We start from the raw sequence: 225,322 nt of genomic DNA, 5'->3' as shown, positions 1-225,322 counted from the left end.
TCTCAGTTGTTGTGTTACTTTAATATATGTCAGATTTCACTTCCAATGGCTAAGAGTGATTGCAACCTTATAGTCTTATAGTATACAACTCCTAGTTCTAAATACCAATAACTTACAATAAATGCCATGAGAAGCATTGGCGTGATTTTGAAGGGTTAACAACTTAGTTGCAAATTGATTCATTCAAATTGATGGTATTGCTTGTAAAGGTTTTTTTACTTATTAGATACAGGGTTGTCTACAAAGATTTATCTTTTGTACAAATATGTCATAATCATTTTTGTCTCTTAAATTTCAAAATTGGCAGTTAGAAGAGTGTCATTAAATAGATACAAAGTTTCAAATTTTTTTTTCAAATTTCGTGATTCACCCTAAACTATTCAATCCCACATCTAATGAGTGGGAGTAGTCGTGACTATGACCTCTAAGTGGGAAAAGTGAGATACCATGTACCATTCCAAAACGAGATAATCTAAGTTTGAGTTGCCCATAGTCTTTTGAGTTAAAAATCTTACTTTTGATGGAGAGGGAGAGGGAGGGGGAGCTACTGCAGGGTATGGATGAGTGTTGATGGACAATAGGGGATAGGTAATCTCCAAACGACTTCGCAGGTTATGAAGTAGAGTTGATGGACGGTAGGGGATAGGTAATCTCCAAACAACTTCCTTCATCACGGTGAGGCTGCTCAAACACACACGCTTTCACTCTCTCTCCCTCTACCTTGGTAAAGTCTGCAAAAATCCTCCCTCTATTTCTCTCTCTCTCTCTCAAAGAATGTATTACACTATTTTTTACAACATGAATTCCTTTTATTTTTCGTGTTCATATATCGCGATGATCAATTTGGGGTGTTTTCCATCATGAAAACAACCTTTTTGGTAGGTTTTTGAGGTGCGTCTTGCTTCCGATATAAGGTTGGCACCTTGCCTAAACTTTCTCCTTTATAATTTATATTTCCCTATAAATGCTTGAAATCGGGTGATCTAAAATTAAGATATAAACCCAACAAAATACAAATGATAAGGATTTTTAAGATGTTGCGTTCTACAAAGCAACCATCAACCATTCCTCATCGACAGAGGGATATAACCCCAACAAAATACAAATGATAAGGATTTTTAAGATGTTGCATTCTACAGAGCAACCATCAACCATTCCTTGTCGACACTTGTTATTCCGAACAAAAAAAATAACATATTTTTGAATAGAATATCCACTCATCTCCACCATCCATTGATGTGAGATGGACAGTGGATGACCAGCCTATATACTATATATAATGAAAATCTCTCACTTTCACACATGTTCTGCTCAAAAAAGGTTTTCTTTTTGCTTGTGGTTCCCATGCAATCCAAAATGTCCATTACCAGCATATCCACACATAAAAAAGGAAAAGAAAAGATAAAAAAAGAAGACTGATATGCACATTGGACCAGTGTTTTAAAAAACGACGAGTCAAATCGGACTTGCCCGGTTCGACTCGGAAACACGCATGCCTGTGCCGGTTCCAACCGAAAACCGGGAACCGCCCGGTTCTAGAGTGGAACCGCCGGTTCCCATCCGGTTCCGCCCGGTTCTAGAGTGGAACCGCCGGTTCCCATCCGGTTCCGCCCTGTTCTAGAGTGGAACCGCCGGTTCCCATCCGGTTCAGCCCGGTTCTAGAGTGGAACAGCCGGTTCCCATCCGGTTCAGCTCGGCTTACACATGACACGCACGTTCAAGCGTGCCCCACCACACTCAAACGCGCACACGGGTATCCGAGCGCACGTGCAAGCGTGCCCCACGCTCACTCAAACGCGCACACGGGTGTCCGAGCGCATGTGCGAGCGTGCCCCACCACACTCAAACGCGCACACGGGTGTCTGAGCGCACGTGTGCGAGCGTGCCCCACGCACACTCAAACGTGCACACGGGTGTCCGAGCACACTTGCGAGCGTGCCCCACACACACTCACACGCGCACACGGGTGTCTGAGCGCACATGCAAGCATGCCCCACGCACACTCACACACACACGTGTATCCGAGCGCACATGCGAGCATGGCCTACACACAACCGAAAATCGGGAGCATTCCAACCGAAAATCGGGAACCGCCCGATTCTAGAGTGGAACCGTTGGTTCCCATCCGGTTCAGCCCCGTTCTAGAGTGGAACCACACACTCAAACGCGCACACGGGTGTCCGAGCGCTCGTGTGCGAGCGTGCCCCACGCATACTCAAACGCGCACACGGGTGTCCGAGCACACGTGCGAGCGTGCCCCACACACACTCACACGTGCACACGGGTGTCCGAGCGCACATGCGAGCATGCCCCACGCACACTCACACACACACGTGTGTCCGAGCGCACATGCGAGCATGCCCTACACACAACCGAAAATTGGGAGCATTCCAACCTAAAATCGGGAACCGCCCGATTCTAGAGTGGAACAGTCGGTTCCCATCCGGTTCAGCCCCGTTCTAGAGTGGAACCGCCGGTTCCCATCCGGTTCAGCCCCGTTCTAGAGTGGAACCGCCGGGTTCCCATCCGGTTCAGCCTTGTTCTAGAGTGGAACCACCGGTTCCCATCCGGTTCAACCCCGTTCTAGAGTGGAACCGCCGGTTCCCATCCGGTTCAGCTCGGTTCTAGAGTGGAACCGCCGGTTCCCATCCGGTTCAGCCCGGCTCACACATGACACGCACGTGCAAGCGTGCCCCACCACACTCAAACGCGCACACGAGTGTCAGAGCGCACGTGCAAGCGTGCCCCACGCGCACTCAAACACTCACGCGGGTGTCCGAGCCCACATGCGAGCGTGCCCCACCACACTAAAACAGGCACACGGGTGTCCGAGCGCACATGTGCGAGCGTGCCCCACGCACACTCACACGCGCACACGGGTGTCCGAGCGCACATGCGAGAGCATGCCCTACACACACTCACACTCACACGCGAGTGTCCGAGCGCACGTGCAAGCGTGCCCCACGCGCACTCAAACACTCACGCGGGTGTCCGAGCGCACATGCGAGCGTGCCCCACCACACTAAAACAGGCACACGGGTGTCCGAGCGCACATGTGCGAGCGTGCCCCACGCACACTCACACGCGCACACGGGTGTCCGAGCGCACATGCGAGAGCATGCCCTACACACACTCACACTCACACGCGAGTGTCCGAGCGCACGTGCAAGCGTGCCCCACGCACACTCAAACACGCACGCGGGTGTCCGAGCGCACATGCGAGCGTGCCCCACCACACTAAAACAGGCACACGGGTGTTCGAGCGCACATGTGCGAGCGTGCCCCACGCACACTCACACGCACACACGGGTGTCCGAGCGCACATGCGAGCATGCCCTACACACACTCACACTCACACGTGTGTCTGAGCGCACGTGCGAGCTCACGCGGGTGTCCGAGCGCACATGCGAGCGTGCCCCACCACACTAAAACAGGCACACGGGTGTCCGAGCTCACATGTGCGAGCGTGCCCCACGCACACTCACACGCGCACACGGGTGTCCGAGCGCACATGCGAGAGCATGCCCTACACACACTCACACTCACACGCGAGTGTCCGAGCGCACGTGCAAGCGTGCCCCACGCACACTCAAACACGCACGCGGGTGTCCGAGCGCACATGCGAGCGTGCCCCACCACACTAAAACAGGCACACGGGTGTTCGAGCGCACATGTGCGAGCGTGCCCCACGCACACTCACACGCGCACACTGGTGTCCGAGCTGCCCCACGCACACTCACACGCGCACACTGGTGTCCGAGCGCACATGCGAGCATGCCCTACACACACTCACACTCACACGTGTGTCTGAGCGTGTGTCTGAGCGCACGTGCGAGCATACCCCCACACACTCACACGTGCACACGTGCACACGTGTGTCTGAGCGCACATGCGAGCATGCCCCACGCACACTCACACACACGTGTGTCTGAACGCTCGTGCGAGCGTGGCCCACACACGTGTGTTCGAGCACATGTGCGAGCGTGCCCCACGCACACTCACACGCACACACGTGTGGGAGGATGCCCTAATATTTTTATACACATTTTATAATTCATATTGCATAGGTATTTATATACCAAGTTTGAATACCCATCTTTCGATGTGGGATAATTCCCAAACATCATTAAATGAAAATGAAATGTAAATATAGTCTATTAATCAGCAATTTATAATCCCATGCAGTTTGATGGCTTGATGGTTATAACTTTAAATTTTTTACTGGAGGTCCCAAGGTCGAATCCCCTTGGGCATTTGTTGTATATTTAGTGGTTGGTATAAATATTTTTGTTGTTTTCGAATCCCTTGGGCATGTGTTGCATTTTTGTTGTATATATAGTGGTTAGTATAAATATAAATATTTTTGTTGTGTATATAGTGGTTGATATAAATATAATATTTTTGTAAATAATATAAAAGACATAAAAAATGAAAAATAAAAAAATTAATTTTTTATATAACCGTTAATTTTTGTTGTATATAGTGGTATAATTATTTTTGTAAATAATATGAAAGGTATAAAAAAATAAAAATAAAAAGTTTATTCTATTTGAAATTTCATCTTTCTACTAACAATCTCTTTTACTAAATTTATTATAGAAACCTAAAAAAATAAATTTTTGAAAAATTGAAGTGTTATTTCCAAAATTTGTACGCATTTTATTAAGTTTTACATTGATAACCAAATCTTTTATTTTATTTATGAATTTTTACATTATAAATCATGTAATGTACTATTTTTCTTACAGTTGTCAATAATACATTTTAAATTAGATAATATTATAAAATATTTTTAATTTGTTATTATTTGTCTAATAAAATAATTATAAAATGCAAACTAATAATTATAATTTCAGTATATAATATTATAATTAGTGAGGTTGTAATAATTTTAGATTATAGTTAGTTAGGCTGTAATAGTTTGGGTTTTTTTAGCGGGTTAGGGTTTTTCGCCGAAACGAGATTTTAATGGCCATTCTTTCATTGATTAGTCTACTCTTTATAATAGTCCATATATAATTATATATTTTATCCATGATAATTCTATGATTTTTCTTTTATGTGATGTAAATTTAATAGTTAAAATAAATTTATACAGGGCAAGAAGATCTCAATATTCACAAATTGATAAAAAAAAATGAAAGTTGATGCAAATTTAATAGTTAAAATAAATTTATACAGGGCAAGAACATCTCAATATTCACAAATTGATAAAAAAAATGAAAGTTAATAATGTAGTACCCTCATTTTTTATTGGATTCCTAAAAAATAACATTTATAATGAATTTTAATAATTTTTCGGATTTTTTTGAAGCTTTAATCTGACTGATTCAGCCGATTCCCGATCCGGATCGCCGATTCGTCGATGCGAATCGGTTTTTGAGGTGCCCAATCTGGGTCACCGATCCGTTTTTTAAATCATTGCATTGGACTAAGAAACAACTCAATAGTAGAGGGTGATGTTGAAAAATTTTTAGATAATTTTTTTTTTTTGGGAATTGCAAGGCTAAAAGTAGTGGCATTTATGAAAAACTATAAAAAAAAGGAGTGAATGTAAATACACTTTTGAGGGCTATTTTTTTAGGAATTAGTAATTCGGGAGATATAAATGTAAATTTTGCTTCCTCTAAAATGAATCTGCTACAAATGGCAAGTAATGGGAGGTTTGATTAAAGATGAAGGCAAGAATTTAGGGGCATTACAGCCAAACAACCCCAAACCTCAATATTTGAATTTAAATTAAGTGAAAATCCAAATTATGGCCATTTAAATTCTAATTTAAATTAGCTGACCCCAAATAGTTGGAAAGAAACTCTTATGACGATAATGAATTTTTTAAAAGGACACAACTTCTATGAGTCCATATAGAAATGAGTCACTTCTTAAAATCTATTTTTGAGATGGATTTTTGGACCTAATTTTTAAGGACATGTAATCTTTAACATGGAGATCATGAATATGAAAAAATTAAATAAATTTTGAAAATTTAAAAATAATAATTATGTTAAAAAAACATTTGGACAATTAGTTTCAATTGTTTTTAGATGGACCACCTATTTGCATCCATCTTTAAGATGGATGTTTTATACCACGGGGACTTCAAATATAGAAATACGGTCCCCACCGCATGAAACAATTTTCCTTTTTCAAAAGGGAAAGTATACAATGAGACTATTAGAAGGTGATCACAATTAATCTTGACCCTTGGATGTGAAATTGAATGGCTATATCTATTTCATTGACTAAGTTCAAAGTTTAAAAGAAAATTTTTCAAACTTTATTACACACCCAAGCTATTAGATTTCACATCGAATTGTTATGAGTAATTATGACACATTGTACCAAAGGTAAATGATCTCATCATATACAATCTAAAAAATATGTTGATGCATATTTATAAGGAAAAAAAGTATATAAGGTCTCAACCTTATACTATATAGGTAATGTGCACCTACAAAACCCACTAGTGAAGGTTGTTTTTATACAGGAAAACTTTAAAATTGATCATCTCAACCACGAGATTTATAGGGATAGAAAAAAAGAAGAAGAAGTGGATTTCTAGTATTAAAAAGAGTTCATCTTCTAATAAATTATCTGGACTGTCGATTTTCAAGATTTTCAAATGTTTATAGATTTGTTTAATCGTCACTATTTATCAAACTTTAAAGTTCATAATTAGGGCCCACAATAGATTTAATATTATGGCAAGGCTTTGGAGCACCAAAACTACATGTTCGGTATAGTTTTGAGGTAAACCGTACCTCAATAGTACAAGGTTTACGCATTATACAAACCTCACTCTATTTATAAAGCTATTTCTTCTGAGGTTGAGCATTGGTCATTCAGGTTGGATGGTCGTAGGTAGAACGGTCCACCGTACACCACAAATTTCTTTATATAGTCCCTCACAGCGCCACGCACGCGTGAATTTCCTGGCTCTCATATATCACGTGTCTCCAACATGAATAAATATAGAGAGAAGGGAAATGAGGGCCCTTTTCGAGGTTCTCTTCGATTACCGTTCTGGGAGAGAGAGAGTTTTGAAGTTCTCTCTCCGATTACTTAGAGAGAGAGAGAGAGAGAGAGAGAGAGAGTGTGTTATTTGAGGTTCTCTCTCCAATTACTGGTCTGCCCTACTCTGCGTCTAAAATCCATTAAATGAACATCTTTCACAGGAGAGAGAAAGAAGAGAGAGTCGATAGATAGAGGAGGGTGAGAAAGTAGAGAGAGAGAGAGAGAGGGGAAGGGCGAGCATGGCGACGAACGGGTGCTGCCCTCCTATGGATCTGTTCAGGTCAGAGCCCATGCAACTGGTTCAGCTCATTATCCCCATGGAGTCGGCCCATCAAACCGTCTCATACCTCGGTGAAACTGGCCTCTTTCAATTCAAAGATGTAAGAGAACAATCACATTTTCTCTCTCATCAATTTCAATCCACGGTTCTTTTCGAAAGAGAATAAGAGACTCAATTTGTTTGATTGTTGGACTTCCCTCCTTATTCTGAGTTAGATCAGTATATTGCTCTGTTTATTTGCTTTCTGGTGTTGTTATCGATGGATAGTTAGGGTTAGGTTCTGGGCATTTAGGGAATTAGGTTATCAGGTTCTCGTTCCTTTGTGGAATTTTGATTGGTGGTTATTACAGGGATAAAATAATTGCGGTTTTAAAGTTAATTGCTGTGTGGCTGGTTGCAAATGGTGGTTACTCAATTTTCTGAATTAAATTATTATTTATTTATTTTAGTTGTGATTTTTATCATTATTCAATTATTTATGACATTGGGAAACTATCGGTCCATTTAGTTATCTTGGGATAGATTGGAATATAGAAAGCAGTCAACACATGTTCGAGGAAGATAATTTTCTTGCTATTGTTAAATTTTGTTTGCCTGGTCCCCTAAAATCACTTAGATCACTGTTTAGCAAGCAATACAAAATTTATTCAGTGAAGCAGACTGTAATGTAATGAATGTATGATGATGATGATGATGATTCAGTATTAGAACTGGAATATCAGGAAGAAAAATTGCATTCTATACTCGTTTGAGCAAATTTTTGAGAGGTTTGACTTTGAGATTTGGCTGCAGTGGTAAATTTGAGACTTATCAAGGTGAACTGAGTGCTATATAAATGGGCATATTAGATTCAGTCTATTCTGAGAGCGAATTAATGTTGAGCAGTAGTTATAGTTTCAATTGTTCCTGTGGATTATTTGTTCAATACAATGATGCTTATTTTATTTGCTTTTTCATGTTACTTTCACTTGTTGCTTGCATATTTTGTTTCTTATTTCTCATTTTAGGAATGTCTGTGATGTGTGTAACATTCATACTTTGCCGTCAGATTTCTGTTTATTTATTCTTTTGTGTTGGTCAATGGATTCGTGTGAAGAAAGGAATGTGCAAATGAATAAAAAAAAAAAGGCACCATTTGGACATCATAGTAATCATACTAAGAAATTTCCCTAGTTACTTTTATGGGCAATCCTCAAACACTGTAATATAAGTAGTCATATTCATAACAGATTTTTTTTTTTCTTTTTTTTTGTTTGGGGGGGCGGGGGGGTTCGTGGTGGTGGGGGAAAGGGAAACAATTTTCTCCCTTATGTCCTACAGGTGTTTCAGTAGAGTTCTGGAAATAAGTGGGTTTACACAAAGTAGACTCCCCCCTGAATAGAGGTGGGCTAGGTCCTACGGGTGTTGAGTAGAGTTTTGGGAATTAGTGGGTTTACACAAAGTAGACTCCCCCCTGAATAGCGGTGGACTGGGTTGAGACACCTATCACTTTTAAATGGTTGTAAGTAAGAAACAGTGATGTTGATTGGAAAACATGTTTTGAAATAGGGCCTGTACTGTTGCTCTATTAGGTCATTCAACGATTAAAACTTGTTGAGACCAAATCGGACTCAGCCGAGTTACTTGAGCTTGCTGAGTTCGGAGGAAAGACCTTGGCAACCAGCTGAACTTCGCTGGTTCCCAAGTTTTTTTTTTTCTTTTGTATATCTTTCTAAGACTTGGTTAAATCTCACTCCTACCCAGCAAAGTCGAGTCGCTTGAGCATCACCTAGTTTAGATATGGCGCCCTTGTGGCAATCTATTTGATTTTTTGGATAGGCCCAAAGAGTCGGGATTTCGTCATCGGTCCTGGTCCTTTTGTGGCAAGTAGATCACTTCTCATAAGGGGATGAGCTACAATAGAATGATTTGGAGTTCTTGCAAAGTGGAACCATGCATTACCAGACATGAGATAGATCCTCCCAATGACATGGTTTTTTCGAATAAGCTCCTGATTTCTAGCAAGTTAAATTGGCCGACCAACATTCAGTTTTTCCACATTTTATTTCTAATTAATTTTAGGGGGAGTATTAATGAAATGGTCAAAGTGGCTTAACAAATCAATGAAGTGTTTAAATCAACTAACATAACAACAAAAGTGATTACTTCTTAAAGATCATTTTATTTATGTGCATTCTTAATTATTCTGTTAGAAAGTACCCAAACTGCCCTTGTTTCCAGTTTGGCCTAAGCAAGTGTGGGCATTTTAGTTTTTTGGCCACTTAAACGATTCAAAGCAAGTGGCCTTTATATCCTGCTTAGTCCGGGTCACAAACCTAGAACATGTGTTTTTAGTTATAAAATCTTGTTTCGGGTTTGGTTACTTGAACAAGCAGAGGTACTTACATCTTTTGGTTTAGTAACTTGAGTGGGGCCAAATTACCTAAATACCCTCACTTTTTCCAGGCCCTATCTCAAAACAAGATTTTTTTTAATAAAAAAAAATAAAAATAAAAACATGTTATGGGTTTGGAACCAAGAGCAAGCAAGGTCAAGTGACTTAAGTGGGTCAAATTCCAAAAATGCCCCTGTTTAGGGTTACAGACCCAAAATAAAGGATTTGGGCATAATGAAATTCTTGACGTACCTAAATGAATGGATTTTTAGAAAGTCACCACCTTTTTGTCAGTAAAGTTGTTGATTCATTGATTTTTTGAGGTAGTTTAACTATTTTAATGATATTTTCCCTTATTTTTCGGACTGGATGTTAATAATAAGGCATTGACATGTGATTTGCATGAAGCCCTGTTCCCCGCATTTGACTAGAAAATTGAGAATCATGTGCTTTTTGGTGATATAGAATAATAGCGACAGAAGTATACTCTTCTTGGACTTTTTCTCCGTGGCTGTTATTTGTAGTATTTACAATGAGCAATGGAAACTTAGTTTCAGGACATCAGTATTGGTGGTAGTGCTTTATCCAAAGAGATGCTGCATATGGAATAAGAATGTTAACCCTCTAGAACAGTGTAAAAAAGTCACTGCTTCTTCTTTCTGTATTCTGGTGCTCTTGCTTCCTAGAGGCTTCTAATTACTAAGTTCTATGCAGGCGAGTTCAGAGATTAACTTATTAGGTTTGTCTTGATATGGTGAATTTTGAGTTTGGTGTTTTTATAATGGAAATATCTTAAGTGCAAAAATATCTATTTTCTCATAGCTATTATCGACTTTACTCCAAAATGCTGGAACTTATGTGCATCATGCAGTGAGAAGCATGCTCTCTGTTATCTTAATGTGATTTAAGCACTTGGAATATTTTTTCATGGCATCAATACTTTGACGAAATATGCGAACATTAATGATTAGAAACCCTCAGAGAAGAGGTAGATAACCTTAATATTTGTGTCTCTATTTTTTTCTCTCAGTACCTTACTACCTTTTTAATCTTTTCAAGTTTCAAATTTGAATTGTTTTTTTTCTTTTTTTCATATATATTGTTACATTGACTGATTTTCCTGTGACATACTTCCTACAGCTGAACGCAGAGAAGAGTCCTTTCCAGCGTACATATGCCAACCAGGTTGATTTTGTTATTGCTTTAATTTATTGACAGTCTGAGAAATAGAATGCTGCTTCCCCATTGTATATTGTGCTTCTACTTAAGATTAAATCATATTTTATACACATGATTTGAGTGCATGAAATTATTGTATAATTTATTCAGTAATATATGTTGTGAGATCATTTTTGTTTTTTCCTATGTCTGTGACAGTGAGGGACATCCCATAGGGATTACCTCACTTCTTCCCCCTTCCCCCCCCTTTTCAAAAAGTTATGTATTGTAATAATGTATATGTGATACAGAATTTTTGTATTCAATTCACATGCTATGGATGCCAATCTTAAACATACTACAAATATCGCTCAAAAAATGCCTTTCTTTCAAAAAAAAAACTACGAAGTAACAATGTGATCGAAGAAGAGAAAGGAAGAGGAGGGGCACAGTGGAGAAAGAAGTCAGAGGTAGGTTCTTGGACCATGAATCAACCACTACCATAAAACTTTCCTGACTGGGACAAGTTGGATCTGATGCTCGTTCCTGTGCTCCTTTTATGTGATGTGATAAGCAGTAGTCTTCATAGTGCGATCTTCGCAATCTTTATCAAGGCTGTCTGCTAGAGCATTGGCCTGTCTCCATGTGTGACCATAGTATATTCGTAGAGGAATAGAAATTTCGTTTATCTCTTCAAAGATACGCTCTATGGACCAGGGGCAAGGGTATAACTTTTGAGCCCCATTGAAGACATTCAAGGAGTCACCCTCCATCATCAAAGAGGAGCCCCATGATTGCTGGAATGTCTTGAGCCCTACTAGAGAAGTTTGTGCTTCAGTCACTGTTGCAGTTGTGTTACTTATAGGGCCTGAGAGAGATACCAGCATCGAGTTTGTGCTGTCCTTGAATACTCTGGCACTACCTTCTCTTCCCGGATTACAGTGAAGCACCCAACAAAGTTGAGCTTGATGGTGTCTGGTTCAAAGGCGATCCGGCCATCATGTAAATTTCCTGGTGCCTGGTCCTGACTCCTGATTGTCCTGCTATTCAAAAATGGTGATTGTGTAAATTACTCATATGCAACAGTTAAGTGTGGTTCTGTCATAAATCAAAGAACATGGATTTTCATATTTTTTAATTTGGAAAGTTGATGTTGTCTTTTATATTTTTGTGACTGGAGCTCTTGTGGATCATTCCTTCCTGGGAATGAATAGGAAGTGGCATGGAGTGCATCAAATTTATTGGTTCACATGCATTCGAATGCCCCAGGGTTGATCTTTAAGCACCTGAGATACAAATGGATGATGTCCTGTAGTTGCAAATTCTAGCCTCGTGGATCATAACTTCTAACCAACATTTCAGACCTTTATTTGAATAGCCTAGTTTAGGTAATAGATTCAGCCATGAATCAGAGCTTTTAGACAAAAATAAATCGGACTAGGAATCATATCACGAGTTGCGAAACAAGCAGCCAGGTATTTAATTGCAATTGAAATTACAGTTCATTTTAGATTTTCACTATCCATATCTTCTTGATTATCTGGATTTATTCCATCCATTGATCTCTGCTTCTTTATAATTCTTTTTGTTGATTTGAATTTTCTCAATTTTTTAAAAAAATGATTTGAATTTTCTGAAATTGATAACACATGGATGAATTATTCTTGGTGAAGTAGTTGTTAATTAGTCTCTTCATTTATTATCGTTTCTATTCATGTACATTTTACAGATAAAACGGTGTGGTGAAATGGCACGCAAATTACGTTTTTTTAAAGAGCAAATGAGTAAAGCTGGAATATCACCGTCAACAAGGTCTGCTTCATCTCCTGATATTGACCTAGATGATTTGGAGGTATGTGGAATTTCAATTTGTCGCTGGAAATTTGTTGTTAAACTTTCTTGTCTAATTGAATACACATGCACACAAATATGCATCTAGATATTAAATATGATGAAATTGCGTTTACCAGATAAAACTTGGAGAGCTTGAAGCTGAGCTTATAGAAGTCAACTCAAACAATGAAAAGCTGCAGCGTACATATAACGAGCTTATGGAATATAAGCTTGTTCTTGAAAAGGTATGTATTTCTTCATCTATATAGATTTGCTGGGAATATTGCCTCTCTCTTAGTCTTTGTTAATGTGATAAATGTATTTTATATCCATCTATGCTGTACCGCGGGTTAAAACTGTGGAGTATCACCTCGAGCAATCAAGACATGTATTTTACTCTACTCGCCTTGAAGATTGGCCGTGGCATGTATATTAAACTGTACCAATGCAAGACATTTTTGTATTAATGTGGGTAGGAGAAATGGTGATACTTGGTAATAAATTATGCTTTGTTATATACCTGATAGAGGGAGGTATAATACCATTTGTCCATAAGTTTAGATGTTCTTATCTCAACTCACATCTAATTGGAAATTTAATGTGCTTGCTTATTATAATTTAGGTTTTCCTTAACAAATTATATCATGCCTTTGGTATGATTTTCTTGTATTCATTAGTCTTGATATTTATGGGGTGCTGGAAGAGAGGTTATTTTAATGGAAAATGGGGCTGAGGAGTCAGCATTTTCATTCAGCATCCAGATTGGCAAACAAAATATTTATCTAGAATTTGGGAAGTTCCATAGCCTGCCAGTTGCTGTGAGTTCTGTAACTGTTAAAATGAGCTTATTACAACTATATGTACTGCTGAGATAACTAAAGGTAGAATATGTGGGATGGTTGATTTTTCTTTAGGGAAAAGTTTACATACAGCCTAGGTTCTAAACAATCAAATTAGAGCCTACCTCAAAAATTTCAGTAGAAGAGGTTGTTTTGATGTCCAAATATCCTCAAATCGATCATCTCAACATCAAGATGCATGGACTTGAGGAAAAAAATGGATTTCAAGTTTTGGAAATAGTGCATCTTGCAACGCATTTTTGGACCGTCAATTTTTAAGTTATTCAAGTTTTCATAGATCTGCTTGATCTACACTATTTTTGAAGCTTTAAATTGTATTATTAAAGATAAAAATATATTTTAAGGCTAGTCAAAGATTTCCTCTATTGAAACTACATTTCTCGACACCATTTGAAGGTGGGCTCTAATTTGATTGTTTAGAGCCTCGGCTCTATACAAATCGCACTCTTTTCTTTATGTTACTGCCTTAGTGGTTTGTTGTTGTTATTGGGTGGGGGAGATAGTTCAATGGTGGGATTCAAGGCTGGGATGTAGTGTTGAATCACCAACAACATAACTAATCACTCCGATTCCTGTGTCCTTATTAAGTTTTCTAGGTTGCTTGATTGTTGATGCATAAGTGATAGAAATGCACTCGGGAATGAGGATGATTTTCAACTGTACTTTTCATGGTTTTGTTTGGAGTAGACTTTATTTTTGAAGTAATGACATTTCTGAAATGTATGGTATGTTTGACAGTTTGACTTACAGACTTTTGTTGTGCAATTTGTTGGTTGAATCTGCTAAAATTCCTTTTTCTAGGCTGGTGAGTTCTTTTACTCCGCCCGAAGGGATGCAACTGCTCAACAGAGGGAAATCGAAGAATCCCTGCAAGTTGGTGAAGGATCTATTGATAGTCCTTTGTTACTTGAACAAGTAATGCTTGTTACATTTTGCCTCATTGTCTTTCTTTCATGTCTCAAATTCCTTTTTGCCCTTATATATGACTTATGAAACCATTTGTGTTCAGGAAATGCTGACGGATCCTTCAAAACAAGTCAAACTGGGTTTTGTCAGTGGCCTTGTACCCAAAGCAAAATCCATGGCATTTGAAAGGATTCTGTTTCGTGCGACACGGGGTAACATGTATCTTAAACAATCTGTGGTTGAAGGTCCTGTTACTGATCCCGTATCCGGGGAGAAGGTACATGCCTTGAGTATTTCACTGTTGGTTTAGATAAACATGCCTTAGAAATTCTTACAGACCTTTGAAAGATGTAATAGTTTTCAGCCGTCTTATGGACTCATAAAACTCATATAACTTATCATATGCTTGTGGAAAGAATTGCTTAACGATCACATTTTTTTTATTGGTTAACTTAACCACAGTTTTTAGGAGATGATTATCCAGCATTCTATCAATCCAATTTGAATGATCTGTAACATCATTTAACTCTCTTGTGATATGATTTTTATATTGTCATTGTAAATTAAATTGACCACATTTTGCTTGAGGCACTGTCAGAAGGAAAAAAGAAAAGAGGCTTTATTTCACTTGAGACTGTCTTGACGTGCCCAGTGATCAACGCATAACTGGATACGGTGATTCAAAGTTGTCGCTTTTCTAGTCAGATTGCATTCAAGCATTGGGCTTCTTGGTGATTTGGATGTTAACTATTTACTGAGTAAAGCATGTTTTACTGACTAAAACTGGAACTTTGCTATATTTTATTGGTTTATCTATGGTTTTTCTCTTCAGATTTCAATTTTTTTTTATTAGTTTATCTATGGTTATTCTCTTCAGATTTCAATTTCAATTTGGATTTTATGAAAGGAATAACATTTGGGGCATTTGTGCATCTCATTTGGATGCACTTAGAGAAAATCTAAACAAAGTAATTCAAATAGAAATAACTAAAATACACATTTATTTGCAGGTATTTTGGTCTTCTTATGTTTCGAGAAATATTTTTTTCTCGAGGTGCATCCAAGTGAGATGCATGTATGGCCCAAATTTTAGCCAAATCCAATTTGTAAAAAAGAGAACAATCAAATAGTGATAGGCTTCCGACCATGCGGTCAAGATCTGACAATTATGAAAGGGGATCTAATGATGTACAGAAAACACCATAGGGGATAGAGAAGGTTTTTCCACACACACACACACACACATATGTATATATGTGTGTGTGTGTATGTGATCAAATAGTGAATAAGTAACTTGAAAATTTTCAGGTTATAAAAATCCCTTAGTGTTTGCTTGTGGACCAAATGACTGTTCGATCCCATGGGACCACCTATACGCACTGTTTTTGCAACATGCTTGTCAGTATGCTTTCTCACACACACACACACACACACACATATATATGTATATGTTTGTGTGTGTATGTGATCAAATAGTGAATAAGTAACTTGAAAATTTTCAGGTTATAAAAATCCCTTAGTGTTTGCTTATGAACCAAATGACTGTTCGATCCCATGGGACCACCTATACGCACTGTTTTTGCAACATGCTTGTCAGTATGCTTTCTCAGCTGTGCTAAACTGCTTATAGTTTACACTGTTCTGTGTCATTGTATTCATAAGCTACAACATTACTATAAGCTGTGATATTTGAGTGGAAACTTAAGCACAAACATTACTAGACTCAATCCCATTGTTCAAAATTTCAAATGCTGGTTAGGAACTATTTATCAAAAAAGAAGTTGGTTAGTAGCTAAGGAGATGGTTGTTTTTAAGTGACTTTGATTGGTTTTATTTTGGCATTCACATTTGAAGGGACTAGAAAACTCAAAGCAATGTCTTTGAACTGTTCAAAACAACAAAAGGTGGTATTGGTTCCTTATGAGTTCCCATTTTTCTGTTGATTAAAATGGTGCCTATATTTTAATTAATAGTAGGAATTATCAATTTGATTGGGTCTATTGTAGATAATTGTGATGTAATGTGCCATACATACTAAATAGTTTTTGTCCTTAAAGTTGTTCATGCTTTGGATTTATTTCGAAGTTAAAATGAATACACGGATGCATTGTGCATTTCTTTTGTCATGAATTGCTATGACTTTCGCTTCCCTTATGCAAACTTTGGCACTGTCAGATCATCATCATCCGAGCCTTATTCAAACTATTTGGGGTTTGCTACACAAATCATGTTCCACCGTTCCGCTCTATCAAGGGCCATACCTTCAATCAAATAATTAATTATAAAAGAAGGCTGTAGTATTATGCTCTTGTATCTGTTTTTGTTGCTAATTTTAAAATATTGTTTGTTGTAAATTTCACTGCATGCAGATTTGTTATTCATAATATATATATGTTTGTATATATATGTACTCAAACTTTGTGATGCATCATAGTCCTCAATATGCTAGAATTTTTCCATTTGTTCTTGTTAAATTCCATTTTTTGTTCCTTCATGTGTTGCACGCCTTGGCATTTGCATCTGCAGGTTGAGAAAAATGTGTTTGTTGTTTTCTATTCTGGGGAAAGAGCGAAGATGAAAATTCTAAAGATATGTGAAGCTTTTGGTGCAAACCGTTATCCATTCCCAGAGGACTTTGGTAAACAAAGGCAGATGATTGGGGAGGTATGCCATTTCATTTTTATCACATAGCACTGCCAATTTTATCAATTAGATGAAGGTTCAAAAAGCCTCAGGTCTTCTCCTGTTGGATGTTTTTGACGCTAAGATTCTGCTTGTCGTCTGCATCATGGAGCTCCTAGTCATTGCATGTGAAACCACCATAAAATATGGGTTTACCGATTTTTATTCATCTTGTAATTAGTGTTTTAAATTGTGGGATGTGGAGCTGATGCAGTCGGGGTCCAATGCAGCTATGCAGCTCGATGGGGCCGTGCCGTGATGAGAGTGGATCACCTCTAATGCAGTCAATAAATTTAAATATTTTAAAAATATAAAAATATAATAATGCATAAAAAAAACATAAATGCGATTTATGTGATATTAGGTATTTTAATTATTCAATATATATTAGTTGTCTTAAACCTTGAGTCCCCTGATAGCCTGATAAAGAGTAATAGGGCTTGTTGTTCCAACTTCTAATCTTTGATGGTTCAAATGTCTGACACAAATTTTTTTTTTTGAAGAAATGTCTAATACAATAATTAACATATAAAACAAAGCACTCCATTCCATCTCATATAAAATATCCAAAATTCCAATTTTTAGAGTTTAAATTCCAAAGAGGTAAAAGAAGAACGTTTTGACATGTAAAAGAAAAAGATAATTATCTCTCAACTCTCAATAAGACAAGTTATCAAATAGTTGAATTTCTTCTAGTCTCATTTTGTTCTTTTCTTTTGCTTTTCCTTGGCTATCTATGTATGCCCTAATCTCTCTGGCAATCTCATCGGTTGCTTGTGGACATGCTTTAGCGATCCTGGTAATACCAAACTGACTAGGTGTTCTGTTTGCTGGAAAATACTACCCCCCCGCCCCTCTCCCTCTATGTATAAGCATTCTCACAGAGAGTGCAGATAGAACAATATCAATCTTTAGGGTTTCTGAGGTTAGCATATTCCATACTGCATTCTTGTTACTTCATGATGATTTTACACATTGCCCCAAAAAAAGTATTAGGAGATGAAAAACTTGCCAAACAACCCAAAGAAACTTTGATGCAGGTGACGCGGCCGCATTTGTGGTTGATACGCTACATGTGCAGGTGTATCACATTTTTCTGTGTCGCTGGCCGCATAATGTATTATGAGGCCATAGTTTAAAATAATGCTTGTACTCCTGACAGATTCCATTAACTTTATGTTCTCTAATGTTTGCTATTAAGTGATAATATACTAGGATTGTTTAACCAGTTATATTCTTATCCTCACGTTGTCAATATTTTTTGAAATAAATTTGATAAAAAAGATATCTAAGGAAGCAAAATTACAAAGAAAGAAAAGCAAATTGTGGTCAGTCTTATGGTAATTTAGTGTTCACCAACCTCTCCCTTAGGCACCCAACATTTGCTAGGTTCTGGTATGTAGTTTTCTCACCTAGGTTTGTAGACTATCTCTTCCATATGTGCTGAAGCCAAAAGGATTGGGGTTTCTTTATGTAGTTGCATGAACCTTGTATATACGCTGCATTATCTGTAACATTCCCTAGGGTTCCATTTGGACAATCATTAATTTGCTTGTTCTTGTTCCTAGTTCTCACTCCCAGTCCCAAGGATGTTTCTTATGCACTTTTTTAAATTTCTGCATGAGTTCCACTCAAATTTCAATGGAGATTAGGCATTCTTACTCCTCGAGAATGAATGATCTCAATAATTCTCAAACAAAGGTGTAAATTCCCATGTATGTAGGATCTGTGCCTCAGCCCATGTTGAATTCTCCATGTGAACAGACATAACCTTACGTATCACCTTTATGTTGCAATGTTTTTTTATTCCTTTTGGAGCATCTATGCAGAATAGAATCTAGACATCTCAGCATTTGGGGAAATCTATTCAGTTTGTTGCATGATTTTTGTCTATGAGATGCCAAATCATGGTCGTAAATATTGGATCGTGATATCTTCTGAGGAATTTTTTGAAGCTTCTATGTGAAGGCTTTCATTGAATGGTTTAGTGGACATTGTTTATGTTATGATTTAGACATCTATGGATGTGATAATTGTTTCCTTCCAATGATTTTAAATGTGTACATGTATGTGGACATCTCTAACAAAAAACCCCTTTGATTTCATCAATTCTGTTCCTCTTTCTACTTCCTCTACAAACTTGGCATTGTCCAAGTAGCTTGGAGAAGTGCCGGAATAGTTCCCCATGTTCTTTGTGCACAGTCAAAATATAGTATATGGTCTACTGCGTCCACTTTCACCTTCTAAATAATGATCTTGGTTGTATACTGACCTGGTGTTGGAGAGTATCCATGACAACTTTATCAGAGGCTTACCCTTGGGAGCCAAACTTGTTGGCAAGGTGAATGGGATCTTGAGTATGAAGCAAGGGGCTTAAACATGGGAACTACCTGTGGACGACAGTACTTGGGATCTGGATTGCCAGCTGAGTTTAAGGATTTGGCTTTTCAAGGGCTAACCACCTATGAGTGACTCAGCTACCGGTCTCGGTTTCTATTCCTACCAATGCTAACCCCTTTCAAAAACTACTGATGGTTTCAAAAATTGCTAACCCACTACTAACAACTAATGTTTTTCCATCAAAAAAAATAATAATAATAATGTGAAAAAAAAAGAAGAAAAAAAAACACTACATAATATGGTTGTTGGAAGTTAGAAATGTCTTATGTGAATTTTTAGTCCCCATATTAATTTTTTTCTTTTCTTTTAGTGCAAAATTCTAGAGCTTCTTGATTTTTAATTTTTCTGTTCTTTTGATATTTTAAAGTTATGTGAAGTTCTAAGTCAAATTCTTTTTACTGGAATTCAAAATCAGATCCATATTCTTTCCGTACTTCTGCGACAAATTACTAGCACTTCCATTATAGCTGTATCTTGCTTCAAAATAATAATAATCTGTCATAATTTTGACATCAGGTTTCTGGAAAAACAATGGACCTCAAAACTACCATTGATATTGGGTTGCGGCACCGGAACAATGTGTTGGAGATCATTAGCTATCAATTTGAGCAGTGGAACATTTTGGTATGTTTTTTTTGTCTTTGTGAATTTCATTAAATTTTGTAATTTGTTTCACTAGTTCCATGAGGCAAATTACAAAAATACATGGTAAACAATAGTTCTTGAATGGTATGATAAACAAAAAAAGTGTTCTCTTGAAAGGTGCTGAGAAACATGTACTTTTGCAAGGATATTCTCATTATCATTTCTTTTGTGACTCAGGTGAGAAAGGAGAAAGCTGTTTTTCACACGCTGAACATGCTCAGCATGGATGTCACAAAGAAGTGTCTTGTTGCAGAGGGTTGGAGTCCTGTATTTGCAAAGTCTCAAGTATGCTTAGTTCACTATGCTGGGTTGACTGTTTCGCATTTGGATTGCATATTATATATATTTTTTACATTAGTTTCAAATTTCATTTTCTCTTAGTTTGAGCAAGTTAGCCGGATCCTTACTTGTTGCTGTCCTCATAATTGATTGATTTCTGCAGATTCAAGGTACACTGCAGCGTGCAACCCGTGATAGTAATTCACAGGTTGGAGCTATATTCCAAGTATTGCGTACAAAAGAATCTCCGCCAACATATTTTAGAGCCAACAAATTTACTTCTGCTTTTCAAGAAATTGTTGATGCTTATGGGTGAGTTTTGCTTTCTCTCTCTCTCTACTTGATACTATTTGATTTGCTTGGATGTGTTGTCTGACACTATTTCTTTGTTAAGACATTATGCTTTTCTTGTTCAATTTGATGATCTGCACTTATTACAGATTTCTTGTTTCATTGGGCATAAAGCCTTCATCTCTTGCATGGGAAAGAGGGCTGCTCTATTTTGTTCGTCTCTTTTGCTTGATAACTGAATTTTGTCTAATGTAATACTATGACAGACTCAGAGCAATTATTGCAATAGGTTGCAGTAGTATGTGGTATCTGTACCATAGTTAGCAAATCACCGGTTATTCATCGATTTTTTCAAAAAAATCGGCGGTTTTTATGTAAAACGTTTTAAACTACGACTTTTTGAAAAAGTCGGGAAAAAATCACATAGTTTTCGTTAAAACGTTTAAAATGCATTTTTTCATAACACGATTTAAATTAGGCCAAAAAATCGTATCTTTTTTTACCCTTACGTATAAATTTTTTTTGAAAGATATATATATATATATATATAATTTTTTTTTCCTGTTTCCTGTATTGCAGCCATTGCTATGCTTTTGAAAAAAAATATTATTTAAAAAAAAATAGAAATTTTTATCCCCTGTTCTTCAAAGCCAGTTGCAGATTGAAGGTATGAATTTTTTTTTTCCCTTTTTTTAAAAAAGTTAAAAAAATAGATGCAGATTGCAGTTGTTATTATGGAAAATCATTGTGTAAATGAAATACTGTTTATAGCAAATCATTTTGTAAAGTAAATCATTGTGTAAAGACAAGCATATACATGCGGATTTCTGTGATTATTTGTGATAATTGTTTTTATGAAAACACTGTTTGTGGCACAAATTAGAGCTCAAAACATAGCCTTTTACTGATGACAGAAATTAGAGCTCAAAACATAGTCTTTTACTGACGAATGAGAAGCAGAGAGTGTGACTAAGGACCAAGTAATCAATATTTTGAACTGTAAACTTACAAGAGCAAGCAATTGTACGTACCGGATTAGTTCCCCAAACCTAATCCTTCAGTTCTGCTTCTTGTTTCCCAAAGAAAATGAAAAACCCTCTTCCTTTTCTCCCTCTAAAAATTAGTTTGGGCCTCTTCACAAACTCTTTACAAATTTAGGGCTTTCTCTCAAACAACATCCTAAATTATAGAGACAAACCCTCTTCAAACTATCCCAAATCAGTATCCCATTTTCCTTTTCTCTCTCTGAAAATCAGTTAGGGTGTCTTCCATTAGGGTTTGTGAAGTCTCTTCCTTCTTCTCTCTATAAACCCTAATGGCAGGGTTTGTGAAGCTTCTTCGTTCTTCTCTCTGTAAACCCTAAAGGCAGGGTTTGTGAAGCTTCTTCCTTCTTCTCTCTATAAACTCTAATGGCTATAAGCCCAAAAATCAGTTAGGCCATCTTCCATTAGGGTTAGTGAAGCTTCTTCGTTCTTCTCTCTGTAAAACCTAATGGCAGGGTTTGTGAAGCTTCTTCTTTCTTCTCTCTGTAAACCCTTCTCTCTATAAGCCCTAATGGGTCCTATTTTCTTCTCTTCTTCCTTCTTCTCCCTCTAAACCGTAAACACAGAGATGTAAAACCCAAATTTCTACGAGCCTCTTTTTAATTAAAGAAATTTATAAAACTTTAACCATAGTTATGGAGTGACCATAGTCACCATACTACAGTTTAATAATTGTAATGAGAAAACAAAAATCGTGTTTTCTTTACCTGCTAAGTAGGTGTGATGTTTAAGCATTTAATGAATAAATTTATATAACTATATTTGTCACCATACCATGGTTAAAATATTTAATGAATAAATTTGTATAGTATATTTGTTTTTGGTATATAATAAGTAGGTGTGATGTTTCTTAAAGTATTTATTGGGTAGATTGATATGGTACATTTTTTTGGGTATATACTAGTTAATTATATATTTAATATTAGATGATTCGATAAGAGTCACGAGGCATCTAAATTAATTGACTTAATTATATTAGTATAATGAACTTTTTATGGATGAATTAGTTATTGATGGCATTGACATAAATTTTATTTTTTAGAATTTCAAAATTTCTAATATTATAAACTTATCCGATTTTTTGACTCGCTTTTTTGAGCCTAATCCGATATATTAGCGATATCTTTATATGAAGTATTTTTGCCGATCCGTATTTTTTACCCAATTTTTTCATCCGATTTTTAAAATAAAAATGATTTGTTTTCGATTTTATGGTGAGCGGATTTATTGATAGTCCCCGACTTGCTATTTATGGTCTGTACGTGTTGCCATTTAAATAAGGTGTTGGGGTTATGATGCAGGGAGAAAATAATATGGGAACAATAAAAATAAAAAAATAAAAAGTTGAGAGAATATATCCTCTCTCAAGGTCTGCAAGAGAATCCACCTCAAAAACAATCTTTTCACAAGACCAAATTTTATTCAATTCCCATTCACTATGATCTTTACAATAGGGACTTCTTCCCTTTAAATAGACTTTACAGAAAAATAAACGAATAAAAAAATCCACAATAAATAAACTCTCTTATCTCTCTAAAAATCTCGTACCATTTTCCCTTATCTCTTTTTCTCTCCAATTTCCACATAAATCTCCTCCCTATCTCCTCGCATGCTATCTCCCTAATTTCTCTCTTCATCTCACCAACTTCCGCCAAATAGCTCCCTCATTCTCACATGATCTCCGATTATTCCTAATCTATGGCACAAAATCCTCCCGCTTAACAATACGTACCAAAATCCTCCCTCCCTTAATTATCCCAGCTCACTTCCTATTCTTAAGAAAAATAAACAAAATAAAAATAAAAAAATAATAATAAAACCCTAATTTTATTTGCATCAGGTTCTCAACGAAAAGCTTGTTCCTCGAACTCCTTTTCTGACAAGAGAATTGACGTTTTAATTTCTTTATTCTTCATATGGAGCAGTGATTGGAGTATAACTGTCATTTGACTTGGGACATTGTGCTTTTGGCTGTAACTCTTAACAACTGGATTTCAAGTGTTGGAGAAGATTACATTGTTGTATTAGGGTGGAACTAATTGCCACTTTATTGTCCAATTAGATACCCTACCAGGTGCAACTTTGCAGGATAGCATTTCTATTCCTGATGCCCAACTTGTCTCAGCAATCTCCGTACTAGTTTGTCTTCCACAAGCTTATATGGTGACTGAAATGGGCACTTCTTAGGGCCTTTTTGGCTAATGAAACCTATCGTTCTTTCTTGGTAAAGTGGAATGTGGTTGGATATATTGGATGTCCCCTAGGTTATTGAGATGGAGGCACTGCCATTTATTCAAACTTCATGGAGAATTCTCTTTAAATAAACTATAGGAGGTGGTTATCCACCCAGCACAGTCGTTCCTAAAGCCTATTTTTGATGGATTCATCTGAGACACTGTTGGCAGGGCAGAAAGTGAGTGCTAAGTGAAATACTTCTCTTGTACTGTCTGGGTTTTTTTGATATCGGATTCCACTGTGGCTGTGAGGCTGGTTCCACTTAAATGTGTCTTCTCTCTCTTATTTTTCTTTTTATTGTTTTAATTGTGTATCTTCTCTAATGTCAGTTGATCAAGAGGAATGGCCTTAGATATTAACCTTTAGCCTTGGTTCCTTGTAGATTCTTTGGCAGGTATTCTTAATGTCTTAGGGTTCCTTTTCTTTCAAGATAAACATGGAATCAAACTGATGACATTAATCCTAACAAATTGCTCCATACCACCATTTAAAATTTTAGGACATGGGCCACGTGTATTTCTCTCTCTCCCTCTCTCTCGATAAGTAGATATGTATCGGTAGTTATGAGTTATGGTGGGACTGTGGGAGATCTTCTCTCTCTATGTCGGTAGTTATCTTAATGGGAGGTTATGAGTAGTGGTAGGTGGTTATTGTTTCACGTGGCTAGTAATGGGGTTGTTTTGGTGGTTAAGGCATTTAAAAAGGCACAACCTAATGGAATGAAACACCCCTTTGAGTTTGATTTTATCTCTCTAAGTTTGTTCTTATTCAAAAAAAAAAAAATGTTTATAAAAGAGTGTTAGCTGCATCAAGGACAAGGGAGGTAATTTGGGAGGCCTTCTATGGCCTGTGGGCCATAGCATCCTCACTCTAATATTTATTTTTTTGTATTTATCTTGTTTATTTATAGTCCTTCCTTGAGTTTTATTAAACTAGTGAGTGTTTTTACATTGTAGTAATAGCTTTAAATAAAACTTGAGGAAGGACTATAAATAAACAAGATAAATACAAAAAGATGAATATTTTAGTGAGGATTCTGTGGCACACAGGCCATAGCAGTCTTCCTAAATTACCTTACTTGTACTTGCTGTTGCTAACACTCTTTATTAAACAAAGTTCTTTTTTTAGAATAAGCATAAACTTAGAGAGATAAACTCAAACTCAAAGGTGCATTCCATTCTATTAGGTTGTGCCTTTTTAAAGGCCTTACAAATAGTTTTAAAAACCACCCTCCACTACTCATAAGCTCCTATTAAGATAACTACTCACATTGAGAGAGAGAGAACATAACTCCCACTGTAACTCATAACTACTAATACAAATCTACTATGAGAGAGAGAGAGAGAGATACACGTGGCCCATCTCTTAAAATTTTGCATCACATTTCAACACTCCCTTTGATGCAAAATCCCCTTTTTGTTGAATTGTCCGTATAAGATTTTCAATAATATGTTGAAGATTTGTCAACATTTTCAAAATAACAATAAAATAAAATTGTGAAGATCATTACCTTCTTTTGTGCGCACACTTGGGTTTCAAGACTTTCAATGTATTTCTTCATTTGATAAATTTCTTCTTCTCTTGCAATCTTCATGTTTGATTCTTTATCATGTTCAATTTCAATAATTTTCTTCTTTTTCAATAATTGCAGTATGACAAAATGGGCTGCACTATGTTTAACTTCTTTTTTGTATCCATAAGAAATCCCAAAAATTCTCTTTCTCCGACTTCCATCTTATAAACAAAAATAGGACAATGATCGGGTCTCTTCTTAATAATTTTGTAAATAGGTTGTTCAATCTTTTTCTTTTGACAAAATTCATGCAACTTGCTTTTGGGAGTAGAAGTTGCCATGTGTACTTGATGTGTTTTCTACACAAGATTGCAACATTAGTTTTCTCTTTAATTTTTTTTTTTAAAATATATATTTTTATTCCTTCTTTTGGCATCCTCATGCCTTCTCATGGAATAACACTCTAGGACTATGGTCCTTTACAAAAGACATTTTTCTATACCTTCGCTAGGCACCCTCATACCATGGAACGCTAGGAGAACTGTCCTTTTTCTCTCTCAAAAATTATTTTGTCCTATGCCTTTACTTGGGCATCTTCATGCCTTTCCACGGCATGACATACTAGGACTACAGTCAAAAATCATTTTTCCTATGTCTATACTAGGTATAGATTACCCATGGGAACTATTCATATTTTTCATTTATACATTATTTTTTCTCCCTTTTCCGGAATTTCATATTTAAAAACTTTTGCATTACACCAACATCAAGAACTTTCCCCTTTGACATTCAGTTTTTAAAAGAATAATAAAACTCCTTTTAAGCACTGCATTTAAGAATTTTCTTTTTCTTTTTCTTCTTTTATTGGAAAATTCTTTAGCATTATTTCGATCAAGACCCAAAATTTTCTCTTAAAAAAAACCCATTATTTTTTATATTTCCAAGATAATCGAACCATCAGCTCTGAGACCCATATATGAGGTTTGTAAACTAATTGAAAAGTCTATAAATCGGCACAAGTTAATGGAATGACTGTGCATACCTTTGAGTTGGTGTTTATCCATCTAATCTTGTTTTTGTTAAGGATTACAAGTGAGGTAATTTAGGATTGCTATGACCTTTGGGCCATAGTATCCTCACTTTAATATTTATCTTTGTATAGTTATCTTGTTTATGTCTAGTCCCTGTCCCTCCTTGAGTTTTATTAAACTTGAGTTTTTATTAAAGTTGAGAATGTTTTTTTCATTGTAGCAAAAGCTATGCATTTTAAAAAAAAAACCAACATTTTGTATCAAACATTATGTGACTTCCATTTTGGAGTAACTACCCACTACAACGTAACTTCCTACTTAAAAATAACTTCCCACATTCATTTAGAGAGAGAGAGAGAGAGAGAGAGAGAGAGAGAGAGAGAGAGAGGATAACTACAACCCCAAATTCATAACTACCAACATGACTTCACGTGGAGAGCAATAGGAGATTTTTACAAGGATTCACACAACTTCATCTTCTTAAAATTTTGCTTCAATACTCCCCCTTGATGCAAAATCTCTTTCTTGTTGAATGGGGCCATACAAGATGTAGAATAATATTGTTAAGATTTTTATTTTCCTTCTTAATGCAAACAATGCGGCTTAAAGACTTTCAAATGTGCTCCTTCATTTGAGAAATTTGTTCTTCTCTTGCAATTTGCGTAATTTCTTCATCATCATCTTCAATTTCAATAATTTCATTCCTCTTTGCCAATTGCAATATGGTAAAATGAGTTGTAATTTGTTTGGTTTCTCTTTTTGTATTCATAGGAAATCCTGAAAAATTTTCTTCCTCCAACTTCTAATTCGCAAATAAAAAACAAACTGTGATTGAATCCCTCCTTAAATTTTTTGTAAACTAGTTCTTCAATCTTTTACTTTTGGCAAAATTCATGCAACTTATGTTTTAGAGTAGAATTTGCTTGTGTTCTTGATGTTTTTTCTAGAATATTACAACAATTAGTTTTCTTTTTAATTTTTTTAAAAACAAATTTTCTATGTCTTCACTTGGCATCCTCATGCCTTGTCATGGTATGACATACTAGGACTACGGTCCTTTTCAAAAAACATTTTTCTATGCCTTCACTAGGCACCCTCATGCCTTTACATAGCATGATACACTAGAACTATGGTCCTTTTCTAAAGAAACATTTTTTCCTATGTCTTTTACTAGGCATGGATTACTCTTGAGGACTACCCATGTCCCCATTTTCTAAAACTCTTTTGCAAAGACTTCAAGAGCTCTTCCTTTTTGCTTTCCTTTATCTATATATATATATATATATATATATATATATATATATATATATGTGGGAGTCACTGCTGTACGTCCATACGCGAATGGCCCAGATTGAATATGGGTCATTTTGTGGCCAATCTGACGCTAGTGTTTGAATTTTATTTTATTTTTACAAATCCAAATCACGTAAAATTTTAGGTGTGTTCTTCTCATCAATGCGGACCTAATAAAAATGAAAAAAAAAAATTGACCAAAATCCCCCCCGAAACTTTTTGGGGGTATTTTGTTCAATTTATTTCATGTAATTTTTTTTTTTGATATTTTTCATAGATTCGCCTATTTTTGAGGTATACACGCCTAAATTTCAAGTGATTTGGATTTGTAGAAAAAAAATTAAAATTCAAAGACTATTGGACATCCGTGATCGTCAGATCGGCCCAGATTTAATCTGGGCTGTGGGTGTTTACTGTAGCAGTATGCACCTTGGCGCACAACATCTTTTCCCTATATATATATAAATCGCATTTAAGAATTTCCTTTTTCTTCCCTTTTTTTTTCTATTATAAAATCACTTCGTATTATTTTGAACAAGACCCAAACATTTTCTTTTCAAAAAAATACCCATATGACCCCAATTTTTGTCAAGTCTTTTTTAAATATTTTGAACAAGACCCAAACATTTTCTTTTAAAAAAAATACCCATATGACTCCAATTTTTGTCAATTCTTTTTTAAAATATTCCCAATATATTCAAACCATCCTCTCTAATGCCAAGTATTCGTTTTTTTGAAAATATATAGTTATTGCTACAATGTAAAAGCACTCACAAGTCTAATAAAACTCAAGTAACCAACCATTACTGAGACACTGTTGGCAGGGCAGAAAAATGGTTGTTGAGAGTGACAAATGAGATACTTCTCTTGCACTGTTTGGGTTTTTTTTTATATCGGATTCCACTGTGGCTGTGAGGCTGGGTTCCACTTAAATAGTTGTCTTCTCTCCTTTCTTTTTCTTTTTTATTGTTTTAATTGTGTGTGAATCATTGTTTCCTTGTAGATTCTTTGCAGGTATTCTTTAATGTCTTGGGGTGCCCTTTCTTTCGAGATAAACATGGAACTAAACTCATGACATTAATTCTGACATGGAATTAAACTCATGACATTAATCCTGACAAATTGCTCCGTACCACAGGCTATTTGTTTTATCTATGAGGCGAATAGGTCGCAAGTTGGCTCTCCAACCCGGATGTCTTGACCACTGTATTTTATTTGGAAATATTCCTTGGATTGGTGTCTCAAGCGGCCAACAGTAATATCTATAAGTTAGAGTAAAAAGTATACCTTTCAGTTAGTTCTCGTGAAAAATAAATGATCATTTCAACTTGCCATTTCCCCTGCTATTGTTCAGTTTCAATGTTAAGCATTGACAGCCAGTTTCAGACGGGCTTATTCACTTAATGGAAGAAACTTTGAGGTTGGTGAAAGCATGTTAGTCATTGTTGTCCTCTTATGAAGCAATGTCAGGAATTGGGATGAGTTGTTTTTTTGTTGGAGTATTAAAAGAGCATATGATCCTTGAAAACAAAATATTACTTTTGTGTGAAACCTTGTTCTTTTTTTATCCATATAACCATTTCCTTTTTAAGATTTTCTTGTCCAAAAAAGTCTTCGGCAAAAAGAAAAGAAATTTTTTTTTCGACATGCTCAGGTACATTGCTGAACAGAATATCTATGATTATTATCTTTCCTGGGCACCTGGCTTGTGGCTCCTCACTTCCCATGTGGAGCTTTTTGTAACACTTAGCAAATAGACTGCGATCATTTCACAAAATAATGTTTTTCCTGCGAAGGGACATAAGAACGTTGTTGTTTTCATGCAGAAACCAAATACAGCTACAGTGATAAACAAACAAATCTGTGGTTGTCTGGAACTGAAACCTCATTCTGCTCTGACTACATCCCAATTTGTTGAATTGTCTTTTATTGAGTTTCCTTCACATAACTAAGATGAAACTACCATACAAAACACATGATTTAAAGGTGCATTGAGAGCATAAATTGTATTCCCTTTCCTGCATGGTTTTATCAGAAGGTGTCAAAGGACTATATCAAAGCACAAAAACCGCAACAGATGCCTTTTATTTTTATCTTAGTAATTAGAACTTGGACTGCTATGTCTTAACTCTTCGATTACATGGGAGGTGTCTCACCAATAGCAACCATACTACTACATGCACAACTCTGTGCTGGGAAACTTGTAGTTGACTTCGATGATGGGGAGAATCTCATGTGTCTTGGTCACTTCATATAGTCCATAAGGTTCTATTAAGATCAACTGGATATGCTGCAATCCATAAATGACAAATTTCATCTGGGGATTGATAATTGTTCAGGTTAAGCTTCCAAACCCTTTCTTACTGTTTGGAAACTGCAATTCAATGTGCTTGTTCTTTACCGTAGAGGCTTTTCATGCAGTATGTTATCTGATTGATTTACTGCTTGGATCAGATTTTGTCTTTTGGAATCAATGTAAATACTAGACATTTTAGTTTTTTGTTTTTGATGAAGTGCTGAGATTTATCTGTGTCGTATATTTTTTCTACTTAAAAATTTATGCGAGTTTTCGATGTAGTTTCACATAAGAACATGAGATTAAGTTTCAAGACACAAGCACCTAATGATGTGCTTCCTTTACAGTGTTGCTCGGTATCAAGAAGCAAACCCTGGCGTGTACACAATTGTTACTTTCCCTTTTCTCTTCGCAGTCATGTTTGGGGACTGGGGTCATGGTATCTGCTTACTACTTGCAGCATTAATTCTCGTATTCAAAGAAAAGAAACTTTCAAGTCAGGTAAACTCTTGCCTTTCAAAATAGCTTTTTTTACTGCTTGTGGGTAATTTATGTAAGTAAATTGAATTGCATCTAGAAAGAATTTCCTTGAGACTTTTGTCCACTATTTTAAGCCATTTTATAAGTTTCAGTTTCAGTCATTGTATATCTAATGTGCAACGTTCGAGCTCTTTATCCTACGAGCTGTGCAATTTTAAATTATGTTGTGTGGTTAAATGCTTTCAAAAGTTTCTATTTTCCGATATTAATCTTACAATGCAGTGATTGGACCTTGTCATTGAAGGTGGTCTTATCTTTCAGTCTTACATACACTATCATTTTCCCCTACACTATATCATTTTCCCCTCTAGTTAATGTTCCATACCTCAATCTGTTGTTCAACTGTTTAGTAGTTTCTAGATGATTTAAATGCACATATTACAACCCGCCACCTCTAGCTGTTTTATAATATAGCCATGTAAACAATATTATGATTCTTTATATAGGCTGCCTGATTAGCCCAAGCAGGCTTACCGGCTTATCCCAACATTTTTCAGCCGTATTATTGGTCCATCCATGGTGGGTACACTTCCTATTTCCTCGGCCTCTACCTCAACCTCCCCCTGAATCAAGGCCAATCCTCTATTACCACCACTACGGTTCTTACTGTCACCTCTGCCCATTGTGGAAGTCAAGGCAAATCCATCACTCATACTGGCACTAGATATAGTAACCGTTGAAGATGTGAGTACACATTGTTGAGAGAGGGAAGTTCACTACTAGCTAAGATCTGGGCACAAAGAGCATGATACTCAGAACTAAGGCCAGACAAGAATTTTGCAACACTAAATTCTTCTCTTTGCTTCTTTAGAAGCTCCATGTCATTTGACAGAGGGTGACGCATGTTTAACGCAACCCACGTACCTCGAAGAGTGTTGTAATAGTCACTGAGACTCTTGTCGCCATGTTCTCAAACGAACATGCTCTCATAGAGTTGATAAATTCAAAAAATATTTTCATCAGAAGAGTACATCTCATGTACGGCCTCCCACACTTCCTTGGAAGTATTTAAAAACATGACATTAGCCCTCACATGGGGTTCCATACTAATTCCATAACCAAGTCATAATTTGATAGTTTTCCTTTAATCACTCTTCAAACCCATTATCTGATTCTTTTGGCCCATCTTTAGTCAGAAACTTCGTCTGTCCCTTTGCACCTAGAAATACCTTTATAGACTGGGCTCATAAGAGGTAATTAGGCCTATTTAATTTCTCAGTAATTGCTGTAATTCCTATAATGTCACTAATGGTGGGAATTCCAAGGTTCCTATAATGTCAATACTTTCTTCAGCCATAATGTAAAGATGATAAAACACAAAAAAGTATCTAAAAGTATATCAGGATGAGCACAATTAGGAGCCCTAAAACACTAAATTGAATTTTATAAATTCGCTATATCACAAAAGTAGCAGTTTGCAAGGCAAACTACTGCGCATATAACAATTTTCGATTACTTATGAAGAGAACTTTTCATTTAGGCATCGATGATCCCCAACGGGACTCCTATTGCTTCGCCACACGCTTTGAGACATTTCAGCAGCTTTTCCTCTCGTTTTGCACATCCAAGAGAGGAAACTTCAGCAACATAAACATTCACAGCATGTGCAGGCCATCATATTGGCCCTGCACACAAAAATTATGGAACGTTGCCTAGGTATTGCACCTAGAAATACCTTTAGAGTAGAATATGGATATAAACGCCTATTACTTTGTAAATTATGAAACGTGATTTAATGGGCGTTTCAATGTTATCCAATAACCGTTATTTTGAATAAAAGACCTGTTATTTTCATTTGCATGTGTTTTGTTGCACCTGCTCATCACCCATTTCCAATATAACAGCTGCTCCTTGAACTTCTACTGTTCTGTTTTTTTTAATTTGTTTTGAATAGCTATACAATCCATGGGAACTCATTTGAAAAGAGACAATATAAGGAAGGGATTTACTCTCAATTTCACATCAATTTCACACTTTTTTAGATAAGCCAAACATTGAAATCCTACAATGAGATCCACTTCAATTGATTTTGCATGGGCATATCTTTTATTTTTATTTATTTTTATTTATTTATTTTGGGTGATGTGTGCTTAAGCATGTTTTATACTATATGGATTGGCAAGAACATATTAATTTAGGTTAATGATGGGTGCTTAAGCATGTTTTTGCTTATAGCGACTTCCTTCTTTTGCACATAACTTGCTTCATTTGTGGTCATTCTCTTTCTGATTGTGATTGATGCATCTACTGTGTCACTATATGTTGCTTTAGTTTGTATTCAAAGTCCAATCCCCCACAACAAGGTATGAGCTTATTATGTTTTTGTTGACTAATAGAAACTCGGAGACATATTGGAAATGACATTTGGTGGGCGCTACGTCATCCTGATGATGTCATTGTTCTCTATTTACACTGGGTTGATTTACAATGAGTTCTTCTCAGTCCCTTTCAGTCTCTTTGGACGGTCTGCATATGAATGCCGGGAACCTTCGTGCAGGTGAAGATCGTTGACAAGTTTTTTCATTTTTCTAATTGATTTTCCGTGCTTTATCTACTGCCCCTAGTTTCCTTAGTCATGAATTGAATACCCACTTTCGTACAGTGATGCTTATACGGGAGGGTTAATCAAAGTCCGTGATGCTTATCCATTTGGGGTGGATCCTACGTGGCATGGCAGTCGAACTGAACTACCTTTTCTGAACTCCTTGAAGATGAAGATGTCAATACTTCTTGGTGTGGCCCAAATGAATCTCGGGATTGTGTTGAGTTACTTCAATGCGAGATTCTTTGGAAACTATGTCAATGTATGGTACGTTTAATTCTGGGATGCATATCCTAGATTGTAATTCCTCTCTCTCTCTCACACACACAGAGAGAGTGACACTTGAATTGCTCTTAATTCAGTTGTCTTTTACTGTTCTTTGCAGGTACCAGTTTGTCCCACAGATGATATTCTTGAACAGTCTATTTGGTTATCTCTCTGTATTGGTCATTGTGAAGTGGTGCACGGGTTCAACAGCTGATCTTTATCACATAATGATATACATGTTTTTAAGCCCAACTGATGATCTTGGTGAAAACCAACTGTTCTTTGGCCAGAAAACTCTTCAGGTGAGTTTTGCTTGCACTGTTTTCCACTATGCTTTTAATACCATGACACATGAGATTTACCTAATGCATTTGTTGTCTGGCCTTTACCAGCTTGTGTTGCTATTGCTGGCTCTAGTTTCTGTCCCATGGATGCTGTTCCCAAAGCCATTTATCCTGAAGAAGCAGTATGATGATGTATGTATGATTTGAACTTTGTTTTTTGGAAGGGGGCCGAGGAAACCATAGTCCATTGGGCTACAGCATATTATACTTCAAGAGCTGTGTGCACCATCTGTTCCTACTGATAGATGGATTGAGATTAACTTTTTGCAAGAGAATTTCCCTTTCGCTTTGGATATAGCCTTGTGGAGTATCATATGCAATTGTCCACTGGATTATGGTAATCTATTTCACCTTTTTGTGGATGTTTCCTCAATGATTGCTTAATTTGTGATGCAGAGGCACCGAGGTCACTCGTATGATGTGATTCCCACAACCGACCCTGATTCCTTTGAAATGGAGGCAGGTCATGATTCTCACGGTCATGAGGAGTTCGAGTTTAGTGAAGTATTTGTGCACCAACTAATTCATACCATTGAGTTTGTTCTCGGGGCAGTCTCCAATACTGCTTCATATCTTCGACTTTGGGCTCTCAGGTATGTTTATGCCTTTGTTTGGTGTTCTTTGCTTTTAATTGATTTGATCTCGACTGTGGTTTGATCATGCATTCATACTTTGCAGTCTCGCCCACTCAGAGCTTTCATCTGTGTTCTATGAAAAGGTTCTTATTCTTGCTTGGGGGTGAGTTTACTGTTGCTCAAGGTCCACCCTTCTTGTGTGATAAATTTATTATTGTACTTGGTTGCTACTTTTTGTGAATGCTGTTAACTAGGTGTTACGAATTTTGGTGTGAGGAACACTTCATGCAAATTCACAGCAGAAGGTGCCCCAAACTGGATTTGTTTATTAACAAACTGTGTTTGATGAATGCAGGTACAACAACATTTTCATACTTATCATTGGATTCATTGTGTTTGCTTTTGCAACCATTGGGGTGCTTCTTATCATGGAAACTCTCAGTGCATTCCTACATGCACTCCGGCTTCATTGGGTGGAGTTTCAGAACAAATTTTACGAAGGTGATGGGTACAAATTTTTGCCATTTGCGTTCTCTTTGCTTGGTGAAGAAGACGATTGATGCCCTCTGTCCATACCCTGTGATGCTTTGAGGATGGCTTTGTATGTTGTTGTTGTTGGGTATGTTTATGAAGAGATGAGGTGGTGAGCTATTTAACTTGTTCAGCGTGCAACTTCACATTTGCTCTCATCTCTTCATTTTTCCCATTCTTGTGATAAAAATAACCTTGAGGAATAAATCATGCAATTCTGCGCCGTGTGACGTTATTAGTTGATTATTTGCCGCTGTAATAATAGCAACCATGGAATTTCAAGGGATCGTCATGATCTCCTATGTTCTGTTGGTATCATCATTATGATTTATTTATTTTTTTCTTCACGTAGTAATAGAGTTCTCTCTCTTCTCTGTCTCACATAAATAAATAAATAATAAAATAAAAGAGAAAATTACAAAAAAAAAACACCCAAGGCCACACTATCTATGCAGCTTACTTCCAACCTAACATTTTCTCTCATTTTTTCCTCCAAAATAAACTTTATATGCAAATAGTTCTCAAGGTAAAAAGTTCACTTTTTTTAAGATGGAAATGTCTTTCCGGTACAAAAAATGTCATTTTAGTTAGATTTGATGTTGACTTTTAGACCCAATAGGAGTGTACAAGTGTTCGGTGCAACTATTCGATTATTCATTGCAACCCCCTAGCAACTATCGTACCGTTATATACAAAAATCATTAATATTTTTGTCAGATTTGATGTTGACTTTTGGATCCATTACAAAGATCATTTTGGAAATTTGATGTTGACTTTTGGACCCAGCACCTTGGAGTGCAGTGTTTGCAATTGTCGGGCTATCTTTTGCAATCGCCAGATTGCTTGTTCAGATATGATGTTGACTTTTAGATCTGTTATATACAAAAATCATTTTGGTCATTTGATGTTGACTTTTGGACCTAAGAACTCGGAGCGTAGTCTTTGCAACTGTCAGACTACCATGTCGGACTACCCTTTGTAATTGTCAAATTGCCCTGTACAACAATTGTCGTTGGACTGCCTTTTGCAACTGTCGGACTATCCTTTGCAACTGCCAAATTACCTTGTACAACAAATGATGTTAGACTGCCTTTTGCAACTGTTGACCGCTTTTTGCAATTGCCTTTGTCGTACTTGACCGCTTTTTGCAACTGCCTTTGCCGTACTTGATTGCTTTTTGCAACTGCCAAATTGCCTTGTACAACTGCCGTTGGACTGCCTTTTGCAACAGTTGAACGCTTTTTGCAACTGCCTTTGCCGTACTTGACCGCTTTATGCAACTGCCTTTGTCGTACTTGACCGCTTTTTGCAACTGCCTTTGCCGTATCCTTAGACTGCCCTTTGCGCAACTGTTGGACCGCTTTGATCGCTTTTTGCAACTGGCTTTACAACTGTCGGACTGTCCTTTGCGCAACTTCCGAATCTCTTTTTGCAATTGCCGTACCGCCTTGTGTAACTGTCGCGCCCTTTGTAACTGTCGGACTGCCCTTTGCAACTGTTAGATCGCCCTTTGCAACTGTCATACCCCCACACTGCCCTTTGCAACAGTCTTCCGAACGGCTTTTTGCAAATGCCGGACTGCCCTTTTTCAACTGTCTTCCGAAGTGCTCTTTGCAACTACCAGACCGCCCTTTGTAATTGTCAGACCGCCTTTTGCAACTACCAGATCGCTCTTTGCAACTGCCGTACCGGACCGCCTTTTGTAATTGTCGGACCGCCTTTTGCAACTACCAGATCGCTTTTTGCAACTGCCGTACTGGACTGCCCTTTGTAATTGTCAGACCGCCTTTTGCAACTACCAGATCACCCTTTGCAACTATTGTACCCCGGACTGCCGTTTGCAACTGTTGAACCGCTTTTTGCAACTTTGCCCTTTGCAACTGTCGGACCGCTTTTTGCAACTGCCTTTGCAATTGCCATACTGCCTCGGACCGCCCTTTGTAACTGTCGGACTGCCTGCCCTTTGCGACTGCCAGCCAGACTGCCCATTGCGATTGACGGACAGCCTTTTGCCACTGCCGGACGTCTTTCCAACAGCTGGACTACCCTTTTCAATTTTCAATTGCACTTTACATAGTGCTGAAGCTACCGGAGCACTACTGCCGGACGGCACTTACATTGTGCCGGAGCCCTCTATTTTGGTGGTGGTGGGATTGAGGAGAGAGAGGTGGGGGTAAGGTAAAAGTAATAGAAGGCAGTTCTACAGTGCTCGAGCGTTATTGCATAGCGCACTTATACGATGCCTTTGGTGGTATAGAGGAGTGAGATGTGGGTAAGATAAAAACCGCAACTGTCGAACCACACTTATACGGTGCCTGCCGCAACTACTGGACCGCACTTATACGGTGCATACTGCACCTGCCGGACTGCACTTATACGGTGCCTTTGGTGGGATAGAGGAGAGAGACATCGCACTTATACGGTACCTTTGGTGGGATAGAGGAGACAAACATGAGTAAGGTAAAAGCCGCATGGTGCCAAAGCTCCCTATTTTGGTAGGATAGAGGAAAGCTCCCTATTTTGGTGGGATAGAGGAGAGAGAGTTACTACCAGATCGAATTTTACATAGTACCGAAACGCTACTGCCTAACTGCATTTACAAGGTGCCAAACCCCCTATTTTGGTGGGATTGAGGATTTACATGGTGTCGGATCCCCCTATTTTGGTGGGATTGAGGGGAGAGAAGTGTGGTTAAGATAAAAGTAAAGGAGGATAGCTTTACAGTGGTGAGGTAAAAGCATGGTGCCGGAGCTCTCTTTTTTCCTTTTTTTGGTGGGATAGAGGAGAGAGACATGGGTAAGGTAAAAATAAAGGAGGGTAGTTTAGGCAGGCAACCAGCGGACCGAATGTCGTGCTACTGCCAGACCAGTGCCGGAGCTCTCTATTTTGGTGAGATAGAGGAGAGAGGATTGGGTAAGGTAAAAGTAAGAGAGGGTAGTTTAGGTAAAAAAAATTTGGTTGAGGGGTTTGCATAAAAAGTATATTTTGGGAAAGAAAACAAAATAAAAGGTTAGGTTGGGAGAAGTTGCAAAGAAAGTGTAGTTTTTGGGGTTTTTTATAATTTTCTCTAAATAAAAAGCAACTTGACTAACCAAAGAAAGAAAATTTTCATTTGCATGAGAGTTCTAGGAATATCGTTCACCATTTCCTACCATGTGGTACAGTCGCATATTCAAGTGCCCTAAAGCTCACCAGCAGTCTTGTTTGATTACACCAATTAAAAGAGCTAATTAAAGTAAAAAAAAAATCATCATCTTTAACGCAATATCGTACATAAACTAAGATTACCACTGATTAATGAAATTGACACTGAACAGGTGGATCTTGATTATGAAAGTATTATAGGGAAAGGAATGGAGGTGGTAACAAATTTATCTGGACATGTATACGACTTCTTTGATATGAAACATTGGGGTTGTATTATCTAGTGTCATATAGGATGACTATATTCTTCAGGATTATAGCACCCCACCGGTGGTTTTCGCTGTAATCTTATATGTGCTGATGAATACTATGACTTATTTTAAACGAGTCCTTTCGGCTAGCAATTTTCTGGATGGCCCTTAAAAAAACAACAGACGGCCTAAAGCCACTGATTTAAAAATGAAGGTTTACTCAAATATCCCAAGATCCTCCTGCCAAATCGACCCCTTACATTCAGCCCGCCTCCTTTCCCAAAAACATACTACTTTCCAAAAACCGCAAAATAACTATTTGTGGGTGCGGTTTGTATAGAGCCTAGGCTCTAAACAATCAAATTAGCGCCTACCTTCAAAAAGTGCCGAGAAATTTGATTTTAATACTGGCAATCTTTGTGATAGCCTTATTTATTTTCATCTTTATTTATAAAGTTTAAAGCTTAAAAAATGATGCAGATCGATAGATCTATGAAAATCTTGAAAATTGACGGTCAAAAAATATGTTACAAAATACACTATTTCCAAAATTTGAAATCCATTTTTTTGGTATGTCCATACATCTTGATGCCGAGATGATCAATTTGAAGATATTTGGGCATCAAAACAGTCTCTTCTAGTGAAAATTTTGTGATGGGCTCCAATTTGATTGTTAAGAGCCTCGGCTCTATATAAACTTTTCCGGTGGTCTAAATCTTCCAGCCATAAACTAAAGTAAAAAGTTTATATAAGGTTGCAACATAAACTAAAAGAAGAAGTTTATATAAGGTTGCAACCTTAACATGTAGAACTACGGATGCACCTCAAAGATCCATCAGAAAAAGTAGTTTTAATGTTGAAAAACTTAAAATTTTATAATTAGATATAAAAATAGATTTTGAGGTAATCCTAAGTACATTTTACATCAAATTATATACCATGATAAAATTTAAAGGTGCACCTTACCTCTATAGCTAAAGATGCATCCATATGCCAACTGCACCATAAACTAAAAAACCTCTTCTCTTTGTAGTTGATTGGACGTCTCACACTCTAAGAGGATCTGTAGCTTGTTTGTGAGCGCAGCATGTTAGTTACCCCGAGATTCTTAAAGCTCTTAGAGCTGCTTACCCTTAACGCTTAAGGCTCATGCCAGCAAGCATTTTGCGAAAGGCATCTGAAATGCTATCATGTAACATACTCTCATTGTTCTCACCTCACCGCAGGTACCACTATTGCCAATGAATCTATTGACTCCAGCTCTGCAGGCAGCTCCTGAAATTCATGGAAGCATGAATCTGCACCCGGCATCCTTTCAGAGGCAATTGCCTTGCAGGTACTTATGCTCGGCTACATAAGCACTGGCATCCTTCCCACACTAATTTTTCCTCGTACTCTGCTTTCAGCAAATGCAAATTAACTACGCAATCTCCATTTTGTTTCAATTGGGAGATAAGGGGAAGGGTCTTGAGGACCATCCTCAGCTTGTTAACTTCCGGGCTTCTATGCGGCCATGCCCGCATATGTCGACGGTCCACCCCGCATGAAACAATTTTTCATATATAAAATGTATTGATCTCTATTCTCAACTATCTTATTTGAATGGACCGTTGGAATGACTTCAAGCATCATATCTTGAATTAGTTTCTATATTTTTGGTTTATTTTAAATTTTATTTTATAAATTATTATACAGTAAATTTGAGGTATACATCCATCTCATGGGAACACCTGATAAAAAAAAGAATTGTGCATCTGGTGGTTCAAGGAAATATGAATACTTCAAGAAAGTTGGTCGATGGCTGTGAGTACAAATGTAGGTACGTACCTTAGTGCTTCGACTTTCTTTAAGGGGAAAACTTTGAAACTTATGTGGGAGAAATAGTTTATATAAGGTTATTTTATACTATAAAAATAAGGTCGCCTTTTAGAAAAAAAGTGTTCTTAAGTTGGAAAGCCTTCCAATTGATCATCTTGACCTTCAAATATATAAATATATAGAAAAAAAAAAAAAAAAATCTAAATCCTAAAAATAGAACATCCTAGAACAAATTATAAGAACCATATATTTTCAAGATATACTCTATCTATATTATTTTTAAAATTTTAAATTTCATAATTAGAACTGAACATAGATTTTTAAGCTATTGTAAAGTTTCCGATGCTAGAACTACATCTCCTTAAAAAAAATTTAAAGTTGCGCCTTACATATATAGGTATAAGGTGTGCGCCAAATACAAACCTCAACCATATATAAAACATATTATGTTCTTAGTTGTCTTATCTGAATAGACGGTTGGAATGACTTCAACCTTATGTCGTGAGTTCCTTTATGCTTGTTTGGACTTAAATAGCATTTTTATTTTTATTTTATAAATTATTTTGTAATTAAAATTAAGGTATACATGTCTCTCACAAAAAACACCTGATAAAAAAGAAGAGTGATCAAAATACCCTTAGAATTTGCACTGGCTCTTTGGTTACCTTTATCTAAAATGTTTTTTTTTTTTTGTCTAGCTGTGTGCCAATAAGGTAAAGGTTAGGACAAGAGGTCGCATGCTAATAAGCTTTCTTGTTAACCAAAAGAGCCGTCGTTAAAACAAGGGAAAGGTTTCTATACTTCCCCTAGAGCATAGAAGATTTATGCTTCCCCTACCATTCAGCCATCTAATTTTGATCAAGATAGCAACTCACTGTTTGATCTTAGATCCAACATCTCAAAGTATTTTATTTTTAGTTTTTCTTATACAAATTGTATGAATATGAAATTTTGTACGTGCCATCTTTTCTTTAGGGCGCACCTATTAAAAATAATTTTTCGATAAAATATAATGACCAAAATACCTCTCAAAACTTTCAAGGGTATTTTGGTTATTTTATTTTATTAGAAATATTTTTTTAATATTTTTCACTAGTACGAGTTTAACAAAATTTGGTGTCAAAATATTTTATATAAAAAAAATTAAAATAAAATAGTGTACAGACGTGACATTGTGATTGGGAAAATCTTAACCCTCCATTCAGAATGGAGGGTTGGATATGGGGAAGTATATAAGTTTTATGTTGTAGAGGAAACATAGAAAGCTTGCCCTTAAAACAAAAAATGGTACTATGACGGACTGTAAGATTTTTTTAGTTTACAAAATGGTACTAATACAATAAAAAAATATTATCAATGAATCCATTTTTGCACATTCATAGAGTGCCGAAAACTCCTATGATAACCTTAAAATCTATTTCCAATTCCAATTATGAAATTTAAAGCTATAAAATGGATTGAAATATTTTTTATTTTGATATCTATGTATCTCAAAATCGAGATGCTCAATTGAAAGATTTTGTTCTTTTTACATTTGAACCACCTTTGTGGGTGGATTTCTGTGGTGCACCTTACTTCGTCACTCTAAGGTTAACACCTCATATATTTTTTTCCCTTATCTTTAGTGCAAGAAGATCATAACATCCTAATTGTTAAATGCGAATCTTGTGGCTAAGGGTGAGTCACAATGTTTGAAAAAATCTTTTTGGATTTTGAGCTGGTGTAGATTATTACAACCTTATTTCATCAAATAATATTGTAACCTTATGTAAACTTTTTCTATTATCATATATAATAAAATAGAGCGTTCAAATTAGATCACAATTATCATTACCTTTAGTCGTTAGCAGTGAAATCAAGAGGGCAAGCAGCGTAGATTAGGCACTATCTTAAAAGATGTGTCATGTATTGTTGACATTATCGTAAAAATACGTCAAATCGACACCGTCCAAATAAAATGTTTGTGAAGAGTATTGCAACTTTTTTTCTTGAATTTAAGGTGGAACCTCAAACCACACCTATATATAACTGCTTAAAACTACCATCCTTACCTCAAGGTGCCATTCTTTAGAATTTCATGCACTACATAACCTATTGAACCAAATTTTAACCTCATAAATACCAGACTACACTCCCCAACTCTGTGCCAAGTCAACTTTTCTAAATTAATATGTTGAAATACCAGACTACACCCATGAAATACTTACTTTAAGTTGAGAAATATTGGAGAGGTAACTTCCAATGAAGTCATTTTGCAACAAGTCCACGCCCGAAAATACAAGTATGAACATCATAGTTAATGATCTTCATTCTGTAAATGAACAAAAAGATACTTCCAATGTGGCCTATGAAAAATCTACCATATGTTTGGCTATGAGGCAGAGTCTTCATTAGAGCAAAGATAATTGCAGTCAAAATTAGTGTTCGAAAAATCGAACCGGTCTTGGAAAACCGGCCAAAGGCTCAGTACCGGATACTTGGTATTAAGTGGTCAACCGGCTCAACTAGGAGAGCCCCGTCTGGTTAACAAAGTGCTAAAAAATACAAAAAAAATACAAAAACAAATTAAAAAATATATGAAATATATATTTAAAGCATGATTAAACAAAGTACATCCAAATGAAGTTGAAAATTAGTTGAAAAAAATGGATTTTAAAAAATCAATTTGTGTTCAAGAGTATTTTTGAATTTTTTAAAACAGATGGACACATGTAAAAGTAAATAATGGCCAAAAAGATTTCTAATCTTTGTACAAAAGTTGAAAAACATTCATAAACCCATTACAAACAAATCCTTTTTGTTCTTGGGATTTTATATAAGTTTTTTTAAATTTTTTTATAAAATACCCAGTCTGATCACCAAAACCGGTAGAAACCGGAGCCAGCTAATGACCAATTCTGATTAAACCTCCCAATTTTACAAACACTGGTCAAAACCAAGAGAACTTAGAGAAATTATAGAGCGAAACCTCATTTAAAATTCAGGATTAAAAAAAAAAAAATAGGGGTCAATATCTTAGATTCAACAGTTTTTCGGGTGGCATGGGACCCTCTCATCCATAGATACCAAGTTAAGTTTGATCTTTAGAAAACCAAAACTTTATCTTTGGGATGTTGTATTTCTCTTGTTAAACCCACTTATGCAAATTGCCCATTTACTTAATATCTATCCTTCAAATGCCTGGTGATGTTATAAAAATTATTGAGAGATATATGTGGAATTTTATTTGGGGTTCCTATGATATTGACCACATGAAATTTGATCTGGTGAGTTGGGATAAAATCTGCTCCCCGATTAATAAGGGTGGACTGGGTATCCGAAGACCAAAATACATGAACTGGGTGCTCCTTTCCAAGTGGCGGTGGAGACCTGTCCCGGCCCAAACCACCTTTGGATTGAAGTCCTAGTTGCAAAGTATGGTCTCGATCATATTTCTCATCTTATCGAAAGAGGTGGGGGTCTAGTTCAATAGGCGGCATGGTGATAGTTCTCTTTTGCAACTTTTTCCTCTTTTTTTTTCTTTGGTTTCTTCTCCTACTGCAAGGATTGCGGATTTATTTTCTCGCAATCCTTCAGGTGACATCGTCTCGAACATTACTTGCTCTTATAATAGGCTGCCTGACCGAGTGATCTTGCAACTTCAAAACCTCTTTCTATTGCTGGAAATGTCTATATTTCACCGAATAGGGAGGATAAGATCGTTTGGGAATCCTCAGACAAAACTGCATATCAACTTATCTTCCTCGATCGTGTTATATGGTTTTTTGAGAACATTCATGCAATCTGGAAATGGCCTATCCCGATAAAGATTCAATCCTTTCTTTGGGTAGCCCTTTATAGAAAGTGCTTTACTGTAGACATTCTTCGCATTCAAAGCAAAATCCTTCTTCATGTGTGTCTTATGTGTAAGGGTGCGAAAGAAACGGGTTGTCACCTCTTTCTACATTGCCCCTATTCTGTAGTCTATTTGGAAATAGACTTTCAAGTGGCTGGGTTTCTCTTTGACGCTCCTTACCAATCTAATTTCTATTATTACCCATCTTCATATCCCCTCCTTACCTTCTAAAGGTATTCTTATCTAGAAGATACTTAGAAGTGCTATTATCTAGCATATTTGGTTGGAAAGAAATAAAAGAACTTTTGATGAGGTCTCTGTATTTATGTTAATTTGAAAGTTCTTGTTTACTCTTTTGTGTCTAAATATAAGATGGTTCCCTCTTGGATGCCTCCTCTAGAAGGCACTTCACTTTCAAATTAAACTTTAATAGTAGCTCTCCTGGGAACCCGGACCAGCTGGAGTGGATGGAATTCTCAAGGATCATTCGGGGTCTATAATCTTCTCTTATGCTGGATGAGATAGTTTCTCTCCTTCATGGTTTAGAAACCATTGTCAGCAAAGGAATTTCGGGTGCTATCCTTGTTGAAGGTGACTCCTTGATCAAATGGTGCCTGATGGAGGAAAAAATTTCATGGACTTTTCAGACCTTTTGGCTTAAAATCATGGACCTGTGCTCCTATCCTAGGCTACATTTTTCCTTTACCCATATCTTCCATGAAGCCAAGCGGATCGTCTTGCTAAACATGGAGTCTCTTTTCTGTATTTGATGCTTTGATCCCTGCTTGGTAATCGATGCTTGCGAAGCAACTTAAAAATAAAAGCTCATAATATTGTTAAAAAAAACCAACTCTTTTTTTCCTGTAAATGCTTAACTTAGGGGTGCGTGCATTTTACATTGTTAGATATAGATGAGTGGGGAGTGATAAAATTTAGGTGTACCATTTTTAGCTTCTTGTTTTGGCTTATGGCCGTGCAGCTAAAACCGAATCCATGCAGAGAACTTATAAAACCAAAACTCGTGGAAAAACCAAACGCTGGGTCTTTCGAACATTGAAAAATAATAGAAGAGAGAAGAGTAAGAAATAATGGCCCCGGTTGGCCAGGGTGGCAGACACCTTGTGCTTCGTTCCTACAGAACTTCCAAATTGTCTATAAAAAAAAGGAAAAAAAAAAAGGGGAAGTTCCAAATTATCTAAATAAATAAAAAGGAGAGAAAGAGAAGAAAGCATAGATTTTCATTTCTACCAGGGTCCCAAATTACTACTCGGAGAGAGGAAAGAAGTAAGTCCATAATTCCATTCCTACCAAGGTCCCAAATGACTTGAAGTAGAGAAGATAAAGCCATGGCGGGTTAGAGGGCTTGTGGAATATATGAATCAAGATTGGAGAGAACTAAAAAATGAGAGGCGTCGCATTATACGGGGGTTTTTAGAGGTTAATTTAGAATCTTGATGCTCCTTGACAGGTCTAAAAAAGTAGTTAGCCTTTGAAATGGTGAATTTTTTTGGGGGTATTTATGATGTTCCGAAACTTCATATAATAGAAAAAAACAAAGTCCGGTTATAAAATTAAGGTGCATCTCAAAATCTAATAGACAAGACTGCCCCTAAGTTGGAAAACTTTTCAATTGATCGTCGTGATCTCCATATGTATTGATCTAAAGAAAAAAGAAATCAAAATCATCTATTTCCAAGAGTTTCAATTACATATAGACCTCCGTGATCTATAATGCTTTTGAAATTTAAAATGTTATAATTAGACTTGAACATGGATTTTCAAACAACCATAAGGTTTTAAAACCTAAACTACATCTTTCGACAAATTCTAGAGCTAAGCTTGTGGGACCTCGTATAAAACTCACCCAAAAAAATATTGCTAATAGAAATTAATGTAGCTGCCAACCTAACCGGGTAGCAGAGCTTCAAGGTATGAGAGAGACAGAGATTTTGCATTTGAACTCTTTAGCGAATTTCCCGGGGAGGAAATGCACGAAGACAATGGTCGATGTCAGAAGACAAAATCCAAAACCAACTAGCATAATAGCTCCTAAGGAGGGTAGAGTGATCAGATTCACAACTCCCACTCTTCCTATATCCTTGTTTGATTTCCAACTATAGAAACTACTTGGGTCAATTAGAAACAGAATATTCACAAGAAGGGGGTTCTTTCACATGGAACGTCCAATTAAAAAGATGGGGTTCTATTCTGCATCTGCTTCTTCTGCTGATTTCTTATATTCCGGCTTGAGCTCGTAAGTTCCTTGATGAGGTCCCCTCTTGTTGTAAATGCAAAGTTCATTAAGTATTTCCTTCAAGAATTGCTGCAAGACACACAATTTCAGTGGTTGATAGAGATTCATGACAATAAAATTGATTGATGCATTGACTTCATCGTTTGGTCATGACAGTGATATCATACAGTACAAACTTTAGCTGCACATCCCAATCACATTTTCCATTATTTGTATAATGGAAAATTGAAAGCATCAATACTAAAATCCATCAATCTGAACCAGTGTTCCTTGACTCAGCGGAGTCCACCTGGCCTCGGCCGAGTTACTCGGCCTCACCAGCAAGGCAAGGCAAGTTTCATCCAACGCAGGTGTACACCCTATATATGTTCTATATATAGGTAATATTATGCCTAATTAATAAAAAATTGCCTAACAGCTATTTTGGCTAATATTTTATGGTTATTGGGCTTCAAAATGGAGGATTGAACCCCCTCAAATGCCACCATCCCATTTTTAATGCTCGTCTTTTATTTAGGAAAACATATAGCTCTTTTTTCTTTTTTAAGGGGGTTCAAAAATAATGAGCATGCGGTGGTTCAATCCCTCAAACCTCATATGAAGGGGCCACCCTATCTAACCAGGATGCCTTTCCAAGGTTGTATAAAAAATATGACATATATATATATATATATATATATATATATATATATATATATATATATATATATATATATATATATATATATCTTCTTTAAGGGGTTTTAAAATAAAGAACATGTAGTGGTTCGATCCGTTAACTGTGTGTAAACCGGGCCACACCGTTGAACCAAGATGCGCTTTCGATCTTGTAAGAGATGAGTTTGTTATATAAATATAACTTATTTTCTTTGTTTTTCTTTTTATTTTTTTGAACGCGTGATGGACTTCCGAGTAACTCGCCTTGGCCAAGGGGCGAGTATCTTGGCTGAGACGAGTTCCGACACCTTAATATTGCTCATCGAGCACGGCAAGTTCTGACTTTGTCCTTAAAGAACTTGTCTAGTTGCCACAGTATCTGGGCAAGTTCATACAGTAACTTCCCATGGTACTTGTAACAATTTGATACCCCCGAGTTGGGGTTTTCCGGGCCCAACTGGGTGCCTGAGTGGCTTAAGTGAGTTTTCTAACAATGATTCGTAAACATAGCATAGGCATGTGTTATGTATGCTGGATCTGTACAAATACAAGCCACATAATGGTGAGGAGAATGGAACACACAATTGCGAAGCCTAATTGCATGTCTGCCATAGAATGGATAAACAGACATAATAAAAGTAGCCTATCAGTGTGAGAAGAAGCAAAAGCCCATACCATTAGAAGCCTGGAAGCCTAGATATTCACCCAATAATAACTAGGAAAGAATCCACTCAGTCACTTAATGGGTCATCATCACCTAGGCACCAGCCTAGGCCATTCTTGATTACATAACTAAGAAGAAACTGAGATGGCCTAAGACAAGGGTTGCTGAAGCAATGGCCTAGAGCTAAGAGAAAATGAGCTTGGAGTTTAGAAAATGGGAACTTAGAGAGAGAGAGATAGCGAGAGAGAGAGAGAGAGAGATAGCGAGAGAGGAGGGGTTGGGGTGGGGGGTGTCACACATGAAAAGTTTGAAGATAGATGATGGGTAGATGTAGCCGGTTTGACAAGAAACGTCAACAGTAGAGGACTGGTGAGGATGAAAAAATAAATAAATTTGCAGCTTTGGCAAATATCACACTGCTATGGTGTGAGAATAATGAATAACCAAGTAACCTATCATCTAAGCTATACAGCCTCATGAATCATGTCAATAGTACTTCAATAGCAAAAAGCGAAGGCAAGACAAGCGAAAACAATTCTAGGTTTGTGTTCACAATCTCTATGTCAATTCCATTACCCCTTCCTTATCGTCATGTTTTGATGTCATGTACTTGATTCAGTTTTCATGGTTTATTATGGGTGCCGAGGGCCTGCTTAAAATAACTCATATGATGTAACCAAAATATACATGAAATAGCACTTACCAAGACATTGTTTGGTGTTCCCTAAGCAATGATCCTGGATCGTTCTTAGTCTTGAGTCATAATTACATAATGAACATTTAAAGAACCCACATGAAAAAGATGAAAACAGATTGAAAGATGAGTGGATTCATGTTATACACGAGACCATGAATTTGAACTACGCGTCCAGTTTAATTAATATATGAACATCAAAATATGGGGTCACAAAAGTGGGTCAATTGACTAGGATACATAGAATCAATAGAGACACTTGCAATTTTATTTTATTTTTTGAAAGTGAGACACTTTCAATTTTATCCAAAGCAATTTAGCAATGTTTTCATTTTTCCAATTCCCATTGACCAATTATTGTCCTCATTTCCCTAGAACATCATAATTCAGTTCCACACATTTCCCTGGAACATCACAACTCAGTTACCAAGTGGACTCATATACACTAGGAACATTAAAATCTAACGGAACTTTGTTTTGCACAAGAATCATGTCGGAACCTCATAACACAAAGTATTGTCAAATTTGATATTTAAACATACCGAAGGTTGATCTGTCTCTTGGATAAGTTGCTTTAGACCCCAGTTTGGTTGTCTTTCAAAAAGCTTGAACATAATATCCTCGAGTTCGCCACGATCTCTTCTAGTTCTCTTCATTTCTTGACCCTTTATTGGTAAAATTTTCTTCTTATCCTGATAAGAAAATAAGTACAAGGGATTCACAGAAGGGTTATACAAGATTTCTATCGCATCCTAAACTAGAACTTGTTCCTCCATCTCAGGGTGGGGGAATCTCACTCTCTCTCTCTCTCTCTCCATATATATATATATATATATATATATATATATGGAAGAGACTACACAACGCCAATGGGCGAAAATGAACAGTATTTTCGCCTATAGGCTTAACGCCATCCAGTTTTTTCGGACGGCGTAGATTATAGACCGTGACGGGCTTTTTTCTACGCAAAAAATCCTACAAAAACTGCCATGGCTCCTGTACATTTGTGGCGGTTTTTAGGCAAAACTATCACGGACATAGCATGTTCGTGATGAGGGTAAACAGTGTAGCAATTCGCCTATAGGCATTTTTAAGACTTCTCCTATATATATATATATATATATATATATATATATATATATATATATATATATATATATATATATATATATAGGAAACAGTTGATGAATGAGACAACAGATCAGAAAAGGAGTACCTTGGAATTTGATCCAAAACCGAGCATCCCATGCATAGGCCTCATTAAGCCCCCCCGATCATCATCAATCATCTGAGGAAAGAACAGAGTTGATTAAAACATAATACAACCCTCACCTGCAACACAAGCAATTATAATAAATAAAAAATGGGACTCTCACCTGCATTTGTCTAACTTTTATCATAGATTTGTTTGTCCTCTCACGGCATAGTTTGCCATACTGCTCCATGTTTTCACTGTTGGGCTTCATGTCAAATTTATGTTCTACCTTCCCTTCCACTGACACCCTTCCTATAATACATATATATCTGCTATTATAGATGTCAACAATATTCAATCCAAATTTACAAAGAAGAGATACAAAAATAAGCTCTCTCAACCTCCCACTGCTTAATTTACAATAAGGCATTATCAAGAAATTCAATGCCGTGCATGCACATTTTTTTGTTGTTTTTTTTTTTTGGTCTTAATTGATGGCACACAATCAGTTTATAATTTAAAACTAAAGTAGAGGCTGTTGAATATCTAAAAGCCAATTTTTCAGAAACACCAAATGCTGTAGAGTGCATAACCTTGACTGTATCCTTCACAGATTTTTCTCATACTGCATACCATGTGTTCTCCTTGTCAAACTATGGTTGCAAAGATTGGATAGGTTTAAATTTTGATAGGTAAAAATATTAGGATTCCTTTTTTTTGGCTATTGGGTTTCACACAAAGTCCAAAAAGGCTTGGGTTGGGTTCTAGTTTTTTAATGTATATACGCAAAGGACAGATAAGGATTGGTTTTTATGAGGCTAGTGAATGGTTTTCCTTTGCAGGCTTTGAGAGAGAGCACAAGCTCTCGATCCTTTTATTTTCTACTCTCTGGTTTTTACCTTTCTTTCTCTTTCTTCCCTGAATCAGAATTTTGAGTGATATCCAATACTTTCAAAGTGACATTTATATAAAATAGGTTAAGTAGCAGTCATTGGCATGTTACACATGCCAAGAACAATAGACATGCATGTTACATAGCTTTTATTAACATGTATTTTGTCCATTAGACCATTTTAAACAATTGCTGCACATGTATTCATAGGCATGTCATTTTAATTCACATAATAATCTAAGAAAGCTAAGAGAAGCCTATGAGCAAAAAAGGTACACTCTACTAATAGTTTCCAGTAGCAAGCCAGAGCAAAACAAGAACCCAAAAGCATTGGTTGGAAGTTAGAACAAAAAAACAATTGAAAGCTTCCAATAGCAATGAAAACCGAAAGTAACAAGCACCGATAAATACATCAACAAAAAAACTCAAAGAAACAGTTTGTAGCATGTATAAGCACAAAAAAACTTTCGGAGATTTTGGACAGACCAACCACTCTTGAGTAAGCAGTATTCCTGAGTTAAATTTAATCAAGATCTAAGAAAAACAGTTCTTCCTTTTAGCAAGTTTGGAGGTGAATTGTGACATTTTTCTAATAAAAGGGGCTCAGAAATAGGGCTCGCTTACACACCCAGCCACATACGACTAAGTTTTGAAAAGTCTATCTTTTTAACTACCTTGGTGCAGCGCCACCATTTTCTATTTTTGTATGATATATGTTTACACAGAGAACAAGACAGTCAATACCTCCAAAAAAAAGAAAGAAAGAAAGAAAGGACAATGATAAAGAAATGGGGCTCACTCATGAGGAGGCTGAAGCAGACCAAACGTCCCACTAAGCGTTCAAATGCAGTTTTACTAGAAAGATACTTTTACTCATGATACGATATTCATCCAAACTGGGTCTTTACGATCCACCATATTACATACATATGTCCACATAAGGCAAAGCCCTATAGGGGAAAACCCGAAGTTCAAATTCGCAGTCCACTTGGTACGAAGCCTTCTAGCTGAATTCCAAACCTAGGCAAGTATTTGCACAAACAAACAGAACTTCAAAAAATATCATAACTAACTTGATACCTGACTTAAGACTTCTTTTTTTTCTCAAAACTCAACAGGTAGCTCATCGAGCTCACACAAGTCCTAAATCTCTTTCACAAGTGTTTAAACCATGGTAAAACCCAAGAAAGGGTATTAACTTCTCCATAAAAAAATGGGCCTAAATAGTACTTAAAATGACAACACAATTGGGAGTACCAAGAAGCTTCTAAGTTATTGGCTTAATGAATCTTGAACAAAGTAAAACTGTTTTTTCGTATTAATAAATAGAAAATGGTTACTCTCATTAAACATGAGAAATTTGCATTAAGTGAGGCATATAGGAAACAGACCTCCTCACCCAAGAAGTTAACACAACAACAATTAGTACTATCAGAGGTATGGCAATTTGCAAAACATCCAGATAATCCTATCAAAGAAATATAAGAAAAGAATGATACATGACCGAAATTCCAGAAAAGATACATGGATAATCGCATTTAGACACTCACCTTGATTCGTCTCAGAAAAAACACACATAGGAACAAAGTCCTTAAACATATTCAAAGAGTAACTCTTTGGTATATTTGTAGAATCTGTTGCAGCTAAATCCATCGTAAACTGGATGACGAAGAAACAGAAGTTACATAAGACAGCAATTCTAACAGACTTCAGAAGGAATCATGTTCATATATAGAACATAAAATTGCAAGACTCGATAGAAATAAGAACTTCCTAAATGAAGAACAATCACATATCTATGGGCATCTATAGAACAATTGTCCTAAACCAGGATTAGAATCAAATAGTATCAGTGTTTGTGTCCAACAGGATTTCTAGTCATACAAACATCAACATACAGCCATGCACATGCAGACAGACATACATAAAGGGGTTTTATATGTTTCACAAAGCCCAGAACCCTAAGCTTAATCTTAGAGCGGGAAGGCTGTGGGATCATCAATTGTGCACTTCTACAAGAATGCCAGCGTGTTATGTAGACCCAGCAGACCCTCTCTGTTGTTAGAAAACAAACTAATCTCGAGTCCTGAGATTTTTATTTTCTTCATGTCATGTGCTAATAGCAACATAAAAATATTCAGTTGATAATGTCCTTCTTGAGGAACACTTTCTTCATAACAAAATACAAATGCGTGGGAGATATGCAAAGGACCTGTTTCAATGCTGTGGTTATTACTAATAATTCAATGTTTGAATAAGAATAATGGGTTTCAAAAAAATTAATGCTGATACTGAACTATCTGTTGTTTTGCAGTATCCAACATAAAGTTATCTGAGATAAACCTACAGGTAGTTTTACATATAAGTTTATCCTTTTTAAAAGCTGTTTTTATTTTATTCAAAGTAATTTGCTGAAAATCACATGTTTTTATCCATAAATAACCAAAAATAGTTGGAAATCACTTAAAAAGTTAAATAATTAAATAATATTATACATAATACAAGATACATACCAAACAGCAAACAAAATAGTATTAACCAGAGTATACTAATTTTAGATAAACTATTTATTCCAGATAAAATTAACCGCCATCAAAACAGGCCCAAAAGATAGTGGAAATATCCACAAATCGAATGCCTCATGATGATTTCATAAATTTATTTAGAGTCATGTGGTGCTAATAAGTATCTCCTCTTCTTAGGATTGGTATAAAATTTCTAGACAATCCTCTGTCTTTGGTACATTCTTTTTTGGATTAATATTTCTTTAGGAAGTTCAAATTCAGAAATCTAGAGGTTGAGCATAACTCTCTAGCGGAGATAGGATTGAATAGTGTACCTTGGCAGGATCATGTCATGGCTGAGAATATTTATTGGCCATAGAGTATGAGACCTTTTTAACTTGAGAATGGTGCACAATCATTTCATAAGGCAGACAATTGTTTCTTTCATCAAACACAGTTTAGGTGAAGTTTCTTATCCATTATGTTAGTTTGAATGGGGGCATAAGAGTGTGGAGATCACTGTTCCATAGAACAAATATGAGGAATAAAGCAAATTTAATGGAAGCAGAATGATGCAGATCGCATTGCAAAAGGCATCACCAGAAGACTTTTCACACAAATGTCCAGTCAAGGTGATCCAAAAGCTTAAATTGAAGATCTCTTTGAGGTCTATGACCCATATCTACGGGTTTTTCAGAATTTGACATTTTGAGCAGCATATTGTGGTTAAAACATAAAAGTATCCTGACTAATCTTATAGAGAGACCCGCAGGTCACAGATACCAAAGCGCCGATACCCGTGCTGAGGATAGCCCGAATTTTAACTTTCCTGAGTTTCAGCTGGATCAGTTCCTATTTTCAAGTGAGTTAGGTTTCTTTCCTTTCCTTGTTGATTAATTATTTTAAATGGGTATCAACGTCAGTTTCCTTAAGTTACAGGAATTTACAAAGTAAGGTTCCAATCTTAGTAGGAATAGAGACCTTAGAGTTAGGTAGTTTCCTAGACTCTTTAGGAGTTTTTTCTATGCTTTTGAGAGTCCAAGTATATGCCAGAACTCAATACAAATACGTATGTAGGCCTTTGGCCAATTGAATAAAGATTGAGCTCTTTCTTTTGGTCGTGTAAGGTCATCTTTGGAATAGTGACTCCTTGACATCGACGAAAGGTTCCTCAAACATGAGACAATTCTGTCTTATTAAAAAACTTTGGCTAACATTTTTTTTAGAAAAAATCAAATTCAAAAAGAGTAAGGTTTCAAACAACAAGCTGACAAGGAGATCAATGTTCAGTTGAGGAAGACCTAGAGGAAGGAAGATAGAAATAATTGACTGCTAGGCGCTAGAGCGAAGAAACTGTCTAGGTGGACTAGTGTGCCTTGCTGGAAAAACGAAAATCAGGTCACATAATTGAGGATATTTATTGGCCATAAAAATGAGACCGTTTTAACTTGAGGAAAGTAAGAAGAAGCACTCGCCTCACTAATTCTGGTATGGTGGGACTCTTTCTCGACCCAAGTCTCAAGCAGAGCAGGCTTCAGGCTGCAAAAAAAACTCCAACTTCTCAAAGCCTCCCTTAAAACTTGCAGTTCCTCCCTTCCAGGAGATTTCTCACTGACTAAGAATACCCTGTCGAAGGCCATTCAGACCTTAGATGTGATGGAGGAATCGAGCCCTCTATCGACCTCTTTGAGGCTAGCTTTAGATCGAACATGAAGTTGGACTATCTCGCTACCCTCAAAAAAGAAGAGTTGCACTGGTACCAGAGATCCCGAATTACTTGGCTCAAATCAAGAGACCAGAATACATGCTTGTTTCACAGGATAGCAAACTGTCACAGACGAGATAACTCCATCTCCACGATTAAGGATGGCAACCTAATCTTGGACTTTGCCCCAGCTATTGAAGTTACCATCCTCAAGTATTTCAAGAGTCTCTATCCGGCCACGACGTATTCTAGACTGAGAATGGGAAATCTCCCATTCCGATCTCTTCCATCTCAATGGGTGGATTGGTTGGAACGCCCTTTCTCCCAGGCTGAAATCCTTAAAGCGATTGAGGACCTAGGTAAAGACAAGGTCCCTGGCCCGGACGGAATCCCATTCGCCCCCTTTAAAACTTTTTGGGGTACCTTTAGGAACAACTTCCTTCTTTTCTTCGAGGAATTCTTCCATCGTGGAAATCTGCACAAAGCCATCAATGCCACCTTCATTGTGCTAGTTCTGAAGATACAAGGGGCTGAGGATTCGTCCTATCAGCCTGGTTAACTCCACATACAAAATCCTATTTAAACTGTTGGCCCCCAAGCTCAAACAGGTTTTCCCACTTGTCATCTCCCCATCCCAATCAGCCTTCATCAAGGACTGGTAGATACTAGACAGGGTGCCGGTGGCCCATAAATGCATACACTCTCGCCACCGCTGGAAAAAACCGGGTTTAATTTTTAAGATAGACTAGGAGAAGGCTTACGACCATGTGGACTGGCCCATCCTCGACATAGCTTTAACGAGTATGGGTTTCGAGGAGCAGTGGAGGAACTAGATGAGGGGATGCTACTCCAATCCTTTCTTTCCATCCTCATCAATGGGACACCAAAAAGGTACTTCCCTCCTCTAGGGGCCTTTGCCAAGGCCACCCTATCTCACCCTTCCTCTTTACCGTGGCGGCGAAAGTATTCAGCCAGTCTATATCCCGCATGTATCAAGAGGGATTCCTCTCTGGCTTCAAAAGCAGTAGGAATGGCCCGAGTGTATCTCATCTGCTATATGCAAACTACACATTAGTCTTCCTAGATGCAAACCCTGAGGAAATAGAAAACCTCAGACTGTTTCTGATATGTTTCGAGCATGCGACTGGGTTCAAAGTTATCATGGCCAAATCCAAAACGATAGGGGTTGGCCTATCCAACAACCAAACCAAAAACCTCGTTCCTTCTTGGGAAGGTACAGTGGAGGACCTGCCCACATCGTAGATTGGGGAAGCCAAAGAAAGCGCACTGATCCCATGTAATCGACAGAGTAAACCGGAGATTTGCAAGATGGAAAGGCAGATACCTATCCTTTACAGGGAGAACGACGCTTATCAAAGCAACCCTAGCCTACTCCCCCATATACCTCATGTCGCTATTCCATATGCCAGCCTCGATTGCTAAACGCCTAGACCAACTGACAAGAAACTTCTTCTGGTCAAGTGAAGTGGCATCAAATAAGATCCACCTGAATGCGTGGGATAAAGTCTATCTCTCGAAATATTAGGACGGCCTAGGGATCAAAGTTCTCAGGACACAACCTAGCGCTCTTAGGTAAATGGTGGTGGAGACTAGCTACTCAGAACTGCCAGTTGTGGGCCCAGGTCATACAAAGCAAGTATAGTATCCCACCAGACCTTTGGCTGCCCGAGGGTTTTCCAACGACAAGGGGCTCGGGTGTATGGAAATCGTTACTCTCCTCCCTTCAACCGTTTATACAATTCATTAGGTTCCATGCTAGAGCCGGGGATAGAGTGCGATTTTGGTCAGACCTATGGTTAGGCCACACCTCGCTAAGAGAACGATTCCCCTCCCTATTCGTTGTGGCAATTAACAAACCCTCCCTGGTCTCAGAGGAAATAGTACCTTCAGGCAATCACAGAGTTTAGGAAACCTCTCACAAAAGAAGAAACCTTGGAGTTTATGTCCCTCTCGAACTCTCTCAACTCCACCTTCCTCGCCCTCTCAGGGTCAGACACCTTGGTCTGGACTCACTCGCCCACCGGTTCATTCACGGTGGCCTCCTTCTACAAGAAACTCATGCAGCATTCTTTCCCCCTAAACCTGAACACGATGCTCTCCAACGTTTGGTCATCCATAGCCCCCCCAAAAGTACAAGCCTTCTACTGGATTACGTGTTCCGAAAGCGCACTCACGATAGACTTACTCCATAGAAGAGGTGCCCAAACTCCTAATAGGTGCGTCATGTGCCTAGTAGACGAGGAAGAAACAAACCCCCACTTGTTCATTCACTGTCAGATTGTCCTTCAATTTTGGAGTAAAATTATCCAACTTTTTGGAATATCTTAGGTCACCCCCCCTTCAATTCTGGCGCTGACTTCCTGTTCCTTCAAATCTAACTGGCCGAAGTCGGGTAGGATCCTCTGGAAAAAGCTACTCTAGCTGCTACAGTGTGGACCATCTGGCTAAAAAGAAATTTGAGAATTTCCGTGGTATCAAAATCAAACTCCTAGCTTTGTTCCACAAGGTTACTTCGATGGTAATCTTTTGGGCTTCCAACCACAACCTGTTTACTAGGATTTCGACGGCTAGTTTTCTTCGCAACTGGGTGAACCTTATTCAACTAACCCCTCACCGCAACCCAAGAGTATCGTACTGGACCCCACTACTAGTGGGTGTTATTAAGTTCAATTTCAATGGATGCTCCTTGGGAAATCCAGGCCTAGCAAGCACGGGAGGAGTCATCCGTGACCATAACGGTGAAGTCATCTCATCCTTCTCAAAACACCTTGGCCACAAAGACTCACAGTTCGCAGAGGCCACGGCCCTACTGATGGGAACCAAGAAATTTAACCCTTCCTAGGGCCCACACCTCCACATAGAGGGAGATGCCAAAAATGTAATACTCTGGGCCACTAGAAAGGCCCCTCCTCCTTGGCACCTAGCACACATTTTTGACGAAATTGAGCACACTTGCAGGGGTATAAACGTCTTATGCATGCATATTTGGAGGACGTCCAACAACTTCACAGATCGTCTCGCCAAGGAAGCCGCTAGGAACCATCCTTCTGCACATGTATAGAAGCACACAACAGGGAGCTTTATATCACTAACACAGCAGGGAGGCCTACACTTTCTAGATTGTAGTCTTATACCTTGTAACGGGCAGATTATATAAGCCCATATCTTTTGCCTCACTGGTGATGTTAGAGCCAATCTTCTAGAACAGGTCACTCCCTAGTGACCAATTTTTTGGTTGAGAGACCCGGTCTGTGGGTTACCTCAACCCTTACTTTTTTAAAAAATCTTACTATTATATTATTTATCGTTAACTTCCAAAAAAAAAAAAAACACTCGAGGAAAGTGCAGAATTATTTAATAAAGCACACAATTGTTTCATCAAGCATAGTTTAGGCGAACTTCCATATCCATTATGTATATCAATTTGCCTGGGGTGGAAGAGCGTAAAGATTATTTTCTAAAGAACAAATTTAATGGATGAGGAAAGATGCAGACCACATTTCAAAAAGGCATGAGCAGATGTCCAATCATGGCAATCCACAAGCTTAAATTGAATATCTCTTTGAGATCTACGGCCCATATTTTCTCTATGGATTATTCAAAATTCAGACATTTTAAGTTTATATCATTGTTGGCAAAATCGCCCGATCTAACTGCTAACCGCCCGGTTAGTGGCCGGTTCCGGTTTTGGGCGGTTAGGATGATCAACCGGTATTTAAAAAAAAAATTCAAAAAATGTATACAAATTCTAAAAACATAGGGACTTTGATTTGTAATGCATTTTTAAATATTCTTTACATTATGGTAAAGATTAAAAATTGTTTTGGTCATTAATACTCACTTTTATATTTTCCCATCTTTTTAGAAAATTTTAAAAATAGCCCTTGAAAAATATAAAATGGGTTAAAATCCATTTTTTTCATTAATTTTCAAATTCATTTAAATGTATTTTGTTTTAATCATTCTCTATATGCTTTTCATATTTTAGTAGATTTTTTTTTGTATTTTTTTTATTTTTTCTCAACACTTTTTTGACCGCCTAGGACTTGCCCTGTTAGAGCGGTTAAATCGGCCGGTTTACCGGTTAGGCCAGTTAAACCACTTCCAGGCCCATGTCCGGTTAAATGTTTCGGTTCGATTTGCAAACACTGGTTTATATCATGCTTGAAAGCCTACTGCCAAATTTTATTTTCCTACGTGTGTTAGGTTTCCTTTCATTGTAGAGGACTTATTGTAATTAGGTTTAAACTTCAGTTTCCTTAAGTTATAGGATTTCTAGAAAGTAATATGCCAACTTAGTTGGATTAGAAATTTGTGAGTTAGATAGTTTCTTAAGAGTCTTTGTGAGTTTGTTTTCTACTTTTTCAAAGAGTCCTAATATAAGGCAAGTGTAATTCAAAACTCTCTATAGTTACCCATGTAGGCATATGGCAAATTGATTTAAAATTGTGAGTATGATGCCAACTTTGTAATAGTGTTTCCTTGATGTCGAGGAGAGATTAACAGTTAATTTTTAAGATTCCTCAACTCTTGTTCTAGAGAGAGCGATTCTACAACACTAGCTTAGGATTGGGAGTCTCCCAAGCAAGTTACACACTTCTTCTTTCCATTCTAGTGTGGCAAATCCTGACCTAAGATTCCCACAACCAACTTCATCACGCATTCAAACCCTTCCATAAACCCCAGCCAAAACTGTACAAACCCTAGATAACTAGCTCAATGACAATCCCAAGAGTTACCTAATCTCTATAGCCTTCACGCTTAAGTTAATTCCCCAAATCAACACTGAAATCCATCTCATAATCCTCCTATCTTGGTGGAACTGCTAAATTCCATAAAGCTTTAACCCCTTCACAAAAACCCTACCACTTGCCCCAACACCATCAAAGCCTTCCCCATAGACCTAACCGTGATTCTACTTCATTTAGACCTCATACTCTATAATTCTACCCCAATTCCGAATCTCATTCCACCCAGTTTGGAAATCTTCCTAAGGCCGAAGACCCTGCTGTCCTAATCCTTATAGGAACCTTAAAGGCCAAAACCATTTAGAACTCCTAGTCCTAACCTAACTAGAATTCCCACTCGTACCCAAACCCTTCCTTTCTACACCCACGTAGCGTGTAATACTCGTGTAGGAGCTGAGCTTCTTGGTAAGAAAGAAGCAGATGTTTGCTTGAGCTTCGAGGTTTTGGCCTTTTGGGGGCCTCCGAGTCCTCATCGTCTGTTTCAAAATGCTATTTCAAAAAGGGAGAGCTTCATTTTCCTTTTAAATTGACAAGGAGACTAAAAAATAAAACAGAAGCTAAGCTGAATTGAGATGCATCATTCTCTTTTCCAGCCTGATTATGAGGGGCGAAAGCTTTCCATCCTCCACCATTTTCTCCACCACTGCCCCCTAGCTCCTCTTCCCTCCCTCAAAAAACTGCAAAAGCGCGATGAGTGAATCGGAAAGATGAAACTGAAGGGGCTTCTTGAGGGAATGAGCTAGGGTTTTCCTTCCATCAGGGAGAAGCTCAAAATGCCAACTTAAAGGATTGGATGTAAGACGTAACAACTGTTGGGTGGTTGGAGGCCATTTCTCTTTTCTTGCTAAAGTGGAGAACCAACTTTCTGACCTTCAATGGAGCAATCATATAAAAAAATAAAAAATTGTGGACAAAGAGGGGAGCAGCATCTCTTTGAAACTTCTTATTTGGTTGTTGAATTACCATATTGCTTAAAAATAGTACTCTGTGAATCTCAGAAGTCAAATTCTCCTTCGTGACAGGGCATTTCTACAGTAATGGTTTAGCTTATTCAAAATAAGTTGCCACCAGAAGTCCACTCACGCTTCAAGTAGCATGAGTCAAGTCTCTAGGTCAAATGTTCCTACAGACTTAAAACTTGAAGAATTGTACTTCAACAAAATAAAAAACGTAGCATAACCATAATGCCCAAGCTCCAACAAGATAATTGCAAATGCATCTACCTTCCGTAGAATTCATGTTTCATGAGTAAATATTAATTTTTGTCGGTCATCAGCTGCTAGGGATAGTAGAATCCCCGAAAGTGATTTGCACCTAGAGGTTATACTATCATGTCTTTCAACATGAAAACCTCGTGTTCTTGCTTATATTAGCGAAAAAGACTCCGTATTTGATTTGTATTTCTAAAGTTTCTTCAGGCCAATAAATGTAACGTAACATATGCCACGGTTCCTTACTTCGACAGGGTGCAAACATCTAAATTTCATCCTTTTAGATGTTTTTTCAGTCGCAAGCTATCTTCATGACAATGAATTTAGAAGTAAATGATCATGTCACTGGATCGTTACGTATACAAGTAACTAGACATCCACTCCTAGCTACAGTTTCTTCTCCAAGATTTGTTCCATAAAACTTGCTTACTCTTTCCAACGAAACTTGAGCAAGATCCAAACACTATCATCTAAGTTTGGAAATTCAAACTCATTTCAAGTGCACAAAGAAAGACAAGGTCCACAATACTCAACAACAAATAAATGGGGAAAATATCGTCCCTAGTTTACACCAACCCATGCATAAAAATTGCTTTTCAATATGCCTAACAATGGAACAGACAAGCAACCTACGAGTCATTGAATCAAAGCTAAATGGGTTAAATTCCTGATCTTAAAAAGGCCAAGTCCAAAGACCGGAAAACATGGATAAAAATTGTTTCTCCTGAAAATCCTAACCATAGAGCAATCAAATCTCACCCCATGAATCAGCCAAACAAGGCCCAAAATATTCTTGAATGGATAAATGAGGGAAACTCCTAAACCTAATGTAGAACATATGCCAAGTCCAAAGACCAGAACCCATTCATAAAAGTCCCTTTACCGAAAAGCCAACCCGTTGATCAAACAAATCACCCTATGAATCATTCAACCAATAACAGAACCCTATACTCAGATACATAATTCAATGACGCAACCAAACCCTAATTCATAAAATAACTAATTAAAAAAAAAAAATCTAAGATAAATGTGAAAGGATCCATAATGAGATAAACCTGCCATAACAAAAACGTAGAACATCAAAATAAATGCAAAAAGAACCCAACCCCATCAAACCTAACAAAAAATTAGGGAAAAACATAAGCAACGTGCAACAAACAAGAAGTTGAATTTATAGTATAAACAATGAGGATCCAACAGATGGTTCGAGACAGACTTACACGCAACAAACAAGGAGTTGAATGTATAGTATAAACAATGAGGATCCAACAGATGGTTTGAGACAGAATTATCAACATAGGCAACTCTTGACCACATCAAAGCAATCCCAAACAAGCTTCAAAATGAGGAGAATTATTGCACAGGAAAATAAATTGCATAGACAGAAAATCAGTTATGATGAGGATAGTAGTTAAACCCAATAAGCTAAGCATTAATTGTTAATGAAAACAGAGTAAACCAGTGATAAAATTCTTTAGAAGGGGTGAATAGAAGAACAAGGAGAATCACAAGATGGTAAGCAAAAGGCGATATAGAAAATCATAACGATGGGGAAAAATATCATGAGGAGAGAGAAAAACTGGCAATGAAGAGAGAGAAACTCGGTGATAGAAAGTACCTGGAGAGAAGCAGGAGAATCAGGTTGAAGTGGATCAACAGAGACAACAACCTTGGCGAGAGGGAGAGAAGGATCATGGTGATTCTGCCATGCATTAGCCACGAGTTGTGGGCACTTCATCAACCACACAGAGCGATCGGCCTTGGCTGTATCGATGGTACCATTGTCCGAGATTAATTCATCAGACATCTTTTTCTCTCTATGAAATTAATCCTTTCTCTCTCTATGAAGAAGGGGAGGTTTGTAGGGCTTTGGTTTGAGAGGAGAGAGAAATACTGCCGAGCTTTAGGGAAAGAGGAGGTGGGCGGGCTTTTATAAAGGATTTCTTGGAGGGAAGGGAGAGAGAGAAAGGGCTGTGCGTCATGCGTGCCATCTCCGCGCGTTCGGATCTCGCGCGTCACGGTTGGCAACGCTATGTCTTACGCCGTGCTTAAAGAAACGGATCCGTGACTTGAATATGTCCCACTCGTATCCGTGTTGGATTGAAGAATCCGTGGATCGGATTGAAAAAATCGACACAATCAATAAAAAGGATTTTAAATTTTTTTAAAAAATTATTCATCTTTTTTTTTTGCTTGGCTTCGTAAAGAATCGGTCGAAATTGATGAAGAATCGGTTGGACTCGGTGAAGAATCTTTGGAATCGACGGTTTCACGAAAAAATCGACAAATCTACTCTTCTGAATCCCTGTTTCTTACCAAATCGAGGACGGTTATAGTGATTCCCAATCCGAATCGTCCAATTCTAGATCGGATCACCGATTTTTAAATCACCGCTCAAGCTCAATTCCTATCAAAGATAGAGATCCTTCCCGATGGACTCACTTAAAAAAAATAAAAAATAAAAATAAAAAAAGGAGACTTATAGTATGGTATTGATCGACAACCTCTCCTTTGTACTCAAATCTTATTAGGAACTAACTTCCTCGCTTTACAAGTGCATATTGCAGCAAAAGTATGGTTGGATAGCCATGGTTACATTAGTTGCCTAGAGGGATTGCGTATGGGCTAAAAAGACTAATGGGAAGAATATGGTATATTTGATCGAGTAGTTGGTTTTGTGCTAATGTCAGCCACGCAGTTGGAGTTATAGAGACCTTAATAAAGGTTTTGAATAAACGACTTGGTCTTTGTGCAATACAACCTGAGCTTGAATGAGAAGCAATAGACCCCTTGCTTACGTTATTTTTCCGTTATATGTCTTTACTATGTTATTACTTATATTTTTATGGAATTTGAAATGTTATGTAATGTAAGACTATGAGGAAACAATCGCTCATATTCCATATTTATTTGGAGAATATCAATAATTATGGAAGAATGGATCTTTGAGAAAGAGAGATCTGGCTTGAAGCTATTGGCGACCCACTAGATAATTCCATGGAGATGGAAGCACCACAAGGAGATAAATTTCAAGTTCAATATCTTTATGTTTTAGATTTTAACTAATATTCAAGGATGCAAACATTCATTAGTAAGATGTAAACTTTTTTCTTGATGGTGGCATATATGATGATGATTAAGTCGATAAAAAGGAACCTAATAATGAGCAAGGAGATTGAAATGAAGTTTATGAAGTAGCCTACTAATTGTGTATGTCACTTGGGTTTTGTAATATTGCAAATGTAACATATGTTTAAGGACTTTGTGCTGTGGATTGTGGCGTGTTGTGGGCTTAAGAGGCATTGTACCTCGTTTTTATACCGCATGTTATGATTGTGGTTTATGACTAATGATTTAATATTACATTATAATCTTTTTTGTTTTGTGTTTGCAATCGTTGTTTGACGTATTTTATTGTTAAGAGTATATAATTATCACTTAATGGGTTATTTTTGTTTATAATGATTTTCTTTTCTTTTTTAGAATCTTTATAATTTTCCCACACTTTTATCTATGATTTCCAATCCTTTCCTCTTTTTTTTTTTCTTTTTTTTTTTCATTGAACTTTAATTTATTAGACCGGTCTGGTCGGTGAATCCAACCAGACCAGTGCCCTTGTTAGTGTTTATAATGATTTTTATTTTTTTTAGAATCTTTATAGTTATTTTTAATTTCCCCACATTTTTATCTATGATCTCCATGTTTTTCCTTGTTTTCTTTCATATTATCATTAAATTTAAATTTTCTAGACTGGTCCGATTGGTGAATCCAACCAGACCAATGCCATTGTTGGTACAGTCACTAGTCTGGTCTCAACAATATTATCTTGAAGGACAATTTATCATAATATTTATCTAGTTTATTCTCCTATCAATCAATGAAGCTATCACAATTTAGACTATTGTACTTCACGACTTTCTATGGGTCTCTAGATTCTCCCTCATGATGTACACTTCGTTATTGCGCAATGGCATCATGAGCTCCTGCAGTTTGGAACTTAGTTGTTGGGATCGGGAACAGGATCAAGAGTGTGGGATTGTAATGTCTAGATGCTTCCCATTGTTTGGATCGCTTTTTCAGCTCCCTGAAATTTAAGGATCTCGATCCCAACATCTCGGGGAACATGTTCTCAACTTTTTTTTGGGTATCACATGATATTTTATAAAGGTCAAAGACACACCTAGTAAAGCATCACTTTTCTCTTTGAAGAATATATAGAATTTGATTTTGCAACACAACATTTTTGTTTTTTTTTTGGGACATGCATTTAATAAATGCTTCCTTATAAACGATCAAGGTGGGTGTGATTAATATGAGCCAACCTGAAGGGATTGGGATGATGTTCCTCCCAAATGGCAACGGCATCCAGCTGCTCTAGGTGCGTTGTATCAGGTTGCGATAGCTTGGTAACTATGGTAGAAAAATCCTTTTAACTTTTTCCTTAAGTATCTGGCACCTTCCAACTTGGATTAGAAACTCAACCTAATCTTTTATAAATACGGTCCATTTATCTCTCTCTTGTTCCCCTCTTTTCCCCAACTCCAGATATGCCCTAGTCTCCCTTATTAGCCTCCACTAGGTGGTTCTTTGAATGAGTTGATTTGAAGTTGATCATTCAAATATAATGAACCTTTCGTCTTTTAGATTTGTAATGAACTAAAATTTCATCCGGATCACCTTTCCAATTTCTTATGGAATATGTCATTTTTAGAATTCCAAAATATGATGAAACTTTGATAAGAAAACTGGCCTCAAAAACAGGCCATGGGCCTGTCCGAGTAACTGGTAAAATGACTTGATTCAATCGGTATAATTGGGCTGGTCCTAGCCAGTCCAAAAAGTGTTAAAAAAAAATTTAAAAAATAATATAAAAAGTATATTTAAAGCTTGATTAAACAAAATACATCCAAATGAAATTGAAAAAAGTAGTAAAAAATATGGATTTTAAAAACTGATTTGTGCCTAAGGATATTTTCAAAATTTTCCAAAAAAGATGGAAAAATATAAAATTAAGTATTCATGGCCGAAACACTTTCCAATCTTCATAAAAATGATAAAAAATATACTTAAAAATACATTACAAACAAATCCCCAATTTTTTTGGATTATATATATATATATATATATATAGAGGAAAACACTACACAACACCTATAGACGAAAATAAACAGTGATTTCACTTACTCTTATCACCGTCCAAAATTCATCGTGCGGTCACGATTATCCGATAATGTTTCATTTTTCATTTTTTTTTTACAAATCGGAATGGCCTGAAATTTGGAGCATATATTCATCAAAAATAGGGAAATCTTAAAACATTATGAAAAAAAATATATTTTGCATGAAAAAATTGACCAAAATACCCCCTAAAAGGTTTAGGGGTATTTTGATCAATTGATTTTTTACAGATAATTGTTTTTATATTTTTATTAGATGCGCCTCAGTAAGATGTACATACCTTCCAAATTTCAGATCATTTTGATTTGTAGAAAAAAAATGAAAAATAAAATACTACCAAATAATCGTGACCGCACGATGAAATTGAACAGTGATGAAGATAAGCGAAATCACTATTTATTTTCACCAATAAACGTTGGATAGACTTTTTCATATATATATATTTGGTTTTTTGTGTTATTTTTTATTATTTTTTTAAATAGGTCAGTTCTGAGTTTGATTGGCTGAATTTGTAAACACCGATTCATACCCAAAGGAGGAACAACATGATTTCTATCTAGATTTAGAAGGTTGCTTATGTAAACTACAATTTGAACCTCCAAAAAAGCCACAGTTCACGAGACACATTGGGGCTATGACCCAATAAATCTTGATAATTTATTTTTGAAGGATCCAACGAGTAGTTGGTAGAAGCAGAGGAGCCAATACTCAAGAAAAGGCATCACAATAGGCGATAGACCTCTTGAGCATTGATGACGAAGAATGTGTGAACTGGCAGACAGGTGATGAATAAATAAAGGGATGACCAGAATTTAAGAAATTGGTGGGAGATGGTGGCGTTGCTTCTTCCAAAGCTACGCCACCGAGACAGATGGAGGTGGTCGCATTGGGGACGAGCCTTAACAGTAAGCTAGGAGTGGACTGGCGTTGGGGTTAGGAGCAAGTCATGCCCTACCGGACTTGATACTCAGACTGGTTACCAATTTTTCAAACCTCCATATTCATTCCTCAACCAAATCAATTTAGAGTGATCGAGATAGCAGTGGGGAGCGGAGCGGTGGGTGTTGGAATGACTTTTGAGGCCCGTCGTGGCTCTCTCTGCATTTCACTTATTTACTTATATTTTGATGGTCTATGCAAAGATTACTTTCGCCCAAAAAGAGATGGAATCAATTTTTAGAAAATTGCTTGGCCAAGGTAAGGTGAGGAACTTGATCGAGTCGAGTGGACTCGGCTAAGTCATATACACCTAAGAAAATTGTGAAAAAGAAGTAGAAAAAAAGAACAAAAGGTTAAAATAAAAAACAGTAAAAGAAGTAGTTAAAAATGTGAATAAATTAGAAGAGGTAATAAAGTACATCAGAATACCAAAAAAGATGGAAAAAATCTATAAAAGATGGAGTATTGGAAACTTGATTTATACCTTGAGTATTTTTAAAAATTGTAAAAATGAAAAAATTATGGAAGTTTTCGGATCATCTTAAAAACTATCAAAGTTGTCTATAAATATATTATTAACTAACATATTGGTGTTTTCTAATTTTTTGTATTTCTTAACTTTTATGTATTAATTTTTTTTTTTTCAGGTTTTTAGGGCACCCCCGAGTCCATTTTGGCTTACCACTAGGGCGACGAGTCAAAGTGGACTTACGGAGTCCAAAAATACTATAATGGAATTTTTCAACCTAATTTCTCTGATTCTCTCAAGCGAGTCCGAAAATGCTGGATGGAAATCTTCGTGCTGAATTCTCTCGTTTATTTAATTTTGTTATACTCGACATATATCTTAGCCAATGCAAGTTTTCCTACCGATTTCGTTTCATATATTGGTATTAATTTCGTTGCATTTTATTATGGACGTAGTTTGCACAAGGTTACAATCTTAAACAATTCATACCACCAAAATTTACCATAAAATATAGTTTTAAAAGTTATTAAGACAGCTTGAGAATCTATTTTCATATTTAATTATAAAAGAATGAGATTGTATACAATGAGACTATTTACTTATGATACAAGGTGGTCACAATTCTTTACAACCATTTGATGTGAAATTTGATAGCCTGGATGTGTCACAAAGTTCAAGAAAACTCTTTTGATATTTGAGCTTTGTCAATAGAATGATTGCAGCCACCCAACTTCACATCCAATGGTCAAGATTATTGTGACCACTTTGTGTCAAAGGTAAATGGTCTCATTGTATACTTTCCCTCATAAAATTTAGGTTTCAAAAAGGGTTCAAATCAAGTACATCTACAAACCCATGAAAATCTTGAAAATGGAAAAGTCCAAATAATATATTGTAAGATGCACTATTTTTAAGACTCAAAATCTTTTTTCTTTTTTTTTTTAACATTCATATATCTTGATATCAATATGAACAATTAGAGGGCTTTTCAACTTCAAAACAGCCTTGTCACATTGGATATTTTAGGTGCACGTAAAGTCTAAATTGAGCCGTTATATAAACTTTTTCCTTTTATTATTGAGAAAAGAAAAGCATATAGTGCTCCGAAGTGAGATATATTTCTGCATTTTAAGATTGCAACCTTATATAAACTTTATCCTTTTATTATTGAGAAATATAGGGTGCCCTCCCAAGTGGGATATAGAGTATGGGTTCTTGATGACATTATGTTATTGGCCATGTGTCATTCAAATTTTATTCAAAATAATTTTGACATTTCCCTCAGTGTATGAGCTAAAACGACAAGGTGCTGCAATTTGCCGAAAGATTACAAAACTTTCGGATGCACATTCCACGCTGCCCATCGCCCTTTTATCTCGTTCCCACACCCCAAACTTTCCATATTTTTTCTTTTTTATGGTTACACTTTATATGCTCCAGTAAGAGTGCATTGTGCTCCCGTGGGAGTAAATTGTAGTTTGCTCCAGCAAAAAATACCAACTTGGATTTAGTTGGAGAATTAGATCGATTTACTTGTTTTTAGATCGTCTTTAAAATTACTATGCAATTATCTAAGAAGAATAATATAGATTTTGCATTTCTATACATCTTTCTTCTGAAAATTAAACGGTATGTGTTCAATTTTAAAGACATAATTTTCTGTACTTTGAAAATATTAAGAGATAATTTTTTATTTTTTATTTAGGTTGTTTGAGTAACAATGGAAGGTTTTCCTCTAAATAGATAAGAGAAACGTCTGAAAATATATTTAGGTTGTTTGAATAACAATGGAACGTTTTGCTCTAAAAAGATACGAGAAATGTCTCATAGGATACGAATAGAACTAGTGAGAGGAGATATGATGACCTATTACTATTATTTTTATTGAAAGTACAATCCTGAATAACAAAACAATATTGGCTTGTGTTGAAATAGTTGGAATAAAACTCTGATAGTAGGGTTTTTACCCAAATGTTAATTTTGCTCCGGGCGGAGCATAAAATCTTGAATTCCATTTTATTATCTTCACATTCGCATTTAACTAAGAATAGAATTGATTTGGTCATCAGAAACCAAAGAACCTTCTCTTGGTTTCATTTCCAGAAAACATGAGGGGCATTTTTTAGCCTTCCTTTTCACCGTTTATATGATTTTCTCATGAGTCATAGGCCCTTTGAGAGGGAGCTACTGCCATTCAAAAAACCTCCACCATTACTTCCATGGCCGCTCCACATCCATTCCAAGCCCTAAACCTAATTCTCTTCCTCTTAGCAACACCTTTTTCAGCCTCAGAATCCACGCCCACTTCTTGGCCATGCCAAGACCACTGTGGTTCGCTTCCAGTGCGCTACCCCCTCGGCACCGGCCCAGGATGCGGTGACCCCCGCTTCGCCGCTTCTGTTTCCTGTAAGAACAACCAGTTTCTGTTCACGACACACACCGGGTCATATCCCATCCTCTCCATCGACTATGCTCAATCTCGCATGCTTGTATCTGATCCCCGCATGTCAACCTGCATGGCGATGCAGTCGAGCTCTGGGTTCGCACTCGATTGGGCCGCGCCCTTTCAGCTCGATGGCTCGGTTTTTGCACTCCTCGCATGCAACGACCCGAGCCGACTGGTCCACGATGGTTCATCCTTGTGCGACATGGCGAGCTCGCATATTTGCAGTTCTTTGGGCGGCTGCGCGGCGATGTCCACACTCGGTGTGCAGCCGTTTTCGCCTGAGGCCGCCTCCACTTGTTGTGTGTATGCGCCGATTAACCTGGGGCCTGCACATGAGGTATTCATCGTTTGTCGAATTTAAGGACACTTAACTGCAATTTCACTATGCCAGTCTTTCAACAGTTGGATTTTTTCATATATTTGTAACCAGGTGAACCTGACCCAGCTCGGGTGCAAGGGCTATGCTGCAGTGGCCGGGTTCGGCGACACACCCACCGACCCGGCAAGGTGGTCTTATGGCGTGGCCCTCCACTACAGCTACGGGCTTGGCAACGGCTACTTGCCGGCTGTGTGTGATGCCTGTCAACGAAGTGGTGGCGCTTGTGGCTATGCAGGTACGAGCCTGAGGGTGAGCTTCGTGTGCGTGTGTAAGACCGGCGTGAACACGACTTCTGATTGTTATGCACAGCAAGGGCTTTGGGGTGGTGGTTTTCGGAGGGGCGCTTCGGTTCTTGGGTTGGTGATGACTGGTAAGATGCCATGGCTGTGTTTCTAGAACAACAAGTTTTTTTTTTTTTTTTTTTTGTTTTGTTTTAGTTGTGGTTTTTGAGTTGATTGTCATATCAATGGTGTTCTTTTGACTGTAATTTGTTGGGTTTTTGTGATTTTAATGAAGTTGGGTTTGTCATGTGGTTACAGGGAGCTTTTGGGCAGCTTTCATGGCGGCTGGTAGATAGCACAGAAGCAAAAAAACAATGGTATTCTTTTTCTTGTTTAAGAGGATTTGTAACTACTGTTTTTTTTTCCCCTTAAAATTCAAATGTTGGTGTCTTTTTTTCTTTTTTTTTGAAGAAGAAAAGGTTGTATTTTTTTTGTTTTGAGGAGAGAGGTCAGATGAGCATTCATGGAAATTCATGAATTTTTCTTTTTTTATTTAGGAAGCTTTCATGGCGGCTATGGAACACTAGAGAGAAGGAAAATGGCATGAATGGCTTCTACTTTTACAATAAGAGCCCCACGTGTTGTACATATTCTCTAGTTGCTTACAGAGTAATCTATGGGCGACGTGAGGGGTGTTATAGTAATTTTGGGAGAAAATAAGGATCATTTTGGGTTTGGAGAAATGTTGAAGGGTGATTGTGAAAATTTGTAAGAAGGGAAAGCAGATGTATCTTTTTTGTTTTAACTCTTTTTTTGTCTTTATTTTTGTCGGTGTGGATAGTCTGACTTGACATGTGATTCTGCCACGTGTTGGAATAGTGTAAGTCTGGTCCACGTGGCGATAAGATTAGAGGTGGGCCCTCAAACTTTTCCTTCCAAAGATGCCCCTTCTGACCGTTGGACAAATGCTCCTCTTGCTTGGAAAGCTTCAAGCGAGAAAAAGTAGAGGGAAACTGTGGACCATGCTATATTCGGTGCTTCAAATCCGTGGTTTAAATTTTCAAATTATGTGTTCGCCATCTCTTAATGAAGCCAACGCCCTACTCTAAAAAGATAAGATAGATTCAAAATTTATAAAAAAATTAACAAAAGTTCATGGTAGAAAACTTGATTATTAACTGTGAGAGGTATAAATATAAAGAAAAAAATAATAAATTTAGGAGATAGTGCATCTTGTAGTAAAATTATCTGGATCATATATTTTTAAGTATTTCAAGTGCTTACAAATATATTAAATTTATGTTATTTTAAAAATTTAAATTTATAATTAAGAATAAAAATAGATTTTCAAGTTATCATGATACACGAACTAGATTCCCAATTAAAATTTAGAGGTACACCCCCATATAAACCTCACTTTTTTTTTATTATTATCAACTAGGAAGCCTAGAGCCTATTCTTAGCTACACACAATCATGAATCGACGACCCTGCCCACCCAAGCCTAAAGCCATTCTCGAAAGAACAATAATGAATCTGCTAAATAAAATAAAATCTAAAACTTTTAGAAACGGATTATTTTAAAGAAATTCAAAATGGATGATCCAAAAAAGGTCAAAAAACAATATTTAGAACCATCCATCTTCAATTTCAAAATATATTTTTGAGAGAGAGAAGTTAACTTCAATATTTAAAATGTATCTGTGGTTGAGAATATTGATATGCTAAATAGATCCAAAAAATATGTTAAAGACAAATTTTGGAAGGAGAGCACTTGAATAGAACCACATAAGTCGCATGTAGTACTAAGATGTTACCATTACTGTTCTTCTGGTTTCTATTCGAACACCATTAAATCGTGATGGGACATTATTGAATCATAAGACTAAGGTATTATTCATGATATGAAACGATAGACTAGGATCCATCATTTTCGTGGGGTGGATAATTCCATCATTTTTCCTCTATAATAACATTTCCCCACTGCAGTATAAGACCATTTTCTTTTGGTGCAAGGAGGTTAAAATCGCTATGAACAGTAACATATCAAATCCTAAAGCTTACACTCGTTGCATGAACGAAAAATTTTCTAATTTTGTGTTTGATAAAGAACATATACCCAATAAATGGAATATATAGTTTTATTCCATACATTTCCAAATGTATTTGTTCACCAAGGTGCCTATCAATTCTTTTAATATATATATATATATATATATATATATATATATATATATATATATATATATATATATATATATATAAAGTAGAAAGCCCTTTAAAAGTTGTTTCTTGCCAAAGAAGATTAAGCTTTTAAAAGCGTTGCTTTGGAACTGGAGCAACTTGAACCAAGCCCTTTTGTTTTGCCTTGGTACGTGAAGCATCTAGAGCCAAGTAAAAGCAAGAATACAAAGTGAAAGTGAAAGAAAGAGAAAACCCACCTTACTTAAAACAAGGAAGAAACCAACCTCACCTTCCTTTTTGCCACACAATATTATACAAATGTTAAAAGGAGCTTTAAGGGGAAGAAGAAGAGGCACACCCACATCTTAAAAGTAGAAGAGCATGCACCCTTTTTGAAAAGGAAGATGGGAAGAATGGAATACAAGCGTCACAATGATGATGCGCCTTGGCACCCATTCCAAGAAGGATATAATGAAAGTGCTTTCCCACACAATTCCATTAGCATATTTGATTTGTGAGTAATATATAAACCTCTTTGTGCCCTCATAATTGAGGTTTATTCCATAAGGATATGTGCAGAACAGGTCGACCTACCCCTGGTCCCCGTCTTGATCTGGGAAAGGGACATTGAAGGTTGGGTCCGAGTCAACTGGGCAAGGTCTGTCCCTCACCGGCAAAAGATGCAGAGCACCTCTTATATGCAAAGTGACCAAAAATGCCCTTTAATCACCAATTCTGTTGCTCCCGGCCCGTATCAATGTTCACGAGATCAAAAGAACTGAGAGAATAAGAATAGAGAAGATCTAAATGCACACAGCTCACCTGAATTTCTTACATTAATTTGAGCTTCGTAATCAACAACCACTTTCAAATTATTGAAACATCTGTTGTTCACATGAATTAAGCTAAAAATTTGGATGTAAATCACCATCTAACTTCATATACATCAACATAAGCTTCATTCACAAAGGTTCTTTATTCCATCAAAACGAAGGCAACCCCATGAAACCTAGTCATTATCATTAAAATGTTGGACTTGTTTATTACAACATGAATCCAATACGCATATATTCCAATATGCATCATACTGTAACTCCAAACTAAATAAACAAACCATCGCAGATTCATACCTCTACAACCTGCATTATTAGTGGAACATAAATATATGCCATAGACCCAATAAGTGCTAATATGTACCGCTTTTATCCACATCACCAAATAAGCTGAAAAAATATTGGATTTTCTATGTTCTTTTTTATGAGTTTTTTTATATTTCATTTTGAGTGGGCGAGATGGAATTCAAAATCAAGACCACAGTGGTTTGCTTTTGACCTCATGGACTCAAACCACTAAGCCAAGAGGCCAAACACCATTTTTGTGTTATACATATGCATGGACTGGATTCTCGGTACTGATTGAATCAAGAGGAGAAACGGGTGTCAAAAGCTTCCTCCCAGAATGTGCCCCAAGCAAAGGGTCAATTGTGCGTCTCCAATCACTGTAGTTGAGAGCGGAACCAGACTCTGATAATGGCATCCCATTCACAAAGAAAAAGGGGGTTCCCGTTACTCCTCTCGAACACCCATACTGCCACAAAAAACAACCGAAATAAGCCAGGACTTCAGTGTTCATAAGAACGAAGGTCATGCAATGAAAAAATAATACGAGCACAAGTGAGAGAGAGAGAGAGAGAGAGAGAGAGAGAGGGGGGGTGGGGGCAGAGAAAAAGAATCCAGCTAGTCAGACAGGAAAAAAAAATTGTAAAAAAACCACTCTCTCCCACCTTAAAGGAAATTATTGCTTTTGTCCTACTGCTGCTGTTCTCGAAGCCAGATTCCAGGGCAGAGAAGTTCCCCACGACCTTAGCTGCAAGCTTCACTATTTCCTTGACAATTGATTCTCTGGACTTATGGAAGGTGGGATTGTTGTAAAACTTCTCCTGCCAATTATACCCAGAACCTGATGATTCAGGATTTAAACAACTACCTGATGATGTGCTCATCATAACTAAGTTATTTCTATGCTTTTTGATAGTTGACTTTATATACTTTTCAGTAATTATTGAAAAAATCTGCTCAATTACGGCAATATCTTTTACGCCTCGATGTGGACATCCTAATATTGAAGAACCTATCCTAGACAATTTATTTGTTGCCAACAAGAAAACTGAGATCAAAGACTACAATGGCAGGAAAACATTTTCCTTTTTTATTGACATGAAACCAACAGAAAAATGATGACCAGTGAGGAATCCAACTGAGTGATGATATTCACTGCATGTTTGTTGCACCAAAGAGTTCTGGAATCCCTGTCCTCTATGTGTATATGGTCAATACTTTTTATTACTAGAAACATAAAGTAATGCATTAGATTATTATTTGGTAGGCCAGCTTGGCTTGCAAAAGAGAGGTTCAAACCCAAAACCTCTCTCAATGGAAACCAGGTCCCTCATAGTTAAGCCAAAGTCCTGGTTGACAAACAAATAACACAGGTCATCTTAAGCACCAAGAACTTTAGGAGCTCTATAATCATTTCATAAACACACAATACTTGTTGGCTAATTATAAGTGCTTGGTCACCATGAGGATATTTGCTCAAGCAATCCAACCATAAAGGACTTATGAATCAATTCATATAACACTCAAGGGCATACACCCATATAGTGTCTTGTATCTTGGAGCAAATCATTCTTTCATACAAGATCGAAAGAAACAAGAAAAAGAACATAATCTCTAAGCTTTCACATCAGGTAAAATACATGTCAACTACTTCTAGTAAGATGTAGTTGGCTTTGCTCCCTAATTCAAGATGTTGGTGTTCAACTCGCATCCAACTATATGAACACAATATAAGGGCTATCAATATCGCACAGAAAAAGTCTTTTAAAGATATAGAGGCTAACTAACAGTTCAGTTGACATCATATTTCCATTGGTTTCATGTCAACACCTCATATCAGCATTTAAAACCCTGGCCCAGGGCTCTGACTTGCAGGATCCATGCCCTTGTCAGAGGGAAACTTGGCCGAGTCAGACTACCTGACTCAGCCAAATCGCAGATAAATATTACATAAGCTATCGCTGGCTTGGGGCAGACTCACTTGATTTTTAGCATTAGTTATGCATATCAAGCACCCTACCAGGTTGAAGTGACCGTGGAGAGTCCAAGCCCGAGTCAGCAATTTTTAATCACTGTCTTGCAAAAAGCATGCAATATGTCAGCTTGACAAAGTGGACTTTTGTAAGCAATAATATAGTAAAAGATATATCCATCACCTTGTTAAAAAAAAAAAAACTGTCATCTTGCAAAAGTTGTAACTCTAACACAAATATGTTTCTGTTAAAAAACTGTCACTAATTGAAAGTCGCAGCATCGGTTTTGCAGAGAATATGGCTTTTACTTGATAAAGATAAAATTTTATTTTGTAATTTGTCAATTGAAAATAGGGTTACATGGAAATACTTTGGCGTTCTTTCCTTGAAAGGATCACTATTGATTCGCCCCAACAATGTGTTTATAACCTTGGTGCTTCAATGTTTCTGACAGAGAATTCCATTTTTCCATGACCCAGTTTACTTTGACAAGAGAGACAGGAAAAACTATACTTCTCCAGTATGAGACAAAGACTAACTCAGTCTTTTATATATTAGAGGAGATGAATCATGCGAGATAACTAATTTGGAACTAGGATCAAACCAACATAACGCCCAAATACCCTTAACAGGTAACCAAAAGATGAGGGGAAACATTGTATCGCAAGGTGTTGAGAAGTTCTGTGGTCATTTCTAGAAATACTAAATCATTTCTTTGGTAGTAGCTCAAACGACAATAGCAGTTCTGCTAAAGGAGGCTTTGGAGATCAAAACCCATGTTTCATCTGTTTATCAAAAATAATACTAGTAAACAGAAGAGAAGAACAAGAAGAAACAGAGACAGGTACATTTACAATAATGGAATAAACAAACTTTTTAAAAGTGTCACTACAGGATTTTACTTAAATATGGGTCTATTTATGGTGCAACTTCAGCTGCTCCATAAACCATGGCAGCTCTTCATCCTCATATAATGAGCACCCAAAAATGTTCCAAAAATATCTGCACATCATTTTCCAATCCAAAAAATGCATTTGGAGCTCCTCAAAAGCTCCAACTATGATTGATATACCGTCCATAAAATTTTTCGATTGGATTGGTAATTGAGCATGTTAGGGCTCTATACCCACTTTTTTTTTTCTTTTTTTTCAGGAGATTGATTTTTGAGAAGAAGAGAATGTTTGGAGCTTTTTTTAGGTCCTTTTGAAGAAAATGGGTTTATGAGGTGCAGCTCCACAGTTTTGGGCTCAGCTACAGCTACATCAAAAACATTTCCATTAAACACTAGATGAGCAACTACTAGGGGCTCGCTCACTCACACGTTGCCACAGTCCATTTGCAAAACAAAAATTCAAAAAACACAGTACCAAAAAAAAAGACATGTTAAATATAGCATGACTTGATAGACCACAACAGCCAGTAAAGAAAATTCCTTGAAAAGCTAGAAATATGAGGTGAATTTAATAAACTGAAGATACCAACAAGGCAGCAACAAGAACGGACTTTCAACCTGATGTTTAAAGAACGTCTCCAACAATGGATATGTGGTAGAAGAGTTCAATGTATCCGCAATATGCAATGCACGGCAAGAAACAAATGAATTGTCGTGGTATCTGCAATTGCAAAACCAAATAAGATTGAGAATAGTTTTTCGTACTCATACATTAACATATCAAAACAAAAAAAAATTGACAACGGAGAAATAGGCTGGGGAATGGATTCAAATTTTGAAACACTTTCCAAACATTTAGAACCTGTGAAAAGATAATATAAAGGCCGTATGTTGTTATCATGTTAGTTCAACACATAATTCGTCAATTAGATCATTATATGCTCGCACCCCCAAAGTCAGTTCAGCATGCAAATTGAGAAGGAAAGAAGCAATAACAAGAAAGACAAAAAATACAAGTTGCAGTACATAATTCCCATAACATGACTAAGACCCAACTAATCAATTAAATCAAAACCATTCATTTACATTTCCAATTACCATTCTTTTACTTCTCCAGAACCAATCTTTACACAAAATCCAAGATAAGCCCAAAAGAAGTAAGATCACCAATAACAGTAATACATCTAAATACACCAATTAGTCAATTACATGTGACCTTTTCCTTTTCATAAGTAATTCATTGAAATCCACCATTTTATCTATCCTTTAAATATAGTACGGATGAATTGAAAAGAGTTCATATAGATGAAGTCAAAGAAAAAGATGAAGAGAAAGAGGTAGTCAAAGAAAACCAGAAAGACAATGAAAGAGAAAGGCAATTCACAGATATAGATGAAAAAGATAGGTAATATTACAGAACCTAAGCAATGGAAACGCTATTTTAGGGCATCAAACAGAATATATGAATGCAATTTGCAAAAGAAGTAGAGAGAGAGACGGGGATCAAAGAGAGAAGTAAATTAATACATATGGATGATGAAATGGAGACTTACGGTAGAGCAAATGGGTGAACAATGAGAGAGACGTGGTGAGAGTAGTCATGCAGAGCCTTCTTGAGAGGTGGCCATGCGTCTCTGCTATCGGGGCAGATGGGATCGAAGAAGGCCTCGACGATAATGGAGTCAAGGCTCAAATACTTGTGCTTATACAGAAAACCATCGTACCTTGGTGGAATCGGAACCTGAGAGTCAACTGTGAGCACAAGCATAGATGAGCAAAAGAGCCATAACCACGACACTACGAGAGCCGAAACCCTAATCTTTCGATCCTCCATGTGTCTTTTTGGGCCTGGATGAAGCTCTGCTCTGCTCTGCTCTGAAATTGTCGCCGAGCTCAGTGAGAGATTCTCCGCTCCGAAGAATAAGAGAGAGCGAGGAGGAATTTTAAGTTTCGTGGAAGGCGTTAAATAGTTACTAATGACGGGCAACGACTTTTGCAGAGAGGATTATATTATTCTATTTGAATGTGAGATATTTATTTGCAAAAAGCATGTAAAAAGAAAAAGGAAAAAATACGAAATCAATTACCGGGTAAATTCATTTTAAAAAAAAAAGTTTATATAAGGTGCACCTAAATGACCCACTAGAAAGTTGTTCTCATGTTGAAAAACCTTTAAATTGATCTCGACCTTGACATTCATATATATATATGAAAAAAAAAGGATTTTTTGGTACTTAAAAGAGTTTATCTTCTAACACATTATCTAGATGACCGTTTATTTTCGAGATTTTCAAGTGTTTGCTTCATCGTCACTATTTTTTAAAAATTAAATTTCATAGTTGGGGACAACAATGGATTTCATATCAGAAGGCTTTGCGGCACCAAAATTGTATTTTCGGCATAGTTTTGAGGTGCACCTTACTTCAATAGTTTAATGTTGACACCTTATACAAACTTCACCCTTTACAAAAATACTGGGAGTACTTCTACACCATTTTGAGTTTCATTTCCAAGGTAATGGTCATGGTTTCTATGAGTCCATGTAGAAATAAGTGAGATTCTTAAAAATTTATTTTTGAGATGGATTTTTCGAACCCAATTTTTAAGGACATGCAATATGTAACATGGAGATCATGAATATAAAAATTAAATAAATTTAAAGAAATATACATAATTATTTTGTGAAAAAAACATTTGGAATGTTAGTTTCAATTGTTTTTAGATAGATCACCTATTTGCATTCATCTTTAAGATTGATGCTTTATAACTTGAGACCGTATATTGTAGAAAGGTGGTCCAACCTGCATGAAACAATTTCCCATTGTTAATATCCCAATCCAATTGTCCAGATAAAGGAAAATATACTTAGGTGGGCGGCTATATCACTTTGGATGTGTGATCTGGTTCAAGTAGAAGGATTTAAATGGGCAAAAAGAAAGCTGAAAATGTTATGGCTGGAAATCGTGAGAAAATATATGGAGACTTACAATCTTATTGAAGATATAGCTCTTGAAAAAACATAATGGTGAAGCAAAATTCGTGAAATCGACTCCAAGTAGTTGGAATAAGACTGTGATGATGATGATGATGATGTTGGAATAACCGCTCTAATTAATCAGACTTACGTGATATATACTGGAAAGTAATGAATATGGGCCGGGCTTCCTGCCCCATTTTTCCGCCCTTCTCAAAACTAACAGGAGACTTGAGTAGACCTTTGAACTTCTAAGTTATAAGAGAAACGTGTGATTCACCATGGGGAAATGAAGCTCTATACTCGCAGCAAAATGGTGTTATAAATATAAAAAATCATTGCTGATTGGGCATGGTGAGACCCATTATTATGCATGCAAATCCCATTATGACCGTCTGCAGATATGCTCTTGACTATTGTGTACATCTTGAACAATGGTGTATTCTATACCTAAACCCCTAATGACTTTTATTATGGTAGAAAACATGATATATCCCATTCACATCCTTAGAGATTGGCTGATTATATAGATATCCCATCTTATCTTATTACCCAGTAGGTTACATAGAATATAAATTGAGTGCATTTCTACCACATGCTTTGAGAAATCTAAGGAGTGAGTAATATGTAATGGTAGTACCCCTATACCTAGTTACCACGTACGTTGTGGTTTTCAATCTTACTAGCAACACTTTAAAAAAAACGAACATCCTAAGGTATGAAAAAACAGATAGGGGTCTGTCTTCCTCACTAAATTATCCAAAAATAAAAAAAGAAATTGACTTGAAAGAGATTGAATATAGATGTAGACTTTGGCAAAGATATTCTTCCACAATTCCACTAGAGAATGATAGTAGGAGTATTCCCATTTGTCACCGTTTCAAACTCGAACTAGCAGTAGTATTGGCCATGGGTTTGACAACGGTCTCGCCTTTTCGAATGAAATTCATGGCCCCTTCCAAGTTATAAGAGATCAAAGTGATAAACAAATGAGAATGTGAATTTCTAATTTAAAGCACGATTGCCTTAGAACTGAAGGATAAAATAAGGGGTAGCAACGGGTCAGGTCCGGGTCTGGCTAGGCTCGGATCCGGTCCTAAAAATATGGTGTGGGACCTGGACGCGAACCAAAAATTAAAATGTCAATATATTTAACTATATGTAAATATATTTCATATATTGGACCCTAAATATATTACTTGACCCGGACCCAATCCGTTGGGTTCAATTACAAACCCATACCTGAACCCATATTAGGTCTACCCCTCGGATCGTGGGTCGAGTCCTAGTTCCTCCTTGCACGAAACAAAGCTCTCAATAGAATACTGCTCACTTAATTCCCATGAAACACCATTAACCTCTATAACTTATGACTTCCACCTCTTTCTTCCAACTTCAAAATAAATACAAAGTAAGGTGCATTTCCAAACTTTATCATAAGATGCAATTTTGGCATCGTAAATTCTTAAGATAGCCTGCTAACCTATTTTAATATTTAATTATAAAATTTTATACTCCAAAAATGATTCAAACCAAGCATATCTACAAACTTATGAAAATCTTGAAAATGGGTCGTCCAGATAGTGTTGTGATCTGTACTAATTTTTAGAAATTTAAATCTTTTTTTTTTATTCATTTCCGTACATCTTGTCATTGAGATGATCAATTAGATTGTTTTCCAATGTCAAAATATCATTTTCCAATGGATGTTTTATTTGCACATTAATTCTACAATATAAAAGGTCAACCTTATATGAACTTTTCCTATATAAAAATCAAATTGAGGATCTAAATCTCATTTTCATTTTCTTACCTATTGGGAATAGAGTTTGATGTGATTCACATCCATATAATTGTCCCAATCCTATCGTTACAATAGTTTTTGAGAAATTTACACTAATATACCAAATATAAATGTTATTAAAGAAATTTCCCCCATTTTTTCTATTTTATTTATCCTTTACACTCTCTTTTTTCCCCCCAAATTCCTCCCACTTTTAAATCTAAATTGACAAAACTATTTTGTAATTTCACATCTTGAAGATCCAAAGTCATGCTCACACATACTCATTTCTTTTTATATTTTTGTTTTATTCCCATGACTACCACTATTTCGGATCTTTAATATCCAAATTCATATTCAATCAATCTTGAAGATCCCAAAGTCGCATTGACCATCCAAATTCATATTTGATTGATTTTGAAGATCCCAAAGTCGCATTGACCTTATGTATTGAGACTTAATTTTCGGATCTTCAAGATCTGAAGACAAATATAATTTCGAATCTTGAATAAGTGAAGTCGTGACAATTTCGAAAATATAAAAAAATTTAAGAAATAGTCAAATCTTAAAGATCCAAAATGGTAGTAACTTAAGGATAAAAAAAAAGGAAAAAATAAAATATACATGTAAAATAAAAAAATCAAGGGATTTCTTCAAACATCGACTTTTGGAAATATTAGCATAAATTTATCCTCATCTTATGAAACTTTTATAGAAAATGCCATTTTATTATAAAAAATTTAAAACAACCATATATATTATATAATTTATGTTTAAGCCCCATTTTTTAATAGTGTGTATTGTATTTTAGTTTTGGTTTTCTTTATACATCAGATTGAGGTTGAATTTGGGTACTTGATACATCTCACCCTTTCACATTTGAAAAAAGAAAATCGTTTGATATCAAAATAAGTAAAGCCTCACCTCATATCACATCGAAAATTACAATTCAAGTATTGAACAACCTTTTTATTAATCATGTCATCTTGAACATTTATAATTTTGAAAAAAAAAAAAAAAAAAGATTTCAAGCTAGAAATATATTGTATATTTCAACAAATTGTGTAGGCCATCCATTTTGCCCTAAAAACAAGTGTTCAAAGATTTGCAAGATCATTACATTTATTGAGTTTAAAAGTTTGTTGTCGGTGTTGGAAATTGATTTTAGATCCGAGATTTCTGTTGTCGGAAGTGCGTTCCATATGAGGATTTGAGGTGAGGAATTATTTGGTTTTTATAAACTATGCATTATAGAAACTTCATCATTGGAAAAAATACAAATTAAAATACAAAACAAATAAAATCACCAAAATACTTTTAGACCTTAAAAAACAATATAGGATATTTTTTATTGTTTTTATTTAGTTTTTTAATATTTTCACAATGGTGTTATGATAAGAAGTATGGATGTCAAAATTTGACCTTATTCAGATACATACAAAAATATAATTAGAATATAATATTTAATATTGGAAAAAGTTTATACAACGCTGCATATGCACCTCAAAAATGTATCGAAAAAAGTTGTCTTAATGTTGAAAAACTCTCAAATTGATCATCTCGACGTCAAGACGTATGGATATGAAGAAAAAATAAATTTCGAGTCCCATTAATAATGTATCTTACAATACAATATCTAGACTGTCTATTTTCAAGATTTCCACATGTTTATAGATCTACTTGATTTTAACCACTTTTTGAGTTTAAAATTTTATAATTAGATATGAAAATAGGTTTTCAAATAATCCTAAGAATTTTCTGCACCAAAATTGCATGTTATGATAAATTTTGATGGTGTGCCTTAATTGGATTGTTTAAAGTTGCAACCTTATAAGGGTGTGGTTTCTATAAGGTTGCAACCTCAAACAATCCAATTAAGGCACACCACCAAATTTTAGCATATATAATTTTGGTGTATTTTTTTTTTAAGATTATCTGAAAATCTATTTTCATATTTAATTATAAAATTTTAAACTCAAAAAATGGTTAAAATCAAGTAGATTTATGAAAATGTTGAAAATGGACAGTGTAGATAATGTGTTGCAAAAATGCACTATTATCAAATTTTTTATTTTTTTTATATTCATACATCTCGATATCGAGATGATCAATTAGTGGATTTTTCAACTTTAAAACAATATTTTTCGATGGAATTGTGAGGTGCATCTTTAATTTTCGGTTGCAACCTTATATAAACTTTTTCCTTAATTATAAAAAGTAGGACTTATATATACAGTATAAAATAGGAAAGTATATAATAAGAGCATTTACCTTTGATACAAAGTAGTCACAATTAATCATGACAATTGGATGAGAAATTGGGTGGCTACATTTATTTCCTTAACTAAGTTCAAAGTTCAAAAGAAATATTTTTAAATTTTATGACACACCAAAGCTAACAGATTTCACATCGGATAGTTGTAAGTAATTGTGATATTTCTTTACCAAAGGTAAATAATGTGATTGTACACAATCCCAAAATGATAGACGAGGCTTATTAAATTTCGATCCTCCCCCACCTGTTGTTTTTTTCTTTTTAAGTTTCTCCGACTTTTCCTTGGTTAGTATCCAGCACGGCTCGGGCATTTCAGCCTGGTACAAGTCGGGCCCCGATCTCTATGGAGTAGAACCGGGCGAGGGCTTCAAGGCCCGAACCCGGCCATTTGCCCGCTCTCCTCTTTCTCTATCGCTGTAGAACCACCTCTCAACCCTATTTCCACGCATCCATACCAACTTTCCATTTCCCTCTCTAAAACCCCTCTCTTACTCTCTTCCTCCCTCCCTCCCTCCCTTTTCTCGCTCAAAACCCATCAACCAACAGTGAACGCCGAATCGCACTCTGTTCTCTGCAATGGCGGCCATGATGGTACTCCATCTTTCTCCAAGCTCTCTAGCTTCTTCCTTTCTAACTTTACTATGAACGTTTTAGGGTTTCCATTTCCTCTGCTTCGCTCTCACTAACCATACATGACGTCTTCCCTTTTCCCTCATTCTCTGCAACTATTTAGGCTTTGGATACTATGCTGATACTCTCTCTATAACTTCTCCAACTCTTTGCTTTCTCTCTGTACTAGAAACCGGCTGTGCTTTCATTTCCTCTGCTTTACTACACACATCAAAGACGACCTCTTCCCCTGTTGTCAATCTGCGTGGCTATTTAGGGTTGGATTTTATCATTTCTAAACTAAAGTTTTCTATTTTTCGTTGCAGCAACCCCAGATCATACTTTTGAAGGAGGGAACAGACACTTCACAGGGGAAGCCACAACTGATCAGTAATATCAATGCTTGCACAGCTGTTGTTGATTCAGTGAGAACAACCCTAGGTCCTCGAGGAATGGACAAGCTTATCCACGATGATAAGGGGAACACCACCATTTCGAATGATGGAGCCACCATTATGAAGCTTCTTGATATTGTTCATCCGGCTGCTAAGATCCTCGTTGCCATTGCTAATTCTCAAGATTCAGAGGCAAGTTCTTGATGATTCTCGTCCTCATTCATTATTTTCTTTTTCTAGATCATGTTCGTTGTTTGAGTGACTTCACTTTTTGTTTCACTTTGTTTGATACTTTTCTCTTTATGTTTTTGGTTTGTTGTTTGGGTAATGTCCCTTTTCGGTTTATACTTTCAGTGCTTGCCTCTCCGTTTTACCCCCCTCTGATCATGCTCATTCGATTTGAACTGGATTTAGTTTGGTATTGACACCAATTCACACATTGGAGCACTTAATTTTATGGTTTTTGTTTTTGTTGATTATGTCGGTAATAAATAATATTTTTTTGAGAACTGTTGACTTTATATTGATAAAATGCAAAATTACAAAAAGTATATAAAGGCATCCCACAGGTGGGTGCTCAGAGTACCAAAATAGGGAAGGGGCGGGGGTGGGAAAAAAAAATTAAATACAATTACAAAAAAATGAACCGCCATTAGGTCTAATTTGGGAGGCATTGCTTCTGGCTTCCATAATGTGGGCAGTCGATAATAAATAATAATTCCATTTGATTTACACAAGAACAAATAAACTTATGGTTCTGTTATTGATTGAGCTCTACTTCAATTATGGATGAACATCACATGACTGAGTTTCAGTAAGTTTATGCAGAAACGTTGGTTTTTTTCTCTACTTTCTTGTATGTATGGATCCCGGTGTACTTTCTTGGGGAAAAAAATGGATGGCCTAACTTAGCACAATTGATTTTTTTTTGTTTGGGAGGTAACGTTTGACCATTTTTCACCGACGAAATTTTAGCTTTGAAATTGAATGTGGTTGAGGAGAACGTAATTGGGCTCCTTATATTTTCTTTGATCCATCGCCCATTGTTTAGGCTCTTAGATTTAAACCTTTGATCATAATCCATCAATTGGGCATGCAGAATGCACATACCAGTGTTCGCAAAACTGGCCGATCTAACCGCTAACCGCCCTGTTAGATTTCGGTTTTGGGCGATTTTGGTGATCACCGGTATTTTAAATGTTAAATAAAATATAACTTCAAATTTGCATCAGCTACGTTACATTGGTAAGTTGGTTAGCTTTGACGAGAAGACACCATATGATTCGTGGTTCGAATCCTGTCGCCCAAGCGTTTTCTTAAACGCTATTTTAAGCCCTTGCCATTTATCTACTACTCAGTAGTGCGTTTTTTTTAACGCCATGTATTTACTACTAAAAAAACGCCATTTTATTTACTATTTAGATTATAGCGTTTTTTTTTTAACGCCATTTATTTACTACTGAAAAAATGCCATTTTATTTACTATTTAGCTTATAGCATTTTTTTTTAAATGCCATTTATTTACTACTTAGTTGACTATTAGACCCACTAACCAATAGGTCATTAGTTACCAAAAAGAAGGGCCTCTATTATATATAACTCAATTTTTCCTTAATTTTTTTTTTAAAAATAGTTGGTCCAGTTGATTTTCTTAACATTATTTTAATATTCTTTACATTATGGTAAAGATTAAAACTTTCTTTGGTCGTTGATACTCATTTTTATATTTTGTCATTTTTTTCAAAAAATTTTAATAATACCCCTAAGCACAAATTAATTCGTTAAAATCTATTTTTTTCATTAATTTTCAACTTCGTTTGAGTGTGTTTTGTTTTAATAACATTCTTTATATGCTTCATCTTTTAGTAGATTTTTTTGTATATTCTTTTATTTCTTCAACACTTTTTTTATCGTTTAGGACTTGCCCGGTTAGAGCGGTTGAATCGGCTGGTTTACCGGTTAGGCCGGTTAAATCACTTCCGGGTCCATGTCTGGTTAACCGTTCCAGTTTGATTTTGTGGACATTGGCACATACATATGGAGTCAGTGCTAGACTCTATAAAGAATCCTTGTTTTTCTTATTATGATTCTGTATGTAGTAATTCTGTTAGATTAGTGCTTCTAGCGATTGGACTCAATGGGGAAGTGGAATTTGATCCATGATGTTCTATTCCTTAGGGCTTATTGTATTCTCATGGAACTGTGCCTATTGCACTCATCCATGAATCTACCATAATTTGTACCTGGGCTGGAGAAACCCACTCAACCTCCTCCATTAATTGCCCAAAATTGTGATATTACCCTAGGCAGGCAGTGGATTAGGAGTCATCCTGAGGTCCTTGCATTTTGATGCAGGTCATAACTTATAGAATTATATTATTATTTATTGAATATTCCCTATTCAAAACTTCATCCTTTATGTAAGAATGTTTGATCAATTAGGAATCTCTAAATAGATGAATTTTCTTGTGCAAGTAGGCCTTGCACAAGTAGGGGAACAACTTGGCCAAGGGACTCCTACCACACCAACAACCTCTCCAAAATGATATTTATTTCATTCAGCACAACATAACATGTAGTATCTTGGAGAAGAATAGAATTCCGTGGCTGTCCAGGCTCCAGAGGTTCTGCCCTCTATATCACTACACTTTCCTTGTAAACTCTTCTTGAAGTCAAGTAGCTGCCCGCAATCATGGATAGTGAGAAGCCCAAGGTGTAATTATCCAGTCTTCGTAGACTTCTTGCTGGTGTATCTGGTCATTATTGTCCATAATTGATCCAACTTGCGTCTTGGTGTTACCCATGAGGACCCACTTGTTAATATAGTTAAGTTGGATTCACCCTAATTCATTGGAAGGGCCTAAGTTGAATAGTCCATGTGGCTGTTTCCATTGATCTAGGGGTTTGGAGAACCTAAGAATTATCTATTCTGCAGCTTTGTTTTTAGTGTTTTACCTTTAAGTGAAGATTCAAATAGCTAGGGTCTATCTTTTTTGTTTTCTATTATTGAAAATTAAATTGGTTGTTGAGATGAGGATGTTGAGATAGATGAGCGGCATGACAAGAAAGGATAGAATTCGACATGAATATATTCGAGGGAACTTAGGTTTAGCTTCAATAGGCAATAAGACGATGAAAAGTAGACATGTGCAGTGTAGACTTAATATAACACTGGTTAGGAGGTGTGACTTGGTTCAAGTAGAAGGCTCTAAAAGGGCAAGGAGAAGGTCCAATAGGATGTGGATGGAAGTGGTGAGAAAAGATACGGGGACTTATGGTCTTATTGAGAGTATGACCCTTGATAGAGCAAAATAGCTGAACATGATTTGTGTAGCCGACTCCAAATATTTGGATAAAGCTTTGATGATGATGATGATGATGACTGAAAATTAAATTGGTCAGCAGATGGGCATGCTAATTAAACTATGGGGTTCAACAAGCTTTTGTTATTGCAAATTCTTAAAGGATGGATGTCTTTGTGATTGACTACTGTTTCAAGTTGGTTGGGCTCTGGTGGATATCCTGGTTGCCATGTGGCTGCACAAAATGTTCTTGTGTAGGTGAAGGTGGGCTTCTCTTGCCTTTGCTTTTGTGTTGCAAGTGTGGTGTTTTTCCTTCCTTTTTCCCCCACAATAATGATATCCTTAAATGCGAAAAAAATTATCGTTTTTATTTGAACTGCACACTGCAAGTGCTGATAATGTCGACAGGGACATGGTTGTTAGCAAGTGCTGATAATGTCGACAGGGACATGGTTGTTAATGTTTGATTGGGTCAGGGGCTTATAAGTGATAACTATTATGAAAACCTAGAATAATTGCTAGAGATGAAATTATTTAAAAAGAAGAATAACTGTAAAGGATTAAATGTTTGATGAGGCTCCATACAATGTGAAACATGTAACTCTTCAATTACTGTGCATACCACTTAATTATCATAGAAATAGTTCAATCTATGATTTAATCCGCTTATAGGAGAGGCCTGCTCACTTCGAGGGGCAACATAACCCTCCATCTCTGAGAATCATTCCCCCGACAACTTTCCAACTCCTACTCCTGGTAGGCATTTTTACTTCGGCTACTCAATGATATATCTCTCTAAGTTCCCATGTGATTTTCTCAAGTTTCTGTTGAACTTTCGAGTCTTGGACCAATTCAGAGAAGGCCCACTCTCTCATGGGATGCAAACAGATAATTAGCTGCTTGGCCAGATGATTTTGTGGTTATGTAAAAGAAATATTTTTTTCTTCATCAATCGCACTTAGGATGGTGACATCGTGCATGCCTTAAATATCTTTCATTATTTTGCTACTCATGGATAATGTAATGGTGAGGTCCTACTGGCGAGTTCTTGAATGTGTTTGAATTTCTTGGATATGAAGTTTCATATATTTATTAGTCTTCATTTTATTCACTCAATTACCTGAATCAGTCAATTGTTCTACGTATTATTACAGTAGAATGGGTTGCATTAGTTCATCTCTTATTCTCCTCATTTTTTGATGCACTTGACATGAGATGTACACTGGCATTGGGAGTTATGAAAAGCAATTTGCTCTTTGCCCATGCAGTGCTTTCACATTGTACTGGCTTCTCTTGCCATCTCCTTGCTTTGATTTTCTTTTCCTTTTTCTGGAGGGAACATAGGTTTCTTTTCATAGTTTGGCGATTTGGTATGTTATGGTACTGGTATAGAAAGCAAATTCTATGGACCATTCAATCATTCTGGATTTTTCAGCTTTCTTTTTATTTGGATTCAGGTCGGTGATGGGACTACTACTGTAGTCCTTCTTGCAGGAGAATTTTTAAAAGAGGCTAAGCCTTTCATTGAGGATGGGGTGCATCCTCGGAATCTAATACGCAGTTATCGTATTGCATCCTATTTGGTATGTATTTCTATTTTTAACATAAAAATAAATGGTTCCTGCAATAAGAGATCATGATTTACTGTTGTTTTGGCCTGGATCATTGCATTTCTTTTGCAGGCAATAAACAAAATTAAGGAACTAGCAGTAAGCATAGAGGGGCGAAGTTTTGAAGAGAAGAAAGATCTGTTGCAAAAGTGTGCTGCAACAACCCTCTCTTCAAAACTCATAGGTGGTGAAAAGGAATTTTTTGCTTCAATGGTTGTGGATGCTGTAATGGCCATAGGACAGGGTGATAGGTTGAACTTAATTGGTGTGAAAAAGGTAGCATGCTTTCTCTTTTAGATGGAAATTTTACTTACATCTCTCATATTACTTGCTGTTTAATTTGATGACACTTCCTTTTACAACTAGAGTATTCAAAAGCTTAACTACTGTTTGTAACCTGGTAACATGTATTAAATTAACTCTTCAGGTTTTGATGGAATTGCCTGTTCTCGAATCCTTTAAGTGTCGTTTTAAATGGTTGAGGGCCAATCTCCCTCTTTTAGATCTTGCAGGCAAAATTAACAAAATTACTACATAAGTATATTTGTGTCCAGAAACATTGTGTACAGGTCTTGTACAATTGTGGATCAAAGTACAGAAATCTTGTAATGCTGTGCATATAAATTCATGTTATATTGGAAGTTGGAAGCCAAGTTTCTGAAACTCATTTCAATTTTAAGCATTCAAAAAAGAAAAAAGAAACATGAAGTCCTGTTTGGATGACTCTAACGCCTCCACTAACAAGGGGAGTTAATTTCAAATGTGTGAAAAACCTTATTTTTTTGTTTTTGTTTTCTTGTTTTTCAGATTTGGCAGCCATTCTGGTGGTGTTTTGTTAATGAAGGGGGTCACCTGTGGATTGTGGAGTGGACCAAAGTTGTACCATTTTCCCCTCCTAAATGGGTTTGGGGATCGACATTGTTCCTTTTTATATTCTGTCCAAATCGGTCCTAACAGTAGAATTAAGGTTCCTGAAGTTATCTTAGAGAATTAATGGAATGCAGATACTGTAAACGAGCCTCACAGTCACTGTTGTGATGTGTTGGATGTCGACAAATTTAAGTCATGCATTAGACACGTTGGGAGACATCTGGCGTATTGGGATGTCATACCAGCGTCATTGAGAAAAATATCATAAATATTATAAGATTTTAAATATTTATTATTTGATAATCAGTTGCAAACTGTTTTATTTGGCCAGTGAAAGGAATTTTGAAACTAAAAAAAAATGATGAAAAATAAGACTTAAACTTTGAGTTGGGGTTTAGCATTATTTGTGAAAAAATGCTTTCCCCCCCCCACCACCAACACCTTTATTTATTCAGTAGTTCATTTTTTTGGCTACACTTCCGTCTTCAATCTTTTACTACCGGTTGCCAATCACCAAAACAAAACATGGATGTGCGACCTTTTGCTATGCTTGAAGACTTGCATATGATTTTAGAGGTTTCCATACTGATTTGGCCATGGACTTGGTGTAGATTGTAGATAGAAGATGACTTTTGACATGGATATATACTTGATACTCTCAAAATGAATGAGTCAGGAACCATATCTTTGATATGTGCAAAATGATTTTTTACTATACTAGATTGTTCATGGTTGGGTCAACCCTTCAAGGTTCTGGTCTGGTCCATTTAGAGCTTTTTTGTTATGCTGACATAGATGAAGAGAATGCAAAACTCTAGATCCTTGAAGAAATGGAAAGTAACTTGGAAATAGTGTTGGATATATGGCTAAGGTGCTCGGATACAGATACAGATATGGGTTGGATATGGAGGGTGGGCACAACTCCGCATATATCAAAATCCAGGATAAGGATATGGCTATGATATCCAATTAAGCACTTTGATAGATAGTTATACATAGTATACATAAACATCTGCATCTAACAGATTGATGCATATGTATTCCATTTCATGATGCATAACATTATAATTTGTGCGAATTGTATTTTTATGCTTATGGAATTTTATGTTTTCTAGTATCCTAGGACGATCCAGTATTGGTGTTGGTTCTGCATGGTACTTTGAGGATATAAATGTGTCATTGCATTGTAGATAGGCAACTTTTGACTTTTGATATAAACAATATTCGAAATTGCCCTAAATTTTGGGATTACCATCTGCTTATGACCCTTTTTTTGACCCTTTTTTTTGAGAGTTGAAAACTTAATTAAAATCACAATATACATGTACCTTCTCCCTTCATTAATTATAAAGGAAAACATGGCTACATTTTCTTCGGCCTACCTGCTCGCTTTTTAAAAACTCTTGTTTTGCAGATGATTGACAGTTAGGATACTATCTTTGAAGTTAGACAATAACATAAAGAAACTTGGCATTGCCTCCCGCCAAAAATTTCCAACTTGGGAAAGGGTGGGGTGGTGTTTTCCTCTTCCCATTAAGTTTTCTTGCAATTAGTGAGATCCAGAGGATTCTCCTTTCTGAACTGCAAACTTCAACTTGTGCCCTTCTTTTGATATTGATCTTGGAGCAATTATAGCAACTCCACCAAATTAACTCTATGGTCTTCGCAATGGGGATCATCCGCTTGATGTCAAGTAGAACAGAGAAGTCTGAGGATCACAGGAATTGTGCTGGGAAACAGACCCAAGACACAGCAAAGAGGAATCTTTTTCTCAATTTCACGTGATCGTGGAAATGTACTGGCCTTGTATGTTGATGCAAACTCCTAAGTTTGGTTATTTCTAGGAATCTTGTTATGTGGGTGCATGTTTTGGAACCAATACATGCATTCTATTTCATATTATATTCATGCTTTTGGGAGTTGTTGTCAAGCATTGGGAATTGGTGCATAGAATCCAAAGGTTTTAAAGTTATTCTAACTAAGACCGAGTATATGGAGTGCAAGTTTAGTAATAGTAGGAGCAGAGACGAGGAAATAGTCAAGATTTATGGCCAAGAAATACAAAAAAGACCGCACTTTCGATATCTTGGGTTGATAATCCAGGAAAATAGAGAGATCGAGGAAGATGTTACTCACAGAATTAGAGCTAGGTGGGAGAAGTAGAGATGTGCAATTGGAATTTTATGTGATCGCCGCATATCAATGAGGCTGAAGGGAGAGTTCTATAGGACAAGGGTGAGACCAACGTTGCTCTATGGGGTGGAATGTTGGGCGGACAAAAAACAATATATCCATATAATGAGTGTAGCGGAGATGAAGATGTTGAGATGGATGAGTGGCAAGACAAGAAGGGATAGAATTTGAAATGAATCTATTCGAGAGAATTTAGGCGTGACACCAATAGGCAATAAAATGAGAGAAAGTAGATTTAGGTGGGCTGGCCATATGTGGTGCCGATCAAGTACAACACCTGTTAGAAGGTGTGAGTTAGTTCAAGTGTAAGGATTGAAAAGGGCAAGGGGTAAGCCCAAAGGACGCGGCTGGAACTAGTTTGAAAAGATATGAGGATTTATGGCCTCACTGAGGATATGGCCTTTAATAGAGCATAATAGAGAACCAGCCGATCCCAACTAATTGGGAAAAGGCTAAAATGATGATGGTGCATAGGTTTTTGATGTTTGCATGTGCAGGTATTTCTTGATGAACACTGAAAGACACATTTTGTTGACAAAGAAGTTGGGTTTCTATTTTTAACAGACACAAAGTTTGGAGAGGAAGCTTGGGTGTTGTATTTAAGGGGCTTTGTCAGAGGACAAGTTTTCATTTTTTTGAATTTCAATATTGAACTATTGTAAAAGCCGTTGAGCTTCTTTTGAGCTCCCTCCTAGTTGTTGATTGCTCTCTCTATTATTTTAAAGAATCTCTTTCAGATTTTTGGTTTATTTGTTTTTCCGTGATGAACTGTTTTTGTTGCCATTGACATTGACTAATTTTAGAGAGCAAAAATCTTACTTTAATGCTTGTTTACATCATTCATAAAGATGAACTTTGGGTTCTTCCTCATGTATTTATGGGAATAATCTCATTGTTGCAGTTTGGTTTATTGATCAGACATTAGAGTTTCAGTTGGACCACCTCTTATTTCTTTTCTTTTTGTAACTCCTATCATTTGGAGCTTCAATATTTATGGAACATTTGAAGCTATGTTTATAGGGTTATTTATCCGACAAGTGTCTGATTGTGTGTAGGTTCCTGGTGGAAACATGAGAGATTCTTTTCTTGTAAAGGGAGTTGCATTTAAAAAGACATTCTCATATGCCGGCTTTGAACAACAACCGAAAGCGTTTTCGGATCCTAAAATTCTATTATTAAACATTGAGTTAGAGCTGAAATCAGAGAAAGAAAATGCCGAAATCAGGTATGTATTTACATAATGGGCACCATATATAGCAGTGAGGAAATCCCTTTTCTGATTATGCATTTGAATTTCCATTCACAGGCTCACAGATCCATTGCAGTATCAATCTATTGTTGATGCTGAGTGGAATATCATTTATGACAAGTTGGATAAATGTGTCAAATCTGGGGCAAAGATAGTTCTCTCACGTCTGGCTATTGGTGATCTGGCAACACAGGTATGTTTCTCGCTTGATACCTCATCAATGTTTTTCTTAATTATGTTGCATAATGATGCAGGAGAATTGTTGGAAACAGTAAAATCCGCAGGAAACAAACCAAACACAAGCATAATTCCAAGAAATCTATGGTTTCTTTTGCAAACCCCAAGCTAGGATCCCAAAAGCCTAAGCTTTTCTCTCGTTCAATTTTTTAAAATCATGTGAATTACCCCCCTCAAGGCCCCACACACCTTATATGCTATAACTAAATGTTCCAAGTACAAACAATCGCCCTACACACCTTATATGTTATAATTAAATGTTCCAAGTACAAACAGTGTCCAAACGAATAATACATTGACCTGTATATCCTAACTTAACTTAAAATTCATATTGATAGTTTACCCATATGAACTGTACCCGTGAACACTACTCATGAATAATAATTGTAAATAGTACTCATTAAGTAAATAAAAAATTAAAAAAAAACCTAGAATCCCTAGGAAACAAAAACCCTAAAACTAAAACTATAATATACATCATTTGAAATTAAGTAAAAATTGAAAATAAGTATGATTTTACCCTCCATCACATGACCATGACTGGATATATGTGCAGTACTTTGCCGATCGCGATATCTTTTGTGCTGGTCGTGTAACAGAGGAGGATTTGCAGCGGGTCGCTGCCGCAACTGGTGGGACTGTGCAAACTTCTGTCAATAACATCATTGATGAAGTATTGGTTTTCCTCCCTCCATTTTTTCTTCTTATATAGCTATGTAGACTGTGGTGTTGGAATTGCTTATATTCCACCGGATTACTTTTTTTTCTTCTAATAGTCTCCTGATTCTAAACTGCTCCAAGTTACAGGAAAGGTGCTAATTGTAATAGGTCTTTTGGTTTTGTTGATATTTCATCACTAAACTGGAACTGGATGTTTTGGGTTGCGGTTAGGTACTTGGATCCTGTGAGCTTTTTGAAGAAAAGCAAGTAGGAAATGAGAGGTTCAACATTTTTAGTGGATGTCCCAGTGGCCAGACAGCAACCATTGTTCTACGTGGTGGTGCAGATCAGGTATCATGTCTTCTCCTGCTATGCCTCAATGGTTATTCAAAGGCTGCGTGGAACTTGTCGCTAAATTGCAGGAATATGGTGTTACATGGTTTTCTTGACATGAAAAAAGAATTACATGATTTTACTTCCGCTGTTTCCAGTTCATCGAGGAAGCGGAACGAAGCCTTCATGATGCCATTATGATTGTGAGAAGAGCACTGAGGAACTCGACTGTTGTTGCTGGTGGTGGTGCTATTGATGTATGCTCACATGTTCCAAAGTTATAGATTGCTGAATTTTTGAGAAATTCCTGTGGTATGTCATGAATCATGAATCTGTGGTATATTTTTGATTTCTTGTTTTCTTCTGCAGATGGAGATAAGTAGATACCTGAGACAGCATGCGAGGACTATAGCTGGGAAATCTCAATTGTTTATTAACTCATATGCCAAAGCACTTGAGGTATGTCTTGGCCGGGCTGCTCCTTTTCTCTCTTTCTTAATGTCAATCCAATTTTATGTGCTCATTATTTTGTTAGTCAGTTCAGAGTTCAGAATTGAATATTCTTTTTTGTTATTTCATTCTAGTTTGAACATGGGTATCATGACGGTTTCCCGTCTTGGTGCAGATTATCCCACGCCAACTATGTGATAATGCTGGTTTTGATGCAACTGATGTTCTGAACAAGCTCAGACAGAAACATGCACTACCATCTGGTTCCTGATTCATTCCCTTCTCTCTCTCCCTATCTCCCTGTCCCCCCTCCCCCTCTCTCTGCTATATATACACACACACACACCTTACATGATGTGTTGAAGTCTCATCTCATTTTACTGATATCTGCCCCAATGACTTATGTCAGGGGAAGGTGCCCGTTATGGTGTGGACATAAACACCGGTGGCATCACTGATACGTTTGCTAACTTTGTATGGGAACCTGCAGTTGTGAAAGTACGGCAGATCTGATTCCAACATTTTGTGAATTGCATTTTCTTAACTATCAACTATGGCTAAGTTCTATCCCTTGTGCAGATCAATGCCATAAATGCTGCAACAGAAGCAGCTTGCCTTGTTCTTAGTGTGGATGAGACTGTAAAAAACCCAAAGGTACTCTTGGCACAAATGTCAAATATTAAAAGTATAATTGAATGACTAGAAACACACAAGGGCAAATATTGATAGTACTTTTGGAGACTGTGAACGTGGGAAGTTGGAAGCTACAGATGGCATGCTTAGCATGCTACTGATTCAAGTGCTTTCAATTGAACTGTTATTTTTACCTTTTCCTGCTTTAGTGGCAAAAGCTTCAGTATTGTGTTTGCATCGTGATACCTTTTATTTTCAAGAATTCCTGAATTTTACTTCAGCATTTTCTTCAAGTCCCTTTATTATTTTATTTTTTCTGGTACATGTTTACCACTTCACAGCCATTGTCCTTATCTTCATCTCAATTTTCGAGTTCCTTGCTACTTGAAATGTGTTATGGACTTTGTAGTCTATTGAAAGATAAACTATTCTATAGAAGATTATGTATATTGTTCCTTTTCCTTAATGAGATTGTTCACCAATTGAAGAGATACATGGTCTTCTATGTTGCAGTCAGAGAGTGCTCAAGGTGAGGCTGCTGCAAGTGCTATGGGCCGTGGACGTGGTGGTGGGCCTGCCTTCCGTGGCCGTGGGAGGGGCATGCGCCGCCGGTAAATTTCAACGTTTAATTTTTTGTATAGTAATGTTAACCAAATTTGCTGGTGCTTTATTTCCTATATCATCTGGTTTTTTTATTATGAAACAATTTTGTAGTTTTCCTAAGAAACCATGTTGAGGTATTTTTGGCTCTGTCCTTTGTTTTTGCATTTGGCACATTGAGTTTACGACGCAGACCAATGCCTTGCCAAGGGATTGTCTTGTATGGAAAATTTTCTTTGTTTTTTTTTGTGTTCTAACTTCTGAGCTTTGTCACAAGAATTTGAGCTGCCGCTGTAGATTTTGATACCTGGCTATGACAAATTTATATGGCCATTTCACATCTGATTCTAGCTCAGTTTCTTCACATATCATTTAAACCAGATTCCCCCCCGCCCCCCAAATAGTAGGTTGATATTGACGTAAAGCAGCTTCCTCAATATTTCCAATCAAATTTTTACATGCCTTCTGACTCGAGCTAACCCAGATTTGATATTGTTAAAGAGACTTGGTAGGGGATGTGATCAGTGACTTTGCAGTCTCCTGATTTGGCAAGGCAATTTCATTTTCTTATCAATTAATACTATTCCATTTCTCTTGACATCTTTTTATAAAGGGGTGTGGTTTGCATAAGGCTGAGGCCCTAAACAATCAAAGTAAGGCGCACATTCAAATACAATGAAATATGTTGTTTCAGTATAAAAAATATCTATGATGGCCTGAAAATTTATTTACATCTCTAATTATAAAATTTAGAGATTCAAAAGTAGTGTAGATCGAGCAAATCTATGAGCATTTAAAAATCTTGAAAATTGATGATCTAGATAAAGCATTACAAGATGCACTATTTCCAAAAATTGAAATCTTATTTTCAAAAATTGAAATCTATTCTTTTTCATATCAATAAGGTTGAGATGATCAAATTGAGGGTTTTTTTATAATTGAAACATCTTCTAATGAATTTTTGGTGGGTGTCTTAATTTGATTGTTTAGAGCTTCACCTTTATATAAACTTTTTCCTTTATTAACATGTTGAAATGGTTATATATTTGCTAATTCAAAAGTGGATCATAACACCAAATACCTGTTTTGACACTTTTGGGGGTTAAGTTCCATTAGGATCATTGGTCCTGGTTTAGCAAACTGGTAGCTGCAATTTTTTGCGTTGTTACAAATGGCACCCACTTCATATTTTGAACGCTTTTTTATTGTTTACAATAATAATTTGAAAGGTATTTGAGCTCTCTTTGTCATCCGTTAATCCATGCAAAAGCTCACAGTTATGGATGACTTCTTAGGTGTATTGTTGTTGGTTGTTGTAAAGAGCTTTGGGAATATATTTGTTTTAATCAAATTGGACTTTGAATCTTTTGGTTTATTTGGCTGCTGTTTCAAGAGAAGGTCCTCCAATGGTGTATGTATATGGAATGTTTTTGTTTGCAAATTTTATATCAGGATACTCTGTTGCAACTAAAGATGGATTCCATATGTACAATAGGAATTATTTTGGGGTAAAGTTATGCACCTAAATATCAACTGTTTGGCATTTCACCTATTTTTATCAAAAGACAAAAAAAATATCAATTATTCTCATTCATGGGCATGTGTAAAGGCTTTCCCAAATTGAGTAAATGGATGAGATGTTAAATAAATAGTTCTCTCTGAAGTGATTTTTGCTAAATTTCTACAGAAAGGAAACCCTTTGAGAGTAGTTTGCGAGTGTGAAACAATCCAAGTAGATGCATGTTTGAAGGTAGAGAGAGGCAATTTAATCAGATTGTCTCTAACACGTTTTTTTTTGTTTTTTGTTGGGAAATTTATTCAGAGGCCCATGAGGAATGAACTTTTTTAACATTTTACTCATATCTTTTGATTTAATGTCAAATTAACCATTAAAAGGCTCATGATCCTGATTGAAATAAGTTTAAATGGGTAAGATAGGGAATGAAGCAATGAAATAAAGTTAAACCTTTTTGGGATAAATCATATCCTCTCCTTTGCTCTTTCTTCAGTCTCTTGGTTTGAACCCGAGTCTCCCATCTAGATTAACAAAAAGAACAAAGCATTTCTAACTTCTCACACCAACAGCTTTGCTCCTTTAAATGCAAAAGCTTTGGCGATGTAGTAGTGGAGATGAGGGGGCCGATAAAATCAAGAGCATTCCAAGTCCATAGAAGCTCTACACTGTAACTGCAGATGAGGAATGGAAACTCCTAGTAAGAATCCACCCAATTTGGGCAAGTGGTACTGCCTTCACAACAATTTATGTTTGATGCCAATAATGTTTGTTCATTGGGCGAGGAGATGGACTGTAATATGGACTCGTTCAAGGTCCCAATTGCCTCTCTCCCTATCTTATGACACAAAAATGAAAACCATTTGAAATCTCACCGCATCACAAACTCAAAAAATTTGTCCCAAACAACTCAATTTCCGTTAATTTGCTGATAAACTTCCAAAGCCATTAAGCAGAGGCCCAAGGGACCTAAGTTTCATGGCTCTAGAGCCAACTTTGACAAAAGGGGGAAGAGAGAATTTTCCGTAAAAGATCAAAGCTTTTCGGTTATGCAGGCACCAATTTGTTAGTTTTCCTGGTGAATTTCTAGTGGGGTTGAGGAAAAATCCATGTTGTGTGGTGAGCAAGAGTGGAGTTTTGAGGAGAGAGAGAGAGAGAGAGAGAGAGAGAGAGAGAGAGAGAGAGAGAGAGATATTCCACATCATAGGATGAAGGAAGAGAGTGGGGGGTCTATAGAGGTTGAGAGAGGGGCTCATGGGGCTCGAGAGTATTTTTAGAGTTGCGACGATAGGGGTATTAATAAAAAGAAAAATTGTATATAAGGTATCAACATTGTATGGTACGAGCAAAAGGAAAATTGTATATAAGGTGTCAACATTATATGGTACGAGTAAGGTGCATCTAAAAAGCCCACTAGAGAAGGTTGTTTTTATGTTGGAAGCTATTAAATCTATCATCTCAACCTCAAGATTCATAAAGGGATTTTTAGTCCTAAAAATTGTTAATCTTTTAACACATTATCTAGACGGTTCATTTTTAAGATTTTCAAGTGTTATAGATATACTTGATTGTTTTTGGAACTTTAAACTTTATGAGTGGGGACAATGGATTTCATATCATCGCATGGCTTTCCGGCATTGAAACTATATTTTTGTCATAGTTTTGAGGTGCACCTTTTTTCAACAGCATCTTATACAAACCTTACCCTTAATAAAAAAGAAAAGCAAAATTTGCAATTTAGATGGAAAAAAAAATAGAGGGGGTTAAAGATCTTATTTTTGTGACTCGAAGGGAGTCCATGGACTATTCATAGACATGGGAATTTGTTTGGGAAAATTGTTTTATGCTGCTGGACCACGTTTCTACAATATGCGGTCTAGAGGTATAAAGTATCCATCTTAAAGATAGATGCAAATAGGTGGTCCATCTAAAAACAATTGTAATTAACGGTCTAAATGTTTTCTTGATATAATTATTATTTCATTTTTTTTTTTTTTGTTCATATTCATGATCTTCATGTTAAAGATTATACATCCTCTAAAAATTAGGATCAAATTATATTTAGGAAAACATATTTATTGTCATGCCCGCATTTATACATTATGTGGGCTGGCTGCATAGAAACCGTATCCGTTTATTTGGGACTAAAGTCACATAAAGGGCAGCAAAAGTATTTTTCCCCAATTACAGTTAGCAAAGTGATCTAAAAACATCCTTGTTGACATCTGATGGTGGTTAAAAATCATAGGAACAGATTGTTCAAAGCTACATTTATTAATGAAGCTACTTTTTATAATTAGTCAAATAAACTTCAGTAACTTAAACCTTTTATAAGCTGAATATTGCCAAATTAAAAAACCGCAAGGCATAACTTTCACATTTAAGTAACTGGAAAAGTAGCATGAGTAACCTAAACTTTTCTAAACATAATATTTTCCGAACTTATAGTTTAAAATTCACATTTTAGTGGACCATATAGCAATTGCTACTCTCTCTCTCGGGGGTGGCAATGGACCTGGTCTCTCTCTCGGGGGTGGCAATGGACCTGGTCCGGTCCAGGTATGGTCCAAAAATTGGATCCGGTGGGTTGGGTCCGGGTTCAAATCTTAGACCTTAATACTATTCGTGTCTGGGACCGGGCAGGCCTCACCTAATAGTGTGGCTACTTAAATAAGGTAAAAGTTTATATAGAGCCGAGGCTCTAAACAATCAAATTTGAGCCTATATCAAAAATTTCACTAGAAGAGGTTGTTTTGATGCCTAAATATCTTCAAATCGATCATCTCAACATCAAGATGCGTGGACATGAGAAAAAAGTGGATTTCAAGTTTTGAAAATAGTGTATTTTATAATGCATTTTTGGACCGTCAATTTTCAACATTTTTAAGTTTTCATAGATCTATCGATCTACACTATGTTTGAAGCTTTAAACTTTATAAATAAAGATGAAAATATATTTTAAGGCTATCACGAATATTTTCAATATCGAAACTACGTTTCTCGATACTATTTGAAGGTAGGCATTTGATAGTTTAGAGCCTAGGCTCGCTACAAAATGCCCCCTTTAAACAATAGTTGATATATAATATTTAAATAACTATATATTTATTGGAAAAGTATACAATGAGTCTATTTACCTATGGTACAAGATAGTGACAATTAATTTTGACCATTATATGTAAAATTGGGGAGCCGCATTTATTCTACTGACCAAGCTTAAAGTTTAAAAGAAATTTTTTCGAACTTTGTCCTACACTCAAGCTATTAGATTTCACATTGAATGGTTATAAATAATTGTGACATCCTCGTACCAAACATATATAATATCATATTTTTTAACTATAATATTTAAATAATACATGCGTATATTTAATAAATTTATAAACTATATTTAAGTATATAGATATTTCAGTTGGGTCCGGGTCCGAAATTATATTTTTGGGTCCACGTCCGGGTCGGGATCCCATAATATTGATTTGGGGTCTAGCCAGACCCAAACCGGACCCGTTGTCACACCTCTCTCTCTCTCTCTCTCTAATACCAAAAATTTTAGGAAAGTTTAACATTTTATGCCTCCCCATCTCTCTCTCTCTCCGGGTCATGAACGTATTTGATGTAGTCATGGTGAGAGAAGAATGTCGACATGGTCTTTGTTTTGAGTGTTAATAATGTGGTCAAACTCTGCCATTTATAAACATTGAAAAGCAAGACCAACCCCATCAAACAGCCTTCACTCTTGGACAGATCCATTTGGGTTCAACGTGTCGACATGAAATCATCATCATGTGCACCCCCACCTTTTGTCTCCATCTTTCTTACAAAATATATAAATGAATACACCCAAATGTACAGACGTCCTAGCCATGGTCATCGCATGAGTTGATCTCAAAGGAGTGAGCCCGAGAACACATGCACATAACCTACTCTCTGTCCTTTTTTTTAAATATAAGAACCATTATGTATTTATGTTATTGTTCTTGCTTGTTTCTAACTTATTATTATTATTTTATTTTTATTTTTTTTTCATTTTTTGCATGGGCAAACTTCCCTAGATACCATGTTGAGACTTGGGTTTTGGTCAATTTGTCAACAGGATCCCAATTCCCTCCAAATCGATTATTTTTTCTTTTGGTAATGGTATTGTTACAATCACCAAAAGTATTCGAGAATTGTGGGGTCCTCGGTTGTGCGTTTGTGTTCTCAGGTCACCCCTTTGAGGTGCCATGTTGAAGAAGGTAGCGTTCCACTCATAACAAGGTAGGCTCATGAATGTTTTTTTTTTTGAAATATATAAAGGTCAACCTTACACTGTACGAGTTATGTCAACCTAAAAAACCCGCTAGAGAAGGTTGTTCCTATGTTGGAAAAATTTCATAGAAATGAAAGAAGGGAATTTGTAGTTTTAAAAATAGTTCATTTTCTAACCTATTATCGAGACTGTCCATTTTTAATATTTTCAAGTGTTTATATATTTGTTTGATTGTTACCATTTTTAGAATTTTAAATTTCTTACTTGTGAGCAACAATATATTTTCATATCATCGCAAAGCTTCGCAGCATCGAAACTGTATTTTCAGCATAATTTTGAGGTGTACCTTACTTCAATAGTATAAACTGACTCCTTATACAAACCTCGCCCTCTTTTTCCTCCCTCATATACACAATGGAACGAGACTTTATTATATAAGGGTGCAGTTTCCATACGGACCCCTCCGTAGGTGTAGAGGTTCGGTGGCCTTCAAATTTTATCATGATATATAATTTTGATGTAAAATGTTATTAGGGTTATCTTAAAATATATTTTTATATATAATTATAAAATTTTAAATTTGAAAATAGGTTAAAATCAAGCAGATCTATAAACATATGAAAATCTTAAAAATGGACGGTGTAGATAATATGTTGTAAAATGTACTATTTTTGAGACTTAAAATCTTTTTGTTCTTCATAGTCATACATCTCGATGTAGAGATGATCAATCAAAAGGTTTGTCAGTATTAAAACTACCGTTTCAGATGGATTTTTGAGGAGCATCTGTAGCTCTTCATTATAAGATATCATCCTTATATAAACTTTTTTCAATATATAATACTCGTCGGTACATGACAATTTCATTTTAAAAAAGAAAAAGATTACATGATTGCGTAGGTCTGAATACCTTAAGGGGGGATTTGCTAGACCCCAGATCTCTCAAATCACATTTATCTCACTTTAGGGAAATTTTTTTTTTTTACCGACTAAATATTATAGAGTATTTCAAAATAGGATACTTATTAGTATTGTTTTTTTAAGTTTTAAATAAATAAAAAAAATAAATAATAAAATTTAGTACTACATTGAAAAGTAGAGGATAAAATTTAATTCACTTGATAAAATGTACTAAATGGCCAGCGTATAATCCAACTGCTATGATTATGACTATAGCGCGCGTGCATGATGATTGTTGGTTGTTCTAGCGGTTGCTATCGGTTGGATTGTGACAATTGGAAATTCAAAATTCAAAAGCCATGTAAACAGTGATGACCATTCATATGGACATCCACCTCTAAGACCCACTCTACACTGTTTAAAAAAGGTTTTTTTAGTATATCTTTTACTGTTTATTAACTCTATTTACTCTCTTTCTCCCAAAAATTTCCTAGTGTCTTTTCTCCCTCAAAAATAAAAGGGAAAAGTTTGTATAGAGCCGAGGCTCTAAACAATGAAATTAGATCCTTTTTCAAAAATTTCACTAAAAAAGATTGTTTTGAAATTGATCATCTCGACATCAAGATGCATGGACATGAGAAAAAAATGGATTTCAAGTTTTAAAAATAATGTATTTTGTAATGCATTTTTGGATCGTCAATTTTCAAAGACCTGCTCGATCTACACTATTTTTGAAGCTTTAAACTTTGTAAATAAAGATGAAAATATATTTTAAGGCTATCACAAAGATTTTCAATATTAAAACTGCATTTCTCGATACCATTTGAAAGTAGGCCTTAATTTGATTGTTTAGAGTCTAGGCTCCATACAAACCGCACCCTAAATAAAAGCATGGCCACTTTCTCTTTACATTCATGCTGCTTTGGTGTTTTGTAGACTTGCTTATATCATGCAATAACAGGCGATTACTTTTGTACCTTTCTATTTTCAGATATCCCAAGACCGTATTGCCCGGGTTACCTTTTTGCACACCCATATTTAGGGACAAAATACAATCTTGAGGGACCCATATTTAGAGACAAAATACAATCTTGAGGGAGCTTCTAGTGTAGCTGTAACAGGAAAGTTCATCTTCTTCATTTTTTTTCTTTACATCATTTCCTCACTACATACCTTAGGCACTATTTCCCCACAACATTTTTCGACAATAAATTGATTTTTTTTGGAGGTGTATGAGATTTGTCGAATTTTGAGCTCAAAATTGATTTTTTATTTTTAAAATTGGTCATATTGGTCATTAAAGGAAGGGTGCAATTGGCATACGGATGCATCTGTAGCTGTAGAAGTAAGGTGCACCTTCAAATTTTATCATGATATATAGTTTTGACGTAACATGTTCTTAGGATTATCTCAAAATCTATTTTTATATCAAATTATAAAATTTTAAATTTAAAAAATGGTTAAAATCAAGTAGATCTATAAACATATGAAAATCTTGAAAATGGATGGTGTTAGATCATATGTTGTAAATGCACTATTTCTGAGACTTGAAATCTTTTTATTTTTCATGGTCATACATCTCGATGTCAATCAATCAAAGGGTTTTTCAACATTAAAACTACCTTTTCCAATGGATTTTTTAGGTGCATCCATAGTTCTGCATCCTTATATAAACTTTTTCCTAAAAGAAATGCATGTAAATAGCATAACTCAGCTATTTCTTCCGCAAGCGCTGTCCCTATTTTGCTGCAATTTTTAATGCAGTACTCTTCTCCCGGTCCTAAATATCTATTGTCAAAATTCTAGGATGGAACAACAATTGGTGTCAAAATAATGGAGACAAGTGCTCCCTAACCACATAGTGTAAATGCTGTCAATATTGACATGGGCATCATCAATTATTCTTAAGCATAAAGTGCCCTATAAAGTGATTCTAAGGCCCATGCAAAAAACATCATTATATTTATCATCACCTTGGTCAGTTTGGACAAACCACTTAACATATAGGTAAGCCTTCTTTCACTTGAACTTAAGTGCAAGATGTTTTTCTAAAGGATGGGTAAGTCTTAGTTCACTTGAACAAGATGCTTTCCCAAAGGATGCAGTGTTTATAAGGCCTAGGCTTTATAAAAATAAAGTAAAACCTCACCTCATATCTTCATTTGAATATCACTTTAGGCCTTGGAAATCTCCACGATAGCTTCAAAATCAATTTCCAATACAGGCTATGAAATTTGAAGTTCATGAAATGTGCAGATCTTGTGGATCAGTGGTCTCTTGTTACTAAGGCAAAATGGGCAGTTAAAATAAAATGTGCAGATCTTTCAGATCCCAAAGTTGCTGACAAATACAATATCATAAACTAACTTGGGCTCTTTGATTCATTTAAGTCGAGAAGTAAAATATGTGCTTGTGCAATGTATTTATTCAAGCAAAATCATTTCAACAGCTTCCATAGTACCAACATAACTAGGATAAACACATGACTGTGCAATCAATTACATCTCTCTCTCTCTCCATAAAAGAAAATTTTTTTATACGCACATCCAGGATTAAGATATATGAACATTCAATAATTTCAACCTGGGTTAAGATATGAACATTCAGTAATTTCAACCTGTACATTGCTGATCATATGCCTTATAGAGTTCGTCCCTGAGTCATTGCAAGTACAAAACATGCAGCCTTTCCAAGGGCATGTCATGACAAATCAAAACTTCGCAGGATTTGCATAGCCCCTTCCATTCACCATATTCACCTCACAACTTTAACGAATTTGCGACAACTTTAAGGAATTTGTGACGGTCGCTCACCAGTGATCAGACTAGTGCACTTAACAATGTACGAGGACTTAGTTTCCAAACCATAAAATGGAAATCAATAAATAAAAACCTTCCCATTTTCTAGAATACAGCACCGTGTCTTTCACAGCCCCAAGAGGTTAGTAATAGCGATCTATTGAATTTGCGTCGAGAGTATCACTGTGATTCCTGCATATGCCTCGGATTTACTTTTGTGATACTATCCTTCATTCAAGTAGGTATATAAACCATTTAATTACAGATCGGTCCATCAAAATCATATAGTTTCATTGGCACTTCTCATATATACTCATCAATATCTTATAGCTGCTTCGGTCTATGCATATTATCAAAGCATTCCAATCTTGCTTCCCCATCTTTAGTCACTAGATCAAGTTGCTCTTGCAATTTTGTTGGACAATAGCATGGGCAGATGCAAGAAAAACAAGTTTCACAAAAAAAAGAAAATGACCAATTGAATAGAAAAGAATCCCAACCTAAAACCAGATGTTTCTGGGCAGACCAGATAAAATAACATGTTGGTCTGGTTTTAGTGCTCCTAGTCACCAAGTTCAATTTACACCTGAAGTGATAGTTGCTACAGTACATATGAGTCATGTACACCAGATGCTTCTTCATGTAGAATGCAGCAAAGACAAATGGATAGTGTAGCAAAGATTGGTGGACAATTATCTCAATAGAAGCAATCCTATGGACAGCAAGCTATTGAGTGAAAATCCCAGAACAAGTCTTGCATGAGCCCAATTTTGATGGATGCTCTAGTGGTAATTTGGGGCCAACAGGGATTGGAGGCATCTCTAGAGATGCATATGAGAATAGGATTAGGGGTTTTTCTGGACCTTTCGGCTACTGTGAAACCGAGCTAAGAAGGTTCCCCAACCTTGGTAATGATTTTGACAAAGCTTTTGATATTTATAAGACCCATAAGTCGGAATACAGCCTTAAAAAATTCAAACATTTCTATTGGGGGTGAATGGGGAGTTGGTAGGGAGTCGCTGTGGGGGGTAAGTGTTGTCTGAGTCCTTTATGTTGCCCACTTTATTATATGATTCAAACTGTTATCCAAAAAGAAGTTCCAGTCTAATCTATCAAAACCAATAGAAATTGTTTAGACAAGACAGTGCCCTAAGCAGGTCATTCATTAAACTCTTGACCAACAACAAAATCTCTAGTTTATTTTCTGATAATCCTAAATCCTCATGAATCGGAACAGGGTTTCTTACTACAAATGAAGAAAATATAAGAAACATGAAAACCTACAAGAAGACACATTATTAGGCTGGGTCCAACTTTGCTAAGAGGAGCTCTTGCCAATGACACAGATAACACTTAGTTAAGCATATATTCATTATTAATTACAGGAGACCAAAATAAGGTCCCTGTTTCAGTGACAAATGCCTCCTCACAATAATCTTCTCTATGAAATTGAAAATCTCCCTCATATCTACAAGTATCCAAGGGAACCAACTGAATGAAAAGTCCAATTACCAACATTGAAAGATTAATCTTCCATGATCGATTACCAAGTGACGAGTTTGAAACTTTGAAATATAAAAGACTGGCTTTCTTTAATAACAATTCCTCATAAAACATGCATTAATAAACCCACAGCCCCATGTTCCCAAATTGCCACCAACCCCGGATTGTCGTTGTTCTTAAGAGAGACCAAGGGGGACAGGAACAAGTCATCTGAATAGTGTAAACACCAAGGACTTATGCAGCAGATATGACGACTCTAACACAGTATAGATGTCTCTTGAGTCCACGAGAAAACTCAACTAGCCATCCAAATTATCTTGGCCACCTATAATTACCCAAATATTTACTAAACGAAGTGGGTTCTCCTTTGCAAATGTTCTTATATTTCACTCTGTTGAGATTCTCCATAGGATTCGGAGAGAGAATACTTTGGTTCCTCACCCTAATCATGTTAGTTGCCATCCCAGCACCTCCTTAACATGAAACTTTTAGTTATAGGCATTAAATATCACAAGTAATATTCCAATTTAACACTTGGAAAATTGCAGTTAAGGAGATGGTCAAACTCTCATCCAACACTTGGGACTAATTTTCTAAAAACCCATCTCCCTTCATAAGAATGTTCCATCAAGAATCAACTACATAGAACGAAAAAGAAAAAGAAAGCTTCGAAATTTGTACAGACAGCTCATTCTCCATAGGCAACTATGTTATTGTAGACCACCATCCTCATACATTGAAAGAGGTGATGACTTGATAAGGTAAGAAACTGTTGATTCAGATAAGTAGATAGAGAAACTCGTATAGGAACCCACCATCAAATTGGAAGTGGGCCACTGAACTGTAACAATCAAATATGGAGAATGCAACTAGAGAAATCTTTCTATTCTTCAACTTCCAAAGTCATGCTACTGGTATGTGTATATAATCTAACTTAAACAAACTTAAATTAGTTGTGAGTCTAGGTGATGTTAACACCAAAATTAGTTAAATAAAAACTGAATAAAGTTAATGCAGTCATTAAGTAGTATTTTTAATCAATTACTGCTTATTACAAAAGAAGCACCAAAAATAAATCTACTTGGTTAAGTTTTGGGTTCATTATGCTTCAAATATGTATTCCAAAATCACTTTCACTGCACCACACCCAAATGCTCAACAGTGTTGCAGTTCCCTTTGAACAGGAAAGCATCAAATTCTTCGAATAAAGGAAAAAAATCAATCCTAGGGATTACAACGAGCCCCTTACATCACTAGACCAGAACCATTCCTAGGGATTAGAACAAGCGGTTTACATGATTAGACTGGACCAATGCTCACATGTGGAGCCTTCATTACACAATCCTGCTTATTCCATTAGGATAGACCCTCACAATTAAGAAAATGCAATTACAATTGCTTGGCTGCTTGATAACCACTTTCAATCAGGTACGCAAGTAAAACCATAGCAATTTTAACACCAGATCACCGATAACTTTTTTTTTTTTTTTTTTTCAAAACCCATAAACTGAAAAGACGATGTGGAGTTGCAGAAAATCATGCTATACAAATATTTGGTATTACAAAATAGCTAAAAAAAACTCAAGGATCATATATGATACAAATCCCAATCAATCTTGGGTTGTGAAAATACCTCGTAATCCATTGGTCCATCCACAACACCATCAACATTTTGCAAGCTTTCAAGCAGTGCCGGTTGAAACCCATCATTTTTTGAAGGAAGCAATTTATATAACAATAAAAGCCCAAACATGCACACAGCTTGTAACTTCATAGAGTCTCCTTGAACTGAGAAGTATAGGAGCATGGACAATAGAAACAACACCACACAGAACCGCATGATGCAGAGAACACTATCCATAAGCTTCCCATCATTGCCTGCAGGGAACCCTCGAACTCTGTACACGAACAAGAAGTTATATTTGTCCACCACATACCTGTACCCAAAGTAAAAGGCTCCCACTGGAACCACGATTGGGGCAAATGAAGAGTAAATCATAGTGAGAGCAAATATAGTCAGATTAAAGGCATAATACTGTGCAAAATCGAACTTGTGTTTCACTATATGGGGGTTCCTGGTTATGGGATATACAGAAAGATCTTGCCCCTGCAAATCAATCCGATTTATGCCCTGAATTCGGGAGAGGTCCCCATTACTAAATTCCCTCTGAGAAATTAAAGGCCTTTGCAAGTCATCACCCTGGTTATCCAACGGGTAATCTTCGATTTGCTCGGGAACCAACTGAAGCATATCATTCGTTCGAAATTTCTGCAATTTTTTCTTTATCCAAGGGATTGGAGCGAGAAGGTCATAAGATATACCCAAGAAAGTGCTGGTAATAAGAAATGCAAGAGAGGAGAGGCAAGACCTTGACAAGAAAGAGGCGCTCATATATTGCTCAATTCTTTTACAGTCCTCTCCATCTAGATAGCACCGACCCATTCGAAGAAGAGCACTCTCAAGTGATGACTCGACCAGAGCACGAAGAAAGATTAGATTCACAAGAAAGAAGCAAACCATCTTCAAAAGAGCAGCTCTCTGCTCCCCTGATAAAGTTAAATGGCGCTCAAACTTGGAGAGAGAAGAGAGAGCAGCTGGAATGACTATATACATGCTAATGAATATCAAAACATTGGGCAAAAATTGAAGAATTATTGAAGCAGCCCAGCTCGAGCTCTGAATCCAAGCCAACCATAGAGTTGCATTATCCATGGCTTCTGCATTTATAATACGACCTGCACTCTTCACTGCACTGATCACTGCAAGAGGAGAGCTACAAAACAAGAGTAACACAAGAAGGCAAGTGTTTACAGCTATTCTCCTTATTTTTAGGGAAATTTTGCTCGATCCCAAGTGGTTCCAGTATATGTCAGTAGCTGGAGGGGCCCTCTCCACTTTCCACCGACTTCTCTCCAACTGTAACTCCATTACAGTGAAGAATTTTCCAATGGGTCCCTTTTTTTTCTCTGATTTGAAATCTTGAACTGCCTTGTTAACTGTGTAGACATCTTTGAAGATCACAAATGCGATGCCCGCTCCTTGTGCTCGACCCACCTTGTAGAGAGACAATTCTCTCTCTAACTCTCCTTGAAAAGCTTCCAATCTTCGAAGCCTTTCCTCTTCGGTGAAACCCAATTGAACAAGAACCCAAGCCCAAACTTCCTTCACCTTTCTGAGTGATTCCTTCCATAAATAGATACTTCGAGCAAAAAACCCATTTCTTATATGACCCAAATTTTCAGAAGATAACCCCATTAGACCAGCACCTGTACCATCTTCTCCATAATAACGCAAAAGAATTTCTCTCTCTTCTGAGAGCACAGCTGCATCTAAACGAGCCTGTAACCATGAGATATCATTCCTAACCTTCACAAGCTCAGTTACGAGCTCATCGAACATACACAAATTTTGTGGAACTATAACCCTGTAAATTTTTCCTGGATATTTTTGTTGAAAATACTCGACAAGGGGGGCTGGATCAGCTGCTAGACCTTTGGGTATCCCCTGAATCATAAGAGTGAAAACGGAGATTGAATTCACAGCAAGATTTCCATCGAGAAATCGTGTAGCTCTCAATCGATCCTCCAATTTCGTAATCCCCAAATGAAGAACACTAACCACTATGATTACGAATAGAACATGAACCCATAGAAGAGGCGAGCCTTTTGAGATATGGGTTATGGTGGTCTTTGAGAACTGATCATTCATCGCAACTTTTCCCGAATGTAAGTTCAGAGGTAAGATCAGGCCTATGGAGAAAACCGAAATAACCAGAAGGACTACAAAGCTACCACCTTCAATATGAAGAAATTGAGCTGCATTTGCACCGCAATGGCGTGCAATTTGCTGGCCTGTCGTATGCCAAACAGCGAGAAGCTTGGCAAGAAGACCAGCAGGGCCAGGCATCTTATGGTCACTCCTTAATTTCACAAATAAGAACAGAGAGACACAACAACAAGCCCCAATTGCTGAGATATTCAAAAGGTACTGTATATTTCCATACCAGGTTTCGTCGATTGGTTCATCAGAAGGTGATGGAGAGATGGCCATGGAGGGCTGGGCTTCTTGAGCCATGGCCAAAACCCAATTTGGACAGAGAACTAAGAAAGAAAGAGCGCCCCATGTGAGTAACCCTAAGTTCCTCCCTCTAGAAAACCCGCCTTTAGCCATTGCTAGGTTTAGGGAGAGAGAATCAGACCCAAAGCATGCCCATGCAAAAACCTAATTCTAAGGGATTCGAAAGGGTCAAAAGATACGATACAGATAGAAGAATAAACAGAAGCAAATTCAGCCTTAACATCGAAGAAAACCTTTAAAGCTGAAAGAAAAAACTACATATGGATTGAGAAGAAATGGGTTCTCTCTTGAGAATACCTGGAAAATGAGCCCCAAATCATGGCCCTCTAATGAAGGCAATTTCCAAAAGTAGAGAGAGAAAAATAATGTTTCCCGGTTAGACGGCAAATTCCGAAAGCCAGAGAGAGAGAGAGAGAGAGAATGAAAAGGAGGTTTCAGGGCGCAGAGGGAAACACCGAAGCTAGAGTGAACGCGAGAGAGGGTTGGAATAATAATGCCGAACCCAAATGGCCTCGTGGATCTGCAATTTATTAATCATAGGTTCATTAAAAAATGACAATAAACAGTTCCCCTGATTTGTGGGACTTGCAAGTGAGCAAATTCAATCAGGAGAGACGTTCAATGGGAGAAAATAGGGAAAATAGTGCATCGATGAAGTCTAAGGGTCGCAACCGGGTTGGCTCAACCCAACGACCCAGCGGGTCAACCTGATCTGATTCTAGGTTTAGGTATTGCCGATCTGGCTCTGCGTATGGGGTTCAAGTTTTGGACCTGATTGGTCGGGTCTGGGTCCAAAACCTTGGATTCGAGCTGGATCCCGGTCGGGTCAGGGTCCAAGTCGACCCGACTCGATTATATATATATATATATATATATATATATATATATATGGTGTGGTTTGTATAGGGCTGAGGCTCTAAACAATCAAAGTAAAGCACACTTTTAAATAGTATCGAAAGATGCTGTTTCAATAATGTGAATCTTTGTGATGGCCTGAAAACTTGTTTTTATCTCTAATTATAAAATTTTAAAACTTCAAAAGTAGTACAGATCAAGCATATCCATAAACAGCTTGAAAGTTGATGGTCCGAAAATGCATAACAAGATGCACTATTTTCAAGACTTGAAATTCATTTTTTCTCAATTCTATTCATCTTGAGGTCATGATGATCAATTTGAGGAATTTTGAGCTTCAAAACACTTTTTTAGTGGATTTTTGAGGGGGTGCGGTTTCTAGAAGGTCTAGGCTCTAATCAATCAAAGTAAAGTGCACCTTCAAATAATGTCGAGAAATGTAGTTTCAATATTGAAAAGATTTGTGATAGCTTTAAAATATATTTTCATCTTTAATTATAAAATTCAAAGTTTAAAAAATAGTGAAAATCGAGCACATCTATGAAAACTTGAAAATTGACAGTTCAAAAATGCATTACAAGATGCACTATTTCAAAACTTAAAATCTATTTTTTTTTCATGTCCATGCATCTTGAGGTCGAGATGATCAATTTGACGCTTTTGGGTATCAAAACAACCTCTTCTAGTGAAAATTTTGAGGTGCGCTCTAATTTGATTGTTTAGAGCATTGCACTTAGATAAATTTTTTCTTTTTGAGGTGTGCCCGATTGTTTAGAGCCTCTTTTATATATATATAGTTTGACTTTGGAAAAGTACCACCATTTTGGGGATGTGCACGCAATAGAAAAATTACACCAAACAATTGAGATATGGTACGCTATAAGTAAATATTTGAGACAAGAAATAAATCCAAATTTCAAGATGACTGATCATTTTAATCCAATCTATATAATGTCCTTTTTGGAAGCTAGAAGAAATGCATCTCAAGTCCACCAATTAGCAGGTATGAGAGGATTACTATCGGATCCTCAAGGACAAATGTTTGGTTTGTCCATTCAAAAGGGCATTCTTTAATGGAATATACCATTTCTTGTCGCAAAGGAGTTGTATATATATATATATATATATATATATATATATATATATATATATATATATATATATATATATATATATATATATGTGTGTGTGTGTATTTGTGTGTGTGTGTGTTAGAGTGTTCACATTATGGAGTAATTTATCATTTTACTCAACTATTTTAAACTCTTATATACCTTTTTTGTACATGGAGAAGTTTTTAATAAAAATATTTTGTATCATTATAAGGGAGTGATGTCATCCACATGGGGTGTGACATCACCCACATAGAACACACTAATGGCATTAATGTTTCATGTAGGTGATGTCCCACCCTATATGGATGACGTTACATGTTCTTAATGACAAAAAATACTTTTATTAAAAAAAAAATTTCATGTACAAAATAGGAGCATAGAAGTGTTCAAAATTGTTGAGTATAATGATAAATTACTCTATGGTGGTTGATGTAGTGGTGATTAATCAAGAAAGGAAGTGCTATTTCTTAAAATATTTTTAATTTTTTTTATATAAAAAAGTATATATAAAGACCATTTATTTTTGCTACAAGGATGTCACAATCATTCTTATCCATCAGATTTGAAATTGGGTGGTGGTAAGAGTGTCATTTCCTAAACTCGAAATTCAAAAAAATATTCTCTCAACTTTATATTATACTCCAAGTCATCCAATTTGACATCTAATGACTAGTAATAATTTTGACTTTCTTATAATAAAGATTAGTGGTTTCATAATATATAACCCCCTTTTAAAAGGATGTGCTTACGTTGGCGAAATCCTCTCAGTCTCGGCAGAGTTACTCGCCTCTGCCAAAAGCCAAATATCTGGGCCGGGCCGAGTCACATAATGGTATTTGCAATGTGGTTCATGCGTGTGCAGTATGCGATAGTGACACAAAGAGCCCAATATTAGTTACGCAAAATGCGGTTTTAACGCCTAATCTTAGCTCCGCAAAAAGTGGTTTTAACGCCTTTTAATTGCCTTCCCTTTGCAACTGACCTATGGAAAGGGTTCCTGTGAAATTTAATTTAGAAATATTTTTAAGATTCTAAATTTTGAGGAAGAAATCTTTTCAATTTACACTATCACCTCAATAAAAATTTTCCCAATTACATTCTGAACTTGAAAAATATAATTTCTCAAAAATTGAATGGAGACTGTCCAATTTTTAAAATCTAAAAGATCCTTTCAAGCTATTTTTATTGAAGTATAATCACCTTCGAAGGTAGTAAAATGTATAATACACTGATACAGGAGCATGACGAAAGATGATGGTGACTACATTGTATTTTTGAAGGGTGAGATCCATGTTCGAGAATTCAAAATCCAAATCCAAAAATCCTTACAAGGTATTTTTGGAGAGGGAGTAAAATGTATAATACACTAGTACAAGCATAGATTTCATCATTTATGACCAAAGCATAAATTTCACAATTTATGACCAAGATGATACAGGAGTAATACAAAAACGACCAAAGATGATACACCAGCAATACAATAATGAATGATCTTATAGTGTATACAATCTCTCCAACTTATATTATGCTCTCAGTCAAAAGACTTTTAAGAATTTTTTTTTTCAATATACAATTTTGGGATAAAGAATCATCAGGCCATTCTACCCAAAATAAAGGTTTGTTTTTAATTTTTTTTATGCTCAGATCTTTCCCTCAAAAAATGGATGGTTTTTGTCTTGTCATATTAATATTTATAATCTGTTTAAACCCAAACGTTCAGGTTCTTTAATCTCGTTTACAGTTAATTAATCTTTTTATTCTTGAGTATGGGTTTACTTTTATTGGTAAAATCTTTTTCTTCGCGTTTGAAAGAAAGAATCAACAAACAAAAAATCGATGGGGTTTTCTCGACTGTTTTCTCAATTCAAGAAAAAAAAAACGAGATGGAATTTCCATGTGATAGTCACAAATTATCCCTTTCTTTTACATCAAAGTCTGATTTATGGCTTCTGATCAGGAATCTCTTGCCTATTGTTTAGCTTCTTTAAATCTAGAAAATATAGCTGTCCTTTTTTAATTTGATTTGTGATTTCTTAACAAAAAGAAATATGCAGCTATTTAAAAAAAATGGAGCTCGTGCTTTAAGTTCAGTTGATTATTATGCTTGATCTTGTCTTGTCATGTTAATCTTTTTCTAATTGGATTAAACTATGCACACATTCAATTTATTGAATCCTTACCCATAGAAATTTTCCCATCTTTTTCCTGGTTCATGCATATTCTGTTAAGTTAATTATATTTTTTAATCCCAAAAAATCGAGTTTCAGCTCGTCCTAAGTTTTTACTAAACTACTTAGAAGAATTGTGCATTTTTTTAAAATCACATCGAGTTTTTTTTGCCGCCCTCTAGTTTTTAAGGAGAAATATCCATGTATTTATGAAGTTAATCCTAAGATTTTTATGTACATATTAATATTTATATATTATATAATTTGTACATCAATTTGCTAAAACTTCAGCTTAGCTGACGCTAAGACTTGGGATTGCAGGGAATTTCTTTGTTTTTCTATTAACAAATAACCGAATCTACAGATGAAGATTTGGGATTGCACCAAACTTTTTCCTTTTCTTTTCTATTAACAAACAGGGGAATCGTGGATGCCAATAACCATTGAACACCTCGAGCAATCAGCTAAATCAAGTTGGAGGATGACCAAAACCACTTCAACACCTCTATAACTAAGTTCAAATCAAAGTATTAAAATGGTGAATATACAATTATGTATAATCACATTTGGCCAATGCAACTATTTTAAAATTTTTTTTTTAAGAGTAATAATCTTATGAGACCCTCCCACATCCATGTGTGTAGGACCCCAAAAGATCACCATTAAATTTGGCACAAATATCTAAAAAAATCAAGTCCCACATCCATGTGATAAATTTTCTAGAGATTTATGTCAAATTTAATAGTGATCATTTAGAATCCTACCTACAAAGGTGTGGGAGGGTCTCATAGGATCATTACTTTTTTTTTAATATTCAAAAGATAATCTCTTTTCTTAATATTCAAAGGATAAACGAAGAATTCCAATAGTCCATATTTTATAGTATATTTTCATGCCCTTTTAATAATTCTATTAACTTTAAATACTTTTTCCTTTTTTATTCTATTTCTTAAAATTAGTTTTATTTTTTTCGTCATTTATATTGTAAAGGAATGTGCATAAAATTCAAAAGAAACCATTCAAAGGCCGAGTATTTGGGTGAAGCAAGTCGCATGAAGCTGTTTAGAATCTTAAAATGTGGCTCATCTATGCCGTGTATAGATAGTCATTTCCTTCTTGTTGTGAAAGACAAGGAGCACCATCTTACTCTAATTCCCATTTACGGAAAGGGCTTTCCAATGTATAGACTAACCTCAATAAATGTTTTTTTCAAATCACACTCCATGCGCTTAAAAAAGATATTGCTTCAAGATTGAATAGAAACTGTCTAATTTTTAAAAGGTGAGAGATCTATGTGTTAGAGGATTCAAAATCCCAACTTTTTTCTTTTCTAATTGAAAAAGAGCCTTCGAAAGGTGGTATTTTTCTTATGCGAGTAAATGGAGGTATTTTTCTTATGGGAGTAGATGTATAATATACTCTTACATAAGCATAGATTTCACAATTTACGATCAAAGATATGGTGAACATCGTATAATGATAGTGAACAGTATAATAATTAATGGTCTTCTAATATATGCGGTCTATCCAGCACATGCACTATGCTCCCACAAGAGCATATTCCATTCCCTCAGTCAAAGGATTTATGTGGTAGGCTTTTTTCATTCTAAAATTTTGGGAACTACCGTTGATTATTTTCAAAATAAATAAAAAAATGTGATTTTGAATTTGTGACGCTTAGATCTAGCCCATCAAAAGTTGGATGGTTTTTGTTCAAACTCCAAACATTGTTTTATGTAGTACATTGAGAATTCATTTTGGAAATATTTTATTTTGAGGTTAGTCTATGGATTGTAAAGGTTAAATCTTAAAAATTTGGGATCCTAAAATTACTTCAATATTGAGAGAGTAAATGGATGGTGTACTCCCACAGGAGTATTTTTTTTGACAAATACTACTATTTTTATTAAAAATACAAAAAGGTAATTACATTATCGAAGATAACAAGAGAAGGTAAAAGAGCATCCCCTTAGCCAGCTCATCAGCAATCGAGTTAGCTTCACGGTAAACATGAGAAAAAGAAACCGAGATAGGTGTGACCAGGTCCATAATACGTAACCAAAGAGGACGAAGCTCCCAACGGATCCGCTGCTCCTTTTTGCACCATTTAACAATATTTAGGGAGACCCTTTCAATCCAACAAGTATCCCCACAATTTCTTTCCCTAAAGATCTTCAAACCATAATAGAGTGCATATATCTCTCCGTAATTTGCAGTAGCACAACCAATTGGTCCTGCAAACGGGAAGATGGTGTTGCCATAACAATTCCTTACTACTTCACCAATACTCGCATTTCTCAAATTACCAAACGAACTGTCATCAAAATTGAGTTTCAAAGTACCAAACGAAGGTGGCACCCAACTGATTTTAGGACGACCACTACTGGTACAAGGAGAAAGAGAATGCTCAAATTGGCCATGACATCCATTTTGGAAATACCCCAACCAGTTTTAGAAACAGAAAGCCAGGACCAGATAGACAATTTGATTGAATGAATCAAACAATCTAATGAAAGCGAATTATCTTCAAAAGTCCGCTCGTTTCTTTCTTTCCAAACGTCCCCAATGATTACCCCTTTCGCAATATTCCACTTAATTTTGCTTACCTTTGGTAAACATGGTAAAGACAATTGAGTGAATCCCATCCACTTCCAAGAGTAGCGCCAAAGGAGTATTAAAAGCTTTTGGCCAATCTCCTTATTTTTAATTTCCTCCATGGGCATAAATAACCATTATATCGAAGTTTATAAATAAAAATAGAAAATCAAAATTTTATCCATAGAGCCAAAACATAGGTTTTGAGGTTTATATCAGTCATGTGAAAAGCAACCTCTGTACCTCAGTTTCCCAAAATTCCGCTATGAACCATTCAGGCTGAATCACTACGCGATGCATGAAAGGGGTCGTTCCAATGGACTTGAAAAACAAATTTACATGTATATAAAAGAAACCAAATGATGATTTATTCAAAGCCTACGAAAAGGCTCAAATGCAAAAAAGAAATAACTAAGAAAATAAATTAGCGACTTTGAATAAAATACCTCAAATCTTGCTAGAAATTGCCATGGTGGTATGAGAAAACAGTTGTACTGATTATTATTAGAAGATTTACCCCTATCTAAACACACGGTTTGACTTCACCATGTGTTGTAACTGTAATGTCTATTTCTTATCTTCTATCTTCTTATCTCCATAAATCTCACAAATATTGGGATTGGGATGTTGCTCTGATAATTTATATAAACCATATAAAATAATAAAAAAAGCATAACTTCTTCTCTCTCTAATTCCCAGTCTTCTGCTGAAGTAGAATAGCATTCTATATCACTTCTAAGTTGTGAATTAACTTGGCTAAAATATCTATTGAACGATATTGGCATTCCTTACTCACAGCCCATTATAATGTTTTGTGATAACAAAGCTACTCTACACATTGTCGGCAATCTAGTTTTCTATAAAATAACAAAGCATATAGAACTCGATTGTTACCTTGTTAATGAAAAGATCTCATTTGGCCTACTTCGGACTGTATATCTTCACACTTCCAATTAATTGACAGATATTTTTACAAAAACCCTTGGCAACGAATGCGTCAATTATCTTACTGGTAAGTTGGGCAACATATCCAACTTGAGGGGAGTATTAGAAGATTTATCTTTATTTAAACACACGCTTTGACTGCACTGTGTGTAGTAGTTGTAATGTCTATCTTCTTATCTCCACAAATCTTACAAATATTGGAATTGGGATATTGCTCTTGTAACTTATATAAACCATGTAAAACAGCAGAAAAATACCTTCTTCTCTCGCTAATTTTTTTTATTAATTATTTTGGTATTAACAAGTCTATATCTAAAAATAAAACATGAAAAGGCCCAAAAGGAGCATTAGATGTGCTGCTATTTTCAGATGCTCACAAATTGATAAGATTGTCATCATTGTTAGAATTCCAAATTTTGTTATGGCAGAAATAGATTTTTAAGCCAGCATAGTAGTTTTCCACACTGAAACTGTAATTTCTAGTGGGTGTTTTGAGGTACTACTTTTATATTGTAGCTATCAACTAGTGTGTATGTGTGTGTGTGTGCACTTTTTCGAAGCTTGTCTAATGTTTTCTTATATCCCCTTGAATCCCCACCCTATAAACCCATATTTTTATTTGTTAAATTTTTATATTTGTTGGATCATCTGTTTGGATTGATCCAGACCTGATGCGGATTGTTGATCAAGCGATCTGGCATGGATTTCTAGGTGAACGATCTGCCTCACCGATCCTATTTTTAAAACATTGGGCGACATAATATGTGATGCTTATCTCTTCTTTTGATGTATGGCATCGGCTTTTTTTTTTTGGGTGAATTAGTGGGGATATCGGGCCCCTGCCTGCTTTATTAGAATAAAAAAATGTATTGCATAAACAAATCCTATACAACCTTGGCAAAGAAACACTAACCATTATAACATCAGAGGGGCGAGCTCGCCATACAGTTGCTTCATTATTAGAGACTGCTTTGTTGGCCAAAGATTCTGGTACCATATTTCTCTCCCTATAAGCATGTTGGACCTTCCATTGTTGATCAGCGAAAGATTCAAGCTTAGATATACCATTAGGCAAAATTAAATGCAATCTCCAAGGAGACCTGCAACGCCGATTCAAGGAATCAACAATAAGTTTAGAGTCACTCTCAACAACAAGAGGTACACAATTCAGCTCCATTTCCGATGAAATAACCTTCTCAAGTACATAAAATTCAGTTGTGTTATTTGAATTGGTACTTAGCGGGGCTGCAAAGGCCACAATAAAACCACCTGCATCGTTCCTGATAATGCCCCCACAAGTTGCACTACCTGGATTCTGCATAGGGGCCCTATCAATTTTAAGCTTGAAAGGAGGCAGCCATGCCACCTGAATATGAACTTGGGGAGGTGCTAAATTCTAATGTAGGTTAAAATTGGAAGGTATATAAAATTTAGAAGAATGAAAGGTCCAAGTTTTTATTTTTGCCAACGATCTAACCCAATGAAAAATGTACCTTAATAGAAACTCCTTGGGGGTATTACCTCCACATTGTACTCGAGAATTATTTTCCATCCAAATGTACTAAATAGTAATAGAATATACACAATTCCAAACAAATTACATACTTGTGGATCGGAATTGGAATTTTACCTATTTGGCCATCAGGATCACTGTGGTATGCTCGAGTGGGAAACACTCACTAAATCTGCTGAGAACAAATCTCTACATAAGTTTCGAATATGAGCATTGCACCATGATATGCTTTGCGAACTCCTCCTCGTGGGAACAAAAGTGGCAGATGGAAACAAAAACTAGACTCCATATTTGAAGTAGCGAAGAGGTTGGTAACCTGGAATACAAGGCTAACCAAGTAAACCACTTTGCTCTACGAAGAAATGGTATCGACCATAAGACTTTCAAGACAACTTTAATAGTAGGGGTGGCAATGGACCTGACCAGACCTGAGACGCGATTGGTAGACCCGACCTCTAGTCCGGGTATAGGTCAAATTTGTAGACCTAAACACTATTCGGATCTAGGTCCGAGTCCAGCCAAACCCTACCGTAAACCGTTGGAGATAAAATACTTTACTTTAAGCTCTATTCATTTGGGTGTATTAAGAATCGTATACAATAAGAACTCGTAATCATCTTTAGCTATTAAACAACAAATCAGATGGCTTGAAATCTAATGATGGGTGATTGTGACCTTGTTGCTAATAATATGGGTACATGATGGTAAAAAAAAAAGGCCAAAAAAAAGAAGGAAGCTCATAGTCATAGAGTGGCAATGGACCCGATCAAACTCGAGATTTGATGGGTATAGGTATGGGTATGGGTCTAATTTTTGGACCCCACAGGTCATGTCTGGGTCCAAAACCTAAACCCGAATTTTATTCGAGTCCAGTCGTACCCGATCCGTTGCCACCCCTAATAGGCTCTTCCTGTCTGTTGTACTCCCATGCTCTTTTGACCGACAAAAGGCCATCTGCATCGTGAACCCGAACAAGCTAATACTCAAGAGGAGGAAGATATGGCATCGAATTTCAATGTAGAGAAAGATAGTACAAGCTAATCACAAATCATTGCTAATAAGAAAAAAATCTCTAAAGTTTGCTTTTGTTAACTAAATATCAAATCTATAAAAATTCGAATGAATGTTTATTGTCAAACATGCATCAAAAAACCCATACTGGGATAATATACGTTCTAGATATATGGAAAGCATTCAACCCCAAAAAAATATAAAAAAATATAGAAAGCTGATAATGCTTTTATTCAAAATTTTGAAACTTTAGATATTGAATATTCCTCTTTGTCAAACAGACCCCCAGGGTATATATAGATTTTAGGTTATCGTAAGGATTTGGCACTAGAGTAGTCCCTTGGTTTTAGGGTCTATCCGTTAAATAAAGAGAACCCTTCAAAAAGAAGTTTTAAAGTGCAACATTTAATTTGATCTGAGTACACTGTATTTGGATATTTTCTGAGGAAAAGTGTTCCGTGAGTGAGCGGGTGCAAGAGCCCCAGTGACTTACAAACGTCCATCCTATCATATATGGATAATGCACAAAAAAATACTTATAAAATATATTTTGAAATTTAAAAATAAATTTTTTTTTTTTCATATTCATATCATCTTGGCCTAGATGATGAATCTACAACAAAAATTAGATAAAAAATCCATTAATAAAAGGACTTGACTTTTAGAGGGGGCCGCATATATACATATGAGTTGGCCGACTCATAGAAACCCATTTTCTTATAGTCTTCAAAAACAACTTTTAAATAATAGCATTTCCATTTTATCAGGTCTAAGTATTTTTCGATACTTTCCTAAGAGTCTTAAAATTCACGCGATTTGTAGTGAAAAATAAAAGGATGGGAATTTGGATCGAGTCTTCTTTATCTCTGAGAAAAATTTACCTACTGATGGGAAAAAGATGCAAATATTTATGCGTGTGGTCCATATTATCTTATTATCTTGAGGTTCTACTTGTTTGAGTTTCTTTATTTCATTCCCATTTACCCTCAACCAAAAAAATCAAAAAAAAGTTTCCAAAATACCAAACTACTAAAATGTTTAGGCAATACAAAAATCTAACTTTGGATGAAGCAAAATTGCCGACTCCGATTAATTGAGAAAAGGCTATAATGATAATGATGATGGAAAGACCAAAGTTGCACACTAAAAAAAGTGTTGGCATGTTTGTGAAAGTCCAATTTTTCAATTCAACAATATTTGGATTTCTTTTGTGTTTTAGGTGGTCTGAAAGTAAATTTTTGCTTTAATTTTTTTTATCTTTTTATTTTTATTTTTATTTTTGGTGTTGGACAACTTTCAAGCTGTCCAAACACCCAAACACATATTTGTGGCAGTTTACGTGTTGGACTTTTGATCTATCCAAATACATACATCAAGTTTTTTTTTTTTAAGCAGCTTGAAAGCTATAATTTCTAACGCTCTAAAATATATAGAGAAATTTACGTACGGACCATATTAGGAGTACAATTACAAAAATGAGATCACATTTGTCCCATATTACGGGCGGCACCCCCATGTAGGGTTTTTTTTCCAAGTCCTCTGCGATCATCGTGATTATGCATTTTTTTTAAAAATAATTTCTGTCAACCTTTTCTCTCCCGCAACCCATCGCTCTCCCCTAACCTTCCAATAAAAACTCCCAAGGCCATCCCTTTCCACTGACCTTACATTAGAAAGGCCATCACCCAGAACGTTGACAAAGAATGAAAATGACTCCAGGAAGGCACCCATTAGTTGGAACACCTGAGCGGGTCTTCGAGAGAAGAGATAGAGGATCGATATTTCAAGTAATCAGAAAGAAAGGGTTCAGTTCATGGGGTTGGTTTCCTTTAAAGGTGTGGATTCTAGAGAGAGAGATTCCATCTATGGTGACAAGGAGCTGTGCATTTGTTCCATCGAAGATTCGAAGGAGCAAGAGCATTTGCATTAGGGATCGGCAGATACTGTAACGTCACAGCTACTGCATCGAAGATTCGAAGGAGCAATTTCTCACTTATTTTTAATCCATTTTGCCCCTAATGATTTTCTAAAAAGTAACTAGAAGAAATTTGTCTTGGCCTTGCATGCTTGGGGGATTGATGTGATGTTGAGATTTATATAGTTTGGAAATTTATCAAGGAAAATAACAGTTTGGTTTTCAATTCCTTTGCTCCTGTTTCCTTCTTTCTAGATGAAAAATAAATTTCACTACTCATAGTATAAGAGTGCAACGCAACATGAGAGCCTCTTTCAATTTGAATAGTTGCTCCTGTTTGCTTCTTTCTAGATGAAAAATAAATTTCACTACTCACAGTAAGAAGAGTGCAACGCAACATTAGAGCCTCTTTCAATTTGGATAGTAGATACTGTTGGCAGATATTTTGGGGATAGCAAATAGTTGTCCAGTTTTTTAAACATTTGACATCTGTTTTGTTTTGTACCGTATAAATCCCACTTGTTTGGTGTTCTGAACGGTGAGTAACTTGAAAAGAAAAAAACCTGTCAGTAGGTGCCGTCCGTAATTTGGAACAAACGTGATCTCATTTTGTAATTGACCACCCAATATGACCTATACATGAATTTCTCAAATATATATTTCATATGGTGTATTAGTTAGCCTTTCAATCTCCTCTTATACATCATATTTTTGGGGATCTGCTCGTACTTGAGAATAAGGATAAGATGAGCATGAAAGGGAAATTAAAAAAGAGGACCTATGACCCAAAATATGTGAGGTTTGTATAAGCTTTCCTCCTCATACGTAGAAGTAAGGCACACCTCTAGAATTTGCTTAGAGATGTTGTTCCGGTGCCAAGAATATTATGTTGTTCCAGTGCCCAGTTATAAAATTTAAAATTTGAAAAATAATATAGATTGAGCAGGTCAATAAATACTTAAAAATCTTGAAAATAAATAGCCTATATAACTTGCTACAAGATGTACTAGTTTTTAGACTTAGAGTTTTTTTTTTTTTTTTTTTCCTTGTGCATATACATCTCAAGGTAGAAATGATCAATTGGAGGGTTCTCCAATACCGGAACAAATTTTTCTATAGGATTGTTGATGTGCATGTTACTTCTATAGTATAAACCTGAAACCTTATATATACTTTTTGGAAAAACATTTGTTGCGGTATTGCCATGTCTTCTTGTTCATGTGGTACATAGATTTCTCTTAAAAAACAAAATGTGATCTTAAACCATTCTCAAAGGAAAAGACAAATGGATTTTAGGGAATTTTGCAATATGATATACAAAAACCGACTTCAAATAGTTAAGAAAAGAAAAGGTACCAATAATGATGACGAGCGATATACAAAATTTTTAGAAGAGACAATATTAAAAGGCATTATTTATATACTCCATGTGCACAAATTGATAAAGTGGGATGGCAAACCTTATAACCCCAAAATAAATTGGGATACATTAATATGTAATAATTACAAATATCCGTGCCATTATTATTGGCGTTTATTTGTTTTCCTCGATTGAATGCAAGGACTCCGGGACATGCAAGCTTCAATTGATTGCATTACCCCAATTTGCACCACTTCTGCCAAAAGGGAGGAAACCCAATTGCCCACAACTCAAATCACAACACCTTTTGAAGACCTTATTTTCAGAAGAAACAGGAGGGAGACACACTCAAAGACGTTTCACAGAGAGCGAAATCTAAGGTTCTAATTGGAAAGAGAGAGAGAGGTCTTAAGGTTCTAACTGGAATAAGAGAGAGAGAGAGAGTGGGGTCTAAGGCTCTAATTGGAATGAGAGAGAGAGCTAAGGTTCTAATTAGAGAGAGAGACCTATGGTCCTAATTAGAGAGAGAGTCTAAGGTAATAATTGGAAAGAGAGAGAGAGAGGGGTCTAAGGTTCTCATTGGAATAAGAGAGAGAGCGTTAAGGTTCTAATTAGAGAGAGAACTATGGTCCTAATTAGAGAGAGAGAGTGGTCTAAGGTTTTAATTGGAGTAAGAAAGAGAGAGCTAAGTTTCTAATTAGAGAGAGAGATCTAAGGTTCTAATTAGAGAGAGAGAGAGAGAGAGAGGTCTAAGGTATTAATTGGGAAAAAGACGTGAGGCAGTGAGGGGTTGAATGCCGGTTTCTATTTTTGACACAAACATGACAGAGACACCAAGCCGAAGAAAAGAGAAATACATAGAGAGAAGGGTGGTTGAGGGGGGGGAAGAAGACAAAGCTGAAAAGCATTTCCTGTCTTTAGAGATGACTACTTGGGAGAAAGTGACACTTTAACAGAGAGAGCGAGCGAGAGCCTTAGGTCTTCATATTCATCAAACCAGGATTTCAAACACGGGCTTCTCATAAAAATGGAGACTGATAAGAACCAGCCAATGCATCCACATTACCTGAAAGCTGTGGCCCTAATGCAGCATACCCACCCAACCCTGTTGTTAACTGGTCCCAAAGCATCAAGCCCTGATGATATTGCTGAGCCTCAACCCACCCACTCTCCATGCATTCCCTTCCCACCCTTTCATCACCCTCTACACCATTGCACTCTTGAACTTGCACCCCCATAAATCCCCCATTCTCTCTCATCATATTCTCCCTAATGCTCTCCAAATTCTCTCTCATCATATTCTCTCTCATGCTCTCCATATTTTCTCTCATGTTTCCAAGGTTCTCTCTCTCCATCTCCTCCCACCTTTCGACTGAATTGCCTAAATAGCTCGAATCTATGACGCTCGTGAATCCGAATGAGCTAGGAACATGGAGATCACAATTCGGTTGCCATGGTTCAAGATTTAGGCCTGAGATTTCATGATCAATTTCATCTCTAATTCCCTCAATTGGGCCTGTTAAAGGCAGAAAAGGTGGGGATACAGAAGAGAACTCCTTTGCGAAGACGGGTTTTGACGAGGGCTCTTGCTTGGGGTATTCAAGTTGTTCCATGACAGAAGTATGATGAAAATTGTCGACATAAGTAGGCTGAAGATTGTCAATGGTGGATGATGGAGTCTTAGATGGGCTTGCTGATTTTCTGATCTTCTTCTTTATCCATGAGTTCCAGTAGTTCTTGATTTCATTATCTGTTCTACCTGGTAAATGGCTTGCTATATGTGCCCACCTGCATTAATGCTTGCGTATAATTGTTAGTGCCTAGTAGTTGTACTGCAAGAGAGAGAGAGAGAGAGAGAGAGCAGAAGCATATGTTTCTAATGGATGGAGGAAAAAGTCTCTCAATGTAAGAAATCAATTTGCAATGATGATAAAATTTTTGAAACGAATTTTTCACAAGAGTGCTTCACATATTTGAAAAGTGAGTTTCTAAAAATAGAGCACTAGGATCTTGCTTAATTAAGACCTCCACTAAAGACCCACGTTTGCAAGCCTACAACTTATAATTGATTGCATGGTGACCTTGAGATCCTTTACACTTTGTGCCATGATTAAACCCTTAAGAAAGATACATTATTTGTTATAATAAATTAGGCCTTAGGAGATTAAATAATGTGATAAATAGATCCAAAAAAATTACACAAAAATGGAACACAAAACAAACCTTTGGTGCTCTTCCCATTCTTTCTCCCTATTTTCAAATCAGTCTGCCTTACTTTGATGCCCCTTGCTTATATAGAACTTGAGGTGGCTAAGTTCTTTTGGTGTTAGTTCTAGGAGTTTTGTATCTCATTTTGCACTCTATCCCTAACCCAAGAGCCTGAAACCCTCAAGAATCAAGAATGAAGTGGAGGTATCAATTGAGAGAATCCTAGTAATTTTTTAAAAAAGGTCACTTAAAGAAGTGACATAACCTGGGTTGGCTTCCACTTCACAGGCTAGTGCTTTGAAGATCTTATTCTTCCATTCTTGAAACCAATAATCAGTGAGCTCCCCAAAGTGCAATAAAAACAAAAACAAAAAAAAGGGTCCTGCAGATTAAAGTTGATTTCTTTAAAGTCTCCTAGGGCTAGGTAGAAAGTTCCTCCCAAAGTTTCAACTGGCAGCCACTAGTGCATTATTATTTTTATATGTAAAGCTTTCATGGCTCCTGTCTTTCAATAAAGAATGGGGAAAAAGTAAAAAGGTGAGTTTTAAACAGAGAATAAAGATAGAAAGAGAAAAGATTTAGGCATTTTTATAATCAACGCTGAGGAAACGTGAAGGCAAAGGATAGGTAAAAATCATAGGGAGAAGGTAAAAAATGTTAGAGATAGTGATTTAAGACTTTTGCTTAAAGAGCTTAAAGAGTCGCCTCGTGTGCTCAAAGCTATGCTGATACTTCTGTTCTGAAAAAGCATGATGCATAAGCTTTAGCAATTGAAGTATATGCCCCACATGAGATGTAGCTTCCATATTCTAGGTTGGTGATAAAGTTCTGGCAATAACAGTTTTTATTTCTTTGTTTTTATATATTTTTTAAGTTTTATTTTAATAAGACCCTCTTAGCCGACACGAAATAGTTTAGATAAGATTAGGATAATGATTATTTTAATAAGACCTCCTATGCATTCTTGTAGAGCAAGAAAGGTCCTTTAGAACCCCTTTTATGATTGTTACATCCTCTCAAACTTATGGTTTGGAAGAATAGAAGAAAAATGCTGACACTAACAGATGTAAAGTATATGGTTTCCCAATGAGTTTAAGAGGGATTTGAATTTTGCTATATTTCAATAATAGTCTGGATGGTTTGGTGGTCCTGGTTAGTCCCCTGTGAATCTAGGATTGCAATGCTAAGTTTCATTTAGAGAAGGATTTGTGAGTCATTTACAATTGGATATCAGGTACATTCAATGTTTTCTCACCCAGCTTTTTTTAATAAATGGCACAATAAATGCCTATTTACTTCTAGAAATGTTTTAGGTACATACATGTAGAATATGTTCTTGCATATGTATTTTGAAATAATCTTTTGATTTTGAAATGTTGTGATGCATCTTTCACATATATTGCTATGTTTTCTTTGAGAAATGGACTTTCTTTGATAAGTGCTGACATGATGTGTTCATATTAAAACAGTTCATTCACCCAAAAAATTTGGAACAGTATGTATAGCATTTCCATAGACAATTCAAAGTGATATTTTTTCATGGTAAGCAGTATTTCAAAAATAATCATTGTTTTTGACTTTCTGAACATGGTTATCATTATTATCCCATTTTTTTTCAGCATCATATTTTTGCTAGTTTTTACTTAATTGCGCCATAAAACTTGTAACTTAATTCAAAAGAAAGTAGTTTGTATGTCCATGTTTCCACTTAGGCTTTGTTTCTAAGCATTATAAGCTAAGGGATGCAATGGATCAGTGGCTGGGGGTGTCAACAAGCCAAGATAGCTCGCTACCCAGTGAACACTCAGTTCGTGAAGAGCCGAGCTCGAGCATTACTTTTCAGCTTGACAAGCCAAGCCAAGTCCAGATTGCTAGCTTGTCCATTAAACAAGTTAAGCCCAAGCCAAAAAAAAGCTTGTCTTGAGATTGTATAATAAAATATGTATACCAGAAAAAATTATACAATATGTATTGTAATATATTTGATATCACCTAACATGGGAAACCCAGTTTAAAATATTAATTATATAAGATAGATGTCACGTTGTGCTCTCTTTTTTGGGCTTGATCTCGGCTTGTTTATGGATTCTTCGGCCGTTCATGGGCTACTTTTAAGTAACAAAGTCAAGCCAAGCTCAAGCATGGCTTCCCTAAATAAAAACAAGCTCAAGCTGGGTGGTTCATGCTCAAGTGAACCTCAAGCCATGCTTAAACATGCCCAAGCTCAGCTTGGCTCAAGTAGTTAACATCCCTAATAACGACAGCGCAATCTAAATCGAATGAACAATGTCGCTTATTAGCAGTGTTTCACATGATCTCAGTAATGTAAAAAGCTGCAAAAAGGAGGTACTAAATGGTGGAGCATTAACCATCAACACGATGTCATGGATTTGGTGAAAATAATGGATTCCGACCCCTTTCCAGTGCACTACTATAAAATGAAATGTCATAAAATGGAAGGCGCACCCACGACTATAGATTGCAATGAAAATTATTTCTCATTATGTTTTTGAATTAGTAGTAAGGAATAAAAAATTGCAACAGAAAACCAGCTGTTGAAGAGTGAGCATAGTAAATGTTTCAATGAAATCACGAGAAATGATTCGCCCTATATGCTTATCTTAATTAAGCTGCTCAGCATGAGGGACAAGCTGCAAATCCTCCATTTCATATTATCACACCATAAAAAAAGGGAGAAAGCTTCTCAAATAGGAGAGCTAGTTGAAACTCTAAAGCTAAGGGTGTAAATTAATGAAAACCAGTAAGAATTTCAGGGGTTTAAAAAAAAATCTTCCATTCATCATAAAAAATCTGCTTTATTTTCCCTAAAACCAAAAGGTGTAATTAAACTTGTTCGATCATGACTGTCAAATAAGTTTATAAGTTTTTCCATGTGCAATTGCTGGAAACAAAAATTTTCTTGTACGCATTATCTGATGCATTATGTTTTTGGAACGTGCTAGAAGCTTGAAAGCAACCAAAACAAAAGCAAATCCTAATTCGCGCTTGGGATCCAAATTAGTTGAGGTTGTAAATTCTATACTGCAAAAAGCATGATATTTAATTTCCAAAATCTAATGGTGGTATTGATCTTTAGGTTTGCATTTTGTAGTGAGAATTAAACGGTGAAATCGGACCTATGAATGAATCGGCAAAATATTTTGAGGTCCAAATCATTATCTTTCGGGGATGTAGTTATATGCTATGTATCGTAGACACCACGCACGCATATTTGTGTTTCTTATTGCATAGGAACAAGTTTATATGGAGTCGAGGCTCTAAAGTCTAAACAATTAAATTAGAGTCCACCTCAAAAATTTTACTAGGAGAAGTTGTTTTGATGCCCAAACATTCTCAAATTGATCATCTCGACATTAAGATGTATGGACATGAGAACAAAATAGATTTCAATTTTTTGAAATAGTGCATCTTGAAACGCATTTTTGGATTGTCAATTTTCAAGATTTTTAAGTTTTCATAGATATGCTCGATCTACACTACTTTTTAAGCTTTAAATTTTATAATTAAAGATGAAAATATATTTTAAAGCTATCATAAAGATTTTCAGTATTGAAACCACTTTTCTCAACACTATTTGAAGGTGAGTTTTACTTTGATTGTTTAGAGCCTCGACTCTATACAAATCGCACCCTATTGACTATGGTTGTGCCATTTACATGTAACACAACATAGATACGATATTTATGATTTTTGATGCATGTTGTCACACTAAAGACACGACACTTGTACTTGTTATTTTGAAAACTCATAAACTTCTTTTTTAACTTTTCTTGTTTAAATATTATCATAAAAATTATCTAATGTCACCTAAATTCCACCTCTCCTTTTATCAAAACGGCGAATGTGTCCTGTCTAAATGTTCCAATTTTGGGTTGGTGTTTGTGATGTTCGTATATGTGTCAGAAGTTGACATATATATGCGTCTTTATCATGTAGGTCACATGTGTGTATATATATATATAAATTTTATGTAATTGCCTCTAAAACTTTATAGGGGTATTTTATGTAATTTTTATCACTCAAATTATTTTTTTTATATTTTCTTCATGTACATCTTATTAAGGCGCACACACCTACAAAATTTCAGATCATTATGATTTGTAAAAAAATATTAAAATTCAAACACTATCAGACATTATGTGAACGTGTGATAAACTTAGAACGGTGATAAAGCCGTAAGTGAAGTACTATATATCTTCGCCTATAGACGTTTTGTAGTGTTTTCCCATATATATATATATATATATATATATATATATATATATATAGATAGGAGAGAGAGAGATCATTACCTATTACCAACTACAGCATGAAGATTGATTATTATCTTCTCCTCTTCAGAAGTAAACCTCCCTCTCCTAATGTCAGGTCTCAAATAATTTATCCACCTCAACCTACAACTTTTGCCACACCTTTGAAGCCCTGCACCAAAGAATGCATTTAATGAAACTAAAGTTGCATAAATATAGTCATAAATGCAAACATGCACAAATTAAACTCTTCAATTTCTCAATCCTCACTAACAACATGAGATCTCTCAATTGTTATTTTTAAGTTGCAATGTAACTAAAAAGTATAATATTTTTTTTTTAAGCGATACTAACTAAAAAGTATTATAGTTTTTATTTTTTATTCTTTTTCATTGTCAAAAATAAAAAATAAAAAACTAAAAGGTATTATACTTATGCAAGACCCTGTATGCTCCCTTAGTGCGTTGAATTCATTTAAAGTTTGCAACTCAGATCTTTTTTCAATGATTTCCTTCTTTGACTTATTTGTACGGCCTTTATCATTTTATTTTCAGTAATACAATAATAATTTTAAAGTATCCCAATCTTTTATTGTTTTTATGCAAACCACGCATTAAACATATATTATTTTTTGTTATTGTCTCCTGGTAGGATTAGATTAGCATGGTCAACAGGTTAAAACAAAATTCAAGACTGCAAGTTCAGAAACCCGAACATTTATACTATAAAAACTCCATTATCTTCCCCAAAATGGCACATTGAAGCACTCTTTCCCATTTATGTTTCTTCCATTTTGTTTTCATTTTCCTTGCCACAAATTTTGCCTATCTAAATTTATTTACTATTGAATCACTTGTGAATCATGGATCATAATTTCTTACATAATGTGATGTGTGACATAGAAAGGATACAGGGAAATTTACCAAATGGACCTAAAAAATGAACTATTTAATATTTCATGCGTTTTATTTAATTTAAAAAATCCCATGAAAAATAAGTTAGATGTATTTTGATAAATTTTCTTACAATATATGCACAATAAAATGTTTAAACAGGTTTCTCTATTTTCTTTTTTTTCTTTCTTTGAGCTATTGTGAAACCTTGCATAAGGCACCAAGCCACCAAATTTTGCCAGTGGTTAGGCCTGAGCATGGGGTTGTTGTCAGTCGAGTGAACTACTCAGGTTGGGTAATCGGCCCATGCCCGAGCCATGTACTCAGCCCGAGTCCGAGTTGGACCAAGTACTATAGTAGAAAAAAGTTTTAAAAAATGCAAAAAATAAAAAATATATGTTCAAAGTAAGATTAAACAAAACATATATAAATGAGAGGATAAACTTGTGACCGGAGGTATTTTTGAAATAATCTAAAAAAGATGGGAAATATGTAAAAATGAGTATTCATGGCTAAAATACTTTCTAATCTACCAAAATAATAGAACACATAAATAAACATGTTATAAATAGATTTCATTTTTTTTTTGAATTTTTTTATAGTTTTTCAAATTTTTTTAAGATCTCCGACAACAAAAGGATACTAAGCTCGCCAAAGCGGCCAGCCCGCGTTACCCCGGCGAGTCCGAACACCTACCTGAATAACTCCGTGTTTGACTCCCGGAGTAGTCAAACACTGGCATTTGTGACATTGCCATCAACTGGTGCATCTTTGCGTATTTTGCTCATGGATGATCTCAACCACCCATTTTAATATCAATTTCCAATCGCTGATATTTTTCACGTGTACAGCATGATACATGAGAAGATCACCCCAAATAGCCGAAATACCTCTAATTCACCATGAAATGAAAAAAAGCGAGCCAAACTTCTGGCAAATAGTGCTTGTACGGCCTTTTGTCTCATTAATTTTCAAATATTATAATTCTATCCTTGCATCGGTTTTTTATTTTTATTTCCTTTTCTTGGCCCTTTTTTGTTTTTTCTATATTTGAATAACTTTTTGTCGATGAGTCATATGAGTATTTCACCTCTGACTTCACTGGAGTAATTTCATGTTTTTTTTTCCCTTTTTGGCCATTATGATTATTTTTTAAAGGAAATAGAGAATATGGTGTTTAATTTGAGATTTGAAAAAAAACCTTGTAAGTGATGGGATTTTAAAAAGAAAAAATATATAATGAAGTCATTTGTCTTTGGTACAAAGTGTTCATAATTAATTTTGATCATTGGATGTCTTTAGTACAAAGCGTTCACAATTAATCTTGATCATTGATGTGATATTTGATAGTTGCATTTATGTCATTGACCAAATTCAAAGATCAAAATAATTTTTTTAAACTTTGTGATACACTCAAACCATACGATTTCACATCGGATTGTTGTAAATACTTCATTGCATACACTAAAAAAAAAAGGACCCTTGAGATGCTGAAAAGACTGGAGAGGGAGAACAGATATAGGAGAGAGAGAGGCCACAAAGAGAGGAGAGAGAAAAGAAGCTTGAGAGAAGACATGAGGGGATTTTTATCGGCAACTATCGACTTCAATTGCGTCACACAACACAGAGTTTTACCCCTCCCCATTTAAAGAATTTACCTAAGTTTTTCCATAAAAGAATGAAACATACTTTTCATGTTTCATAACACCCTTCTTTCGAGATTTTCTCTCTTCCACAATCTGTTCAAACCTGGATTGTTTCAGTGCACCAGCCATGGCTCAAAAGACCGAACCCATCTCCCTTAATTTTCTACAGCGAAAAACTGCAATGGGGAACGAAGGACTGAGAGAGAGAGAGATACCTGCTTTTTCAGGGACTTCACTCCAGCAGCCATAGCCGTTGCTCGTTATGTAACGGACGAGCTTCTCGTCTTCCTCAGGCGACCACAGCCCTCGCTTCACTTTCTGCTGATTGCAGCACGAGTGGTGCCCCATTTGAAGAGAGAGAAAAGCGGCACCTCTCTCTCTCTCTCTCTCTCTTTCTCTGCCGCTACGTCTACAGCACAAACTTCTCACTCTCTCTCGTTCTTTGGTAGATGAAGCGGACCAGTACGTCGAAACCACAAACTTCTCTCTCTCGTTGTATGCTCGCAGAGAAAGATCGAGCGCTCTGCAGCGTCTAAAACACAAACTTCTCTCTCTCTCTCTTGGTATGCACAGAGGGAAAGAGGAGGGGAGCTCTTGCTCTTAAACAACAACGTTGGCCATCAGAGCCCGACAGGTTCACCGGGATGGGGCCCGCTATTCTATCTAACAGTACAAGGACGGGCCAACGATTCATATCTCTCTCTCTCTCTCTCGCTCTTTCTCTCTCTACCTATCCCTTTCTTTGTCTAGTTTTACGTTTGTGGTACTACGTACGAGTCTGTATTCACGTAAGTAGCGACCGCTGCCTCATTTTCTCTCTCTCTCTCTCTCTTCTTTCCATCCCACATCGTATCTCCGTACCACCTTCCGATATAAAGCCCTGGTGGGCCCCCAAAATATCGGGAGTGCCCCTGGAGCCTGAAATTTTTACGTATGGAGGAGAATCATGACTTACATGGTAGGCCTTTTAGGGTTCGTGTTGAAAACTTTTTATTTTATTTAATTTAATTTTTTTTTTTTTTTTTCAGTAAAAAGAGAGACGTAGTTTCTTCGTTCAACGACTTTCTCGTCCCGTCCTGCCATACCTTCAATTTCCAAATCTTAAACACCACCCCTCTCTCTCTCTCTCTCTCTCTCTCACTAATTCAGTCTAATTTTTATTTAATATGATTGAGAGTATTAGTAGTATTAACATTGTATTTTGCTTCATTTCAAGTTCAATACATTAGTGGCCTCTCCCTCTATCTGGATAACTTAATTCTCTCTCTTATAGACCCCAAAAATTCTCAGATTAACTTATGGGGTATGTACTAATTGCTTCATTAAACTCGTTAACTTAAATGTTTCTCACTCCCTTCACAAAGAGCTCTCTCTCACAGCGGAGAGAAAACACAGAGATCCCAGTAACTCTCTCTAAAAGTGTCAATAAAGCTGTCCTGTCTCGATCGTTGCTTAGTTTTTTTCTCCTTTATCCACTTCTTACCGCTTTCATGGTTTTCCGTGCCTTGCACAAAAGAACAACTGGTCTTACTAATTCTTTATGCCCTCTCAACCCACAGCCCACTGTCATAACCAGCGGCCAGGATTAATATCCTCGTCAGCGTTCACGGTCCAGATATCCCATAGGAATCTCGCTTCTGAGCAATACAGACCGTTGATTCAGCTCATAGCCCAGTTTCCATATAGAATGATTTTGTGCACACCCTTTTCTACCAACGGTCCAGATACCCCTATGAGAATCGGTACATCCAATCTTGGCCGCCCATTCGAGTTCAAAAACGTAAAAGAAGAGGTTCTAGATGGGTTCTCGAAAATCTAACTATTTTTAGGGAAAAATCTTTATATAAAGTCGCAACTTTATACTGTCAAAGTAAAGCCTACCTAAAAAAAGAGCCCGGGCGTAATTGGTCAGCAGTTGATTTCCAACGTTATATCCTAGACTCGATTTTTATCAAAGATAGGGGCCCTCTCCGCCTAGGATCATCTCGACCTTGAAATGCATGGATATGAAGAAAAAAATAAATTTCAAGTACTTAACAGCCTATATCTTATAACAAGTTATCTGCACAGTTTATTTTCAAGATTTTTCAATGTAAATAGATAAGCTTGATCCGTATTACTTTTAAAAGTTTAACCTTAACTACTAAGAATAAAAATAGATTTACAAAGTTTTCAACACCTTCCGTCTTTTAGAGACTCCTTACAAACCTCAACCTTACGTTTTGGAAGTGCACTATAAGGACGACGAAATACCTGAGGGATGTTAATGATATTTAAGATTGAATGCAAGGGTGTTTACGTTGATACTTTCTACTACGACCCATGACATGCTCCCCTTCCTCCTCTAAAGAAACATTCGGTATTTCATTCCCCAGAAGATCTTGTAATTTACGAAATCGTCCAATATCTAGGTGAATGAAAACCTTTACTATTTTATTTTATTGTTGAAGGGTCCATTATCAGTATCTGAGCTATATTGTTTCCCCATTTTTTCTCTCTAATTGCCAAGGAAATTTATACTTTCCACATTTTCTCTCCCTAATCCCTAATCCCCATAGGTGAGCCGACGATCTATGGTCTCCTCTAATGCCTTTTTCCTTTTTTTGGGAACAATGGCCTTTCTCTTATTAGAACGAAAAAGAGAAAAATACAGCCTTATTGTTTCAATTGACTGTTATTACGTTATGTCTGTCCGTCTTGATTTTTTTATATTTTTTTTAGTTTGTTTCAGGTCTGATGTTTTAAACATCGGATTTCGTATTAATTTTTTATTTTATGACCACGTTAAACCATCAAAATTGTGGTTTAAATATCGGACTGCTAGGTCTAAATATCGAACTGTTGTAAACCTTCAAAAAAATAATGTTTAAATGCAGTCCGATGTTAGAAACAGCATACCGTCTTAAACTTTCAAAAAATGAGATCTAAATGTAGTTCTATGTTAGAAACATTTGCCTTAAATTTTCAACAAAATAAAGTTTAAATGGGCAATTGATTGATGTTACCAAGCTGTTGATGATTAAAAAATCGGGCTAGGGGTAAATTTGTCAAAAAATAAAAATTTTCAGAGGGGCTGTCCTTCCAAATAATAACCCTTTATTTTGGGTCCTTTTTGTTATAACGGTTTAAGAAATCAGAACAGACGTGAATTTCCGAAGAAGAACTTTAATGAGGGCACATTTGGCATTGCCCTAATAATGGTGTGTATGCTTGTGATGCCATTGTTAATATGTATGAGAGAGAGAAAGAGAAGCTGAGAATGGGCAAATGGGACACAGAAAGAAGAGAGAGAAGAGGGAACGTACGGATAGATACATGCAGGGTAGAGAGAGAGCTTAAAGACTAGGAGAGCCATTTTTCTATAGTTTGAGAGAGAGACAAGAAGAATATTTTTCTATACTTTGAGACTGAGAGAGAGAGTCAAGAATCATGTTTCTATAATTTGAGGGACCCAGTTTCTATGCGGCCGAGCCCACATATGTAGAAATACAGGTCGAAATGCGGGCTTATTAATAAATCTATTTTTTAGATGTATTTTGGACTTAATTTTTGTTAGGATATATAATCTTTAACGCAGAGATCATGAATATAAAAAAAATAAGCAAATTTTAAAAACTAGAAATAATAATTATAGTAAAAAAAAATTTGGACCATTAGTTTCTACTGTTTTTAGATAAAACACCTCCTTGCATCTATTTTTAAGATGGATGCTTTATATTTTCTTGACCGCATACGCAGTCATGAGGTCCAGCCCGCATGAAACAATTTTTTTAATTTGGGAGGGAAAATTTATTTATTTTTAGCATTGAAAGAGAGAGTTCATAGTCTATATGCCTAGGAGTCTTCCATAGTTTGAGAGAGCAAAAGAGGGAGAGAGTTAGAGAGAGAGAGAGAGAAGGGGGGTTTGTTGATTGACACTAATCCTTCACCGCACATTGATGTGAGGTCGTTGCTTGGATGAATAGCAAACAAAATTAGAAAAAAGGAATAAAGGGAGAGAGAGAGGGAGATTGTGGAAAGGAGGAATGATTAGACTTCGCTTTAGGGAGGAGCAAGGGAGGATTAGGGGCCTACCACGAGAGAAAATGGAATGTTTGATTAAAAGCATGGTTGGTTCAAGTTATAATCGGAGATGGAATGTCCTCACCACACGGCCCCCTTGTTTCATATGTTCTTTCTCACTCATCCCATTCCTTTTCCTATTCCTACTTAATCATATTTCCATTGATAGCAACCTATCCTAGTCTATAAGAGGAATCATTTCCCAACCCCGATATCACTTTAGGCCCTCAACTCTCTCTCTCGGCTCGCTCATTAACTTCCCCTCACAAATCTTTGGAGTTTAGACTAAGCTCATTCATAACCATCTGCCCCCCCTCTCTCTCTCTCTCCAACTATTTTACTCTAGCCTCACCCTTTCAACTCCCGTAAAAAAAATCTCTACAGCTTAGACTAAGCTCATTCATTACCAAACTCAGGCTGTCCAAATCGGAACCGGCTGGTCAGATATGAATCGAGCACTAGCCAAACTAGTTTTAACCGGTTTTGGTGGTCAAGCCAGTCATGCATTTTTAATTTTTTTTAAAAAAAGAACAAATCAAATCTCATAAAAAAAAAAAAAAAGGAGATTTGTTTGTAACCTTTTTTTAGTGTTTTTTTTTATCATGTCCACAAAGATTGCAAAGTGTTTTGGTCCTAGAATATTTCTTTTTACATCTTTTCATCTTTTTTTATAAAATTTCTAAAATACCCCTAAACGCAAATCGAGTTTTTAAAATCCCTTTTTTTTTTTTTTTTTACTACTTTTCAACTTCATTTGGATGTATTTTGTTTAATCATGCTTTAAATATATTTTTTTGGATTTTTGTATTTTTTTAACACGTTTTGGACTAGCAAAGACCTGCTCGGATAGGCCAGTTGAACTTGCCGATTTACCAATTACTCGGACCCAACCCTTGGCCAGTTTTCAAGGCTAGTCCAAATTTTCAAACAACGTTGTTCATTACAATCTGTCTCTCACACAAAAATCTTTAAGAGTTTAAACTAAGCTCATTCATTACAACCTCTCTCTCTCAAAAATCTTTAGAGTTTAGACTAAGCTCATTCATTACACTCTCTCGTCACGTGCGACCATCTACCTCACAATCATTTGTCAGCTGTAGGCATAAGGGCGCTCATGTCTTTATTTATCAGCTCAACCGTATGCATGTGTAGAGTTTTAAAGATAGCTTATGAAGAATGCGGCTTAGATTTTTGTTCAAGTCTGCTTTAATTGCACTTTCCATGAACCCACAATAATGATAGCTTTGCTGGGAAATTGTTATGCGGATTTAGCTGGGAAATTGTTATGCGGATTTTACTGCTTGATTTAAGAGAAGAGCATGATTACATACAATAATGGGGGTCAGCTCGTCCCGGTGTCATTGATCCTCTTTGTTATTCTGGGTCATGCACTTCTTTGGTTAAAAGACATTTCCAATTATTTCCTACTGACGGTTGGACCCCAGAAGGATTCCTCTATCATTGCTCTCTCTCTCTCTCTCTCTCTAAAACAAGAATATACCTCTTGACAGGTCTCTCTCCTTCTATCTATTACACAAACAAGCAAATGCCACTAGACAATCAATCTCTCTCTCTGTCCCTCTCCCTCTAAACCAAGCAAATTCTAAGTCTCTCCACACATTTACCCCTCTCTGTTTGTGCACGTATGCAAGCTTGTGTGTCCGTATGTGTGTAACATGCCAACACGATCGTCAAAAAAACATGACGTAAATTTCTTCGGAAACCATGTAGATTATCTCATTACAAGGGGCACGTATTCTTTCTCAAAACAAACAAAGCATAATAAATGTGGAGGTTCCATCCAAAAAATTACATCAAACACCTACTACTGCACATTAATCACAAGGGATTCAAATTTCCTCAGAAACCATGTAGATTATCTCATTACAAGGGGCACGTATTCTTTCTCAAAACAAACAAACTATAATAAATGTGGAGGTTCCATCCTACAAATTACATCAAACACCTACTACTGCACGTTAATCACAAGGATTCAAATAAAGCGTGTACGTATAATTAAGGATTCTTTTTCTTACCCTGTAAACCACGGCTAGGCCTCAATATTTGCTTTAGCAGAGCCATTTTAGGAACGTTCCAATGCTCCACATGCCTGAAATTTCAAGTTATCTATAAAAGGAAAAAGTAAAGAAATTTAAACTTCATCAAATTGAAGCCTCACCTGCAAACCCTTCCACTTTGAGCGTTGAAATAGTACTCTGTGTATCCAGTAGCTGTGTAACCATCACACAAGAATGATGTCACTGTGATAAATGAAATACTACTCAAATTTTTCTTTCATGATGATCATTTGTTTAACTATAAGGATTTTGCAAACATGCTTTACATTGATTAAGTGTTTTGTTTGGTGTGCTCAAAATCTATCTACTAAAGTACCCCTGCCATAAAATGCAAATCACCTTTAGAGAAGGGTTAGTGCTTGAACTAACCAAAGAAAAGAAGGGTCGGTGCTTGCATTAACAATGATAAAACATGATAACAGGGTTGGGGTGAGTTTTGTATTTGTCCTTGCATTAACAATGATAAAACATGATAACAGGGTTGGGGTGAGTTTTGTATTTGTCCTTGGCAAATTACAAATGGGTCCTTGCCCAAAACCTAATGTGCCTTGGTCATTGGGCTACAGGACATCTGAAAAATTAATCAACCTTAATTGGTTGAGCGCTTTCTTGCTAAGGCTCTTTTAGTCTCTTGTGCGCTACAGGGGTACTTGATAATGTTGATTAAAATAGAAGCAGATAGTTTTCAATACAGACTCGGGAAAGTTTTGGCTTGGGTTAACAAAGTTAGCCTAACCAAATGTGAATTATTTCAGTAAGATCCCCGTACTTAATTCTCCCAAATGGTATTCAATGTTGTTTTGAACTTGCCAGATAGGATGGGCTGCCAAGGAAAAGTCATGACACAGCTGAACCGCCAATGGCCAATTCCTTTATCCTGCACTCAATACTTCATTTAATACAAACCAAAAAGTGACGTAACTTAAGAAGCAAAACCTCAGAATAGTAATGCATTTCAAGCAACCCTAACCCCAACTTCCCCATCTCCAAGAAAAGAAAAAGAATAAGACCCAATTCATAATGGCCATTCATTTGTTTTACACAAGAACAAACATGGATCTACCTCCAGGTCCTCCCACTTAGTGAGTTTCATGTCAGACTTTTCAAGCAGAGACCCAAAGTTTGAGCAATTTCGCTTGAAGCGCCGGAGGCCTCTGAAAGAACCAGCTGGATCCGCAAATTCACAATCCTCTTCATAAACATTGAGAGTGAGATTTCCTGAAATAGAAAATATGTATTGATGTATACTTAAATGAGAGGATTAAATGCCCGCATATAATAAACATTTTAAAACAATTTTACATAAAAAATCATATTACATAGTCACAAGGCAGGTTTAATAGATTCAAGCAGCCAAGAACACATAGGAATCACAAGGATGACCAATTTATGTGACTCAAGTGAGGAAGACTTTACAAGCAAATATTTTCCGGACCAAAGATGACCCAAAGACAACAAACCAGGAAAAATGAAGTGGACTTTAGTTTTTGGAAAGCATCCTATACTCCAATAGAACAAGAGGACCTATATTTCTTTTCATGATGGGCAGCAAATGTTGAGAGAGTGGGACTGACCATTGAGGTCTCATCCTCTTCTGCTGTGTCCATTTTCTCACCATCACTGTCCATCATTTCCTCAGATGGTGATGACCCCAATGGGCCATAGTCAATTAGACAATAGTATACTTCCCCATTTGTTTCTTCTTCAAAGGATGTTAGAAAACACACACACACATTGCAGACACACAAGAAGCATCCTTAGCATGGGACAATGCTTTGGCTACAACCTAATGAGAAGGAAGATCAGAGAACATCCAAAATGATAATAAATATGAAGCATTGCCAGAAGTTTGAAGCGCTGAACAAGTAATATTTCCTCCAAAATATTTGTTCCAAAGGATTTGAAACATGTGAATGCCTTTGAGAATGATATTTGCCAGATGGATTCTCTTGGCTCTCACCACAGGTAGAAAAATATGTTTGAGATAATTGAGTGGCTGCTGACAAGAACTCGTTGACTCTATATGAATTCTTATATCATTTAATTTATCTGTCTTTTTGGCCAACCACCATGGCTCCATAACAACATTCCCAAACCAAGGTCAAGTAATCACCAGCAGAATGCGAACATAGCACATAGATTAGCTTAACTCTGGATAAAATTCCTCAACCTGAAAGTAGCACTACTACAGCTATCTGCTTGGATTTAAATACTTAAGACAAATTCAATGTAAATATAATGGAAGATGTTCTCAGGCATGTGCAGTTACACATAAAACTATGGGGCAGCACCTGATTTACCCATTTTCTGAAAGGGTGAGGACCCAAAAATATCCAAAATCTCTCCCCCAATCCAAATCCTATTCTTTTATTTTTCTTTTTTGGTTGGTGATGGGGTATGATTTTGAGCTATTTAAGATCTTTTTTATGTCGTTGAACATTATAAATGGAGAATGAGGTGTCATTGCACCTGTTTATAGTGCAGGACCAGATGCATCATAAATGGATTGTGTTGAATACGCTTTTGGAGCACACTTCAGTTTGGCCATGGCAGAAAAGCACTTCAATGCTTCATTGGATTCAGGGGATGTCTATAGGCATCACCATCGTTGTCGTCATCATCATCATCATAATAAGAATAGTAATAATATAATAATAACAATATCAAAACATTTATAATAATAATAACAACAACGACAATTCAACAACAACAATAATATATATATAAATAATAAAAGAAAGCGGATTAATACTATTCATAGAGTAGTAAATATTTTAATATTGATTATGCGATATTGTAATTTAAATAATTGTTTCAAAGTTATACTTTTTAAGGAGATTACTTCTGTAAATTTTTATGCTATGAATGTATGCCCAAGCCTCAAGATAAGTTTCCACATTTAAATTTTACTATCCATATCAATCTTATCAATAGTCATGAAATCGGTTTTCCTTGACCATCATTACTTGCTCAAAGCGACTTAACTTTAATAGCACTCATTTTTTGGAGTAACTTATGAGTGCCCTGTTTTACTTATAGTTGCTCGTTTTATTAAGTATAAATTTAATTTCAAAGTTCAAATGTACCCAAATTATATTCAATAAATCAACAATATGCTAGAGTTTCCTTTTGAAATTCCAAACGCGATATCATGCCAAAGATATTATTCTGTAACCACAATGATCCTAAAAAACTGCAAGAATTACCCCAATATTTCCATGAACCATTGTCCTACATGCTTCTGTTGAATGGTTCTTCATTTTAGTTTAGGGGCCAAGGTGAAGCAAATTGAACAATATTGCATAAAACTCTCTGAAAAGTGTGGCTAGAAAAATTGAAGGCAAATCCATTGTGTTTGATTCAGGACTTGGAATTTGGATCCACAACTATAAAAATATCAGTAACATAGGCTCTGTATTAACAGAAGAGGAGCTACATGGGAGTAAAACAAAGACAATGAAAAATTGGAAATAACCTTAGAAAATGTAGGTAACTCAACCGTGGTAGTAGGCTGAATATTTATCAATTGACTACCACATTGCTGATTGTATCCTTTGAGAACAAGAAACAACTTCTCACATTCAATTCTCCCATGCAAGTTGATATGGACCATCTAGCCTACGGACCATCTAGCCCAGTAAATTCATCTCATATGTCCAAAAAATAATCGAGCAAATATGACTCTGCTGAAGTGCATTGAACATTAAGTCTGCCCTCTTATTGGTTAGAGAGTGAAAACCACAAAGTTATGAGCGGTTCAATCCCAAATTACCCCATCCTCAAAGAAAACGTACATCAAACACAATTTGCAAGCCATGTGATCAAGCATATGAGACTCAGAGTTATATGTGTTCTTCACCACCAAGTGTAAACTCCAATTAAAATTCTGTTTGAAAGAGAGAAAATTCAATGAAAAGCATAAAGCAATCAACGAGATAATGAAAGCAAAACTCCACAAAGCACAAGAGGAACCATAACACTCATTAATAGCAAGACAAAGAAGCCCAAAGTCATAGTTGGCAACAATCAAAGATGGTCTCGCTGTGAATAGCCAAAAAAGTGCCATATGATGCCTCAGGAGATTGGGGAGACAAGGCTCAAGAGAGGGAAAAATACAATACAGTGGCACATGGCCAAGTGAGACAGCTTGTGTGGTAAGGAAGCTGACTAATTAAAATATAAATGTTCTTAACAAGCATGTTGCTTTCTTTTAGAAGCCCTCACTGAGGGTGGAATGAATACTAATCAAGAATTCCATGACGCTCCTTTATCTGCCACCAATGTTTAAGTTAAACTACCTCATCAATATACTCAAACTTCGGGAAAAGGACAGAAACTCATGTTTATTCATACACATGTTAAACCAAGTTAAGATGACCACAGTAATAATTCTCCAAAAAGTTTAATATAATATCAAAAGAAAGCAATAGAGTGAACATAGAAGGGGAATGCAGGGTCGTACACAAGATTGGTGCACTTTTATTAGTTGAAGATTAAAAGCGTCTCAGAAAAAGAAAGACATGTACACTCACTTGACTAATACTTTAAAGCTGGAGTAGATGTCATCTCATCAAGAAGAAAATTGTAGTACACAACCATAAAACAATTAGGTAAGGGAATATTATTATTCAGGAGTTTCTAACTGTTAAACTTAAACCATGAATCTGTAGTAAGGTTTAATTCCTGAGATTTAGGGCGAATTTGAATGCCACCCATAACACGTGCCAGAAACATTCTGGGCGGCCTTTTAGTTAAAGCCAAGTATCATGACTTCCTTGGAAGCCAATTTTTATACCTGTTAAGGTGTGCAAGCACAGAACGAAGGCTGCCCTTTCATGTGTGTAAAAAATAAAATAAAAAAAGCCGAGCATCATTGACTTCCTTGGAAGCCAATTTTTATACCTGTTTAGGTATGCAAGCACAGAAGGAAGGCTGCTCCTTTATGTGTGTAAAAAATAAAATAATATAAAAAAATAAAGTAAACTAAACTAAACACAGAAGAGGGGCTTTTTTACAGAACTCATTACAGAAACTGACATACATGTGCAGCTGGCAAACAAGCCATTAGTTAATAAATTTATATTGGAATATGATGAGATACTAGGCAAATTACTATTCCTTATTTCTCTCGTCCAATTACAGAATAACAAAGAGGCATCCATCAAATGCCTGTTATGCGCCCATCTACTAATTGTGCTATGCTGGTATCATGTGATGGCTAAATCCAACACTTTCCTATTATTTTTTACATGCCAATGTAATTTACTATACTTCCCTTTCCTGATTTACACATCTCAAGAAAATACTAATGACCAAACTCATAATTTTTGTACCTTCTATGCTTTTTACAAGCTTATACTCAAACAAATTCCCAATCTACATTTAGAACGCACGCTCAATACACAACTACTGTACAAAATGTCGAAACAGTGATTACATTTTTTGGTCTTCTGTGAAACAAAGGGCGTTCCTAGCAAAACAAGAAAACCATTTGTAAATCACCATAACATGGCAAGTACACATTTAAGCAAATACTAAAGAAGATTAGTACATAGCAAATAATTTATTTCATAGACTCCTATGAATTATAAATTAGAAAGAATAGTTGTCTTGGATTTGACAGCATAAGTGCAAGTGCTATATCAGGTAGTTGTAAGAAATACTATGCTCCACTGGACCAATCACTGGGTCCTATTTCATTGAATTATCCCATATTTTCTATGAGATATACTCTCAAAATTAGTTCCTGAGAATTATCAACAGGATGTAACACTTAGTCAAGATGCATTAAAAAAAAAAAGGACCAAAAAATCTCAAGATACACAAGTAATTCACCTGAAACTAAGAGCAATGAAGTTTTTGGTGATACAGGACACAAATTATGACTTGCAATTCATATAAATCTCACAAATGCCAATAAAACAGAAAAACCCAAAAGACGAGATTTGAACAATAAACAATGAGTCAATGAAACTCTCTCTAAAACCAATGGTAATCACTCAAACTGCACCAATTTGAGGTGATGTGAAACCTTCCAAAAACAATAAATGCTACAGGAAAGTGAGATCACATATCCTAGTAGTTTTCTCACATAAACATCTTCCCTCAAAGGATGAAAAGAAATTTACCATCAAGTAAAGTAAAATCCGTGTCTCCATAGTAAAACAATTATGGTAGCCAGACCCAAAATAGAAAAGGGAAAGGAATAAAGAGTATCTATTACATGCTTTTCTATTAATCAGTGCCATACTGATATGGGGAATCTCACATTACATTGTTGAAGTAAAAATACTGAAAGTCAAGTATCCAGCTATGCCACCCAACAAATTGCTGACCCAAATGCAAATCTGCAATACCTCAAGTTGCTTGGCTCTAAAAGGCTGACTTCTTCCATGGCTTGTCAGTAGCATATTTACAACACTAAAGAATGAATAGTTTTGGAATCATTGTGACCAGTGATAGTGCTAGGAAAATCTATAATAGTCAGCCAATGGTATAGTGCGAGAAATCAGCCACGTACTCGACTCTGGCCTGAGCCAAGCTACTCCTTCGAGTTCAATTGCTCGGTCAAGTACTGTACACATACATAAAAATTAATAAAAAAATCCAAAAAATGAAAAAAAAAACAGAAAACCCCATTTCAAAACATGTGGAGCCACTGCTTGCCTCGATGTCCCCTTGTACACATAGGTAAAAATAAAAAAAATCCAAAAAGTGAAACAAATAAGAGGAAACCTTTCTAAACACATGCATTGCCTCCAGCTGTTGCCTCGATGTTTTCACTCTCGTGCTTATCATGTCCCTCTTTCTCTCTTCTCCGAGCTTAGTAGCAGTGGTGTTTCTCTGTGGAAGGAGGGAAGATAGGAATATGCAAAGAGGAAGAGAGAGCTATGCAGAAGAAGAAGGAAGAGGAAGGAAGGGAAGATAGGAAGATGAAAAGAGGAAGAGAGAGACTGCCAATCTGCTGCTGTTTTATTTGCCGATTACTATGTGAGTTTCTTGGTCAAAATAAGGCCGTCCATAAAAAATGGCACTGGCTGTCTGGCTTTTTATAATCAAGTGCCCTGAATCCTGCATTGGTTGTTGATTTCTTGTGAATTTTTACCAGGAATCAGGGTGAAAGAATCTGTTCTCACCAAAATTTCAGAACCCCTCTCCTTCTCTACCTCGTTTTTTTCCCTGATTTTGGCCAGATAATAGCATATCGATTAGAACCCAGAAGATAGAAATAGTGAATCTATGACCAACAAAGATTGATGGGCAAGAAAGCTCTCTTAATTCTTGCCAAAGTTTGGGAATGCCAATCACAAATAATGCCGGAAAAGGGAATATGGGGTAGAAATGGTAATTAAAAATCACCAGAAAAAAGATTCAGGTGATCAGAAAGTGGTTGGAAAACGAGAAAAAACCAAGCATTGCATGAGAGCTATTTTTTTTTAGATTTCTATTTTTTTAGATTTTTTAATATTTTTTTAATTTTCTTGGGAATTTTTGGTGGTGCAACTCGCCTTGCCACTAGGGCGAGGCCGAGTTACTCACCCAAGTCCAAGTGAACTCAACTGAGTCCCAGTACACTACTGAGATGTTTCGTCATCTTCACAAAAATCCATAGGTTTTTAAGCAAGGTAATGGATTCTTAAGTACAACATGTCTAGTTCTAGTTCATAATCAACAAAGTAGTAAAACTCTTAGATAAATTGGGCAATGAAGGTGATCAGCTAATCAAAAGCAGAATGAGAACATGTCTGGAAAATCTCAAGGAAAAGGCCGAGAAATGTAATGGGAGAATGAAATGGAATCATGTTGGAAAACATCATGAAAAATGTATGGGATACAGGAAATGTGTTCCCCATGGTAAAAAAGTATGAGTGAATTACAACAGTGTCAAGTAGAAAGTACTTCACTCCAACTTCAGCAACCGAACAAAGTGATTTTGTCTAGTAGAAAGTGCTTGATGAGTCAAATGTGAACGAGGAGACCAAACAAAAAAGAAAGGGCAAAAAATAGTAAGGAAATACAAAGAAAAATCAAAAGCTAAACATTCAATAGCATGTTGATCCTCACATAGAACAAAGATTATCATATCAATCAACTAGATACAAAACTCCTCAAAGTGAGAGGCGTACGATAACGCTCATCAAGACACAGAAGTCTACAAGTCAAAGTGCAAGACAAGCTAAGATACTTCTACCCATGGTTGTTAGGAGCAGAAGCGGATTGAGAGGGTGGGATCGTTGCTTCCCAAAAGCTCCCTGATTGGGAAGCACCAATGCAATAAATGTTAAAAAGAAATATATAAATATCTAAAATATGATAAACTCCAAAAGATAACCAAAGTATTTCAAGTTTTCATTTAAAGTTTGTCTAGAAATGAAGCCCATCGATAACCAAAGTATTTTGGGTTATCATTTAAAGTTTGTCTAGAAATGATGCCCCTTCCTTCAAACTCAAAACGTTTACATTGTGATACATTTTGTAGGCCCCACAATAACACCCCAAAGGACAAATCAGGCTCTTCCTTACTGACTTAAGTTGAACGAGCTCCCCAAAAACTAGGGAACACTTTCAAGAAAGAAATGGAATGAATTCTGGCTCCCTAACCACGAAACACGTGTTCTAGGAGCTGTAGTTCCACCTTGCATAGTAGATCCTAGTAACTATGGCCCAGACATGAATAATACCAAAGCGCATCAATATGATGAGTCAGGAGAGGGGGGAGAGACAAGGGATGGAAGCTCATATCAGAAAAGCACTACCATGCAATGAAAAACTCCAAGAAATGGGAAAATAAGTAGCATGAAATTTCCTAGATTTAAAGAGAACACATCATACTTCTTTCCAGAGCACATCGAAAAGGAAATAAGTTTATCCATTTGAGTTTTGACTTCTATGTGGATAAACAACCGCTTTCAATTAGGGGATGGGCTTAACAAAGTCAATCCTAACAATTTCCATAAATTTTGTCTATTTCATCAAATAAATTAGAGAAAATAACGGTGCAACGCAGAGTTCCTACATTGGCAACCAAAAAAACTAAACTTTTCTTGCAGAAAATTCTTGATGGTCCATTAAGAATGTGGAAAAGTCATCATTTTTTAGGGCAGAATGAGAAGACAAGGGGGAAAAATCCACTTTGAAAGTGTGAAAAGAATAAAAAGATATAGGACTGTAGAGAAATACATCTTGAGATAACAACGTATAGACATTCTCTTAGAGAAACTCAGCTAATCATCATTTTTTACTGTAGAAAAACATCTTGAGATAATGCCAAATAGTTACAATGGCTATAAGAACCCAAAAAGAACCGATCCTTCGAATTCCGATACCAAGTTCCTTGAACATTCTATTAATAATTGTTGCTTTAACCAATTAAATAATAAATGAAAATGTATAACATGAGACAATTTACTTTTGATATACGAAGGTCACAATCATTATTCACCATTGGATGTCAAATCAGGGTGATTGGGGATGTGTCATTGTTGGGCACAACGTCACGAAATAAAATTTCTCTAATGTTATGATACACTTCAATCTATTATATTTCACATCCAATAGCTAAAAATGATTGTGACCTCTTTGTACCAAAAGTAAATGATCTCATACTATACATTCCATAAAAAATAAACAAGCTTTGAGAGACAAAATTGTCAAAGAGTAAAACAAGGTTCATCACTTTCTGTTTTGTAACGCATCCAATTTCTATACAATCTCTCCACTTATGCTAAAAAAACCGTTGCCAACAAGGAGATGGCAGCAAAAACCCAAAAATGAACGGCACAGAAACTGTCTTGGGAACTAGGAGGGTAACACAGCACGAGTGATGAACAGGAGAGCTAGAAGAAAGTTATTGGCAATTGTTTTGGATTGGACCCTATAAATAGCTAAATAAAAACCCTGCAATCTAATGCAAGAAGGTAATCAGTACCATTTTTAATATTCACGTCATGAAATTTATCTCATTGTACTCCCAAAAGGAGCAGAAAATTTTATGTTACCAACCTTCATAGCTTACCACAATTTTCATATTTTCAAGCTGGACATAATTGACACAAAATCAATCGACCAATATGAAATTTGATGATTAAGAAAGTGAGATAGCACCCATTACATTTATTGAATAATTGAGTATAAACAAGAATAACCATCTAGTAACATCAGTGGCGGGTTTCAAGCAAAATTCACACCAGAGAAAAATAATTACAAATAAAAGAATGGATGAAATCATCAAAGGATGGAAATTCATACGAATAACAAACCTTTCAAACAGGGAAAAGGAAATAAGGACACGAACAAACATAAAGCCCTAATCTATTTGGGTATCCTAGTTCCCCATTTTTACTAGAAGGGCCCATCTATAAAGCAAAAGAAATGCAAAACAGAACAAATAAATACAGAAGTAACTTACAGAAAGTAACAGTGAAGAACCATTGATCACATTCTCTAGCTGATTCAAGGTAAAACCTAGCCCAAGCTCAGAATCATTCAAACCTGTAACGAAATAAGACCTCTGAAAATCTTCCTTTATACAATCCACAACTGCTTCTCTGGACAAATTTCCCTCAATATTTCCCGCCAATTCAAGATTACGATCAAAATCCCCATTCTTCGATGGCCGGAAAAATGAAGCAGCAATTCCAATAAGCTCCGATCCATACCAGGCGAGCTGAAGCAAGAGGTTACTCGCTCGTGGATCTCCGCCATCCGAGGAAACTGGTTTTTTAGCTGAGCAAAGTAAGTTGCAGATTTTCCGGTTATATTTCCACTGGAAATTTTTTCCGGGCAGTGCGATGGGGAGGGATGGGTCATTTGAAAGGTGTTGGTGGCGGGAAACGGTTACAAGCGGGAGGTGGAGAGAAGCCATCGCATGATGCGAGAGAGAGAGTCTCAAATTGAATTGGAATTAATTGAAGTGCGGAGATTCTCCCCTCCAGAGATAGCAGAGATGAGTGCATCTGCACGTGACACGTGTAAATAGGACGGAAGGATTCCTTACCGATATAAGGGAAAGCTTTTTATACTTCCCTACAACAAAGAATATCCATGCTTCCCCTACCATCCACCTTTCCAATTTTTGATAAAGAGAGCCACCCACACTTTGATCCTAGATCCGAAAACTCAAAGTATTTTATTTTATTTTTTTTACAAATTGTATAAATATGAAGTTTGGCATGTGCAATCTTCTCATTGGGATACACTTATACAAAATATTAAAAATATTTTTTTGATAAAATATAATGACCATAATACCCTTTGAATCAAAGGTATTTTGGTCATTTTATTTTATCGAAAATATGTTTTTCATCTTTTTTTTACTAGTGTGAGTTTAATAGAGGATTGGACGTACAAAATTTGGTGTTAAAATAGTTTGTAGAAAAAAAATTAAAAATAAAATAGTGTAGAGACGTAAAATTGTGATTGAGGCAATCTTGACCCTCCATTCAAAATAGACGGTTGGATAAGGGGAACTTTTATGTTGTACGGGAAGCATAGAAAGCTTGCCCCCGATATAATACACTTTTTATAACAAAAATAAGTTTGACAAAGAGCACTACTACGGAGTATATTATCTATTTCATCATCATTTTATCCTTTTTCTAATTAATTGGGATCGGCTACATGAATCCTGGTTCTCTATTATGCTCTATTAAAGGTCATATCCTGAATGAGACTATAAATTCTCATATTTTTTAGAACTACTTCCTACTACCTCCTTTTAGGCTTAGCCATTGTCATTTTCAATCCTTCTACTTGAACTAACTCACACCTCCTAACAGGTGTTGTACTTGGTCGGCACTGTACATGGCTATCCTACCTAAGTCTACTCTCTCTCATTTTATCGCCTATTGGCGCCACACTTAATTCCTTTCGAATAAATTCATTTCGAATTATATCCCTTATTGTCTTGCCACACATTCATCTCAACATCATCTTTGATGCACTCCTTCTATGGGTATATTGTTTTTTGTCCGCCCAACATTCTGCCCCAAAGAGCAAAGCTAGTCTCAATGTTGTCCTACAAAGCTTGCCCTTCGGCCTCATTGGTATGCGGCGATCATATAAAATTTCAGTTGCACATCTCAACTTCGCTCACCCAGCTCTAATTCTGTGTACGGATCTTCCTCGATCTCTCAATTTTCCTGGATTATCAACTCAAGATATCGAAAATGCGGTCTTTTTTGCACTTCCTGAATGTCAATTTTAACTATTCCTCGTCTCTATTCCTATTATTACTAAACTTGCACTCCATATACTTTGTCATAGTTCAACTAATTTTTAGAAATGTTAATCCCAAATAATTGAGATAAGATTTGGATGATGATAATGATTAAATAAATACCATCTAAATTTTAGAAAACGAGATATAAGTGGTAGGAAACTCAAGATTTAGTTTTTTTATTTATTTTTAGATTAATAATCTAGTGATTTATAAGGAGTGGCCAAAATTTTAGATTTAAAGATCCTCCCAAGTATGTCTTTTGACCGAGGGAGTAGATGTACAATGTACTCCTACCGGGGCATATGTTACACACTCATAATTTTATCGTATAAGACCAATTATCCAGTATATATAAGTTACACTATCTGTAAGGCACTAAATAAATGTGACAGCTTGGGTGTAAGAAAGTTTGAAAGAAATAAATTTAAACTTTGAGACTAGTCAATGGAACAATGTAATCGTTCAATTTTATCCAATGGTCAAGAATCATCGTAACCTTCATGTACCAAATATAAATGATCTCTTTGTATATTTTTCTAAAGGGAAAAGTTTATATAAACCTGAGGCTCCAAACATTCAAATTAGAGCCTACCTCAAAAATTTTACCAGAAGAGGTTCTTTTGATGCTCAAAGATCCTCAAATTAATCATCTTGACATTAAGAAGCATGGACATGAGGAAAAAAAATGAATTTCAAGTTTTGAAAATAATATATTTTGTAACACATTTTTGAACCGTCAATTTTCAAGATTTTCATAGATCCGCCGATCTGCACTATTTTTTTAAGCTTTAAACTTTAAAAATAAAGACGAAAACATATTGTAAAGTTATCACAAAGATTTTCAGTATTGAAACCATACTTCTCCACACTGTTTGAAGGGGGGCTCTAATTTGATTGTTTGGAGCCTAGACTCTACATAAACGGCACCCCTTTCTAAAATCTTTTATAAATATATTGTATAATGATGTGTGAGTATTAAAGAGTATTTTATATGTGTGCGGTTTGTATAGAGCCGAGGATCTAAATAATCAAAGTAAATAACACCTTCAAATAGTGTCGAGAAATGTAGTTTCAAAAACTGGAAATCTTTGTGATAGCCTTAAAATATATTTCCATCTTTAATTATCAAAATTAAAGATTCAAAAATAGTGTAGATAGAACAGATCAATGGAAACTTGAAAAACTTGAAAATTGACCGTAAAAAAATGCATTACCATATGCACTATTTCTAAAACTTGAAATCTATTTTTTTTTCTTATGTCCATGTATCTTGATGTCGAGATGATCAATTTTAGGATATTTGAGCATCAAAACAACCTCTTAGAGTACAATTTTTTAGGTGGGCTCTAATTTAATTGTTTCGGCTCTATATAAACTTTTTCATTGTTATATTTCATATTTTATACTCGTCCTATTTTTTTGTAGGCATGTATTGAGTTCTATTAATATTTTTATCCTTTATATAGGCTTAAGTATAACTTTTGTGTATCTGTGCTTCTTACTATGATGCATACATAAAATTAAAAATAAATCATTTTAAGGGAAAATATCTCTACAGACTCTATTTTTTAGTTTCATTTCTCCATAGGTCTAAGGTTTTAAAACCTATCTTATGACATAAAGATTCTATCTAGTATATCTTCTAACCCTTGGGTCAACTTTATATTTTTTTATCCCATTTTTTTAACCTAAACAAATTGAAAAAATACACTCTTTCTGAACTCTTCTTTCTCTTCATGTATTCAATCTCCCAAAACCCTCTCTCTTTCTTTCCCCAATTCTCTCTCTCTAGTGTCTCTCACTCTCTATCTTGTGCTTCCCCATATCCTTCTCTCTCCTATTTTCCCCATCTCTCTCTCCCCCATGTTTTTCCAAATCTCTCTCTCTCACTCTCCATTTTACTCAAAGAAGAGCAAATTGAAACATTGATTTTGTTCTATTCCAGTACCAAAACAGAGAGCTTCTTAAGCTTGTCAATGGCTTTTGGGGTGGTGCTACTGATTTGATTGTTACCAATGTTTAGTTGGACTAACGATGAGAAGTTTAAGAGAGTGAGGGGAACAGTTTCTACTAATGGAGTTGTTGGAAAGATCAAGATTGCGTTACCTTGGCTAATCTCCCAACTCCTCTAGTATGCTTCTGTTGATCTGGTTAGAACCCAGGTAAAGCTTTTCTAGTTTTTTTAGCCTAAAGAGAGAAGGAGGCATTGGTCCAGATAGAGAGTTATGCTCCAAATTCAACAATTGAAGTACCATAGATTATTATAGTATAAAGAGGGAAAGGTGAGAGGGATTATAACAACAATTTAATTAGGCACATTCCTCCAAGCCTAGGTGATTTACCTAATTTCGACACATTGAATGTCTCTTATAACAACCTTTTTGGCTATGTCCCCCTTTGCTCTCTCTAAAATTCAACTCAAGTTCATTAAAAGGAAACCTCAAACTAGATGCATATAGTCCATCGGTCCCCTGCTCAATCAACTATGAGCATTGCTTTATTTGTAGTTCACCAACACAGATAGAGAGAGAGGGGTTGGGGAAAAATGGAGAGAGAGAGAGAGAGAGAGAGAGATGAATTTGGGGAAGCACGGGGAGAGAGAAGATGGGAAAATGGAGAGAGGGATTTGGAGAATCATAAGAGAGAGAGTGAGAGGCATGAGGGGAGAGAGAAAGAGTTGGGAAAATAGAGAGAGAGGTTTGGGAGATTTACAAAGAGAGAGAAATCCACAAAGAGAGAGGGGTCTAGCATGTCTTATGTAATTTGTTTGGGCTAAAAGATAGAATACAAATAGATAAATTAATACTGGGGGTTAGAAGATAGGTTTTGGAGCTTTTGGTCTAGGGAGAAATGAATGTTAAAAATAGGATCTGTGGAGATATTTTCCCTAATTTTAAAGTAAATCATCATCATCATCATTTGAACCTTATCTCAACTATTTGGGATTTGGCTACACGAATCATTCTACTCTATCAAGGGTCATTCCCTCAAGAAGGCCACGAGTTTCCCCTATGTTCTTTTGGGCCTTCTCTTTATCATTTTAGAGCCTTTCACTTGAGCCAAATCGCACTTCATAACTAGTATTGTATTACAGCTACAATGCATATGATTGGCCCATCTAAACCTACTTTCCCTCATCTTATCGTATTTTGAAGTTGCACCTATTTATAATTTAAAATAAATATAATAACTATAATTTCTTAATATTTGTAAATATTTTTGTTATTTTGTATACTATTAAATTATTCTTTATATTTTTTTACATATGCTTGATAGTAAAAACTTTCTACCAAAATGGGATCCAAAATTGATGGATACAAAGGAGTAAGGGCGGTATTTTATCACAAGTCGGAAGAAGCACAAGTCATGTTTAGTGATCCATCCAAATTTGGTACAAAAAACGATGATATGCAATTTGTAGTTTGAAGGCAGAGAGAGGAAGATGGGCATTTGAAAGAAAAATATTAATTGTCGTTTCAAAAAAAAAAAAAAAAAAAAAGTAAGAAAAGGGCAAAAAATAGTTTTAAGAGGCTCCGAAAACACTTGAGAATATTAAAAATAGGCAGTCTAGATAGTGTGTTAGAAGATGAACTTTTTTTTTTTTTAAGTACATTAGCAAAAATGTACTTAAACCAAGAAAGTAAAAACTTTCTTAGAAATCTACTATCTCCTATCTCCTCTCTCTCATCAAGAAAGTCCTTACTTGGTTTAAGTACATTTTTGCTAATGGGTCAAAAAACAAAGGTGCGGGGTGGTGGGTGGTGGGTGGTGCGGGGGGGGGGAGGTGTAAGATATGAGAGAGTTATATTTTTAACAAAAAATGAGTATCATCTGAAAGAAAAACATTAAAATGGGCTATCTTGAAATTAAAATGAAAACTTGGGTCTCAATGAAATTTTCACTTTACTTCATTCATCCCACAATACTGATGTGTTGTTTAAAGCCTTCATTCTCATCTTAAACAACATCTCCTTCATAAGCTTTACATCGAAGTCTCTGATGTGCTGAAATCATCAAGTACGTCAGAGTTTGAGAGTGAAACTATATGTCGCATTCCACGTGCGAATGTAGCAATCCGCCCATGCGACCCACCTCCACCTCCACCACCACCACCACCACCCAAATTTCATTAACAACTATGAGCTTTGCAAATTGGGCTAGGGCTGGAATTTGATCCAGGGGCCATCCCAAACATGGCCTTGTAATCAGATACTGTATGTGCACTCTTGTTAAGGAGTTGGAAACTCTCTTGAGTCATTTCTTGAACTTCTGATAAGGATAAAAATCCAATATATTTGACAGACAAAATGGGCATGTGAAAGCAAACTTCAACCAAATTATGTGTATGTGCGTGAGAGAGAGAAAGAGAGAGAGAGAGAGAGAGAGAGAGAGAGAGAGAGAGAAAGAGAGCACCTTTGATTATAATAGAATATGCATGGATAATAATCCATGTCACAACACATGGATACGTGTACCACCATACGACATGAATATAAATGTTAGAAATATGAATCTCAAAATTAGGCTCTGATGCGATACATCTGCATATTATTTACAAAAAGGGGAAGATAGTCGACCAAGATCTAATAAAGTATGATTTATGTATTAGATTTGGAGAAGATGAAGAGCTCAGGAGCATTATAAAGAGAGAAACAATATCTATCAATTCTTATTACCAAGGAATGAAACCCTAAATGAGTTTATATACAAATACATATTTAATGTAGACCATATTATCCCTACACAAATATACAATGACAATAAATGACAACTAAAAATTATATGCACACATTAGTACCCCGCTCAAGTTGATGCGGACATGAGTAAAATATGAGCTTGTTTACTAGAAAATCATAGCATTTTCGAGTAATAGATTTTGTGAAAATATCAGCCTTTTGCAGTAGAAAATATCAAACCTTTTGCAATAGAAAAAATATAAGGGAGAGATGATGTACCATCAAGATAGCGATCACAAACATAATAACAATCTACATTAATATGCTTTGTTCACCCATGAAAAGCTAGATTAGGTGCAATCTTAATTGCACTTTGGTTATCTGCATATAAATGTGTGGAATTTGAAATAGAGATATCAAATTAATTGAGAAGAGCATAAATCCCAACAACTCTCACGAGCAACAAATGATATAGCTCGATACTTAGCTTCAGTACTTGACTTGGGGACGATGTCATGTTTCTTGCTCTTCCATGATATTAACACAATATTCTGTAGTAGAGCGGTTAGTGTCTAGATCACCTACCCAATCTGCATTTGCATATACACTGAAATTCAAAGAGGATGTGGAGTCAAAGAATAATCCATGATTGGAGGTACCTCGAACATAATGCAATTTTTGATGAATTGTTGATAGATGTGGCCGTTGAGAATCTAAACTAAATTGACTCACAATACGGACATCATATGCAATATCTATACGAGTCATAGTGAGATAGATGAGGGAGCCAACGAGTTTACGATACATTGTAGACTCAAGAAGAATATCTCCAACATGTGCAGAAAGTTTAACATTAAGTTCCACAACGGTATCAACAATCTTCACATTATTCAATCAGGCACTGGAAACAAGGATCAAGTGCATAGTTTTGTTGATGGATATAAATACCACGTTTAGAGTAAGTGATCTCAAGGCCAAAGAAATAAGATATGTCCCCAAGGTCCTTCATTTGAAATTCTTCTTGCAATTGTAGTTTCATATCCTTGGTAGAAATGAAATCATTGCCAGAGATAATAATATCATCAATATATAATAAAATAATACAAATATCATGCTTTGTGGTACAAATAAACATGAAGTGATCATTATTACTTTGAATAAAGCAAGTTGCAAGAATGACAGCTCGAAAATGCTTAAAACATGCTTGGGAGCTTGTTTGAGACCGTAAATTTCCTTACGAAGTTGACAAACCAATGACTTATCTTGAGAAGCAAACCTAGCTGGTTGACAAACTTCCTCTTGAAGTTCGCCATTAAAGAATGTATTTTTTACACCCATCTGCTATATGGGCCACTCGAAAATAGATGTGAGTGCAATAAGAGTATGAATAGTGGTTATCTTAGCAATTGGTGCAAACGTTTCGTTATAATTGATGTCATGCTCTTGGGTATAACCTCGAGCAACTAATCGAGCCTTGTGCCATCAGCTCGTAACTTGATTTTATAAACCCATTTACTATCAATAACATGCTTGTTTGGGGGCTATGGGACCAAATCCCAAGTGTGGTTGGCCTCTAGAGCTGCAATTTCCTCATTCATAGTTATATGCCAACATAAGAGTTTAGATGCCTGAGAATAAGATGATGGCTCATGAAACAATGGATTAGTAATGGTTTCAACATAACAAGTATGGTATGGGCTAACCACTAATAAATTAAGGCGATCAAGTGAAACTAGCTTTCGAAGTAGCTACCGAAGCTGAACAGGTGTTATAGGAGGATCAACAACTGAAGGTGAAGTATGTTCAACACTTGAAAAATACGGCTCAATAGAGTTAGTTACTCAAAGTGGTGATCACTGATTTCCATGATAATGAGAACTTTCATCTTGAGAATGAGGAATATCAAAACTAAGAAGAAAGGAAAACTTCAGTTCATGTATAGTTGAAATAGGGTGTGAGCGGTGTTGGTGGAAGGGTATGTGCTTTAAAAATGTAATATGTCGGGATATTCTAATACATTTAATAGAATGATCAAAATAACGATATCCCTTTTGATTAGTTGGATAGCCTACAAACATGTATTTGACAGGACTTAGATGATAACTTGTTACTGGTAGGAGATGGTAAAAGCATAAAGCATGTGCATCCAAACACACGTAAATGTGAGTAATCAAGGGTTTTTGAAAATGCTTTTCAAATGATGACAAATTATATAAAACTGATATAGGAAGAAGATTAACAAGATAGACATCAATAGATATCACTTTAGCCCAAATGTTCACTAGGGAATGTGAGCTTATAAGAAGAGAACGAGAAGTTTCAATAATATGACGATGTTTTCTTTTAGCAACTCCATTCTGCTTAGGGTATGAGGGCATGAACGTTGGTGGATAACACCATTTGTACTAATATATGCGTGTAATTAATTGAATAAATATTCCTCCCAGAAATCAGACCTAAAAACTTTAATGTTTTTCTCAAATTCATTTTTTATCATATTATAGAAGTCTTTAAAAATACTAAACACAGTCGACTTATGTTTGAGAAAATAAACTCAATTATACTTTGAAAATCCAACTTTCAATACCACATAATAAAAAAAGCCACTAATTAAAGGAATATGAACATGACGTCAAACATCAAAGTGCACTAAAGAGAAAGAATGAACACTTTTATTATTACTATGAGGAAAATGTTGAACCAAGTATTTTCCCAACTTGCACCTCTCACAAACAATATTTTTATCAATTTTTTTATGAGTGAAGACAGCAGGTAAAAGTCCAGACTTTAAAAGAGAGAGCATTTTTTTAGTGTGTGGGTGTCCTAACCAACAATGCCAAACATACCAAAGAGAGTTTGATTGACTTATTTCGTGAGGTGAAGGGGAAAGATGACAAACTTACAAAGCTTGTGAAAGGTGGGAAGGAGCTTCAGTGAAACTAACTATGAAAAGCCGACCTTGCTTCGGCCTCTCCCAATCACTTTCCCCGTTACTAAATCCTACATCATGCAAGCTTTTTAGAGAAAGAAATAAAACACTTATTATCAACTAACTGACCAATAAATATTAAATTAAGTGGAAGATTGGGAATATGATGGATAGCTTTCATTGTGAAGGAGTTACTAGATGGACTATGGACACTGGTATTACTATAGTGGATAACATGAAATGAAGACCTATTAGTAGTAAAATAAATTGTATTTCCAGAATAAGGTTTTACTGAGGATAATTGAGAAAGTTGTCCTATCAAATGATTCGATGTTCTTGAGTTTATGATCCAAGTGTTTGATAAAAAATTTGAGTTACCTTAAAATCCCATGGCAACTAAAACCTGAGTAAGTTGTTGAGTGTAGTTGACTCAATAGAGTAAATATCTGACATAGATGAAGGGGAAACAGATATAGAGGCAGAATGAGAGTGAATGGAAGTGGCATCCTCCATGCTAATGGGATTAGGAATAGAGGCAACTGTAGCCCATTGAATCTGATTAGGTACAAGAGTTTTTCCCACATGCCGAAGGATGTTTTCAATAATTATTAATTACACGCCCTGGCTTATTGCAATAATTGTAAAAAATTTGCTTTTTTAATCGATCAGTCGTGTGAACTTTTTGTTTGCATATATGATATTGCACTTGGACATGGTTGGCATCCTTGTGAGGAAAATTGGATATAGCGAATGCCACCTCAGTAACATCTTGTGAGGTGGATTTGCAAACTCTAAAGAGCCTAAGTGAGGTTATTCAACAAGAAGATCTGTGAGACAATCATCTAATGGTGGAGTGGGAGTATGATGAAGGATTGATGCTCACATGCTTTCAAACTCTGATTGCAACTTCATAAAGAAGTAAAATAAATGAGATCGATTTCGTGCTTTAGTAATAGCTTCAATGGGTGGCTTTGTTTCCATTGAGTCCATTTCATTCTTGAGAGAGTATTAAAATAATTTTAAATTGATGAATCCCCATATTATGTTTTCATGCTCTCTTGTTCAAGGGTATACAGAAGGGCAGTGTTTTCTTAAAAATAAATCTTTTGTAAATAATCTCACATTGCTTTGACACAAGGTTGATATGTGAAGTTGTACACATTTTTAGGCTCAACTGTGTTCATAATCCATGTCACTATAGAGCTATCTATGGCAAGCTAATCATTACGCCCGTTTTCATCCTTAGGTTGGAGAATATAACCATCAATTTAGGCTCATAAATTTCATCCCACGAGAATTGGAAAGACTACAAATTGTAGTTATTTTCATCAAGACGAACATAGATTTTGCACTATCTGTAACACTTTTACACTCCACAGATGGGTAAAATTTATTTATTTTTCTAGAAAGTTTATCTAGAAAAATGATCAATTGGAGTAAGCAATAAGAATTAATTTGAGATACTACAAGGGAAAAATTACTTTGACAAGATTTGCTTTGATGAGAAGGTTTCTAGAGAGACAAATTGTGCTAATAGGATGGAAGACTTGCTGCAAATTGATAGTTTCAATGGAAGACTGAATTTTTTTTTCATATAAAGAGAATGTGATTAATGGTGGTGGTGTTGGATGATACAATAAATACTAGGGAAATAAAAGAAGGCTTGGATATGGGAGAGATGAAAGAAAGGTTTTTAATGAAGGTGCAGTTGGAATACGGATGCATCCGTAGCGGTAGAGGTAAGGCGCATCTTCAAATTTTATCATGGTATATAATTTTAATGTAAAATATTCTTAAGATTATCTCAAAATCTATTTTTATATTTAATAATAAAATTTTATTTCAAAAATGGTTAAAATCAAGCAGATCTATGAACATATAAAAATCTTGAAAAAGGACGGTGTAGATAATATGTTGTAAAATACACTATTTATGAGATTTAAAATCTTTTTATTTTCATAGTCATACATCTCGATGTCGAGATGATCAATCAAAGGGTTTTTCAACGGTAAAACTACCTTTCCGATGGATTTTTGAGGTGCATATGTAGTTCTACATTATAAGGTTGCATCCTCATATAAACTTTTACCTTTAATGAATGAAGCAGGCTTACTGGTTTTTTTTTTTTTTTTTGGGTTGGTTGATGAATGATTGAAGAAAAAATAACTTGATGAAGGAGTTGGATGTGAGAATATGTGAGAGAAGGGAAGATGGAGAAGACTTTGGAAGGGGAAAAGGGATGCAAGACAATGGGATTAGGGATGCAAATAAGGATGCAAAGAGGACAAGTACAACATCTTGGTTTGCAACGTTGGTACAACAGCGGAGATTTGCAAGACAAAAATTTTGCAATGCAAATTTTGATGGATAACAACAATATTTGTTGAGGAAGCTTGCAAGAAAAAAAAAAAAATACTATTAATTTATCTACACTTTTTTAAAATATTGATCGATCACCAAAACCGCCTGGTTTCGGCCTAATTAGGCGGTTAGCGGTTTGATCGCCCAATTTTTCCAATAGTGTAACCAGCCACATTAACCACCTACCCTTAAGCCCATTCACATGCTATAGGGAAAAGTCTATTATGATAAATATAGCCATAGAAAAACTATACTTACTAGCATCCTTACCCCCAATTAAGGGATAAGCGGTGATGAAGACCATGAGATCCAACAAACTTTAACGTCAACTTAGTGTAATCGTCCATTAGTTTGACAGACGGTGATAAAGGCTCATGAATTGTTTTCATATGGTCATGTGGATCATTTTACGCATTCTCGTGTAATATGAGTCCAATGCTCCTGTATTCACGAGTAAAACCCTTGTGTGTTTGCTTGGTGCTTGAATACGAGAACCCCATACGAGCCGAGAAAACCCTAGATCTTCTGCAACAATGGTGGCCTTTAGGGTAAGCCTGAAACTCTTGTTTCTGATTTATTCTTATTTTCTCATTACATTCTGTTATCTGTTCATCTATTCATACATTTTTCTTCTTTTTTTTTTTTTTTTTGTACTTCCATTTTTTCTCCAGTTTCATCAGTACCAGGTCGTAGGTCGAGCTCTTCCAACTGCTTGTGAAGAGCATCCTAAGCTTTACAGGATGAAGCTTTGGGCAACGAATGACGTAAGGGCGAAATCTAAGTTCTGGTAAAGATTCAGACCCTGTTTTTTTTTCTGAAAGATGGTGTGCCTCTTGCATTTTGCACTATCTATCTATCTTTTTGGGTATTATCTCAGAAGTTGTGGGAAAATTCTATCGCAAGATGGAATGAATCGCTTGTTGACTGCTTGTATTTGATGGAGGTTCATGGTTAGTGACTTAAGCTGTATAGTCTTGTAAATTTCCATGCATAAACACGGGAGTCTTTAAATTTCAGCTTTTTGTGCGTTTGGGATTTATGAAATGGTGTTGCAATGTGTTTTGTACTGAGATTTTCAATTAGTTAAGAGATTGATCCATTACTAAGAGCGTGGTAGAATAATCTGACTCAATTTATGTTCATGCCTGAGAAATACCTGGATGGTTGTTCATGTGTGAATGCTTCAATGATTTATCTTTCAGTATATTCAACAAACAATGTAGAAGTAAGATGATTCATGAAAATGGGTATTGAGAGCACATTTGGTTGTTATCATTAACATTTGGACCTTTTATCCAGCATTTCCTTTCAAGGATTAAATATTGCTTCTATTTCTAGACTTCATTCTGCCCCCCCCCCCCCTCCCCCAAATGTCCTAAGGATTACTGGGTAACGTTTTCTGATTGATTCATCTGCATTTCAAGTAGTGATCTGAGGAATCCTATTGGATGACAACCTTCACAAAATAATAGGGCCTTAACTTGTTTTAAAACCTGTACAACTTAACTGTCTGCTGTCTACACCCACTTTAACTCCATGAGACATTTCCATTGTTTTAAATCCATGAGACATTTCTGTTGTTTGAAATCCATGAGACATTTCCGTTGTACAAGTTCTTTAGTGTTTTTCCTTGTTCTTGATTGATACAATGTTTGACATGTGTTTTCTAAATACTGTTGTCATCTCCTCTATATTTGTTATCCATTTCTTCTCTCATGTGGTTTTCTCCCTTATTCATCTTATTTCTTTCATTGATTTTGTTTTGTATAGTTACAAATTTATTTGTTGATTTGTTATATGTTGGCCTTCCCTGCCTAGAAGCATTAGATGCCCATCTCAAGGAGATGAGGATGCCTTAGGATATGCGGACAGGATCTTTTTAATGGCTGCATTTGTCTATGCAAGAGTTGTATAAACTTGTTGGGATTGACTTGCCTAGTTGAACCATTCAATGCATTCATTACCATGCTATTGCCCATCTTAGTCAGGCTGAGATTCACGGGGAGTTGATTTCAGATGTATGCGGATGTGTTTATTTAATTTATTGGTGAGCATGCAATCTCAGCGTTAACCATATGTTGGGAAGAAGAGCTCCATACCAGCAAGTTAGGGTGACTTCCACGGAAACTCACCCCACCCTCATAAAGGAGGTAAAATATTAAATAGAAAAAACTAGAAAAATTCAAAAAACTTGGGAAACATCACTATTTTGGTTGGCATTAAGTTTTGAAAAAAATTTATATAACGTGTCAACATTATATTATAGACGTAAGAACCAAAACAGATTGTTATTATTCTATAAACCCTCTAATTGATCATCTTGACCTCAAGATGAATGGATACGAATAAAAATTGATTTGAAATCTTGAAAATAATGCATCTTGTGGCGCATTTCTGGATCGCCTATTTTCAAGTGTTTATATATCTAATCGATCTGCACTATTTTTAGAGCTTTAAATTTCATGATTAGGGATGAAAACAATTTTTTAGGCCATCACGAAGTTTTCTGGTACCAAAAGTATATCTTTTAACATAATTTGGAGGCACACCTTATGTGGATTATTTAAGGTTAACGCCTTATACAAACCACACCCTTAAGTTTTTAGGTGATTTTTGTAGTTTTTTAGATGATTTTGGGAACTTTCATTTTTTTTTTCTCTTTTTTAATTTTTTTTGAAATATTCAGAATCTAAATAAAAAGTTTCAATAATCCATATTTTGTAGATCTTTTTATCTTTTGATTTCCAATGCTTTCTACTACCTCTTTATTTTATTTTTCTCGTTTCCAACTGTTTCTATTCTTTATTTTTACTTTTTTTTAGCCCTCTTTTTTTTTTTTTTTAAATTTTATTGGGTTGTACGTGCCTTGGCTGAGTCCACTTGGACTCAGCTAGTCACTCACATCAAGAACATGCGTATTACATGCACTTATATATATGTTTGGTTTACATTTAATAGGATTTTTGAATGATATACCCTATGAAATATGCATGCATGTGTATGTATAGATCTATTTAGCATAATATATACACGATAGGTATGGTGTCATGTAAGAATATTTAAGGCTGGGGTCCAGCCTTAAGTCTTACTTGGTAGAATAATCTTCTATTTACTAATTAGAACTTGGATGTTGCTTATAACATTTATTGTTTTAAAGGGACTTGGCTGGGTCGAAGACTTTGCACATCATTGAGATGCCTCCTTGGCATATCCTTGAACCATCACATTGATTTTCTTCACTTGTTTTTTATGTATTTGAAAATTCGCTTGTTTTCCTTGTAATATTAGGAAAGACAACCCTAATGATTTCCCAACTTTCATACATCACTAGGCAAACCAACTTAATTTAATTGAAATTTTAGAGAGTCGATGCACCTCGTCGTCCTATCAAAATCAAAAGTTACATCTCTATATTGTTGAAATCCCAACTGAATATTAATTTTGATGCGCAAATAACTTTAGCTCTCTCTCAAATGATTAGAAAGTGAAAATCCACATAACTATAAAATGTGATTGTTTCTCGGCTTTAATGTTGTGGTATTTGCCCATTTGGTGGATTCTGTACATTTTTTATATCGATATTTGGTTTTTTTGGTTTATTTGCTTACATTTATTTTCATTTAATTTTCTTGTATAATACTTCAATGGAAGTATAAAATTTGTTGAAAATATGGAAATTGTTCTATAGTTAGGATTTTGTTCATTTATTTTCTTTATTTTGACACAGAAAATTGATTGTTTTGTTGAATATTTAAATGCATTTATTGAAGATGTGGAACCATGGAAATTGTTCGAGACTGTGTGTTTTTGAGTATTCGCAATTGTTCTTTGTATTGGTACTGATATGAATAAAAAGTTTTTTTTATATATTTAATTTTCTTATTGTTCCTAATTATTTTAGGAATTGTTTTGGATTTTTTCTTATTTTCAGGTTTTGTCCTATTTTTTCTATATTTTGAAGTCATTTGGATTTTTTCAAAATTTTATTTTATTTTTTTAAATTTGATCGGTCTGATCAGTGTTCCATTTTGGTTCGATTGGTCTAACTGAACAAGTGCCTCTTCCAGTTCGATGTCCGCTCTGGTCTAATAATTTGTTCTAGTCAATACCTGGCTTGACATTAACATTAGAGGTGATGGATGGTTTGTTTCTGGTTTGGGGGTCATGTGATAATATTGATGAGGGAGGCAGATAATAAGACATTTGATATTAGAGTTGAGTTTTGTGGCCCTTAATAGGGCATTGTGATCCACTCAAGCAATAGTCAATTATATGGAAACAGAAAGAAAGCAAAAAAATACTATGTAGACCCAAAAAAGACTATAAAGACCAACCCTTTGCCTAGGGGTTGGAAGAGATGGGTAGAAGCCCAAGAGGTTGAGTCAAAAAGTCTGCTGGTCAGAGGTCTGACCGACATTGTTTTTTAGGGCCTTCCTTTTGTTTCGATTCTGTGCGTGGAAGAGTGGGTTGGACTGCTGGAGAGTTGGTCCTTCCAGAAAGGGCAATTATTCTGTGTTAATCGTATCACATGTTCTTCATCAAAGCATGACGATGGTGCCCTGTAGGATTCAAGATTCATGACCTTGTTATGAGTGGCCAGGTCTTAGTCATAGTAATTCTGTTTAATGGATAGTTGAGATTCATCTTGTTCATTCTCGTAGGATTGAGAAAATTCTTCCTTCGTGAATGCAAAATTTTGTTCTGCAGGTGTATGACGGGCTCTCATATCTTCATATGACCTGATTTTCAATCTGCAATGGTTTGGCCTGGGTTGGAGAGGTTGTTTGGTGGCCTTTGGGCCATCCCTCTTTGGGAAGTAGCTACCTAGGTAGTGGGTGGTCTGAGGATATGATGTTCATTGACTCAAGGGGGACAATTAACTAGGAATCTCGTAACTGAAGGAGGAAAAAACTCTGCACATATGTTGCCTTGGAAATTGGTCAAAATTAATAGTCTTGTATGAAACGATGGCTTGTTGTCAATCTGGTGACAATTGCAAAAAAGTGATGGAAGTTGTGGCAGCCAAATAAATCTGACTTAAGAGCCTATTTGAATGTACACGTTATCACTTGTAATTCATTATTTTACATGTGTTGTTGTGCAGTGTCCATCATAAAGATAAACTTATATGCAGTTCTACATATAAGATTATCTTTTTGAAATGCAGTTTTTCTGTGTTCACAGTATTATGCTGAAAATCGCATTTTTTGCCAAAACTTGCTAAAAATAGCAAGCAGGGAATCATTGAAAAACTAAATAACTAAACTAGATAATGTTATGCTTAGTATAAGATATGTACCAAACAAATAACTAGATAATTTTAGCCAGAGTATATTAGTTCTAGATAGGATAGTATATTCCAATGATTTAAAAAGCGGATCGGTGACCCGGATCGGGCACCTCAAAAACCAATCCGGATCGGCGAATTGGCGATCCGGATCGGGAATCGGCTGAATCGGTGGGATTAAAGCTTCAAAAAAATCCGAAAAAATTATTAAAATTCATTATAAATGTTGTTTTCTAGGAATCCAATAAGAAATGCGGGTACTACATTATTAACTTTCAGTTTTTTCATCAATTTGTGAATATTGAGATGCTCTTTCCCTGTATAAACTTAAGTATTAAATTTGTATCACATAAAAAAAAAAATCATAGCATTATCATGGATAAAATATATAATTATACATGGACTATAATAAAGAATAGACTAAATCAATGAAAGAATGGCCATTAAAATCTCGTTTTGGCGAAAAACCCTAATCCGCTAAAAAACCCAAATTATTACAACCTAACTAACTATAATCCAAAATTATTACAACCTAACTAATTATAATATCATATACTGAAATTATAATTATTAGTTTACATTTTATAATTATTTTATTAGATAAATAATAACAAATTTAAAATATTTTATAATATTATATAATTTAAAATGTATTATAGACAACTATAAGAAAAATAGTACATTACATGATTTATATCGTAAAAATTAACAAATAAAATAAAAGATTTGGTAATCAATGTAAAAATTAATAAAATGCGTACAAATTTTGGAAATAACATTTCAATTTTTCAAAAATATATATTTTTAGGTTCTATAATAAATTTAGTGAAAGAGATTGTTAGTAGAAAGATGGAGATTTCAAATAGAATAAACTTTTTATTTTTTATTTTTTTATGCCTTTCATATTATTTACAAAAATAATTATCCCACTATATACAACAAAAATTAACTACTATACAAAAATTAACTTTTTTGTTTTTCATTTTTTTATGCCTTTTATATTATTTACAAAACTATTTATACAATATACACAACAAAAACTACTATACAACACAAAAATGCCACTATACAACACAAAAATGCAAATGCAACGCCCAACGCTCATGGGGGGATTTGACCTTGGGACGTGAAGTGAAGAAACCAGAGACATAACCCCCACGCCACCTCACCACATGTGGTTATAATTTGCTGATTAATAGAATATATTTATATTTTCTTTTCATTTAATGATATTTGGGAATTATCCCACATCGAAAGATGGGTATTCAACTTTGGTATATAAATACCTATGTAATATGAATTAAAGCATACGCGTGAAAACATTGAGGCAACCTCACACGTGCATGTGCGCACGTGCCAGTGCACACGTGTCCGTGTGTGTGGCACGTGTGGGAGTGTGTACAGCTCGTGTCACACGTACACACGTGTGTGAGTGGTGTGAGTGGCACGTGACGCGTACACATGTGTGAAGGCTAGAACCAGGAGGGAACCGGTTAGAACCGGGAGGGAACCGCTAGAATCGGGAGAGAACCGGCGGTTCTGCTCTGGAATCGGGTGGTTCCCGGTTTTGTGCTGGAACCAACACGGCCTTTGCCAATTATCGAGTCGAACCGGGCGAGTCCGGTTCGACTCGGCGATTTTTAAATCATTGGTATATTCCTTATAAAATTGATTGTAATTCAAATAGGACCTAATAGAAGTAGGTTACTTGTCTGAGAGGTGGAATGGTGTTGACTTTAAGGCCATAAGAGACACCAATAAAGGGTTGGAAACATCTAAATCAAATTATGATGAAATCCATTTGGCTTGGTGATATTAATTGGAAGTAAAGTAATTAGTTTTCTGTAATTCCAATTATGGAAATAGCTTGAAATTTAGTAACTTCGATCAAGGGGTGGAAGGAGGATCGGAATGGACATACCTTTTTTGTTTAGGGATGTAGATATCTTTAGTATATGACCCTGTCTAAAAGATTGTATTGTAAGTTTCATTCTTTGTAGATTGAAAGATTTTTAGAGTCTGCTTTTAGTATTTCTCTTGGTTGCCTTTTAACCAGTGTTTTAAGAATCGGCGAGTCGAACCGGACTCGCCTGGTTCGACTCGGGAACTGGCACAGCCCGTGCCGGTTCCAATACAAAATCAGGAACCGCCCGGTTCTAGAGAAGAACTGTCGGTTCCAATCCGGTTCTGTCCGGTTCAGCCCGGTTCCCTCCCTGCACGCGTGCGACACGTACGTGCACGCGTGCGACACGTGTGAGGTTACCCCAATATTTCTACACAAACATTTTAATTTATATTACATAGGTATTTATATACCAAAGTGGAATACCCATCTTTCGATGTGGGATAATTCCCAAACATCATTAAATGAAAAGGGAATTTAAATATTATTCTATTAATCATCAAGTTATAATCACATATGGTGAGGTGGCGTGGTGGTTAAGACCATTGCTTCTTCATGTGATGTCTCAAGGTCGAGTCCCCCCGTGGGCGTTATTTTTTTGTGTTGTATAGTTTTTGTTGTATATATTGTATAAATATTTTTGTAAATAATATAAAAAGAATAAAAAAATGAAAAATAAAAAAGTTAATTTTTTGTATAGCAGTTAATTTTTGTTGTATATAGTGGTATAATTATTTTTTTAAATAATATGAAAGGCATAAAAAAATAAAACATAAGAAGTTTATTCTATTTGAAATCTCCATCTTTCTAGTAACAATCTCTTTCACTAAATTTATTATAGAAACCCAAAAAATTATTATACATGGACTATTATAAAGAGTAGACTAATCAATGAAAGAATGGCCATTAAAATCTCGTTTTGGCGAAAAACCCTAATCCGCTAAAAAAATCTTAAATTATTACAGCCTAACTAACTATAATCCAAAATTATTAAAACCTAACTAATTATAATATTATATACTGAAATTATAATTATTAGTTTACATTTTATAATTATTTTATTAGACAAATAATAACAAATTAAAAATATTTTATACTATTATCTAATTTAAAATGTATTATTGACAACTGTAAGAAAAATAGTACATTACATGATTTATAATGTAAAAATTAATAAATAAAATAAAAGATTTGGTTATCAATGTAAAAATTAATAAAATGCGTAAAATATTTGGAAATAGCACTTCAATTTTTAAAAAATATATATTTTTAGGTTTCTATAATAAATTTAGTGAAAGAGATTGTTAGTAAAAAGATGGAGATTTCAAATAGAATAAATTTTTTATTTTTTATTTTTTTATGCCTTTCATATTATTTTAAAAAATAATTATACCACTATATACAACAAAACTTTACTGCTATACAAAAAATTAACTTTTTTATTTTTCAATTTTTTATGCTTTTTATATTATTTAAAAAATATTTATACAATATATACAACAAAAATTATACAACACAAAAAACGCCCCACGGGGGGACTCGACCTTGAGACATCACATGAAGAAGCAAAGGTCTTAACCACCACGCCACCTCACCATATGTGGTTATATCTTGATGATTAATAGAATATATTTAAATTCCCTTTTCATTTAATGATGTTTGGGAATTATCCCACATCGAAATATGGGTATTCCACTTTGGTATATAAATACCTATGTAATATAAATTAAAATGTTTATGTAGAAATATTGGGGTAATCTCACACGTGTCGCACGCGTGCACGGAGGGAATCGGGCTGAACTGAGTAGAACCGGATTGGAACCGGCAGTTCTTCTCTAGAACCGAGCGGTTCCCGGTTTTGTATTGGAACCGACACAGGCTATGCCGGTTCCCGAGTCGAACCGGGCGAGTCCGGTTCGACTCGTCGATTTTTAAAACACTGCTTTTAACCAATGATTTAAAAGTCGTCGAGTCAAACCGGACTCATCCGGTTCGACTAGGGAATCGGCACAGGCCGTGCCGGTTCCAGCACAAAACCGGGAACCGCCCTGTTTCAAAGCAGAACGGTCGGTTTCCTCTCGGTTCTAGCAGTTCCCTCTTGGTTCTAACCGGTTCCCACCCGGTTCTCTAGCCTTCACACCTGTGTACGTGTCACGTGCCACACACCACTCACACATATGTGTACATGTGACACTAGCCGTACACATTCCCACACGTGCCACACGCACGGACACGTGTGCACCAGCACGTGCGCACACTCACGTGTGAGGTTGCCCCAATGTTTTCACGTGTATGCTTTAATTCATATTACATAGGTATTTATATACCAAAGTTGAATACCCATCTTTCGATGTGGGATAATTCCCAAACATCATTAAATGAAAAGGAAATATAAATATATTCTATTAATCAGCAAATTATAACCACATGTGGTGAGGTGGCGTGGTGGTTATGTCTCTTGTTTCTTCACTTCACGTCCCAAGGTCGAATTCCCCCTTGGGCGTTGGGCGTTGCATTTGCATTTTTGTGTTGTATAGTAGGCATTTTTGTGTTGTATAGTAGTTTTTGTTGTATATATGGTATAAATATTTTTGTAAATAATATAAAAGGCATAAAAAAATGAAAAATAAAAAAGTTAATTTTTTGTATAGCAGTTAATTTTTGTTGTATATAGTGGGATAATTATTTTTGTAAATAATATGAAAGGCATAAAAAAGTAAAAAATAAAAAGTTTATTCTATTTGAAATCTCCATCTTTCTACTAACAATCTCTTTCACTAAATTTATTATAGAAACCTAAAAAAATATATTTTTGAAAAATTGAAATGTTATTTCCAAAATTTGTACGCATTTTATTAATTTTTACATTGATAACCAAATCTTTTATTTTATTTATTAATTTTTACATTATAAATCAATAATACATTTTAAATTGTATAATATTATAAAATATTTTTAATTTGTTATTATTTATCTAATAAAATAATTATAAAATGTAAACTAAGAATTATAATTTCAGTATATAATATTATAATTAGTTAAGTTGTAATAATTTTGGATTATAGTTAGTTAGGTTGTAATAATTTGGGTTTTTTTAGCGGATTAGGGTTTTTCGCCAAAACGAGATTTTAATGGCCATTCTTTCATTGATTTAGTCTATTCTTTATTATAGTCCATGTATAATTATATATTTTATCCATGATAATGCTATGATTTTTTTTTTTATGTGATGCAAATTTAATACTTAAGTTTATATAGGGAAAGAGCATCTCAATATTCACAAATTGATGAAAAAACCTAAAGTTAATAATGTACTACCCGTATTTCTTATTGGATTCTTAAAAAACAACATTTATAATGAATTTTAATAATTTTTTCGGATTTTTTTGAAGCTTTAATCTGATCGATTCAGTCGATTCCCGATACGGATCGCCGATTCGTCGATGTGGATCGTCGATTCGTCGATCCGGGTCAGTTTTTGAGGTGCCCGATTCGGGTCAACGATCCGCTTTTTAAATCATTGCTTTTAACCAAATGTTGCATTATTTGTTTTTGTTTTGTACATAAGTTTGACCAGTGGTTTAAAAAAGGGATCGGTGGCCCGGATCAGGCACCCCCAGTGATTCAAAAGTCGGCGAGTCGAACCGGACTCTTTCGATTCGACTTGGGTACCTGCAGACCCGATCCGGTTCCAGTGAAATATCGAAAATCGCTCGGTTCTAGAGAAGAACCGGCGATTTCATGCCGTAAATCGCCATGTGACGTCATGATTCTCCCAATTCTTCGATTCATGACGTCATGGCCCGCCGATTCTTCAATGGGCATTTTTGTAAATTTTCTTCAATTGGCATTTTCTTAAATTTTGAAAAGTACACATACCTTAAGGTCTGCACACCTTGTCACGTGACGCTCCTAACTTCGTACGCGTTATCCTTGTTAACTACAAAGAGGTATTTATTCACAACAACTTCTTTCTACCTCTTCGATGTGGGATAATGTGAAGGTATTAACTTGAAACATTAATATATTATATATTTTGTTTGCACTTTTAATACTACTAAGTAGCATGTGGCTTACTGGTTATAACTTTCTTTCTGCATGTGGAGGGCGTGGGTTCCATTCTCCTTGGGACGAAAGGGGTTTCTTTTATCAACTATTTTTCTTGTCAATTTTATTTTTTTGAGGTCAAATTTTATTCTTATAAATTTTTTCTTGCCAATTTTATTTTTTGAGGTCAAATTTTTTTCTTATAAAAAAAATGAAAGGTTTTTTTATCAGTTTCACTTTTTGTCAAATTTTTTTATTATCAAAAAAATGAAAGGTTTTTTATCAATTTCGCATTTTGTCAAATTTTTTTCTCATCAATAAATTAAAAATTTTCTTATAAAAAAAATGAAAGATTCTTATCAATTATTTTTCTTGTCAAATTTCTTTTTTTTGTCAAAAAAATAAAAAGTTTTTGTCAAAAAAAAAAAAAGTTCTTATAAAAAAATAATAATACAACAAGTATTTTTGTCATAAGAAAAAAATGAAAGGTTTTTTTATCAATTTTGCTTTTTGTCAAATTTTTTTCTTATCTAGAAAATGAAAGGCTTTTTTATCAATTTTGCTTTTTGTCAAATTTTTTTCTTATCAATAAAATAAAATGTTTCTTATAAAAAAAAATGAAAGGTTCTTATCAATTTTTTTTCTTGTCAAATTTCTTTTTTTTTTCAAAAAAATAAATGGTTTGAATCAAAAAAATAAAATGTAATAAAAAGTTATTGTAAAAAAAAAAAGTTCTTATAAAAAAAAAATAATACAACATCTATTTTTTGTAAAAAAAAAAAAGTTCTTGCTAAAAACAAAAAAAATGTTATACGACAAACATTTCTTGTAAAAAAATAAAAGGTTTTTGTCAAAAAACTAAAATGTTCTTATAAAAAAATCATTCTTTATTGTAGTCCATGTATTATTATATACTTCGTCCATGATAGTTCTATGTTTTTTATTTTGTGTGATGCAATTTAATGGTTAAAATAAGTTCATTTAGAGAAAAAATATCTCAATATTCACATATTGATGAAAAAAATGAAAATTAATAATATAGTGCCCTGATTTCTTATTGGATTCCTAAAAAACAACATTTATAATAAATTTTAATAATTTTTTTATACTTTTTTTACAGCTTAATCTGACTGATTCGGCCGATTCCCGATCCGGATCGCCGATTCAACGATCCGGATGGGTTTTTGAAATGCCCGATCCGGGTCACCGATCCGCTTTTTAAACCACGGGGCACCCAAAAACCCATCCGGATCGGCGATCCAGTTCGTGAATAGGCCGAATCAGTCGGATTAAGCTTTTTATTTTTTTGACAAAAAAAAGAAATTTGACAAGAAAAATAATTGATAAGAAATTTTTTTATAAAAAACTTTTTATGTTGTTGATAAGAATAAAATTTGAAAAAAGGTGTAATTGATAAAAAAACCTGTCGTTTTTTTTATAAGAAATTTTTTTGACCAAAAGCGAAATTGATAAAAAAAACCTTTCATTTTTTTGATAGGAAAAAAATTAAACAAAAAAAAATAAAAAAAAACCGTTTCCTTCTGAGAGGGGATTCGAACCAATGTCAGTATGCCACATGCAACTTAGTGAAATTAAAAGCGCAAACAAAATATATAATATATTTGCGTTTCAAGTTAATACTTTTTCACATTGTCCTACATCGAAGAGGTAAAAGGAACTGTTAGTGAATAAATACCTCTTTGTACCCAACGAGGATAACGCGTGCGAAGCAAAGAGAGCCACGTGGCGAGGTATGCAGACCTTAGGTTTATGTAATTTTTAACCTATCTTACCTTGAAATTTACAAAAATGCCCATGACAATGCACTGTTAAAGAATCATATGGGCCATGACGTCATGAATCGAAGAATCGGGAGATTCATGACCTCACATGGTGATTTTCGGTATTTCACTGGAACCGGCATGGGTGTGTCGGTTCCCGAGTCGAATCGGGCGAGTCCGGTTCGACTCGCCGACTTTTGAATCACTGGTTTTGACGATACATTTAGCATATATGATAGATTATTCATGGGAAAATATCATGTATGGGGTCAACGTCCCTTACAAAATCATAAAGTGGATGAAAACATCCAGATGAACGTTGGAGGTTATAATTAATTTTAATTTTACTCAGGTGCCTCTACAAAAAAAGAAATATCTAAAAAACGCTTCTCCCTGTTCAGGATTTAGAACTCTCAACAAGTAGGGGCATTTGAGAATTTTGTCCCACTGAAGAGGCCCCTACCAAATTATGGGAGCAAACCTGCTTGTTCTGGGTGGTCCAAATTATTGAAATGGCCCTGCTTGTTAGAGTTCCCAACCTTGGATAATGGCAATTTAGGCATTTTTTACTATTTTGAAAATTTAAATATAAACCTTCTAATGTTAATCTGGTTATTTTTTGACCCTTTAATAATTTTGTAAAGGGTTTTGACTCCTTAAAGGATATTTTCCCTTTATTTATTCATGCATTTTTTATGATAAATTTAAATGCAGAGAAATGAGATGGGTTACTGGAATATTTCCTGTTTATAAATATGTGTGGAGTTATATTTCATCTTTTTAGCAAAAACAATTTACTTTCTGCTTTTGTCTTTGAAGATGTGATAAACCCCATGATAGAGTTGTTAGAACATGCTAACTCATAAGTTTGTCTGCATGCTTGTAACTTATTTGAGAGTCATTCCATTCTTCTTAGTGTTGTTGGTTACAATGATCATGATAGATTCCTTTGTAAATTGTATTTGTCTAACTGTTTTCACGTTACTTGTTGCATAAATGCATTTGTCTGATTGTTTTCCTGTTAATTGTTACATATTTTATAAGTGTTGGCACCATGTACTTTCCAAATTTATGCATAGGTACTTTCTAAGGAAGCTCAAGAAGGTGAAGAAGAGCAATGGGCAAGTGCTGGCAATCAATGAGGTCTGCCAATTTTTGTGTAATATTTGCAGCATCTACTTGTCGTATGTTCATGGTTGTTTAAATGATATAATGCCTTTCATGAATATTCTGATTTACATAGCATGTATGCCACACTTGACTAATAGAGTATACTATAATCCTATAGACACTAGTCCTTGGCTTCGTCACTGTATTGAAATTTTGGAAAGTGATGGAGAGTGGATCTACCAATACATGATATGAGTTCAATGATGGTTCTCTGTATCAATCATGGTCCATTTCAATGGATAGTGGGATGTCTTCACGGGCCCTAGTTTTATTTATATTTTTTGTTTAACTAATGAAACATGTTTGTATCAATGTTGTCAGGATTCGATCGAAATTAGACAGGTGGAGGCACTAGTTCAGTTGGACCAGTCGAACTGGACCAGTTCACCTGTCTTGCTTTTTGAGTTTAAAAAATAAATAATCTGGTAAAAAAATAACAACTTGAAAAAGAGGGAAGAATAGGAAAATAAAAAATGGAAGAATCCAGAAAAACTCAGAAAATTATCAGGAACAATATATTTTAAGTTCATAGATACACGAAAAAATGATTATCCATACCTGTATCAATAGCAAGAGAGACTGAAAATACTGAAAAACAATCCATGGTTCAACATTTTCCATGTATGCATTTAGGTGTTGAACAATAAAAAAAGTTAAAAATTTAACTTTTTACATCAAATAACTAAAAAATGCACATAATCGTAACTATGGAGCAATTTACATTTTTCAACATTTCCACAGTCCCATAATCCAATTAAAGTATTAAATATCCATAAAAATAAAAATAAGTAAAAGAAAAAACTAAACAAGCAAATACCGACATAAAAAAAATACAAAATCCACCAGATAGGCAAATATCCGCCAGATTAGAGCCGAGAAACAATTACATTGAATGCAAGAAACTCACTGCACATTTTTAAAGGGGTTGTCAATGATTTAAAGGAAAAACACCATTATTTGCGAAATCTCTGATGATACCGAAACTATTTCCAAGTTCTATAAGTTACTAAATGAGCAACTTAGTGAATAAATCAAGCAATCTTACTTGGATGTTGAAAGGTTGCAGTATAAAGGGCTGGATTCTCCTGGAAAGTCGTCATAACCAAACTATGGCTTTTTGGTAGAGGAGAGAGAAAAAAAGAATGAAAAACTTACCTTTTAAATCGAAATGTCACGTATTAAAAAACCCCCTTTAACTTTATTGGAAAAGACACAACCATCCCAAAATGGCTAAAATTTACAAAAAAATAGAAAAGCAAAAGGGCACCATCTCCTTATGCCTGTGGTACTAGTCCAATTGGTAGGGGTACTAGTTCCTTGTCCTACTGGTCGGACTGGCCAGTCCAATCTGGTCTTGGTTTCATTGGTTTGTACCAATGGTTTAAAAAGCGGATTGGTGACCCGGATCGGGCACCTCAAAAACCGATCCGGATCGGCGAATCGACGATCCGGATCAGGAATCGACTGAATCGGTCGGATTAAAGCTTCAAAAAAATCTGAAAAAATTATTAAAATTCATTATAAATGATGTTTTTTAGGAATCCAATAAGAAATGAGGGTACTACATTATTAACTTTCATTTTTTCATCAATTTGTGAATATTGAGATGCTCTTTCCCTGTATAAACTTAAGTATTAAATTTGCATCACATAAAAGAAAAATCATAGAATTATCATGGATAAAATATATAATTATACATGGACTATAATAAAGAGTAGACTAAATCAATGAAAGAATGGCCATTAAGATCGCGTTTTGGCGAAAAACCCTAATCCGCTAGAAAATATTACAACCTAACTAATTATAATATTATATACTGAAATTATAATTCTTAGTTTACATTTTATAATTATTTTATTAGATAAATAATAACAAATTAAAAAATATTTTATAATATTATCTAATTTAAAATGTATTATTGACAACTGTAAGAAAAATAGTACATTATATGATTTATAATGTAAAAATTAATAAATAAAATAAAAGATTTGGTTATCAATGTAAAAATTAATAAAATGCGTACAAATTTTGAAAATAACACTTTAATTTATTATATGTCCAAGGGGGAACAAAAATTAGCTCAAGAAGGGATAAACTATTATATGGCCCAAGGAGGGATTCGAACTTGAGAAGTCAAAGCAAATAACATTAGTGATAACCATCATACCTCCTTAGCATATGTGTTTAAAATTACCTTTTAATACCTTATATTTACATTCTGTTTTCATTTAATGATGTTTGGGAATTATCCTACATCGAATGATGAGTATTCAAATATGCTATATAAATAACTATGTAATTGGAAGATAAGCACAAGTGTGAAAACACTTAGGCATCCGTGCATATGCACGTGTACATGCGTGTGTCGCATGTGCGACACATGTGGGAGTAGTGTGTGCCGTACGTATGACGCGTACGCACGTGTGAAGGTGTTTTTGAGGCTAGAACCGGTGCACATGTGCAGGCGTGCATGTGCGTGTCGCACGTATGGCACGTGTGGGAGTGTGTGTGGCTCGTGTGGGAGTGTGTATATGTCGTGTAACAAGTACACACATGTGGGAGTGGTGCATGTCGCACGTGTGACTAGTACACATGTGTAAAGGTGCTTTTGAGGCTAGAATCGGGAGGGAACCGGACAGAACCGGGTGGGAACCGGCGGTTCTGCTCTAGAACCGAGCGGTTCGCAGTTTTGTGCTGGAACCGGCACGGGCTGTGCCGATTCCCGAGTCAAACCGGGCGAGTCCGGTTCGACTCGCCGATTTTTAATTCATTGGTTTGTACCGATCAAAAAGAAAAGGCATGTTGGTCTACTTTCTTTTTTTTATTTATTGATGTAACGTTTGACCTTTGTTTCAGTTGTGAATTGTTTTAACTGAAAAATTAAAATATGGTTCAAGTACAGAATTAGGGAACATTTGGGTTTCTTGATCAAATTTGTACGAGAATTCACCCTGTAAAATAGTGCCCTGAAATTTGAAAACAATTTAGTCATTTTGCTGGATGTATTTTGGATCACTTAGCCAATTTCGGGTCACCATTGGGCCAAGATGCTGATTTTCATATCATTTCTTCCCAATACCCCCTCAAAAATTTGTCCAACACTGTAGATTCCGTTTGGACTGACGTTAAGATAGTCTACTCCATTCTTACTGCCAATTAAAGTTTGGGTTGAACCTTCAAAAGAGGAAAATATTTAGTTTTGAGTTGCATGATGATACTCCATGATGTGCCCGTTTGCTTTGAAATTCACTTGGATGTATTTTTCCTGATATGCCCTCAAGGCAATAGATATTTGAGGAAAACTCTTTGAAGAAATTTTTTTTTCCTGTTTGGATATGTTTTTGTTACAAATGCAACTTACATCACAGATATTTGAGAAGAAACCTACAAAGATAAAGAACTACGGCATCTGGCTGAGGTATCAAAGTAGGACTGGTTATCATAACATGTACAAGGAGTACAGGGATACAACTCTCAATGGTGCAGTGGAGCAGATGTACAATGAGATGGCCTCTCGCCACCGTGTAAGGAGCCCATGCATCCAGATTATTAAAACTGCCACCATACCAGCGAAGCTTTGCAAGAGAGAGAACACGAAGCAGTTCCATGATTCCAGGATCAAGTTCCCATTGGTCTTCAGGAAGGTCAGGCCACCAACCAGGAAGCTGAAGACTACATTCAAGGCATCAAGGCCCAACTTGTTCATGTAAGTTCTGATTAGACATGTTCTGGTTATGAGTTTTTAAGTGGGGACCAAGGAATATCTTGGAAATTAGAGAGAGAAGTTCAAGGGGAGTTTGTCCCTTGGATTATGCTGAAGTTTTGTTGCTAAGGATGTTGCTAGTACATTCTCATATGGTTTGTGGGTTCATGGGATGGCCAAGGAGCATCATACTTTGGAACTGTCGTCATTTTTTATCTTCTAGTTTATGAAAAATTGATATAATACGTTTTGCTTGTGGGTGGTTTTTTTGCTACTTTTATGTCGTGGTTATTTAGAATCCTAGGAGTTTTAAATAATCATGTTTATTATGGTGAAAAGTTTCTGCTTGATTAGTAGTGTTCTGCTTCTGCAGTTGAATTCTTGAGCTTACATGATATGCTCTCTGAGCTTGCATTCTTTAGTTCTTACCTGAGCCAAAGAATTTGGGAGTCTGGATATCATTGTATGTTGAGCCATGACTTCACCATTAGAACTGCCATTTTAGCAGGGACTTGTCAAAAAAGAAAAGAGATTTTATAACAGTGACATGCCCCAGCTGCAAAGTAACTGTGTTTTTTTAAAATAATGGCTGTTATTTATAGCGCCATGGTGTTTGTTTGAAACAATGTTTCAAATCCTGGATGGGTTAGGTGAGCGAGCTTTTCAGAAATCTACTGAATCTGACCAGATTCACTGGTGTGAGAATCAGTCCATAAAAATAAAAATAATGAAAAAAATGAAAAATAAAAAACAAAAAATTGGAAAAATGAGAAAGGAAAAAATAAAAATAAAATAGAATGTGTAGGAATGGGCGATCCATCCAATCTGGATTGCCTGATTCCCTGGCCACCGGGGTTTACAATATTCTTGAGAGTTGGTCCTGGTTATTACTAGTGGGCATTGGCTATAGATAATGAAAAAAGTAGAGATGGGCATCACGAATGGACAAAAACATTGGGTGGTGCCTAAGTTTGGGACAAATTGATTGTAAATGGCATGGAAACGGTTCCACTGTGTCCCATGTGCTGCCAGGGAGAACTTGAAGATTATCTTCTCAGATTTGCATGAAGCAATCTTGAACCCAAAGACGGCCCTTTTGCCGGTGTTACAGCTCCACCCCATATTGGAGCTGGGGTCATAGGTTGGCATATATCGACCGCCCCGACATGGTTAGACGTGTGTCTGTATGTGTCCTCTGTATGGGATTCAGAAGAAGTGTTGGCGGAGGTGTTCATCTCTTAGAGTGTCTAGTGTGTCCTTTTATTTCTGTTATTAAGGCATTGTTAATTTAATAGAGGATGCTTCTCCTTTGATTTTGAGATGCATGTAATGCGATTACCATATGAGAAGTTGGTCTCAGTTTCTATTGAGCTTTTGTTTGGCACAGGTATTGGCTTTCAGCCGTGATGAAGTACGCTTTCCTTGTTAGAGTGCGCTCTTTATGGAATGAAAGAAAGGTAGTATATAACGTGCCAACCTTATATGATAAAAGTAAAATGCGCCTAAAATCCCGTTCTCAAGTATTATTATCAGGATTGGATCGGCTATTGAATTGATGAGGGGTTTGATTTAGTTAGAACTGATCTGACTAGTTAAATTGATTGGATTAAATTTAAAAAAATATGAATAATAATATAAAATTAAGTTGCGTTTCAAAAATTCATTGGAAAAGTTTGTTCCAACTTTGGTAAACCTTCTAATTAATCATCTCAACCTTATGTTGAAAAATGATTCCAAATCCTAAAAATAGTGAAAATTTGAAAGCTCCTACAAAAATAGTTGGAAGCCGTTAATTAAAATACGTCTATTAATAGGTTGGGCCTGCCCTAGCCTAAGTTGCCTGTACGAGTAGGTCAGGGCGGGCAACCAAATGTAGTTTCGAGCATAGCTTGGGTCCATCCCACATAATGAGGCTTGAGCCTAGTTGGGACTGAAAAAATAAGGCTAACCTTGTATAAATATGGAAATAATAATAATCATCATCAGAGTTTCTTTCCAACTATTTGAGGTCGGTTACAAAAATCATGTTTCACCATTCTATTCTATCAAGGGTCACACATAAAGTGAGGCATTTCGATATAGTACGTTGCTTATGGGGAATACCCTTGTATTAAAAAGTGTTTGTAAAATTTTACATTCATTGTCTACCTAACACAATCTACCTCATTTATCTAGACATGGGACGGGTTAAAAAAAAGTCTAAAGTCATCACCCTTAGACAAAAAGATATACTTAAAAATGTTTTGGGCCGGGCTTGTACTTGCCGGGGCTTGTCTTGCGAATATTTTGGGGCTCCGACCGTGGGCCTTAACATGCGGCCTAGAATAGGTCGGTTTGGACTTGTTAATGGTCCTAAATTGAAAAACGGAATGAAGAAGATGGTATGGATCCACAAGTTAATATTGTTAAGACATTTAGATCAGGATTTGCCTTATGAGAAATTTGTTTATCTCAAAACCATGCAACAAAACTTTTTATTTTGATCCATTCATCCAGAACCATATGTTTGATGAAATAAGATATATAAAAAAGTTTGTTTAGGTACAAAATTGTAATTTATGTAAAAAGATGGGAGATGATCCAGTTGCCCTTTCAAATTGAAACTTGAGGGTTTCAATTAACCCATGCCTCAAAAGCCCAGGAGAATGATTGGCTCGGAGACTGCTTGATGAAGGACTAGAGAAGGATGAGCGGCTCTGCAACATGCCATGGAAACTCTCCACCTCCTTTGATGCATTCTTGTTCAATAAGGAGACTATGTTCTCCATCACAAATGACCCGCAAGGCACAGTTAGAGGACGTCATCCCGTGTGTCCATACTCTTCTTCAACCATCAAGAGTAACTCTTGAAAGATGGGGTGGTTAAGAAATGTTAACGGAATCATGAATCAGTTAAGAAACATAAATCACAAAATGGCCCTCAACAGCCACTGAATCCATTTGATCACTAGGATTTCTTTTGAGGGATATTCCCCTCCTCTGACTCCTGGCTTTCTTCTGCCATTTGCGTGCTATCTCCAAGAGCCTCTTTGAATTGATCATGGCCAAATATAAAGTTCAGAGAAACTTAGTATTCTTTTCTTGGGTAAGCAGTAGAACTTATGTTTGTACCTGGAAAGAAGAGAAAACACGAATAGAATAGAAGAGTTTGTTGGGCAAGAATGAGTTTGTGGCAGTGTCAATTGGAGGTGATGAGCTTACCTTATATTGAAGTGTGGAGAGAGAGAGAGAGAGAGAGAGAGAGAGAGAGAGAGAGAGAGATTGCAGTCTGGTTACAAAGAGGGCAGTAGCACAAGCCATACTCAATTGGACCACAAGGATTAAAGGCTTGGTTGAGCTTTTCACATGTAGTTTCAAATAAAGCATGTGATTTGGTTTTGAGATAATGAGATGTAAAACAAATCCTCATGAGATGTTGCCCAACTACTTTACGACATATTCAGTTTTCAGTAAGGGTCCCCAACAATCTCCGTCTTATCCACTATTTTTATATAAGGTTAGGTTGAATATGAAGCACATCTAAGACCTGTGGCTCCAGTTTGCCTAAGAAATAGAGCAACATATTTCATGTGCCAATGCACTCCTTGCAATCCAATTTCCAACAAGCTCAGTCACATTTGTTTTATTGTCTCTCTAATAACTCCCCCTTCTCTTCCGTGGCCACAGTGCTTGCCCCAAAATGACATATATAAATCCATTGCCTCCGATTCACTCCACCATCACCGGTGGTCTTCCTCTTCTCCTGCTCATATTCAAGGTTTAGCATCCAATTCAGTTCACCATCTGTAGTCTTCTCTCCTCTCATCCTTACCTTCGAAGTTTAGTGAGTCAAAACTCCTTACTGAAACATGATCAACTCGAAGAGTATTATGGAGATTGCTCGCAAATGGCAGAAGCAAGCATGAGACAAAGGACACGAATCTTCCTCAAAACAACTAGTGAAGAAGTTGGACCAGTTGCTGATGAGGGTCACTTTGTCATTTATATAACAGATCGAAACTGCCCCATCTTTAGAGAGTTACTCTTAATGGCTGAAGAAGAGTTTGGTTTCACAGGTTGTGGTCCTCTAAGAGTGCCCTGTGAGGCATTTGTAATGGAGTACATTGTCTCCCTTTTGAGAAAGAATGCATCAAAAGAGTTAGATAAAGCATTGGCTTCCATGGCCTCATGCAGAACTTCCCTTGCTTCCTTAGCGCCTCATCAAACCACCCCTGCAAACATGATTCAACATGGATTTTGAGTTCGTGAGCCTTGCATTGAAGTCTTTATTTGGAGGCAGAATGAAGCCATTGTTTGTCTTTTGTAAAAACAATATATACAATTTTGTTCAAATGTAAAAAATTTATACACCAAATTTTATCATTGCTTTTGCCTTGCTTTTTCGGTTCATTCAAATTCCCAAAATGGCTCCTCTAAAGGTTTGGCCTCTTTCATTAGGACAACAGTTCAAATCCAGATAACCAAAAATAACTGGCAGTTTCATGAAAGATATCCATTGTAAGAGTTTTTTTGGCAACGAAACTACATTTTTTAAGAGACTATTTATCTTTGGTACAAGGTGATTACAATTAATCATGACCATTGGAAGTGAAATTGGGTGGCTGCATTTATTTTATCGACCAACCTCAAAGTTCAAAAGAAATTTTCTCTAAATTTGTGAAATGCCTAAGCTATCAGATCTCACATTGGATGGTTGTAAGTAATTATGACCTCTTTTTATCAAAGATAAATGGTCTCATTATCTACAATCCTATTTTTAATGAGATTTAGAGATGCGCCTTATTTTACTTATTTAAAATTGGCCCTTTATACAAACCACACCTTTTTCTGAAAGGTGGCCAAGAATTTGAGGGTAAAATATAAATTTCCCAGGCAGAAAATCCGCTAGACCACTGAATTTATGCTAAAATGACACTATAAAATATTTTTTATTAATTATTGAATAACGGTTAAATTCGTATTTTACCTCCTAATTATTTTAAGCAAATAATAAAGTAATATGGCGTGTTAATTGAGTGAATTTGATCAATTTTAGAAGTATATTATTGAATGTGATGGATTTGGTCCGATGGGCTATATCCCTGGGAGTGAGGTCGTGTTCTTAACCTCAATGTACTTTGTTATTATTATTAATAGGTGACAAAAGAAGCTGCCGACTCCAATTAATTAAAAAACAGCTATAATGATGATGATGATTATGTGTTATTTTTTAAGAAGTAATGATTCTGAAGCCATGCCATTACCTCCATATACACCAAGTCCAAGTTGATCTCCAAGGGTTTATTAGCATGTCTTGCAAAATGGCCAGTCTTTTTTAATTACCTCGTTATACATCAAGTCTAATTTTATTTTTTTTATATTTTTATTTTTAGAGATATGGGTATTTTTTACTTATTTAAGATTAATTGTTAGAAATAGATTTAATCTAGGTTTTTAATTTAATAAATAAAATCCATCTTCTTAGATTGAGTGGGTTTATTTTTTTAGATAATAAGATCCAATTTCCTAAACCGTATTTTTGTTGGGTACGTTTTGATCAGGAGGCTTGATAAAAGTTATCTTTTTAAGAAGTTATTTTTATTTGTTGGAAGGCTTATCGATATTAACTTGGATATAAGATAGGTATCTTCATATCTTTATTTTTAGGTTTTATTTCTTGATAAAACTCAATGTTTAAAAAGATATCTTTTAACACTCTGGCCACTTAAAACCTATTTTTTAACTTGAGAAAGACATGCTATTTCTAAATCTAATCCTTTCTCGCTCTTCATTTATATATCTAAAACTTCTCTCTTTCTACATCTCTCTCCTCCTTGTTGCTCCAAACACCTCTGTCTCTCTTCCCACTAACCTTTCACATTCATGAAACTCTAAAAGTTTGAGGATGGCTTTTAAAAAAGACGTTTTTTTTAGATTTGTTTGGCCTAAAAAAATATGTTTAAATTAGCTCAGGGGATAAAAAAAATAATCTACAAGTTTTATGCCTGAAGATATCCTTTAAAAACTTAGCCTATTTTGAAATGAAACCTAAAAATAAAAAGTATAAAGATAGTTTTTCAATAAAATAATAATTATATTTTTTGTTTTAGAAAGAATAGTAGGTGGCCTTTGTTTCACGTGGATAGACTTTGTTTCCTTTTTGCAAGTTTATCTTTTTGGGGTGAAACGTATACGAAAGAATGGAAGGTTTTTTTTAGTACATGGAGTTTTATCTTTTTGGGGTGAAACGTATATGAAGAGTCTAGGTTCCTTTTTTTTTGGTTATTTAGTTGGGAGTTGCGATTTATCTTTTAGAAGTAAATAAAAAGGGGTGCGTGTATTGTACAAGGGAGATTAAATTTATGTAAATAAAAAAATTAATCTTTTACAGATCATGTAGAGAGAGAGAGGCCCTGTAGAGGGAGAGGCCCTTTGTAGGTATTTTATGAGAGAGGCATTTGTAGGTATTTTTTTTCCTCTTGTGTGTATATGGGCTCGTATCCGACAACTCGAATACATTTATTAGTTTATTATTCTTGATTTTTGTTTTCGGTTTTTATTTCTCTTTTTGAAACTTGGTTCATTCTTTTTTATTTTTGCTTTTGGTTTTTATTTCTCTCTTTAAAACTCGATTGTATTTTTTTTAGGTGTTAGTCGCCCGTAAATTTCAGTAACTTTTATACTACATAGAGAGAGAGAGAGGCATTGTTGTCTGGTTACATGGAGGGCAGCAGCACATGAAGTCAGGTCTCGAGTCATGTTTAGAGTTAGTTGGGTCATCACCTCTCCACTTGCTTTTACAAGCCAAACACAATTGGCCCACAAGGATTAAGGCTTGCTTGGGCTTTTCACATATAGTTTCAAATAAAGCATGTAGATTGGTTTTGAGATAATGAGATGTAAAACAAATCCTCATGGAATGTTGCCCAACTACCTTAGCATATACATACAGTTTTCAGTAATGGTCCCCAACAATCTCTTGAGTCTGATCCACTATTTTTACATAGGGTTTGGTTGAATATAAAGCACATCTAAAACCTGTGGCCCCATTTTGCCTAAGCAATAGAAGAACATATTTCAGGTGACAATGCACTCCTTGCAATCCAACAAGTACAGTCACATTTGTTTTATTGTCTCTCTCATAAACCTCCCTTCTCTTTCTCTAGCCATTTGGTGGCCACAGTGCATGCCCCAAAATGGCATATATATAAATCCATTGCCTCTAATTCACTTCACCATCACTTGTAGCATTCTCTTCTCCTCCTCATATTCAAAATTTAGCCTCCAATTCACTTCACCATCACCTGTAGTCTTCTCTCCTTTCCTCCTTACCTTCGAGGTTTAGTTAGTCCAAACTCCTTACTGAAACATGATCAACTCGAAGAGGATTATGGAGATTGCTCGCAAATGGCAGAAGCAAGCCATGAGACAAAGGGTTCAAGTCTCCCTCAAAACAACTAGTGAGGAAGTTAGACCAGTTGCTGATGAGGGTTACTTTGTCATTTATACAACAGATGGAAGCCGTTTCGTGATTCCTTTGACTTTCCTTAATCGCCCTATCTTTAGAGAGTTACTCTTGATGGCTGAAGAAGAGTTTGGTTTCACAGGATGTGGTCCTCTAAGAGTGCCCTGTGAAGCATTTGCAATGGAGTACATAGTCTCCCTTTTGAGAAAGAATGCATCAAGAGAGTTGGATAAGGCATTGGCTGCCATGGCCTCTTGCAGAACCTCTCTTGCTTCCCTAGCCCTTCATGAAACGACCTCTGCAAACATGATTCATCCTGGATTTTGAGTTTACCAGTCGTGAGTCTTGCATTCAAGACTTTATTTGGAGGTGGAACGAAGCAGTTGTTTGTCCCTTGTAAAAACTAAATACAGTTTGTTCAAATGTAACAAATTTATACATCAAATTTATCATTGCTTTAGCTTCTTCATCAACAATTTTTCTTACTTTTTCTGCTAAATCAAATTGCAAAATGGCTCCTCTAAAGTTCTGGCCCGTATGAGTTTTTGGCAACAAAACTGCATCTTTTAGGGGAAAGTATATACTGAGACCATTTATCTTTAGTACAAAGGTGGTCACAATTTATTTTCATTATTGGATGTGAAATTGGGTAGTTACATTTATTTCATTGACCAAACGCAAAGTTTTAAAGAAATTTTCTCGAAATTTGTAAAACACCCAAGCAATCAGATTTCACATCGGATGGTTGTAAATAATTATGACCTCCCTACCTCAAATGTAAATGGTCTCATTGTATACAATCCCATCTTTTAATGGGATTTAGAGATGCGCCTTCCTTTAATTATTTAAAGTTGGCCCTTTATACAAACCACACTCTTTTTTGAAAGGTGGCCAAGAATTTGTGGGTAAGACGTAAATTTCCCCGGTAGAAAATCCTCTAGACCACCAAATTTATGGTAAAACGACACCCTAAGTTCTTTTTCTTAATTACTAAATAACAAGTAAATTCGTATTTTACCTCCTAATTATTTTAAGCAAATAATAGAAAAATAATATGGTGTGTTAATTGAGTGAATTTGATCAATTTCAGAACTATATTATAGAACGGGATGGATTTGACCCGATGGGCTATATCCGTGGGAGTAAGGTTGTGTTCTCAACCTAAATGTACTTTGTTATCAGCATTAATAGGTGACAAAAGAAGAACTATCATAACAACAAAAATAAAATAAATCGATGTAAAACCATTTCAGATGGAGAGAGTTTGGTTGGAAGAGAAGAAGGTGGTGGAATTGATCAAAAGTACTTAGAACAATACCATTGTTTATGGTTGGTTTGGTTTTCAGGCGCATAAGAAGTTATTAACTGTCATGCATCGATTATTACAGTGGAAAAGGGTTAACAATTTTTCGGTGATATATAAGATGGATGAAATTATGTCTCGGCTTGAACTCGTTGAAGTGACAACTCAAAATCGTGGTAATGTGACTGATGAGGAAGAGGTTATCGTGTGAGTTGAATAAGATTCTCATGTTGGAAGAAAATTATTGGAAGTAGTGATCTAGGGTGAAGTGGTTGAAGGAGGGGGATGCTAAAACAAAATTTTTTCATGCAATTGTGAACTCTAGAAGAAGGCAAAATAATGTCTTAGGTATTGTTTTTTAGAACATCAAAGAAAGTGATACAGATGGTTGGGAGATGGGATTTGTGAAGCACTTTCAAGATTTGTTTACAAATGAAATTCTCTGGAAGCCATGTATGCGGGTGTGCCTTTTAAATGTTTATCTGCGGACATGGCACTTGATCTGGAAAGGATGGTCATGGAAAGTGAATTGAAGGGCGGTGGTCTTTTCTTCACCGAGTGATAAAGCCCTTGGGCCTGATGGATTTCCTTTAGTTTTCTTCCAGCAATTTTGGGATACTGTTAATATGGATTTGTTATTGATGGTGAAGGAATTTTTTTACAAGGGGAGGGCTTTACAGAGGAATTAATGCAACTTCCATTGCATTAATACCTAAGAATACGTCAACTGCAGAGATATCAGATGTACGTCCAATCAACTTTTTGACCAGAGCTTTTAAGATAATTGCAAAAATCTTAGCAGAAAGGCTGAAAAAGGTACTTCAATTTGTGATCTCAGGGCCACAAACGGCTTTCATTAAGGATAAGGTGATTACATATGGGATTTTGATTGCCCAAGAATGCATACACTCGAGGAAAATTAACAAGGAACCAGGGGTTGTTCTGAAACTTGATATGGAGAAACCTTACAATAGGGAAGAATGGGGTGTTTTGCAGATTATGAGATGTATGGGATTTGGGAAGAAGTGGAGATCGTGGATCAAACAATGTCTATCTAGTTCCCATTTTTCGATTTTGGTTAACATAAGCCCTAAAGGATTTTTTAAATCTTCACGAGGATTGAGACCGGGGGATCCATTATCACCTTTTTTATTCACTATGGTGGTAGTCTTTCAGCCTTAAGATTTCTAATGTTCATTCAAGAAGCCGTTTTAATGGCCTCAAGGTTGCTCATAACAATGATTTAGTATCTTGTATTTGAAATATGCGAATGATACCTTACTTTTTTGTGGGGCTCATTTGGAGGAAGTTCAACATTTAAAAAGGATGCTACAATGTCGCGAGATGGTTTTGGCCCTCAGGAAAACATCTGTGGTGGTTGTAGGATGTTCTCATGATACTATGGAAGCATTGGCTTTAAAATTTGAATGCAGGGTGGAAAGATTTTCAATTAAGTATTTGGGGGTACCAATATTAGATTCTAAATTACCTAAATCAGTGTGGGATCTGATAATTCAAAGAGCACATGTTAAACTTGATTTATGGAAAACTAAACACCTATCGTTGGGAGGTAGGGTCATGTTGATTCAATCATCTTTATCTAATTTTTCGATTTATCAGATGTCATTATTGGAAATGGCATATTCTATTTGCAAACATTTGGAACAATTGATGAAGAAATTTTTATGGTGTTCATATGGGGATGGTCGAAAATATCATCTTGTTAATTGGGAGAGAGTATGCACGCCTAAAAAGGATGGAGGTTTGGGAATTAGGAGGTCAAAATTGGTTAATCAGGCTCTTTTAGCTAAATGGTGGTGGCGCTCTATGAAATTTGAGGACCACTTATGGAGGAAGGTGTTGGTAGAAAAGTATGGTTTGGATCAATCAACTCAATGGATTGCAAGGGGAAGAAGGGCGGCATATCAGTCACATATGTGGAAAGGTATTATTAGGATGAAAATTTTAGTGCAAAATGGATCCCGTTGGGTCATGGGGATAGGGAATTCAATATCTTTTTGGCATAACAAGTGGCTGGGAGAGGACCCTTTAAAATTCCAATTTCCAAGTGTTTTTAATTTATCAAATGACCAATGACTATCTGTCATACAAATGATGGATATATTAGGTGGTGGTGTGATATGGAGAATTCAAATGGCCCATAGTTGAGTGTTGGATATGGTCATTGCTGAAGTTGCTGCGCTGTTTCAAATTTTACAAGGATGTCAGGAATCACAAACTTTTGATGATGATTTGGTCTGAGAAGTAGAAAATGATGGAATCCTTAATATTAGATCAGCCCATGGCTTGCTTTTTTATGATCGTTTGAGATGGAACAGATAGTCCTTAAACAAGCTATGGAGGTGGGCAATTCCTTTAAAAGTAAAGGTTTTTTTGTGGATTTTTTTTACACTTGGTACTAGGGTTGAGAATTTTTCTGATCAGGTCCAGATTCAGATTAAAAAAGTATACATCAGATCCAGATCTAGATTTGGATCCAAAACTATATATAGGATCCGAATTAGTTCAAAATAAATTTTGTATATTGTAAACTTAAAGTATAATTACAAATGTTAAAATAATTATATATATTAGATATACAATTTAATAAATATATAAATTAAAACACACACACATATATATAATTTAGGAAACCGGGTCAGATCCGAATCGAATCCACCAATGCCTGGATTATCCGAATTACTATCCGGATCTAGATTTTGGATCTAAATCCATACTCTTCTTCAGCCATCAAGAGTAACTCTTGGAAGATGGGGCGGTTAAGAAACGTTAATGGAATCGCGAACCGGCTTCCATCTATTGTATAAATCACACAATGGCCCTCAACGGCCACTGAGTCTATTTGATCACTAGTATTTATTTTGAGGGATATTCTCCTCCTTTGACTCATGGCTTTCTTCGCCATTTGCGCGCTATCTCCAAGAGCCTATTTGAATTGATCATGGCTAAATACAAAGTTTAGAGAAACTTAGTATTCTTTTTGTGGGTAAGCAGTGGAACTTGTGTTAGTAACTGGAAAGAAGAGAAAACAAGAAGACAATAGAAGAGTTTGGTGTGCAAGAATGAGCTTGTGGTGGTGTGAATGGGAGGTGATGAGCTTAACTTATATTGAAGGGTGGAGAGAGAGAGAGGGAGAGAGCCATTGTTGTCTGGTTACAAGAAGGACAGTAGCACATGAAGTAGGGTCTTGAGTCATGTTTAGAGTTAGTTGGGTCATCACCTCTCCAATTGCTTTTACAAGCCACACTCATGTGGCCCACAAGGATTAAAGGCTTGCTTGAGCTTTTCACATACAGTTTCGAATAAAGCAAGTGAGATGTAAAACAAATCCTCATGGGATGTTGCCCAACTACTTTAGCATGTACACATAGTTTTCAGTAATGGCCCCAACAATCCCCCAATCTCTTCCACTATTTTTACATAGAGTTTGGTTGAATATCAAGCACATCTTAAACCTGTGGCCCCAATTTGCCAATGAAATAGGGAAATATATTTCATGTGCCAATGCACTTCTTGCAATCCAACAAGTACAGTGACATTTCTTCTATTGTCTCTCCCATAACTCCCCCTTCTCCTTCTCTACCCATTTTGCGGCAACAGTGCATGCCCCAAAATGCCATATATAATTCCATTGCCTCCAATTATTCCACCATCACCTGTAGTCCTCTTTTCTCCTTTAGCCTCCAATTCACTTCACCATCACCTGTAGTTTTCTCTCTTCTCATCCTTACCTTTAAAGTTTAGTTACTCCAAACTCCTTACTGAAATATGATCAACTCGAAGAAAATCACGGAGATTGCTCCCAAATGGCAGAAGCAACCCATGAGACAAAGGGCACAAATCTCACTCAAAACAAATAGTGAAGAAGTTGGACCAGTTGCTGATGAGGGTCACTTTGTCATTTATACAACAGATGGAAGCCGGTTAATGATTCCTTTGGTTTTTCTTAACCGCCCCAATCTTCAGAGAGTTACTCTTGGCTGAAGAAGTGTTTGGTTTCACAGGATGTGGTCCTCTAAGAGAGCCCTGTGATGCCTTTGCAATGGAGTACGTAGTCTCCCTTCTGAGAAAGAATGCATCAAAAGAGTTGGATAAGGCATTGGCTTACATGGGCTCTTGCAGAACCTCTCTTGCTTCCCTAGCCTTTCATCAAACCACCCCTGCAAACATGATTCCAACTGGATATTGAGTTCACCTGTCGTGAGTCTTGCATGCAAGACTTCATTTGAAGGCGGAACGAAGCCATAGTTTGTCCTTTGTAAAAATAATATATACAATTTTGTTCAAATGTAACAAATTTTACACCAAATTTTATCATTGCTTTACCTTCTTCGTCAACCATTTGCCTTGCTTTTTCTCCTCAATCAAATTGTAAAATGGCTCGTCTATGGGTTTAGCCTCTTTCACTAGGACAACAGTTCAAATACTGATAACGAAAAATAATAAGCAGTTCCAAAAAAATACCCATTTTAAGAGTTTTTGGCAACAAAACTGCATATGCAAATAAAATTGGGGTTTAATTTTTATTTTATTTTTTTAATAGAAATTGTCTTAGGATAAGTCAAGTTATTTTGCGAGGAGGGAAGATTTTGTGTGTGATGTATTATTGGTGAATGAGTTAATAAAATTTGATCTCGTGACGAGATTATTTTGAGGTGGATTCCGTTGGAGACCTTGAGAGAGGGTATATTCTCTCAACTTTTTCTTTATATGTTTTCCGTATAATTTTTTTCTTCTTTTGAGGTGGATTCCCTTGTAGATCTTGAGATAAGATATATTTTCTCAATATTTTTTTTATTATTTTTCTGGTGTTATTATCTCATTGCATCAATTGGTATCAGAGCAAGTTAGGTCTAGAGTTTACAATGGCACTAAAAATGAATCAAGCTAATCTTGCTTCGACTATGGATGATTGTTGGAGAGAAATTTTGACTAAAGCTCTAGAGGATTTTCGAACTGAAGTACGTGAGATGAATCAGGAGATGAATAAGAGGATGCAACGCCTAGAGGATTTTCGAATTGAAGCACGTGAGATGAATCAGGAGATGAATGCAACGGTTGGATCAGAGGTTGCTGCGGTTGGAAAATAACCTTCCTCGCGAAGAAGGTACTAGCAACCACATTAATCTTGTATCAGGAATTCCACGACAAAACCAGGGTATTGATGTCGAGCGTAACGAATATTACAAGCCCGATTCGCATCCTATAGAGCGACCACGAGAAGATTATAGGCCAGATCTGCATCCTATAGAACAACCACGATATTTTGATATTGAAATCGATCTCCTTAAATTTCATGGTTAAGGGTGTTCATTAATTGAATATGGTGCTAATAATCAGCTCAAGCTCGTATTCAACAATTATTCTTGGAACACAGTCGCCGGTAAAACGTCTTACATTAGTCTTGAAGAAATTGAAGAAAATGTGCCGAGACATAAAAATGTGCTAAGGCGCATGGTCTGATTACATCACCAATTAGTGATTGGCTTGATACTTGAAGCTCGAGGTCAAGTTTTTCTCATCCTCAGGAGCATGATGCAAATAAAATTGAGGTTTAATTTTTATTTTATTTTTTAATAGAAATTGTACTAGGATAAATCAAGTTATTTGGGAGGAGGGAAGACTTTGTATGATGTATTTTTGGTGAATGGGGAAGATTTGGGGAGTAATGTATTATTGGTGAATGAGTTAATAAAATTTAGTCTCGTGACGAGATTATTTTGGGGTGGATTTCCTTGTAGACCTTGAGAGAGTGTATATTATCTCAGCTTTTTCTTTTTATTTTTCTGGTATTATTATCTCCCTGCATCATCTTTTAAGATAAATCATAAAAGGAAAACATTTATCGTTTTTTTTTTTTTTTGACCAATCAATGAGACCATTTATCTTTGGTACAAGGTAACCACAATTAGTCATGACCATTGGATATGAAATTGGGTGGCTGCATTTATTTCATTGACCAAGCTCAAATTTCAAAAGATTTTTTTTCAAAATTGGTGAAACACCAAAGCTATCTTATTCACATAGGATAATTATAAATAATTGTGACCTCTCTGTATCAAAGGTATATAATCCCATCTTTTAATGGGAGTTAGAGATGCGCTTTACTTTAATTATTTAAAATTAGCTCTTTATACAAACCGCACCCTTTTATGAAAGGTGGCCAAAAATTTTAGGGCAAGACGTAAATTTCTCTAGCAGAAAATCCACTAAACCACCAAAGTTATGGTAAACGACACCATAAGTTATTTTCTTAAAAATTAAATAACAATTAAATTCAAATTTTACCTCCTAATTATTTAAAGCAAGTAACAGTAATGTAACATGGTGTGTTAGTTGAGTGAATTTGATCGATTTCAAAACTATATTATTGAACGGGATGGATTTGGCACGATGGGCTGTATCCCTGGGAGTGAGGTTGTCTTCTCAAACTCAATATACTTTGTTAACAGTATTAATAGGTGACAAAAGAAGCACTATCATAAAAACAAAAATAAAACAAGTCGATGTATGTGTTAATTTTTGAAAAGTAATGATTCAGAAGCTATGCTTACACACCAAATCCTAGTTGATCTTCAACGGTTTATCAGAACGTCTTGTAAAATGTTCTGTCATTTCTAATTACCTCGTTATAATTCAAGTCCTAGTTGATCTTCAAGGGTTTATTAGGGCGTCTTGTAGAATGATCGGTCATTTTTATAAAGTCAGCTAGTGTTTGACAACCTGGCCGGGTTAACGGGAGCCGGCTACCTTAACTTAAAAATAAGAAAAATAAAAAAAAACTAAAATAAATTTTTTAAAAAAAGGAATTTCTTTGAAGTAGGTTTTTTTTTTTTTTTATGTTTTATATGGTTTTTGAAAAGATTGGGAAGTATTTTGGCCATAAATACTTATTTTTATATTTTTCTATATTTTTTGAATTATTTCTAAAATACTTCTACATACAAACTGATTTTCAAAATTCATTTTTCACTCTTTTTTTTAATCTCATTTGGATGCATTTTGTTCAATTATATTTTTAATAATTTTTTGGATTTTATGATTTTTTTTAGAGTTTTTAGCCCTTTTTAGTCCTGTCGGGATCTGCCTAGTTGGGGCCAATTACCCATACCAGTTTCGGGTTACTTGGATATCCCATGGCCGAGTTTTGAGGCCAATTCATGCACTTGAACTGAGTTCAACATCACTTGCATCCCACAAACTACACCTATGTTTTTTTTCTCTCGTTCATTTTATTTTATTTTATTTTTCTTGCACTTGGTATTGGGGTTGAGAATTTTTCGGATCGTGTTTGGATCCACCTAAATCAAGTTCCGGATCTGGATCTGGATCCGATTGGACTAGATCACTTCCAATTTTGTACAATAATGTAAAGTTAAAAGTAAAATTATAAAAGTTAAAATAATTATATATTATAATTAATAAATATATAAATTATAACATATATATAAATATAAATATATGTTAATTTAAAAACCTGATTGGGTCCAGATCAGATCCACCTATACTTGGATCCCACCCAAATTATTATTCGGATCTAGATTTTGGATCCGGATCCAAATAAAATCCAAATTTTTGGTTTCTAATAGGGACCGGGTAAATTCTCAACTCTATTTGGTAAAGCACTGTAGAGGCATATAAGTTATTGGCAAGGAGATATGTTCATCGATTAACGTATAGATAGATACCATTAACTAAAATAGGACTATTAACGGGCTGGTCCGGCCCTAGCGTAAGGCTGCCTGTATGGGTAGACTTGGGGGCCAGAAACAAACTGTAGTTTGCAGCATATCCCGGGTATGTCCCAACTAATGAGAACCGAGCTTGGGTGGAACTAAAAAAGTCAGGCGGGACCTTATATAAATATGAAAAAAATATTTAATATATAGAAAATAAATTTTAAAACTTTTTGTGAGTGCTTGCCGGACCTGTCCTGAGATATTTTGGGGACCCAACTGTGGGCCTTAACAAGCAGCTCGGAATAAGCTGGTTTGGACCAGTTAATAGCCCTAAATTGAAAAATGGAATGAAGAAGATGGTATGGATCCACAAGTTAATATTGTTAAGACATTTAGAACATTATTCGCCGAATTAGAAGATCCATATCTCAAAAACTATGTCATGTAACAAAACTTTTTAACTTGATATGCAAAGCTACAACCATTCATCCAGAACGATAGGTTTGATGAAATAAAATGTATAAAAAATTTTGTTTAGGTACAAAATTGTAAATTATGTACAATGACAGGAGATGGTCTAGTTTCCCTTTCAAATTGAAACTTGAGGGTTGTATTTCAATTAACCCATGTCTCAAAATCCATGGAGAATGATTGGCTCCGTGACCGCTTGATGAAGGAGTAGAGAAGGATGAGCGGCTCTGCAACATGCCATGGAAACCAATGCCTTCTCCACCTCCTTTGATGCATTCTTGTTTAGCAGGGAGACTATGTAATCCATCACAAATGACTCGCAAGGCACAGTTAGAGGACGGCATCCTGTCAGTCCATACTCTTCTTCAGCCATCAAGAGTAACTCTTGAAAGATGGGGCGGTTAAGAAACGTTAACGGAATCACGAACCGGCTTCCATCTATTGTATAAATCACAAAATGACCCTCAGTGGCAACTGAATCCATTCGATCACTAGTATTTATTTTGAGGGATATTCTCCTTCTTTGACTCATGGCTTTTATATGCCATTTGCACGCTATCTCCAAGAGCCTCTTTGAATTGATCATGGCTAAATACAAAATTTAGAGGAATTTAGTATTCTTTTATTGGGTAAGCAGTGGAACTTATGTCTGTACTTGAAAACAAACGAAAACAAGAAGAGAATAGAGCAAGAATGAGCTCGTAGTGGTGTGAATGGGAGGTGATGAGCTTACCTTATATTGAAGGGTGGAGAGAGAGAGAGAGAGAGAGAGAGAGAGAGAGAGAGAGAGAGAGAGAGAGAGAGAGAGAGAGAGAGAGAGAGAGAGAGAGAGAGAGAGAGAGAGAGAGAGAGAGAGAGAGAGAGAGAGAGAGAGAGAGCCATTGTTGTCTGGTTACAAGGAGGGCAGCAGCACGTGAAGTGAGGTCTTGAGTCATGTTCAAAGTTAGTTGGGTCATCACCTCTCCACTTGCTTTTACAAGCCACACTCAATTGGCCCACAATGATTAAAGGCTTGCTTGAGCTTTTCACATATAGTTTCAAATAAAGCAAGTGGTTTGATTTTGAGATAATGAGCGTAAAACAAATCCTCATGGGATGTTGCCCAACTACCTTAGCATATACATACAGTTTTCAGTAATGGTCCCCAACAATCTCTCAGTCTGATCCACTATTTTTACATAGGGTTTGGTTGAATATGAAGCACATCTAAACCTGTGGCCCCATTTTGCCTAAGAAATAGAAGAACATATTTCAGGTGCGAATGCACTCCTTGCAATCCAACAAGTACAGTCGCATTTGTTTTACGGGAAAAGTTTATATAGAGCCGAGGCTCTAAACCCTCAAATTCGAGTCTACTTCAAAAATTTCACTAGATTGTTTTGATGTTCAAATATCCTCAAATTGATCATCTTGACATCAAGTTGCATGTACATGAGAAAAAAATGGATTTCAAGTTTTGGAAATAATGTATTTTGTAACGCATTTTTGGACTGTCAATTTTCAAGATTTTCATAGATCTATCGATCTATACTATTTTTGAAGCTTTAAACTTTATAAATAAAGACGAAAATATATTTTAAGGCTATCACAATAATTTTCAATATTGAAACTACATTTGTCGATACTATTTGAAAGTGGGCTTGAATTGATTGTTTAGAGCCTAGGCTCTATACAAACCGCACCCTTTGTTTTATTGTCTCTCTCATAACTCACCCTTCTTTTTTTGTAGCCATTTTGTGGCCACAGTGCATGCTCAAATGCCATATATAAATCCATTGCGTCAAATTCACTTCACCATCACCTGTAGTCTTCTCTCTTCTCATACAAATGGCAGAAGCAAGCCATGAATCTCCCTCAAAACTACTAGTGATGAAGTTGGACCAGTTGCTGATAAGGGCCAATTTGTCATTTATACAACAGATGGAAGCCGCTTTGTGATTCCTTTTGCTTTTGTTAACCGCCCCATATTTAGAGAGTTGCTTTTGATGGCTAAAGAAGAGTTCAGTTTTGTAGGATCCAATCCTCTTAGAGTGCCCTGTGAGGCATTTGTAATGGAGTACATAGTCTTCCTTTTGAAAAAGAATGCGCCAAAAGATTTTGATAAAGCACCGGCTTCCATGGCCTCATGTAGAACCTCTCTTACTTCCATAACCCTAAATCAAACTACCCCTACAAACATGATTCAACATAGATTTTGACTTCACCAGTCGTGACTTTACTCGCAGGCGGAGCGAAGCCATTGTTTGTCCTTTGTAAAAACCAACATAAAATTGTGTTTAAATGTAACAAATTCATAGACCAATTTTATCATTGCTTTAGCTTCTTCATCAACAATTTGTTTTACTTTTTCTGTTATATCAAATTGTAAAATGGCTCCTTTAAAGGTCTGGCCTCTTTCCTTAGGACAATTAACCAAAAATAAATAAATGGTACTTCCAAGAAACCATGCCCATTCCTTCTAAAGTGAAGAAATGACAATATTCCCTTGAAATGTAACGAATATGTGATCATTAGCAAGCACCATCAAGGACATTTTTCTAACTTGAAAAGGGGATAAAAAGAAAATATCAAGGATATAAATAAGGGTCTATGTCATATGTTGCCACAGTTGCACTCTATAGTTTTCGGGCTGCACTGAAAAGTCCATATTTTTGAAGAATTAAGGACCTGGAAAAAATAATCTAAAACACCTGAATCTTGATATCCATCAAAAGAAAATGAAATTGGACAACCTCCACAAAAAAAAAAAAGAAAAAGAAATCCTCCAAGTAACTGATCCACTGTGCATTGAGATGGACAGACCAGGTCACAAGGTGAAAATTTTTTTCTGGGCTCTCAATCCATTTTTCCATCAAACTCTTAAGAGGAATGATAGTTGATTTGGATCACTACAAGCTCTTCACCCATCAAAATCGTGGGTGAAGAAGGTGTGGCGTCATGGCTCTGGATATGACTAAGACCGTGCCAAACCATTTGACATAATTAAATGTTGCATATTAATTTATGCTCAAAAGCAAATGGAAGTATAACATTTCAACTATTTAATATTTTACTCATTTTCAACCATTCCAAAGAATGATATGAAACTCGGCTTGGATCTCCAGCTTGGTCTTGGCTTGAGCGGAGTTACTCAGGTGAGTGTGAGTGGATAGTAGAGACATTCCTAATAAGGCTTTAAATTTGAAAAAAGATTATTAAAAATGAAAAGCTTATGTAAAATCTAAGATTTTAAAAACGGTTTGGTGATCCTATCAACTATCCGGATTTTTATCCAGTTCAATGATTGGAGATCGGGATCAGCGATCCAGTCTATTGAATTGGTCATTGAAAATTAAAAAATAGAAAAAAAATGAAGAAATGGCCAGATCCGACATCTCATATTGGGAAACTGTTGGCTCTCAATATTTAGTGGGAAGCAGTTCGCCCCCGATGATTCCCGATTTGGATTGGCCGATTCCATTCGAGGTCGACATTTCTTAAACCTTGGTAAAACTCAAACTAAACCATAAGGAGCCCTAAATGTCTAAAAATAACAAAAATATATATAAAGGATGGAATTTAGAAAAAAGAAATTTATAGTTGAAAATATTTAAGAAAATTCCAAAAAGAGGAAACTCTGAAAATAGAGCTAATGATAAAAAAAGAAAGAAAAAGGGTTTTCAAAATCATCATAATTATACTTGAATATAAAGAAATATAATTTTTATGAATTTAGGTTTTATTTTTGATTTACTGAATTTATACACTACTACCAGCCAGCACGGTACTAAGTCCAACACCACTCAGTCGAGTTCCTGAACATTGATTCCAACTTATCGTTTTGTGCATTTGGATAATTCTTTGAAATTAAATAAAAGAAAATAGATAAAATGTTAAACAATTCATTTCTTAATTGCATTTTAATCTCCCTAGATTGATTAGGATTCCCAACATGTACATGCATATCGAAGTTGCAAACTCGCGTGCTGGTATTAACATGTTCTTTTGCAACAATACATTGGGCTTCAATTGCCTAATCATCGCCACCACCTTCTCTCTTAATTTACTAGAATTTGGAGCGTTGATGTAGTGCAGAGAATTTATCCGGTTTAGATTTAAAACTCGAATTTTGAACTCTATTCAGATCAAGGTTGGATTCAAGATCCAAATTTTGGATCTTAATAATAATTTGCATCAAATTTTGGTACAGGTAGTACCAATCTGGATCTGACCCAGTTGTTAAATTATTATATATTATATTATATAGTTATAAAATAATATATAAAATAATTTTTTTGGATCCGATCCGGATTCGGATCCAGATTCTTATTCCATGTATACTTTTCATATATGGATCCCGATCCAGATCCAGATATTCTGGATCTGATCGGATCAGAATCTAAATTCTGATCTTGTATATATCAGATCCGCATCCCATGTATAATTTTTGGATCTGAATCCAAATCCACCTGATCCAACCCATTCTCAGCCCTACATTTGTGGATTTACATTTAATATGGGATTTCTTATGCGGATAATTTGGATATCACCATATCCAACGTACCTCAAGTTGCCTAATTAAACAACTGTTCCAAATACCTTTTATATAATGTATTTTCGGACGTTTTATATAAGGGAAAAGTTTATATAAGGTTACAACCTTAAAATGTAGAATCACTGATGCACCTAAAAAATTCATCGAAAATATTGTTTTAATGTTGAAAAAACCCTCTAATCAATCATCTCGAAGTCGAGATCTATGAATATGAAAAAAAAAAGTTTTTGAATCTCAGAAATAGTGCATTTTGCAACACATTATCTAGACCGTCCATTTTCAAGATTTTCATATATTTATAGATCTACCTGATTTTAACCATTTTTTAAATTTAAAATTTTCTAGTTAGATATGAAAATAGATTTTAAGATAATACTAAGAATTTATTACAACAAAATTATATGTTATGATAAAATTTTAAGATGCGCTTCAATTGGATTGTTCAAGGTTGCAACATTATAGAAACCGCACCCTTCATATAATGCAGAATGATTAAACAACTGTCCAAAACACCATCACATGAGTGTCTGCTTCAAGGGTAGCCATATCCCTGGATTTGCTTAAGCTCATCCACCATGGGCCCAATCCATGTTATGAAAAAACACATTGAAATGACAGAGTTGAAAGTGGATCCAAATTGCAAAACATCTAACATCCTATGCCAACTGATCAAAGACCCACTTCTTGTGCCTTTGCAACCGCACACTTCTCTCTCTAAATGTTATCTGTAATAGTGCGTTCATCTACTGTTACTTGAGCACACTAATAAAAACAAAGAAATGTATGGCATCATACCATTTACTTCTGAAATAAGGTTACTTGTCTGATGTTACACATTCCCCTAAAAAATATCAGTTATTTATACTTGTTCCATGTTAAAAATATTAGGCAATAGTCATAAACTACATTGTAAAATATTACATTATAATCACACTTACAGTAATATATAGTTATAAAATTTTTAAAATATTAACTTTTAATGTCACATTAATCTATCTCATTAATATAAAAATAATAAGATGAGTGAGGTCTGCGTAATCTTAAACAATCACCTCCAAATTTTATCAGAAAATATAATTTTTGTGTTAAAAATTTCTGAGGATGACCTGAAAATCTATTTTCATCTCTAATAATAAATAAAATTTAAACTCCTTTATATCAAGTAGATCTATGAATATATGAAAATCTTGAAAATGGATGATCTGCTTTTTAAGGTGCTCCTTAGTTCTACATTTTAACATTGCAACCCTATTTAAACTTTCTCCTAATAAGTTATATATTAAATATAACAACAAATAATTTTGTTCAAAGTAAATCAATAATTATGCTCTTATATATCAACTATAAGAATTACAAATAGTAAAAAGAATTACAAATAGTAAAACTGATGATAATTAACTAGATGTAAAATTAGTGGCATAATAATTTGTCCAATTTATATTGTTATCATAGTGATGTTCAACATTTATTTTGATACCAAACAGCAACAATATTATAATCAGAATAATTGGTTATTATAATAATGGTTATTATTCATAAACTTTCATGTATTATTATAACTATGATTATTGATTATATAGCATAGTTATTTAATTTTCTAATTTTAAAATAATAATAATATAGTGTAATAATATATAACAATCCCTAAAACTATAGTTTTACTTTCTTGAATTACAATTTATTTTTAAATACTGAAGCAAATTGACTTTGGATATATTGATCATTATATCATAATAAATGGATTATTAGTAGTACTATCATGAAATACTACAAATTAACTCTTCCCAAAGCCTGGTAGACATATGGCAATAGCTAAAATAAGGCTGTTAATGGGCTGGCCGCCCTCAACCGGACTCGGGTCTGGGCACAAAAGTGTAGTTTTGGGCCTGAAAAAGTCAGACCTGAATTCATGATAATGAGACCCGAAACTGGACCAACGTTCGTGCAGGTCGGCATAAAAATATGGTAAAAGAAAATCTGATGTTCCTATTATATCCTTAAAAAAATCTTGCCCGGGCTAGCACTAGCCTGGGTGCGAAAAATATTTCGGGCTTACTAAGCCACGTGCACAGGCCTTAACAAGCAACTTGAACCCAACCTGAAATCAGGCCCTGCAAAAAACCAGGCCGAGGCCTATTAATAGGCCTAATTGAAAAAAGGAATGAAGAAGATGGAATAACCCAAGGTTTTAACATTGCTAAGCCATTAAATCATATTGGCCTAATGAGAAGATCCATATCTCAAACAAATTGTTATGAAAAAAACTGGTATCTCGATATGAAAATCTTTACTACAACCATTCATCCAGAACCAAAATTTGATGAAGTGCAAAGACAAGAGATGGTTTAGTTGCCCCCTTCAAATTGAATCTTTGGGGTTGTATTTCAATTAACAACCGCTCAAAAGCTATGGAGTATCATTGGCTCAGAGAATGGTTCAACGACTAGAGCAGGATGAGAGGCTCTGCAACATGTCATGGAAACCAATGCCTTCTCCACCTCCAGTGATGCATTCTTGTTCAACAGGTAGACTATGTACTCCATCACAAATGACTCGCAAGGCAAAGTTATGGGATGACACCCTGTGAGTCCAAACTCTTCAGCCATCAAGAGCAACTCCCGAAAGATGTGGTGGTCAAGAAAGGCTAAGGGAACCATGAATCGGCTTCCGTCTACTGTATAAATCACAAAATGACCCTCAGCAGCAATTGAATCTATTCGATTACTGGTATTGCTTTTGAGGGATATTCTCCTCCTCTGACTCATAGCTTTCTTCTGCCATTTGCGTGCTATCTCCAAGATCCTCTTTGAGTTAATCATGGCTGAATACAAAGTTTAGAGGAACTTAATATTGTTCTTTTGGGCAAGTAGGGGAACTTATGTTTGTCTCAGGAAAGATGAGAAAGCAAGATGAGGATAGAACCGTTCGTAGTACAAGAAAGCTCTTGTGGTAGTGAGAATGGGAGGTGATGAGCTTAGTCTTATATTGAAGCATGGAGAGAGAGAGAGAGAGAGAGGATGCCATTATTGCCTGGTTACAAGGTGTGCAGCAGAACATGGAGCCATGATTCATGTTTGGAGTTAGTTGGGTCAAAACCTCTCTACTTGCCTTCATAGACCACACTTAAATCGGTCCACAAGGATTTAAGACTTGCTTGAGCTTTTCACATGCAGTTTCAACTAAAGCAAGTGGTTTGATTCTGAGATGATGCGACATAAAACAAATCCTCATGGGGTGTTGCCTAACTACCTTAGCATGTACACAAAGTTTTCAATAATGGTCCCCAAAAATCTCCCAGTCGAATCCACTATTTTTACATAAGTTTTGGTTGAATATCAATCATGTCTGAAACCTGTGGCCCCTGTTTGCCAATGAAATAGAAAAACATATTTCAGGTGCTAATGTACTCCTTCCAATCCAACAAGTACAATCACATTTGTTTTATTGTCTCTCTCATAACTCTCCCTTCCCTTTCTCTAGCCATTTTGTGGCCACAGTGCATGGCTAAAAATGCCATATATAAATTCAATGCCTCCAATTCACTTCACCATCACCTATAGTCTTCTCTCCTCTCCTACTTATATTCAAAGTTTAGCCTCCAATTCACTTCACCATCACCTGCAGTCTCGTCCCCTCTCATCCTCACCTTCGAAGTTTAGTTAGTCCAATCTCCTTACTGAAACATGATCAACTCGAAGAGGATTTTGGAGATCGCTCGCAAATGGCAGAAGCAAGCCATGAGACAAAGGAAACGAACCTCCCTCAAAACAACTAGTGAAGAAGTTGGACCAGTTGCTGATGAGGGCCACTTTGTCATTTATACAACAGATGGAAGCCGCTTTGTGATTCCTTTGGCTTTTCTTAACCGCCCCATCTTTAGAGAGTTACTCTTGATGGCTAAAGAAGAGTTCGGTTTTGTAGGATCCAATCCTCTCAGGGTGCCCTGTGAGGCATTGGTAATGGAATACATAGTCTGCCTTTTGAGAAAAAATGCGTCAAAAGAGTTGGATAAAGCACTGGCTTACATGGCCTCATGCAGAACCTCTCTTGCTTCCCTATCCCTTCATCAAACTACCCCTGCAAACATGATTCAACATGGATTTTGAGTTCACCAGTCCCGAGTCTTGCATTCAAGACTTATTTGGAGGCTGAACGAAGCCATTTCCTTTGTAAAAACAATTTGTAATTTTTTTTAACTTCAACAAATTCATACACCAAATTTATCATTGCTTTAGCTTCTTCATCATCAATTTGTCTTGCCTTTTCTGTTAAATCAAATTGCAAAATGGCTCATCTAAAGGTCTGGCCTCTTTCCTTAGGACAACATCCAATGTTCAAATCTAATTAATCAGAAATAAATGGTACTTCCTAGAGACCATACCCTTTCCTTACTAGAGTGAAGAAATGACAATATTCCCTTGTCATTGTAACGAATATGTGATCATTAGCAAGCCCCATCAAGGACATTTTTCTTACTTGAAAAGGGAATGAAAAGGAAATATCATGGAAATAAATAAGAGTCTGTCATATGTTGCCACAGGTGCACTGTACACTTTTCGGCCCACACTGAAAAGTCCATTGTTTTGAAGAATTGAGGCCTGAAAAAACATTCTAAAACACCTGAATCTTGATATCCATCACAAGAAAATGAAACTGGACAACCTAAAAAGGTAAAATCCTCCAAGTAACTGATCCACAGTGCATTGACATGGACAGCCCAGATCACAAGGTGAGACTTTTTTCTTTGCTCTTGATCCATTTTTCCAAGAAACTCTTCAGAGGTATGATAGTTGATCTGGATCACTACAAGCTCTTCTCCCATCAAAAATGTGGGTGAAGAAGGTGTGGTGTCATGGTTCTGGATATGACTAAGGCTGCACGAAACCATTTCGCATAATTAGATCTTGCATATTAATTTATACATAAAGTTAAAAAAAATTGTTTCAGCGGGCTGAACTGCACCACTATATATGCGGTCCAAAAAGTGTAAAGCATCCATTTTAAAGATGGATGCAAGTAGGTGTTCCATCTAAAAACAATGAAAACTAATGGAGATCCCATGTATTATTTCTTATAACCTCGGGATGCATGGAGATCCCATGTATTATTTTTTATAACCTCTGAATGCATGGATATCTCATGCATTATTTCTTGTAACCTTGAAACCAACTTTATTCATTTTAACGCTCTTTTTTTAACCTAAACAAATTTTAAAAAATGTCTTTTATTACTCATCTCTCTCTCCACGTGTTTCCCTAACCCCTCTCTCTCTCTCTCTCTGTCCATTTTTTTTGTTTTTGGGTAAATAACCTCTCTCTCTCTCCATGTGTATGCAAACATCCAAACATCCCCCTCTCTCTCCCAACATCTCTCTCCTTGCCAAAGGAAGCCGTTGATGGCCTTTGATCTCAATCTTCTCTAAAACTCCATTTTTTTTTATAGATTTCATCAAAGACAGGGTACCTTCAATCCCTTGCAAAATCCCCTGCAAAAATCCATGAACTTTGCCCCTAACTCAATCCAACTACACCCAGGCTCCTTCCTTAACTCCATCTGCTTCATATGGGCTCTCACTCTCCCCACTTCTTCCCATCTTCCTGATCTTGTCTGGTCACTTCTAAACGTTTTTCACACCCCTCAATACAAGATTGGGTATTGCCAACAGTGACCAGAGAAGGTTCAATGGCTGTCTCACCTTGGTGATCCATCTAGGCCTCTCTTTAAATTCTACAATTATTGGGTTTCTCTCTCTAGTTTATTCTACAATTTTGGGTGTGTTTTTCTCTCTCTAAGTTACTCTACAATGTTGGGTGTGTTTCTCTCTCTAGGTTTGAATGGAAGTGTTAATGGGTTGTGTTGGTTTAAGTTTTTTTGAGTACTTCTTGAGCATATTCATCAAGGATGTTTACACGGCGATTATTCTGGTTTACAATCTGGTTATGACCATGTTGTGTGGCCATTTGGAAAATGTGGAGCTGAAGAAGGTCAAATTGTGGCGTTTGTTGGAACAGGGTTGAAGCCAGGGAGGTACACCGGCAAGGAAGAGAACATGCAGAGAGAAGACATAAAGATGCTGGTTAAGAAATGGTGGGATGTATACAACAACCCTCGAACACAAACGAATAATAAAGCAAGAAACTGGACTCCATGGAAACGAAAAAGCAGAGAGAGAGAGAGCGTGTAATGAGTAGCGGTGTAGCAGTGTCTCTGTGAAATTTGAAAGATGGGTTCTTCGGCTGAGACTGGGATCCCCCATTTGGAAACAGAACACTTGTTTGGCGATCAGAAGAGGCGCGTCAGAAACTCCCTCATACCTATCGGTGCACTTTTTTAACTGCAGGGGTTTTTACTGTAGGCTTAATCAGTTTCAGGGAAGGGAATTTTCAGTTGGTTCAGAAACTTATGAGAGCTCGTGTGGTAGCCCACATTTCTACATATGCGAGCTTGGCCGCATAGAAGTATAACAATTTAACAATTTACTCAATTTAAACCATTCCAGCACCACCTGAGTGTTTGATTCAAGGGTAGCCATATCTTTTTGTTGGGGACCCTCCCCGGATTTGCTTAAACCTCATCCACCATGGGCCCAATGCATGTTATGAATAAACACATTGAAGTGACACAGTTGAATGACGATCCACTCAAAGGCCAAGTAGCAAAACACCAAACAACCAATGCCAACTAATCAAAGACCCACTTCTTAGTGCCTTTCCACTCTTTGCAACCACATATTTCTGTCTCTAAAAGCTATCTATAGTTGGCCTACATCTACTGTTACACTCATAAAAAACAGGAAATGTATCACTTCTGAAATAAGGTAAATGCTCTGATGTTATACATTCCTCTAAAAAAAAAAGTTATTTATACTTGTTCCATGTTAAAAAAATACTAGGTAATCTTCGTAAACTAGATTGTAAAATATTACATTATAGTCACACTTATAGAAATTTATACTCAAAATTTTTACAATATTAACTTTCAACATCACATTAATCTATCTGATGAATGTAAAATTAATAAGATGAGTGTGGTTTGCATAAGGTTGCAATCTTAAACAATCAAATTAAGGCGCATCTCTAAATTTTATCATAATATGTAATATTGGTGTAAAGTTTTTTTAGGATAGCCTAAAAATCTATTTTTATCCCTATTTATAAAATTTTATACTCTAAAATTGGTTTCAACCAACTAGATCTATGAATATATGAAATTCTTGAAAATGGACTGTCCGGATAATATCTTGTAAGATGCACTATTTTTGTGACTTCAAATCTTTTTTTTTTCTGTAGTTATACATCTAGATGCCGAGATGATTAATTAGAGGGTTTTTCAATGCTAAAACAACATTTTCCAATGGATTTTTTAGGTGCACTTTAATTCTAAAATTTAAAGTCTCAACCCTTTATAAATTTTTGGGAAAATTACATACATATCCGTTATAGTTTCTGTTATTACAGTTCTACCGAATAGTTTCCGTTATTTCCTATCATGTTTTTTTATGTCAAAATGAAAATTAAAAAAAAGACGACTTTACCCTTTTTCGGTTGTTGAACAACCGAATTCAAAGTATTTTAAGTTAATCAACTCAAAATACACGAATTTCGGTTATTGGAGAACCAAAAATTTAAAATTTTCCGTTGTTGAAAAACGAAAAATTTAATTTTCGCTTAATTTTTAGTTCTTCAATAACCAAAAAATGTTTTCTCTCTCTTGTGGCCTATTTTCTCTACCTCTCAGAAGTCGTAGGCATCGGATAAAATCAAAGGGGAACAACTAGCTTGAGAGAAATATGAGGGATTATGAGATTAGAATAAATCTTGTGGCGTATTCTCTCTCTACCTCTTTGACGTCATGGTTATCCGATAAAATCAGAGAACAGCTAGTTTGAGCCCCAAAATTTAGGAGAAATCTGAGCATTATGAACTTACCCAAAAAAGGTGGGAGAGAGAGAGAGTTAAAAAATTATATATTTTTACTCATGTAATGTACAGAGAGAGGTAGAGAGATGATACCAGACCCACAAGAGAGAGAAAAAAATACAAAAATTTAACATTTTAAATTTTCGCTTATTCAAAAACCGAAATTGCCCCGAACAACTGAAAATACTTTGAATTCGGTTGTTCAACAACCGAAAAAGGGTAAAGTCGTTTTTTTTTTAAATTTTCTTTTTGATATCGGAAGCTATTCGGTAGAGTCATTATAATGGAAACTATAACGGATATGTATGTAATTTTTTCTAAATTTTTTATTAATAAAATGTATTAAATATAACAAGGAAAATAACAACACTAATAACATCAGCTATTTTAAACCCCTAAATTTAGGAGAAATCTGAGGATTATAAACTTAACCAAAAAAAGACGGGAGAGAGAGAGAGAGTTAAAAAAAAAAAAAATTTTATTCATGTAATGTAGAGAGAGGATACCAGACCCACAAGAGAGAAAAAAAAATATAAGAACTTAACATTTTAAATTTTCGCTTATTCAAAAACCGAAATTGCCCTGAACAATTGAAAATACTTTGAATTCGGTTGTTTAACAACCGAAAAAGGGTAAAATCGTTTTTTTTTTGAAATTTCCGTTTTGATATCGGAAGCTATTCGGTAGAGCCATAATAATAGAAACTATAACGGATATGTATGTAATTTTCTATAAATTTTTTATTAATAAAATATATTAAATAAAACAAGGAAAATAACAACACTAATAACATTTTTTTTTCTTACTTCTAACTAACTGATATTAAAATAAATCAATAATTATAAGAATTAAAAATAATAAAACTAACAATACTTAATACGTTTAAAATTAGTAACGCAATAATTTATCAAATTTATATTGTTTTTTTCTTTTTCTTTTTGGGTAGATTGAGTTAACTTTTTTGAAGGTGTTAGTGGTGGGAATGGAAACTACAACATGATGAGCATAGTGTGGGGTGCTACCTCCACAACCCTAGCCTTTTTTCCAATCAAATTTATATTCAGAAGAATTAGTTATTATAATAATGGCTATTATTAAACTCTCATGTATTATTATAATTACAATTATAGACTACATGCCATAATTATTTATTTTCTAATTTTTTAAATAGTAATATAGTTTAATAATATATAATAATTCTATTTAAAACAAAATAATTAACCATAATAATATTAAAGTTAGTATTATTTAAAGTAAAAATAATTACTTAATTATTATACCTAGAACTCGGGCCTACTAATTCTGATGAGATAGTTCGGTAATTATTTTTTAAGCGTTCCCATGTTGATGAAATCCTGGTTGCAGATAATCAAGAATGAGTCACAATTGCATTTCTTAAGAGAGGTAAGTTATTAGACTGATCTACAAATAAATGTCCTTACATAAATATGGGAAAGGTATCTATGCTTCTCTTATGGCATAGAAGTTCTATCCTCTCCGTACCATCCAGCCGTTCAATTTTGATCAAGAGAGCCACTCATCGTTCGATCTTAGATCCGACATCTCTAAGTATTTTATTTTTAGTTTCTTTTATATAATTTGTATGAATGTAAAATTTCATACTTGCCATCTTCTCATTGGGGCGCACTTATAAAAAATATTAAAAATAATTTTTCTATAAAATATAATGACCAAAATACCCCTTAAAATTTTTAGGGGTATTTTGGTCATTTTATTTTATTGAAAATACTTTTTTTATATTTTTTGCGAGTGCGAGTTTAATAGAGGAATGGACGTCCAAAGTTTGGTGTTAAAATAGTTTATAGAAAAAAATTAAAAATAAAATATTGTAGAAATGTGACATTGTGATTGGGGCAATCTTAACGCTCCATTCAGAATGGACGGTTGGATAAAGGGGAGGATAGAACGTCTATGATGTAGGAGAAGCATAGAAAGCTTGCTCAATAAATATTACTATCATGGACCACGAAAAATTACCTCTTCCCAAAGCCTCGTAAGCATATGGTGGTAGGTAAAATAAGGTTGTTATGGACTGGCTGGCCTGGGCCGGAGCCTGGTCCGCGCACAAAGTGGAATTTTTGGGCCTCACCAAGTCAGACTCGAATCCACCATAACAAGACCCGAGACCGGACAAAATTTCGTGCATATAAATATGGTAGAAGAAAATTTGATATTCCTAATACATGCTAAAAAAAATCCGGGGCAGGCTAGCACTAGCCGGGGTCTGAAAAATATGTCGGGCTTACTAGGCCACTTGCTGCCTTAACAAGCAACCTGAACCCAATCAGAAACCCTATAAAAAAACCAGGCCGAGGCCCATTAACGGGCCTAACTTCAAAGAGGAATGAGGAGATGGAATAACCCAAAATTTAGCATGGTTAAGACATTAGATCATATTCGCCTTATGAGAAGATCCATATTTTAAACAAATTGCAAAGCTTTTATCTCGATATGAAAAGCTTTACTACAACCATTCATCTAGAACCAAAATTTAATCTGGTGCATAAAGAAATTGCTTAGGAACAAAATTGTGAGTTTTATGTACAAAGACAAGAGATGGTTTTGCCCCTTCAAATTGAATCTTGGGGGTTGTATTTCAATTAACAATTATGTCTCAAAAGCTACGGAGAATCATTGGCTCCGAGAATGGTTCAAGGACTAGAGAAGGATGAGAGCCTCTGCAACATGCCATGGAAACCAATGCCTTTTCCACCTCCATTGATGCATTCTTGTTCAAAAGGTGGACTATGTACTCCATCACAAACGATTCGCAAGGCAAAGTCAGAGGATGGCGCCCTGTGAGTCCAAACTCTTCTTCAGCCATCAAGAGCAACTCTCGAAAGATGGGGCGATTAAGAAACGCTAAGGGAATCATGAATCGGCTTCCATCTACTGTATAAATCACAAAATGACCCTCAGCAGCAACTGAATCCATTCGGTCACTGATATTTCTTTTGAGGGATATTCTTCTCCTCTGACCGATGGCTTGCTTTTGCCATTTGCGTGCCATCTCCAAGAGCCTCTTTGAATTAATCATGACTGAATACAAAGTTTAGAAGAACTTAATATTCTTCTTCAAGCAAGTAGAGGAACTTACGGTTGTATCAGGAAAGAAGAGAAGACAAGATGAGAATAGAAGAGTTTGTAGTGCAAGAAAGAGCTTGCGGTAGTGAGAATGGGAAGTGATGCGCTGGTCTTATATTGAAGAATGGAGAGAGAGAGTGAGAGAGAGGATGCCATTGTTGTTGGGTTACAAGGAGTGCAGCAGCACATGAATTGGTGTATTGAGTCAAGTTTTGGAGTTAGTTGGGGCGTCACTTCTCCACTTGCCTTTATAGACCACACTCAATTGGCCCACAAGGATTAAAGTCTTGCTTGAGCTCTTTACAAATGGTTTTAACTAAAGGAAAGTGGTTTGGTTTTGAGATAAAGTTTCAAAAAACAATGCCTCATGGCATGTTGCCTAACGAACTTGCCATATGCACAGTTTTGAATGAAGGTCCTCACCTGGGCCCTATCCAGCATGGTCTCATAGGCTTTTGTTGAATATTAAGTACTTTAAAATCTGTGGCCGTAATTTGTAATATGAAATCATCATTATTCAAACCTCGTCCCAATGATTTGAGGTCGACCAATGAAATATGAAAGCACATTTCATGTGCCAATGCACTCCTTGCAACCCAACATGTGTAATCACATTTGTTTTTATTGCATCTCTCAGAATTCCCCCTTCCCTGTCTCTAGCCATTTTGTGGCGCCACAGTGCAGTCCCCAATATGCGATATAGATCTATTGCCTCCATTTCACTTCATCATCACCTCCTCTCATATTCGAAGTTTACCCTCCAGTTCAGTTCACAATCTCCTGTGGTTTTCTCTCCTTGCTCAAACATGATCAACTCGAAGAGGATCACTCACAAATCGCATAAGCAAGTCATGAGAAAAAGGATGGGAATTCCCCATAAAGCAACTACTTGTGAGAAAGTTGGACTGATATCCGATGAGGGCCACTTTGTCATTTATACAATAGATAGAAGCCGTTTCGTGATTCCTTTAGATTATCTTAACCGTCCCATCTTTAAAGAGTTACTATTGATGGCTGAAGAAGAGAGTGCCTATTGATGACTGAAGAAGAGAGTGCCCTGTGAGGCCTTTGTAATGGAGCACATAGACTCCCTATTCAGAAAGAATGCACCCAAAGAGTGGAGAAAGCATTAGTTTCCATGGTCTCTAGTAGAAGCTCTCTCGCTTTGCTAGCACTTCATCAAACCATCCCTGAAAACATGATTCAACATGGACTTTGAGTTCGCCTGTAGTCTTGCATTCAGGATTTTATTTGGAGGCGGAACAAAGCTATTGCTTTGTAAAGAAAGATGAATGCCACATCACCGGAACAATCCACTTCTCAATTAGTGTAACAATATCACACTAGCCCAAAACTCACAATCAAATACAAAAAAGAAGGATTGCCAAGATAAAGTGGAAGAAAAACATTCATTAAAGAAAAACATGAGGTGCACAAAGGCATTACAATCTTGACACCCAAGATTAACCTTAATACATATGACCCAAGGGTACAAAAGACATTACAATCTTGAAATCCAAGATTAACCTTAAATATGTGAGCCGATTTTCCCACCACACACCTCTCTCTAAATAGAGGTTCTTACCACCATATTTACTACGATAACTCCCCACTTACAACAATAACTTCTAAGTTACAACAATAACTACTAACCACCTAGTAGTTTTATAACTTCCTGCTACACAAACTTACAACTGCAACATCACTACATCACTCATGATAAAATAAAATAAAGACTAATACAATTTCTAGAAAATACACTTTAACAATTTTAACATGCTTGTCCTTTATGCAAACAATATTCAGTTTTGATCAAATGCAACAAATTTATACACCAAATGTTATCATTCCTTTGGCTTCTTGATAGACAATTTCTCTTACTTTTTCTGCTAAAATCAAATTGGAAAAATGGTTCCTCTAAAGTCCAGCCTATTTTCTTCAGTTAAACAATGAAGGTCAAAGGACATCATACAACGTTCAAATCCAGTTATCTAAAAATAAGAGCTACTTCTAAGAAAAGATATCATCGTCATCATCATAGCCTTTTCTCAACTATTTAGGGTCGGCTCAAGAAAAGATCCATTTCTTAATAATGTGAAGAATGACAATATTCCTTTTGCATTGTCAAGAATATGGGATCAATATTCAACATCATCATGGATATTTTTCTAACCTGAGAGGGGATAAAGTTTCAAAAACAATCTCTCCCATTGTAATTCAAATTTTTTATAAATCCATTTTTTGATGTTTGATTATAGTTTGTTTCACTTTTGAAGTATGTATGTTATTTTTTTTCACATTTTTTTAAATTTTTAATTTTTAGGGTGTTTTGGGCCATGTACATTACTCTGCTCGGGCCAGGGCCAAGTCCGAGGCCGGAGCCATTTGACATGGAAAATGAAGCCATATCCGCAAGGTTGTCATTTTATATATGCATAATGATGATCAAAGGACCTTCCCAAGCACTTTCACCTGAGTGCTTGCTTCTAGATATATCTTTTCTGTTGGGTACCCTGGATTTCCTTTGGCTTAAACCGTTGTTCATAAAATCGCCCAATCTAACCGCTAACCGCCCGGTTAGATCGGAATCTGGCAATGGCCGGTTCCGGTTTTGGCCAGTTAGGGTGATCAATCGGTATTTAAAAAAAAATTCAAAAAATATATATAAATTCTCAAAAATAAGGAATTTGATTTGTAATGTATTTTTAAATATTTTTTACATTATGGTAAATATTAAAAATTGTTTTGGTAATTAATACTCACTTTCATATTTTCTCATTTTTTTTAGAAAATTTTAAAAATAGCCATTGAAAAATATAAAATGGGTTAAAATCTATTTTTTTCATTAATTTTCAACTTCATTTGAATGTGTTTTATTTTAATAATTTTTATATTCTTTTCATATTTTAGTAGATTTTTTGGTATTTTTTAATGTTTTTTCAACACTTTTTTTTACCACCTGGGACTTGTCTGGTTAGAGCAGTTGAATTGACCAGTTTGCCGGTTTGGCCGGTTAAACCGCTTTCAAGCCCATATCCAGTTAACCGTTTCGATTCAATTTTGCGAGCAATAGCTTAAACACAATGGGCGTAATACATGATAGGAATAAATGCATAAAAAGATAGAGGTGAATGAAAATCCACTCAAAGAGCAAAATGTAAACAATCTAACAACCTATGCCAGCTAATCAAAGACCCAACTTCATGTGCCTTTCCACTCTTTGCAACCAAATAGCTGTATCTCTAATGTCTATCTACTAATAAGAAAAACAGTAATTTATACTTTTTTTCAATTAAAAATACTAGATAATTTTCATAAACTGCTTAGCAAAGTATAATATTATGATGCTAGTAAGTGTGATAACAGCTATTAGCGCAATTGCTGTTAAACTTAGGCCTTATGGAAAACAAGTAAAGCTTCAATATTGAAACGTCGTTATCAAATTATTTTGGGTATGGAAAATCCTCTAAAATCTATTTTCACCACTGATTATAAAATTTATAGTTCAAAGAATAGTACAGATCTTACAAATCCGTGAAGACTTGAAAATAGTCGGTCTAGATAATGTCTTACAATATATGCTATTCTTTTTCTTTTTTTTGATATGCACAATATATGATATTCTTATGATTTGAAATTTTCTTTTCTTTTACAACCATAATAATCAAGGTCAAGATTATATATTTAAAGGTTTTCGTATGTCGGAACTGTAATTTAGGACGAGTTTTAAGGTGGGGCTTTACTTTTTTTCTGTAACTGTAAAGCCTTATTTTAAGCTATTCCTATTTATAATGATACACATTTTAACATAAAAACTTTTAACATCACATTAATCTACCTCCGGAATATTAAATTTGATGAGATATGCATTAAATTTAAAAACCACATTAACAACAACGACAACAATGAGTCGCACATGCATGTTTTAAAGAGCCTCCTATAACGTGGTAATGATAAATACAAAGATATATATAAATTTAACAAGGGAGGGATCAATAAATTAAGAACCAAAAGGATATTTAGAAAAAAAAAAAGTCAATTCATCGAGAGCAACCTCACTCAAGAGAGAGGCAAGTTCTCCACAAAGATAAATATTCATCGAGGAAAAATGGTCTATATTCGATATTTTCATATGTTTATGGATCTGCTTGATTTGAACTATTTTTGTTGTTTAAAATTTTATAATTATAAATAAAAATAGATTCTCGTACCATGCTAAAAATTTTCGACACCAAAATTGCATCTCATGACAAAGTTTGGAGGTGCATCTTATTTTAATTGTTTATGGTTGCAACCTTAGGCAAACCACGCCCAACATGAAATACTAAAAATTAACTCGTCCCAATGCCTCGTAAACATATAGTGGTAACTAAAATAAGGTTGTTAATGGGCCAAGCCTGGGTTACTGGAGCCCATTTTGGCCACAAAAATGTTTGTTCTGTGCTCAGCCCAAATTCATGATAACGAGGCCCAAGACCAGACCAAAGTTTGTGCCGGGCATAATATAAATATGGTAAGTGCTGGCCCCGACCGGTCCCAAAAATATTTCGGCATTACTAGGCCAGGCCCACAGGCCTTAACAAGCAATCTGAACCCAACCCAAAAGCAGGCTTTGGAAAAAACCAGGCCCACCCTTTTAACAGCCCTGAACTGAAAAAGGGGATGAAGAAGATGACAAAACCCAAAGTTAATATTGTTAAATATTAGATCATATTTGCCTAATGAGAAGATCCATATCCCAAAACAAGTTATCATGAAAAAAAAAATATTTTGTCTCAATATGAAAAGCTTTAGTACAACCATTCATCCAGAACCAAAACTGATCAAACAAGTGCACAAAAAAATTGTTTAGAAACAAAATTGTTAGTTTCATGTACAAATACAAGAAATAGTTTAGTTGTCCCTTCAAATTGAATCTTTGGGGTAGTATTTCAATTAACAACCACGCCTCAAAAGCTATTGAGAATCATTGGCTCAGAGAATGCTTGAAGCGCTAGAGAAGGATGAGAGGCTCTGCAACATGCCATGGAAACCAATGCCTTCTCCACCTCCTTTGATGCATGCTTGTTCAACAGGAAAACTATGTACTCCATCACAAATGAATAACAAGGCACAGTTATAGGATGGCGTCCTGTGAGTCCAAACTCTTCTTCAGCCATCAAGAGCAACTCTCGAAAGATGGGGCGGTTAAGAAAGGCTAAGGGAACCATGAATCGGCTTCCATCTACTGTATAAATCACAAAATGGCCCTCGACAATAGCTGAATCCCTTCGATCACTGGTATTTCTTTTGAGGGTCCTCTGACTCATGGCTTTCTTCTGCCATTTGCGTGCTATCTCCAAGAGCCTCTTTGAATTAATCATGGCTGAATACAAAGTTTAGAGGAACTTAATTTTCTTCTTTTGGGCAAGTAGAGGGATTTATGCTTGTATCAGATAAAAAGATAAGACAAGATTAGAATAGAAGAGTTTGTAGTGCAAGAAAGAGCTTGTGGCAGTGAAAATGGTAAGTGATGAGCTTGGTCTTATATTGAAGCATGGAGAAAGAGAGAGAGAGGATGCCATTGCTGTCGGGTTACAAGCAGTGCAGCAGCACATGAAGTGGAGTCTTGAGTCATGTTTGGAGTTAGTTGGTCATCACCTCCATCTCTGCTGGGCTTTATAAACCACACCTAATTGGCCCACAAGGATGAAAGGTTTGCTTGAGCTTTTCACAAATATTTTCAACTAATTCAAGTGGTTTTCTTTTGAGATAATGGGACTGAAAACAAAGCCTCATGGGGTGTTACCAAAAGACCTTAGCTAAACATAGCTTTCATCAAAGGTCTCCAACAATATCCAGTCCCATCATATCCAGTATTTGTTACATAGGATTTGGTTGAAGATTAAGCACATCTAAAACCTGTGGCCATAGTTTGCCAATAGATTATACAGATGTATTTCATGTGCCAGTGCACTCCTTGCAACCCAACAAGAAGAGTCACATTTGTTTTTATTGTCTTGTCTCATAACCCCACTCTCTCTTTCCCTAACCATTTTGTTGCCACTAACACATGTGCCCCCATTTCACTTCACCACCACCTGTAGTATTCTCTCCTCACCTCTTTATATTGAAAGTTTAGTTTGTTTAAAATCTTTAAACACGATCATCTCAAAGAGGATCATGGAGATCGCTTGCAAATGGAAGGAGACAGCCACGAGACAAAATGTTGAGAATCTCCCTCCAAACAACTACTTTGGAGAAAGTTGGATTAGTCGCTGATGAGGGTCACTTTGTCATTTACACAGTAGATGGAGGCCGTTTCATGATTCTTTTGGCTTATCTTAACTATCCAATCTTCAGAGAGCTACTCTTGATGGTTGAAGAAAAGTTCGGTTTCACAGGATGCGGTCCTCTACAGTGCCCTATGAAGCCTTTGTGATGGAGCACATAGTCTCTCTCTTGAGAAAGAATGCATCAAAAGAGTTGGAGAAAGCATTGGTTTCCATGGCCTCTTGTAGAGCCTCTCTACCTTCTCCATGCCTACATCAAACTACGCCAGCAAATATGATCCGTAATATGTTTTGAGTTCTTTGGTTGTCCTTTGTACCAAAAATATAGAATTTTGTTTACGTGTAACAAATTTATACATCAAAATTTATCATTGCTTTATCATCAAAAATTAATTAGAAAAGAGTATTATGAAGTTGGAAAACTTTCAAATTGATCATCTCGACCTCAAGATGTATAAATATAAAGAACAAAGAATTTCTAGTCCTAAAAATAATACATCTTATATTAAGTTAGGGTATGGTTTGTATAGAGCCCAAGCTCTAAACAATCGAATTAGAGCCTACCTTCAAATAGTGTCAGGAGATGTGGTTTCAATATTGAAAATAATTGTGATAACCTTAAAATATAGTTTCATATTTATTTATAAAATTTGAAGCTTCGAAAATAGTGTAGATCGACGTATCAATGAAAACTTCAAAATCTTGAAAATTGACGATCCAAAAATACGTTACAAAATACACTATTTCCAAAACTTGCAATCCATTTTTTTCTCTTTTCCATACATCTTGATATCAAGATGATCGATTTCAAAATATTTGATAATCAAAACAACCTTTTCTAGTGAAATTTTTGAGGTAAGCTCAAATTTGATTGTTTAGAGCCTCAATACTATATAAACTTTTCCCGTTAAGTTATTTCTACTTTCTCTTTTCAAGATTTTCAGGTGTCTAGAGATATGCTTGAACATGAATTTCAAGCCATTGCAAGGTTTTTGATACTGGAACTCTATCTTCGGGCCATTCTTTTTTTTCTTTTTTTTGAAAGATCATTAATCATCTAAGGAGAAGCCATCTCTCTCTCTCTAAAATTAGGCCATCTCAAAGGGCATCCCAAAGCTCCCCCTTTGTTTTTTTTCCAAAAGACATTACCCATTGTTCCCTTTAGAAAGCCATCTCTCTCTCAACGAAAAACCACCAAATCGTGTTTTTTTTGTTTTTTTTTTTGTGTTTCTCTCTCTAAAATTCCATATCCCCAGCTCTAATCCCCTGCAAATTCATACTCAGTAGCCTTCGCTGATTGCTTTTTTTTTGTAAGATCTAATACTTCTTTTTTAATGAAAAAAGTTATATAAGGATGCAACCTTAAAATGGAGAACTACGGATGCACTTCAAAAATCCATAGGAAAAGGTAGTTTTAATGTTGAAAAACCTTTTGATTGATTATCTTGACATCGAGATGTATGACCCTAAAAAATAAAATGATTTTAAGTCTAATAAATAGTGCATTTTACAACATATTATCTACACCGTGTATTTTCAAGATTTTCATATGTTTATGGATCGACTTGATTTTAACTATTTTTTAAATTTAAAAATTTATAATTAGATACAAAAATAGATTTTAAGATAATCCTAAAAACATTTTACATCAAAATTATATATCAAGATAAAATTTGAAGGTGCACCTTACCTATACAGCTATGGATACATCCGTATCCCAACTGCACCCTTTTTTAATACATTTGGTTTAAGTTTTTTTTTTGGTTTCAAGTTTTTTTTTCAATAAGGTTAATTGGTCGGTCAGATTAGAGGGCTCTGAGATTAGTAATGAAACAATCCCAGCCATCCGTGCAGATTAGACGGCTGGGAGATTGGGGATGTAGAAAGATATAGACGCGGAGATGTATAGCAAGTTTTCATAGCAGTAGCTGAAATAAGGTTAATTGGTCGGACCAGCATTTACCAGAGCCTAGCCTGGGCCCAAAATGTAGGTTTGAGCTAGACCAAGTCACTCTCGAACTATGCTAGCGAGGGCCGAGACCGAAGTAAAGTTCATGCCATGCCGTGCCATGCTGTGCCGTGCCACATATAAATCTGAAAAGAAAGTTTAATACATAAACCTAATATGTGTTGGACCCAATTTATGTGCGGCCAAGCCTGCATATGTAGAAATGTGGGTCTATTAATAACTTTATTTTAAGATGGATTTTTTATTTAATTTTCAAGGACATGTAATATCTAATATAGAGATTATGAATATGAAAAAACAAGTAAATTTTAAAAACTAGAAATAATAATTCTAGGAAGAAAACAGTTGGATCGTTTGTTTCCAATGTTTTAGATGGAACACCTACTTACATCCATCTTTAAGATAAATGCTTTACAGGATCGCATATGTAATCATGCGGTCCAGCCCACATGAAGCAATTTTCCATATATGTTTTAAAAAAAATAGGTAGACAGCACTGCATTGGCTAGTCCTGGAAATATTTCGGGCTTACTGGGCCAAGCCCACAGACAATAACATGCGACCAGAACCCAACCTGGAACCAGGAACCCCCATAAAGCGGGCCTGGGCCTGTTGACAGTCCTAAACTGAAAAAGGGAAAGAATAAAAGCGCATAACCCAAAGTGTATATAGCTTAAGACGTTAGGTCATATTCGAGGATCCATATCTCAAACAAGTTGCGATAAAGAGAAACTTTTATCTGGACATGAAAAGCTTTACCACAACCATTCATCCAGAACCAAAAAATTGGTGACAAAAAATCATAAAAAAAATTGATTAAGAACAAAATTGTAAGTTGTGTGCACAAATACAAGAGGTGGTTTAGTTGTCCCTTCAAATTGAGACTTTGGAGTTGCAATTCAGTTAACAACCATGCCTTAAAAGCCATGGAGAATCATAGGCTGAGAGACTGCTTGATGAAGGAGTAGAGAAGGATGAGAGGCTCTGCCACACGCCATGGAAATCAATGCTTTCTCCACCTCCTTTGATGCATTCTTTTTCAACAAGGAGACTATGTACTCCATGACAAATGACTCGCAAGGCACGGTTAGAGGGTGAGATCCGATGAATCCAAACTCTTCTTCAGCCACCAAAAGCAATTCCCGAAAGATGGGGTGGTTAAGAAAGGCTATGGGAATTACAAATCGGCTTCCATCTACTGTATAAATCACAAAATGACCCTCAACAGCAACTGAATCCATTCGATTACTAGTATTTCTTTTGAGGGATATTCTCCTCCTCTGACTCATGGCTTTTTTCTGGCATTTGCGCACTATCTCTAAAAGCCTCTTCGAATTGATCATGGCTGGATACATAGTTTAGAAGAACTTAGTATTCGCTGAAAAGAAGAGAAAAAAAGATGAGAATTGAAGAGTTTAAGGCACAAGAATGAGCTTGTGGTGGTGTGAATGGGAGGTGATGAGTTCAGTCTTATATTGAAGTGTGGAGAGAGAGAGAGAGAGCCATTGCTGCTGTTTTTTTTTTGTGTAATTAGTCATAGTTGTTGTTGGGTTACCAGGAGTGCAATAACACATGATGAGTCTTGAGTCATGTTTGGAGTTAGTTGAGTCATCACCTCACCTCTCATGGGCCACACTCAACTGACCTACAATGATGAGAGGCTTGCTTGAGCTTTTTCACATATTGTTTCAACTAAAGCAAGTGGTTTGATTTTGAAATAATGGGACATAAACAAAGCCTCATGGGATGTTGCCAAACTGCCTTAGAATTATACACATAGCTTTAAATAGTGGTCCCCAACAGTAGTTAATGTTTGGGTTGAATATCAAAACTTATGGCCTCAATTTGCCAATGAAATAGACAAAAACATATTTCATGTGCCAATGCACTCCTTGCAACCAGCAAGTACCATCATATTAGGTTTTTTGTCTCTTTCATAATTCCTTTTCTCTTGATATTTTGTGGCCACAATGCATGCCCCAAAATGCTATGTAAAATCTATTGCCTCCATTGCACTGCACCATCATTAGTAATCTTCTCTCTTCTCCTCCTTACATTCAAAGTTCGGTCTCCAATTCACTTCACCATCAGCGACAGTCTTCTCTCCTCTCCTCTTCTCCCTGTATTCAAAGTTCAGTCTGTCAATACTCTTTATTCAAAACACGATGAACTCAAAGAGGATCATGGAGACAGCTCGCTTATGGAAGAAGCAAGCCATGAGACAAAGGGTGAGGATCTCCCTCAAAACAACTGCTTTTGAGAAAGTTGTATTAGTCGCCGATTAGGGTCACTTTGTCATTTACACGACAGATGGAAGCCGCTTCATGATTCCTTTGGTTTATCTTAACCACCCCATCTTTAGAGAGTTATTCTTGATGGCTGAAGAAAAGTTCGGTTTCACTGGATGCGATCCTCTCAGAATGCCCTGTGAGGCATTTGTATGGAGTAAATAGTCTCTCTTTTCACCAAGAATGCATCAAAAGAGTTGGAGAAAGCATCGGTTTCCATGGCCTCTTGTAGAGCCTACCTTGCTTCGGTCGCTGTTCATCAAACTAACCCAGCAAATATGATTCAACACGTATTTTGAGTTTGCTGGTTGGAAGCCTAGCATCTGGGATTTTCTTAGGAGGCAGAACCAAGCCATTCCTTAGCCTTTGTAGAAACAATATACAATTTTGTTGAAACGTAACAAATTTATACATCAAATTTTATCATTCCATGAACTTCGTCATCAACAATTTGTCTATACTTTTTCTCCTAATTCAAAATGAAAAATGGTGCCTCTAAAGGTCTGACATCTTTCGTTGTGGTTAGGGCATGAAGGCCATAGGACAACATCCAATGCTTGTATCCAGTAAAAATAAAAGGCACTTCCAAGAAAAGATCTCCCCTGAGTAAAACCCCACTTAGAATTCATTTCAAGATCCCAAATTTTGGGGATATAACCTCTTCAACTCATAGATTAATTGTTGAATATCAACCTATAGATTAAAATAGAAATCCAAAAAAATTAGGACTTTTGGATATAGATTTCGGTTCTTGACATATATGTAACACCTATATGAAGTTTTTTATTTGGTATGGACTCCTAACCTTGTATGTATGGGATGAAAGTGTACATAATTTGTGTACCCTATTTGGTCACCATATGGGAAAGATGATTTCCTCTCCTCTAAATAGAGAGGTAGGGCTTCTTATCCATTAGTGTCAATGCCTCTCTTTGGCCTCCCTTTAGAGAGAAGAGAGCTTCCTAAGGTGATAAAAGAGATTCCTAAGGAAAGAAACACCATGGATGTGCTTCATGTAAACTGAGAGGTTAGTTTATTGTAGAGAAGCGGTTCTCATGAAAATTTTGGGTGATTTGCCCTTTAGAGAGAAAGGGGTTCCCATTAAAATTTTGGGTAGTTTTCCCTTTACACAGAAAGTTTCGGTTGCTCTCAAGGTTCTCTTCCTGAACAGTGGTTTAACTGTAGAATGAAGATTGTTTCTTCCTGGACAGTGGTTAGCTGTGGAATAGAGATGAGAGGTTGACGATGGTACCGATGGTTAGTTGTGGAATAGAGATAGAGGTTGACGATGGTACCGATGGTTGGCTGTGGAATAAAGATGAGCGGTTGACGATGGTGCCGATGGGGAGGCTAGGTCTAAAAGGGTTTATTCGATTGGATTTTGTCGAGGGTTTTAGAGGTAACTCTATGTCCCAAAATTTGTAATATAGCTTTCATTGGTATAGTTGATTTCAGTTTGCTGTCCCCGTGGATGTAGCCCTCTTGGGATGAATCACGTAAATTTGTGTTCTTATGGGGTGTGCGTTTAATGTTTTATTTCTCTTACTATGGCTCGTGATTTCTCCTATTTTGTTTCTAATTAGATAAGTACACGATCTTGGTGGGATCCAACTTTTGAGATTCTTATTTCCACACCTAAGAGGGTTCTTAAATCCTAACATTAATCTTAATGAAAAAGAGTTTCTAATTGAACCCTCTATGCACTTGAAAAGATAATGTATCGAGATTGAATAGAGGCCATCCAATTTTTAGATGGTAAGATCTAACTAATAAAAAACTCAAATTTAAAATTCTTTTTGAGAGAATAATCATCTAGTAATTTAAGTGGTTCGCAAAATTTTAGGTTGAAAAAATCCTCCCAAGTAGGTGTTATGACCGATGGAGTATAAGTAAACTATACTTCCAAGGGAGCATAATAGATGTGCTCCGTAAATAGTATTGTCTTGAAGAGTAATGATCCTATAGGACCCTCTCCCACCCATGCGTGTAGAACCCCAAATGATCACCATAAAATTTAGCACCGATCTCTAGAATAGTTATCACATGGGTGTGAGACTTGACTTTTTTAG

General features: G+C 35.8%; 9 protein-coding genes and 6 pseudogenes across 23 annotated transcripts in view; 7 read left to right on the top strand and 8 right to left on the bottom strand.

The window, feature by feature from the left end:
* Positions 1–7,185: 7,185 nt before the first annotated feature.
* LOC18424128 (V-type proton ATPase subunit a3) lies at positions 7,186–35,234 on the top strand. Its single transcript, XM_006828722.4, has 18 exons — positions 7,186–7,394; positions 10,809–10,853; positions 12,556–12,678; positions 12,797–12,904; positions 14,321–14,434; positions 14,529–14,702; positions 16,952–17,089; positions 20,024–20,131; positions 20,330–20,437; positions 20,595–20,743; positions 30,481–30,634; positions 33,010–33,170; positions 33,276–33,482; positions 33,601–33,784; positions 33,875–33,958; positions 34,223–34,419; positions 34,505–34,564; positions 34,757–35,234. Exons 1-18 carry the CDS (start codon positions 7,254–7,256, stop codon positions 34,959–34,961), a joined length of 2,460 nt encoding a protein of 819 aa, XP_006828785.1. The 5' UTR covers positions 7,186–7,253; the 3' UTR covers positions 34,962–35,234.
* Positions 35,235–45,834: 10,600 nt separating this feature from the next.
* On the bottom strand, positions 45,835–62,430 carry LOC18424127 (Transcription initiation factor IIF, beta subunit). Of its 3 annotated transcripts, XM_006828721.4 has the most exons (6): positions 62,144–62,430; positions 51,887–51,995; positions 49,626–49,756; positions 49,466–49,537; positions 48,792–48,941; positions 45,835–46,303 (listed from the first exon to the last, which is right to left on the bottom strand). In XM_006828721.4, the coding sequence occupies exons 1-6, from the start codon at positions 62,330–62,332 to the stop codon at positions 46,184–46,186; spliced, it is 771 nt and encodes a 256-aa protein (XP_006828784.1). In that variant the 5' UTR covers positions 62,333–62,430; the 3' UTR covers positions 45,835–46,183. The 3 variants fall into 3 exon arrangements, with proteins under 3 accessions (XP_006828784.1, XP_088703756.1, XP_088703755.1); XM_088847630.1 differs by lacking the exon at positions 51,887–51,995 and having other exon boundaries at positions 62,144–62,309; XM_088847629.1 differs by lacking the exons at positions 51,887–51,995; positions 62,144–62,430 and adding an exon at positions 51,136–51,356.
* Positions 62,431–69,018: 6,588 nt separating this feature from the next.
* On the top strand, positions 69,019–70,979 carry LOC18424126 (wall-associated receptor kinase-like 20). The gene is made up of 4 exons (XM_006828720.4): positions 69,019–69,894; positions 69,988–70,306; positions 70,476–70,534; positions 70,715–70,979. Exons 1-3 carry the CDS (start codon positions 69,331–69,333, stop codon positions 70,511–70,513), a joined length of 921 nt encoding a protein of 306 aa, XP_006828783.1. The 5' UTR covers positions 69,019–69,330; the 3' UTR covers positions 70,514–70,534; positions 70,715–70,979.
* A 2,335-nt stretch (positions 70,980–73,314) lies between these two features.
* LOC18424125 (Thioredoxin superfamily protein) lies at positions 73,315–78,238 on the bottom strand. Of its 2 annotated transcripts, XM_006828719.4 has the most exons (4): positions 77,877–78,238; positions 76,942–77,044; positions 74,124–74,279; positions 73,315–73,927 (listed from the first exon to the last, which is right to left on the bottom strand). In XM_006828719.4, the coding sequence occupies exons 1-4, from the start codon at positions 78,155–78,157 to the stop codon at positions 73,721–73,723; spliced, it is 747 nt and encodes a 248-aa protein (XP_006828782.1). In that variant the 5' UTR covers positions 78,158–78,238; the 3' UTR covers positions 73,315–73,720. The 2 variants fall into 2 exon arrangements, with proteins under 2 accessions (XP_006828782.1, XP_088703754.1); XM_088847628.1 differs by lacking the exon at positions 74,124–74,279.
* Positions 78,239–83,565: 5,327 nt separating this feature from the next.
* Positions 83,566–96,838, top strand: LOC18424124 (T-complex protein 1 subunit eta). The gene is made up of 14 exons (XM_006828718.4): positions 83,566–83,946; positions 84,291–84,551; positions 89,119–89,244; positions 89,344–89,547; positions 93,390–93,559; positions 93,641–93,776; positions 94,377–94,493; positions 94,712–94,831; positions 94,972–95,070; positions 95,183–95,272; positions 95,439–95,526; positions 95,673–95,761; positions 95,843–95,917; positions 96,410–96,838. Exons 1-14 carry the CDS (start codon positions 83,932–83,934, stop codon positions 96,509–96,511), a joined length of 1,692 nt encoding a protein of 563 aa, XP_006828781.1. The 5' UTR covers positions 83,566–83,931; the 3' UTR covers positions 96,512–96,838.
* Positions 96,839–108,984: 12,146 nt separating this feature from the next.
* Positions 108,985–112,267, bottom strand: LOC18424123 (early-responsive to dehydration stress protein (ERD4)). Of its 2 annotated transcripts, XM_088847626.1 has the most exons (2): positions 109,828–112,153; positions 108,985–109,420 (listed from the first exon to the last, which is right to left on the bottom strand). In XM_088847626.1, exons 1-2 carry the CDS (start codon positions 111,627–111,629, stop codon positions 109,375–109,377), a joined length of 1,848 nt encoding a protein of 615 aa, XP_088703752.1. In that variant the 5' UTR covers positions 111,630–112,153; the 3' UTR covers positions 108,985–109,374. The 2 variants fall into 2 exon arrangements, with proteins under 2 accessions (XP_088703752.1, XP_006828780.1); XM_006828717.4 differs by having other exon boundaries at positions 108,985–112,267.
* A 12,770-nt stretch (positions 112,268–125,037) lies between these two features.
* Positions 125,038–134,612, bottom strand: LOC18424122 (transcription factor MYB3). The gene is made up of 3 exons (XM_020676556.2): positions 134,247–134,612; positions 131,535–131,664; positions 125,038–126,801 (listed from the first exon to the last, which is right to left on the bottom strand). The coding sequence occupies exons 1-3, from the start codon at positions 134,377–134,379 to the stop codon at positions 126,033–126,035; spliced, it is 1,032 nt and encodes a 343-aa protein (XP_020532215.1). The 5' UTR covers positions 134,380–134,612; the 3' UTR covers positions 125,038–126,032.
* Positions 134,613–139,922: 5,310 nt separating this feature from the next.
* On the bottom strand, positions 139,923–151,045 carry LOC18424121 (Nuclear transport factor 2 (NTF2) family protein). 10 transcript variants are annotated; one of them, XM_088847625.1, is made up of 5 exons: positions 150,580–151,045; positions 141,235–141,389; positions 140,982–141,048; positions 140,273–140,324; positions 139,923–140,203 (listed from the first exon to the last, which is right to left on the bottom strand). In XM_088847625.1, exons 2-5 carry the CDS (start codon positions 141,262–141,264, stop codon positions 140,110–140,112), a joined length of 243 nt encoding a protein of 80 aa, XP_088703751.1. In that variant the 5' UTR covers positions 141,265–141,389; positions 150,580–151,045; the 3' UTR covers positions 139,923–140,109. The 10 variants fall into 9 exon arrangements, 8 of the variants coding, with proteins under 8 accessions (XP_088703750.1, XP_088703751.1, XP_088703748.1 ...); XM_088847624.1 differs by having other exon boundaries at positions 140,273–140,354; XM_088847622.1 differs by having other exon boundaries at positions 139,923–140,220; positions 140,273–140,354; positions 150,663–151,045.
* An 11,152-nt stretch (positions 151,046–162,197) lies between these two features.
* LOC18424119 (large ribosomal subunit protein eL20) lies at positions 162,198–180,502 on the top strand. The gene is made up of 4 exons (XM_011630601.3): positions 162,198–162,905; positions 163,029–163,144; positions 176,455–176,518; positions 179,914–180,502. Exons 1-4 carry the CDS (start codon positions 162,891–162,893, stop codon positions 180,253–180,255), a joined length of 537 nt encoding a protein of 178 aa, XP_011628903.1. The 5' UTR covers positions 162,198–162,890; the 3' UTR covers positions 180,256–180,502.
* Positions 180,503–187,596: 7,094 nt separating this feature from the next.
* On the top strand, positions 187,597–188,019 carry LOC105421819 (auxin-responsive protein SAUR36 pseudogene; annotated as a pseudogene).
* Positions 188,020–204,099: 16,080 nt separating this feature from the next.
* LOC105421818 (auxin-responsive protein SAUR36 pseudogene) lies at positions 204,100–204,519 on the bottom strand (annotated as a pseudogene).
* An 864-nt stretch (positions 204,520–205,383) lies between these two features.
* Positions 205,384–205,806, top strand: LOC105421817 (auxin-responsive protein SAUR36 pseudogene; annotated as a pseudogene).
* A 6,448-nt stretch (positions 205,807–212,254) lies between these two features.
* LOC105421797 (auxin-responsive protein SAUR68 pseudogene) lies at positions 212,255–212,677 on the bottom strand (annotated as a pseudogene).
* Positions 212,678–217,673: 4,996 nt separating this feature from the next.
* On the bottom strand, positions 217,674–218,087 carry LOC105421816 (auxin-responsive protein SAUR36 pseudogene; annotated as a pseudogene).
* A 1,937-nt stretch (positions 218,088–220,024) lies between these two features.
* Positions 220,025–225,322, top strand: part of LOC110008560 (uncharacterized) — an 8,891-nt pseudogene continuing 3,593 nt past the window's right edge. The window contains exons 1-2 of the transcript XR_016040169.1: positions 220,025–223,417; positions 223,527–223,543. The product of XR_016040169.1 is annotated as an uncharacterized LOC110008560 (transcript). The remainder of the gene's footprint in view (positions 223,418–223,526; positions 223,544–225,322) is intronic.

The sequence above is a fragment of the Amborella trichopoda genome, chromosome 9, assembly GCF_054954075.1.
Source record: "Amborella trichopoda isolate Santa Cruz 75 chromosome 9, AtrichopodaSantaCruz75HAP2 v2.0, whole genome shotgun sequence".
Lineage (NCBI taxonomy): Eukaryota > Viridiplantae > Streptophyta > Magnoliopsida > Amborellales > Amborellaceae > Amborella > Amborella trichopoda.
The sequence above is the reverse complement of the archived record's forward strand: the minus strand, read 5'-3'. Positions and strand labels throughout refer to the sequence as shown.

Excerpts from the sequence above, each read along its gene's own strand:
- LOC18424128 (XM_006828722.4), top strand. The coding sequence starts at position 7,254 with ATGGCGACGAACGGGTGCTGCCCTCCTATGGATCTGTTCAGGTCAGAG. Across the intron at positions 7,395-10,808 it reads GCCTCTTTCAATTCAAAGAT|CTGAACGCAGAGAAGAGTCC; the intron begins GTAAGAGAACAA and ends TACTTCCTACAG. Across the intron at positions 10,854-12,555 it reads AGCGTACATATGCCAACCAG|ATAAAACGGTGTGGTGAAAT; the intron begins GTTGATTTTGTT and ends TACATTTTACAG.
- LOC18424127 (XM_006828721.4), bottom strand. The coding sequence starts at position 62,332 with ATGTCTGATGAATTAATCTCGGACAATGGTACCATCGATACAGCCAAG. Across the intron at positions 49,538-49,625 it reads TAAAAGTTAGACAAATGCAG|ATGATTGATGATGATCGGGG; the intron begins GTGAGAGTCCCA and ends TTCTTTCCTCAG. Across the intron at positions 48,942-49,465 it reads GTTTTGGATCAAATTCCAAG|GATAAGAAGAAAATTTTACC; the intron begins GTACTCCTTTTC and ends TTTTCTTATCAG.
- LOC18424126 (XM_006828720.4), top strand. The coding sequence starts at position 69,331 with ATGGCCGCTCCACATCCATTCCAAGCCCTAAACCTAATTCTCTTCCTC. Across the intron at positions 69,895-69,987 it reads ACCTGGGGCCTGCACATGAG|GTGAACCTGACCCAGCTCGG; the intron begins GTATTCATCGTT and ends ATTTGTAACCAG. Across the intron at positions 70,307-70,475 it reads TCTTGGGTTGGTGATGACTG|GGAGCTTTTGGGCAGCTTTC; the intron begins GTAAGATGCCAT and ends ATGTGGTTACAG.
- LOC18424125 (XM_006828719.4), bottom strand. The coding sequence starts at position 78,157 with ATGGAGGATCGAAAGATTAGGGTTTCGGCTCTCGTAGTGTCGTGGTTA. Across the intron at positions 77,045-77,876 it reads GTTCACCCATTTGCTCTACC|ATACCACGACAATTCATTTG; the intron begins GTAAGTCTCCAT and ends TTGCAATTGCAG. Across the intron at positions 74,280-76,941 it reads AGACGTTCTTTAAACATCAG|GAGAAGTTTTACAACAATCC; the intron begins GTTGAAAGTCCG and ends TATAATTGGCAG.
- LOC18424124 (XM_006828718.4), top strand. Across the intron at positions 93,560-93,640 it reads AAAGAAAATGCCGAAATCAG|GCTCACAGATCCATTGCAGT; the intron begins GTATGTATTTAC and ends TTCCATTCACAG. Across the intron at positions 93,777-94,376 it reads TTGGTGATCTGGCAACACAG|TACTTTGCCGATCGCGATAT; the intron begins GTATGTTTCTCG and ends ATATATGTGCAG.
- LOC18424123 (XM_006828717.4), bottom strand. The coding sequence starts at position 111,629 with ATGGCTAAAGGCGGGTTTTCTAGAGGGAGGAACTTAGGGTTACTCACA.
- LOC18424122 (XM_020676556.2), bottom strand. The coding sequence starts at position 134,379 with ATGGGGCACCACTCGTGCTGCAATCAGCAGAAAGTGAAGCGAGGGCTG. Across the intron at positions 131,665-134,246 it reads TGAAGTCCCTGAAAAAGCAG|GGCTTCAAAGGTGTGGCAAA; the intron begins GTATCTCTCTCT and ends TCTTTGGTGCAG. Across the intron at positions 126,802-131,534 it reads CATGCTGTAGTTGGTAATAG|GTGGGCACATATAGCAAGCC; the intron begins GTAATGATCTCT and ends GCATTAATGCAG.
- LOC18424121 (XM_088847621.1), bottom strand. The coding sequence starts at position 151,035 with ATGGCTTCTCTCCACCTCCCGCTTGTAACCGTTTCCCGCCACCAACAC. Across the intron at positions 141,049-141,234 it reads CTAAGTGGGAGGACCTGGAG|GATAAAGGAATTGGCCATTG; the intron begins GTAGATCCATGT and ends TATTGAGTGCAG. Across the intron at positions 140,204-140,272 it reads CAAAGTGGAAGGGTTTGCAG|GCATGTGGAGCATTGGAACG; the intron begins GTGAGGCTTCAA and ends TTGAAATTTCAG.
- LOC18424119 (XM_011630601.3), top strand. Across the intron at positions 163,145-176,454 it reads AGGGCGAAATCTAAGTTCTG|GTACTTTCTAAGGAAGCTCA; the intron begins GTAAAGATTCAG and ends ATTTATGCATAG. Across the intron at positions 176,519-179,913 it reads AAGTGCTGGCAATCAATGAG|ATATTTGAGAAGAAACCTAC; the intron begins GTCTGCCAATTT and ends CTTACATCACAG.